The sequence below is a fragment of the Poecile atricapillus genome, chromosome 9 (assembly GCF_030490865.1).
Source record: "Poecile atricapillus isolate bPoeAtr1 chromosome 9, bPoeAtr1.hap1, whole genome shotgun sequence".
Lineage (NCBI taxonomy): Eukaryota > Metazoa > Chordata > Aves > Passeriformes > Paridae > Poecile > Poecile atricapillus.
The window spans coordinates 11,808,641-12,090,253 of record NC_081257.1 but is presented as its reverse complement, the minus strand read 5'-3'; the positions used below and the strand labels follow the sequence as shown (position 1 = coordinate 12,090,253).

The 281,613-nt window shown below is 37.9% G+C and overlaps 8 protein-coding genes across 18 annotated transcripts; 6 read left to right on the top strand and 2 right to left on the bottom strand.

The window, feature by feature from the left end:
- The first annotated feature begins 992 nt into the window (after window positions 1-992).
- ARF4 (ADP ribosylation factor 4) lies at window positions 993-11,968 on the top strand. The gene is made up of 6 exons (XM_058845000.1): window positions 993-1,318; window positions 7,320-7,400; window positions 7,883-7,992; window positions 9,099-9,170; window positions 9,683-9,808; window positions 10,686-11,968. Exons 1-6 carry the CDS (start codon window positions 1,252-1,254, stop codon window positions 10,770-10,772), a joined length of 543 nt encoding a protein of 180 aa, XP_058700983.1. The 5' UTR covers window positions 993-1,251; the 3' UTR covers window positions 10,773-11,968.
- Window positions 11,969-15,648: 3,680 nt separating this feature from the next.
- On the bottom strand, window positions 15,649-20,314 carry PDE12 (phosphodiesterase 12). Its single transcript, XM_058845086.1, has 3 exons — window positions 19,040-20,314; window positions 17,936-18,014; window positions 15,649-17,247 (listed from the first exon to the last, which is right to left on the bottom strand). The coding sequence occupies exons 1-3, from the start codon at window positions 20,276-20,278 to the stop codon at window positions 16,805-16,807; spliced, it is 1,761 nt and encodes a 586-aa protein (XP_058701069.1). The 5' UTR covers window positions 20,279-20,314; the 3' UTR covers window positions 15,649-16,804.
- Window positions 20,315-21,815: 1,501 nt separating this feature from the next.
- DNAH12 (dynein axonemal heavy chain 12) lies at window positions 21,816-78,400 on the top strand. The gene is given in 73 exon segments (XM_058844575.1): window positions 21,816-21,979; window positions 22,200-22,299; window positions 22,571-22,601; window positions 23,531-23,716; window positions 24,854-24,932; window positions 25,778-25,936; window positions 26,612-26,807; window positions 27,197-27,406; window positions 28,244-28,394; window positions 28,504-28,595; window positions 28,852-29,030; window positions 30,277-30,412; window positions 30,969-31,094; window positions 32,760-32,894; window positions 33,743-33,936; window positions 34,896-35,109; window positions 35,640-35,825; window positions 36,167-36,367; window positions 37,461-37,655; window positions 37,872-37,993; window positions 38,118-38,400; window positions 38,991-39,110; window positions 39,500-39,656; window positions 39,877-40,049; window positions 41,342-41,494; window positions 41,905-42,144; window positions 42,606-42,851; window positions 43,161-43,280; window positions 43,975-44,084; window positions 44,732-44,915; window positions 45,659-45,799; window positions 46,729-46,812; window positions 46,896-47,084; window positions 47,710-47,829; window positions 48,596-48,784; window positions 49,437-49,588; window positions 50,281-50,419; window positions 50,507-50,673; window positions 51,724-51,979; window positions 52,184-52,483; window positions 53,201-53,379; window positions 54,935-55,127; window positions 55,216-55,377; window positions 56,703-56,897; window positions 57,700-57,833; window positions 58,067-58,229; window positions 58,680-58,760; window positions 59,292-59,468; window positions 59,841-59,972; window positions 60,400-60,489; window positions 61,464-61,604; window positions 61,737-61,978; window positions 62,295-62,442; window positions 63,290-63,435; window positions 63,812-64,026; window positions 64,920-65,112; window positions 65,942-66,134; window positions 66,574-66,746; window positions 67,249-67,389; window positions 68,536-68,694; window positions 69,694-69,838; window positions 70,669-70,819; window positions 71,059-71,312; window positions 71,859-71,999; window positions 72,802-72,939; window positions 73,792-74,025; window positions 74,419-74,604; window positions 75,125-75,228; window positions 75,959-76,163; window positions 76,345-76,482; window positions 76,961-77,052; window positions 77,322-77,389; window positions 78,205-78,400. Coding segments are annotated over 73 exon segments (11,883 nt in total). The 3' UTR covers window positions 78,396-78,400.
- A 438-nt stretch (window positions 78,401-78,838) lies between these two features.
- Window positions 78,839-91,684, top strand: ASB14 (ankyrin repeat and SOCS box containing 14). 6 transcript variants are annotated; one of them, XM_058844581.1, is made up of 11 exons: window positions 78,839-78,971; window positions 79,341-79,531; window positions 80,212-80,366; window positions 80,922-80,977; window positions 81,347-81,478; window positions 81,575-81,733; window positions 83,457-83,702; window positions 84,384-84,555; window positions 85,140-85,683; window positions 86,458-86,611; window positions 91,140-91,684. In XM_058844581.1, exons 3-11 carry the CDS (start codon window positions 80,239-80,241, stop codon window positions 91,277-91,279), a joined length of 1,731 nt encoding a protein of 576 aa, XP_058700564.1. In that variant the 5' UTR covers window positions 78,839-78,971; window positions 79,341-79,531; window positions 80,212-80,238; the 3' UTR covers window positions 91,280-91,684. The 6 variants fall into 6 exon arrangements, with proteins under 6 accessions (XP_058700564.1, XP_058700561.1, XP_058700563.1 ...); XM_058844578.1 differs by lacking the exons at window positions 78,839-78,971; window positions 91,140-91,684 and adding an exon at window positions 86,706-89,754 and having other exon boundaries at window positions 79,411-79,531; XM_058844580.1 differs by lacking the exons at window positions 78,839-78,971; window positions 91,140-91,684 and adding an exon at window positions 86,706-89,754 and having other exon boundaries at window positions 79,429-79,531; window positions 80,199-80,366.
- Window positions 91,685-91,870: 186 nt separating this feature from the next.
- APPL1 (adaptor protein, phosphotyrosine interacting with PH domain and leucine zipper 1) lies at window positions 91,871-113,900 on the bottom strand. Of its 2 annotated transcripts, XM_058844576.1 has the most exons (22): window positions 113,769-113,900; window positions 109,379-109,477; window positions 108,810-108,869; window positions 108,035-108,106; window positions 107,180-107,267; window positions 105,565-105,606; window positions 104,711-104,769; window positions 104,103-104,249; window positions 102,601-102,683; window positions 102,341-102,499; window positions 101,412-101,600; window positions 100,881-100,923; window positions 100,193-100,249; window positions 99,567-99,658; window positions 98,822-99,004; window positions 96,353-96,402; window positions 95,791-95,965; window positions 95,651-95,687; window positions 94,131-94,277; window positions 93,865-93,915; window positions 93,418-93,507; window positions 91,871-93,225 (listed from the first exon to the last, which is right to left on the bottom strand). In XM_058844576.1, exons 1-22 carry the CDS (start codon window positions 113,820-113,822, stop codon window positions 93,076-93,078), a joined length of 2,127 nt encoding a protein of 708 aa, XP_058700559.1. In that variant the 5' UTR covers window positions 113,823-113,900; the 3' UTR covers window positions 91,871-93,075. The 2 variants fall into 2 exon arrangements, with proteins under 2 accessions (XP_058700559.1, XP_058700560.1); XM_058844577.1 differs by lacking the exon at window positions 93,418-93,507.
- Window positions 113,901-114,119: 219 nt separating this feature from the next.
- Window positions 114,120-120,645, top strand: HESX1 (HESX homeobox 1). The gene is made up of 6 exons (XM_058845085.1): window positions 114,120-114,200; window positions 115,973-116,133; window positions 118,364-118,622; window positions 118,724-118,929; window positions 119,227-119,328; window positions 120,302-120,645. The coding sequence occupies exons 3-6, from the start codon at window positions 118,409-118,411 to the stop codon at window positions 120,398-120,400; spliced, it is 621 nt and encodes a 206-aa protein (XP_058701068.1). The 5' UTR covers window positions 114,120-114,200; window positions 115,973-116,133; window positions 118,364-118,408; the 3' UTR covers window positions 120,401-120,645.
- An 11,817-nt stretch (window positions 120,646-132,462) lies between these two features.
- On the top strand, window positions 132,463-175,446 carry IL17RD (interleukin 17 receptor D). Its single transcript, XM_058845356.1, has 13 exons — window positions 132,463-132,650; window positions 155,989-156,046; window positions 158,529-158,654; window positions 160,486-160,604; window positions 161,210-161,330; window positions 162,365-162,409; window positions 162,504-162,655; window positions 163,020-163,085; window positions 163,854-163,908; window positions 164,828-164,938; window positions 166,597-166,781; window positions 169,075-170,011; window positions 172,273-175,446. Exons 1-13 carry the CDS (start codon window positions 132,519-132,521, stop codon window positions 172,386-172,388), a joined length of 2,223 nt encoding a protein of 740 aa, XP_058701339.1. The 5' UTR covers window positions 132,463-132,518; the 3' UTR covers window positions 172,389-175,446.
- Window positions 175,447-180,236: 4,790 nt separating this feature from the next.
- Window positions 180,237-281,087, top strand: ARHGEF3 (Rho guanine nucleotide exchange factor 3). 5 transcript variants are annotated; one of them, XM_058845233.1, is made up of 13 exons: window positions 180,237-180,414; window positions 190,920-191,015; window positions 212,495-212,561; window positions 233,038-233,100; window positions 267,660-267,767; window positions 272,751-272,921; window positions 274,658-274,720; window positions 275,009-275,105; window positions 275,207-275,283; window positions 276,622-276,879; window positions 277,040-277,210; window positions 277,752-277,938; window positions 278,841-281,087. In XM_058845233.1, the coding sequence occupies exons 1-13, from the start codon at window positions 180,380-180,382 to the stop codon at window positions 279,179-279,181; spliced, it is 1,734 nt and encodes a 577-aa protein (XP_058701216.1). In that variant the 5' UTR covers window positions 180,237-180,379; the 3' UTR covers window positions 279,182-281,087. The 5 variants fall into 5 exon arrangements, with proteins under 5 accessions (XP_058701216.1, XP_058701218.1, XP_058701217.1 ...); XM_058845234.1 differs by lacking the exon at window positions 180,237-180,414 and adding an exon at window positions 181,138-181,312; XM_058845235.1 differs by lacking the exon at window positions 190,920-191,015.
- Window positions 281,088-281,613: the final 526 nt, after the last annotated feature.

Genomic DNA, 281,613 nt, shown 5'->3' with positions numbered 1-281,613 from the left:
TAGATTTAAGGTATTGATTTATTTTATAAAGATACAACTTTCCATCTTAATTTACATCAGGTTTTGGGTTCAGAGAAACATAATTTAGAATTAGAATAAGATTTTCAACATGCCACCTAAGAGTACTTGTGGATGCCCCATCCCTGGCAAGCGTTCAGGTTTCCTGGGTTGTCCAGGGCACTGAGTACCTAGTGTCGTGGCAGGCCCTTGTCTATGGCAAGAGGGTGGAATGAGATGATCCCACCCAAGCCATTTTATGGTTCTGTGGTAAGAACAGCCACAATTGTCTGGTTTAGTAGTCAGATCTTAGGATCTGGTTTAAGACTATCCTAACAAAGATCACTAACAATGTTTTTCTTTAGTAAAGGATGAGTAAATACCTTCTGTCAATAGAACGTTGCCCCTAGCTTCGTTCAGTTTTACTCCGCTCTTAGGTCCCTGGGTCTGGTGCTCCCTGTCCCGTACGCCAAGAGCGCGGTTCAGAGCTGTGCCCTGCGCCGCAGCTCGGGGCCTCTGCGAGGGTCAGGGCGGGTTGCCTATTCGTTATTGTAGTAGTGGATCTATATCTACAATTTATAATAGAACAGTATGTCACAGCGCTGCCTTTTGTTGGTTTGTGTCAGTTTGGTGGTTGGGGGGAGTGTTTGGGTTTTTTTTTTTTTATTAAATGTCCTTGTCGCTGTTGGGGTACATTTGGAGCCTCTCCGAGGATTGTTTGCACCAGTGTCTCACTGCGTTCCGGGAGCGGCACTTGCTGCCGTCCCCCCGCCCGGCGGCTGCGAGCGGAGCGTTACCGGAGCTGCCACCTGTCCCCGCAGCCCGGGCGGGGCCCGCCCGCGCCCGGCATGCCCCGCGCGACCCGGAAGCTGCGCGGGGCAGGCGGGCGCGCCCGCCTACATCCCCCGTCGTGCCCCGCGGCGGCGGCAAATTAGCGCGGGGCGCAGAGCGGCCCAGCGTATGCCGGGAGCTGTAGTCCCCGCCCCGCCGGGGCCGTGTGGCGGAGGGCGGTGCCGCGGCCGGGGGATGTGGCGAGCGTGACGTGATCGTGTCCGCGTTGGAACCGGGGCGGCCGCGGCGAGCGTGACGTGGCAGAGACCGAGCGAGGTCCCCGGTCACAGAGCACCCGCCGCCGCCGCCGGGCTCCCCTCACGCGCGGAGGGATCCGTGCGCGCACACCGGCCGGGCCGCGCTCCCTCCCGCCCTCCTTCCCTCAGTGCTCCCCCGCCGCCGCCCAGCGTCGCCGGAGCCGCCATGGGCCTCACCATCTCCTCGCTCTTCTCGCGCCTCTTCGGCAAGAAGCAGATGCGCATCCTTATGGGTGAGGGCCACCGCGGATCCCGGACCGGCCGGGGCCGCGCAGCCGACTCCCGTCGGACGCGGGAGGGGAGGCCGCGGGTCATGGCGGGGAAATCGCTCTGTCCCGGGCTGAGGGGCGCGGACACCGCGCTGTGCCCGTCCCATGGGCTGGGGGGGGCGCTTGGAGAGCAGCGGGGAGGGGGAGAGGGTGCGGATCGGGCTGTACTGGCCCTTCCTTCTCTCCCGCCGTGTGCCCGTTCTCCTCCCTGCCTCGCCCGCCGCCCCCCGGTCCCGCCGGGCACGGCGAGGCCGAGCCCCATTCTCGCACCTGCGCCGGGCCGCGCGCGGAACAAAGATGGAATTGCGGCCGGACAGGGCCGGTGTCCCCGGGCGAGCCCTCCTGCCCCGGCACTGCGGCTCCGCGAGCAGGATGTGACAAAGCCTGGTGTGTGCAACACCAGGGGCGTAAGAACTGCCGTATAATGGCCGATTTTCGGCAGCTGTAGGGAGCTGTAGTCTGTATCTTGACTCTTGTGAAAGGGCGTTTCGGTATAGCCTCCGTGGGCATTAGTTTTGTGCCTCGTGTACGAACCGATAAAACCCTCTAGGCAGCTCTTGCAGTGCTTGCTTAGTCTTACTGTCTCCCCCCTTAATGATTTCTTTTTAATATCTATTTATTTGGAAATTATATGTTCCCTTGATACGGACTGTGTAGGAGTTGAAGTCAGTGGGTCTTGAAGATTCTCACTTTGAAATTATAGTTCAAAAGGTCAAAGCCAGCACATACTGCATTGGTATTTCCTCCTCCGCTTCGAGTTCTTCCCTGCCTTCTTCCACCCACCTACCCACCCCTGCAAACTTTATGTACAAACAGTTCCTAGCCTCTAAATTTTTCTCAAATTCTGTTACCAAAGTGAATGGAATTTGGTTCATGGCCATTGACTGAAGTAGCTTGTCCTAAGAAACGAAATAAATTGCTCATTTGGATATAGCCAGCAAGGGGAGTGGGTTCTAATTGTGAAACTTCCTGGCACACACCCATCCCTAGTGCTACCTGGATATGCACAGCAGACACAGTAGTGCAGCTTTTAAAAATTTCAGTCTTTTAGGTTCTCCATATATTTTGTGATGGCAAAGTTCATTATTGCATACCCAATAATTTTTATTGTGTCTTACCTGACTGAAGTTAGAAACTCTCATCCGTTTCAAAATAATCCAAGTAATTTTAGCCTGCAAGACAGTTTAGTACATGTGTTGGTTTCAAGGAGGTGAGTTGGTTGTCTCCCTAACAGCCAGACTCTTCATATGACTCTTAATGAATGAAGTCAAGTCTTGAAGTGAACTTGACTGTAGGATGTAGGATGAGACAGTGTCTGAGGTGTTTGCAGTTCTGTTACTTTCTGCAAAATACGGAAAACAGGAAAGTGATGTCATATGATCTAAACCACTTGCAAGGCTTTTCATTGGTAGGAAATCAGGTCAAATTTAGGTTAGATACGGCTTTGGAAGGTGCACTTTCTAGCAGTTGGTTCAAATTAATTTATTTTTATATTTCTTAAAAGAATTTGTTTTAATGCCTTGTATTAAAATGCAGGGCTGAATCAGGGTACTGTACTGTATTTGCACAGGACTGTATTTGTTAAGAAGTGTAGGAGAGTAGAACTTGGGGTATGTTGCGGTGAAAGTGTGTTATGGGGCATAAACTGGATGTATAGAAGCAGAATTTTACAGTGAATATGACAATTTGTGTGTAACTGTAACACTAAAAATAATCTCTTCATAGTATTCTACACTATACCAGCACTTTGAGGAGAGATGTCTGAATGAATACTGGGATAGAATTAAAACTTTTCCTCAAGGCTATAATGTTCAGTGTATTGAAAATGGGGCTGTACAAGGCCAAACATTTAAGTTTCCATATGTAGAATACTAATTAAGAAGTGACTTTATGGGGTAAGGTACTTAGGGGAAAAATATGTGAGTAATATCAACATTAATTAATTTATAATTCTAACTTTCTTTTCACAGCTTTCTTCTGTTTCTGCAGACTTGAAGATAAATTAGAGTTAATTTAGCTTCTAAAACAGACTGTTATTGAGTTCTGCAGAAACTGAGTATTTTTCATCAGGGACTATTACCAACAGCACTCAGTTAATATTTTATGTTCTCAAATTCCATTTATGATAAGAAGTAGACATTTAATGTTATACTGCTACTGAAACATTGTTTTTAAAAAAAAATGTGCTTGTATAAGTAAGTATTTTTCAAAAATATTAAGTTACTATTTGGAAGAAATGCATGAAAAGAAGATTCACACATTTTCTTTATATATAACATGAGGGAAAAGAAGGAACTGTGGGATAGGGCTGAATATCTGAAAGTCAGATTAGGCAACTGGGGCATTAAGAGTAGAAACATTGAGTCGTAACCCTACACGTGCCTGCCTGTAAAACTCTTCACTGGTGATTTTTTGTCCTTGGAAAAAAAAGATACAGACTCACTGTGCACCTTTCAGTACCATAATTTAGTGTTCTGTGTCTTGGTGTAGTTGTGCAAGTGTTAACTGACATGGTAACTACTCAGGAGCTTCAAATACAAAGGTAATTATTAAATATATTGGGTGAAAAATGTCAGGTTCTTTGGGAATTGTGTCAGTGTAAAACAAAATGAAATCATAGTCATTTAACTGTTTCTTATTTAGGCAGGTGCTGTTTTACACAACTGTTGATTTGCCTGCTGTTGGCTTCCTATAGTTTTTATGAAGTTTTGTGCTGTGATAACAGAGGCCAGCTTGATACTCAGCCACCAGTGATCAGAGTAGGAAGTTGGTTAATGAAGGATGTGGCGTGGTCAGGGATGATGTTCCTAAGACAAGTGAACTAGAAGCTTGAGATTTAGAAACACAACTGACAGGCTGTAAATAAAACACTCTAAGAGGAATAAAGGGCTTAAAACCACAGTGATTTTAGCAGCACCTGAAAGCATTGTAGGTATTTCTTCTCCAGCTAGAGGAAGATGTTTGATTCCGTTTAAAGGTGAATGGTTGCAAGTACAGGTCTATGCTTCCCATGTGTACTTTATTGTAATCTTGGTGCTTTGCAGTACAGTGGCTTAATATTATACCCTTGACTGAGTCTTTTACACCTTGGTCTTGACAATGGCCAGTCAGGCAGTAGAATCAGTGAAAATGTAGAACTGGAAATTTACTTTGTTTAGGGATTTAAGATGCAGCTTTTAATCTTGGTGAAGTTAAGATGTGGCAGTAGTTCATAGGTTTACATTTAGTGTTTCAGTTCAAATGTAAACCTGGATATTCTTGGATTACTAAAAGCAATAGTTACACTTCCTACCAGCTCAAAAGATTAAATGTGATTTAGTGCTCTGAAGTTCTTTTTAAGGGTGGTGAATTGCAAATTTGAGTAAGAAATATGAATGGAGGGTATGCTTTTCATGATTTGCTTCTTTAGACTTCATAACATTTGCAGTCTGGCCAAAATGGGCAGTTTTTGCAAATAGGGTAATGGGGATTTACATAATGTTCTTCCCTCAGTTAAGCTTCTGCCTCAAGTATGAAGTCAGAAGAAAATACATACCCATAACCCCATAACTCAGCCTGCCTCAGTGCAAAGTCCAACAGCTTAATCAAGAGTTGTAAGAGTGGATTTAAGCAAAGTCTGGGCTTTGTGCTTTCATAGGCACTGTAGCCTTCTGCCAGCACCACTGAGGTGCGCAAGGGTAGAGTGGGTTACTGGGGCAGTATTTTCATAATATAGCAAGTAGTTTAAAATTCTGACTAGTTTCTAATTTCTTAACTCTGAGTCATGTCTTCAAATGGATCTCAATTTCCTGTATTCTTTGGAATGAGATTAGCTTTTTTCTTTGTCTTTATCTATGTCGTTAGTATAAACCTCAAATACACTCCAACCGTTGGTGTAGACAATGGCATCTTTCTTATATTATTAATTTTAACAGATCTTGTCAGTGCTATATTGATAACAGAGTAATCTCTTTGGTGGGGAGCAATCAGAGAAGAGTTGTGAGTAGTAGTTTTAACTCTAATTGGTTCACTAAATTATCTTATTATTAATTTACTGGAAAAGAAACCTATTATATCATGTACAGGCATTATATGTTCTTATGAAGATCTATGTGTCCTACAAGTGCTTACATGAGGTTGAGCTATGTGAAAACAGTGTTGGGCTTCAAGCATTGTGCTGTTAAAAACATCGGTTTTCAGCATAGGTGGAATATTTGAGGGTTCTGAAGTCAGCTTAGAGGATTTTGCAAGGTGACCTGACACTTAACTGGTGTGGGGAAAATTGTGGCATTTACAAGTTTCATGACTTGCAAGTTCTTGTGTAATTTCTGCTGCACCATGACTTTTTTTGTTCATGCTTGTGTGTGGTTCTGAAGGAGACCAACACTTAATAGCAAACTCAAACCCTTTAAATTTCATTTTGAGCATTTTGGGAGTAAAGAACCTTTGGTTTTGATGGTAGATTCCCACCCCCTTTCTTTCATGCTGTCATGACATTAAGAATTAAAACAACTTTCTTTTTTTTTTTTTTTTTTAACATGCAATGACATTACCAAAGAAACTGCATTGGTATGTTTAATCCTGTGCACACTATTAGAATATAGGACAATTATAGATAGGTTTTTTTAAATTAGTTTGCTACAACAGCAGTTTGTGTCTTGAGAAAAAGGACGTTTTTCAAGAGTTTGGTTTCATGCTGAATGAGCAGGTAATTTTGAATCCCTCTTTTTTTGCGATGATAAGGAGACAGTTGTATTGTTAATAGGCAAGTTAGCAAACCACTTAAAGCTTAATATATTGCAGTTGCAGAATAGGAAGTGAACTCAGAATGCTTAAGAATGTGTGTTATCCTTATAAAATGAGGATAATATTTGGTTTCTTGCAGAAATACTAATTAATTCTTTTGATCAGAGGTATTTTTGTTTGGGCAAAATGTTACTGACATTAGTAATGACATGATAGACATTTTGTGCTGTGGTGTTTAGTACCTGCTGTTTGTGGAGGTGCTTATGTGCTAGGTATTGGATTCTAATTTAAAGAATTCTATTTTGAGTTACATTTATTTATGTGTTCTGAAATGCTTGACAATAAGCAGTTTCACAAACAGTTCTAGAAAACTACAGTGTATGCTTGCAGTGTTGGTGCTATGTCTAAAAAATGTCTTTTAGGCTCGTTTTATTTCTGAAAGAACCCATATTTACCACATAGCTTACATGGAAAAGCAACAAGCTTAAGTTTTGTTTTAGAAACAGAAGAGTAAATTTAAGTGCAAAAGGTCTTCTGTACAACCAGAAGACCTTCTGGACCAACAGTCATTAGAAGGAGACTCCTAATGGAAGCATCGTAGTGGATCTCACCGTATGGAATTTATATCCTGAAGAAGACCTACAGCCCTTGTGGTATATGTGGAGGACTGATGAGAGATTCCTGATGTATATGTCAGTGCTAAAGAAATGTTTTAGCAAGAGAGGAGAGGCTGGAATAAGGGACAAGAAGTGTCTTTCATGTATAGTGCCAGCTTCAGTAGGTCCATGTGCCTGTGAAGCTGAGCTCTGCATGAGATTAAGTGAGGCCTTCCCCAGTTAGTGAAGTAACAAATATGTGATCAGTTAGAAATTGTGTACTGCTTATAGATTGTTGCTAAGCTTTTAAAATCTTCCTGATTTACACAAAAGCAACTTCCAACATGAATGATAAAGCTTAATTAACACAAATACTAAGGAAGATTACTAGAAACTTGTGAGCCTGTAGGTTGTGAGTGGAAGCATCTTACTGAGCTTGTTTTCTTCATGACTAGTTCTCTCTCAGTGCTGGGTAGAGGAGATAGGGAAAAACATATAGTAGTTTATCAGCAAGGAGTTAAGAGTGTTAAAAAAGCTGTTCTCAGTAAAAAAAAACTAGTACTCTGCATGTAAAATTACATGTTTTTAAATTAGCAGGTTGTAGTTCAGTTTGTGTACTGAATCAATTTTTCTCTTCCTTCTAGTTGGTTTGGATGCTGCTGGTAAGACAACCATTCTTTATAAACTGAAACTAGGAGAAATTGTCACCACAATTCCCACTATTGGTAAGACTACCAGTTCTTATATCTTTATTGTTGTTGCTCTAAACCTGACAGGCCTCTGAAGGGTGCAGGGATTTGCTATCTTTGCTGTTAGAGTAAGAATCAAGACAACATGAACTGTCTGATACTGCCATAATGTAACTGTGTCAGACCAAAGAGACATCCAGACCAGAATCCCAATCATGGCCAGTAGCAGATGCACAGGAGAGTAGGAACCAGATCAGTAGCACCACTTTCCCCAAACACCATGAGCTGCACAGTTTGTGGCTGAAAGATTTGCTCAACCACTTGGACTTGGATTTAAGTGACTCGTCTTTTTTCTCCCTTCAGTCAATTTTCTTCCTGATTTACCAGTTCAGTATTGATAAGCCATTTTATACATATTTGGGAGACGTGTACCTTAGGAAGTATCTGTCTTTAACATGGTTAGAATTATGTTTTAACACTAGAATTAATTATTTCTAATTAAACTTCTTCATTTTTAGGTTTTAATGTGGAGACGGTAGAATATAAAAACATTTGTTTCACAGTTTGGGATGTTGGTGGTCAAGATAAAATTAGACCTCTTTGGAGGCATTATTTCCAAAACACACAGGTAAGAGTTCTCAGATGGCACTAGTTAAAGACTTACTTTGTAAAGCCTCATTGGGTTTTTTAGAGTACGTATGGAAAGCTGTTTTCTTTCTTTCAGGAAGGCTCTGTACTACTTCCTGCAACTGCTGAGGGTACCCAGATTTTATTCTAGTTGAAGCTAATTTATTCCCCTGAAGGCTTCAAGCCTAGTTATGAGTGTATCCTCTTAAGCATCAAGTCATTTAGGATCTACTAGTGTTCTGTAATGTGCCAGAGCAACAGATTTCTAGTGAGGAACTCTTAAAATACATGGCTTTTACTATGCTGTCAGTGTTTTTAGTAAGCTGAGCATCTAAAATACGGTGAAAGATCTTGTTACCAGTTGATTTAAAAGTGCCAGCTTCACACTGATGTGACTGCAGTTATTTTTTGGGATATAAATGTGTTACCTTTGGTTCACAAGTAGTGAAGTAAATTGCTTATTAGCATCGGAAAACTTCTGGAGTGAGTTTGGGGATTTTTTTGTGTTGAATATAGAATTGTTTCCATGATATTTGTGTGCAGCATAATTTATATGATTGGTGCAGAAAAATACAGAGGTCTGGATTGATAAAAGGGACCTTGCACCACCATACTGTTGTGAATAGAGTAATATGTAATTTCAGTTCCTTATTACTGTCCTGTTACTAAATACTTCAAAAAAATACTTCTCTTTCCTTGAAGAGAGTGATAAAAGGAAGGTTTTCAGACTGAAAAGTTAAGAATAAATTGTGTAAGAAGAACACTTGAATAACAGAGATGCCATTAGAAGTACTGTTTGATACAAACATCTTAAAACAAATTCAGGCATTACTTTAAGGGTGTGGGTTTTTTCAGTGACATAGGAGATGGTGTTTATGTGAGTTAGTTTATGTAATTTTGCTGCATTTTTTTCCCCTAACTTTATTTTGAAGTTGAGACTTAGGTGGTTGTTCAGACACACTTCATACATTGTTTACAGAAATTTCTGTTAAATTTGTCAACTTTCTTAGGTAAGCAATTACAATATTCAACATGAATACTTTGGCGGTTTTAAGATAGTGCTGCACATTTACATTATTTTTTTCAAATCTGCTTAACTTTCTACAGGGCCTCATTTTTGTGGTAGACAGCAATGACAGAGAGAGAATCCAGGAAGCAGCAGAAGAGCTGCAGAAAATGGTAAATATCAATGTCTTCTTAAGTATCACTGTTAGACTGACTTGTCCGATTTTTGGATGTTTGTCAGGTTGCCTAAGAGATTTAGGATTTTGAAGTTTTAGGGAGTCTGTACAGTGCATCTTGTATTCAGCTGGTAATTCTGGGTCACATAGTGCACCAAGTTGTAATTTCACTCTGTAGAAAACTAATAATGTGTCAGAACCTTTCATTCATGAAACCTTGATAGAAATGCAGCAGAAAATAATTTTGGAAGAACAGATTGGTGCTAGAGAATATTTCATCAGCAAGGTGCCCATAAATTTAAACTTTTTAAATTGAAAGGTGGCTTCCTTAATTGCAGGAGTTCTGTTGTATACTAGTTAAATTTCACTCAATACTTACTAATGACTTCAGGAGCAAGAATAAAAATGTTTACAACCCTTAAATCAGTGTTTCAATTTTTTTAATGTTTGTTGAAGTAACTGACTTACTTAACTGAGGCAATTTAATAACATGCCTGTTTTTTCTGTTAGCTTCAGGAGGATGAGCTGCGAGATGCAGTGCTGCTTCTGTTCGCAAACAAACAGGATCTGCCAAATGCCATGGCAATCAGTGAAATGACAGATAAACTAGGCCTTCAGTCTCTGCGTAACAGAACTGTAAGTGCTAAACTTTGACTGCTGAAATCTTTTCTCCCTCTTACATATCATGAACATAAAGTTCCTCTAAGGGAAAGGGTAGTTTTCACCTCTTTGTGTAGAAAGATGCACACACCTGCTGTTAAACTTTATGATGCATAATTCAGATCCTTGTTCAAAGTAAGTGATTTAGAAATATAATCCAGTGCCTTCAGCTGTTTTAGGTGTTTCATTTGTCACCATTTTCTGAAAACATACAAACACTGTCCATCCAGTCTGTCACTGAAATACAGACATCCAGCATTTCACAAAGTATGTGATGGGCTTTCCTGTTTTCTCAGTATTCTGGGAGAATAAATGCATTCTGCATTCCTACCTCCAGGAGGAAATTACATAGCTTCTGAAGTATTAGATTCTATCTGCTCAAGTTTTAGAGACACAGGTTTGCTTCACATTAACTATTCCACCATTTGTAATCTGAGTGTCTGTGTTGACACACTTAAGATCCTGACCATAGAAGCTGTTTCAGAGGTCCATTCATGTGGATAATTTTGTGTTCACTTCCTGAAGAGCAGTCTTTCAGAGACAAGAAGTAGTTTTCAGCATGTAAACCAAATACAAGTTCTGTATTTGTTTCTTGATGCCTTAAACTATGCTGTAGCCTTTACTAGGCCAACACTTGAGTTTTTGGATAATGTCTGAACCTCCTCTACACTACATGTACTTCTCAAAACTTTTTAAAATACCATTTTTCAATTTGACTCACGGCATAAAATGCTGTCTAAAGAATGCTGTTATAACACACAATTATAACAACCTAATGAGTGTCACATACAGTCAAAACTTAGCTTGCATTTTGTCAGTATTTAAATTTAATTTTTGTGTTCTACATTAACAGTGGTATGTCCAGGCTACCTGTGCTACACAAGGAACTGGTCTGTATGAGGGACTTGACTGGCTGTCAAATGAACTCTCAAAACGCTAATTCCAACTGGATGACTCTTTCACCAGGGACATGTTTGATATAAGTGGTCTAGGCTTGTTACAACAAAATTAGTTTGCATCTTGGTTATTACAATATCTGGAACTGATATTTCGGCAGGATATTACAGCGTTTCAACTTGTTTCGTTGCCAATTATTGTTTACCGAGCTACATGTTGCAAAGGTAGCAATATGCTTGGGTAAAAAAAATCTCCTTAACTTGGAAAAAGTGTATCTTCTGATTTTATTCCCCTTGTTAGCCTAAATGCCTGAATATAGTTATTGTGACATGTTTAAGATCTGTTTTGAATACTCTTTGAGCCCCAATAAATTAATGTTTTAATTTTTTTTTCTCCCTTCTACTCTTAGTTTACTGATGCCCTGTTTCATTCCTCAGACAGTCTGCTGATTTAAAAATGTAGCATTCCGTATGTATTTATTTCTCTCCCTTGCCAAAAAGATTTCCTAATACTGCTTGTTCCAAGCCAAGGAAATGCTCTAAAACACTATACAAATCTACTGCACTGAGGAACATTTTATTAATCCTTGGGTTCTGTCAGCCCAACTTGCCTTTGTGTGAATTGGATTTGATGGGTAGAATAGTTCTGTGCTGGTTGCGAAGAGCTCATGTTGAGGTTGTTTTTAATATTCAGCAGATTGTCTTCCTTTATATTGTATCTTTTTTTTATGTTGCATGTTGCTTTTTGGTATCAGCCTGACTATTTTTGCCCAGTGTATAATAATTCTGCTGAAGTTTTACTGTTTGTTGGTGAACATATCTTCATAAGGAAATTTTGGAAAATTCATCAAACTCAATGGATTAGTTTCTTCATAACCCACTTGGAATTATTCCTAATAAAATTATAAAATGTATAGTTCTGTGTATGCTCTTCTTGATTCCTGAAATAGTTGAATGTAAATTATCACTTATTCTTTCTCCGTATACTGAGCTTTCCTGCAGCTTGAATATGAACACCAGTCTCAGATTTTCACTTGCTTGGAGCTGTGTAGAGTGAGACATGGAAGGGAGGCAACCAAGTTGTATACAGTGCAGTAGAGTAGCTGTCATCGGGGCTTACATAATTCTGTAATGTCTTTTGAAGTTGTAAATCTAAAATTCCTTTCAAGATGTCCAGATCTGAAAATACTAACAATTTAAAAAAATTGTAATAAAACAAATTTGAACTGCCTGAAAAGCATGCATGTCTGTTTCATAGTTTTATCTACATGTTAAAACCTACATGGGTCCCGGCAGGAGAGTCACACATTCTGTTGGTGGCTAGCTGGGAAGGTAACCTGAGTGCTTTTACAGGGATATAGCAAATATTGTAATAATGCTGATAATCGACCCCAGAAATCATCTCTGTACAAGTCCTACTCCCTGTTTTCATATTTCTGTCCCCTTACACCTTTGTAGTTCAAAAGGCATAAATTAATATGTGTTTTGAGGCTGCTACTACTGGGTAGTTTAAAATCTATTTTTTGGTTGCCTATCTGCTATATAGAAGCAAATATTGCTCAACCCTCCAACTAAAACGTGCTGTCCAAATGATTTGATGTCTTTAGGAACTCAAAGCATGATTCTGTTACAGTTTCAGGCTAAGTGCTTCTCATTTTCCACCCAGGTCTGGTTACCCTTGCTACAAGAAATCCCAGTGACAAGGTCTGGTAAACTCAAGCTAGTTTTGGTTCAGAACACCCTCCTGGGCAGCTTCTGCTGTAAGTCAGGTTTAAATTCTTAGGAGGTGCTCTCACTGTGAGCACAGCTAAGCAGGGAACAATCCTGAGTTTTTGAATACAGTCCTTAAATGCCTTCAACATGGAACGGAAACCCAGGAGACAGTGTAAGGTGAGAAGGGCTTTGCCTGCACCTTTAATGAATTACTGATTACTTATTAACCAAAGCTGATATACCCATGCATTTGATCAGTAGCTGTTGATGTGCACATTTCTAGCAATGCAGTTCCTTGAATTAAACTATAAAAGGTTCACCTTGTTCAGAAGAGACAACTTGTCCCTCACAGAAGTTGGTTTTTGCAGTCCCAGTAGGTTAAGATAAACAATTGTTTATCTTAATCTTGTTACACAGTTAGAGGTTAAAGTTAATAGTTACTAACATGGTTTGTCATTTCCCTATCAGAAGTAAAATACCTGAACTGAGCTGCTATCCCTGAAGTTCAAAATCTTGAATAGGCATGAGGCTGCTAAAAATGTGTTCCTCATTCACTGTAGTGACAGGAAATCCTGAGTTCCAGTAGCTGAAATTTTTCTTTGTATACACAGGATATGTATAACTTATATATTCAAGCAAATGGGTAAGTTCTATTGCATTGGGGAGTTAGTCAAGTAATACTTGATACAGGAGGGTTTATTTCAGTGTGTCAGAAATAATGGCCAGCTTAACTGTAGAGAGCAAAACACTAAAGAATGAGTGGGTTTTCCTTTATTTGACCATGGTGACACAATTTATTTTTCAAATATTAAGTACATGCATGATTTTCTTTTTTTTCATTGCTTACAAGAATAGCCCAGGTTGTATAAAATATTGGTTTGTGTTTTGCCAGTAACTAAAATTCAGAGCCCAGTTATTAGTCACTTGTTAGTCTAAGAAATCCTTCTGTAAAGGTCTGGACAAAGGCAGTTTGAGGGCAATGTGATGAAACCTTGCACATCACCTTGCCCAAGTCTGTCTTTCCCATCCTTGTCAAGAATGGGGACTTCAGAAATTATATTCTATATGCTGCCACTGGATTTATGAATGCAGCTGAGCTGCCAAAACTGAAATGTTTAAGGCCTTTGCTCTTACAGGGTAAGAGTCAGAAGACTTGAAACCATTTTCTTTCTATGCCAAGAATATAAGAAACAAGGCAACTACACAATTTTGACATGTTGAAAGCTCTGATACCTTAGCACACTGGGGATTTTTCCCCTTGGTTTTTTCATACAGTTTTTCTCCTCCCTTTTCTTCATCCTCTCAAGCATAATTGGCATCACTGCTTGCTTTATCATGATACATAAAGGTACTTAGTGCTTGAATTATGTTTCAAAAACAGCAATGATACAAGAGATGTGTGAGAATTCAAGTACTGTCACAGGAGGATAAGAGACCCCTTTGTCTGGAATATGGTCAGGGGAAAGAATAATAGGAGTTCCATGTTGCCAGACCAGTCTGAAGGATCTGGCAGAACTTGGTTGATTTTGTATGCATCAAATACACAGGTAAACATTTCACAATGGCCAGAGCCTAAAAATGAGCCAAGTCTGCTGCCTTGCAGAAGGTCAGTGTTTCAAGTGCCCTTAATTCTGTAATGTTCTTGTGAGTGATGAGTTAGTCTACACCAGGAGCTACTGTGAAAGAAGAAACTTTTCCCTCTTGAGACAAAAGCCAGGCAGGAGGAAGCACTGTCTTGAGTTTAATGAATCAGAGATGGGAAATTCAAGTAGTAGGCAAAGAGGTTTTACTTTTTCCTTTAACAGGTGGTCTGGGAAAGTAGAGTAACAAAAACAAAGAAATCCCACACATATTTACAAAGATGCAAAGAAAATCCTACCTGGCTTTTTGTTGTGAAGGGCATGGAACTTTCCAGTTGAGGAGGAACAAGTACAGGTAAGTTTAGGTTTATGAAATAAAATGGAGACAAGTTGAATGCGACTTGTAGCAATGTGGGTTCTAGATGTGATTTAGAGATGAAGAATTAATTCCTGGGCAAGGTCCAGAGGTGTAGGGGGAGTCAAAATGGGAGTTAAAATCAACGTATGTGCAGTAGGAAGCACCATCTGTTACCTTATGCAGACGTAAACACAGCTTGGGAGCGTGGGGGCTTTGGGCCAAAGGTGTACCTAAGGGTTCTCTTACCCCAAAAAACTCGGGTTTTTGAACTGTGCCTTTCCTAATCTAGATGCTAGTGCTGCATTCTCATTCCAGACATGCAACAAGTTCCTGACAAATTACTGCTACTGGCAGCCTCTGCTGCTGCTGCAGTTTCCTAATTAAATGGAGGATACTGGGTCTGGAGATTCCCCAGCATCAGCTCACGGGGCTGAATTTCTCTTAAACATAGTAAAGGATTATCTGCCATGTGCAAGGACCTGGCCCAGTGCTGTGTTTGTCCTCACCACTTGCTTCCTGCAGATTCCCTGTGCACTCCCTCTCTGCAGGAAAACAGAGGCAGTAGCCCAAGTGCCAGCATAGCAAGTGGGAGGGAACTGCTGTTTCTCGGAAGAGAGGCAAAGCACCAGGCAAGTGTGTTCTCTGAGCAGCTCCATCATCTGGTACTAGGGACAAGTTACAGATTTTTAATATTTTGGGCTTGGAAAAGACAAAGTAACTCAGCTGTAACAGATCAGTACATAAAAATGAGGAAAAGTAGGTTCTTCCAAGTTCTAAGGGGAGCTCAGCCTTTATAAGTAATACAATTTCACTTCCAGACTTCACAATTGCAGTCTTACTGTTCTGAGATGTTTTTCTTGCCAGCCTGCATTATTCAGTGGAGTTTGGGGTTCTTTTCCCTCCTGTTTTTTCAGAGCTGGCAATTGCCCAGACACTACAGCAGCAAAAGAACAGTAGTAATTGTATTGGAAATAACAGAAAAGAGCAGATATTTAAAAGCTTCTCCATACCACCACCATTCACAGCATAGCAAGTACTATGGCAAGAGACAGCACCAGCAACCCTTGGAAATATCCCACCTGAAACTGACTTCCTGGTTTGAGTAGTGTTTAAACAGTTGAGTGAATCCCAGCTACAGAGCACCAGAATGCAGGGGAGTGAGCAGGTGTGCAAGTAGAGAGTACACAGCTTTTATCAACCCAGGCAGACTTGTTTTGCCATGGAAAACACCAGTAACTACAAAAATACCCCAAACCGACAACAGTGGCAGACAATTAAGAAAGGGAGTTTTATTAGGTGAAAGAGGAGGATCTAGTGAATGGTTTCTAAATGCTTTTTGTTTCTTGTGGACTAATGATGCAGGGCAAGAAGCTTGTTAAATGATTCAACCCACTCCAACACGTTCAGTTAAGGGATGGATAAAATATACTTCCCCACAACCTACAAAATAGGGCAAGCTACACAATTTCTAGAAAGAAAAAATGCATGTAAAAACACTTAAAAATTCAGGCCGTCTTTGTATGCAAGAGAGGAACAAAATACAACAATTGTGATAAAGGTTTGCAAGTCACTTGTGTTTCTTTGTAAAGATTTAGGCACAGATAACTAATGCACCACACTGTTCTTATCTCTCCCCACCTGAAAACAGATGATATTGATAAAAAGCTCCCTCCTATCCAAAGCTGGTTGTCCTAAACTCCAGTATCTTTTATTGCTGATGACTCAAACCAGAAGGAGTGTATGTTCAAAGCAGATGCTGTTCATGTAGTCCAGGTTCACAAGGTGTTAACATTATCCTCATTACCTATGTTATGTGGGCAGACAAATTGCTTCCAAATAAATTATAAGCTTGAATTTAAAATAGTTGATTACTGATAGAAAGTCTATTAACTTGTAATTAAGAACATCTTTTTAGAAGTTGGTACATTGTTCATGCAACTTACTAGAAAGTTGTGCCATAGTAACGGTAAGTGAACAACATAATCTATGAACTTAAATTACCATTACATTAATTAAAGTGGAACGAATGAAATCCATTTGGGTTTGTGTTCTGTTTTTATTTCTGAATTAAGCAGGGTTCAATTTGTATGCTGCCCTACAAATCAGATTAAATTCCTATTTTTTTTAACAAAATAATTTTTAATTCTTTAAAAACACCGTTAACAAGGTATATGATAATCCAATTTTCAAAACTCTGTCTTCAATATATCTTTTCCCATTAGCATATAAAAAAGGGCGGAAACTGTCATGCAAATATTCTGAACAGTGTGACAATATTCATTAAAACCATTAAACACATGAACCCTTCATTGATCATTTTGGCTTTCCTTTTAGTAGCATAAAAGTCAGGGTCTAACCTCAGTTCCCCAGCAGTACATTAAATCTCTTGTTTGAAAACCTCCAAAAGCACCATGCCAGGGATACTCTATTTCCACTTCAAGTCACATATTAGTGCTATATGATCAGAAGGATGTGAAACACTTGGCAAAGCCTGATGGGTTGTTACTTCTTCATGACTTGGCAATGGAATAACTTGTTCAACCTCTAAAGCATTTCTGTCAATGAAAATGTAGTCCAGACATCCATGAAACCCACCGACATAGTTTGTATAAGCAGGTTCTCCACAAGCACTTAGCAGTTTGAAAGGATGGCTTAGAGACATACTGCACCTTTCTTCCTCCCCATTTGAGACCCAGTCTTCATGATCTTCAGCAATGCCACCACTGCTGATAAAACTGTAAGTTCCTGACGAGGGTGTGCTATTAAAATCTCCACAGAATATGACTGGGATACTGGGATACAAGTCACATGCTACGTGCTTGATGTGAGACATGGCCACAGCAATTTGGATCAGACGGATGTTCCCACCTAAAGACATAAAAAGTATTATTTCAAATAATGCAGAACAGCACTGGAGATGCTCACTGGCTTGCTCATTTAAGCATATATAGCTCTGAAACAGCAACCCTGCGTTTTACAATAGTTTTCACTAATTAAGAAGCCTTTAAAATTTGTGACTACGAAAATTTGAGTCACAAGGCAATTTCAAATTAAACCTGCACATGCAAGAACTCTGAAGCTTTAACACCCATATACAGCAGTTTTCCATTTCATGGCAACCATCCTAACAATATTCCCAAAAAGGCACAGAACCAAAAGAAAACTAATTGAGAAGAGAAGAATCTCTCCTAACAGTTTCTGGAGCTCAGTCTGGTTGCTCTCCTGGCAGCACCCTGGGAGAGCTCCATGTTCAACAGGCCTGGGAAACCATTAACACACAATATTTTATGGTCTGCTTTTTGGGTGAATTGTGTGTAATGTGACTTGCCTTGCTGTCAGCTGGATTCTATTGACTCCCTGGCACACTAGAAAAATAAATCTATAAACCTAGGAGTCTGGCTTGATTTCATCTAGATAAGAAGTAAGGCAGGAAATCCTCAGTTCCAGAAGAAAAGGCTTTAGCTACAAAAGAATTATGGGAAATATATTCTCCCAAAGAAGGGCAAAAATCTTTCCAAACCCAGTTATCCTACATGCAGGAATGTGCCAAAATTACCTTTGGGGTGCCAGTATAGGTGGGTATTTGCTACACAAAGCTTCCTGGAAGGATCAGTTGTAGACTGAAGAACTGAAACCTTTAAGAAAAAAAAGCATCTTTGTTAAGTCTTAAGTAGAGGTTATATATTTTAAAATGCACTAGTCAGCTTATGCCTTTGTGGCAATCCAGTTCAAAGAATCTGATGCTTATAAACTATAAACTCAACTTAGGAGCTGTACTTTTCATTAATCTTGTATGTAAGGCCTGGGTATCAGCCAAAATATTACCAACACATCATTTAACAAGTATTCTTTTGACTGTGTCTGGTTTGGCCATATTTTTTCATAAGATATAGTTCAGACAGTACCATTCTGAAATATTTTTATTTTGTATTCACTCTTTGTAACAGACCTGGGGCTAAATCTTTGTTTTTAGTAAGCAAATGTAGAATTCCATAAGTGTTAAATTGAACAAAAATTTGGAGGTGATTTCAGTTATCAAGGAAATCCTGTTAGTCCTACTCAGTCCATGAGCAGGAAACTTACCAGTGTTTCTGCAATTCCTGACACAGCTTTCTATCTTACACACTTGTACTTGCACAACAGCTCTGTGAGCAGACCCTCTAGCATCAGGAAGCTCACACACCTGTCCAACCTTATTTGTCTCCCTGTCACTTGCTAAAGAATTGCATTACAACTGCATTATACAGCATACTCAACTAACTTACTTAAAACTGATTTATAAGATCTAAGTTTTATAGACTATATTCTGACATACAAAAGTAAGTAGTAAAAAATCACCAGCCAGGAATCGCTACCTGGCCCAGAATCTCAACAACTGTCTTCATTTTAAAGCAAAGTAATTTTGCTTTTACCAAATTTTGGTAGTTCCATATATGCAATTCAGTAAGATCTCAATGTTTTGTTCTTGTTCCTAAGTTGATCTTATCCATTACCCCAGCTAACAGAGACCATAGTTCCATGTTTCAAACTTTCAATCCCTCACCTCCCTTCTGCCGCTTGAGGCTCAACAACGCTGGCCCGGCTGCACTTGGAGATAGTGGGAGGAGGAGAAAGGGGGAAAAAAGAGGGGAAAGAGAAGAAGGCATGTCAAAGCTGGTACCTGCAGCACAGATGACCTCTGCAGCACCTTCTCCTGCACCAGGGGGTACTTGGCCAGCTGCTCACACAGCTCCTTGTGCAGCGGCTCTGAGAGCAGGGCTTCGCTGAAAGCGATATCATGCTGGCTGAGGAGACTGAACTTGTCCCTGCGATAGAAAGTGGCCAGGCCTTCGTGCTGCTTCTCCTTAATCTTGAACAGCCCCTCCAGTCCAAAAGCATCTAGCGCCGGGGCCAAGCTGTCCACGAAGACAGATTTATCCACCTCTTGCAAGCAGATGAGGTCGGCGCTGTAGCCCGCCAGCTCCTTCTTGAGCAGGTTCTGCCGGTAGTCGATTTCCAGGGCGTAGGGAGCGCAGTAGGGGTACAGCACAGTGCGGGAGAACTCCGTCTGCGCGTAGGTATCGGCCAGGATGTTGTAGGAGACGGCGCGGACGGAGCCGTGGCCGCAAACCTTCTTGGTGTAGAGGTGCCGGGCGTCGAAGGTGCAGGCGCCGGGCCCGGCCTCCACGGGGCCGCTGCTTTCCACCTCGCGGGCCGGGCCGTAGCGCTGCTCCCTGTCCCCGGGCGTGCAGCGCAGCTTCAGCCGCAGCCCCACCAGCGCGTTCGACGGCGTGAACACGCGTTCGGCCGCCGCCGTTTCTACCCAGGCCTCCCCAGCCACGTCCCCGCCGTCCGCGGGGCGCTGCTCGCGGAACCAGCGGAACAGGCAGTGCTGCGGCTCGGCGAACTCGGCGCTCACCTTGGGGCACACGGGGAAGCCGGCGAGGAGCGAGCGCGGCAGGCGGAGCTCGGTGAGCGCGGGCGGGTTGCGCTCCACACGGTACCGCGCGTCCCCGATGTGCAGCACGGCGCCGTCCTGCCAGGCAGCCGCGTTCGGCACCTCCTCCGCCACCGCCGCGCCCTCGCGGGAGAACAGCCGCACGGCCGGCACCGCCGCCTCGCCCTCCGCGCCGCCCTCCGCCCGCGCCTTCTTGCTCTTCTTGCCGGCCTTACCGTGGCCCTTAGCGGCGTTGGTGGCGATGCGCGCCAGTGCCCGCCCCAGCGGCTCCGCCTGGTCGCGCTGCATGTGCCGAGCACTGCCGTCGGGCAGCACGAACCGCAGGCTCAGCTTGGGCTCGGACGGCACGCAGCGCACCACGGCGCGCTCCATGGCGGCGGGCGGGCGGCCGCCACCGCCGTGCGGGGGTGCGGCGGGTGAGCCGCGGAGGCTCCGGAGGGCGGAGCGGAGCCAACGCCACATGGACCCGGCGGCGCCGCGGCTTCCGCGGGGCGCGGCCGGAAGCGCCGGGCGAGGCGGGGCTGGAAGCGCCGGGCGAGGCGGGGCTGGAAGCGCCGGGCGGGGCGGGGCTGGAAGCGCCGGGCGGGGCGGAGCTGGAAGCGCCGGGCGGGGCGGGGCTGCCGTGCTGGCAGCGCGCGCCAAGGGGCGGGGCCGCGCGGGAGGCGGGAGTGGGGCGGGCACGCGCTGCTGGCCGTGAGGCAGCGCCACCTCCCGGTGGCCCTCGCCCCGCTCCCCGCGCCCCACCGTTAACCGGTCGGCACGGCCTGGGTCAGGCTGACCGGAGAACCAGCGGGTTCTGTTCCCTCAGCGGTGAAACCCCCTCTCCTCAGCGCAGCTTCCTGGCCAACAGGTGTTCGAGGCGTGGGCGGGTCTCCCTCGTAACGCCCCGATGCTAATTGCCTGTACATAAATCCTTTAACGCCAAGGGTTTGGGTTTGTGTTTGTGAGAAAACATTTCACGTCTGGGTTGAGACCTCACGATGAATAGTCGCGGGCAGTGAGAGCCACGCTAGGAAGGTGTCCAGGACTTTGGAAAACACACAAAATTCCCTGCCGCTGCTCCCACACCCTCTGCGCGTGGGGCTCTGCCCACACACATAAAAAATTAGGGTTTGAAAGCCTCTTTTGTCAGGTGTGGGCAGGTGGGTAGCAAATCTGTGGAGGTCCTTAAAATTTCCAATTATAGTTGTACAAGAAGCAGAAGCTCAGCAACAGCCACCTGATGCTCGAGGGTATTATATTTATAATTTCTCAAACATTCTTGCTGTGATCTGCTCGGTGCGGGCAGAGGCTGGAGCAGGAGGACTTTCTGATTCACTCGGGTTGTGCCAACCCTGTGGTAGACCGAGACGGTCAAGGGAAGGGTTTTTCCAAGTTCCCTTTCCCTTTCTCTTTCCTCTCCTCGTGAGAGGCACTGATCTCGGCCAGGGCACCCCTCATGGGCCGGGCCCCGCCGCCCGCCCTCGGCTCCGGGGCAACCGCACTGTTGTCCCGAGCCGGGGCCGCGGCGCTGGGGGAGGCGGGAGCGACGGGAAAAGGCGGTGTCGTCCCGGCCGTCCGGAGCTGAGCTTTGTGTCCTTTGGTGCATCCACCACCGCCTGGTTTGGTGCGCGTTTAGGACTTACCACTGATTTAGGATGTAGCTTTGGCTTTCTGCTCCGCTGTAGAAATGCAGTGGTGAGTTTGTGCATCGTGTTTCTGGGGGAACCCGACCGTCAATCTTCGGAATAGCCCTACTCAGGCGATTAAGCAGCTATAGAAGGTTGGTCTGTGAGTTGAACCTTAGCCCAGTCGCAAAATACAAATTTGTTGTGGTTTTTTTTCCTTTTTTTTTTTTTTTTTTTTTTTTTTCCTTATGGCAGGCTCTGTGTGTACATGCCTTCCCTTGAGCTTTATCCTCATTTTGTGCCTTATGTACATTCAACTTAATAGATGCATGTGTTAAGCTCCTTTCTGGACAGGATTGTATGCTAGCATTTTAGTTTTGTTACGGTTTTAGATGGAGCACTCAGATGAAGCAACTTCCAGTAAACGGACTTTGAGAACTTTGTTTCGTCCAGCTGCTTTACCTCCACCAGTCATATCTGAAACGTCACCATCACAGAAGAAACTATTGGCATACCATAGAGACAAGAAGCAGCAAGAGATGATTAATCAGTTACTGTGAGTTTCATGTAATTCAAGACATGTTGAAGTTCAAGTGAAAGAAACATTACACATTAGACATTTGACAAATAATGGCGTTTGTTTAATTATAGTGAGGTTTAGTGATTAAGAAGTTAGTAATGATGAAAAAATAGGTTGAATCAATTAAAGTGTTAGCATTATTTTTAATATATTATTTGCAGTTTTTCTGCACTTCTGATGTTGTGGTTTACTTTAGAATTGATCGAGCTCTCAAAGTCTATTACATAACCATGGATGAAACAGATCAGAGAGATGCTGCACCTCCTATCACAGAACTGCCTTCCACTAGGAAGAAAGTGAGAAAGTATTTCTTTATTAAGTCTTGCATATTTAGTTCTTTTTTTATTGGGACATTTATTTTCCTTCTTAGAATTTACTTCGATATACTTGTTTTGCTCCTCAGTAATTCATAAATGTATTTATATATTCAGGTAATCCAATTGAAATGTTTACCTGTATATCTACAGTACAAAGTCTCTGTTTAGGAATAATATTTGCTAAATTTTATATTTCCAGTATTTTGTTTTTATGTTCTTCATGTATAATTTTCTGTTTCTTTTTATACAGATGGATGATGAAGAAAGCCAAAAAAGAGTGAGTTAAATTCTTTCATTTGCTTTTTTTTTGGAGTAGAAGAGTGAATGGCCTCTATTCTTGAGTATGTTATGCAGAATTATTATCAAACAAGAAAAAGTAGTCTTGGTGGGGGAAAATGGAATAGGAGCAAAATAGGAATCTTGTCTTTTGGTCCTGTAGAGGGAAAGTATTTTTCTGTTTTAGAAAATGCATCTATCGATAATTAATTTAACCTTAATTAAAGTTCATTACTTAGGAAAAAAATCCTAACAGGCCTAAGGATTTTTTCAGTTGAGTCATAGATTGTACCTTAGCCTGTACAAAAAGTAGTCTTTCACATCGTTCCCTTAATTTGAAGAACATGCACTAAACTTCAAATTTGTGTATAGCTTTTAAAGTAAGACTTCATCTCTGAGAGTCAGTTAAAACTCAAATTAGTGTTGAAATATTTATATCAATTAGCCTAAGGTAACACCAATTAGCTGTTGTTAGGTAAACTCATTCTGTAGACTGTAGAGATTTTATAACAAAACTGTCAATCAAAAGCAGAAATACCTATTTCTTTGGCCAAGACTCACTCCCCTTATGGAGAATGTTTGTCCACACTTTTTGTCAGACAAATGTTTGTCCAGAGAACAATAACCTTGACCTTGAACTATTTTATTGTTAGCCGTAAACTTCAGCAGAAAACCAAGGAAAATGCCATACTGACAAGTACAATATTTTATGTTTAAACATTAAGACAGAGAGACCATGTTACCAACCACAGAACAGCTTTTCGGGTATTAGTCAGTGAATACTGAAAAGATTAGATTAAATACCCTGCCCTTAACAAACAAAAAAATTTGAAATTAAGGAATTTTGAATAAAAAGAGACTTTTGCCAAGCCTAACACAAAAATACATTCATAGGTAGTTATTAGACCTGTGAAAATCTTGTCCTTTCAGGCAGAATACCTCTTTTTGAAGAAATGTGTGCAGAGTAATCCAGTGGTTCCCATCCAAGAGCAGTGGCTGAGGTCCGTGCTCACCATGGTGCCACAGTCACTTATGGAGGGCAGAGATAGGGAGCTGCTCACTGAAGACCTTTTAAAGGAGGTAGTAAGGGGTTATGAAATAAGCATGCAAAGATGTGTGTGTAAGTATTACAAATTACTCAGCACTTATATTAATGTTAATATATATATTATAAGCTCCATATTCTACTGCTGAAAATGTTCTGATTTGTTCTTTCAGCCAGGCAGGATCTTTGTAATTAACTACTGATTTAGCTTTTCCTGCCTCATCAAATGTGTGTTGGCCATAAAGTTTAAGGCAAAACATGCTTATTTTATTTGAACCAGTAAAAAGTTAACCAGCTGAAAGTACAGTTCAAGCAGAAAAATACATCTGCAGGCGTCATGTCAAAAACGTTGATTGGTGCTGATGCTATTTAATTGTATCTTTAACCTATTGAGTTAATTTGAAGCAAGAATGTATTGCTGTTTACTGTTAAAGAAAGGAGAAACTTTTTATGTACTATTCATTCTTTCTCTGCAGGAATAGCAGCTTTTTTAAGCTGTTTATTCAAAAACACATTCAGGAGTTTTCTGATGGTGCTTTTGTTGCATGAGGAAGCTCACAATAAAAACCTGCCAAGATAATTACTGTTTTCAGATATCACTCATACAACTCACTTCAATTTTAAAACCTTTTAAAAAGAGTCATGAACTGGAATTTTGAAAGTGTTTTCCCTTTATATAATTTATTAATTTATTTTGTATTTCTAGTGACTGGAATCTGAAATCGAGCCTAGTTTTGTTACTATTTAATGAATGGCTGATACTTTTTAAAATGTAGATTAAAAAATAAACAATTTAACATTAGGCTAATTTCTTTGTAATGTCATCAGTGGCATAATTATAATATCTCACTGTAATTATGTAATGAAGTTGCTATCAATTCTTGCAATCATAGAATATATCAAATTGGAAGGGGTCCATAAGGATCAGAGCCCAACTCCTTGCTCCTTGCAGGGCTATAAATTTAATTATTTAAACACAAACCCAACTGAAAACCTTCAGGAACAGGAGCCAGAACTGGAATTAAGGCATCTGAATCTGTATAAAAATTTAGCAGAAGCTGTTGTTTTTGAGCACCTTTGGGAGAATGTGTTTTGTAGACTAGGGTGACATAGTTACTTTTTCATCCTACTATGTGCTTGGTTCAAGGAAGTACAATGACTATTGAATATGGCCTAATTTTCCTTCTAATTTTCATGTATTTTTTTTCTTAGTGAGAAGAGCTCTTGTTAAACCAGACATAAAAGAACTTGATAAGTTGGAAGATGAGGCACCTTTGCCTTTATTACCTCTGTGAGTGGATTAAGTTAGAAAATAACCCACTGGCAAGACACAGTTACATGAGGGACATTCTTGTTGAGCTGTGTGGACAGAGTTATGGGACAAGATGAATTCTGGGGCCCCATACTGGGATATTTTTCAATCTCTGTAGAAGGTCTTACATTTTAACATCTCTTATTTGAATGCTCTTCAAAGTTTTAGCACTGACAGTGTTTTATTACTGTTGTTACAGTTATATAGAGCAGCACTCATGACTGCGAATTAAACCTGGCTCTGTGTACCCAAAGTCACAGTGCAGCCACCTCTGGAATGAACTGTGTGTGTATGGGGCAGTTTTCTGGCATATAGCAGCATTGTACAGTACTTTGGCATCCTAAATCTGCATATAATGCTAAGGTTTTAGGCAATTTTGGTTTTATGAGATGAAATCTTGAGACTGAAGGCAAAATTACTATGCCCTCCCATCATGGAAAAGGAGTTCAGGTGGACAGAATATAAATACCCAAATTGCACCATTTGCTGATGCATCAGAGTGTGTGCTATCCGAATCTGTGGATAAATGGTTCCTGATAGTAGTTGGTGACGTTAGGAATTTACATTGAATGGGCTTCTCTACGAGGAGATGATTTCTATGGAGTACCATAGAGGATAAAGCATGTTTTATCAGACAGAGTATCTTTAGGACTTCTACTGCATGGTAGTGGGGACATGTGTGTGACATTAACTGCTCACACTAGAGAATGATCTTTTGAATACTGCCTTTTATATATGAGTACTTTATTCAAGTAGTGCTTCAGCTCTTAATTTTTGTTTGTTTATATGTTTTGTTTGGGTTTTTTATGGTTTTTCTTTTTTAGAGGCTTGGATTTTTCTAGTACATGGCATAACAGTTATATCAAAGCAAAAAAAGAAATTATGTCCAACTTACATATTCTTCACCCCACAATGAAAACTCTACTGGATTTTGGTTATACAGCATTCTTTAACTTTCTTGTAGTGGATTTCTCTAGTTCCAGGTAAAGTCTGTTCTGCTGAATTATTGACCCATATAGGTTTTTGAAGCTGGCAAAGATGATCTTGCTCAATTCTATTATGTATCATAGACAATTTTTGATGCCCCATTTTAATGTACCGTGATTAAGTTACTCTGTGTTATGACCATGTGACTTCTCTCTGTTATGTATTTTATTGTTGTTCAAGTTGTTGGTATTATCTGACCTTTAGATTTGTATTTTGCCTTTAATTCTGTCAAATTCTCCCCATTATTCACTTTTTCTTAATGCTTAATTCCCATAGAAATCTGTTTAATGTAGTATCTGAAAAATCAACTTCTAGTAGCATTATCATCTGTAGGGAATTCTATGCTAACCCTGAAGATCAGCCTTCTTGCTGGTTTTCATCAGTTGAACTTTCTGTTTAATCTTGGAACTTGAAATTTTCATAGTTTTCAAAAAGATGATTTTCAAAATATTTTTCCCCATTATTTTCTCTGGTAATTGTTCTGCAAATCCTGGAGTTTGAGGCAGGCTTTTTCTTTCCTTTTAGTCTACTGAAGCAATGCGTAAGTTCCTACTGTGCTTTCTGCTAGAGAAAGACTAGGTTTATAATATAGGGGTTTGTATTGCCACCTTTCTCCATGTTTGGTTTGTTTAAATTTTGTTTATAAAGTTGCCTGTACCTTTCTTTTCTAGATTGAAAGGACCAGTTGACTGTAGATCTTTTAAAACTGATGCATCTTTAAGCTGTTCTAAAGCAGAAGACGAGATAATGCGTACATGGTACCAGAGAGTTTTCAGTCACTTTACTCAGTCGGAGGCCTTGGATGGTGTACAGTTGGATCAGCTTGAGTCTTTTTGTAACTGTGTGGCTGTGCTTATGTCTAATCAGGTAAATATCTTTCCTCCCTGTGATAAACTTAATGGGATTAAAACAATACCTGCTTTGTAGAAGAATTATGGAACAATAACCTAATAAAATAATTGTATTTGAAAAAAAATAGATGAAAATGCATTCAAGATATTTCACTTCTACATACATGTATTAGTAACTGGCTTACTTTTGTAGCAAAAAATAAAAGCATGGACTTTACTGAAATGATTACTTGTTCATTGGTTTTCATCATTTAAGGGCTGGGACTAATACCCACTGGCGTTATTAGAAAAATTCACACTGCTTCAGTTATCCATGAATCAGGCCAGAAGTGCTAAAATGAATGGAACTCCTGGCTTACTGAATGAATGAAAAATGGGTGGAGCCTTTTTTATATCAACTAATAGGTGATCTATGTTATTACCTAGGTGAAAGAATTACTGCAAAGATCGACTGAAGTTTTTGTGAAACTTTTTGATCCTGAAGACAGAAGTAATCTGCCTTTATTTAAGATGGACTTGACTTTCGATGAAAATAGAATGGAGTTTTATCCAAGCTTAGAAGACCTAGAAGAAGCAATTCTGTTTGTAGTAGATTGTATAGGACAGACTCTTCAGGTGTGCTTTTGGCTTTATTTAAATATGTAATTGTTAAGGTGCTCAGTATGTGGAAATACTTGTGATTTAGGAGTCTGACTACCCTGGCAATGGGATCAGAATGCAGCTTTTAATGATTTTCCACAATCATTCTACAGGTCACATTATGAATCTTGATGCCCAGTGGCACTCCAGGCTCTGAAGTAATTTTGTAATTCCTTGTTTATAAAAGATTGGTGCACCTGCCATTGATTGTTTTAGTCTGCTCTTTGGGTCTGCAATTATAATAATAATGTCTTTAATTATATGTGTGATGATTAACAATAAGTTTGCATTAAATTGAAGATCTCCAAAGAAAGACAAGGAAAATTAGAGTTGATATTCCTTTTCTTTTTAAGAAACAGAAAATACTCAAATCTCTAAAAACTAATATATACAACGTCAAAAGACTGATGTCTTGGTAACCTGTCTGTGGTGCCAGGGAAGAGAGCCTTTCTGGGGGCTTTAGATGTGAACTGAGTATTGGTCACTAGTCACATGTGATGGTACTTTCAGAGAAGTCTTTTGGGGTTGATTTTTCTGTGTTTGCATATATGATATAATTTAATTTTATTCAAGGCTGGATTTTTTTTTCTTTTACATATTTCCTGTTCAACTTTTTGCTTCAGGAAAAGTCATTCTACATGTGTATAAGGCATGTGAACTTGGTCATGGTCTCATACTTTTATGATTGTGCTTTCTGCAGATTGCAACTTACTTTTAAAGTATATATATCCTTGCACTGCTTTTTAAAATTTAAATAATCACTTTTATTTATTTAAATTTATTTAAAATTTAAATAAATTGCACTGCTCTTAGAACATCCAAACAGTGTGTGCTTGGCTAACGGGAGGCACTGGAACCCTGGATGCTGAGCTTCCTGCTCACACCGTACAATGGGCCAAATCCACTCTGAAAAGATCTATTGCATACAACTTAGAAGGCCCAAATGAACATTTTAAAGGCTATGGTAAGTGATAGAAGAGTATGTAAATAGCTGTGTCATCTCTTTGTAATAAGTAACTTGCTGTATGGCATACGCATTTTAATAATATGAATATGTTGTAATTGAATTATAGTTGAAAGTTATGGCTGGCTTGTGGATGGAACTGCAGAGAAACGGATAAACAGCTTTATAGCAGAACAACCCAGTTTTGATGAGTACACTACTGTAAGTTTTAATTCTACACTTTATAAATAATTTTTACTATGGATACAGCAAAAATGAAAACGTAACAGAGGACAACAGGTGCTTAGCCTTTAGCTAAAAATATATGGACTACCTACAATGTAATAGATTTTTCCCCTAAAAATTTATGGTAAATAGAAGAAAATATTACTTATTTTCTTCAATATCTAATATTTACTCATGTAGCCAAGTATTTAAACAACAACTCTGAAGTGTAAAGTCTAATGTTTTTCTGAAGTTCATAGATGAATTTTTCACCCTCAAGAAGGAAATCATGAGTTTGCCAGAGGTGATTTATTTCCCTATGATCTGTTTGAATTGTGAGGATTTAAAGCAAGGTTTGGCTGATTGTGCAAACAACTTTGCAAAAATGCTAATGGACAAAATATTTACAGATTACAGAGAGGAAAATGAAAGGTAAGTAGAATTTTTCTGCTTGTGAATGCTCTATGTGTTAAATGCATAGTAGAAAGATGTAGAAGAAATGCAAATATACCATACTTCAGTTTACTGGAGGTTCTTGGCTAACTAACAATCTAATGCAGTTTGTACCAGCTGTGGTATTTATTCTGCTGTTTTAGTCTCAAAAATAGGTAGGTGTTGCAGTCTGCAACCTCAGGATCTCGTCCAGGAGGAAAACATATTAGTATGTATAGACTTGGATGATGGAGGAGCTAGAAGATCAAAGATCCGTGAACTTTATTACTGATCTGGATTTTTAAGTGTGAATTACATTATTACTGCACTGTCAAAGGCTAGTTAGGCTCTTTTGTTACCTGATAGATGCGTCAGCAGGGCTGCTCTCAATCCATTCCTCCCCATTTGTATTTGTGCTGGGTGTTACTCCATCCTGGGTGCATAATCTGGCATTTCAACTCATTACCTTTCATCCCCTTAATCATAGTCAAATGTTTAATTCTGCAAAGTGTCCCATCCTTCAAGGGAGTCAGCAGCACCTCAGAGTTGTATGATGAGCAAACTTGCTGATGGTGCATTCAACTCTTGCATCCAAATCATTGATAAATATATTGAACAGAGCTGGATTGTGAGGAACACTGCTGGTGACAGTCACCAGCCATTTGCTACAATGCCCTTTGAGCTCTGCCCTTCTCCAGTTCTTCACCCAGAAAACCATGAACACATCTAGAAGGCTGTAAAGCCTTATTAAAACTGATAAAAATTATATCCTCCACTTTCCCTTTATCCTCTACATAGGTGAACTTAAAGGATATCAATTTAGTTAAATAGAAGGTTAATTTGCAGGTATGGATTAAGTCATGAGGAAAGTCTTACTACATTTTTTAGTTAAAATGAACAATTATGGCCAAGTTTTATAGTGATTCCACATTACCAAAGTGAGACAATATTTACTAGGAAAATGTTTGTGTGTACACTAATGAGTTTGCTGAAGTTCTTTTAGTAACAACAGGTTACTAAATCATTTATTTCAGAAGAATACCCCAAAATCCAAATAAAGCAATTATTGCAAGTCAGAAACCAGTATTTATCTAGACTGACTTGGTTGTATTACCCTTCTAGTTCATAAATAATGAGGTGAGACTACTTAAAAGAAGTAATTTGAATTTTTAATTACATCAAAGCTTGAAAGCAAGTCAAACTAAAATCTTAATATGTTGGTATTTTATGTAAAATAAAACTCTAGGATATGCAGTGAATTTGAAGCCATTAAGGAATGTGCATTGAAAGTTCCTGAGTCAACAGAAGAAATGGTAGAAATAATGAATTACATAAAGAGAGTCAAAACCAAAGATATGCAGGACCTGGTGCAAAGGAGCAAGGTAAAATAGTATCCTTTAACTCTTGATCTTTTTATTAGACATTTGTGAAAATGTAACAAGTATAAAGAACGTTTTATGTAAAAACAGTCAACAGACTGAACACACAAGAAACAGTTTATTCTTTGAGCAGAATATAGTTGCTGTTACATTAGGAGTAGTTCGTGTGTGTGTGTGTGTGTGTGTGTGTGTGTGTGTGTGTGTGTGTGTATATGTATCAGATTTTCTGCTATGACAATAGATCTATAAATATAACATGTTACATTTATATCTGCCGAACTTATATTTTGTATATTTTTAATAACATTAGGATTTCTGCATTTAGACTTAAAGAACACAGGAGTCATATTTAGAGAAACAAGCTCATGATCAGGACAGGGACTTGAAAAACATTACACATATATTTTAAATGTTAATATTCAATTGGCTGAAGGAACTCTGAATTCTGAAAAGTTCATGAAATGTAGATTTTTATTTTATCTTTGTAGATAATATTGTCCTGCCCTATATTTTAAACAGACCTATCATACCTAAAGTTTTGTGAAATCTCTCTTTGTAGGAGTGCTGTCGGCAAATGAGTTACTTGATAGATGTTTATCCGTTTGGTCCTGAAGACATGGAACTAAATTCAACAACTATATTATGGCCAAAGAAGATTAACCTCATTTTTAAAGAGCATGATATTGTAAGAGCATTTTCCTAGTTTATGGTATATTTTGACTTGTTAGACTTCTCACTTTACTTGAGCTATTTATTTCCTCAGCAGGCTAAATGTATATACACATATGAGCCATACCAATTTAGACATGCATGAATAACATATTTCCAGATTTTTGTAGCAAAAGTGGGCTTTTTGTGGCTAAATTTTAAAACTGTCACTGTAACTTAAAAGCTTCAGCAAGTCTTATTATCCTAATATGCTTGTGGTCAGTATTAGGTAATACATAGGCAGATGAAAATACACCACACTGTTTTTGTCTAGTACTGAAAATATAACTGTTAGGCCTTTAATAAGACTGAGTGTCTGGACAGGAAGTCATTTAGTTAAAATGGTATTTTGTTCTGTCAATAAAATAACAGTGGGAACAAGGTTTTCTAGCAATCATTAATAGAAAATATGCAGCATCTCATTTTCTCTGTGTGACTGTAGATTACTTTACTTCTACCATCTGTATTCATCTTGCTAAGCATGCTTTGTCTGTGACACAGTAAGTCAAGCCTTTTGGTGTTCTTTTGCCTCTCAGTAGTTATTTAGCATAGACTTAACAATTTCTTCTAAATTTTTTAAATAATTAATAACTAACATTTAAAAAATCAGTATCTTTAAAATATTGCAATTAAGGATTTCTCCTTTACTAAGTATTGTTTAAATACTAAGGCGTATGTCCAAGTGTAGTAAATATGCCTCTCACTGAAAAGATAGCTTGGGAGACTGATTCGTCTGTAAAATACTTTGTTTGCATGTTGTCCCCATGCAAGCAAAGTATTCTTTTAATCCCCAAAGATAAATCAGTAAAATTAATCTTCTGCTTCTATGCAGAGAGTCCATGATGCTTGTTCTAGCTCCTTTTAACAGAAATGGTCGTACACAGTGAATACTTAGTGAGAATCCCTCAGCAGCAGGACCCTGTAGCTGGCTGTCGAGTGACTTGCATTGTGCTAGAGGTTGAGGACAAGAAAAGTTTCACATCAAAGTTTTCATGAATCTGTATATTTGCATTCTAGACTCTCAGATATGAGTCTGTTTGTATTCTAATGCAAAAGGAAAATATTGGTTCCTCCTTTGGTGATGTTCTGTTTATCTGCTTCACAAATTTTGCATGGCAGTGAGTGTACTTGTCCTTGTCTTAGGAGATCTCTTTCGTGATTGTTTTTGTTTGGTAGCTTAAAACAAACCCTTGGGCGAGCAGACCCAGTGCTTTAAGGTGGTCTTGTGTTCTGTCATTTCTGCCTTTTACAGCCACAGGTATGTGAGGGATAACATTGGCTTTCAACAACTGTAGGTGTCCTTTTTGGCTGTCAAATACTGAATCCCAAAAATGAGAATATCTATTTTTTTCCTGTAATGCTTTACTTTCTCTTTTCTGATTCCTGAAGAAGGCCTTTATGGTAATCCTAACTTCTGTGATTATTGAGATGAGGGTTCCATGTGAGCATGTAGAGGTTGCACACATTGAAGTGGGGCATAGGAAAAGAAAATCAGTTGTTGCAAGGATAATAATTTATCTGTATTATTAGTTTTCTGCCTGTTTGCACTAAATGTTTAGATGGTAGTATGTATGTTAATTGTTAACCATTGACACCTTTGCATTGTGCTTTTTTGTCATGAAAAAAATAAATTCTTTTGTAGCTGATTGAACAGGCTAAAGCAAAAGGAGAACAAGAAGTGCAACAGAAATGTGATAACCTGCAGGTCGAAGTAGGGAGGCTTTATAATTCTGTGTCAGAATTAGAAGAATACTCAGAACTGGATTGCATGCAACAGGTTTGATCAATAGTATAAAATTGGTATAAATGTTTTATGTGTTTAACACACAGGCATTCAATTTTTTAGAAAAAAAATGTAATTAAAAGTAATTAGTTTAACAAATGTGAACTAAAACATTTATTATCCTCTTGCGGCAGTGAACAAGCTCAGTCCCCCTCCCATTTTTTTTTCATTGGTAATTAGCATTTTATTTAAAGGAAAGTTTGCTATAAAGTTGTGCTTGAATTAACTAACAGATAACAATAACAGCAGTTCAGAAAGAGTGTGTGCATGCACAAAAATCATTCATACATTCTCCCTCCCAAATCAATTAATGCAAAACAAGCACAGGTTTGATATTTTTTTCCTACAAACTTCAAAACTTCATTGTTATGCTAGTGAAGAGCAGACCACTGGCTCCAAAACTTTGTGCATTTCTAGCAGTATTTTTTAATTTTCAGAGCAGGTCTTGTACTTTAATTGGAAGATATTGCATAGTAAGAAATTCTGTTTTTTAAAAAACAGAACACTTCAAAGCACAAAATGTAAATCCTGAGCTAATAGATCCCAGTTACCAATATGATATGCCACGTATGTAAAAAAGTGTGTGCCTGCCTTCTGGAACAGTGAGTTTTAAAGTACGAACATTTTGAAAATACTCAAATTCAGTAATGAGGTCCAATTCTATTTTTCATAATGTTCATCTGGGTTCTTCACAGTGTATGTACTCATCAATGAGCAGACAAGTTCTTAAATCTTGTTTTCTAAAATTTAAATGTGAAAGGTTATACTTTGATATCTTATTTTGATAGCTGTTCAGAGCACAATTTGGTTATTTCTCAAGACATACTGTTATTTGATTGCAGTATGTGACTGACCTGAGGACATTACAGAAAACAATACAGGACACTGATGAAACAGTAGCTGCTCTTAATAAAGAAGAGACTCTGCTCGGGTGGAAACCAAGTGAATTCCCACTCCTCAACAACTTAAAAACTGAGATAGAACCATACCAGAAACTCTTTAATCTTATACTGAAATGGCAGCGAACAGAAAGAAGGTAATTCAGCTCTAAATGCTGTAAGATGGAGAGTGAGAAAAACGCTTATCCTGGTCTTGTTCATGTCAGATGTAGAATATGAGTTTGTTTTCTTGTTAGCATGTGTTATTAGTAAGCAAAGTAAAAGGGTAGTATAACATACATACCAGGCTTGCTACTTTGAATTCAGCTAGAAAAAATATACATTTTTAATTTTTAAAATATAATCATGGAATCATAGAATCATCAGACTTCCTAAGCTGGAAGGAACCCACAGAGATCATGAAGTCCAAGTCCCAGTGTTGCACAGGACAGCCCCAAGAATCACACCGTGTGCCTGAGAGCAGAGGAGTGTATCTCAGACTGGGTTCTAATTGTATTGGTCATGCTGGTGTAGCCTGTAATAAGACAAGAAATTGTGAAAGAAATGTATTGAAAAGAAAAATTGTGTTATGAGTAATGCTGTGTTCCAGAAAAGGAAGAAGTTCAACTAGATAGCTCATCATCTGTTTGTAATCAAAACTGGTTTTAACCTAGCAGCTGTCCAAAATAGTGGGTTCAAATGATTGCGTTGCTGTCTGGTGGTTAGTTAGATTCCACCACAAAAACTGTATTCTGTGTATAAATTAAGGGATATTATTTATCATTTTATGCATTCTTCAGAAGTTATAATGTGCTGAGGCTGAAAGTGTGGTGGGTTTGAAAATATAACGTATTTTTAAGTGTCATATGTTGATCTGCATCTAGAGTTTAAGTTACTCAGTTTCAGTGTCTGAGTGACTTAAGAGAATTACACAAATACACAGAAGAATGTGGTTGGGCCACTTTTAGTTGAGCATAAGAATTTTGCAAAGAATAACATTATGGAAGAAGAGCTTTGCTTTGATTTAAATAGCTATTCATGGAATTATATATGAATTCATATTCAAGTCTTGCAAATGTATTTGTGGGCTGTTTTGTAACTTTATTTTTTTTTTCAGATGGATGGATGGGACCTTTTTGGAACTAAATGGAGAAATCATGGAGGTTGAGATTGATGAATTTTATAGAGAGATGTACAAAATGTTAAGACTCTTCCAACAAAAGCAAAAGAAAGAACTGGACAAGAAAAAGACAGTGCGACACAAAGGTGTAAGGGGTAATCCAACTCTTACAATGTGTTCTTCGGTTCTGGAACAGATTAAAGAATTTAAGGTAAGAAAATGTGAGGGATATTAATATCTGATGCTCAGGAACAAGTGCTAAATTCAGGGCTCAGTACAAGTAGATGATGCAGTGTAAGAGATTGAGAGTGAGACTGTTCTGAATCCCCATTTCCAGATTGTACTGTCCCATTCATTTTTGTAAAATGGGATTAATTTTTTTTTTACAGTTTCTGGAATTATAATGAGTGAACACATACAGGAGAAAAGTAATTTTTGGATGCAGAAAAACATTTAAGGATGTAGCTGGGAATTTTGAAATGGGACTCTTATGTTAACAGAAGCAAAATTTAGCATCACTGAAAAACTATGCTTAATAGTTTTTTTATATTTATTTTTCAGTAGTTGATATAATTATTTAGAAATGAATACCTGAATGGAGCCATCTGCACTTCTTGGAAAAGATTTTAATGTCTTTGGCTACAGTAGCAAAATTTTAAATGCACCTGAAAGATTATTAAAAAATTAAGAAATAGTCTGTATGACAATATTTACCTTAAAAATGTTTTTTTTCTGAATTAGGAAAATATTCCAACTGTGGCTGTCTTTTGTAACCCTGGCATGAGAGAACGTCACTGGCAGCAGATGTCAGATATAGTAGGATATGATATAACACCAGATGCTGGAACTACCCTGAGAAAAGTTTTAAAGCAGAATCTATCTGCTTACTTGGAACAGTTTACCACAATAAGTGTAGGTGCAAGCAAGGTAAGCACAGAGATTTGATAGTCACAAATATGACATCAGGTCTTTTAGTGAATACTTCTATGATTTATTAGCATTAGTCTTTCCATTATGCAACAGAAGAGATTTGGTGAGACTTTGGCCCATTATATGTTAGTGATGAGTGTTGGCATTTGTATCTCATGTGACATCACCAATATTTCCCAAGTGTGCTGCTTTCTGTGTGCAAGAAAAGGATATACTGAGGAAAAATAATAACAAGTAATTAGTTTGTGCTTATTCAGCTAGATAAGCTTATATATTGAATTAGAGAGTTCCAAAAAAACAATTCAGTGACTAGACCAAGCTATTTTCTTTTTAAATAGGAATTTTCTTTGGAGAAAGCAATGCATACCATGATGGAAACCTGGGATTCAATTTCCTTCACCACAAATTTGTATCGTGAGACTGGTATTCATATTCTGTCTTCAGTGGATGATATTCAGGCTCTTCTTGATGATCAGATTATGAAAACTCAGACAATGAGAGGATCACCTTTCATTAAACCATTTGACAACGAAATAAGGGTACAATGAGTACTTTTTCAACCATTTTAATTGTAGGATTACTGTAGTGCAATAGTATACCGATTGTGTTACAGCTTTATTTGAGTTGTGAATGAAATGCTTTCATTGATTTTTTCAGCAAGAATCTTTTGAGTTTGTATGAGTCATATTTTATTTCTGTTCTGGAATTCTCTCTTCCATTCAGATTCGAGTGCAACCAAGAGAACATGGTTCTTTTTTCTCACATTTTGCAAAATCACAATTTCCATTAACCTTTCTTCTTAATAACCAGAAATAATGTTTCTATTATTGCTAATAAGAACATTTATTTATTTATTTATTTATTTATTTATTTATTTATTGGGTTTTGGACTGAAATTTTGAACTACAATGTTTTCCTCAAGGCAAAGAAACTTCTTGACAGCTGGGAGAATGTTTTTTAATCAGACCTCAGAGCAATGATGGCAGCGCTTTACCACCTGCTTGTGAATTTCAGGGCTAGAGTAGTCCTTGTGATGCTAACACCATGGCTATTGACAGGAGAGAAGCTGGTGGCATTGCTTTGCAGTTTCCCTCCCTAGTTCATTTTTGTTCATTATTATGTAGGTAATGTTCAGGCTCAAGCAGGCTTAGTGAGCATACTTATGATTTACAGGCAGCCTGCTCCAGTGGTATCTGCTATTGTCCTTAGGAGAGGGATGCTGGACTTACTGGATCTCTCCTATGAGCTGAGGTGGCTTTTCTGGTATTGTGTCCCTCTGCCATTCAGCTACAAGAGCCCTTGCTGTGGGGAGATGAAACACCATTTGTCATTGGTAGCCTCCTGGCTATTGCTTAATAATTAAGTTGTTCAAAGTTCATAGCACTGAAGTGATAAATGCATTTTGGAAAATTAATTTCCGAGTAAGTAAAAACTTCTGAGGTTCTTTGGCCATCTGTATATGTGGAAGAACTGAGACTCTTGTAAATATTTTTCTTTCACTTTTTTTATTGGTAAACTTTTTTTTTCTCTCTGGAAGCTGGAATACCACAATGTCCGCCTTTCCTGAATTTGTTGTCTCTAACATTATCTGCTTGGAAATGTCAAGTTAACATTTTTTAAACATTTATTAAGGAATGGGAAAGCCGCTTGATTCAAATTCAGGAGAATATTGATGAGTGGCTGAAAGTGCAGGCACAGTGGCTGTATTTGGAACCCATCTTTTCTTCTGAGGATATTATGCAACAGATGCCAGAAGAAGGGCGGCAGTTTCAGACTGTGGATAGACTGTGGAGAGAGATTATGCAGTTTTGTGCTGAAGACCCAAAGGTAAGGGAAATATCCATAACTAACAGGAAACAGTAGCTTCTCTTACCATTTTTTTAGGGGGTGGTGGATGCTTAGTTTTCAGAATATATACAGTGATATGATTTCAGCTCCCTAGGCTTTCTAGAAACAAAGTTGTGTTGTTACTTACTTGATTAATTTCTACTGTTCAAAATACTTCATTTTTAGCTGACAATTTGCACATGTTTGTCGTTATAGGTTCTTGTTGCTACTTCTTTGCCAGGATTAGCAGAGAAGCTTCAGACCTGTAATGAGCTTCTTGACAAAATCATGAAAGGACTTAATGCTTACCTGGAAAAAAAGCGTCTCTTCTTTCCCCGGTATTATGAGCCTTGGTTATTTAAAAACCAAAAGATTCTGAATGGAGTTTTTTTGTTGTGAATAAGATCAGTCTTAAAAACAGCTTGATAATGTAGTTGTATTTTTTTTTTCTTATTTTTTTAGCTTCTTTTTCTTGTCTAATGATGAAATGTTGGAGATCCTGTCAGAGACTAAGGATCCTCTTAGAGTTCAGCCTCACTTGAAGAAGTGTTTTGAAGGCATTGCTAAGCTGGACTTCCTTCGCAATTTGGATATTAAAGGAATGTGTAGTTCTGAAGGTGAACGTGTGCAACTGATTTCAAACATTTCTACTTCTGAAGCTCGAGGTGCAGTGGAGAAATGGTTAATTCAAGTAGAAGATATTATGCTGAAGACTGTACGCGATGTAATTGCCAGATCAAGAATGGTATGGGGTTTGAGATAATTTAAGAACTGTAGCACCTATCTTAGTTTTATGGCTGTCTCTTGGCTTTCTAAAATTCTTCCTCAGCAGAGGAGTTGATGAAGTTGTGTGGCCAGGACCAAGTTAACATGACTTGTACTTACAGGCCAGTGAAATGCATTAGAGTTTAGTTTGAATAAGGCATAAATAGCTTTCCTATAACACTGGATATTCTAAAAGTTTCACAGCTGTACTATTTTACAGGATATATTATGATGTAGTAGTTTAGGTTTCTAATGAGTTAGAACACTTGCAATATGCTTGCTTCTTCCTAAAAGAAAGTCATTAGACAGAAAATGTTTCTTTGTCTGAAGTTAACAATTTCTGAATATTTGGAAAATGGAAAGATAATTCTAAGAATATTTGAAATTATTGGATAATAGATTGTAAACCTATATGGAAAAGAGCATTTAAAGCTCCATTTGGACATTGCAAATAGGAAAATAGTATTATTCATTAAGGAATAGTAATAGGATTACATTATAAGCTTCCATATTACACTGTGATATATATTCCCAGCCACTATGTTTGTATGATATATTTAACTCTTTCAGGCATATCTAGAGACCGAGAGAAAGCGCTGGGTTCTGGAGTGGCCTGGCCAAGTAGTGTTGTGTGTGTCTCAAATGTACTGGACAAGTGAGGTACATGAAGTTCTTCACAATGGACCCAAGGTACTGTGTAATGCATAATTTTTTTTAAATCTTTCTCAGTGTTTCATTTCAGCTGTTGTATTTTGCTTAATCAAACAGTTTTTTACTATTAAAATAAAATTTGAAAAATTATGAGTATGTGTGTTTGACATATATGAACTTATGTACAGTGATTTATACCTTTCATTCAAGTACTTGAATATTCTTACTTAGAGCAATCATAGTTTAAAATGTAGCTTTGCAACATAAATGCATAACTGTGGATAAGAGAGAAGTTGATGCAAAGCCATGACAATATAAAAGAGTAGCTTAATAAGCAACCTCTGTTAAGATATCTGGTCAACATGAAGTAGTCTGGAACACTTGAAATTGTGATATAACCAGTTTCAAAATCACCTTTTGTCTCCTAGGGCTTAAAGGGTTATTATGATACGCTTCAGCTTCAACTTAATGATATTGTAGAGCTGGTAAGAGGAAAACTGTCAAAGCAAACAAGGACTACACTGGGTGCCTTGGTTACTATTGATGTTCATGCTAGAGATGTCATAAAGGAAATGATTGGAAGTGGTAATTATATTTTAAGACGTTTTTCTTAACACCTAGTTAACGAAAAATCATTAACCCATCAAATTTTACTACGTAAACAGTACAGTACTAAGATGGGTTTATGAGTATTTGGCTACAAGCATCAACATTAATAATTTCAAAGCTGTTTTAAATTTAACCCTAATAGAAAATCCAGCTACCTACAACATCTTTTATGATTGCTGTCAACTCTGCTTGTCAGGTGTGCAGAGTGAAACAGACTTTCAGTGGCTTGCACAGCTGCGCTATTATTGGCAGAACGAGAACGTTCGTGTGTGCATCATTAACTGCAATGTGAAATATGCCTACGAATACCTCGGGAACTCCCCACGCCTGGTGATCACTCCTCTCACAGACAGGTGTTACCGCACCCTGGTATGAGCTTCCTCCTGGGGTACTGCAAATTGCATTTACTGTGCTATACTATAGCTTACACTGTTCAGTGCAGGCATCCTTTTAGGACTTTCAGACCTATCCTTTAGGGCTTATCTGCTATTTCTGCTAGAATCAGGTTTTTTTCACAGAATGTTGACGTGAAAATCCCTCGTAACAAGAAATCTGGACAGCCCACCAACCTGACTGAAATATTTGTGTGTTCTTCTGTTGTGGATGTACTTTTTTAAATTACACAGGAACGACAATATTTGATTACTGTATAGATTATGAGAATGCAATCTGCTTTTCTGATGTTCTGTGGCTGCTAAGTTAAGTGGAGAGGGATTGGCTTTTGATCACACTGTTCCTAAGACTAGTACAAGTTTGGCAACGTTTTAGTATCCCTGCTCTTGGCAGAGGTGTTTATTATTGTACTGGTTTATCCTCAGCAAACCTGACAACTGGAAGTTACCCAAGTCATCTCAGATACAGTTTTTCTCATTATCAGTTACCGCAGTCTCTTTGCTGGAGTATGATTTCAAGTTTTTCTAGGCACTCATAGTGTGGCTGTAGCTGATGTTTGGTATCTCAGTCAAAACATCAAGGTACATTGATGTGAGAGGGTGATGCAGCTGGTGGTCTGTTTTGGTTTTAAGCTCACAAACCTTGAATCAGAGCACAGCAGGTGGAAGCCTGGCATTCTGGCAAGTAGAAGTCTTGTCCTTTGCCCACCAAAGTCTTAATAAAGTATTCCCAGAACTTGTCAGATGTGGCCCTGTAACTGTAGATTGGACTGTTTGTTTGAAGTCTGTAACTTTTTGTTTTCTGTCAGATTTTCCCCTACTTCAGTAGAATATAGGAGAGAGTATGGAATGGTCAATGGAAGGCACATACATCAAAGGGGGATGGTGTGGGAAAGAAAAGAGGAAAAAAGTATATTAAAGGACAGAGAGAGAAAAGAGTAGCAACAAGTAACTGCAATAAATCTAACTTGAAAGGTGTATTTAAACAGAACTGAAAGACTAGGTATAATAAAGTGTGAGTAACCAACCATGGTCATGATGATAATAAAACTAAGCCCTCTGTTACAGTCAAAATTAAGTTCTGTTACATATTTTCCCCAGCTGTAAGTACATTTCAGATTTTTTTTAATTAGTAAAACCATAATTTTTATGTTAGATAAAATAAGTGTACAAAACTATCAAGTGCAATTTAATTTTATCATTTTCATTCAGAAGAATTTTGTATGAATGAAGTACAAATAATTTCCATAAACTATTTCTTTGCTTTAGATTGGAGCCTTTTATTTAAACCTCGGTGGTGCCCCAGAGGGTCCAGCAGGAACAGGTAAAACGGAGACCACCAAAGATTTGGCTAAAGCTCTTGCTGTTCAGTGTGTTGTCTTTAACTGCTCTGATGGCCTTGATTACCTGGCAATGGGAAAGGTAAATAAAAAATAAATATATGTTGTATTTTATTTTTAGCATGGAAATTTTAGGGTCCCTATTTTGCAGACTCAAATAAATGTGGCACCTGTGGTCTGCTACCCTTGGATGCCATATGCTATTCTCTACATGTTTCATTTTCTGTGCTTTACGAAAGCCTAAGAAGTTGCTAATTAAAACATGAAAGAAACAAGAGTTCATGGGATTGGTTTCTTCTGAAGCAGCTTGCTTTAGAATCAAAAACTTTATTCTTTAGTAGATCACTGATCTATGAACTAAACAGGTTTAAGCATTATTATTGTAATTGTATTTTTTAAATCTAATTAATCTTCCAACATTATAGTCTTAGTTTCCTTTGAATCCTCTAAGGCTCTGTTAGCAATGTTATTGGTTTCTTTCTTCATTTTCAGTTTTTCAAGGGTTTGGCTTCATCTGGTGCCTGGGCATGTTTTGATGAATTCAATCGCATTGAACTGGAAGTGCTGTCTGTAGTGGCACAGCAGATCCTTTGCATCCAAAGAGCCATACAGATAAAGCTAGAAACATTTAATTTTGAAGGAACTGAGCTAAAGCTTAATCCCAACTGCTTTATAGCAATTACTATGAATCCAGGTTATGCAGGACGTTCTGAACTTCCAGATAATCTGAAGGTAAAATAATGCATCTGTGACCTTTGCAATGATTGTTTTGACCAGATGAGTTGTTTTAATGAGGAGGCTTGTCTAAGTGAAAGCAGAGACAGTGCAGCATGAGGAGCACACCAACTGCAGATTGCTTAAAGAAAGGAAGTGCATTCTCTCACCTGCTGTGGGACCACGCTTTCCTTCCTTACTGCTGGATGTATCTGTGCAAGGGGAAAATTGCATTCCTGCATTCTTGAGACAGTGCTGTGGGAATAGAGCTGTGGGGGACAGTGCCTCTTCTGCACTGCATTATACATTAAGATGGGTATTTGTGGTAGCTCACTTAGGTTGACTTCCTAGGGAGTCATAAGGTGCAAATATTGATAATTCTGTTTTATGGTGGGATGTATACTGTAACAGTTCTGAATTGCTTTCCATTCCTAAATTAATTAGTTACATGAAGATACTTTTTTGTGTATGTATTTCAGGTTCTTTTCCGAACAGTAGCCATGATGGTTCCAAACTACGCTCTGATAGCAGAAATTTCCCTCTATTCATATGGATTTTTGAATGCTAAGTCACTGTCAGTGAAGATAGTCATGACCTACAGGCTCTGTTCAGAACAGCTTTCCTCTCAGTATCACTATGACTATGGCATGCGGGCAGTCAAAGCTGTGCTGGTGGCTGCAGGGAATCTAAAGTTAAAATTTCCCACAGAAGATGAAGATATATTGGTGAGTTCCTGAGGGAATATTTGTTCAAGGAGTTCCATAGATACCTGGAGTTCTGAGTTCTGAAGGCAGGTCCAGCACATATTCTCACATCACTGTTCTGTAGTTTGTGAAATGAAGATAATAAAATACATGCTGCATTTTCTGGGGCTATGATGATGATTGCATGGTTGGGCTTAACTTCTTATCAAAGGCCCCATTTAATGAATTCTTCTTTGTTACATACTAGGTTATTTTAATAGCTGAACACCGTATTATCTGCCTCTTAATAAGAACAGTAAAATGCATATTATGCATATTTGTTTCTTCTAGCTTCTTAGATCAATTAAAGATGTGAATGAGCCCAAATTTTTGTCACATGATATACCTCTGTTCATGGGTATAACCAGTGATTTATTTCCTGGAATCAAGCTTCCTGAGGCAGACTACAATGTAAGTACTCTTCTAATTTTTTCTTGGTCATAATCCTTGTTGGTTGTTTTGTGGTGATTTGCTTTTTCATCAGGTGCAATAAATACAGGGAGGTATATCAAGATGAGCAAAACTGCTGAATGTTTGCAATGAAACTTTGTAGGAAAGGACATTCTTGTATCTGCTGAACATAATCCACATCTGAGTTCCCTTACATGCAGAAGTGTTGTGCATTACAGACTGGAAATCAACCTGTACATTAACCAAGTTTTAGGTTTTCTGATTTCTTTCCTAATTTTTGGACATAATTAAGTGAGATGAAGGTTTGTGCTTGTATTTTATTCTTAGCATCACTTAAAGCAATCTCTGTAGGAGAATGATTGGAAAGGTTGAGTATGTTGGAAAAACAAAACCAACTTTTAAGCTTTCAGTAAATACTATGACCTTGAAAAGAGTGTTTGGTTCTGAAGAACACTTCTGATTTCCTGATATGCCTTCTCATCTAGATAAAAATTGTAGTTAAATCCTGTTCTAGCACATGAAGTACAGAAGTGGGAATTTTTTCCTCCAGGAAGTTTGCTGTATTCTAGATAATGCTATTTCAGTTATTAATTAATTTGAAACCCTTTCTGATGAGCATAAACTCTTCTATTATTGTGCAGGACACTAATTTAAATTGTGGCAAGAATGAGATTATGATTTGTTTTCATTTTAGGATTTTTTGGAATGTGGCAATGAATGTTGTGCTCGACATAATGTCCAACCTGTACAAACTTTTATGCAGAAAATGATACAGACATATGAAATGATGATTGTTAGACATGGGTAAGGTTCTCATCACTGTGCTATCCATTGTAATTCTGACTTATGCTGCAGCATTTATATAAAGTTATAGAAGGTTTTGAGGATAGAATAATATTCCTCTTTGTTCTAGTCAACAGCTTTGGAGCAGCTGATTACTGATACTGCTTTTGCATGTCCCAAAATTCTTGTGGATTATGTCTGAGGAATTGTACTCTTCCTGATATCAGAAACACTTGCACATGTATAATGATTTTAGGTGCTGATATCAGTATGGTGAAAAGTTAGGACCATAAAAGCTTATTTGTATTAAAATATTAGTTGTCAGATCTGTGCCATTTTATTCCTAGCTTTCATTACAGAATAGCAGCTGTAATGGTGTGGAAGAAATACATACAGTATGACATTAGCCATATGATGGTTAATATTCAGCTCATTAATTAATCTTCTCTGTAAGATTGTGCAATCAGATTTGCATATGCAAATAAAGTGGGTTTGTGGAAAGGAATTTTTTTATATTCAAAGAAAATTTGCTTGCCTTGCTTTTTGAAAATTAGGTGAAAATTAACTTTAAGCATATGCTTGATACCATTGGCCATCATGTGATGTGTAAAAGTCTAAATTTCAAGATAAATTTATTAATAGCAGATTTTTTTTTTCATATCCAACAGCTTCATGCTGGTGGGGGAGTCATTTTCTGGGAAGACCAAAGTTCTACATGTATTGGCAGATACACTGTCTCTTATGAAAGAGCGTGGTTATGGTGAAGAAGAAAAAGTTATTTATAGAACTGTGAATCCAAAATCAATCACTATGGGCCAACTTTTTGGGCAGTTTGATCTGGTATCCCATGAGGTAATGTATGTGTAAAAAATAACGTTTCCTGTGTATTATGTGTCTGTTATTATGGATAGTAAACTCTTGAGTTCATAATTTTATGATTTTAAACACAGATGAGAGAACAATTGTAAATTTTACTTTAACTAATACTTTTGTTGCCTGCTTTTAATTAGGATTAAAAAAAACCAAAGTACCATATGTTTATGCAGTTAAATAGGTTTGAATATGAAAAAAAAAAAAATACCATTTTGAAGGTCATTGTCCTCTTATAGTTGCATCCATGCTTTGTAATCATATAAAACGTAATTGTATTCATTTTTCTATCTGTTCTTAACTAGAATAATCAAAGTAATGCAAAAGCTCTCTAGAAAAATCTATGAACTCATGGGTTCCCAAGTGTGAAACTTAGGTTTGGAGAAGGAATGATATGAAATAGTAAATGTGAAATACTGAAACTTAGGGTGACTCTGTAGAGAAACAGATGCAATACAGGGCAGAAGCGTTTCTAAGTTTTAGTAAATTGAATTGCTGGTCTTTTTTGTTACAGTATTTTTTCAAGTGAAAATGTTTGGTTTTTTAAAAATTTGCTGTTATAAGACTCTCAGTGATACTCCAAGGTTACATGCTGCTCTCTGCAGCACAAGAGGAGAGCAGAGAGGGACAATGGAAAACAAAGAGAAGGGTTTCTGTGTCTGGCAGCTCAGTTTGAACTCTGTGTTCTTTGTCTCACTCCCCATTGCCATGTCCCCACCTGTCAGTGGACAGATGGGGTTGTTGCTACAACCTTCAGGGAATTCGCCTTGTCCGAAACCCCCGAGCGCAAATGGGTCATCTTCGATGGCCCCATCGATACTCTGTGGATAGAGAGCATGAACACCGTTCTGGATGACAACAAAAAGGTACCAGTCAGTGAAAAAAATGCCTGAATAAAATTATGTGACATTTTGAAAATATTCTTCTATGCATCAAACCACAAATACAAACTGCAGTGCCTGACTTTTGAAAAGACCAAGTGCAAAATGACATTGGTGGCAAGACATGAACTTTTTTTTTTTTAGTGTTTTTTGACTGAGGTTTTTTTGCTTTTGTTTGTTTGTATTGGAGTCATAATCACAATATCAACTCATTGCTGAAAGACATGAATTATGTAGTATTTCCTTAATGCCATAAAGTAATTTTCTAACATAAATAATTGAAATTTAAATATCAGAGGTTACAAGTAATTAGATATTATAAACCCCATTATTTCTAAGACTGCACAAACTTAGATTTTAGATTTTTAGACACTTGTATTTCAAGATAATCCCAAGACACAAAGGGTTGCATTTTCAAAATAATGGCTTCTGAAGTCAAAATTGTAACACCACTTTAGTAAATGAACCCTAGGAATCTCAAAGCAAATATGAAAATTAGAGACAACATTTGAACTTTTAATTTCTGGATGATAATGTGTCAAAATACTTAAACTGGACTCTTTTGTATGAAAGGGTAGTGTGTCTCCAGCTGGAATGCTTCAGTATTAGCAACAATAGCTGCTGCTATCTTTTGTCCTTTCTTCTTGCTATCTTTTCTTTATCCTGTCATATACAAGATTGATTGTAATGAACCTACTGGTAGGTTACTATGGAGTACTATGGTTTAAGAGAAGAATTTAGTTAAAACTTAATAAGAATCTATTGCTACAAGTGGTTAAACATTTTATGTGGTTGACCTTACCTTTGCTTTTACTTGGTTTTGCCAGTTTTCATATAGAACTCCCCTGTGATAGGAAGTGTAATTTAATACTATTTGTTTTTCTAATCTTGCATGTTACTTTTTATCTTTCAAGCTTTGTTTGATGAGTGGGGAAGTCATCCAGATGTCCCCTCAGATGACTCTTATTTTTGAAACGATGGATCTTTCCCAGGCGTCAGTAAGTTTTCTATTTAATGAAAATATAAAAGAAAATGCAGTCTATTAAATGCACAATAAAATTAGTTTACCATTTTTCCTTAGCCTGCCACGGTCAGTCGCTGTGGCATGATTTATTTGGAACCTTCTCAGCTGGGCTGGAGGCCACTTGTTACCTCTTGGCTGAGTAAACTGCCTGAACCACTGAACTCAGAGGAACATCAAGATCTTCTGCAGGCACTTTTTGATTGGTTGGTACCACCAGCATTAAGAGTCCGTCAGAAACAGTGCAAGGTATTTTTTTCCATTTTTTCCTGCAGTAGTTAGTGGCCATTTCCATCCTGTTACCCTTGGTAGGAGGTGACTGTTCTCTCATGACATGCACAGTTAGAATGAATATGGGGCTCTTGGGACCAGCTTGAAGAGTTAAAATGAAAATATCAGCTAAGGCTTGAAACTTGATCATAGTTTTCATCTTCTTATTTTCAAAAGTAAAGTAAGTATTAAAATATTAATTAAAATGTTTTCCCAAGAGAATTTTGTTTGTTTTTTTTTTCTTTAAAGACGTCATGTTGCAAGTTTTAGGGGAAATGTGTATTTCCTTGCAAGCTCAGTGTAACAGCACTTAGAATTTGGCTCATATTTTGCTGTAGTTACTTCTGTGGGGTTTTTTTTTTTGGTTTAGGATGTTTAATTGTAGTGTTCACATGGTAGACATGAACATGGTTAACAAGCTAGAGGTCTTGGCATTTCAATGATTGAGGAGGGCAAATGATCTTTTGAGTAAAAGTCAGTGTAAACCTTGCCTTCTAGTATGTGTTCAGGATTAGCTAGTGATCTAACTGTTTTAGCATTTTATCTCCAAAAATAAATTAAGTGAACACCTAACATGTGACATCCAACCTTTTGAATCTCTTAGGAACTGGTGCCTACAAGTGATATCAATGTTGTAGTAGCTCTCACACGGATTTTTGAAATGTTGATTTGTCCAGCTGTGCAAGAAGATCCTACAAACAAAAGCATCCGTGCTTGGATTATGGTTGGTTTTTTAACATGGAGCAAAATGTGTATTTGTTTCTCTATATGCTGGTTTTCAAAACAGTTTTACTAATCCAAATAACTCAAATTTGTGAATAAGAGACACGTGAAACAATTTTACTACCTCCTTGCACTCTCCCCCCATACTCAGATGAGATGGAAGTTTTACAAGTGACAAATATGATTAAAAAATTTACTCTTTTTCCAATTAAATGGGATAGTGGTTTTATTAAATGTGCTTTTTAAGTAACCAAGAAGTTAGTTAAAGCAAAGGGTCTTCTTTCACTTAAAGGAAATAAATATTCATACAACACTGATTGCTTTGTTTGTTTGAGCCATATATCTATGTGAGAGGGTTTTCTGACAGTTCTATTAGTTGGATCCTCTGTCTGACCTTATATGATTATTCTTATGAAAAACTGAAGAAAATAGAATGTGAAAGTAGTTATTTAAAATGAAATTAGAAAATTCCTAGGCCCTGGTTTGTCATTAGAACTCTACTCAGGCTTTGTCATGTGATATACTGCTGTAGTCATTGGCCTTTATTTTTTGTTCTCTCTCTTTCTGTCCTTGAGTAAGATTGTATGTGTGCTCTGTCTACAGTCAGATTTCTAAATCTCTTTAGGCAAGGGGTATTCAAGGGCAATTGCTAACATCTCTCTGCTTAACAATATTTTTTTAGAATTATGTTTGTTAATCAGACTGTACAAGGTTCATGTAATGTGTCAATTTATGAGACAGTTACTAATGTTTTTTTGCCTTTGCAGGGTTGTTTTGCTTTTGCCACAATCTGGTCCATTGGTGGAACTTGTGATGGTGACAGCAGGACAATTTTTGATAATTTCTTGAGGGAAACTTTGTCTGGGAAATCTGAAACAAATCCTGTACCAGAGAACTTGGGAACATGGGAGTGTCCCTTAGAAGAGAAAGGCTTGGTCTATGACTACGTGTATAAGGTAGGATTGGCTTCTGCATCCACTAAATAGATTCTTACAGTCCTAATAGAAGGAAAATGCAGCTGGGTGGGTATTTTAACTTTACAAAGCATGTTGAATGTTGTAGAGTATTGGTTGGATTAAATCCCACAAATATATTTTTCATTTATTTTTCAAATACCAGAGTACTGACCAATTTTTAAGTAAAATACTAAGATGTACATTTCAGTTATATTTGTAATATTGCCACTGTATATTTCTTCTGTAACCCAAGCTTAGCTGGCAGATTCAAATCTGCTTTTGTATAGAAAGGAATGTGGACTATTCAGAAGGAAAGTAGAATATTAAGCCCATAGGTAGTTTGTGTTAGAATTTTTGTTTATAGCACCTGTTAGACTCCTTTCTTCTCTTGTTTTTTGTTGTGGTTTTCTCTGTGTGTGAGTTTTCTGTTTGTTTTCACTGAACAAAGTTTTTAAGAAAATAAAGGAGTCTAAGTTTAGGTATGTACTTTAATTCTTTATTAGTGAGATAAAGCAAACTGAATGTGTGAACTCTTGAAATCTCACGTACTCATTATTTTATTAAAATCCATTACTTTTTCAAAAGTGAAGTAGTAGAGAAAACCCTTCATACATATAACACCAATCTTTTTTACTTCTGTGTTTCTTCCTAGCTCAAAGGCAATACAGGTTGGGCTCACTGGAATCAATTCATTGAACAAATCAGTTATGGTGATACAAATATGAAGATTCAAGATATTATAGTGCCAACTATGGATACTGTTCGCTATACCTATTTGCTAGACCTGTTCATTAATCATGGAAAGTAAGTTACTTCACTACAAATTTCTGAAGTGAAATTTGATCATAGGTAGAAATAGCTCTTATTTTTTTTCTTTTGGGTTCATTGTTTTTATCAAACCCTCTGTTTATTTGGCCTTTTAAAACAGACATTTACTACAAACAAAAAAATTTTCCCAAAAGTCTGGTTTTAGTTTTCTTGTGAAACCTTACTACAGTCTAACTTCAGTATTTACAGTCTGATGATGCTCTTAGGACAGCCCAAAAATTGTTGCACTCTCTACTTTGGCAATTAAATACATATTTTAGGATTTTTTTTTTATTAATCCTATCAAAATTAGTTATATTAGCCATGATCAGATTATATAAGAGAATGAAATAAAAATTACCTCATATTCCAAGGCTGAAAGCTCTATGAAGCTGGAATTAATGAAAAACATATCAGGAGAAATTTAACTCCCGTGTGTGTTCGTATGCTCCAACACCAGTAGAATGAAGAAATGAAAAATGTTTATTTCTCCTCACATTTTCTTGATAGTGGAAGCAAACTAAAATTATGAGAGGGTTTAATAAATGCCTTAGAACAGTTTAGTTTCTTCTTTAGGCGAGTAATGTTTTTAGAGGTAGAGGAAGGGCAAGTTAGGGCAGTTCAAGCTGCTTTTAGTTTACAATGTTAGATTTCTGCAGTCTGTGTGCTTTATTTCTGTCTTTGTGAAGACCACTGCTTCTAGTGGGACCAACAGGAACTGGGAAATCTGTGTATGTCAAAGACAAGTTAATGAACAACTTGGAAAAGGAGCGCTACTTGCCCTTCTTCATTAATTTTTCAGCTCGAACCAGTGCCAATCAGACTCAGGTTAGTAGAACAGATTATTTTGGTCTCAAGGAGATTGTAGGCATGAATATGTAATCTGTGTTCTGAATGATCCTTTTTGCATTGCAGAACATTATTATGGCCAGGCTGGACAAGAGGCGCAAAGGAGTTTTTGGCCCTCCAATGGGGAAAAAGTGCATTATTTTTGTAGATGATATGAATATGCCTGCTTTGGAGAAGTATGGGGCACAGCCTCCTATAGAACTTTTAAGACAGTTCTTTGACCATGGATTTTGGTAATGATTTGAAATACTACTGAAATTTTCTGTTGCTGTATTTGCTGTTACACTTATTTATTTCCTTGAATTTTATTTTTGAAACTTTTTTGAAGTGGTTTGTAAATGTTAAGGCAGATTTAATTTATATAAAAATAAATTCTTTAAAATTGAAGCACTTGTATATTACTCTCTAAGAACTTCTCAGTTTAGGAAATTCATGATCAAATTCATTTTGAGAGTTTTAGAAGGTTCTATTGCTGAACTTCAGCAGTTAGTTAAATAAAAGGATTAATTTACACCTTGATTATTTTAATTTTTTTCCAGTGCAGTTTCTTGTCCTTTTTCTTTCTCTTCTCCTTAGAGTGAGTTGGCAGTTTTCTGTACATATCTATATATATGCAGTTATATAAAACTTCTGTTTTTATTTCTTACGTTGGTTTCCCCTATTATCCATATTTCTATTAGTCGCTACATTTTTTTTAGCAAGATCTCAAAATCATATTTTTTTTTTAATTCACAGTGAAATCAGATCTGATAATAGTTATGAAATAAGTTTAAAGTCTTCCCTGCTTTTGAGGTTTTTTGCTTTGCTTATATTGGAAGATTGGAACAGGTGTTTTCCTGAGTCTGGATCATTCTACGATTCCAGGCACTTTTCAAATACAGTTACTCTTGTGATTCCAGGTGCTGCTGAAATATGTGTTGCTCTTGAATATAGATAATATATCTTGACACATTACAGTTTTAATACTCAAAATTTCACATCAGGTTTTACAGAATGCAATTTAAACAAATAATCTTTCTTTTGGGCCAGAAAATGATATGTTAAGATTAACAGGTACACAATTCAAGGACTAGGTTTGTTTTTTCTTTTTTAGGCAGGAGAAGTTGTTTTTTTAAAAAAAGATAAAATATATATTATATTACATAATGCCTACTATGTTTTTATGTATTTTTAAATATTTTTTTATTATGGATTCAGAGAATGGTCTGTCATATAGATGCATCAAAGGTGTAAAAAATGTGTTAAATCTGTTTTTAAGTGTCACATGGCATTTTATTTTGAAGGTATGATTTTAAGGACACCTCTAAAATCACCCTTGTTGACATCCAGTTACTGGCTGCTATGGGGCCTCCAGGGGGTGGGAGGAATCCTGTCACCCCTCGGTTCCTGCGACACTTCAACATCTGCACCATCAACTCTTTCAGTGATGAAACAATGATCCGTATCTTCTCTACTGTAGTAGCTCTTTACCTAAGGAGTAATGACTTTCCTTCTGACTTCTCCACAGTTGGAAATCAAATTGTCACTGCCACCTTAGAGGTAAGAGGCAAATACTGGAAATTTCCTTCTGTTTGTTCATTGAAGTTCCTTTGGCTCTACAATAATGTAGTGTGAAAGGTGTTTTTTCTTGAGAAATAGGTTTGTTTTTTTTTTATAAATAACATTTTAGAAGGCATTTAGGAATTATGATAATAGTACAGTCTGTATTACTTTTTTGATTTTGTTCTCTGCTGTTATCTGAAGGTGTACAAGAAAGCTATTCAGAATCTTTTACCCACACCAGCCAAATCTCATTATACCTTCAACCTGCGTGACTTTTCACGGGTTATCCATGGCTGTTTGCTCATTAAGAAAAGTGCAGTTGAAAACAAACATGTGATGATTCGGCTGTTTGTACACGAGGTGTTTCGTGTCTTTTATGACCGCCTGGTGGAAGATGATGACAGAGCCTGGTTGTTCAATTTAGTGAAAGATATTGTGAAAGAACATTTCAAAGAAACATTTGATAAAGTTTTTGCACACCTGAAGGAAGGAAAATCACCTGTGAGTATCGTTTTACCTGTTGCAAAATAATTGCTTTTGTTGAAAATTTAGGACACGAAAGTTAGTCATAGGTGAAATTTTGATTTGAATGCACGTGAAAGTTTATGTTGAATTTGGCAAAATATCTTCATGAGGAAAAAATGCAGAAATGAAAATTGGGAGGGTTTAACTGTTGTACGTAAGCATTCTTTTCAAAAGATACTGCATTTAAAATGTGAGTAAACTTACTACTTTTCCTTAAAAGAAATTTGTACATCTGCATCCTGTTATTGTTACTAAATTTTAGTATCCAAAATGCTTGTTATATATACAGTTGTGTTTTATGCCTTGTCTTTTTTTGTAGTTTGTTTTTATGTTCTTTGTTATTTTTTTCATGAATAGAAGAAATAACTTTGTGGTCATATTTTCCATTTCATAATATGGTGTATTGACTATATGAACTTGGTGTAATCTGAAGGCCATGATTATAACACTGTTAGTGGCTACTTGAACCAATTGTTTTCCAAGAACAAATTAAGAATAAGTGTATGGTTCAATGCAGGAAACATAATTTTGAGGGGGGTGTTGTCTGTGAGTCAAAATATTTTTGAGTACTTATTCTTATTCTTGTGTCTGGGGTATATGTCTAAGCTCTATTTTGTTTTCTAAAATTCCAATGAGGAATATGTTCATTAAATAATAAACTTGACTTCATAATTTGTTGAATATTTGCCATAGGTAACAGAAGAAAACATGAGAAGTTTGTGTTTTGGTGACTACATGGTTCCAGAACTTGAGGGAGATGAAAGACTTTATGTTGAGGTTCCAAGCATTGAGGAGTTCAGTGATGTTGTGGAGCAGTGTCTGGATGAATACAATCAAACCCAGAAAACACGAATGAACCTTGTTGTTTTCAGGTATTTTTGATCTGTTTTATTTAGAGTTTTAAGCAGTAGTTGATAATTCAGTATATTCAATTTTGTGGACTGTGGTTTTTGGTTTGTCTCCTCCCCTTTATGCATCCTTACAAGTGATTGTGGTATTATACCTTTTTGAATGGAAGTAAACTAATTTTTCTCTTATGCTTCTCCTATTTCTATCTGAAAGTAAATAATGAGAGGCTTTTCTCCTAAGGGGCTTTGAATATTTTCCTTAATTGTTACAGAAACATTGTGCACTGAATCAGGTAGATGCTTTTCTTCTCTTAGGCCTCTGTCACCAGTGAAGATGGATGTCACTGGCCTTTCATTCTCCATGGACAGGCATCCCAAGAGGGACGATCACAATCAGAGCTGTCTGTCTGCTCTGTTGTTACGCAGCACAGCCATGCACCCAGCTGGTGCTGCAGCTCATCTTGTGAAATTTTAGATTCTGCAGGCCCTTATTGCTGCCTTAACTTGTGATCATGCAGAGCTACAACTGAGAGAGATTAGGAAGTCAAACTCCTTCCTCCACCCTGTTGCTAGAGGTTACCATCTCTTCATATTTGCCAGGGTAATTTGACACGTAGATACTTTATGAAGGTGATTAGGGTTACTTTAAACAGTTCTAATAGCAGCTTATTTTAGTCTAGGTCATTTTGCTAAGCTGGATTTCTGAGTGCCTGTATATACAGCTAGGCTGTCAGTTTGAAGAGCTGGCAGATCAGAGGCCCCTTTCTGGGTGTAGAAGCAATTTTCCAGTGACCTCACTGAGCTGCAGCCAGGAGAGCCTGTTTGACTGTAGCCTTAGAGTTCAGTCTCATGGGTAACATTTGAATTTGTTTCCTTTATTTTTCTAACCAGTGAAAATAAACAAGAATTTATCTTTATTGAAATGTTTGAAAGTTTTTTTGTGACCACTTTTAATAGCTGCTCAGCTTGCTTTAATTACCTCATGCCCTGTGCTTAAGCAGGTGATCTCCTATAGGACTTGCTTCATATTCTGAGAAAAATCATGCCTGAGTTTTGACAAGGACTCTCAATAATGTGCAGATACTGTTTCCTGAGGATGTTCCAATGTCAAATCCACATATAAGTTATAGAACACTGTCAGAGGTAGAGGAAAGGGAGATGATTGTTGATATAATACATGTACCCCCAGTGGTTACTTTAAAAAGATACTTAAATTGCTATTCTTCAACAAAGTTAAAGTTGGTAATACTGCTGTTATTTTGAGTTAGAAAATTAATGTTTCTCTTTTTCCTTTAACACATTTATCCTTATAGTGCTCCTGTTTTTACCTCTGCATGTTCTTTCTAGCAATTTGTAGTAATTTAGCTAAATATTAGTAATTATATCATAGAAGAATTGTAAGTTTTACTTTATTTTGTGCCTCATGCCCACTCTTTCTTTCTCTTCCTCTCTACCCCACCCCAGCCTGCATTCAGTAATTTGTTTTGGAGATGCTACTCATTGATTTGTTTCAGTTTTATAGGTGCATAGATGTACATGTATTTCTGCTCTTCCAGTAATCAGCACGCTCCCAATGCAGGTACATGCTGGAACATTTGTCTCGCTTAAGCCGCATCCTGAAGCAGCCAGGGGGGAATGCTCTGCTGGTTGGAATGGGAGGAAGCGGGCGGCAGTCTCTGACTCGCCTGGCAGCATTCATGGCAAGAATGTGTGTTTTTCAACCAGAGATTTCTAAGACCTATGGTACAAATGAGTGGAGAGAAGATCTGAAAGTGAGTACTAATAACCGGTCTACATTTCAACTTAATTTTGAGGAAGGGTGTTTTGGAATGTACAATTTTAACTGTCTTGCATTTTCAGAGACTTCTGAGGAGTGCGGGTGTTAAAGGCTTGAAAACTGTATTTCTAATCACAGACACACAAATTAAAGAAGAAAGCTTTTTAGAAGATATTGACAGCGTCCTCAACACAGGGGAGGTTCCCAATCTTTTTGCAGCAGATGAAAAACAAGAAATTCTAGAGGTATCTTTAAAAACTCTCTTTAATTTCACCTCCCTTTCAATCTACTTGGTCAGTTCAGTGTAAAATTTGGCTTTTGGACATTTACACTTAATTCTGTGACTTCTTTTGGAAACCTTAGATAAATCAGCTTAGTAAACTTACGGAGTAGTTTATCCCAACTACAAACTTTAATTCTGACCTAGCACTCTGTTCACAAAGACATTAAGTTCTGCATATAGACAACTTGTGTTCACAAATACCCCGTGGCCATAAATATTTTTTAGTGTATTGTTTAGGACAAGATTGTGCATCATAATGTTTTCACTGATCAGTGAAGTGCAAAGATGTGACATTTTTATTAGAGCACATGGCCTGCCTTTCTCAATAGACTCCTACTCTCTGGGGCACTAGGGCATTGTTAGATAGAATTTCATAGTCCTGACACTTCTATTCAGAGACAAGGTGGGCAAAGGTGCTCCATGAATTTGGCTCAGAAGTAAAGATGCAATGTACTCAGGCAAATTAAAAACAAAATTAACTAAAATTAGACTTGGATTTCCACAATAGCAGTCACAATTTGGTAGGGAGGGGCAGCAGTCTTTGTATACATCAAGTTGAAAACTTAATGTTAGCAAGAAATGTTTGAACTGTGTGCTATGCTGTCTTCCTATCTCTGTGATGTTTTTACTAAATTAACTAGGTATGCTTCTAGTTGACCTTCAAAGTGGTTCTTAGTACACATACAAATGTTCTTTATTACAATATCTATATCACTTGTTAGATGTTACTACTGTTTTTTCTTGCACTTAAGTTATGGAGCATGTTGATACTTGGATTCATGTATCATTCAAAGAAGTTAAATTATAATTCTTGTGATGGTTTTCTATTACTATTTTATTCTTACCAGGTATATAGCGACAGTATTAAAATAATATGGCTCTTTTCCAGTTTTACAGTTTGTGTGAACATATTCATTGGGTATATGCTGGAACTTGGTAGCTATCCACAATGTGACAGCTGGAGCAAAGTTGGTTTTTACTCATTTAAATCTGCTTCCTCAAAAGAATTCTTCTTTAACTCTATTGTTATGATCTATTCTCAGTTGCTCAGACTAGCAGATGATTATTTCTGGAATGAGTTAGCGGGGTTACAGATAAATAGTGCAATCCTGTTCTCTGACAGTATTTACTACTTGTTCTGGTTTTCTACTTTATTTTGCCTGTTTCACTTCCACTAAAAAATTTAATTTCCTAATGATGCTGCCATTAATAGGATTGGCATAGGACTTCACATGTGCTTTAATGTGACTTTATCTAACATTTTTTATACTATGTATTATTCCTAAGGGTATTCGTGCAGCAGCTCAGGCTGGTGATAAAGGTGAAGAGCTCGGTCCCTTGGCCTTGTATGCACTTTTTGTGAACTTCTGCAAAGAAAATCTCCATATTGTGGTGGCATTCAGCCCAATTGGGGATGCTTTCCGCAATCGTCTGAGGCAGTTTCCGTCCCTCATCAACTGCTGTACTATTGATTGGTTCCAGGTATGGGAAAATATTTAGAGTCTTTCCTCAAAAATCTGCTTCAGTTCTCTAGCACTCTATATTTCTAAGTGCCATTGGGTTTTCTTTTGTCTTCCTTGTAGGAGTACTCCTTGTTTTTCAAAATTTTAGAATTGCATAGGCCTTTCCTGTAATATTTTGGGAGCTCTTTGATTTGTGATTTCAACACTTCTCCATCTAAATAAACTTAAATTTTGTTGCTACACATTTCTGAAGTATGAATAGTCTTAGTTTGATTATGGCAATTTGTAATTTTATTACATAATATTTATGTTTTAACGGCATAGAGAAACCATTTCATCGAGACTGTAAAATGATCTTAACTGTGGCTGACTATTAAACAGGTCATCCACTGTAGGAACAACTAGCAAATATAAATCCTGTTGTTTATCAGTAGATCTTTTATAGCAGAATAAAACTTGGAGAAGCAGTATTGATGTAAGCAGTATTGCTCTTAATAAAGCAGTTAGCTCTATAGCTTGGCCCAGTGCTGTTATCAAATAATTTTTCTGCCAAAGGATGAATAGACACAGAATTGTTTGGATGGAATTTTAATGTGTAGCTTTGAGCTAGAAAATCAACCAGGAGTTGCCAGAAAAGATTGCACATGTGATATCCTTGCTGCCCGAACTAACCAACTTTTTTATCAGTTCATTGTTCTTGAGACACAGCTGGGACTAGTGTGTCTCATTCTAGTGGTTTGAATGGTAAAAACTGATTTCAACACTTAAAGGCTGCTATCAGTTGAATTTTTCAAATTCTTTCCTCCTCACTTTTCCCTCAGCCATGGCCTGAAGACGCCCTTGAACGTGTGGCTAGTAAGTTCTTAGAAACGCTTCAGCTCACAGACACTGAGCGCCAGGGAGTTGTGCCCATCTGTAAATACTTTCATACTTCAGTTTTGTCACTCTCTGAAAGGTCAGTCTATGGCTTTTGCAAACAATCATAAAGTATTAGGTGACTGAGTTTCAATGCTACTCATTTATATATTAAAAGTTAGCACAACTATTTGCCTTCATAAAAATTATATAAAATCATTGAAATTGTTAATTCCTATCAAATAGTTAAATACCTGTCTAATGATAAACTCAAAAAGAATCAAAAAATAAATTAAAATTTAAAGTTACTTTCTTTTTTTATTTTCTTAATAGGTTCTTACAAAGTCTTGGACGCCATAATTATGTTACTCCTACTTCTTATCTTGAGCTTATTGCTGCATTTCAGAGACTTCTTACTGAGAAACGAGACAGTGTAATGAAAGCCAAGAAGAAATATGTGAATGGGCTAGATAAACTGGCTTTTGCTGAGTCACAGGTGAGTTACAACAAATATGGAACTGAAAACAGAAAATGTTTGTCAAATGCACGTCTTTCTCTGGAGAAGTCAGTCAAAAGTGGTACTTCAGATTTTGTATAGCTCAATCTTCAGCGTAAAAGTAACAAATGTATTTTGCCTTTTCTTTCCTACAATCACAGAACTTGTGCTAGAGCCATGCATCTCTAAGCATATATTGTTAAGTAGTATATGAACAGAGCTGTCATTTCCTTGGTGGTTAACAGGCAACTATAAGATAGCATTGTTCTTAAAATTAGACATTGTATGTAGGAGACAAAAATAAGTCTTGGAAATGTTTTGATCTGAAACTGAATGTTGCATCCTTCTATCAATAAATTAATCATTAGGTAAAATCTAGGTCTTAAAGAAATTGTTGGAAATTGTGCTTGACCTTTCTGGATCCCACCTGATTCTTTTGTGTGTGCATAGGTTGGTAGGATGAAAGTAGAATTAATTGAGCTTCAGCCCAAACTGGAAGAGGCTAAAGTGGAAAATGCAAGCATGATGGAGGTAGAGTTATACAAATACAACTTTGTGGCTTTTAATGTAAGCATGTGTCTTATTTCATTGATGTGTCACTTTCAGAAGGTAAGAGTTGAATTGAGGTTTTTGAGCTCACTTCTTGTTTACAGAGGATTCCAGTATTCTGAAACTGCTTGTTTATGTTAATATCCTTAGAACAGAAAGGAAATTTCATTCTTTATGTAAAATACATTCTCTGGATATACAGTTGTTGCCTAAGCTCCATGCTGAAGGACATTAGAGGAACTTTCATGCTAATAGTGATTAAATCAGGTTTCCCAAGCTGATTCAGAAACATTGTGAAAAACTCAAATAGTTTTTCCATATGACCAGATATGACAAAACAATATGCTAAGAAATTATTCCTTTAACATAAATTGAAATTATTTTAACATATTAAAAAAGTCAATGTTCTCTTTATCTTTTAGAGTATTCCATGAGTCCTATAGTAGGTAATTTCAGTTTATTTGATCATTCATGGCACAATATAAATAAAGCCCACTCATGGTTTTTCTTTAGATTATAGAAGTAGAATCTGCAGAAGTAGAAGAAAAAAGAAAAATTGTAAAAGTGGATGAAGAAATTGCTACAGCAAAAGCTGAAGAAGCTCAGGCACTGAAAAATGAATGTGAGAGTGACCTGGCAGAGGCATTACCTGTCATGGAGGCTGCAATTGGTGCTCTTGACACTTTGAAGGCAAGCAGATCTAAATTTCAGCATTTGACAGTGTTATTTTAGTCTCTCAAATGAAGTAGGAATTTAGAAGAATATGAGATATCTTAGATGACACAAAAGTGAATCAAAAATATTCTAACCTGGAATTTTTAAAACATAATTTAATCATTAGTTTACAGTTTATTGGAGTTTTTTTAATTTTTATTTCCTCTGCATAGGGATATTGACAGATATTGTTCATCATGATGGTAACATTGTATCATCCCTTCTGAAAGTCCTCTATTGCCATTTATTTACATTCATTAGTTATGGTGTTATAATTCCTCTTTTTTTCTATCAGTTCATTTATTGAGTACTGAGAAAGACATAATACTTAATGTAATTTTTTTTTAGCCTTCAGATATAGCAGTTGTCAAAACAATGAAAAATCCCCCCTCTGGTGTCAAACTTGTCATGGCTGCTGTCTGTGTCATAAGAGAAAAAAAACCTGAAAGAATTGCAGATCCTTCAGGATCTGGAGGCAAGGTAAAATGGTAGACAATAGTCTGAAATAAAAATGTAATTCATGTTCTCCTCAACACTTATCCAATAAACAAGATAACCCAAGGTCCATTAACACTGGCAAGTACTTATAGCCTCTACCCAGGACTTTACTGAAAACTTTCAGAATTCCTTCTTTTCCAGATTTTGTAATGTGTCAGATTTAATTAGCTTTACACATTTCTTAAGAATAGATAATACATAACTTCTCTGAGATACTGTTTACTTTTTGGCTTCAAGTGTGACTGGAAAGAAATGTTTGATCTGATGGACTTTCTCCTTTTTTGGCATCTCAAGGAGATAGGTTATCAGTATTAAATATTCATGAGTTTTAATTAAATGAGGTTTGTAATTTTTTTTTATGTGTATTTGTTTTAAAGCCTGAAAAAATATTTCCTACTGTGTTTTGTAGATATTGGATTATTGGACTGCAAGCCAGAAAATGCTTGGCAACATTAATTTCTTAAAGGAATTGAAAGCCTGTTCTGAAAAACCCATTCCAGTAAGACTTTTTTAGTAATTTTTACCATCTAGACACTTGCAGGGAAAAAAAATAAAATGAGAAAATACTGTATTGTCTCTAATGTCTCTATTGTCTCTATACTATATCTCTACTGGAAGCATCATTTGTCCAAATCAATCTGTTTTTCTGAGCCTGTGTCCCTTTAGCCTCATTTCACATATTCTGTTTTGGGAGTTGATCGGGGTTTTACGGTGGAACCAATGGACATTTGATCCATGAACAGCCTTCCTATGCCTTTAGTTTTACTAGATCAACCATTCAGCATTATTACCTTCTTTTTATAATTGACTGCCCATTGCTGCCTTTCTTAACATCTTTTTCTAATTCTATTCTTTTGAATTAATTAATTAATGATAACAAAATGGGTAATATTTTGTTAATTATACTGGCAAATATACAATAAATACAGAAATGTACTAGCTATATAACCTTTCAAATATGATTATTACTCCCAAAGGTCTTGCTATCCAAGAGTGTGATTCTTGCCCTTTGCTGAATTAACTGGAAATTGAATATGCTTTGTCCTTTATAAAACTGATCCCCAAAAGTAGGCACAAGCAATCACATTCTGTATTACATAAGGAGAAATGCATTTTTATAGGGATCCCCAAAGTTGTGTATTGAGAAAAAGATAGCAAATAATGGAATTGGTGTGTTCTACACAAAGGGCAGTGTAAATTAAGGCTCCTATGTGACTCTAATGCTCTTAGCTGCCACATGGAAGATACAGCAAATATATAAGTAGAAAGGATAGGGATAGGATTAGAATGAAAACAGGACAAGACTAAAACATGATAGGAAGATCAAAACAATCAAGTAAGCTGTGATTTCTACAACAATTAATACTGAATAGTTCATTCTTATTTCATTGTGTAGAGAAATGGCAATGAATGTGTTCAATTTTGAAGTGTCAGCCACGAGATCTGATGGGCTCTAATGCTTTTGTTACCCAGGAAGCTGTCATGCAGAAGATTCGGACAGAGTACCTGACTAATCCAGAGTTTGATCCCCAAGTGGTGGCTAAAGCTTCCTCAGCTGCAGAGGGTTTATGCAAATGGATTAAGGGAATGGAAGTCTTTCACAGGGTATCAAAGGTGTGGTTTTTTTTCCTTGCCCCTTGGTGCTATGCAATCTTCCTTTGCTCCATGTATTCACCCTAAGCATTGTAAATAATAAAGTTACAAAAACATACTAAAAGCACTTGTGTATTGGTTGTAATTGAATAGGAGATTGAACCCAAAAAAGAACGTTTAAAAGTGGCAGAGGAGTCCTTGGCAATGACAATGGAACTGTTGAATCAGAAGAGAGAAGAACTTGCAGCAGTTGAAGGCCGTTTGGCTGCTTTGGAACAAACCTTTGCTGAAAAGACAGAAGAAAAGGCTCGTTTAGAATTCCAGGTTGATTTGTGTGCTAAAAAACTGGAACGAGCAGAGAAATTGATTGGAGGCCTTGGTGGAGAGAAAACAAGGTCAGGTTAAAGTTCAAATGTCAGATAAAACAACCACTGTAGAAACAGAACTTGAAGTTCTCTTCACTAAGCTTTTAATGCTGTATTTCTGTCTGATGACTATAAAACTAAAGAATGTCTGGTACCTTGAAATATTCCTAATTGTTTGGGCAGCAGAACTGGGAGAATTGTAGAGGAAATATCTTCAAAATGAGAATAGAATACATGAATGAAGTTTTCATATTCTTCACCTATTCTTAGCTAAGATGAACAAAACCAAGTTGATTTTTAACATCAATATCATTAATGTGAAGCATGACTTTTCTGCTTGTCATAGGTGGAATCAAGCTGCATATGACCTTCAAGAGGAATATGATAATCTGACAGGAGATATTCTGATATCAGCTGGTGTAATAGCATATCTGGGAGCTTTTACTGCTGGATTTCGACAAGAATGTATCAAAGATTGGAGCAAACTGTGTAAGGTTAGAAGGTTATCTCAGAGTTAAAGAAATATTTTGGTTTTTTGAACTACTACAAAAGGCTTCAAATATCCTTTGTAATTTATTTTATATTAGCCTGGTAAACCTTACAGGTAAACCAATGGGATCAATTCTGTTGATCCAATAGTTTGTAGATTTGAATTTAATCAAATCAGTGAATTTACTCCACACTTATACTCCACAATAGCATATCAGAAACTAGAGACCATCATGGATTTTGTAAGGCTTGATTGTTACTGAAGTAAAATCTCATTGTTTTCTGTATTTTGCCTTAAAATAAAAGAGTTAAATTTAAAGTGCAGTTCTGTGTAATGTAAAGCATTTTATAACTTACACCATCAATATTTGTATGCTAATTTGATGGTTGAGTGTGTGGTTTGGAAAGGGACACTTCCAACATACTTATGTGAATGCCATAATTCATAAATCAAGTGATTTGGAATCACTTAAAAATGCATTAAACAGTAACAAGTTAGCACTGGATTGCTGTACTGAGTTGATGAAAGATATAATTAAATATTTCCAACTATGTATGAACTTCTTAAGTCATAACTTTATGTGACAAACCTGCCACATTATGAATGTACCAAAAACTGGATAAATCTTACAAAATTTGAAAAGAGAATAAATATTTAGTGGGAAAATGTAGTTAATTATTGAAATTATGGTTTATTTTCCCCAGGATTTTCAGTTATACGTGAACTATTTCAGTCTCTTAAAACAAAATGCACATTGTCATTTTTGGATTGTAGTGGCATTTAATAAAGATATAAACACACACAGAATAAAGAAAAATATTTATTTTATTGAGTTTACCCTCTTTTTTCAGGAGAAAGAAATCCCTTGTTCTGAGAATTTCTCTTTGAGCAAGAATCTTGGTGACCCAATAAAAATAAGAGCCTGGAATATCGCTGGTTTGCCAACTGACATATTTTCTGTAGACAATGGGGTTATTGTTGATAATTCAAGACGTTGGTAGGTGACAAAAAACCTTAATTTTTAAAGCCAAACAAGTTCACACTTTAAAAAAAAGAGTATATCTGGAAACAATGTAGCTTCTGTAGAGCAATATAATTGAAAAAGGAGTGGAATCTTTTTATTTCAGGGGGGAGGTAGAACAATATTTTACAAGAATTCTGCATTCTGGCTATTTTATGAAAAATGTTAAACCTTTTTTGCAACTTTTAAAGCTATTTCTGCTATTACTTTTCAAATTATTGTTAATCACCTATGCATCCATAATTCACTGATGTCTTAAAATAATGTAATTAAATTGTATCACTTCTTCTTGACAGTTTAAAATTTTGAAAAATGCCTGCAAGCACTGAGAAAACTGTTCTGTATTTTCTAGGCCATTAATGATTGATCCTCAAGGTCAAGCAAATAAATGGATCAAGAATTTTGAGAAGGACAACCGCCTGAATGTTATCAAGATCAGTGACACAGATTATATGAGAACTGTGGAGAACTGCATTCAGTTTGGGACTCCACTGCTGCTAGAAAATGTTGGAGAAGAACTAGACCCATCTCTTGAACCTTTGCTGCTTAAACAGACATTTAAACAAGGTACAGCAGACTTAATTTAGAACCCTGAAGGAGAGGACATTAATGTTCAGTTTCTAGTCTCTGGCACCGCCTGATTTTTTTTCATATTACTCTCTTCTTGCCCTAATTCTGCCTCTGGTGTAAGAGAAGGGTAATTGTACAACATATTTTACTTTTTAATAAATGTCATTCCTGCCTATCATGATAATGGTTTTATGTGAAAACCTTCAGCAGATTGCTATAGGAGACTGAAGAAGTTCTGTGAAGGAAGCATTGTCAGTGAAATGGTTTTGTTTGTTGGTTTTCATATGTCGTCTAATAATAATATTTGCTAAATTTTGTAGAAATCAAGGAAAGCTGTCAAGGCATTTTGCTTAAGGCATAGCTTTCACTGTACTTAGCAAGTAGCTATGAATTTGTTTTTCAACTTTTCCTCCTGTTGGATGACAGAAAAGTGCACATAAAGAAAAATATGTTTTCTCTTCCTTCTTACCTAGTTTGTCTGTATTGGTTTTCATGTCCAGAATTAAAAACAAAGGGAAAGTAAAGCTCAAACACATTTTCTTCTTTGTGGTTTCCTCTTTCAGACAAGTAATTGAAGGAGAGAGTAGTCTTTAAGAATTTTTTGGGAACAATTCCACAGATCTCCCTCTTGCCATCTCTAGTTTTTGTATATGCAAATTGGAAGTACAGTAGTAATTGGATTGACTTGATTTCATCTGCTAAGAATGATAAATGGCCCCAGTGAAGTGTGTGAGATTTTTTCAGACTATCAGATATATTTACTCATTTTTATTTTCAGGAAATTTGTCACTGATGAGAAGTTTGCTTTTATTTAATGACATGTGGGTTTTTTTCTACTATGAATAATTAGAGTAGATAAGTTTTCTTAATGGCTTTCTTCTTAACTTTAGGAGGTGTGGAGTGTATCAGGCTTGGTGAGAGCATTATTGAGTATTCCAGTGATTTTAAGTTTTTTATTACCACAAAACTAAGAAATCCACACTATATGCCTGAACTTGCTACAAAAGTTTTGTTACTCAATTTTATGATAACACCAGAGGGACTTGAAGACCAGCTGCTAGGAATTGTTGTAGCAGAAGAGAGGTAAGTCTTTCTTTATGGTAAACAGCCATTAAAGGTTTTCATGGCATGTTCCAAGGAAATGAAAAATTAGTTTACTGTATACAAAAATGGATGTTATGTGGTGTAAATGTTCCCAGTAACAGCTTTAAATTAAAATTTTATTATTTAAAAAGCATACTAGGGAAGTGTTAGGGGTAAGTGTCTACAAGTTAATTAAAATAGTAGATGTGAAATAATTTTTTTTTATGACAACTTTCTCCTGAAATATTCCTTGAATGTTAGAAAACTATGTAAATATTATTTGAAGTTCAAATCATTACTGTTATTTTTTCCATGTGACTGAACTGCCTGACAAAGGTGCAGAATTATGAGGATTTCATTTTAATTTTGTGTGAAAAAAATGCGATGTACCACTGAAACTGATCATGGAACATATCTGAGCCCTCACAGCAGCACAGAGAAGTAATATCTGGGTTGGACAGACATGGCAGTGCAATTGGGGTAAATTATTTGCTAACAGAAGTGTTTCCAGCAGTAAACCGGCTCTGCATGTCACATGGTGGTTTCATTTCAGGCAGCAGGGATACAAGAAAGGAAAAGTAGGAGGCGCTGCTATTTGCAAAATGCTAAGGTTTTAAAGATTAGACCATCATTTCCAAATACTGAGTAGAAGTCACCAGTAGAACTCACCAGTAGAAATCTATGTTAAACAGCAAAAAGCTGCTTAAACTGAAAAGAATATTCACAAATAACTTCTTATAAGAAGAAGGAGTAATTTTTATGGGCTTCTTTTGCAGCCAATGCAAGATGAGCATTGAGTGATTTTGGTTTTTGTGTTTTTCTTCATTAGGCCAGATTTAGAAGAGGAAAGGAATGCTCTCATTGTTCAGTCTGCAGCCAACAAAAAGAATCTACAAGAAATTGAGAAGAAAATTTTAGAAACTTTAGAGTCATCTGAAGGTGATATTCTGGAAGATGAGACTGCCATCCAGGTCTTGGATTCTGCCAAAGTCATGGCTAATGAGATCACAAGAAAACAGCAGGTAAGGAGTGTATATGTGTGCTGCCCTCAATAATACTGAGAAATTGAATGTTAAAATTTGCAGCCAACAGAAGGTCTCTGATTTGGATGCAGAGCACAAAGAGCAAATTCTGGACTTGTGAAATGGGAAGAGAAATAAAATTGTATCTGTTCTGGAATCTTCACTGGCAGTTTATTCAGTATTTAAAATGTTTTAAAGTATGTGTATCTGTAGTGCAGGTAAATAGATCAGGCAGTACTGGGGTACTAGTAAAACTAGTGCTTGTTTTACCTACTGGGTGGTGCCATCTGCAGCAGAAAAGTTGCATTTCTCTGGTGTTACTGTGCTGTATGGAACTACTTTGGTAATGTTATTAAGCAGAAATAATGTTATTAAACAGAATACTGAGAGTATTGAGACTATCAGAAGCTGTTGTTTCTCCCCTGCCGTTGATGTGTAGATTGCAGAGAAGACAGAGCTGAAGATCGCGGAGTCGCGGGAGGCGTACCGGCCCGTGGCGCAGCACTCGGCCGTGCTGTTCTTCAGCATCGCAGACCTGGCCAACATCGACCCCATGTACCAGTACTCCCTCAGCTGGTTTGTCAGCCTCTACATCAGCTCCATTCATGACAGGTAAGCAGGGTCTGTCCGCAGAAAATAAGGGGGTTTCATTCTCTTCTTATGAATAATTTTCTTCATTTGGAAACAGTTTTCCTCCTTAAATGCAGGCTTTTGAAGGAAAATAGAATTTATTAATGAATTAATTGCTCTTTTTAGTTGCTGTTAAAACAAGTGGTGAACTGTAAGCATGTGCTGTATTTAAGTATTTTTAAGAATGTGACTTAGTGTGAAGTTAGGTTCTGAAATAGGCTCCATTTTGAAGACTGAGTGCCACCACTTAACTGTGGCAAATTGATTTCTGCTTATTATTTTGCTTGGGACTTCTAAAAGTGCTACAATCTTTTTAAAAGACAGGGAGTATAGTTGAAGTTTTGGGGGAACTGGCACATAAGTCCCTTGTGGAGCCTGTAGATCAAATATAAATCCTCTGCAACCCTAAATAGAGGAGATATCATAACAGATTGTATATGTTATTCAATTTGAAGTCTCAGTTTATCACTTCTTTTCTTTTTAGTAATAAATCCAAAATTTTGAAGAAGCGACTTCAGTATCTAAATGACCACTTCACCTACAATCTGTACTGCCAAGTCTGTCGTTCACTGTTTGAAACGGACAAGCTGCTCTTCTCATTTTTGCTGTGTTGTAATCTGCTCATGTAAGCTCATTTTTGTGAAGTCTCTTACCAACAGAAACTAATGATTTTATCATGGAAGCAGGTACTGCTGAGATGGAATGTTCTTGTGCACATTGATAATAATGCCTCTGGAGTAAGGTCATGAATACTTTGGGCTAAGATGTGTAGTATTAACAAATGGAAGAGTATGCGAGTGCACGTATCACTACTACAGGACACATTATGTAAAAGAAATGTGTGCCCATTTGTCAATGGTTTTGTCAATGATAAATCTATCTTTAAAGGATCTGGGTAGTGTTACATAGCATCCTTATGTCAAACCAATTGCTGTTATTTATGAAAACGTTTTAGAATGAAAATTTAGGCAGTAATGTGTAACACAAACAACTTCTAGATTCTTGTCTTTGTTTTTCATTCTTTCTCTTCTCTGTCTGTTACCCTTTTGCATAACATCATGAGATTTCAGATGTAGTCTTCTCCTTTACACCAGCTTTTTAGTTTTTTTCTTCTAATTTTCTGTGAATACATTATGAAAGGAATGATACGTTCAAAATTACACATCCATAATGTGCATAATTAATTACAGTGTGTACTCATCTGTACATGGATGTTCTTCTTGGGCCAATTTGTAAGGCTACTGCAATTGCAGAACACATTATTTTCTGCAAAGCCTTTAAGAATCAGGAATAATAGCACAGTACAAAAAAAAAAAAAAAGAAAAAGCAGGTATTAGGAATAAATTCTTCAGTTCTTCACCAAAAGCATTGTCAAGCACTGGAAAAGGCTGCTCAGGGCAGTGGTGGAATCACCATCCCTGGAGGGATTTAAAAGCTGTGTAGATGTGGCACTGTGGGACTGTTGTTCGTGATAGCTTGGCAGTGCTGGGTTAGTGGTTGGACTTGATCTTAAAGGTCTTTTCAGCCTAAACAATAAATTGATTCTGAGATTCACCTCTTGAAACCCTTACTTTAGTCTTAATCAGACATTTTTAGCATGCAGTTTTTTAATAATATATAATATTGAGATCTGATTCCAGCTCTTACTGAAGTAGAAACATTCCTCAAGGTCAGTGAAGTGTAATTAATTTAAAATTACTTTATATTATGTAAAATTGTATCTCAAATACTGATTTTCTTTTTTTTTTTTTTTTTTTTTTTTTTAATATAGGGCTAATAATGAAATAGAACATCAAGAATTTATGTTCTTACTTACTGGAGGTGTGGGGCTCAAGAATATGCACAAGAATCCAGATCCATCTTGGCTATCAGATAAGAGCTGGGATGAATTATGTCGTGCAAGTGAATTCCCATCTCTGGAAAGACTGAGGTATGGTGAAATACTGATGTGAATTGGCTTTAATTGGTTTTGACCAATACATATGTAACATGCTGAAAGAAACATTCGTTATGTTTTCCAAATCAGTGCTAGATTGCAAGTGTGATTAAATCAGCCCCATATTTTCATTGTCGTGTTTGCTTTACTTGCCCCAATCAGTCAGCTCATTAATTATAATATTATTTAGCAAAACTATTTTTTCTAAATTCTTTAAGGCATTGCCTGGAGAAACTTTTCTTTTGAAATGTCTTCATGGTAGAGAAACAGTGTTTTAAGGGTTCAGTGAAAGCTAAAGATGGTACATGTAGCAGAATTCCACTCCAGTTCTGGGGAAGGAGTTTTTCTAAGTCAACTCTACTATCCTGAGCTCAGTACAATTTTGCCTTCGGTTTAAATAGAATTTAACACTAAATTGTGGAGACAGCACGGCTGTACAAGACTTCCATAAATTAGCTGAGTACAACTATTTGTAGCATTTGTATCTGAGTGCAGTAACACTGCTCTCTTGGAAGAAGTTCTCGGAGGTTGTTTTGTGTTTCAGCCCCTTTGGCAATTTAGTCGCAATGAGCATGATGATCCCGACTTTACATAACCTGAGAGTTGTCCCATTGTCTGGGACATACTCTGCATGCTGTGTGAAGAATGATTCTTTTCCTCTAGTTGAATTTCTTGGTAATTTTCTTTAGTTAAAGTGTGGTGTTTTCCTGAAATAGTGGAGGCAGAAAATTCACACAGACCTATGAAGTTCCAAGCTGGCTGGAGTAACAGACAGAACCTATTGTCAATTTGAAACCTTTTAGGTGGATTCCCTCCTCAGCAGCATGGTGGGAAGAGATTTTTCACCATTCAGCATAGAGAAACTCAACTGTGGGATTATTTTCTGATGTAGATATGAAGTGTCTTAAATGACAATACAAGGTAATTTGCCTTTGATAAACATTTAAAAAAAAGACTCCAGGTATTTATAGTACTTGTGTTTTTTTTCTCTAGGAGTCATGTCTCTGAAAATATTGGTGAATGGCAAAAAATGTATGATAGCAAAGAGCCTCACAACTTTCCATTACCAGAAGAGTTTAATGATAGGTTAACTGAATTACAGAAGATGATAATTCTTCGGTGCTTAAGACCAGACAAGGTAAAATGATCTGTTGCAGAGTTTTTTTAGACTGTGCCATGCCTTGTAGCATAGTTTGCCCTGTCTGTTCCAGTAATTAATCTGTTCTTCATCAAATTTATTAAGAAAGTAAATGCTGTTCTTGATTTTCAAGGGACCAATACAAACACCACAAGTATCAGCTGAAATCTTTCTTTCTGATGTGATTTGATGAATCTTTTGGAGGATTCTCATTATTCTAGTTCTCTTGAGGTATTTTTTCACAGCTAGGCTGTTTCCTGGTGCAGCCTGTATATTCAGGAACAGGACATATTAGACTGAAAAAAAACATACACAGGGTATCCAATACCATGTGCTTTCAAGCAAATGATTTTTAAGGCAAAAAGAGATAAAATGTGTTGATTCAAATGGCCAAGATGAACTTTCAACAAATTCTGCCTTTGGTGCACTTAACAATTTGTATTGCATTTTCTTCAGAAATTATCAATGTTAGAATTTAAGGCATATTGCAATTGCTTCTTTAAATTAATTTAAAATAATTACATTAATATTTCCTAAGGGAGAATGTGCTTGTCCTCCACATCAGGAAAAGCCTGAATCAAAGTCTTAATGTTATTTAATATTATTTGTATGAGGTATACTATTCTTTATTTTCTAAAAATATTATTATTCTCTTGTAAGATGTCATCAAGAGGTGAAACCTTTTCTTCCAGATCATTCTGCAAGACTGGTCTCAAATCTCTGCAAATCAAGAGAAGTGTCTGCAGGCTTGGGAATTTGGCATAAAAGACAATGTCAGATCTGCAGTTATATCTATGTTAATGGCTTGTATTTACTTTCTTTTTGACCAGATTGGTCCAGCTATAACAATATTTGTTACTGAGAAACTGGGGAAGAAATTTGTAGAGCCACCACCTTTTGATCTAGCAAAAAGTTACTTGGATTCAACTGCTACAGTCCCTTTAATATTTGTGCTATCTCCAGGAGCAGATCCCATGTCTAGTAAGTATACACAGAGAGAGAAAATGGGGACCTCAAATTCCCCTTCAGTACACAGTGAGGATTATTTTACACTTTCTGCAGGTAGATTTGAGTGCATTAAGTCAGACTGGTAGAATTCTGTGCCCCTTCAAAATGGGAATTTGTATGTACATGTAAACAAAACAGAAGTTTCTCATTTTTTTTCTGACATAACTTCTTTTTAATGTATGAGTGCTAAAATCTTATGCTTTCTGTTCAAGGCCTCCTGAAACTGGCAAATGACAGAGAGATGGTAGGAGATAAGTTTCAGTCCATCTCATTAGGACAAGGACAAGGACCAATAGCTACAAAAATGATTGAAACAGCAATGGAAGAAGGAACATGGGTTTGTTTACAAAATTGTCATTTAGCTGTCTCCTGGATGCCAGTGCTGGAGAAAATATGTGAGGAGCTTAACAGTGAAAAATGTCATCCAGAATTCAGACTTTGGCTTACAAGTTACCCTTCACCAAAGGTATATGCATTGTGCCATTATCTCTGTTTAGGGAAAGGGAAAGTTGATGGCATTTTAGGGAAGTTTTGTATACCTGAATGAGCTGATAATGCAGTACTTCTCTGAAATGAAATGAGGCTTTCAAGAGATAATTTAACCAAGAAAGGACATTTGAAAAATAATTGTAAACATGATAATATCAAGCTTCCTTTGTAATATTTTGATACTCTGGTGTGCAATATTTTGTGTACTACGCAATGGAACTGCAAGCTGTCAGCATAAAAGATTAAGAAGGGTTTTTTTGTTCCTATGTAAATTCAAAAATTTAATCTTGCATTTTATTTGTGAAGTGTTGAATACCAAGAAAACATTTTAAAATACAGGTTTGTTTTTTACAGCAGAGTCTTATTTTCTTGAAGCTTTGGAGATTTTTATAAGCTGTTGACCTTTAATATGTTATTTCTTGTAGATAGTTGTTTATGTAAAAAACACAGAATAATAGTATATTGTTAATATAGAATCTATTCCGTGCTTTCTGAATGCAGTTTTGCTATCTTTTCTTTCTAGTTTCCAGTAACCATTCTGCAGAATGGAGTGAAGATGACAAATGAACCTCCTACTGGTCTCCGGTTAAACCTACTTCAGTCATTTCTTTCTGATCCTATTTCTGATCCTGAATTCTTTGCTGGATGCCCTGGAAAGGAGCTGGTAATGTGCCTATGTCTTGAGAAGTTTTTGGGCTTTGGGGATTTTTTTATCCACAGATATATTGATTTCTGCCCAGTGAATTATTACTAGCTAAAATTTTTGCTGTAGTTGTGAATTTAGGTTTTGCAGTGATAATTAGTTAAGAATTACCTCTACCAGGTAATTTAATGTAGCAGTATTTTAAATGGTTTCTTAGGCTTCATTAAATCACTTGCATGCTACACACACATAGTACAAAATGTACATGGACTCTGTACATTGATTAGAAGGGCACGTCTGTCATTATGGAGATGATAAGCACTGAGACATTTTCTTGCTACCAGGGACCAAGTACTGCAGTGCCCTTATATCTTATTGATTCCTGAACAACTTAGCTAATCATTGCCTCTGAAGGAAGTGAAAAACAGGGGATCAGAGATAGGAGTTATCAATATACATAGGTGTGACTACACCTAAGGACTTGCTTTAAAAATACATTTGGATTTTTTGTTTATCTAATGAATCTTGAACTAAATATCTGTCACTGCTGGAATTCTTACGAAGTCATTTGCCCTATACATTAAAGAATATCATGGTACTTGAGGAACTGGCTAAATGTGCTTGCATATGTGGCACTGTGTGTGCACAAGGCAAAAACCACAAGGTACTTAGTGGTGGCCTGGATTTATACCTGGGTGGAGAGTGGTAATGCAAGGTGTTCACTACACAGGTTGCACACCACTATGAGCTTATAGACTAGTTAATAATGCTTTTTTTTAATTTTTTTTTTTTTTTTTTTTTTTTTTTTTTTATTTTCTCAAAGGTATGGGAGAAGCTACTCTTTGGAGTTTGTTTCTTCCATGCTCTTGTTCAGGAGAGAAGGAAGTTTGGGCCCCTTGGTTGGAATATACCCTATGGATTTAATGAATCCGACTTGCGAATCAGTATCAGACAGCTGCAGGTAAAATCATGGGTTACCTCCTGAACTCTGATCTTGCAAAGCATAGCTGGGAATCACAAGGAGCAATACACTGAAGTTACCTCAAATGTTCATAGATATTCAGGACTTCAGCTGTAAAGGCAAGGAATGTCAATCATATCATAAATATTTTCAAAATTACAAATGGCATAAAAAGTTTAGATTTCTTCAGACATATGGAATATAATGAATATATGTGAGTATTATCAAAGTTTAATTTAAGAGCTCACTATATTTTAAGTGGCACATGTCAATGACAGTCACCATATTAGGGTGGTTAGTAGGAGGAAATTTTTTTTACATGTATAGTGATAGTTAACAGAACATCAGACTATTCTCCTTCCCCAAGATGAGATAGTGAACACTACTTGACCTTGACCTTTTATAGGCACTCTGTAGAAAAGACAAGAGAGTTAAAACTGAATTACAGAAGTTGAGGCTGAAGATTTGAAAAAGAGAAATTAATGAATGAGATTGGAGGAAAACTAAAAGATAAATTAATTGAAACGCATGCTTATTTCTGGTGCAGAAAAGGATTCATTTACAAAGTTTGAACTGGATAACCATCCACTTGTAAATAATTCAAGAATGACTAGGATGACTGAGTAATTTTGATATTCATAAGAGGCTTTTACTCGTAACTAGTCTTGATTTTAAACAGTAATTTTTACCTGAAAATAAGATTTCAGAATTTGAATTTCCAGGATTTCTTCCACTAGGAAGAAAACTCCATAAACTACAGCTCACACATGCTATGGCTTCCAGCCTTTTAGTCTGTTAGGTCACACTGCAAGATACTGCAAGTCTCTGGAATTTCTCTTATTTCTGTTTCAGTTATTCATCAATGAGTATAACCATGTTCCTTTTGAAGCTGTCTCTTACCTGACTGGTGAGTGTAACTATGGAGGTCGAGTGACAGATGACTGGGACAGACGTTTGCTGCTGACAATGCTGGATGACTTCTATAACCCAGATATAATTGAAAATCCTCATTACACTTTTTCTCCCAGTGGCAACTACCATGCTCCACCCAAAGGCACATATGAGGAGTACATTGAGTTTATTAAGGTAAAAAGTAGCAGCAAGATTTTGCAGTTTCAATGATGTGCTAAGAAATCAATCCTTCAAGGCTTAAAGAGGTAGTTTTGCATCACAATTAATTGTGTGCTCAGGCTCTTGCCTGGCATCCTTGTATGATCCTTGCCATTGTCTCAGATGTTTTGGGGAGGGGATCAGTAAGTAGATAGGAGGATGTGTAGCATAGAGAATTCTTTGGAAATTACTTTCTGTATGAGAGGTGGTGACTCTATCACCAGTAATTCTGTCTGCAAATACCTACCACTAAGGTCCTCAGTCACCTGCAGTTTGTCAGTGGTAGTTTTTCACTTGACTTCTTAAAGAGACCTTGGATCAGATTCTTCCTACTTTATGTCACTCAGACATTTTTTTATTTTGTCCTAGAATCTTCCTTTTACTCAGCATCCAGAGGTATTTGGCTTGCATGAAAATGTGGATATTGCTAAAGATCTTCAGCAAACTAAGACCATCTTTGAATCTCTGCTTTTAACACAAGGAGGAGGCACTCAGGGAACTTCTGGGGGTGGTGACAGCACTCTTTATGCAATTGCAGATGATATTCTCAGCAAGGTACTGTATATACAAATTACTTCAATTTATCCTTTTACAAAGCAGAAATTCCTTAACTAGAATCTTCAGTGTAAAGTAGATTTCATGTTGAAAGAAAAGCATTCTGAAAGGAATTTAGTGCAGTGTAAAAGTAAAGATTTCTGTGGCTCTAACAGACCACAGCTGTTTCAGTTGAAAGAAGTTTTGTTAAATAGGCAGAAGACAGAACAAAGAGAGAGAACAGAGCAAAGAGAACTTGAAAGAACAGTTGATTCATTCACATGAACAAATTTAAATTAATAAATAGAAACATATTAATAATTTTTCATTATATTAAAAATTCTAGGTGATTTTTAAAAAAAATTCACATTAAAATCCCCCAAATTTTTATTTAGATTAAATTACTGAATCCTGTGTTGCTAAGATACTAATCAGAAAGTTTAGTGGTTTCTATTGCTCTGCAAATTTTCACATTTGCATGCCTTTAATATAAAATCATAATGATATATGGAATTATTTCCAAATGTGTTGTCTTTTACAGCTTCCAAAGGATTTTGACATTGAAAGTTGCCTGATTAAATATCCTGTGAAATATGAAGAGAGTATGAACACTGTGCTGGTGCAAGAAATGGAAAGATTTAACAAGTAAGAACATTCTATTTTATTAAATTTACCAGAAATCATTCCATTTGCAGAAAAATATTTCTTGCAAATCATATTCTGTAAGCCCTGTGGTGTGTGAAATATTTTTTTCGTTCCCTTCTAATTGCCTGCAGTGATATCTGCAGTCCAAACACTCTTGCTCCTTGTGGAGAGTCAGTGCAGGATAGATGTCAGGAAAAATGAAGTGGCAAAGTTAACAGAAAGAGAAAAGAAGGGAGTATGAGGAAGTACTGGGAAAAGGAAATGAAAACAATATATATATATATATATATATATATAAACTTTATTTTCCCTTTCACCATCTTTACCTTCATTTTATTTTCCTCATATTTCTGACCTGTAAGGTAAAGAAGTTAGAAACTCTACATGCACAGTTATAGTTTATGGACTGTTTTCTGTAATGGAGATATTTATGTTTATTTCTTAATTTTCTCATGTGTTTCTGTTTGAATTTTTTTCCCCTTTTTCTGATGCTTTTTTCCCTATGTCTAATTTTCACAGTCTTAAGTAAATCTGCACTAATGCACAAATCCATAACTTTACAGACATGGCTTATTCTGCACATATCTATATAGATAAAAAAGTTATAAAAGTTTTATAGATGCCTCCATAATCCACTTCTTTTACTTTATTTCCAATTACATAGTCATGCTTAACAAAAATACCTGCAGAATGTATGAAAATTGTTTGTTTTTTTTTTTTTTAATTCTAGTTTAATCCGAACTATTCGCATTACACTAATTAACCTGAAGAAGGCCATTAAAGGACTGGTTGTTATGGATGCTAACCTGGAGGCTCTGTCTGGCAGTCTCCTTGTTGGAAAAGTTCCTGAGAAGTGGGCACAGCATTCATACCCAAGTCTAAAACCCTTAGGGAGCTATGTTGTCGATTTGCTAGCAAGGCTGAAGTTTCTACAGGTAACGTACAAGTGGCAGTGCTGCCAATTGTTCAATCTACTTTTCCATATAATTTATCTTTATTGGGAAAGGAGTGATAGGCTTTGTTTAGATTTTCTGAGTACAATTATATAGAAAATAGTGAAAGAGTATGTGATTCCTCTCTTTCTGATTGTTCAATGTATTGCTTTCCTCTCTCCAGGACTGGTATGAATTAGGGAAGCCTGCTGTTTTTTGGCTGTCAGGATTCTATTTTACTCAAGCTTTCCTAACTGGAGCTATGCAGAACTATGCTAGGAAGCACAGGATCCCTATTGACCTTCTAGGATATGAATTTGAGGTAAGGATAAACTATAAATTACTATTTTATTAATCTGAATCCAGATGTTGTGGTGAGATAAATGAATCCTGACTGGAAGGTTAATTTTGCAACTGACAGCAGTCTGAAGACATATTTGGTAAGAGTGGCAACCTAAACTTCTAACTGCTGTAGAAGAGGAATTCTCAAAGTGATTAAAAGTAATTCTATCACTGGACACAGAACTCCTCTCAAGAAAACAGCATATCTACCTGGTGTATATTTTTCTGTGTGATTAAAGCCTCATTTGATAACGTACAAGAAGGTAATTAACAAGCCCCAAGAAGTCTGCTGTCTCTACAGATATGTATAAAAGTAGCATTGAAAGGAAACCTTACTATATTGTTCTCCACTACTATATTATAGTTTGGTTTGTTCTGAAAATTGGCAATTGGCATAATAGCTCAAAAAGCAAAGAACTATGAGAGTTAAATGACTTGGAACAATTTATTTCCTACAGGTTATTCCTCAGGATACTGCAGATACTGCACCAGAGGACGGTGTTTATATCCACGGATTATTTTTAGACGGAGCTCGCTGGGACAGGACCAAGTCAGTAGCCAAGTGTTTCACTGTGGTTCTGGAAAGCTTTTTTCAGTGCTCAAACAAGACTGGTTTAAATAATTTAAGTATTATTGAATATTTAAATTGTATTTAATAATTTAAATAATTTTCATATTATTGAAATAGCACACCAAATTAAGTAAATTAAGTACTCTTTCATGCATGGAAAGTGGGGAAGAAAAAACAAACAACAACCAAAAAACACCCAGCAAAGCCCTCAAGCCACAAATAATTACTTTGTTGCTTTCTCTCTCCAGGGGAATGTTAACCGAGCAGTTTCCCAAAGTGCTCTTTGATGCCATGCCGATCATTTGGATAAAGCCAAGTGAGTATGATTTCTCTGATGTGTGAGCTATTCAACAAGAAATTGCAACAGTGGTTTCCCTTTTTTACTGAAGATCACTGAGGAGAACTTTTGACTGACTTACAGGAACTGATTGTTTTACCTTATGTGATTTAGCAGGGTTTGCTCAGGTTATTTTAAGCTCTTTGATAGCTGTCTTTCCTACTAGTAAGAGAATTTTCACAACTCTTGTTTCCTTTGATTGAGAAGAGTAAATCCCTGTTTTTATTTATGCTCAAGATCAGGACTTACTACTGCAACTGCTGCAACTGAAGTGTTAGCAAACAGGCAGTATTAAAATCTGCCACTTTTCTGCCTGTGCCTTCTCTTGAGTTTGGATGACTTTGTTCAGACCTGCATGATTTTATGCTTTGCACAAGTTCCGTGCAAGCAGTCTGGGAGTACAAAGAGTTCCTGCAGAGTTCTCTCTTTAGATCTCAGATGACTTGAATTGCAGTTAGGTTCTCTGGCAACTAGACCAGACTTGTAGAGCTGTGAAAAACTCATGTATAAGCTATAACTAGGTAACTATTCAGATTTTAATGTGTCTTTGAGTATTACAAATAATAAATAGAATAAGTTTTAGCTGAATTAGTTGGATTTAAGAAGAAAACAAACCACACAAGAAAACACAACAGGAAGAAGCTGGATAATTTTACTCTGCTGCTCACAGAACTATTTTGCATTTTTATTGACCTTTAAAGATGTTACTGTAAATAGTTAACATTTGCATGTAGATTATGTTTCCACCAATAGATCTGCTGAATGTAACACATTATTTTGGGGTTTTTTTGAAGCTGTAAAATCGGACATAAAGAAGTCTAATGCCTATGTTTGCCCACTCTACAAGACAAGTGAGCGCAAAGGGGTCCTGTCCACCACTGGGCATTCCACAAACTTCGTCATTGCTTTGAGGCTCAACACGGACCAGCCAGTCCAGCACTGGATCAAGAGAGGGGTGGCCTTGCTGTGCCAGCTGGATGACTGACTGTGGACAGTTCACACACACACTTCACCTTGTTCTCTTTGCTGGCTTACAGAACAAGTGGAACTCAGTGTGTAAAAGAAACATCTGGAGGTTTTTGTATTGTAAGAGGACACACAAATACATTCTGACCCTCGTGCTTTTGTATTAAGTATGTATTATTATTATGGCAGTCTTTACAATCTGTAAGAAATACAATTAGGACTTTAGCCCTTGGTGATATGATTAAAATGTGAACATCTTTTTTGTGCATTTGTTGAATATCACAAAACATATTTTAGTGGGAAATGAAAGTAGTCTGCGTTTTCTGAGGGAAACATTACAGGTAATAAACTTGATTCTGCACTTTTGTTTTCTTTAAAAATAATTTAAAGAAATTATTCAAGCATTCTTTCCACATCTCCTCTAGCAAAGAGCTGTTTCCACCTTGCATTCAGATACAGCCATCATCTGTTCTGTGTATGGATCCCTCCATAAAATACACTAGGAATAACTGAAGCACATGAAGGTCTCACTCCATCCTACCATCACTATTACAACTGTGTCTCTCATTTCCCTGTTATTGGGTGTTGAACCAGTGTAAGTCTGTTTCTCTGAAATTGCTTTTCCCTTTAAGAATTCTATTTTTCAATTGCTTTTCTATTTATATTAATGTGAATTATGATCAAGCAATCAGGAACATGTAATCATTTTAATAGAGCTTTTGCTTGATTATTTGCTTGGTTTAGTTTGCTTTTATTGTTTCAGGGGTTTTTTCCTGCTGTCTCACTCTTAAGGAGGCTCCTAAGACCACCTTTAGTTTGCTCTCCTAGGACAGCACTAAAGAATTTTATTTTTACAGTGTAATACTTACTTCTATAATTTGGAAATTCTTATTTTGAAAATCAAAAGTGTTTTTACAAGGAAACTGGACCTTTAATTCCTTCTTTTGTTGGTGCCACTTATCAGGTCCAATTATTAAACATAACTGACGTGTGTGAAAGAAACGTGGAGAAAGTCCCAGAGTATCTTATGATCGGGTATTTATAGTGAGCTATTAATGGACATGGGCTCTGCAGAGGTTGCTTACAATCCTGAAAATGTCACTTTCAACTTAATAATCACTTCTTCAAAGGCTGAGATTTTCTCTCTTTCAGAAGGTGAGGAAACCCAGTATATTTTCTCAATTCATAGGAAAATTAGTAGTATTTTTGGAAAAGAAATAATCCAGACTTAAAATATTTATGTCCTCATTGAGCCATAGTAAAATCAGTTACTAACAGTTTCTTGCTATGCATGTTGCTAATATATTTCTCTTTTTTGCTACATATGCAATTGCAGAACAAGGCCTTGCAATCACACATTAGGTGGGTCAGGTAACAAATTAAATGATGCAGATTTGCTGTGAATTACTGCTGCCTAACTTTAAGATGTTTCTAGAATTATTCCAAGCTTTGTAGTTGGCATATTGACAACTTCATTAAATTTTCTGTGCTAATTCATTTTGCCAAGTTATTTATTAGCTTTCAGTTTTATTTTTTAGTTTTATTTTACCTTGCCTTGTAGTTTTGTTTTGTTTTATCAGGCCAGCTCTCTTGAAAGACAGAAGTGGAAGTTTAGGTAAGGTAAAACTGATGAGAGGTTTGAGCCTAACAGAACATCTGAGATCTTGAATATGCCAAGAGCAGACTGCTAAAGCATCTAACAGTGTGTAGTCATTTATTTTAAACTATGTTTCATTTCTCTTCATACTGACACAGTGATTGCTATTTCTATTACTCCAGTTCTAACCTGAAGATTTAACGTCTGCTTCTAATTTAAAAGCAGTGTTTCCCTACAGAAGTGATCCATGTTGTGCTGATTTGCCATGAATAATTCTGTGTATATGGTTGATGGTGATTCTGATGAGGAAATCCATACCCAGCGAGCTATTCAGGAAAGCTTGCAAGACAGGCATAAATTTGAAACAAGTGGCAGTGCAACAGAGGTTGAAAGGTAATAAGTTACAATTATTTCTATTTTGGGTGTTTTCTTGGCATTATTGTAAGCATTTAGCAGACCTTATTTTCCTTTGTAACTCTGTATATTGTATTGTACTAACCTTGTCTCATGGATACTGGAAAGCACTTCTAGCTCACTTGTTCTGAGTTCTCCCTGAAAAAGTGTACCTGTTTCCTGGAAAACATGGAATGTATGAAACTTCCAGGTGATGTTTTACATCCATATGTAAATGAGTATAAGGCTGTGTGAAGAAGATAAGTAGGTGATGTAAAAGTAGATTTGTATGGGAGCTTCCCCTCATTTTAGCATTTAATTGTTGGTCTTTGTATAAGAAATTCAGTATTTACAGTGTCAGGGAAAGACCAACAAAAAAGTGTTTTAATGTATTAAACCTTCACAAAACCAATGTAACTTAGAGAAATTTAACATATTGTCTAAATTAGAGTATTTAAAGTCAGATATAATTATATCCTATATAATATATATCTATTATATTATAGCTTCACATGAATTTTTATTTGTAGTTTTATTCTTGTTCTGTTTCTGCAGTTTCCAGAATACTGCAAGTAAAGAACATGAACAGATCATTGCAGCAATTCGGACAGTTAAGTACAAATACACCACACTAAGACTACACCCCTGGGAATGGCTGAGCAATGCCTACATTTTAGGGGTTTGATTGCCTGATTTAAGTGCAGCTTTTCTTTATGTAGTCTTGGGAGAAGTAAATGAAGTAAATACAAGACATCCAATAGCTAAGTTACTAGATAGGACCATGGAAGTGGGATGGGTTCAAGTGTCACCCCTTTCAGATATTCCAGTGCTTCATCTCCTAAAATTAGGGCAAAACTCCAGGCCTTTCTTTTAAAATGAGCAAGATACACTGGTGGGATAAATGGCACTCAAGGTATTAGTTGCCTGAATTTTGTCTTACGATGAGTAATGGCGTATGTGTCTGTGTTAAAATATCACAGGCCAAGAGGAGGCCTTGAAGAAGTTGGTGAGGCACAGTTCTGCTTTTGAAGAAGCAGATCAGCAAGGCTGGCTTCCTGTGCATGAAGCTGCAGCACAGCTAAATAAGAACATCCTTGAAATAACTTTAAAAGGTACAAAGTCCTTCTAGTTTTTCACCAAAAAGTTTTATAAAGTAAAGTCTGATGAATCATCCAACTTCAAATGTGTTCTGCTTTTCTGCATTTCAGCCTCCCCTGACGTTACGTGGGAACGGTCCACTCTAAAAGGGGAAACACCTCTCTTGGTGGCAGTAAGAAGCTGTTTTGTGGACAATGTCCAGTTTCTCCTGCTCAATGGCTGCAATCCCAATGTTAAAGATGAAGAGGGAGATTCTCCTTTAGTTATAGGTGAATACTGTTTATAGGGGTGGAGAGGTGAGGGAATGAGGTGAGGATATAGTTATACATTTTAGTTTTCAGTGTGATGTATATAACTTCAATGCCTAAAATATTTTGCTATAAGGAGAAAAAAAAAAAATTAATCTCACCATTGAATGTGTCTGTCCCTGTCTATTCTTCCCAGATGATAATTAGCTTTCTCCAAGAAGTGCAGAGTGCCATCCTCTGCTTTCCTTGGCATAATTTCTGTAGTGCTGCCAGGCTGCGAGTCCTTCAGCTTCTTCATGCTATTACTGCCCTTCATGTCTGCAGGCACACAACATTAATATCCTCTGCCCACATGGTATTTCCTTCATTGCATCAGCCTTTCTTTCTCCAAAACCCATGGTCATTGGTTTTAATTATCCAAAATTATAGCCAAGCAGTCTGGTTCATCTGCAGCATGTAGAGTGCAAAGCAGTGTTTGCCCCTATTTAGACACTGCCAGCTGACATTCTCAGTTCACTTCTCTTTAGTACTTTGTAATTTAGGAATAAGGTCCCATACCTACCATAGTCCAAGTATAGTCTCATAGCCACATTCTTTGTGAGAATGCCACTTTAATTTGATCATGCACAAGAACTGTAATTCATTATTTCTAATGAGATAATGATATAAAAAATATTTTGCCAAAATGCTTTTCCAAAGTGTTCTGTGTGCATTTCCTTTGCTTCCCTCAGTCTGGGCTATGATGTCTTCATTCTTACTGAATCCTACCCAAAAAAAGGAAAGTATCTTCACATTATTCGAATTCTAAAGGAGCACTCTTAAGTTTCTTGGGTGATCCTGTACATTTTTTCTGTATTGGAAGAGTGGTTTCTTTTTCAAAACTGTTGTTAAAGGAGGAGAAAAAGGCCTACCAATCATGTGTAGGACCTTCAGTCCATCCTTGTAAAATGGCTGCAGCTTCAAGTCAGGGCTATCTGCTTAAAAAAATGTACAGAACTCCTAGATACTTTTGAAGGACATTAAAATGCACCATCCCCCAAGAAGGGGATGCAAGGGATTTATCTAAAGCAGCCATGTAGGTTACAGATAATGGGACATCACAGTTTCTGTCACAGAATGCTGTCACAGATGTTCAGGCAGCTGTGGCACATGAAGCTGCTCAGCCTCATCTGTCCTGCTGAAGGACACTCACTATCCTGCACAGCCTGGAAGATCAAAGACAGAGAGAGAGAAGGGCGTTGCCTAATCATTCCATCCACTGGAGCTAATGCAAATTTCTCTTTTAAGATCCTCGCTGACTTAAGAGTTCAGGCTTATTAAGCTAAGAAGGCATATGAAAGAGTCATTATAAGCTTTGTTTCACATTATGGTAATTGCTCATAGAGATTAAATAGAGCTCTGGTGGCAGCTCCTAAGCACCAAGGCCCTGGGTGTGGTCTCCACCTAGTGGCAAGGAAAGCTGTGTTCTGTTCTGTTCCATTACCAAATGCAACAGACAGAAAAAAAATCTACAGACAGAAAAAGAGATTACCATTGAATGATTTATTTGCATACTTAATGCTGTCCTGGAAGCAAAGAACACACTTGTTGATGAGTTAAACCTTTCAGTGTAGGGTGGCATTTCTCATTGCATAAATAGCACTGCCAGGAGCAGCTTTCCTGGGCTGCCATGTAACAGCAGCCATAGTGCACAGAACAGCATTGGATTGCAGCCCTGTCTGATGCTTTGATTGTTGTCCTACAGCAATTAAACGTGACTCCTATGACATTGCCTCCTTGTTGCTACGATCTGGTGCCAGAGTGAATTTGCGCTGTGTCCATGAGAGAACTGCTCTGCATGAGGCAGCCAGACTGGGCAGGAGGGATCTGGTACAGCTCCTCCTGGATTCTGGAGCAGATCCTGACCCCCGCAGTGGATATGGGCTCACACCTCTAGCACTGGCTGCACAGATGGGACATACAGAAATTATGGAGCTCTTACTGCAAAAAGGTGAGACTTTATTATAAAGGACCTTATAGGAAGAGAAGGCTTCAGATATGCCTTCAAAAACGGCAGCAGAAGTAGCTCACCTTACTAGAGAAAATTAAATGCCATCTGCACTAAAAGGTGGTTGTGATGTAGTAAAGGCCTGAAAAATATCAATTTGTACAATATAATAACAATATATTAATATTTTAGTGAGTACTTAAAATTGTTTTTTAAATGCTCTATTATTTTCTCATGTAGACAGGTTACCCTAGGACATGCTTGACAAGATATTTACCGTGGGGAATTTTACATAATAGTTCATCAGCAGTGGAAGTGGATTGCATGAACTGTTTGCATGCTGGATACTCTCATGTTTACAGTTACACCTGTTTGGTCTTTGTAAAATAAATGAATTGAAATGCGTTGTTTGTAAGCCAAAAGCAACTGTTTTGATGCATAAGAAGAAATACCTTTTGTTGGCACAGTTCTAGGAATAATTCTTACTGTGCTCAAAGCAATTTGGACCTTCTTGTTCCCAGGATTACATAAACAGATCTAAAAATCAAGGATACAACATGAAGATTTATGCCCACAGTGGTTCCAGTTGGTGGAGAATAGAATTCAAAATACCATGTCACTTGGGGGTTGGAGATATTGATTACAGCTGTGACTAGTGTGAAAACCCTTGCTGCTTCTTCCCAGGTGCAGATGTTCTTTCACAGGCAAGGGACTGTGCTTCTATATTGTTTGAGGCAGCAGGAGGAGGAAATCCAGATTCTGTGAGTCTTTTACTAGAATATGGGGCTGATGCCAATGTACCAAAGCACTCGGGTCATTTGCCAATCCACAGAGCTGCATATAGAGGACACTTTCTGTGAGTTAATATACTTAAAAATCAAATAAGTGACACCAGAAATACTAATTTTACTAATTTTACTTTATTCAAAGCAGGGAGAAAATCTGTAGTTTTGTACAAATAATTATTTTTGACTGTGTAAATATGTCTGTTCTGTGTCTGAATGTATGAGACCAGTCAGCATAAAATCTTCATGATTTTAGGATGTGCATCCTAATCCCTGTGGTATTTTCCCATTTGTCACAAGTAGTAACACTGTCTACTCTGATGCTGAGGTTCTTGGGACATTGTCACTGTCTTTGGTTCAATGTCTAATCTCCACTAATCATTAATTCCTATAGCAACGAATGGGTTGTTCATGAATAATAGCATAATATCATAGTATTTTATGTAGTAGGTGTAGAGACAGCATCCATTGCTGGCTAACAATTTCATTGTTAGCAGTTCAAGTCAATGCATGCCATGGTACTGATTTGGTATATTAAGATTATTCTAACAGTCATGGTGAATTCTGAAGCCAAACAACGCAGAGAAATTCAAAGATGAGTTAGGTGAACCAAAATGTTTAAGATTCTGAGATGCTTCTGTTTTTAATTTTTCAGAGCTCTAAAATATTTAGTTCCAGTGACTGATTTTGCTGCCATTAAAGAAAGTGGGATAAGTCCAGTTCACTCAGCAGCAGCAGGAGCACATCCTCAGTGCCTTGAGTTTCTCCTCCAGTCAGGTTTTGATGCCAATTTTATGCTGGCTCAGAGAGTTCGCAAAGGCTACGATGACCACCGGAAATCAGCCCTGTACTTCGCTGTTTCCAACGGGGACATCTGCTCCACACAGCTGCTGCTGAACGCCGGAGCCCTGACTAACCAAGATCCCATCAACTGCCTCCAAATAGCCTTGAGAATGGGCAACTACGAGTTAATGAATCTGCTGCTCCGCCATGGGGCCAACGTCAACTACTTCTGCCGCGTGAACACCACGCATTTCCCATCGGCTCTGCAGTACGCCCTCAAAGATGAGGTCATGCTGAGGATGCTGCTGAGCTACGGCTACGACGTGCACCGCTGCTTCGACTGCCCGTGGGGCAGCGGGGACCACTCCCAGTACGTGACCGACGGCTGGACCTCCACCGTTATCAAAGACACCATGGTACGTGCCACACGCCTTCGGCTGCTCTCCTGCTGCCGCCGGCCTTCACTAAACTAAACGGAAAGGGGCTTAATGCACTGCCAGAAAAAGGAGTTTTGAAGACACATAAAGAGAGGAATAGACAAGGCTTTAAAATTAAACAGGTGTTGTTACAAAGCCTAGTTGATGGAGGTAAATGATAGCAAACAGCAGTTTTAAATGGTGAAAATACAGCTGATGATATGCTAATGATCAGTATGGAGCTGGCTCTCCGGGGCAGTCTTGTCCATGCTGTGAAAGCAGAGATTTGCAGGCTGGCTCTCTGCATTGTCCTGTACTAGAATACCAAGACTGGAAGGCTGTTGAAAGGACCCCTGGAGGTGGTGGGATAAGCATGAGCAGAAATTAGCAAACCTAAAGAGATTCCTAGAGACACTCATCGGTGTCATTGTTTTGCAGTTTGTAAAGTCCATTTTAACCTAATAAACCCTTCTTTAACCTATAGATAAGGGGGCGATGCATGCACTGGGCTGATGGGTCCCCCTATTAAGCACCTGAGTGGTAGCACTTCTTTTTAAGTACCAAGTCCCCAGATATACAGCTACCCAAGTTTATTTTTGAATCTAGTACAAAGTAACCATCTCTCAGATTTTTAGATTCTACTAGTGAGGCTTAGGCAAGCTGTGGCAACTTCTAAAACCCTGCTTAAGTAAGTTAATTGTTCTTGTCCTCAGAGACAGAAGTAATTTACTGCAGTATTGAATATTACCCAACTAAACATTTTGTTTCTATCAGTTCTGTGAAGTGATAACCTTGTCATGGCTGAAGCACGTGTCTGGGAAAGTAGTGCGAGTCATGTTGGATTATGTTGATCACGTTAAGATTTGCTGGAAGCTCGAAGCAGTTCTCAAAGAACAGGAACTTTGGCCAGACATCCACTTCATTTTAAGTAAGTATCTGTTTACATTTTGAATTAAAACAAACTGTTTTGGCATTGGGGCCTTTTTGGTTGGTAGCATTTTAGTTTTGCTTCTCCTTTCTAGCAAATCCTCGCTCTCTGAAGCACCTTTGCCGTCTGAAGATCCGGGCATGCATGGGCCGGCTGCGTCTCCGCTGTCCTGTCTTCATGACCTTCCTACCCCTGCCAAACTGCTTGAAAGACTACATCCTGTACAAGGAATATGATCTTTATGGACAGGAAAACTTCACAGGGGTCTACAACCTCAACTGTGCATAAGATTAGTCCTGTACTTTGAAGGGAATTTAATGTGGATAAGACTGTTGTGCTTTTTCCTTTTGGAATTTTCTCTCCTCTGTATATTAAGGAATGCCAGCATTCTTCCCAAAATGGTGAGATCCCCAAAATATAAGTATGGGTGATCTCATTCTAAGGATCTCCTGGACTATGACCTATCTGGAAGTTATGGCAACAGCATTTTAAATGCCGAGTGTGACAAGTTAAGGAAGTGTAAAATACAGGGCTGTAAGCCTTGTGTTATGGCTAAGGTAGAGCCTGTCATATCAGATACCACTACCCCCATTCCAGGGTTAAACTCAGGGTTTAGGTAAAGGTCAGGAATTTCACTAAAATCAGGAAGGGATGTAGTTTTCTCTTGTACTTCTTCCCTTCTCTTGCCAAGTAGTTTTTATTTGTTACGTCCTACAGTGAAGTTCTGAAGAGCAGTGTAAGTAATTCTTTTCTTCACCCAACAAAGCAATCTTCCATTCTAGGCAATGAACTGGGATTAAGCTTGAGAAACCTCTGCTTATCACAGCAGGTCATGTGACATACCAGTATTTCAATAATGTGGCACTGCTGAAAGCTGTGTTAGTTCTGCTGCTCCTTCTCAGGTACTGGTCTCATCCACCATGAACTTGGACTCTTCTCTCTAGAACATCATGCTGTCCAAAGCCATGCTTGCAATTTTTGGAGTTTCTCTCTATAGAGGGGGAGCTTAAACTTTTGGAGCACTGTCATTTTAGGATGATTTACAGAAGTCTTAGAAAGACCTACAACATGCCTGTTACTTCTGAAAATACTGCAAATGTCAGTTCCTATTTTAGTAAAAAAGTTCATCAACACATTTGGCATTAGTAGTATTTATTCCTTCATAATGAAGTAAGCATAGATTTTTTTTCTAGTTATACATGCATCTTTATCACAGAAGTTACAGAATTCAAAAGTCTGCTTTTCCCCAGAAAAATCTACAAACCTTATAAAATACAAATTTAACCATAATGTGGTTATGGCCCATGGTTTTTTACATGGTGTTTATCCCATAATAAACTACCTCAGCCTGTGAAGATATGTCCAGTGCCCATGGTAGTGGTTGTGCTGCTGGAGCCTCTGCACTCAGCTTGTTCCACGGAGCCTCACGGCCCTGTCACTGCCCCACCATGGGCCCTGCCCAGCCAGCTGCCACAGCTCCTGCTCACCTTCAGTCTCTGATTGTTACAAAAACAAGTTAAGAGCATTCCCAAGTGTAACAACTTCCTCTGAGGTTATCTGGCTAATACTATAAAAATTAAGAGAACTGAGCTACACTTGACAATGGAGGGCAATACCTGCATGTCAGAACTTTGTTTAATGGAAGGGAACACATCCTGTCACCAATAATGGTATTTTCTGAAAGTCAGTGTGATGAAGAATGCAAGAGGCTTTTGCATCAGTACAAGTCCCACCCAGAAAGTTACTATAATTAAGCTTTTATTTAAAATATAAAATGCTGACTGGAGCCCTGGCACAATAGGGTTACTATCCATGTTTCCAAGATTAAGACACAACAATCAGAGTTGACATAAATATGCCATTGGTTGTTCTTAATACAGCTATTCAGGGAAAATGTGCAAGTCAGTCTCAAACACTGCAAAAATCACTTACACTTCACCAGAACAGGACCAATCTAGAACACCATCATAAGAATTTGACCACTCCACTCTATTATAAAAATGACCAGAAAGATTGTACAAAATCCTTGGCTTGCAATATAAACTTCATTAGGAATACAAGTGCATTCACAATGATACACTGACTTACTCTTGTCATGACAATTCAGATACCACTGTGGCAGGGAAAAAAAAAGTCAACTTAGTGCTTAATTAAAACAAAAAGCCTTGGGGACTTATTAACTTGAAAGAATTTTTGTAATATAGAACAAGAGAAAGAATATAAGTATCAGCTTTTGCTTTTACACTAGACAATATCTCTACTAAATTCACTAAGCAGTGGCAGTTTTCTTTCTATAGGTGAACTATTTACTAAATAGTAAGAGACTATATTGTAGCATAGTTTTCACCATTGGCTTGTCCCAAGTGCTGTGCAACTAATTAATCAGAATTTACCTTAAGCATAGACAGAATTTACCTTAGACAGTCAAATTTATTTCTTTATACCCATGTACATCAATTACAGCTTCATAAACAGCTTCAGCTGTTTCACATTTTCACCTCTGGATTTACATACATATAAAGAAAAAAAGTCTGACAGCCCTCTAGAAGGGGAATGTTCCTTAACTCTGAAATACAATTTACTGTCTAACAGTAATCTTGATACAATTTCAAACTCAAACAGATTAAAGAAGTAAAACTATGACATGCAACTGACTTTTCACTACCTGATCATCTCCAGTTAGATATGTTTAAGTAGTACACGACTTGGACCTTGTCCTCTGGTTCAGACTTGGCCAAATCTAGCAGTGGCCACAGAGTGCCAGCTATCATCTGTTATGCAATCAAATGCATACCCAAAAGCACACCTGATATATCTGTATATTCATGCCATTACATACATAAAGAATGTATGTAGCTTGAAACAGCTGACAGCAAGACTGGCTTGGTCTGCAGCATGTAAATCTACACATTGTAACAAGCTTCATATCCTCTTACTTAAAGGATAGAAGTTTGGCAGTAATGATGAGGCTGCAGTTAACAACACGACAAGCTAGTCCTGAACAACACTGCCAATTCAGTACCTACATCAAGTCACTTCAAAATCATGGACTTGAAAAATATTTTCAGGAGTGAGTGAAGTGAGAGTAGATGCACATGAAGCAAACTACAACTTCAGCTGAAAGTGCTTGAAAGATCAGTTTGTGAATAAAAGGCAAAAGAAAATAATAAACAGGAGAGTTTATTTAATCTCTTGTAAATTAGGAAACAAAACCATCTAGTAGTTTAGTTATAATAATAAAATACTCTGGTGGTGAAATCCTACTACAGCAGTTTCCAGCAGACTATGAGGTGTTCCCTCTAAAAGTTATATACTCTCAAGAAAAATACCAAGCATTATTCTGATTTTTTTCAACAAAGCTGTTTTGTAATGAAGTAGTTCTAAACTTTATAGGAAAAGAGGTACCAAATAGCTTTTCCTTTTGGGATGAAGGGCATGGATAAAACAGCAGCAGCTGTTTTTGCCTTGAGATGTTATAACTACAACCTGTGTGATCCTCCCTAGGCAAAGCTCAGTAATTCTCACTCCCCCTGCAAACTCAGTCACCGTTCCTGACTTCCCCAGCTCTGCTGACATGCCCTTTGCTCTTACAGCTTTCATCACTATCCCAGATGCTTTTATACCTTCTTGCTCATTTTACACCAGTGAAACTCCCCTAAATAAGCAAACAAACAATCCCTACATTTCATTTGTGCATATCAGTCTTTTAGTGGTTAAGATGAGAATCATCCAACGTAAGTGAAATGTACTTCACTACTACTCTGTCTGTTTTAGAAAGCTACATTTAATGGCATATATGGAAAGCCTGAAAAGCAAAGGGAATAATTCCAATATTTATTGCTAAATCCAAAAAATCCCATTTGACAGTAAATTCACCTGCCAACTTTATTAGCCTTTCTTCCTCATCTTTGCAGATTTATATCTGTATGAGTAATGGCAGTTTTTGAGAGAAAAAACACAGTAATTCCACTTTCTGACATTTCTTCAATAAGGCTAATGCAAGACAGGCTGCACATCAGAAATGCTTTTTCATGAGAGTGCTTGTCTTTTATTTGCCCTCCCTCTGGAGCCTGGGCTACTGCAGCTCCAGTGCTTAACACAATCAGTCCTTCTCTGATAAGCTGAGGACTGGATTTTAGACACTGGAGATCACTGCTTTCATCAGCTCCCTGTGCTGTTTCCAAACTGCGTCATCCTCAATAGATACTTGAGAAAGATACAAGTAAGACACAGTAACCTTGAGCTACCCTGTGATATTATTTGATAGAAAACAAATATCAGTAAATAAAAACAAACACAAACAAACATGAACTGGAATAATTTGCAGAGACAAACTGCCTTGCCACTCTCTGTAATCTTTGATTTAAGCACAGAAAAGTGAAAAAAAATTGATTTGGTGCCTCTCTGTAATTTTTGTTGGCAAGAATAAAAATAGTCTCTTAAAAATGGGAGCTGAGAATGGAAGCTTAGATATGAAATAAAAATGCCACTGTCTTTTAAAAGAAGTCTCAGGTTCTTTTCTTTTCAGGTGTGGTCCATGTGGCACTGTGCCAGCCAGGTCCAGCCACAGGGCTATGTGACCTAACTGGGCAACAGCAAAAGCAGATATTTCTACAAGTGACTGGCTACTCTGGGGATGAAAAACACACAACACGACCTGGTAACTAACTCAGGAAGAGAACCTGGTGGCTCTCTGCTCCTCAGCCTCTCCCCCTCCTTTTTCAAGGTGGAGGTGCAACTCAAGCTGTGGTGCAGCCTCTGCCCAGCAGTGCTCCAGCTCCAGCTGCCTCTGCTCCTGCCCAGGGCTGTGAGGGCAGGCAGTGCTGCCCTTCTCTCCTGTCACAGGAGCTGAGGCCACCAACTCCTGCACACAAAGTCACATCACCAGCACCAAGGGCAGGACGAGGCTGCCAGCTTTGGCCAGTGCAGGGCACTGCTGTGAGTTAGAAGAGCCCTCTGTGCACCTACAGCCATCCAGCAGACACAACCTGAGATGCCTGACTCACTTTATCAGCACTGAGCAATGCCAGCTAGGAAGGGCTGGGCCACCACCAGCTGCTGTGGAGATACTCTGAAAATTGCTTCCATTCCTGAACACCAGAAATGCCCTGCAATGAACTGTAAATCACTCATAACTGTTATATTATAACTTGGAATATAAGTATATTCTTTTCTCTCTACATATCCTGTTATTTTCATGCCACTATTAGAGAGCTATCTTCTGTTCCTCTGGATTTTAATATTTATAGTAATTAGTGCAAAAATAAATATTTCTCTTCAAACAAGATTTCTCTTCTGGATCAAAAGGTGAATGCACATCTAATACTATACAAAATAAATATTACACAGGGTATGGAATATGGAGTGCAGATTACAAGCTGTAAACAGACATCACTTTGAAAAATGCTTTCCAGAACTGACTCTAGGATGTAGGATTACTGTCATCTCTTAATTCAGAAATGGCAAATTCTGTTTGAAAATCATAAAAGGACTGAAGAGCCCCAACTCGTTTTCAGTAGATGTAGTGTACTAGCAGCAAGGCATTTACATATGCAGAAGATGTGATGTAATGTTTTCATGTGATGGAATTCAAGATGTTCCTGCAACTATACGCATGTTTTATAAAAGTGAACTCAAAGGTTTACAGCTTTCTATTCCAAGTACTGGGGAAAAACCAAGAACATGGCACTTGTACTACAAGGCTATATACATTACTCTTATCATTTGATGAGGAATTCTTTTCCTCATGCAGCAAAGTTCAGCTGCATCTCATTAGCTCTTACCTAGGTCTGACAGTATCTTTTTCTCCTGCTGAAAGAAATTTTTTGGTGTTGTATTCACCAAAAAAAAAAAAAAAATCAAAAAAAAAATCAAAAAAAAAAAATCAAGACAGTATCATACTGTGCAAAATGAAACAAAAAAAGAACCTTCTGTTTAGAACTATTGCACATCTCACTGATGTTAATTGGGATCCTTCTTTCTAAATCTAAGAACAGATATGTGCAACTGAGTAAAGCTTAGCACTGTCTTATTTGGACATCCACTTTCGTTTCCAGCAAGGTGTTCTCCATAGTGTAAATGGAGAAATGTAAAGACGAAATTTCAGTGTTACTGCTGAAGGCCAATGGATTTTCAGTTTTGCTTCCAAAGCAGTCAATTGCACAGAGGTAAGTGGGGGAAAACCCCCATATTTTTTCTCATACTACAGAGAAGCCTTGAGAAAACATATGTTTGTAATTAACATGGCAGCATCACCATGCTTCATCTGGAATACAAGAGAAATTATACTGACAGAAATGGAAATCACTTAACTGAGAAAGAAAAATCAAGGCATAATAGGGTCTACATATTGTGAAGTCTTTGCTATAACACGACAGACCCTCCACCTACATTTCACCTCTTGTCGAACTTGTGCCATTTCACCAGATATATTCCTGATTCTGACTTTAATGAAGCAGGCAACCTTAGGCTTCAGATTCTCTCTTCTTCTTTCCATCTTCTCCTAAATCACTGTCTTCTGACTGGCTGCTGCTAAGGACTACAAACTGTCCTTCTGTGCTGCTCTGGTTGGATCTGCTGGAGGCTGCTATCAACCGGCTCTGCTCCTCCAAGTCCTAAGTTGGGAAGGGGGGTTGGGAAATCAGAAAAAAAGTATTACCCTTAAAGCCATCTGCAATGGACACAGGATACCATTATTATGATTTCTAAATGATTTATCAATACTATCAGTGGACAGCTTTGGACAAAATGGCAAAAAAATTTAAGTAGAAAAAAACCTAATATGAAGAAATAATGATCAAAGGTACCTTCTCAATTTGCTTTTGTTTATTCAGTTCTTTTTGCTGTTTCTCTTTGACTCTGTCTATTTCTTTCTGCTTTTCTGAGGCTTTTCGATCCTACAGGGCAAAAACATAAAGGAAGTCAGTAACAACAGCCTCAGATGTTTGAGACACTACTGATTGATATGAGCTTGCTCAAAACTGTGACATCACTGTTTTAATTATTCTGCTTTTAAATAACTGGGATGGTTGTTAAAAGTCACAAAACTAATCCTATATTGAATATTGTTCTACAGTAGATACTGGTCGGTCTTTTCACATGAATTTAAATTCTAGGAAAAATATCCCTTAAAATACACATCAGTACTGCTGTATCTAGAAGCATCTTTCAGAATACAATCTATTTAATACACATATTAAATATACCACTTTCCTTCCATTCCCAAGCATCCTTTGCCCCAAAAAGATTCTTACCAGTTCTGCATGAAAAGCTATCTGTTTGGCCAATCCAACAGAGTCACAAATCTAAACACAAAACAGATAGGAAATAATTAGAAATACCTTTAAATTTAAGCCAGAGTCCCAAATTAGATACAATAGCACGCTAAAGCATTTGCAGGCACTTAAAATGACAGGTTTAACTTTTTCAGTACATAAAACATGCCTTAGACAGCTTGAATGGATCTAGCATCTCTGAATCCATATTCACAACTGATACAAGTCAAAACCATCACCAATACCTTTTCCCCTTCATTATTTGATTCAAATATATAGCAGATGGAAGTCTGGTAGCTCTCCACTCTCCCTCCTGAGGTTCTAAGCACAAATCCAAAGAGGCGCTTGTTCTCCTGGTGTGTAGCATACAGCACTACATTGGGCAAAGGAAACTGCCAAAAGGATCAGACATGGAGAGATTAAAACTGATTCCAAATATTTCCCAAACGAGGTTTCAATACCCTGCACATTAATTAATGCACAGCCACAGCACAAGAAGTTACTCGACCAAATGTAATTATGAAACACAAACAGATTATAGACAGGAAGGACTAAATTATTCCAAAGACAAGCAAATGTCAGAAAACACGCTCCATGTAAGAAAAAGGGACCAGATTTGCAGTGTGTGTCAGTCACCTTCCTAAAAGTAGATACACTCCTGTTTTATTTTGTTTTAATCATTCATTATTGTTACATTGGTGACTAAACTTTTAATATTTAGTTCCATGTAAAGGCACTACTTCTCAAAAACCTTTACTGCAATTAGCTCAACTCTCCTAATTATATAAGCACGGAAAAAATCCCCAACTCATACAAATCACATGCCCTCATTAGTTTATTACAAGAAAACTGTTTTGCATTCTTATTCCTACAAGAACTTGGACTTCAAATTATCTTTTTAAGACTCATCAAACAATAAACTTAAAAATTCTGAGTCCCTACCACAGCTGCTATAAACTGATGAGTTTTTCCTAGGATTAGATGTTTGCATTTAGCATATAGAACATACCCTCAGCTGATGTACCTCACCTGTAAAAGGTGACAGCTTTGGAGCATTTTTGAACTTAATGTCAGACTTTAAATATTTAAAAGATATTTTTCCATGCTCAAGATCTTTTCCTTTTTTTTTTTTTCATTTTTTGAAAAGGAAAGCAATTCAGAGCCTCCAAAAAAATGGAATGATTTTAAAAACAAAAAAGAATTAAATGACAGACCATAAATTGTGCATAGAAAGGGAAAACGGAAATAGTTTTGAAATATGAAGAATAAAGACTGCTATTACTAAAGAATTAAGCTGACCTTATTTGATATCCTAACAAGAATTCCACTTACTCCTTTCAAGTGCATTTTTTATGGAGAAGTAGAAAAACAAGAAATCAAACCAGAAGCCACTCAACACCCTCAAGGCTATTATATATACTAAAAACAAAACCCCAAAACGAAGCAGAGAAACCAAACAGCAAACAAACCCTCTTGGACTTCAGAACTAATGTGACTCAATTATTAATGTTCTCTCTGTACTATTTTACCCTCTCAGATCACAGGGGGAAGGGAGTCTCAAAAGCCAATTTGACCTACTGAAATCACTCCCATTAACCTGATTTGCAAGTGTTTCTAAATTTCTGCACTGGTCTCCTAATAGCACTGGAAATTTGGTTGCAAGTCTCATGCTATTGGTGATTTTTTGCTATCATCTAATAATAATATTTTTAAAGTAAACGAATTACATTGCTGGGTATTTATCTTAAAATGGAAAGTTACTTACTCGTAGTCTTGTAACTTGTGTCTGTGGATCAATTAACCTAAAAATTTGTATTTAAAGACAAACCAGAAAGTAAATTTTACCAAAGTGAAAGAAGATCATTCTGTAAATAAACATCAGTAGAAGTCAGGAAGCAAACTTACTTTAAACAGTCACAAGTGACTAACAAGTGTGATTCTGTCATCCTGAAAACGTTATGGATGGCACGAGCTGCGAGTATTTGACGCATTGTTTCATAAACAACATCTGGGCTTTCATCAGACTTCACTTCCATAGAGCCAAGAAATCTTACAATAAATAACTGATGAAGAATTGAATCTAAGAAAAAAGAAAAATATTGAAAAAAACAAACTCCATTTTGGGTTTCCCATTCAAAACCAAAGGTGGACTGCAGTCAGGAAAACTCCAAACTCCCCCATAACTAGAAAAGAGATCGTTCCTACTTAGCAATTTGAGGTGCAGTTACTACACAGCACATCACACATCTTTTCACTTGGTTAATGAATACAAAAGATGTAATGAATCATTTTTACAGCAGATTTTCAGACAGAAGTTTGATTTAACTTGACTTGTCAAATACCTTGTAATGCAATTAAGCATTTTGAAACCAGTGTTAAATTAGAAGAGAGAAGCTAGAGATGAAAACAGAACTATAACTGTCAACATTTATTTTTATTTTGCATTGAAATTAAATTTTTGTTTTACCTTCTGTTTCAGGTTTTGAGCCTCCAGATTCACCAAAAGGATTTGTGCGTCTATTAAAAAATGAAAACATTAAAGCAGGAGTCAGATTACAGGAACCATTCGTGGATAGTGCAGTAATCTCATGCTGCATAAAATACCAACATGTAATGAGTTCACAGACTTGTAATTTGGAGGAATAATGTATAATGAATCAAAAGGAGAAGCAATTTCATCAGAAGTGAGACATAATTTGCTGTATTTGAGGACCCACATTATGGGGAAAATACCAGATATTATTGTCCTATTGCTGCCATAGCAATTTTTGCTCACTTTTGTTTTTTTTTTTTAATATTTGAATTAAGCCCAAACCAAAACCTTGGTAGTGCTTGAAAAGGTGTAGTTTTAGGGGATGAAATTTCACAGAACAGCTTCAGGAAGCACAGCCAAACACCAGGCCCTTTCAGTACTCCATAGGAGCACCCACTTCTCATCAGTGTCAAGGTGCTGAATTACTTACTCAAGAGAAGCCCCTGGGTTTGTTTCAAATGCAGCTTTCTCAAAACATCACTGGGGTTTTACTCCTAGAGGGTCAAGAGAAATGTGGCTATTTCTGGCTCTAAGAGACAGATTTACTATCAGTTACAGAGAAAAGTGAAAATACTCTAGGCTTCCAAGTCTGCATTTTTCAAGAACAGTAAAGGAATGAGCACAGGAAATGGGGACATTTTATTTAAAATTTGTAGAGGAAATTACCCATTCTCTTTGGCTGACTGGTAGCTGAAAAGCTATTGGCAAGGGTTCTATAGAGTTCAAATCAGGTTTTTTATGGGACTAATGAAAGTGTCACCTTGATAATTAGTGTTCTAAAAGCAAATTTCAGAACTATGAGGGAAAAAAAAAAGTTCAGTTACACATACTGACTGTCAGTTTATTTTATCAATTATCAGAAATGTTTTAACTAAGAGATGGCTGGTTTAAAGGAATAAAATTTTTCTAGATTGAAGCCAAGATGGCATTGCTACAATGTTTAGATAGCATGGACTCAATCAAGAACCATCCCATTAAATGCTGACCTGTGTAATTACAGTAAAAGCAATTTTTTTCTACTAGCATCTTCTATTGCTCACACTTCTCTTGTCATTTAATATTAAACTGAAACACTAAATGCAATATCTCACAGGATCTCTCAAAAGGCAAAAATAAAATTTAAATATACGTCATCAGTATGAGAAACCAAGGAAAGTACTTCTTTTTTAATAACAAACGTTACTTATCTGCACAAACACTGCAGTTCTTTATTGAAGGTGATGGTTAATTGAAAATACTGAGCTCAACTCTATCATTTCTGCTATAAAAAATATTATTTTCTAGACTAGAGTCATAACTGATGACATCAGAGAATATTCTGAGTTGGAAAGGACCCCCAAGGATCATCAAGTCCTCATCTCCAGTGCGTGGCCCATACAGGGATTGAATCCACAGTCTGGGTGTTACTGGCACCCTGCTCTGACCAACTGAGTGAGACCAGGCTACCACAGGAATTCAGCTAAGTCTTAAACTTTCCACTTCCTGCAATACAGTTCAAGTCTCTTTTAAATCAGTGCATTCTGAAGGATCTAGTTGGCCACCTGCTTATCCCCTGCTATACCAAACAACAGCAAGAAGAAAACTGTTGAAAAAAGTAAAAAATAGTTGCGTATTTATAATTTCAACTCTTACATCTGTGAGATGCAATTCAAAATTCAAATATTTTCCTAGAGGTGGGGGATATAAGACATTTTGTGACAAGAGTCTCATAAATTAGTTTTCATCTCTTTGGCTGTTTTCGTTCTTGTTAAGAGCAGTTGGATCTGCAAATACATTTTCTTAATATCTCAGTTCTATAGATATAGCTCTAGAAATGCAGTGATCAGTTACAGGTCTTTGGTTCTTAGAACATCTCCCACTCAAATATAATAACAAGTAGGAGAAAATGTTTTTTTGTTTTGGATGAACTCTTAGATGATTTTAACTTGTCTGTATGTGAAATTACTCTAGAAGCCTAGACCATTTTCACTCACCTTTCAGCTTAAGAGGAGTGTCATCGTATGCCATCATCACCTGGAGGTAGGGCTACCAAATTTCTCTTGAGTTTCCAAGAGGAAATAACCCAAGCTGCTGGGTGAGTAAGCAATAGGAAAGGAAAATACTTCATGAAACCAAAAGTTTAAAATAAATCAATTAATAAAAGCATTGGCTGTTAAAGCAAAAAATGCTGCTGCAAAATCAAAAACTACACCTTGACTCTAGTGATGTAATTAAGCCTTTTTCTACAATTACATTTAACAGTTTAACAAATTGTTTTGCTTCACTGGCCACTGCAAAATTTGTGATGTCAGGGAAAAGGCGATGTGTGTGCTGGAGCTGCATCTTAAATGTGATTTTCTTGTTTGTTTTTGAATTAGTAACATTAACTTTAGGGATTTTTTTCCTTCACTCTACATTTCCTACCTGCCCGATTGCCCTGATGATTTTGCTTGGCCAGGCAGATCTTCACTGACTGGAGATATTATGTCAAATTGGATTGGAGTGTCAGGGGCAACAAGGGAATCCAAGGAAAGTGCTGAGAGAGCTGCTGAGTCAGATCCCAGTGACCCTGTGCTGCTGGTACGAACTGCAGGAGGACGAGATTGTCTACAACAAAACCAAAAAGGCAAAGTTAGGGCATGTGAGTGTAGGATGGTTGATCATAAATTAAACCATAGGGGACACCAATACATCTAAGTTCTGGAATATTGTAAAACAAAAGAAAAGCTAAAAACCTGAAAATCAGGGTATAGCAAAGAAATCTATGTACCTAGTCAAGTTTAAGTACTACTTCCATTAATAATTGCATCAGATGTTTTAACATCAATATATAATCACATATTAAGTATAATACAATCTGAGGTCTGCTTCCAGGAGTTGGACACATGAAGAAAAATCTCATCATGAAATTACACAATACAACAGATATGATGAAACAAACCAAAGTGTCCACCAGCTGGCACTGGGATTACTTTTAACAATGGGTGCTCAACAGTGCTTCAGCAGCGAAAGGCGTGTTCAGGAAATTTTCCTCTGGCCTATCAAAGACTTAGTTCTGATCACAGAAAGCTCTCTAGGTTTGTTTGGCTTTTTTTTTTCCTCCTGGAACTTTATCCAAGATTTTCTTTCTATATGTACATCTCAAATGCCCTCTGGTTGCTTCACTCACACAGCTGGCCTCATGCTCTCGTGCCTCTGCTGAAAGGAAGGAGAAGGAGTGACAGCCTCCAGAGCTGACTGATTCACACGGGCTGCAATTTCCTGCAGCAGAGATGGGAAAAAATAACTGAAAACATTTTTCTCAAAATAAACTTTCAGATTTTATTTATATGCAACTGGAAAAAGTTATAAACTCAACCCTTCATGAAAATCTTGCATTCTTATATTTTTGCCAACACACCTGCAGAATTTTCTTCTAACTTTTCTTCAAACACGTATCCTGATGTTAACTGTCTCAATTTAAATGAACACACTGGCCTTACAATATTGCCAATGTCAATAAAAAGCAGCAATAGAGAAAAGTTCCAATGATAACTGTGGCTAAATAAGCAGATGTAGCCAGGAAAACAAAAATAAAAATCTCATTTGAGAAATGCAGCCCTCAACTTTGAACTAAAAAACATGAAGACACACTTCTTATATAGATATATGCTCTGTTATAAAAGAGTTTTCATTGGGTCAATTCCCCTAATTTACTAAGCAAAAATAATTATGTAAATTTGTATTGATATGAATTTACTCTATAAATATAAATGTTAACATATTACTGATAACTATGAATTTTAGTAAAGTTACCTCTGGGTTTTCACTTAGATATATCTGCTTAGATATGTTGTTTATGGTGCATATCCACTGAAAAAGAGGAAGAAAAAAGAAAACAAATTCATGTCACGTTTTCTAAACGAGCTTGATTGAATACCTGAGTTGCTAGTTTCAGCACTTTTTCTACTTCCTTTGTAAACTCAGGGAGCCAAATATTCTGCACACCCAGCTTGTCAATAAACTCACTGGCACCTACATACTGCACCTTGCACTTCTAGATTTTACTCACAAAAATTGTTTTAGTCATACTACAGCTAAACTGAAGAAAGCTTAACTCACAACTCTAAGGAATTAAAAAAAATCTTATCAGGATTCTCTGTTCTTCTTTATTCTGTGATGCAGATGACATTGTTTCCTCAAGAAATCATAAAAATTCAGTTTGGCTTTTGTGGAATTTGCTCATTTCTTGCACCTGCAAGCTAGAATCTGCACTCTCTCTCTCTGCTCTGGAAAACCATTTGCTCCTGTTCCTCGCTTCTCAACTTTTATCTGAAGGAGGAAACTAACAGGAACACTAAGATAAACAAGGTATTACTAGCAAAGACAATTTATTAATAAGGAGAAATGGAAAAAATTTGCAGTATCCAGCTATGGTTAGGAATGCATTCTTTCTGTGCAGCAGAAAATCACCGAGCTCCATGCACACCTCCTATAAGCTTACCTCTTCATAATCTTTTTTACTTTCTGCCTGTAAGATCGAAGACCTGAAAGAGGAGAATGGAAAACACAATTTTGTGTATTTAAAATGCCTCACAAATACAGTCAGCCAGGAAATTGCATTTTCATATTTACACACTGAACAATAATTTATGAAAGCCTGAAGATTGTGCTTGTGCTGAGTGCAGTCAACATTTAATTAGGATGGGGAGGAACCTATGCTTTCCTTTCAACAGGAAACAGAAAAGCAACACAATTCTAATTGTGTCCATGTAACACTTAAGTATTCACAAAATGCAATAATATGTGATTGTCTACCAATTATGATAATCTTATTCCGAAATACTATTCAGCTACATTATAGTTTATGAACAAAAATCCAGATATTACACAATTAAAAGGATATCCCAGATTTTGCTTCTAAATATCCACAAAATAGATCAAGCTAACATCTGGCCAAAGGCAGACCATCTTTCTCTTCCCAGTTTGTGAGTCTACTATTTCTAACAGGAAACAGCAATATAAGACCACTCACTTTTTGCCATCAAAAGATGTTATCTGAAAACAGTACCGTCTGTCCTCACAGTCCACAGCCATCACAGAGCAATTGTCTATGTCCATGACAAGTCCCCCAGCCACATCACCTCTTGCCTGGCTCATCAGATTTCCACCTTGAGTGAAGTAAAACTGCCTCTCCCAGCTGGAAGACACCAGCCCTGTCTTACTAAAAGATAAAAAGAAGTCCTCAATTAGCCTCTCTTTTTTGCTCAGACACTCTATAATATCAGCTGCTGCAACTGTGTTCTAATACAGAAATTCATGCCTCATTCAGTATTTTACTTTAACTGTTGTAAAAGTAATCAACTTTTTTTTTTTTTTTAATTCCTTGGAGCTTATTATATAAATTACAGTAAAAAAATCTAAATGTTACAATTTATTATTAATAGCTCTGAAAAACAGCTGTTGGACTTCCTTGGATGCACAGCTCCTTCCTGTGGACAAGCCACTGCTGCATGGAATCCAGAAGCTCTTTCCAAGGGTATTTTGGTTAACAGATATTTTGCCTTGTTTAGATCAAAATTATTATGTTTCATTAGTAACTTGAATCCCAAGGCTTTAACAGACACTTCCAGAACAATCCGGATAGATGGAATCTTGTTACTTCCCAGTTAGGATGCAGAGAAATTACACTCTCAAACCCATTTTTTAACTGTGAAAATTCAGGAAAAATTAGACTAAAATCAGGACAATTATACTTTGCACCTGAATGACATTGTCAGTGTAACAATGGATTTAACACTAATTAGGTGAAGTCCAAAGAAAGAAACAGAATAGCTATTACGTGACTTATTGAGCTAAATTTATAAAATCAGCATAGCTAACATTTAAAAAACTGGCTTCTCTAGCTTCCCTTTCCCAAAATTAAATATATTCTGGAATTTTAAAATAGTAAGTTACTCTTACTTTCTTGCATTGAGATAGCCAGCTTTCCGTGTTAGATTCCTATGAGCAGGAAATTTAATAGGATCAGGATCAGGCAAATACAGTGGATCACTGGCTACTTCCAAATCCTCTATTGTTTGTTGCATGTTTTCTACTTCACAATCCATTTCCCTGCGAACACTAAGATAAAAAATGTGTTATTAACAAAGATAATTTCTTACTAAGTAGAAACAGAAAAAATAATACTGATTCAAGTTCAAAATTCAACAAAGCCAACTTACTTCTGTACACTTGTGCCAATATTGGTCAAAAATTCTTCCAGTTGCTCAGTAAGATTTTCTGAACCCATTTTAAAAAAGCTTATCTTTAAAAAAAGAAAGATGAAAAGGGAAAATTTAGACATTAATAAAACTACACTAACAATTAACAGATGAAATCATAAGAGTTTAAAGTTTCTCAGAGAAATCTGTTTTCATCCTCATTCCCAACCAAAGCCTCTTACTAAAAGCAGCAGAATGAGTGTTTGTGGCTGCAGGTGAAGGCTGCTGCTGGCACTGCACTGGGATTTGTGTCACAAGGATGTGAACAGAGCTGCCTGGAGGAAATACAGAAGCACACAGGAACTGCCCTGGAAAAACTCCCAAGGGCTCTCTGTCCTTTTTCAAGCCCACCATTCTGTTATGGGGGGTTATTTGGGGCACACAGGAGAGAAAAAACCTGTGAGTATTTGTCCAGGGCCATCCACAGGGAACTAACAATATGTATTTTAAGAACAGGGTACTCCACAATGAGCCAGATAATCTGCCACAGCTAAACTGAGGTTAGTCATGAGAACTCCCAGAACAGGAAGCCCTGGGACATGGCCCTGCCCTTCCGTTTCTTAGATTCAGCAAGAAGCTCCACCTAAGCAACAGGTTGCACTACTTTACTGCACTAAACATGCACAACTTGGCTCTTAAATACAAGCTGCAAAATTTCAAAAGAAAGCAAGAGTTCTTGCCTTTCCAAAGTTTTCAGACAGTGTGCAGAAGTTAATTTCTACTCAGGTCACTGTAGCAGTGCCAGATGCTGGAAAGCTTGACTTGCAAAAAAACCCATTAAGCCCATGCTTAATGACATACTTCCGAAATTGCAAATTAAGTCTGTCCAAGTAACTTTATATAAGTTGTATTTTCTGTAGCACCCATCCTCAAGTAAACCAATAATGAACTTATTAATATTAAGCAAAACCAAACCAGAATGTTTTTTAGCATTCTGGCTCTTCCACAGCCTTGATTGAAAACAGTAGTTATATAGCTTTTGATGGTTATCTCATATCAGAATAGCTGCCACAGGAATGAGTTTAACTGTCTCCATGTTACTCACTGAGAAGGTTCACTTCTATGTGGACTTGCATGAAAGCTCTAATCAGCTCTTCCATTTACTGGAATCAAATGCCCAACAGTGAAAATCTAGGCATTACATGAAATCCAGCCATCTGGGTTTTGGGGGGAAATTAACCATTACATTTTCACTCAGATTTTGCTAAAAGACTCTCTGATGGCAGTGAGGGCATCTCATGAAGAGATTCCTGCAGTGAGTGGGCAATGACCAGTGATAACTAATGGCACAGTCAGGGCAGCAGCTGTGGCAGCTCAGAGATGTGGATGGGGGGGGGGGTATTTTTCTCTGTTTCCATCCTTGGACTGCAGAAGAGGGCTTGCAATGGATTTCACTACATCAACCTTCATAAAGTACTTTTATATCTTCTTTCAGACCTCCTGCTATCAGAATATGAAATTACCTGAGCTTGCATGTATCCTAGCAAGGGCTCTAGAAGAGAAATTTTCTTTTTGTACTGGAGAGTATTTAATGCACAGAAATAATGCATCATAGTCTGATGCTGTTTTTTCCTTGAAGTATATACATCTTCTGTAACTTCAGCCTTGATCTGAAGAGATACAGACAAGGAGAGGGAAAAAAAGGAATGTTTGAGACTTGGCATTGATCAAGTGCCTTCTGGACAGCTTTATAGCCAGAATGGAAAAACCCACAATCATGTTGTACCCTCTATCACCAGCTGCTGCATGTTTTACTTTGCAATTCTGCTTCTCTAATTTAAACATAAGATATGTGAAAAATAAATACAGCATTCTTCTCTACCTGGAAAGTGTGGTTATTTCTTCACAAAAACAAACTGAATATGATATCACAATATTATTCCTAAAGCATTGTCAGTGTTACAGGACAGGCATGTATTGGAGAAATCTGCTTTTCTATCTAGACTGTTAAAGCATAAACTATCAAATGTCACACAGAATCTACCATACACTGTGTTCCATCATACATATATATAAAATGAAAACTATTTCTTCTCTGAAAACCTTTATATTAAGATTTTGTTTTACAAACCTTTTCATTTTCCTTTCTTTTTGACAACCGGCTGTATCTGGTAATGGCAGCATCATGGTCTAAGCAATCAAGAGAGAATTTATTATCATTTTCAAAAGTTAACGACTTACGAAACAGAGCAGAAAACATTTTATATCAAAGTGTTACACAGACAGCTGAATGCAAAGTTCTGGCATAGTAACACCTTGAGGGATTGTTCTTGTCTGTTTATAATCATTTCACTGCAACAAATAATTGGACTGAAGCAAAATTCTAACCAGATGCAAATGTTGCCAAATTGTTACAAAGTTTCCTAAACATCCACTATTTTTCAAATAAGAACTGTCCATTAAGTAGAGAAACTTTACATTATGAAAAACTGTATCTCATCTTTTTTGCTTCTAAAGCAATGAAACAAGTTTCACTGGGAGAAGTAGAATCTTATTTAGACAGTAAGTTCTCCCCAAGGATATATTAAAGGCAGCTAAAAACATAACTTCTGAAAATAGGGAGAACTATGAAATTCATTTTAGGAATGCAAATTTTTTATTGACCAAGTCCTGACTTTAAGAAGAGAGCTAGCACCTTACTCTTTTTGAAATTTTGTTGGCATAATCCTACATTATTTAATAATCATACGTACACTTAAGATGTTGTAAAATACCCTTTCAATTTGCCTTAACGCTTCAGTACACAAAGCAGGGATTTACAAGTGAACTGGGGAAAGCTGAGTGTCTAAGCATCACTCAGAAAAATTACACCTTAATTAGTTACTTTAAGCGTACAGGCTTAGCTCCACTAGTTAAGTACAAGTAATAATCTACAATAATACTGTTGTCTTGTAATACTGATAAGATTAAGTACTTTACACTTACCATTGCTTGCAATTTGGAAAACTTCTTTCAGAGTTAGTATCTCTAAAAAAAAAAAAAAACCAAGATATCACAATTTAAATAAGTTGTCATTAAGGTAACAGTCACATATTACAGTTTCTCATGTAATGTTTCACTGCTGAGCAGTTGAAGGTAACACCTTTTACCATACTGACCTACCAGCACAAGCATTACATGGCCAGGCAAGTCTGTCTGCTCCTACCTGTGGCCTGAGGATCATTTCAGTGCTTAAAAATAAAAAAATACTGTACTGTAATACTGTAAGAAGGAATTTATTTTCAAATGTCTTTGAAAGTCATCATCAATACAACTGTGTCACCTGTAGTTCCAGTCTGGGTTCTGGTTTGAGCTGGGGAAATGGAAGCACGGGAGATGGGTAGTATCAAAGCCCAAAACACATTGGGACTCCTCCTAGCCAAAATGAGCCGAGTTCCAGCTGGTTATTGTCTCACTGTGTCAGGAACTGGAACCAGCACAGTACCTTACACCTGCTCTGATCTTGGTTGTGGTTTGTGCCATATTACAATACAAACCAGCAGAGAGCCATGGTCAACTTTATGGTAAAGCAAATACAAAAAAACTGTCCAGGAAGTGCCTATGAAGCCCATAAAGAAGTGTAGAGTCATTACAAACTACACCAGCTGGTGGCTAAATCTTTCAGCAGGGAAATTTAACTTGTGATTATTGCCTCAGGGATACCTCTTCAGTGAGTACTAACAGGAGATTTTTCAGGTCCTGAGAAGTAATATCAGCCTTGGAATAGTCATGATCCTTTGCCCCAAAAAATAAAGCAAACCATAATCTTTTCAATCCATAATTTTGCTGTGAACTATTGCCAAAGAAGTATTTTCCAAGCTTCATGAAGAGTTAAAAGACTTACAAAAGACTTGTAATTTTTTTCAATTTAGACTTCAGATATTCATATCTTAGGTATACCTACTCTAGAAGGTTCACAGTAGGGATATTTAAGTTACTTGGGGTTTAACTCTCATAATTCCTACTTGGAAGCCCATTTGCCACAGCAGTCTGTTCACTCCAGTATCTTGAGTAAAATCTATCATCACACATATTAGATTTTATTTTAAACCAGGCACACAATACAATTATTACAAAAATAAGAAGCATCTAAGATGGAAGCACCTTATGTCTGCACATAAGAAGTCACCAGTGCTACCAGCAGGGTTGAATAACCACATTACTAAATCTTAATATAGTACTACAGCTTTGGCACTTTGCCTTATGAGCTTAGTCCAGCAATTATATTGATGTTATGATCAGATACACAAATCTTTCCTGAAAATTATTCTTTCCTAACATTTCTTTGTAGCTGCTAATTGTTCATCTTGAATAGAAGATAAGTGCTTCCCTAATATAAGTAATATTTTTGTTGAAACAATAACAATGTTAAGTTCAACTGTAATAACTCTCATGAATAGAAATAACTTACTTTTCTTTTTAAATGGGGAGATGCATACTTTTGAGAGCTGAAAAATAAGTTGTGTATCCTATTTAGTGAAACAAGAGCTAAAAAGATTAAATGCAATGTTTTTATTGTTGCTGCTGTTGATAAAAAACAGTATTTGGTCAAGTCCTCTACCTTTTAGATCCCTTTCTTTAAACTGGGTAATAGGAAACATCATTGCATCTGCAAGCTGAGTTGAAAGTACTGCATGGCAAGAGCTGAGCTGAAAAAGACAAAAGAAAAAAATCTTAGGAAAGCAGTGCTGACACCAAATCAAATCACAATAGGTGAACATCAATGTCACTCAAAGACAACATGTACAACTCAAACACATTTTTGCATGCTCTTATTTTTGCAGCTACTTTTTTCCAGGGTCCAGATATCATCATGAGCTTTTTATTGGAAAACCTTTAGAGTTTAGTTTTTGTCTGAACTTTTCCAAGTTACTGGATCATGTCCAAAAACAGCCTCATTCTGACTCTCATCCTGACTAGTCAGTTTATTTCTCCAGTTTCCCTCCAGCTACATCACAGCCCATCTTTCACACCTCACAGAGATAGAATAAAATGTGATCCTCCTCCTAAAATGCTGTTTAGGAGGAGAGGGATCACAGCAAAAATCCTGATTCAGCTCTTAATGGTGCTCAGTTGTGTGTCCTATGAGTCAGTGTCCAAGACAGACAGCAGGAGGGTCCTCAGTCAGTCAGGTATCTGAAATCAGGCAATACAGATACCCTCAGGTACATAGTTGCTAACTGCCACTGTGTGATGGTTTTGGCTCTATCTCTAGCAGTTAAACTACATTTTTTTGTCAGCAATGTATCCTCATTTTGCTGAACTTCTTTATCTTAAGGTTACATAACTTTAAATAGATGCTGCAATATACAATTAATTGTTACCTTGTTGATGAATGAATGCTATTTCTGTATCTCCTGCCTTAAAACAGAGTAATTACGCAGTTAAAGTCTGACAGCATTAGCAAAGCACTTACCTCATCAATCACTTTTGCAAATTGCTGCAGAGTCGAAGTCATGACTTCATCATCTCCCCCAAGTGGAAAACGCTGAAAAGGCAAAAAGAGTTATGTTGTTTGCAGCGTTTTCTGCCATTCACAAAACTGGATGAATCATCTCTATATCAGGTATTCCATTATTTTAAAATATTGCACAGTTAAGATACACTGAAGCAGTTCACCTCATTAGGTGGAAAAGGAGGATAGGGAGTAGCAGCCTCTTAAAAGAAGCCAATTTTTGTTTTTAACATTTTTAACCTCAGAAAAGGGGACCCATCAGCAAAGCTACAGAAAACCCTCCATAGTACAGGTTACGAGGGAAGAAAGTTACAGATTCCGCAGTCTGTGCTTTCAGAGATGGAATTATGCTCACAGAATAAATTATGTTTGTAATTTGGAGACTGCAATGCAGTCTCTTCTCTTTGTGACTATTTAAGCACTTAAGAGTAAAAAGGTTTATAAAATAAAAACAAAACAGAACTATCCTAAGCAGTTCTCAAAAAAAATAATCCAAAAGTAAAATACTTCAGAAGTTATTAATATTCATCGTGGTAAGAGGAACTTCATTCTGGTCTAGTTGGAAGAACTAAAATTAAGACAGTAGATTCTTTTGGCAATGATTTGAACCACCAACCACAGCAGTTCATTTTATCTGGACCAAACCTAAATACATTCTACACTGTGCTCTGGGAGATAAAAGACTACAAAAATACACAGTCCTGACCACACACAGACAACATGATTTATGCAGTACCTGTTTCTCATATTCCTTCAGAAGCTTTGAAGTCAGATGAGTTGCTGCACTTAATTCATTCTGATAAAAAAACAAAGGGAAACATGAAAATCAATAACAAGTCAAACAGTTAAAGTATATATAAATTTAAAATACAGCCACAAACTCAAATTTTTAGAAAAACTTACAAAATAGATTATGTTTCTGGCATCAAAGTGGAGTTATTTCTGGATGAGTGAAACATTAATATATTGTGGATAAAAAAATTACCTCTAATTTGATACATATTATTATACACAAACATTTTAGAAACACTTGGGAAATACATTAAAGCTATTTGGAGAACAGAGAACATAATTTCATTTGTTATAAGAAATTCTGTTGCATGAAAAATTACAAGAATTTAGTCTTTACCACTCCCTAACATACAGAAAAATAAAAACTAATTCTTACTTTATTTCACTTCTATGTTTAAAGCATATGGAAGTTAAAGAAAAGCATATTGTTCATCATAATGTCAAAAAAAAGCAAGAAACATGAAATGTGGTTCCAAAGCTTTATAATGCATTCAAGAATTTCATTAACACTACCTGAGCATCATATATTCTGTGCATGGCTTGAAACAACTGATTGATGTAATTGGATATTGCAGCAGCATCTTCTTCAAATACTCCCAGCAAAGAGCGGGTCTGTAACAATCAAACAGCCAAAACATGAACGTGACAAGTTAGAAGAGAAAAATTAAAATATAATGGGATTTCCACCACAAACAGCATTATTTCAGGTTTCATTTCTGAAAATTTTATAAACCCTCCAATAATGTTTAAAGGAATGATACCTGTTGCATGCCCAAGAATCTTACGGATATCCAAGATCAGCCTTTCTCCTACTGTCAGCCTCTCTCCAGGTTAATACATTTTCAGAAAGGAAAGGGCCAAGGGAGATGGACAACTGTTAAATGTTGAAACTGTGGGAAACTACTGGGCTCACTATGGTACATCCCTAAAGAGAAAGGGTAAAGATTACTGGTATTAAACAGCTGGCCAGGTACACACATTTCCTCTGCAGTGAGATCCAAATAAAGGCTGTGACTGTCCCATACTATTCAACCTGAACACAGACAGTTGCTGGTTGTGCTTGGATCTATAATTTACCTGTGGAATAACCACCAATTCTGTGATCAAAAGGTTGAGGAACTAGACCAAACCGAAACAAACCATACAACCTGTATCCGATTGTTCTCAACATGAATGTTTCTCACCACTGAAAGGGAGTGAAAAGATCTCACCCCAGCTTGTCAGTCTGTCTGTTCCTCAGCTGGTGTCACCCACAAGCCTGATGACTCTTGTGTCCAACTGCACTGCCTGCATCACTGATGGTGCTTAACAGCATCCACCTCAAAAGCCAACCTCTTTTATCACTAGCCACCTATTAGACTAAATCACTATTCTCCATCTGTAAGCCCAACTATCCAGCCAGTTTTTCCACCCAGGTCACAGTCCATACCTCTCCCTTTTGGCCAGAAGAATGGTGCCAGACCGTGTCAGAGTCCTTGCATAAGTCAGGGAGACTGACATTCCCTGCTCTCCCTTCTGCCCAAATGACTGACTCGATAAGAAGGCAATCAGGTTGCTCAGGTGTAATTTGCCTGTAAGCTTAAATGAGATGCTGACTGCATGTTCTTGCATCCTTTTTTGCATTTGGAAGCAAGGTTATTCTTCACCGTGAGGATTTTGAATGGCCTCCAATCCCAAAGGGGCAAAAGGAGAGGATGTACCAGTAACCCTGTTCAGGATATACTGGCTTGTCTTAAGACATTGGTTGGGACGCTTGGCTGTAGAAGCAGGAGCAGCACATGCAAGAGCCACAAGGGAAATATTTTAGCAAAAGGACTGTGCTTTCTTTCTAGGTTTGCACTAGAATTAATATTCAGACAGAAAATTGAAAGAATCATAAGCACATAACTGCTTTTCTTCCCAAACTATGATTGTTAAACACTTGAAATTGGAAATTCTAGTTTTCAGTCTTCCCTAGGCTTTCTTGAAATTACCCAAGTCTTTAGTCCATCTCCCCTTGAAGCATGAAGGTCTTTTTCAGCCATTTCTGACCTTTTGCTTTTAATGATAATCAAAGACTACATCTTAAACCCATATAAAGTATATTATTTGACAATTCTTTTTACATGAAGTTCTTTAATCTAAGTTGCATTAGATGCCTGGCTGTATCACAACTACTATCATGCTATATAATGTCTAAAAGATATTTAAATATTAAAAAATATAATGAAACAGCATCATCAACACAATAAATAGCTTTAATGCTGGTTCTAGTTTATAAATCAAGTGGAAAGAAGTGGAGGACAACTCAAATCTTTGCCAGGTGTGGCAACATGTGTCATCCTAACAGCCTTGACTCTCCCATTAAAGTAGACATACATGAAAGACTGCAAAAGAAAAAATAACATGGTACTGTAACCACTGAATTATATACTCAAGACCTTTAAACCTGAACATAGATAAACCTGAGCTTCTAATTTTAAAGGAGTATTACATAAGGTTTCTGGATTATGCTTACTGTTTAAAACTGAACATTGAAAAAAAAAAAAATTCTGTTTTATTTTTAAAGCGTCAGTTATTGATGTCCAGCCATCAAAATAATATCATATGATACTGATAGAAAGAAATTAACCTGAAACTGTAAACAAGTTATGGCAGTCTTGTGCTTAGCATAAGATTAGAGGAATTGTTTACTTATGTTTCTAGTAAAAATCTACATCATTTTGCATGTTCTTTAGAAATCTTTTAACCCATGTTTGTAAGCAGGCAAACAGGAGAGGACCAGGGAGAAGCTGCACAAAGAAAGCCCCTCTTTAGAAGTCAGTGCTAAGCCTTCTATGCCATCAGATGAAGGGCTCTGCAAGTGACAGGAGACAGAGCCTGGGCTACCATAGTCTCCTGACTTTTTTGTTGTGCAATGCTTTGGGAATGCAAATCAGTGCAAGCAGAAACTCTCTCTAAATACACACCGAGTATGTGTGTAATAATGTCCTAAGTTAATACATAATTGCTCTCTTTTGCATAGCAAAAGACCATGTAAACTTGGTGTTCGGTTTAGGCCTGACAAGCACAGTGGTTAGATTTTTGTCATGTGACAACAGGAAATTAAAGGGTTTGGACATTTTTGAAAAGTCTTTTCCTCCCTCAGACACAGAATGAGTTTGATATGACATTTATATATTACAGTCAGTGTCTGAAACACGAACTCAAACACAGAATGAGTTTGATATGACATTTATATATTACAGTCAGTGTCTGAAACACGAACTCCAGGCCATAGTCCAGCACAAAACAATAACCCAGGCTGACGAGCTTTTCAATATTCCAGCGTAAATGTATGGAAGTCATGGCGACTCCTCCAGAGAGAGGGTTCTGCTTTCCTCAAGCACCATTTGTTGCCATTTCCACTCCACTGATTTCAAAGTAACAGAAATTAACCAATGTAACAAACAGACCAACCCAACAGAAAACAGAGCAGAGTCCTTCCTAGAGGACCTGGCTCCCATAATTCACCTGAAATAGAGAATTGACTGAAAGACGTACATTTCAGATCTAAAATAGAAGACAATATTGGCAAATTCAATTACTTAAGTATCAGACCTGTCTGTATCAGAAAAAACCTCACATGGAAGATTCTAGAATTAAAATTACATTCCAATAAGTAACATTTTTTCATGTGCTTCCCAAATGTCCTCAGATGCTCCTAAGTTCATGCTACATTTGACATTTCCTATAAATATGAATAGTTCTGACTTTGTTATACTAAGAACAGACTTTCAAGACATTATTTTTAAAATCAGTATTATTACAGGACCTTCAAAATTTTTCCCTCCTCATGAGATGATATCAGGTTTGGCCCCTGGACCAGAACCCACATTAGAGGCCAGATCCCATCTCACATCTAGCATTTGAGCTATTTGGGGCTCTGTCCTCAGGAAATCAATTATTCCTGTTTTAAGTCGTCCTTCCAATTGATATAGAATGTCTTTTTAGAGTCTATATTTCCCTTTTTAACAAGTGAAAGTTTCTCTTTCTATGATCAAGGAATTAAAATTACTAGTGCACATGCTTATGTACCTATAGCATTGCAATATAGGACATTCTGCTCACTGCCTAAACCATGCATCAGAACAAGGATCTTAATTCAAAAGGCTGCCGCAGATGAAAATACATTGCAAACTTTTTTCCCACATCTAAGAAGCCCAGTACAAGGACTTGCTGTTGCTGCTGCCAGCAAGAGAAACCAGAGCAATTGAGTAAAGCATTTCCTACTCTAGAAAGGAGCTCCAGTGCACTACAGGGCATCGCTGACACAGATCAGGCAGCAGCAACGCAAGGGAAGAATCGGAGCAAGGAGAGGCCTCCGGGCACCATGTGCTTCCCACCTTCTCTCCGCACTAACCATCGCCGCGATAACCTCACCCACTACCTGCTTTTCGTACGGGTCTATTAAACCTTAGCGCACCTCAGTGAAAAAAAAAGCGGAAAAATCGTTTTGAGAAGGCAACATGGGTTTTGTGGTCACGAGGTGTCCAAAATCGAGCCCGGGTGCGAAGGCGGGGGTGGGGATCAGGGAGCCGGTGCCGGCGCTGCCCTGACGGAGCTGCCGCAGCGCCCGGGCCCGGAGCGGCGGCCCCGCGCCCGGCCCGCAGCACTCCCGGGAACAGCGGCGGGGCCAGCGAGCGGCGGCGCCGCGGAGCTCCGGGCAGGCGTTCGCAGGGCACGGCCGGGGCGAAAAGCCCGAGCCGAGACTGTCGGAGCCCCGCGGGGCCATGCAGGCAGCGTCCCCGCCGCGCTGCCGGGGTGTCCCCCTCCCTCACGGCCACCGCCGCGGCTCTCCCGGGGCCGGGAGCGACAGGAAAACAGCGCTGGGGCCGGGCAGCAGGGGCTGGGCCAGATACGGCCTCCGCCGCGCCTGTCTCACCTGAGGACTGTCCTCCAGCGTCTCCTCGATGGGCAGTTTGTCGATGCCGGGCATGGCGGCAGCGGCGCTGAGCCCCCGCGGCTCCGTTCCCCCCGCGCCGGGCCCGACCCACACCGACCCCCGCCCGCCGCGCGCCGGACGTCCCGCCCCCCGCGAGCCCGGCTTCCCCATTGGCCTGTCCGCGCCCCTATCAGGCTGCCCATTGGCCTGTCCGCGCCCCTATCAGGCTGCCCATTGGCCCGTCCGCGCCCCTGTCAAGCTGCCCATTGGCTGGCGGGCCCGCCCGTTCACGCGCAAGCGCGGGGGCGGAGGGCGGGGTCACTCGCGCGCGGCCCCTTAGGGCGGAGGCTCCGGCGGCGTCCCGGGCGCGGCTCCCTGTGGGGAGCGGAGGCAGCCGGGGCCCTGTCCCCGCTGAAGTGACTGCCGGGCAGTGTAGGTCATGGGTGTTAAGCAAAGTGTCCTAGCCCTGTCTGCATGGGCTCCGAAGGTTGTTGTCGTCTCCTCACAGACAATTGCCTTGCAGGCCACTCCACAGCTGGGGAGCCCTGTTGGGTCCCTGCAGTTATGCAGCATCTTTGGCACTCTTGCCATGTTATCTGGAGCATCCCTTTTGGGAAGTCTCCTCTTATCCCTGCCATGTGGATGGGCCCCAGGTGGAGGTCAGCCACTTCTACTGTGCTTGCAGTGAGAGGTCAAGAGGCCTTAAACTGAGGCAGGTGAGATTCTTAATTAGATGTTGGGAAGTAGTATCTCTTCTCTCTTAGACTGAATAAGTGCAGTGCTATAGGTTGGTAGTAAATTCCAAATGCTTAAAACTACTCTGAGGGCTCACTGGAATGAAAACAGATAATTGGTTGGACTTGCAAACTGGTTTAGCTCTGAAATTACTTAGAATTGTAGAATCCATAAGGTTAAAAAAGACCTCTAAAGTCATTGAGTCCAACCATTAATCCATCAGCCCTTGTTCACCACTAAACCATGTGCCCAAGACCAACATCCTTACATCTGAACACTTCCAGGGATGGTGATTTTCAGTGCCTGACCACCCTGCCCATGAAGGAACTTTTCCCACTATCCAATCTAAACCTTTCCTGGCACAACTTGAGGCTGTTTCCTCTGGTTCTGTCACTTGTTACCTGGGAGAAGAGACTGACCCCATCTGGCTACAACTTCCTTTCAGGTAGTTTTAGAGCAAGACTTGGTAGACTTGATGATAGCTGGGGAAAAAAAGAAAAAGGCTCTTCCCTTGTTGGTTTTGCCTTTTTGGGACCAGGTCTAAGACCAGATTAGAAAGTACATGAAGTCGTTCATCAGAGCAAACGATTAATGATTGTGCAGTCTTGCTACGGAGACCATTCTTTATGTTGTATCAGGTTATGATTTACTTTTAAAAGTAGATAAAGAACAGGGCTGATGTGTTAAATTGCAAACAATTAGAGATTTTTGAGATTTTGTTTGTTTGTTTGTTGGTTCGTGTTTTTTGGTGGGTTCTTTTATGTTTGGTTGGTTTTGGTTTTTTGCTATTGTGTTGTTTTGTTTTTCCCTGTAGGGAGTAGTGAAGAAATTTCCAAGTTAATACTATGCTCAGTCAATTAATTTACCAGCTCAGCTGGTGACTCACTCACCTGACTGAAACAAGTCACAGCACCTCTGCCTTCCGCTGTCAATAAGGGTATTAATTGAGGGTTATCTTACAAGGTGTTTTAAAGATTAAATCTTGTATCTGCAACCATGTAACAGAATAGTAACATTGGTTCATGACTTATAAGTATATTTACTTTCTGGTTTTGAGACAGTTAACTTATGGCCAAGTTTTACAGCAGTCTCCTGTAAGAAATTATTCTGTTTTGTACTGTAAGATAATTTTCCCAGTGGAATTCAGGAAAGTAGTAACTTTAAGTGAATTTAGTTTAGTTAGCTTTGTGTATTTACAGCTGTAAGTGATATCCAAAAGTTTTACTTGAGCTACAAATTTGACTGCAACAAATGTGGCAGCAATGAATTGAAGAATCCCTCTGCATCCTCAAAGTGTGGTTTTAGTGTTACACTGTTTTCAACATTGTAGACCTTTTGTTAATGTGTGAGGGTTTTTCTGTTGTTTGGACTTTGTGATTTGTGGGGCAGGGGTTTTTTTTTAGGTTTAGGGTTTTTTGAGGGGGTTGGATTTTATTTGTTTTGTTTTCTTGTTGGTGTTCTTTCTGCAGAATATCTACTGAGAGGCCTTAAAAATTTGGGGAACTAACACTTGGCACGTTGTCAACTGGGAGAAGAGCAGCGAACAGATCTTTAGAGGATTCCAGATGTGTGCCCTTATGGAGAGAACATTTTGCCTCTGTTGGAGGGTGAAAGTAGCTGTGTGGATAAGGTAGGCTTTATTTGCAGTGCTTCCCACTTTTTAACACACTGTTTCTCATACTTTTGCTAGTGGCAACCTTGGATTAACCTTGAGTTTACCTGCATTCACTCAATCTCCCTGTGTCAAAACAACTTTTATTTCAGCCAATAAATAGCTAACTACTTTTGTTTTGTGGAAATTGGTGTTACCATTTTGAGGTATTCTTGCTTTAAAAAAAAACTTGGGAATTTTGAAGTTGGCTTTGAATATATTTGCTATTCGTATTAAAAACTTATTTGAAAGAGGGCTTTATGCAGCATGACTTCTGAGGTGGTGACATACTGCTGGGTGAAGATGTTGTGAGAAAGGTGAGGTGAAAGGCAAATTTTTGGAGTGATAACTAATCAGGAAAGATAATGTATACCATTTATACCTTTTTAAAAAGCTGAAAATATTGCCCAGGCTCGAGTAAAAGGTGACGTAGCAGTGGGTGAGAAGAGCAAAAGGCAGCAAGAGAACTGGGGCTTCAGACCAAAGCCCCCAAGAGCTCTTGGTGTGGTCTCCTCAGCTGGTGTAAACCCTTGGAGGCTTCCCATCTCAGAAGAATGAAAGCTTCATCTACTAAATAGATGAACTCCACTGTCCCTGGGCAAAAACCAGTGGTGCAAGGTCTGAAAGGGAGATTAGTTTGCTGCCTCATTAAGTATGTGATGCTGTAAGAGGATTGGATTTGCATATCCAAGGAGCAGTGAGTTTTCCTATTATTGATTACTTAGGATTCCCAACTTAATGTTTGCTGTGTTGCTCTAATTGCCCCTGCTAAAGTATTTAGTTAAAAGTCTATAGGTAATTTCAACTGGGTTGCAAGGTAGAATTGATTAATACTAATGAGCCCAAACAATGAAATAGAGTTTTCAAGAGAAGGCTTAAGGTCTATAAACGGTAACTGGAGCTCATCTTGCAAGTGAACATTGCAGGTGGATGCATGCTGCTTCAAGATCCATTGATATGTGTCAGAAGTGTCCTTGGTAAGATCACTTCTGGAATTGTCACTCTTTTAATAGTTTGGTTTGACAACAATCTCACTGCACAACACAAAGTCAGGCCAGTAGGAGGAGTAAACTTTTCCTCCTGAAATAAAAATATTGTTTTCAGTTTTGCCTGTTATTTTTTTGACAAATCTTGATTTTATAGTGTCTCTACAGAAGTTCCTCCTTTTTTTGTCCTGAACCAAAAGTTGTTTTTTGAGCATGTGATGTAAACTGCTGTGTGACAGATGAGCTTGAATATAAAAATGTTAGAGTTGGTATTTTCTTTGTAATGGATGCAATCAGAATTCTGTCAGACTTCGAGTCCCATTACAAAGCCTTTATCAGCTTTCTTCCCATTACTCTTTTTTTTTTTTTGTGATATTAGGTATTGGCTTTGTAGGATTGAAATATACCTTTATTTGCTATAAATCTACAAGGAGGGAGAGACATCTACAAGAAAAAGGATGCTATTAAACCTGTAAATTTGAGTGTACTGCTTCTATTACTTGAAGTTTTGCTTTTATGGAGTGAAGAATTATCAGGAAATTTCACATCTGGTATGCTTCAAAAAGGCTGCAAGAAAGTTATTTTAATAAGAAAAATGAATGCATGAATTATTTAAAATAGTTGGTGCAACTGTTCCTATTAACTAATCCAGGCACTTGGAAGGCAATTACACTGAGCTTTGACAACACTGCCAACCCACTGCACAGTGTCTTATGCCAAAAGCTATTGTTGTTTTATTGACCACGTTCACCATTACATATGCATATGAAAAAACAGAGGCATTTTCATCGGGATTACCCTAATAGCATTAAGAGATTATTTTTTAAATTTCCTTGGAAGGAAATTCACTTAAATGGGATTACTTATTACTTGACTGGTTTCCTATCATGCTTCTATGTTTAGGTAAGTGGAGTCCATTAGAGTATAAAGTTTTTTTAAAAACTGATTTTATACATTAATGATTTTGAATAAAAGAGAAGTACTATATTTGTGCACAGCTTCTTTTGAGAAAGTTAAGTCGATGCTCTGGTTAGGAGAGATAACACTTTTTGTCCCCCTTGGTGGCCCCCCTAGTGTCACCATTAGTTGCTAATTACTTGCAAACAAATAAACAATTAACTCCTCGTGCCTCTTGGTGGGAGAGTTTTCATTGACATGCTAAAACTTTCTAATAAAAGATTTTAATTAATGACGTTGCAAATCCAACCCCCTTGTCAACACAGCTATAAGGAGGACTTGTGGAGAAATGCAAGTACAGTACTCCTGCTATGCTGACTGAGGGCGAAGGCATGGCTGGTCCCTCGCTGTGTGCTGCCGCCACCGCGGCCTCCCCGGATCTGCACAGGGTGCCCAGCTTTGGAGAGAGTAAAACCACACAGTGCTCCTTTTCAATTGAGAGTATATTGGGACTGGAGCAGAAAAAAGATGACATTCCAGCTGGGACACCTCACAGACCCTGGATGGATGCGTGCACCAGCGTGGGTAAGTCAGTCTGTTTTGTAACCTCTTTACCCTTTAAAAATACTGGTATGTTTCTACTGCAAACCAGTAAATTGAAGCTCTCCTCTTCTTGCTCTTTCTAGTTTTAGGTGATGACAGTAATCCCCATCTGCAAATCCCTGTTGTTTGCTATGAAAATTCATTATTTCATGCTAGAAGTGATCCAGTGCAAGAGGAAAAAGTTTTGAAATGTGAAAAATATTTTTCAGTAACTGAAAGGCTGTCCTTCAAACGAGAATTGAGCTGGTACAGGGGTAGAAGACCAAGAACTGCATTCACTAGAAACCAGGTAGGGCTTTCCTTAGCTTTTAACGAGTGAGTAACAATGTCGTTTAGTAAAATGTTGGAAGAAACCTCTAACAGCTGGTAAGTTCTGTGTGATGTACCTCTGCAGAGAGGAATGTAATCAGGAACTAGTGTAAATTAACAGGAATGTTGCTAATTTCAGCAGATCTGTGTTTATGCATGGAATCAGAATTGTGCAAACACTGATCAGAAGTTGAACAAACTAAGCTGTTATTTTATTTATGTATTACTGCTATGAACACAGTGTTAACTATTCAACAAGTGTATTTAATCTCCTCAGATTGAAGTCTTGGAAAATGTTTTTAAAATGAACTCCTACCCCGGCATTGATATTAGAGAAGAGTTAGCTCGCAAATTAGATTTAGATGAAGACAGGATCCAGGTAATTAAGAATTTATTTGAACTTTTCTGTAATTCCAGCTATATATACTCTCTGGTTATATATGTAAGTAGTTTGACAGCACTAATAAGAATGTTAATACTCTCAATTTAAATCAATGTATATACATGAAACATACCTTCAATGATTCATGAAATGAAAACCATTGAATTGCTTCTGAAGTCTAGAGACTTCCATAGCATTGATGAGGTATTCATCACTATAATATTTACACAATATCTGCTCTGTTAATCTCTAGTTTTTATAAGCAGAACTTTATCATTTACTTAAAATAATTTTTGTATTTTCCTTGTCACCATATTTGAAAAATTAATTTGAAACAAGTATGGACATAATTTGTGTGACAGCCTGCATACTTTGTGAGACTGCCAGCAGAGCATAGATGTGTTAAACTGGTGTTTGAACCTATATCTTTATTTGGCCAAAAGCAAAATCTATTCAGGGATGTTAATTATTGATTTCCAGGAAGTTCAATGTGATAAGAAGCATACTGTAAACATGAGAATTTAGGCTTCACTTTGTTGTTTTTCAGGCCTTTGTTGCAAGTATTATATTGAGCTTAATGGGATACTTGCTGCTTCAAATAGTTAAACAGCTGAAGAAATAGCACCTGTGACATGTGAAATAAGACATGTGTGAATTCCAGATGTTCAGGATCTTCCAGGATCTGATTCTGTCACTGAATTTAATACCAGTTTTTACATTAATTGCAGTGAAGCTGAGATCTCGCTTTCCAGTCAACCTGGGGATATTCTTTTCTTTGTCTTTGGTGGTAAAATTACAGGTAGCAGGTAGCTACATGCTGTCATCTGCAGATTTTAAATTTATTTTGAACTTGCAAACTGCTGTCATCACACAAAATATTGTCATGCTGTGCAAATACTTTTAAGTTTCAAATATTATTCTGCTTCCACTGCTGTATTTCTGAGCAGCATCCCTTCTCTTTCTATTTTAGATCTGGTTCCAGAACCGTCGTGCAAAACTGAAAAGATCACACAGAGAATCTCAGTTTCTAATGGTGAAAAATACTTTCACCTCCAGCCTGCTAGAGTAGAAGGATGACTTGCTGTTACAGTACTACTACAGAAAATGAAGAATTACTCATAACCTGTATTAAGTAATGATATAATAATTATGATTTTATGCTCAGATTTGAAAGTTTATTATAATTTTCATTCAAATAAACTGTAAATACTTGAAGTATTATTATAATCTACTTTTTGTGGGAAAAGTGAACTTTTCCTATATGTTTAAGTATTTTCCGAGATTGAGATAATTTTGCAGATTAAATCAATGCAAACCCTAGGTTGCACAAGAATTTCAGCTACTATGAATTACTGCAGGAGGCTTGACAAAGATTTATGGTTTTAGAAGAAGTCTGTTTCAAGTCTAAAATAAACTATATGAAAAATAGATTTTGCTATGGGAAATTTTGTCACATTGGAGTTTAAATAGCTTATTTATAAAGAATTTGATAGTTCTCATAAAGAACATAACTTTTTAGAAAAAGATGTCTACAATAGAAGGACTAATATTCAACTGACTCTTAAGTTTTAACAGTTGCTCAGTTAAAAGAAGGTGGCAGTTATTATCTTTTTAAATAATTTTAATTAATTTAGGTTATTTGCCTATTTAATTCTTCAACTTGGTTATCTCCTGTCTTGTCAGTATAAGTGTTCCAGTTATGGGAGTTGCCCTATTATATTTAATGGCAGAATCTAGCATTTCATGGGATCAGATCACTGGGGACCAGACCAGATATCCAGATGATTACCATTCATTTTAGGGTGTTAATGAATTTTTATCAAACAGTACATGAAAGTTAATTATCCTCATATTTGCTATAGAGCCTGAAGTCAAGGAGAGCCATGTGAGGAAAAAAAACCCACCCAACTCTTCATGGCCACAATGTAGGGAAGCACTGTAAGTACAGGTTTATGCTGCTCTTTGTTCAGCAGAGCTCTAAACATTTGCCTCAAGTGCTGGTGACCTTCAGTGAGACTCCAGCCTGTGTTTCTTGCTGGGCATAAATTCTACGTTATCTCATGAACAGATGTAGTACTGCTCTTCTTTTCCTTATGCTTTTATCCATATCTGTTATCCAATAGGGTGAAATTTAAGTTGAGAAAATAGGGTGATGGAAATAAATCATTTTATGTAGCCTTATACTAGGAAAAGCTGAAGGGGGGGATGATCTGACAGTCCTTACTTAGTATTTTAAATTATAGTTTGAGCTACGACAGTTTAAATAAAAAATATTTCTATATTTTCTGAAAAATATCACTGAAAAACTGCATTACTTTAGAACTGGGTGACAGATATTGGCCCTTCTGTGTTTTTAACTTCGTTGGCTCATTGCCTTCACTTTTATGGAGAATACTAAAAATCTTGAAGTGTTTGGCTTTGCTTCTGGAAATCTTATTTTAATATGGAAATAACAATCTTTTATCTGATATTGAAACTTTTTTGTTTGTTTGTTTCATTTGATTTGGGAAATGACATTCTAACTGAATTCTGTTGTATCCTGCATTCCAAAATACTTAAGAAAACCACAAGTAAAGCAATTTAAATTGAGCCAGATGTATTAGGAATAGTTTTTAGAGAAATTGGAATCTCAATTCAGATATCTGCCTGATCTGGTAAAGGCAAAGACAATATTTGGAACGCATTCTTTTATTTTCTTTTTCTTCACACCTCAAAACATATATTGCCCATAGCTTAACCTCATTGCAGGTAATCTGAAACTATTGTCTACTTTGCTTCTGGAAACAAAGTTTCCAGCAGCACCAGATTAGACTAATCTATACAGATTGATTGCTTAAGAACCTTACTCTATTATCTGGCAAATACCTAAATACACCTAATGTCTGCTATAATGGAACTTGTCTCAAGTGACGGGAAGTCTGACAAAGCAATTTAAGAGAAGCGGTAGAATAGTAGCAGAATAATAATAGCACCGGCCCTGGTATCCTGCTCTCCATTAGCAAACGTAACCAGCAGGATCTTTAGTGTGAGGTACTAGGAGTGTCCCACCCAGTGCTAAGGGGAAAAGAATTTAAAAGCAGAGTTGCATTATTTGATTCATTTGGTTTAGCTTGTTCTTCCCAGAGTAGAGGAATCAGCAAGTGAAAAAGGAGACTCTCACTTTATACCTACTTTTACCAGCATGGGATTAAATTGTGTCCATCATTTTCTCAAATACAGCTGGATTTTTTTCCACCTTGAGAAGTATTCGTCTGGACTTCGCGGGGTCCTTGTCTTGTCGTTGCTCCCTCGCAGCGCAGGGCTCCCTTGGCCATGTGTGTGACAGTTCTGTTCCCTGCGGGTGCGCTGCCAGGCCGTCGGCAGAGGCCACCCTGGATGCTGGAATCCAGCCCTGCTCCAGTTTCGCATGCTTTGCCTTGCAGTGTTTCTGTTTGTCTCTCTGCCCTTCAGAGCATAATAAACCTTTTTTGTTCTAGCTCTGGCTTAAGCTCATGAAGCTGCAACCTTTGCTTCCAGCCATGTTGCCTTGCTTTGGCTCCAGTGATCATTTGACCCTTGTGATAAGCTGATGCATTGAGTAAGACGGGTAAAAAACTGTTCTAGCAAAGAACTCTCTCACTCTTAATATGGTCAAGCTGCCATGTCAACAGCCATCAATAGGTACAATTTAGGCTCTGTTAGGTTGATACTGGCCCTGTCTCTGACTGTAATGGAGCTTAAATATTCTAGTAGTGTTTTCCTGAGATAGGTCTAGTACCTCTGACCCTAAATGGGATGATGGGCTGCATAATAATTTGTTTTAAATTGATGTTCTTCTCTTAATTACTGTCTCCATATTAAATTTTTTCTAACTACAAATTTCAGCAATGCCCAGTGGTGTCCAAAAAAGCTGAGCTGTGCCTATGGTGTAAAAGCAGATTCACAGTAATTGATACCAAAGGGCCAATACTCCCAAAGTTCTATTGTGATGTTACTTGAAGCATACATAAAAGCATGGTTTAGAGCTTCAGTGACCCAGCATTCATTAAATTGTCATTTAACACTTTGAATTTGCAATTATTTAGTTTGTCAAGTCACTGCTTACAAATAGCAAGCTAGCACACTAGCAAACTATGATTTTTCTTGTTTGTGGATACATCTACATTTTTCTACTTGTTCAAAGTTTTGTATTGGAAATACTTCTGAAGAGATGAAACCTGTGAGTTTTATAGTTGTATGTAAGAAGATTGACATTGTGCTCAAAGTATTATTTGAAGGAAATGTGACTTTAAAAATAATCCAGCACTTTTTATGTGACTGGGTTTTAACACAAGCCTTGTATAAAAGCAGTGAAAATAATTTGCAAATGCCTTCAGTTTATCTAACATGAAAATAAGCTAATCTTAAATGATTGAGATCAACTCTCAGGTTTATCTAGCAATCATGAAGTCAAAACTTCCTAGAAATTGGTTGTAAAACAACTTTTTTATTCCTTGGATTAATTTCATTTCCCTAATAATTGTTAGAGTGATGATCTTTGTCCCTTCATTTTAAAGGAATTAATATTACATAATTGGATGGGAAATACTAGGTATTTTATTTTCAAAAATACTTTGGAGCTACAGTGGTTGACCTGAATTATTATTTCATGTCCTGTTATTTGTGTAATGGATTCATCTTGAATCAAAACCACATTCTGTTATTTTATATGAGCTATTTAGAATATCTTATGTATATATTTGATAATAACAGATTATGTTGTGGAATCACACAGGTGCAAGTAGTGCTTTTGATATTAAATTTCAAGCAGGGTCATCTGGCTTGGGATGTTGTAAGGATGTGTATGTGTAACCAGTAAAATTGATACAGCACCTAGACTTAAAGAGAAGTAAGTATTCTTTCTTTCTGCATTTATGTTCCAGGATTTTTTTCTTCTAGCTCCTAAACCAGATTTTCCTCTGTCACTAGGATGGCTTGAGAACACCATGAGTATAGTCTGTCACTGTTTTCCTTAAACTTGTGCAATTTGGAGCTAAAAGGACAGAAGTAGGCAGGTGGTATAAGATAGTTCCCCTCATTAAAAATTATCTATGTCATTAGTCTTGTTATTAATCACTACAAAGTTTTGTGACTTTGCAATTTCTAAATTGCCTATGTTTCAAACTCATTTTCTCATTGTGACCTTAAAAAAAAAAAAATCCATAACCTTGCATCAACTCAATTATTGTATCTTCTTTTCTTCTGATCCTTTCTTGCTTTCTTAGAACTGAGTTTTTATTTTACCAGTCCTTGACATTTTATTACCTCTAAGGTTTTAAATGCCTGACCACAATTTCTAGATTCCGGGGCATTCTCTTGTCTGTATAACTAAATTATGTTTTATATATTAAATGAAAATGAAAAAAATATATATTTTAATGATAGATGTCATACTTTTAATCTTTACAATTTTATTGTATGGATCCTAGTAATACTTAAAAATATCTTGGGATTCAGTTTCTATGAATGATGCCATATTAAGGAAGTTAAGAAGATAGTAGATAAAGTATTCTGCACTAAAAATTGCTGGCTATTTATTTGGCTTTTCCATATAAAGACAGGCTTTAAAGTCATAAATTTTGAAATTCTTTTAGTCTGTATTTGAGCTGCCTAGAAAAGTGCTGGGCTGCTTCTGCCCTCTATAGCTGGATTTAGTGACGACAGCCCCAGGAGTTCTGGGGATTTCATTCGGCTCTCTGCAGCCGGGCCGTGGGCACGGGATGCCCCCAGGGGACTGACTGATCCTTCCAACTACCGGATATTTGTCACCGAATTTGTTTTGCACGCATACAAATGCTCAATATCAGGCCTGTTTTTCCGAAGCTCTGAGTGCTCAATATTGAACAGAACTTAGTGATTGCTGTGTGCTTAATATTTTTGATACTCTGAACAGCCAACCTTTTAAAATCTTGCCTCTAAATGAATTTAGACTGCTGTTATGACTATGTGTAAGACTGCCCAGCACTGTCAATTTATGGTAGGAGAATATTTTCACATTCCAGAAAGGAATTCTCAGAGAGAATTTCTTCACAGAAGGGGTTGTTAAACATCGGAACAGGCTGCCCAGGGGGATGCTGGAATTGCCATCCCTGGACATGCTCAGGAAACCACTGGAAGTGACATTTAGTGCAATGGTCTGCCTCATAGTGTGATGATTGGTCAAAGATTGGACTTGGTCTTGGAGGTTTTTTTCTAAGCTAAATGATTCTATGAAAGCTTTTGACAAATTATCCTGCAATTCTAAAATAACCACACTCATTATGTTATAAAACTTAGAATGACTTCTGGTACAATATCTACTAATATAATTCTTCTGTGATAATAAATGCAGTGTTGTCAATGCAAATATTTGCCAGGCAGAAACACTTATTGCCACCAGATTTTAATTTTTCATTGTTTCATCACATTAGAAATATAAGAAATTACTTAGTACTGTTTAAATACTGTGCACTTCTTAACCATTCTTATTGCTTTTCAAAGCATCCAGTCAGAGCAAAATATTCAAACATATTATGGTATCCATCTGTCATGATTCAAATATTTGTAGATTCTCTAACTTCAGAGTTGCATCTCATTGTGTGCTATGGGATGTGGCTATCTGACAATATTCCTGCAATTTGCTCTAATTCATTTTGGCAGAGAGAGGAAGTCAGAGGGAAGTGTTCTTAGAAGGCATCCGCACTGCCCTTAGAATGCTGAGACTTTTGTAACCTTAAGTTGGCTACATGGAAAAATCTTTTCTTGGGGATGTTTTGTTTAAATTAAAAAAACTGATCCAGTCTTTTCCTTCTTTCCTTTGTGAACATATAATCCTGGACAGTTATTTTTACCACAATTTATGGTTTAGGAGTACTGGTACTTTCAGTGGTTGTTACTATTAGAATCTAACTAGAAAGAAATAATATTAATCTATTGTAATTTAACAGTCTTTAACTTTCCATGGAGTCTTAAAAAATCTTGTTTACTGCATTTCAGTCTGTTATTGTCTGCGTATTTATCTTACTCTTTCCAAAAACAAGCTAACTCAATCCTGATATCCAACTGCTTCAAATTTGTGTTTTAAAATAATATGCCAAACTGTAGAGAAAAAGAACTATGAGTTTGTTTTTTGGAGAGGTAGAGCTGCCAGCAACAATTGTGATTTCTAGCAGGGCCCTTCCTCTGTTTTTTTTAGCCCTGTCATGTATAATTGCGGTGCATTCTTTCATGAATCTGTTATAAAGTGTTTTAACATTACACTGGAATATTTTGGGGAATATCTATCATATAAACAAAGCAATTTCCATATGCCTTAAGCCTTTGTATTTCCTTTTGTTTGTGAATTTCCCTTTGTGGGAGTAGAATGAGGTGCTATTGACGAAGGGCTTTCCAATCTTCTTCCACACTAGTTGCACAATAGTCAGACTTTTTTTAATTCTTCCAGTCATGTTTCTATTGTTCTGCAGTGGTATCTGTTACAAGTGTCTCTATGCATTTTAATTGCAAAAAAATTCAGAACATTTTCTTTACCCTTAATTACCCTTAGCTTTTGGCCTCAAATAACAAATGATGTCATCCCAAAGTGCTTGAGCAAATAGCTCTCCCTCAGTTAAATGGGAAAGGGTTTAAGGCAGGTTATGCTCAGTGAGGGGTCCCTTAGTGTGCTAGGATTAATTTTGCAGACATTGCCACAGGATGCTGTTGAATTGCACAATAGACTGTTAAATCAGGTTAGGGTTGTTCTCCCACCCCACCTCCCTCCCCCGTATTTCCCTGCAGAAGGAAAATGACAGGCTGTCTGCATGGGAAGCATTGTGCTGCAATAAGAAAGGGTTGAGAGTAGAATTAAAACTGGAAACTTTTGTAAAGACGTTACTTCATTATAATTTCTGGCATCTATTCAAACTGCATTGTGAGGATCTTTGCATTTTTAATAGCTGTTTGAGATAAAACTTCTATATTGCAGAAATACATTATTTTAAAATTGAACATTACAAATTATTCACTTGTTAAAGTATAATAATAGATAACTTTGGGGATACAGTTGTTGGTTCAGAATAACTTTAGTTCAACAGAATTTTTATTGAAAAATGACTCATCCATGCAATTTTTAATTTTCTTTGCATCATAAATCTACTCTTCTTTAAAAGTGCAGTTTTGTATTACACCTAATCCGGTGTAAGAGAAGACTGCTGCTGAAAGATGCAGTCCTGCCTTGTTCCCTCAGAAACAACATGTGGCCACAGGGTGAGTCATTTTGGTGTGCTTTTGGAGCAGGGAGGAGTGTGCTAGGAGGCACATCACTAAGTTAAATCATCTTAGAGAATTTTCTTTATTATATTCATATGAATAAGCAGATACAAAACTAAACAGAAATACAGAAAGTTGACATTTGACTGCAGACATTTTCTGACAGTAGAAGGAGGCCTCTATATAATATAGGCAACTGTGAGGTCTGGGGAGGGGGGTAACATTATATGAAGATCTGCATCCATGGATCACTGACAAATTGTTAATTTGATGGTGATCAGAAGTAATTTTCATGTAATAGCTGTTTGGTTTAATTCAGTCATTTCCTTTTCACCATAACATACTCCTACATCTGATGCTGACTTGAGCCTCTAGGAATATAGGACTTAAACTTCTCTGGTCATTAAGTGCAATTTCCTGTAGAAGAGATTAAGTCATCCAGAAAGGTCACAAGACCATTCACTCCCTTCTCTCTGAACTCTACAAGTCTCAAAACATCCCCAAATATCCGGAGACAGACTTGGTATTTTTGAGAAAAATCTCAAACATGACACTGTGACAAAAAAAGAGAGCAGAAGAGAAACATCCCTGCTGGTACGCTTCGTGGGATTCTGGAAAGTCTGGCTTAGTCAGTGGGGTGGACTGGATGCTCAGTTTCAGGACCTGTTGCAAAGCATTTTCTTGTAGAAATGGTGGCTGCCAGCGTCAAAATAGAATTCACGCATCTAGTTGCACTTTCCCATCTGGACACAGCAGCAGCTACTCCAGAAGTGCCTATAAATGTGTGGCCACAGCAGGAGGCAGCTGGCTGCCAGGACAGCCTGCTGGCTGCTCTTTGCCATTCCTGAGAGAGAAGCAGCCACTGGAGTGGAATTGTTCTGGAGGCTTGCACCCACTGATGCCATCTGGATGACCCTAGCAAGTAGAGTGTGTCTCTGCAGAAGGCAGCAAATTAAAACCAAAGAATGCTGCACACAGGGGTCTTTTCCTGACTTGCTGAGGTGCACTCTTTCCTGACTCCAAATCTAATTATTGGTTTAGCCCTGAGCATGTGTGCAAGACATAAAAGCAAGCATCTTTATGACTTGGTACATAAGTTTCCCCATCTATAAAATGAGACGGGTAATACAGATTTTTCTTTGCGACCTCTGTGTTTCATGAATTTTTGTCACATTTCTCAAGGGATAATGATTTAACAGTTGCCTTGGACAAGATGGGTATTCATAACAATTGATAGATTTGATTCAAATTTCAATTCAATTTTATGGCTTGAGGTTGTTTTCTTATCAGTTGATAACCTTTCACTTGAGCCTGGTCAGATAATTTCATACTATTGCATGTTATAATACAGAAGATTCCATGGAAAGAGAATTTTTGTGACCCCTGACACAGGTGGGAATTTTCATGCTCTTTCTGGAAGTGTCCACATCCATTTCAAACTTGTTAGTTTTGTTCTTAAGGTTTGATCCTGGGAAGATGGTTCTTCCTCTATTTTATGCTTGGTGCTCGTCCCATAGATAAACCACACCCATGGAAGTGGGACAATTTCATGTAAATGTGTACTTTCAACAGATCTGATTTTCTGCCTTCATCTGCCAGATGAAGTTCCAGAGAACCCTCACATTGAGGGATTTCTGTTCTGGGATCTTTTAGCACTTTGTCTGCTTGGTTCACTGCATCTTATTTCCTAGCAGTGGGCAGTGTCTGTCTGTAACAGGAGTTATTGACTTATTGAAATATTGTGATATTACAATAGTCATGATTGTCTGACTTAGCTGAATACTCTGCAAGCCTGGTGTGTGCTTCCTGCCCCAAAACTAGCTGTTTGAATGGTTTCTTTTGAAATAAGTGTCAGTCTCTCTTGGGAGAAAATTCAGTGCTAGAAATATGAACTATGGATGGAGCATACAGCTTCCAAGTCCAATAATGAATTTTTGCTGAGCAATAGGAAGATTTTGTAGGGAATTTTAAACCATATTATCAGAAATCTTTGGTACATGAGTTCATGTTTTTACAGGAATTGCTAAGTTCTCACTGTCTCTTCCATCTGGGAACAGCTGCTCAGAAAGGGGAAGGAAGAAAAAAAAATTTTTTTAGCTTTAAGCAAGAAGGGAGAGTGGCAACCAAAACCAGCTGCAGAATGCAGGATATTGATACCCATGACTTTTGGATATTATGCATTCTATACTACTCAGAAACAAGAGACTGTTGTAAAAAGGACAAAAGAACCTAAAGACATACAGTCCCCACAGCCACTTTTGCCCTTCCATGTGCTCACAGCAATTTGGAGACTCCAATTAGAAACATTAACTGCAGTAATTTTATTCCTGCCTCTCCACTACTGTTTTCCACCAAAGATTTCAGTGGAAATTATTCTAAATGTATCCAAAGCAATGCAATACTTCTGTATTCAGCCAGAGCACTGGAGTAAGCTGTTGGCAGTATGGAGGAATTGCTTTTCAGATGTGTCATTTTGTTATTAGCTCAGGCTGAAGTGGTGGCAAGGAAGTATCAATGCTTGTTTTGTCAGATGGCATCTTTGCTTTGTGCTGCTAAGTTTGAGGTCTCAGTAGATATGACCAGTCATTTTGCTGCTTTCTGGATACTGCCAGTGTAACCAGTGGCAGCTGTGAGTTCTTCAGTTATTCTGCTACCAAGGCATTGGCACTATTTGTTGTGTGTCTGTTTTTGTTAAAAATATCATAGGCTAATGCATAACTAGCTCAGATAATGCCGATTTTGTCTTCACTTAAAAATTACAGCTTTTCCAACAGTCTAGATCTCAGTTAACAGAAAAAGCCAATCAGTTTTCCCCATGGTTTAGAAGATTTAATTGCAGATCAATGGCATTATGTTCAACAGGGAGTCCTTGCTTGTCGTAGGTGGCTATGGGAAGCAGAGGTATTTATTGACCTGTAAATGAACTGTACATATGTCTTCCTTTCTTTGGCCATGATGCTGTGGTATTTTATGGCTTTTGTAATTCGTTCAAACGTAAAAGGACTAGTTATTTACATGTTTTATGCAGCCTGACTTGATTAAAAAGAAAAAAGCTGAGATAGATTTCAAGCCTGTTAGATCACTTCTGAGTAATGCAAGGAGAAAGTAAAGCAGGAATACCCAGACAGAAGTGTGTGGTATGTAGTGAGAAAATGTGCTAAACTTCCATTCTGGCCTGGATGTACTTGACCATCAAGCACATCTCATCATAAAATCAGTGGAATTCCACCTAGAAATTTAATATCACCTTTTTCAGAATTTCAGCCTGCAGGGGCATCAAAAGTAAGAACTTTTTGGTGCCAGAGCTGCAAAGAACTATGGCCTAATCTCCAATTTTTGCTAAAAGAAAGTGTTCAATGTCAAAACAATGAAGAGCTATAGCCATCCTAAAATCACAAACCTGTTTTCAAAGGTAACAGTGCCAGGGCTGTTATCCATCAACTTAAACAAACAGTTTAAGAAAGCTTTATTGCATTATTTTCACCACTAGTCACAAAGGCTGGAAAACCTATGATAGGTATAAAACCAATAGTAGTTAAAAATTACCAGCTGGTCATGTTTCATTTCAGCTGATTGCCTGAGTGGTGGTTTTACATACTACTTCAATCCAAACTGTAATGTCTTTTATAGAATACTGATGGGCTTGTCTGCTCCATTAGGATGATGTTTTTTGTCCAAGAAGAATCATAGCAAACAGAATGTACTAAAATCAAGGTTTTCAAAATAACTGGAGTTAAGTTATATGTAAAAGTGATGTATGACAAGGCCCTGGGCTGTCTCATCTAAAACTGAAGTTAGGGATACTTTGAGCAGAGGGTTAAACCAAGAGACCGCTGGGGTCTCTTCCAAGCTGAATCATCCTGTGCCTCGATGGAGCCTTAGGCTGCTCTGTCTCTTATGTGACTTTGAGGCAAAGGGGTGGAAATTGATGTAATTTACTGATAGATTAGATCACCTTACATTTGATATTTATCAGAAATGGGATTTATTTTATTTTAAAGAAAAGTGTTTTCATCAAAACATGTAATATCAGAATTAACTCCAGTTGAAAGCGTTGAAATGTTTATTGCCATGTACCACTTCCTTTGCATTTTCTGCAATTGAAAATTTTATGATAGTATAGTCTTTCAGCTTGTCTTCCTTAATTAAAGAGTAATTAAAGAGTAGCTGTGGGAGCTGGTGTTGTTTAGCCCGGAGAAGAGGAGGCTTAGGGGTGACCTTATCACCTTCTACAGCTACCTGAAAGGAGATTGTAGCCTGTGGGGTCTCCTCTCCCAGGCAGTAACAGGACAAGAAGAATCGGTCTTAAACTGTGCCAAGGGAGTTTGAGGTTGGGCATTGGGAGGAATTTCTTCACAGTAAGGGTGACTAGACTTTGGGATGGAGATGGAGGAGTCACTGTCCCTTGAAAGTGTTTAAGGAAAGATTGGACCTGGCACTTGATGTTTCAGAGGTGAAATTGATTCTGTGATTCTGTAATGCATGAAATCATGTCAAAGATCTATGACTGATCTTCCTTGATACTTCTCTTCCTTGCAATGTAATGAGTGGATCAGGAATACGGTACCGCACCACGGAACGAAGATGGGAATTCGGCCAGGTGATGGCTTGACCCCCTTATTTGCAGGAGGGCAGTAGCAGCTCGCCGCTGTCCCGGGGAGCGGGGAGGCCCGGCATACTGCGGGCTCCCCGGGAAGGGAAGGGAGCAAAGCAAAGCAGCCGGAGGGGATTCTGCTCCCTCCCATTGTTGCCGTTTGCCAGGACGGGAGCGGGGCGGGGGCGGCGGGGCCGGGGCTCGGGCAAACCCCCCGCCCCCGGGCCGGGCGCGCATGCACACACAGCGGCGGAGTCAGGCACCCGGACACACCGACACACCGACACACCGGCGCGCACCCGGCGGCAGCGCTGCCGCCCCCGCTCCGCCGGGCTCGCTGCGGACCATGGCACCGGGGCTGCAGCTCGGCTCCTTCCTCCTCGCCCTCGCCGCCTGTCTCGGCGGTCCCCGGCTCGCTGCGGCCGCCGGAGCAGCCGGCAGCAGGAGGGGCCCGGCGGCCGATGCGTGCTCTGGCAGGGTGAGTGGAGCGGAGCGGAGCGGGGCTGCGGCTCCCCGCGCAGGCAGCCGGGCCGGGCCGGGCCGGGGCTTTCGTGAGGAGCGGGGTTCCGCGGGCTGCTGCGGCCGCTCCGGGAGTGCGGGAAGCAGGGAGGGAGCGAGCGGCTGCCCTGGGGACACTTCTGCAACAAATAACGCTGCCCCGGGGCTCTGCATCTGGAAGTTAATTGCGGTCGGGACAGAGGGTGGCATTTCCCGGCCAGGGATATTTATTGGTTTCTGGCCGAGGGGGGAGGCAGCTCGTAGCCGGCGAGTGTGAAGAAGTCACTCAACAGGTCCTTTACCACCAGCGCTCTCCACTTCCCCGAGCCGACCTGGATAAAAGCGATCGCTGGGGCTTTGTTATTTTAATGATTCGAGGCCGGCTTGGGGTCTTAGCTCCGGGCCTGATCATTATACAGAGGATGTAGGAAATTTACGGGAGGGGGAAGAGGGGAGGAAGGTGATAAACGTTTTGTTGCTGGTCTTTGCTTTTTGTTCCCGCTTCTGGTGTCAGACTTTTCTCGATTGCTTTTCACGTTCTTTTTCTTGTTTATTTTTTTTAAATATACTTTTAACAACTTTTGAGCTGTGTGTTTTGGTTTGTTCCTTTCCTTTCTCCTGATGTCTGGTTACAGGTTTAGTTGAAGCGTGGTGATCCGGGAACACTGGAGGGAACACAACTGACTTTCATTGCTTTTCCTTTTTGTTAGACTGTCACTAAGGATTTTCTTGGTTTCAGATCAGATCCTTTGAGAACGTTGCTGCAACACAGAGTTCAGAAGTTTGTAGGGCATGGTTTAGAAAGGTGAAAGCATCGGGAAATATGTAAAAGAAGAGTGTGAAAAAACAAACTTCAAACCCTGATAAAGCTTAAGATCTAAACCTTTGTGTTGGATGGAGCAGTTACAGGTTTAGACTCTCCTATTAGGTCTTTTTCACAGAATTAGCAGTAAAATGTTTTGGCTCAGTATGTCTTTTATGTCTTTCACCAGACGTGGGCAGGGTACTCCACAGGCTCATAGCACCGCTGTATATTTGTGTCAAGTTTTACATCTTCTATTAAGTAAAATATCACTGTTACAAGTCATAGTACTTCACTTAATGTATATTGATGTTTATAGAAATATGCAGATGCAGTTTGTTCTGGATTTATTTTTTTGCTTACATAGTTAATATCATTGTGTGCTTTAAACAGGAATCTGCCACAATGTAATTATTTTAATACAATGATTTTGACTTACTTTTAGATGAGCAAAACTTACATTCTTTTCAATTAGCATAGCCACCCTTTGTCTTTATTGCTCACAACTAATGTGCCATCTTAGCTTATAAAATATTTGTACTAGTTTCTGGTTTTATTGTATTTTCAGCTTCAAGTTCAGACTTCCCTAGCTAATTTGTTAGTTACCTTGTCTGATTGTGTAGTCATAATTTTGTGGTCTGATTTTGTAATTCCACCCTTGCACATGATTACCACCATAATGCAGGCAGGGCAGCATTTATTAGAGTAATGACTGCAGGATGGTACCCATTGTCTCAGTTATGTGGTATTTATCTTTGTCTGCATGTAAGTTTTGAGTAGACTTGACATTCTATTAAATGACTGATGGCCCCTCTAACACATTGTCTGCTCTGGAGCAGGGCTGCCTTTGAAGTAGTACCCTGTAGGAAGTAAAGAGACTATTTGCTCTATTAAAATTCCTTGGTATTTCCTCTGTTTAACCACAGGCCACTTCCCCTCTGCCACTCTAAACACTGCAGGGACACTGACTGATTGAAAAGACACAAGCCCTAAGTAATTGTATCCTATTCAAATAGTTATTCTTATTGCAGGTTATTTATAAGTAGTGTCTAATTAATGTATGTTAAGGGCATGAATAAATCTTAACATTTTATCTAGAGAAAGTAAAAATGTCTAGCTTGCATTAAATGAAGTGGTGGAATTCAGGTAATTCTCAAGGGCATAAATAATCTAAAAATGTCTAATTTAACTTTCAATGATTGTTCAAAGAGAAACAAAATGTAGCTTGCTGGGTTTGTATGTGCATTTAGATACACTTATATGCACGTTGGGTATTTTCCTCCGCTAATATTGTAAATGTGGGTTGCAGTTCCCTATGGTGAATCGTTTTTTCATCATTTGAATGTTTTTGGGAATTGGTGTTTCATTTTTCTCTGTACACATAGAGGTAATATGCATACATGCACAAGTAATGCATGATAGATCCTTGATGTTCTGTAGCAGTAAAAAACTGACTTAATGAGAGCGTATCACTAGACTGTGGTTGAAAGAATACCTAATGTTTTCAAAACTAAAAACTAAATCACATTCTAGATGTGATTTTTTTGTTTGTTTTACAACTTCCATCACAAAATATATTGCTCATCTTCTCTGGTAATATAGTGGCATTTGTCTTGCAAACTCTACATGTGTCTAGCAGGAAATTAATACCAGGACAAGTAACTTAACATTACTGTGGCTAAGAATTATCAGATTTCAGTGGGTTCAGGATTGTAGAATTTGGATTGACTTTGCTTGGTGTAGGATTCCTTTCATTGATGTTTAATAGAAATTTTGATGTATTCCAACACTTAATATTATTTCATATTAGGGTAGACGTTTGCTTAAAGTAGAATAGTATTGCAAAGTAGTTTTCCATATGGATGATCTTAGGACCTCATATGCATACCTTTATCCAGAAAAAATGTGGTTCAGAGAAGGGCCTGTTTTAATCTAGAATAAGTGTGTCCACATGGGGAGCTATTCTGGAAAAGTAGTCCCTGAATTTTTCTCATGCTATAAACAAGCCACAAGGTACATAGAGAGGACAGATGTGTGATCTGAGGATGATTTGAATGTATTTCAGATTAATTTATTCAGTGTAAAACACATGAGCAACTTAACCCTCAAGTTGTTTTGTAGATTCTGATGGGATTACACACGCTAGTAATTTTTTTCATACGTTTAATTCCTCTGAAGTTCCTGGCACTGAACAGTGTTCAGTATATAGTTTAAGTTTAATGTGAGTGTATGATGAGGAAGAATAAATAATCCAGCATTTTACCAACCCTCCTATCCTTGTTAGCAGAGAGTTGTACCTTCCTTTGCTCTGCTAAGCAAAGCTTCTTAGACAGACTGGAAGGCTCTGTTCCTGTGCATTCTCCCTGAAACTCCCTGTGTCCCCTTCTATGCTCTTTATGTAAGGAACTTGTTATTTCCTTTTCACTTCAGAGCAGAGACACTGAAGATTTCCTACTGTTCCACTATTGGGAGCTCTGCCTGCCTCATTATTCTTTAGGTTCATGCTGCTATGTCCCTACATTTATCTCTTTAAGCATACCAAAGTAGACTTATACTTCTCCACAGTTAGGAGCTAGGTCATATGGAAATACTTTTCCCAGCTAAGGACATGTTTTGGGAACTTTATTTTGGAGGAAAAACACCCTGCAAAATGCCAAGAAGTTACCAAAGTTTAAATTTTTCCCTTCTATTTCATGTTATTTTTCAACAGTTAAAAATCCCAGATTTTCTCTTGCAGAGTATTAAAAAGTTTTAAAAGGTATTAGGCAGAAGACAGACCTAAGATGGAGCATGGTGGAAGGCGTTAATGTTTGCCATCAGGGAGCTCTTTAATCTGTAGACAGTTCCAGAGCTGCTTTAAAGCTCTGTAGACCAGATGCCAGCAGTTCCCTATCTGCCATTTTTTTTTTAATTTATAGAATCAATAGATTTCTCTCCCTGGCATCCAGAACAATGTGATAGTGTTTCAGGATTGATGAGATGTGTCACTTAGAGCTTGGTGTGTTCTGTGGTTAGATACAATGCAGCTTCTTGAGTGCAAGGCCTTGCAATCGTGGTCAGTCATACAGGTGGGCATCTGTATCACTTTTGTTTAGCTTAAAGTTTGGCTCCAGGGTCCCCCTGGGCTTTGTTTTGAGGTTTTCTTTTGAATTTCATTTATTGAGTAATGTAGCAGATAATGAGACCCCATTCCTACTCTGGTGTCAAAAATCAAAAATCGGCCTATTTAAATGTATTTAGAAATGCATGAAGTAGCAGAAATATGTTCATGTTTAAAGTAGCAGATGACTATTTCCTCAGTTTAATGCTGTGTTTTCAGAATGAACATTTATGGAAACGTATGTTTATGTAATTGAAACTAACTCTCAGTATTAACAACGAAATTGTATATTTCCAACAAAATTGTGTATTTCCTTATGTGTTTGCATGAAACTGGGCAGTCTGAATATGATGATAATTCATCAGCTGTTGACTTAACAGGGTTTCTGCAGTTGAAGTTGTTTGGGACTGTTACAGATTTGATTGATTTCCTCTCTAGAACGTGTCCCTTACTTTAGATGCTGAACTCCACTCAATGCCCTGCTTCCCCTCAAAATCTGCTCTTGAGTAAGTACAAGTGTAGAAACTGCTGTATCAGACTTGTTAATTTAAAATCTTGAGACATTTATTTAAGAACAAGTTCTGCGTTAATGGATTAATACTTCATATTCCACTGGTGAAAGGATGTTAAGCTGTCATGATTAGATGATACTAGCTTTTCTTTTGTTAATTATTTGTTAATGTTAATAGAATATGGATGTTACTTACTTAAAACTTCAACATTTAAAGGGTGTTTAATAAGGACCAGCTGTCTTTTCCAACAGATCAGTCTGAAGATGATGAAACAAAGCTTTGATGTGAACTTGCCTGCTTAATTATGCTCAGAGGCTGAATTTTACCCATAAATTTAGCATGTGTTTTTACAAGCAAACAAGAGGATTGTGAAGTATTACTGCAGAACTGTTAAGCTTGAATGCCATTTTTAGTTTTTAAAAGTAAAAAATTTTGCAAGTATATCACATTGATTTTATATATACTGCTACCAGTATAATGAAGTGTATTTGAAATATATTTTTTCCAAAACTTTAGGTTAGTGCTGATGTTCCTATAGCAGTTTTTATGTTGTTATTTTTATATTTAAAAATTAATATTGGACATTATTGCACCTAGGAAAACCACATAAAAGTAGTATGAGTTACATGAATGCTAATTTTTTTATATCCTTTTCTCTATATGAATTATAAAAAAGGATTGAATGAAAGTGTAAATTACCGTAACCTAAAATAATGTCAGGTCAGTACATCTGAAGTACTTAACTTTAGGTTATGGTAATGTGAGACTTGATTTAAGGGTCAAAATTTAAGTGCAGACTTGAAAAAGGATTTTATCCTTTCATGCATGTAGTATTTTATAATTGTCTCACTGTCCTATTTGTCCTCCCCAGCTCTCCTCAAAAGGAGTGGCACATTCTGATGCCCAATATTTCTATGTGATTTTATCATAAAAACTTTGATCAGAAATATACTTAGTAAAGTAGTGAATACAGGCATATGCCAGTAATGGATAGGCTCATTGCAGTATTCATACAGCAGAAACACTGGCTGGTTAGCCAAAATTCTGCCAGCCAAACCAGGGTATAAATGTGTGTTTTAACATGCTTCAACTTGCTTCTCTTAGTAAATTGTACTTTGTGTCATGTCGAAGACACCATTTATGGAGTTTAAAGGTACATTGTTCTCCTGTCGCCTCTCATTTCTGCATGGTAAATTCCGAGAGTGTGAGGAAAATCAAGCGTGCAGGTTGGGATTTGTGCTCCCAAAGTTTGATTTGATTATTAAAAATAATTAAAGCTTGGATTAGAATTTTATCAGGCATCAGCACATGTTCCAGGAGATACTGTATTCTCTGAATTTCTCTTACTCCAAGGATGTTACAATATTATGTCACTACTGGCTTTGAAGAATTGTTCCAGACAATCTATTTTTATTATTCCTCCTTGGGCTGTTACTCAGCAAGACAGTAAATCTGCTTTTGGGGCACATCAGCCGTGCTCCAATGAACCCAGATAAATCTGAGAGGTAGCTTTGTCCTAGGAGATTCCATGCTACATCAGGTATCATACCTGAAAGCATAAACTCTTGAGATGTGTGTTCTGGTTGATTCAGGAGAACCAGAGTTGTATGTCTGTGACTAATCTGAATCAGATTTATCCCTCTTGGTGAGGTGCCAGCCCGCAGCAGTGCCTGTGATGTGCTGCTCTCTGCTACCTGATGCATCTTTTGTTGCAGCACGGAGTGAGCAGCAGCTCTGGAGCCTCCCTTTCCCTGGCCCCTGCGCATCACAGAGCTGCAGCAGTGCCAAAGGCAGTGCAGCCTCTTGGAGAGCAGTGCTGCTGAAATCTGTTCTGTTTTCTCCAGCCTTTGTGTTCAGAGGATCTCACAATAAGGTAGGAGCTCCTTCTGTGCTGAGCCCTGGGCTCACAGGAACAATAAGGGACTATTAAGGAGCGTGTGGAGTTCAAAGGGCTCCAGCTAAATGTGTGTATGGGCCATGAGTTGCTGTGAACAGCAACTGGACAACATCAATCACATCTTGAGGCTGCTGTCTGAAGGACATGATAGGCCTGCAGATCTGCTTGGAGCTGCACATTCTGGGCTTTAGGTTTCCAGATGATTGATTTGTAATGATCTATCCATATGAACCATTATCTCACAAAATTGTGTGTAATAACCATTTTTATACCCCCTGTTATATGGCCCTGCTGGATTTTCCTCGTGGTTGGTGGGCAGACTTGGATTTTAATTTCTGACCTTGCCTATGTTCTTCACTCTTATATCAGTGGGCGTGACTAGGTATTTCTGATCTTATTTCTGACTACATTCAAATCCAACCAAGCAATCAATGACTTCCCTGACTTTTTTTGTATACGGCTGTGGGAAAATTCCTGGTTGGCTGGCTATGAATTAATGAAAATCCTTAGAATGCTTCACTAATGATAGCTCCTGTGGCTTTAAAAATGCTATTCCCTTTTTTAATTTGAGAGAGGTCACAGAGGTTTACAGAAACTAAGAAAAGAAAACTTAACATCTGGTTGTGCTCTGTAGATGACTGCTTTTGTGTGAAGAAAAGTTATGGCGTCGCCTCAGCATCAAACACATTCAAGGTGATCCTTTCTAAGAACTCTTTGCAAGAACCCTCTTTGCTCAAACTGTGTTTTCTAATTAACTTTGCTTTGTATTTTCAAATGGAGGATTTTAGTTCTCCATGGGAATCCCGAACTCATATTGTTGCTTAAAGCTCACCCTACTTTTATAAAATGGATTTTCCTGAGTTTTTTAATTATAGCATAACAGTATTTCCATATATTGTCTAATATTTTCCTGTAAAAGTTATGGAACTCCAAGAGGAGCAGGCTGCTGGGTTGGATTCTGGTATTCACAAAAGGAAATTTGTTCTATGTTTGCTTATCTATACAGAAGTTTCAGCTATTTGTATGTAAAACACTGAAGAGTAATCTGAATTGTCAAAGTCCCCTTTTTAAAACCTTAATTTTACAGGCTAAATGAGAATTTTTTTTCCAAATAATGTAGGTTAAAATTACATGTGAAGCTAGTGTAGCTTGTAGAAAAGCATAATATGAGAATGTTTAGATCCAAACAGTTAATCTTCCAAATTGTTAAAATTATAAATAATCAGCTGCTCAGTTAAACATATGCAATTCCAGGGGTGACTGGCCTGGAATCAGAAAGCATTAAAAAATACAACTTTAGAAACGTAGAATAGTCACATGATCTTTTTATACAGTGATTTAAACAAACTCCAAACAGGACTTTAAACAGGCCTCTGTCATCTGCTCGTAGAAACAACACCCCAATCTGTTTTCCTTTCAAACATGGAAAGCTAAGGGATTTCTTTCTGGTTTTATTGGGCTGTTTTGTGTAAAGAGCTAAAACCCTTCCTATTAAGATCAGTGGCAACACTTTGACATCCATTTTGATGGGGTTTTCTTTCAGACTTCAAATGGCTCGATGCTGTGTGGTGCCCGGCACTGAGCTGCTGGCACTGACTTTGTTTCGAGGCAAGAGCTGGGTACTGCGAGCCTCTCGTCTGGCTGCTGCCTTGTGTCCGTGGGGATGTCACCAGCTGGTGATGGAGGTCCTGAGTTCACAGTGCCCATCGTTCCCCAGTGCATCCTGCGTGCCAAGAGTTTGGGTGCTGTCCTCAGCAGGGGCAGTGCTGCACAGAACCCCCTGAATGTGGAGCCAGCCAGCTGAACTGCAGGACAGGGCTGGGGGGCAGAGCTGACCCACAGCTGGGCAGTGGCTGGCAGGGCAATATCTGCTGCATAGGCTTTGTTGATAATTGCTGTCTTCAGTCTCACTGTTGCATTGCTGTGTCCTGGAACAACTCATGCAATATGTTCTTGTAGACTGGGAAGTGCTCTGTGAAGTTGTATCATTGTTTATCCCACAGGAATAACTTCCTTGATTCCAACCTTAATGATTCTGTGATTTTTTTTTCCCCCGCTCAAATGTACCAGAGTAACTTTGGTTACAGCTGCCCAGCCAATGGAGAATCCCATTCTTTCCCTCTGAGCTATTAAGGTGCCAGTCTGTATCCTGTCTCACAGCCCTTGTAAAGCCTGCCTGCACTGCTTCCTATTCCTCCAGTTTCTATGGGAATCGGTTTTATCTTCCTGTCTGGGCTTGCCCCCAGTTGTAGGCAGTAGTAACAAAATGACGATGGAAGTTGAAACTGGCAAATTGTGCAATTTTTGCTGAGCATAAAGGGTGCTCTGTCTGGATGAACTCTAAATACTGTGTGGGAAGGGGGCATTGCTGAATCACAAACCTTTTTGGCAAAGTTTTCAAGCTTGTGTTGGGCTTGGCCTTGAAGTTTGAGAGAGATGGGGTGTAAATGGGTGATTTAAGCTTCACCCCTTAAGTGTGAGCAGATCCTTAAATCTTTAAGTGGGATTCTGAAAAAGAATGGAGTGCCCTAACTCCTATTAACTTTCAATGGGATTTGTTCTCTTTTGTGGCTCAGGGGTGTAGATACATTTTATATTGACTCAGCAGTGAAGCTGGTTAGTGAAATTCTCACTCCCATCTGTTTCTTCCCACTTTGATGTTGATGTTGCCCTTTCCTTCTCATCTGCTTTAATGCACCTATTTGTAAGCTGCAGTGTAAATCACATTTCTAAAGCAGTTTGAATGGAAAGTATCCCTACTTTTCTTGTTCTGTTTGTTTTTTCCCCTTTTCACAACTGGAGTAATTTCAATGACATGGATAAAATGAGGTCCCCATGCATTTATTTTAAGTATATGTTCAGAATTGGTGAACTACAGCATGGAGTCAGAGTAACTGGACAGCAGAGTCAGGAAATCCCCAGGCTAATTTTGTGATTAGGCCCAGTGTTCCATGTAGCTATTCAGATGCTTTTAACATTCCCACCCTTAAATTGTGTTAATTTAGATACTGTTTTAAAGGTATCTCGTCAGAAGAGTTTGAGGTTAGTATAATGAGCATATAAATTATTCAATATTTTTCATATGACTGTTTCTGAACAGTGGGTTTTTCACTGGCAAGAAGATGATACTGTTTCAGAAATCACTTCAGCATCTGTTGAAATGCAGCCAACTCCGTGGTAGAATATGGAGCTCACCGTAATGCTATACAACCCTTCCTGCCAGGAAATGAAGAGTAGTGTATTCATTTGTAACCCAAGGGGGGCACTTCACCATCCAGCCTATAGTTTGGGAATGGAATTTGTTCAGCTTACCACTAAAATTACAGAACAACCCAGTGGGTCTTATTAACTCTATTTCTTATCTTGCTCTGAATACAGCATCTCATATTAATACAGTGTCTATAAGCAAATCTGTGTAGTTAGGGAGTACAGTTAAGGATTATTTCCCATTATAAGGAGCTTTCATTTTGTTTACTCTGACAAAATTTTATCTGAGGTCTCCTGGTATTGCTTTACAAAGCAAGTGTTAACAGCCCCAAAAGGAGAAAAGGCCAGATGTGTAGCTTGATGCTTTAGTTATGAGAGAGTATCTAGGGTTTTGCTTTTTGTATTATTTACTACAAAAAGTTTAGCTAAGGTACTTTTCAAAGAACCAGTAAAATTATCTGTTGCATGGTTACAACTTAGCTTTATTGTTCAGTTCTCTTTTTTGAGAAAATGATGGTGGTGTTTAATTATTAGCTTGGTTTACCTTCTGACAGGAGGAATAGGTTAAGTACAAAATGAATTAAAATAAGAAACAAAAAGAAAAAACAAACACCTAACTCAGCCAGACCCTTAACAGGTGAAAATTTATTTTTCCATGCTTCTTCAGAACATCAAAGGAAACAAAACCTTTATCTTTTATTCATTAGCTAGGAATAATGCAAGTTGGGATAGCTTAGGTTTCTCCTTATAGTTGCATTTGTAAGAGTAATTCACTAATCATGCCATTCACTTTTGGGGTTCTTTTTCATTAAGGACCACTGGCCGTGAAATGTCATGCAGTGGTTTAAAAATGGGACATTCAGCTCACTAAAGAATGAGCTGCAATGACAAAAGTTTCTTTTTATTACCTTCTGGCAGTAAATGTAGGAATCAAAGCCCCAAATAAGTGATAGAATAACATCCAGTATCGTGTAACAATGCTGGGAGCTGTGGATGATGATTGTTCAGTGTGGCCACATTGCATTTGGTTTACATCTTTTAGTTACTGTTTATTATATTCCATTCAACTATTGAGGCTCCAGTATGCAAACTCCAGTAGTTTATCTACGTGCTTCTCCGTGGCAAGCTGACTTGGATTTCTAGGTGTGATTCCTCTCTCTCCTCCCACTGTGGTTAGGTAGTACTGCAACAAAAAAATGTATTTGTTTCCATGCTTATATTTTACAATTATATCCAAGCAGTATTCCTGTTATAAGCTATCATTTCTACTGGAAATGAAACATGATGATCTTTGGATCTACTTCTCGATTTACTACAATAATCTGATTGTGTTTTATATTTTCCTGGTCAGTGTTTTAGCATTAGTTATGTATATATTCAGTTAAGTGTTGATAGAAAGAAGTCAAGTGAAAGTTTGTGAGAAACACCCATTCAATTTAACTTTTTAATCTGTGTGTTTAAATGCTATCTTAAAACTTACATTGCATTCTGTTTCTTAAATAAGATGAATGCTAGAAGACAACTTGTTCATTGTCGTTCTGTAAAGAGACTTAATTTCTTAGAAGTGACTACTTCCTGCAGAAAAAGATCAGTTAGTGCGCGTGGATCTTTAAAAATAAAAGGTTAAACAATTAGTGTAAATGCTTTTCCAAGAGTTTTTAAATTCAGATGAAATTTTGTCATAATTTGATCAAAGTCACATAACCTGTGGCTCTGGTTTTGTTACACATGCTGATGGTCTGTGGATAACATTACATTTTTTCAGCATGAAACTGAACACTTCAAATCCCTAAAGCAGGCTCAAATTTATGGTTAATAAAAGAATATATTGTACTGGATGTCATCTGTTATATCACTCTGGGAACAGAAACTGGCAGTGAGTGGACAGGAAATATTTCCATTTCAAATCACTTCAGTCTATGGTCTAGGGTGAAAGTGTCTGATTTCAGGAAAATCACTGTGAATATCCATGTAATAGAAATATTTAAGAAGAGTATAAACTTTTCCAAATATGTTTTTTTGCTTTATAGTATTTTATGGGCAGATACTGCTTATTAATGTCACGTATTGTCTTTATTTCAGTGTTGATCCCTTGACCTTTTCAAGGCAGAAGGAATAGTAGAAATGTGTATTCAGGTACCTCTGTGTGCCAAGTAAGCAGCAGTTTGAGGAGTTGCTGTGCAATGGCCAAACTGCTTCAGAGTCTCAGAGCTTTGTGTTTGTAATTGGTTGGGTTTTTAAGAGTGAATTCCTGTGTGTTAGTTGGGTTCTTTCAGCTCCATGCATTTCTTTAGGTTGTCTCCTCTTCAAATGTATTAAAAGGTGTGAGATCCATGGATTGACTGTAATTTATTAATGGAAACGTAAAGCAGTCAGGTTGAAAATTTGGTACTTTTTCATGTGTTAAGTAGTACTTAAAAAGAGCTCTATGTTTTGAAGTATTTAAGGCATTTCAAATAACTGCATTTTAAATGGACATTTGTCCAGGGAACATGAAAACCAGCACAAAAAAAAAAATTAAATTTTCATCTTTATCATGTATTAACATCCTGAAATACTCAACCCTATATCAAGTAAGTTATTTAGATGTGTGGATTTTTTTTCAACTTTGCAGGAACACAAAATAGGAAACAAGCCTTAGTAGGGTGAAGATTTATTACTTAAATTTGGATGGTTTGGAAAAGTTTTATTATTTGAGGTATAGGCTGAAAAATATTGAATTAAATCTGTATGTAAAATTAAAGCACTTCTGCCTTTTGAAGACAAGAAAAGTTTAATCTGAGGATTCGTTGTGAAATCTGTTACTGTGAGTATCATTGAAGGACATGAACTGAAACCTGTCTCTAGTGTGTTGTGCTTACTTGAGCAGCTCATGTGCTTGATGTAGGATGCCAAAAGGATTTCTTTTTATTTCTATGTTTTTATCATTTTAGTGAGATGGGTGAAATGACAGTTTAGGATACCTTCCTTTCAGCTTTCTCTGACTTGTAGGGACAGTGTGGAATGAGTCTGGGTCTTACTGGTGCTGCTTGTGTGGGAACCAGAAGTATTTCTTTAGTGCAGCACAGCAGGGGTATTTTTCCTGAGGTTAAATTGACTTTGTACCTTTCCTGCATCTTGTCAGAGTAGGCCATGGCAGAGCAGACCCATATGCTAAGCCTGCATTTGCACCTCAGACATTTGACTTTAGGGTTCATGTAATTTTTCACACAGTATGATATCTGATTATTATTATTATTGAGTATTAAAATTTATAATTTCAAAAAAATTGATTTGGCTGAAAAATTAAATATTCTCAAGATATAGATTTTCTTTACCATGGGTTTGTGGGTTTTTTTTTGTTTTTTAGTCAGATAATTCAATTTTAACCAATAATACAAGAACAAAAAGTGTTCCAAGGTTCTAGGAAAATATTTAGAATTAAAATCTTGCAAGAGCTTAAATAGTAGTTGAGCAAATGGCACCAATTAAGTAATTTAAAGCTGAAGCAGGTTGTGGTACAGGTTGTGTCAGTGTTTTAGCAGATATCACATTTCTTGTCAAGTACTGTATTAATTAGTATGAAAAGGGAAGTTATGAATGGGCCATGTACCATACAGATAGGATGTGTAACTTTTACTCTGGCCAACTTTCCAAAGCACTTAACATGAAATACGTAGAAAAAAAGGATCTCTTAAAGTGTTTGACTTGATCACGTGGATTATAAAGTAGGTTATCCATAGGGTGTGATTTTCTGTAGTGGAAACTGAATGCAGTCAGACTGGAGTTTCAGTACCATTTCAAACCTTAAAGCCCTCTTTTAAACATTGTACCTAAATTCCCTTTTATAGTAGTTAAACGCTGCATGGGACTTGATAGCACAGAATGCCTAAAGAATTTGCCAATACAGATATACTTAAAACACATATATTTCCTTGATTTTTTTTTTTCCCCAACAATAAAATTTAGCAATTCTTAATGCTTTTTGAATCCAAGTGCTGAAGATAGATGAGCACATAGGAAAACTGGAATGTAGTCTGTCTTCTCTTCATCTTTTTTTCATTCTGAAAAGCCTCAACAATCCTGATGGCAAAAACTATTCAGTGTGAAGGAGTGGTTGAATCATGAGGTGAACTTTATTCAAGGTTGCCAGTTCTCAGAAACTTCCTCACAAATGTTTCCCCAGAAAACTGTGGGTTTTTTTATTTTGTTGTGTTCAAATTCCTGGTGTTGATTATTTGGTGGAGCTTTTCCTGCTTGTCTCTAAGTGGGGCAGCTCCAGTTTGCAGCAGAGATGGGCTGGTATAGTTGGAATATTTTATTACTCTTTCTTCCAAGTATCCTTCAGGTGTGCAAGAAGTGTTTGTGCAGCTTTGTGTATGTTTCTGACACTTCCAAATGGAGTTGTTTTGGCTGCAGATATGATGGCTGTACTCTGTAGAGGGTGACCAGGGGTGTATAAATTCCCTGGCAGCCAAAGCTTTAAATCTGCAGCCACCAAATGTATCTGCCTGTGTCTCTGAAGTTCAGCCATGTGGATCATCAGTACACAGCAAGCACTGGACCTTCTAATCCTCTCTGTTGAATGTATTACTGCTTAAGCTGTGGAATAATTTTCATCTTCTCTGTGGACCTGGACTAGACAGAGGCTTTGAGAAGGAATTATTTCCTAAAAGTGTGTAGTTCAGCAGTAAGAATCTGTCTTGGCAGAGAATTTGGGGAGGTGGGAGTAACAAAGTGTAACAAAGCAGCAGAGGAAGCAAAGGCTGTGTCTGTAACACAGATGAAGGCAGCGCAATTGAGGCTGGAGTCTGCCTGCAGGAAGCAGCTTCTGCAGATTGTCCATTAACTGAGGAGGGGAAGAAAGGGAGGAGTACTTGATTTCTTCCTAGGATTTGTAGGGAAAGGTAATTCATTTTATTAGCACAGTTGATGTACAAGAACATTCACTTCTAACCTCAAAATAGTTTTAGTCATTGTGCTTGACACCATGGCCCTTCCATTTTTCTGGCTTGTTTTTTTTCTGCTCATCCACAGCAAAAAAATCTGGAACAGTCATCATGCTGGTGTGTTCTGAAACTGCAGCAATCTGCCCCTCACTTCTGATGACCAGATTGTATAGCATGGCTGTGTGTGGAATAAATGTAGCACTTCTTGTGTCCCTCCTGATAGTGGCCTTAGTGCCAAAGGCGCCTTTTCATTGCTACTGAGTGGATGCCTATCACATTTCAAGCCCTGGCTTCTCATTGCCCAAGGCTTTTTAAGTTCTGTAGTTCACAAGGATGGGAGCTCTGGGAGGAGATGCTTGTATTATTTTAAGGAAAGTTGGTTTTTTGCTTCATCTCCTGTGTAAACAAGTTTCATGTGAAATAGTAAAAACTATTGGAGAAGTGGTAAATGATTCTTTAAAACCAGAACATGGGGGCTTGACAAGTAAATAATTGGTTATTCCTGGACTAGAACCATACTCCTAATGCATTTAGTTTTAAATTCTCATGGATGAGTGTGTGTTTCTAAACAATTGTGTGTTTCTAAATCCCTAAGAATAGGTTTTTATGTCCAAAATAATCGTGTTATTTCAAAGGGAAGGATTATGATGGAAGAATCCCAAATCCTATCTACTTTAAAAGTTTTATGAGTTCTGTGGCACTTTAACCAGTGCAGTTTTTGCTAAATTACCTAGCCACCATATCCTCCTGAGCCAAGGCTTAGGTCTATTTATATGTTGGTCCTACAAGACCAATGTACATTAATATCCTTTGCAGTCATGGTCTCTTATGAATATGTAATACTTTCTGTACTCATGCCTGTATGTTTCATTCATGTAAGTAAGAACTAATGTAAACTTTCTAAGAACATGCATTTCGTATTTTCTGAGGGCAATCTCTCAAAGAATTTCAGTGACTTTCAAATAATACAGGAGAAGTATCTGGGAGGAAGCATTGTCTGAATGCACCAAAACAAAATAGATGTGCTATGTCAAATTTTTCACATTCCAGCCTTTATGTGATCTGCTTTAAAGATTTCCTTGCAAACAGCTGTTCTTATCATTTTCAGAAGTTACAAATATGTTACAAATTGGATAAACTCACCCTGTACTGCAAATAGAGTATTTGTAGTCTGCTTGCTCTGAAGTTGTTTGCAATGAAAATGTCCAACATTGCAGTCAATTTCAAATTATAATTTTCTGTAGGTCAAGCATTTATGAATAAAGCAGTTCATCCACATTTGGTGACAGTTTCCCAAGGAAGTTTTTTTGTGTGTGTGTGTGTGCACTTTGGCATTATATTGAGAAATGAAGAGTAAAAAACCCACCCTGAATGAATCATAATTGTGAATTGTGTTCTGGCTGAAGCTTAAAACTGAAACTATGAAATCAGTGTTAGTTACCTTTACAGATTTTCTGTTCCTTTGGATGAAACCTGAAATCAAATGAAGAGCTTTTGTTAGGAGTTTCCAGATTGAAAGGTAGGAATCTGGCACCAAAACATTGTTAAGGAACCATTTATTATTTTGGAAATAAGCTCCTTTAGTAGTTTTCCAGTTGCCATTGCTTTTGCTCAGCTTTAAAGGCAAAGACTTTCTTTTTGGATCTGTCTCACTTGGAAGTACTTATTTAGGAGAAGCAGCAAACTTTTATGTGCATAAAGTCTTGAAAGATACAGTTTGTAACTCTGAAGTATTTTTCTTTGCTTTCTTTTTTCCCTGATGCTCTATCCTCTGAAAGCTACGTAATTTCTTAATGTGGTAAGCAAAAGGAATGAATGAACATATCCATATACATGATAAACATGTTACTGGAAATAACATATATCCATTGATCTATCATGCTTCAGTCAATTCTTAAAACTTTTTCTTTTTTGCCTTCTAACTCTGTTTGAACATTTTTAGGAGACAAAGACTGTGCCTCTCAACTTATGGCTCTGTGTACTCAGTAAGTGCACAGTCAATAAAATGAATGAAAATAGATTGTTTAATTGTTTCATGGACAGTTTAGTTTAGAAGTGCTTGGCTTAAGCTAAAATTCAGTGCTCATGCAATCATTCCAGTAAGTGTGAGGAACCCTGTGGCTTTACTGAGGTTGTGGATAACTTAATACCAGAAGAAGAAAGATATCCTTTGAGTGGAATAGTCAAATACTGTCAAATTGTTGGTTTGACAGTATGCTGTGCAGTGTGTTAGGCAGTAAACATCCACTTCAGGTTTCATTAATTTCTTCTCATTTATTTTAGATATGTGTTATTCTATTTGTTGTTTAGAGCACAAGTCTGTGTTTCTCAAACTAATTTGTCTTGGGTCCCTCCCTTTACCTTTTGTAGCCCCCTTCCTTCCCAGTCATAATCACTGCACCTGTCTTGGCATTGCTTTTTCTCCCCCTTCCCAAACACCTCGTCTTTTCTTGGAATTCTCCTGCCAGGGGTCATGTCCCACAGTTAAGAGAACACTGCTTTGGCTACAGATTTATGGCTTTTGTCCAAGTATCTTTAGACCGGCACATTTCAGTATTGTTTGTGGAAAATGGGCTGTGTTTGAAAATATTTATTCTGTTAATTTCTTGGGGCTTTTTGTTTGTTTTAGAAGGCTTTTAATTTACCAAACGTTATTTGCACAAGAATGTTGGAAAAAATAAACTGTGTCAGTGCAAACAATAGAAAATTTCTTAGGCAAACTTTCAAATTGCGTGAGTGAAGTCAAAGCTGATACTGCCCATTCTGTGTCATGCTTTACTGCATTAAATTCTGGTGTTTGACTCAGAGATTTAAGATTTTCATGGTAGGTGGTGAACAGTAGGGATTAAACTCGCTTCCTTTGTTGTTAAGTTGTGTCCCTAATAACTTCCTGTTCCTTAAAGAAGCCAGTTCACATAATTTCAGTGAACAGCTGCATGGAGCCGTGTTGCATCTGCAGAGTGGTGCTGTAAATACTTCTTGTAGTGTTTCTCCTTACAATAGTTTCTCACGTCTCTGTCACACAGACTCTTGTAAGATAACCTTCCACACTGCCTTTTTAAAATAGAAGCTAAACCAGGCAAGAAAGGGGCATAATGAAAAGGCATTTTTTACTGGTTTGGTTGGTTTTCTGTTTCCTTTTGTTCAGATTGGATATGCTGTGGCTCATGCTCTTCAGCGAGTGTGTTTCACCTCAAAAATCCCATGAAATTAGTGTCCATGAATACCTTTCAGGACCACCTCCTTCCCTGGTGGGATTTAAGCCAGCAGCTGTTCAGTTAAATATTTTTTCTTGACAGGATGATGTTGAGAAAACCATATCTAGTTGAAAAGGCAGAAGGACTCAGACAAAATGTAATTACAAAATGTAGCAAGTCAAGCATAAAACCATGGATAATGTCATTGAGATTTAATGATCACAGAAGATCAGGACAATTCAAGGGGAGTATGATTTCCTTGTGTTTGGTTTAGGAAGACAAGTATTTTATGTTCTTCCAAGTAAGTTTTATCTCACAGATTCTTACTTAAAATTCTTTCATTATACCTGGATTATGGCTCACTTTGCAATATGATATTATATAATTTAATATCTCACTCTGGGGCTTCTATACAGTCCTGGTTTTGAATTTCTTACTTCTTAGAAGGTTTTGACTGTTGGTTAAATCAGTTAGCACATTTTTTTAAAAAGGCTAGTATGGATGCTTCATAATGTGTTTCCAAGTCATAGGGCTCAAATTGAGGTAAAAAGCTGTGTTCTGGGAGATGGAGAATGAATATGCTGAATGTCAACATACCTGACAGTTTTGGAACAAAGGGATGTGTATTGTGCCTGCCTCTGGTCACCAGGCATCCACTCGCTGGAAGGCTGAGCTGTGCTGAGAAAATCAAAGCTTAGAGAATGTTGATGTGAAAGAAGGGTTCTTCCAGACCAGAGGAAGGGCCTGACTGATCTACCAGACAGCCTGAGGGACAGTTGTGCACAAGTGATGTGCTAGCACCAGGAGATCAACCACTGAATTTTCACAAGCAACATGGAATTAAAACTGCAATCTTTGTACATGGCAGGCTGTTGTTGATAAGGATGTGGTAGGAGAGAAGCAGCTAACCTGCTCCTGTAACAGTATAATCAGGGGGTTTGGGGCCCTCTTTACAAGAAAAGGTGCTGGGGTGTGTCAAGGGATGGGCAAGGAAGCTGATGGAGGAGCTGGAGCACAAGTTTGATGAGAAGAAGCTGAGGGAGCTGGGGGTGTTTAACCTTCAAAAAAGGAGGCTAAGGGGGACCATATCACTCTAGGACACATGAAAGGAGATTGCAGTCAGGTGGGGATCAGTCTCTTCTCCCAGATAACGTGGCACAGGGCCAGACGAAACAGCCTCAAGTTAAGCCAGGGAAGATTTTGTTTGGGTATTAGGGAAAACTTTTAAACCAAAAGAGTAGTCAGTCATTGGCCCAGGTCTGTGGTGAAGTCACCATCCCTTGGAGGAATTAGAAAGATGCGTAGCTGTGGCATGGAGAGACACAGGTTAATGGTGGCTTGCTAGTGATGGGTTGGTGGTTGGACTTGACCATCTAAAAGGATTTTCCAACCTAAATGCTTCTATTATTCTAAGATATTCCTTCATGCTCAAAAGTGATTGTTTTCTTTCCCAGCCAATATATAATTTACAATGAAGTAAAAGCAATGCTTTGCCTTTTGTGTCTCAGGTCAAACCTGAGGTGCTCTGAGGACACATTCAGCTCTTCTGCAGCTGAACTTGAGTGCAGTGGCTCTAGAGATGAAGCAGAGAAACACTAAATAGCCACCAACAAAGAACCAGCCAAAATCTGTGAGCTTCTTGTGTATTATGTTTACATAAGAACAAACACCGAAGATGCCAACTTAGTAAAAGAAGTTACAACCAACCTATTTAGAAGAGTCTAAGTTCCTCTTTATAATATGAAATAGGCACCAAGAAGTCTGTTGCTCCATTAATTCACTTTAATTCACTTAAATTAAAACTTATTTCTTCAGTGTCACTGAGATGTTTTCTAAAATGCTGTTCCCATAATTTGTGCATGCAGTGCAGGAATATATATATATAAATACATATATATGTGTATATATATATATAAATATATATAGGAATCTGTATACATAAAAGGAGGTAAATCTGAGGAAAATTCATGATTGCAGTTGTCAGTCATGCCAAGTTTATAAGTAACAGTACAAACCCATCCACCCAGGGCTTAGAATTCATTCTGTAGTCAATGGAATATACACAACTTATATAGCAAACATCAACATGGATTATGTATTTTGTTCAATATTCTTTTGAAAGCAATTCAAAATGCAGGCATCTAAATAATACAGACAATTCATCATTTTACTGATGGCTTCTAGAAATAGAAATTATTTTTACTTGGTTGAAAGCATCAATAAAGCTTTAAAACAAGAAGAGCAGATGTCAAATATAAAGCTCTCGTTTTACTGAGCACCGAGTATGATAAACATTGATTATTCATCTTGATGCTAAAGTTCAAAAACAATTGTCCCTTCAGTTTGCCTCATGGGAGACTGAAATCAGGACCACGTGTGCATTGATGAACAACATATGAAAGATGAATCATGATTACTGTTTTGGTCTGCTGCACAAGGCAGTGCTTGAGGGGTTGTGATTTCCTACGTCCTTTAGCAGATTGCTGTAATTAGTGTTAGCATCTCTCTCTGTTTCCCAGTATTTATGTTCAAGTGGCCTCCTGACAGTACCTAGTCACACACATCAATTGGCTTTCTTGAATGAGTGTTTGCTCAACAGAAGAATGTTGGAGTATATTTCAATATTGTTTGTAATAAAGCTTAGTTACAGTACTATTCTGAAATCACCCAAACATTTCTATCAACAGTGCTATCTCTGGCAGGAATTGCCAGATATAAAAAATAGATGTTTCTTTCAAATACCGAACACTGTATGTAGGTTAAATAGAGGGAAAAGTTCAATAAAATCAAACCATTTTCATTTCATTCAGTTGTATTTAATTTATGCCTCTGGTGGCAGACATTAGTTAAATTTAACTTCTCTTGGAGGCACAATTAGTTCCTGTGGTTACAAATTTCATTTTAGCTTTATTTCTGGATATGTAATCCTAACTTTGTTCCTCTCTGGCTTAGTAATGGGTGAAAGAGTTGTCATAAGTGCATTTCATTACTGAGCTATTACTATAAATGAGGGTTGGGTATTAGAAAAATATAAACAAACAGGAATAGAGGTTAATTTCATATAATAGTCTTTGTCTTTCATTAATACTTGTGCTCTTTCATGTTGAAAGATGGATGTTGAAATGAAATGCCTGTACATGCCTTGAATATCCAAATGAGCCATTCATTCTTCAGGAGATGATGTCTGTTGGTCTTACTTAGATCTGTGCTGACTTGGGGTATCTGGGGATCTTAACCTTCATTGTTCAGGTTGCTTATATGGATTGAGGAACAGATCCAACATTGATCTCTGTGATTAGAGGTATGTGATGTGTGATGGAAATTCTTCCTGGATTGCTTGCCCTATATAGATAAAGGATTTAGATTCTAGCTTATCATGTTTTCTGTGGAGTTCTGTGCTTTGAGCTCACATAATGTGAGATATAATGTGGCTAATGCCTCCTCTGCTCCCCCAGCTTTTTGACAAATAAGGTTGTTTGTAATTTAATATGTGTGCATTTCAACTTTGATTATCTGTTAAAAGATCAGTGGTTTAGAGTTCTTCTGAAAAGATGTTTTGGCTGTTTTCTTTCCTATGTATTTCTTCTCAGTCCACATGCATAGAAGTAGGTAGACCACAAAGATTTTGTAGGCAAAGCTCCAGGACACAAAGACTTGCTTTCTAGTAAAGTACAGAAGAAATTAACTTAAACAAATCTAAATTCATCAAATGTTCATGCTTAATTAATGACAGAATCACAGAATGGTTTGGGTTGGAAGGAACCTTCAAGATCAACTACTTCCAACCCCCCTGCCATGGCAGGGACAGTAAGCTAAGAATTCAGAGCCCTGAGGCCATCACATTAGTATTTATAGTTTTGAAGTAAGATGCTCTAAACAAGTTTTCCTAGCTATAAGCCATCTAAATAGCACAATTAATTCAAAATCAAGGGAATGCTTCCTGGAAGAATATATTTTTAAACTCACAGCACTAAGTACTTGAGGGGTGAATACTCCAGTTGAGCATGATGAAATTATGTGAGTAGCTTACATGTTTTAGGTTAAAACTAATATAACAATTATTTAGTTCAATACTTTGGGGTGACCCTAATTCTCTCACTAATTATTGCAGACTTTTTTTACCTTTTCTACACTTGGGAGAAAGTTTTTGCCACTAATATGTCTTATGTGCTGCATAAGTTTAGTAGAGTTTGGCTTATGTTATGTCTGTCTTTGCATCTAAATTATCAATGATTGTGGTATATTTATTTATGCTTATACTGTTACATATTTTGTTATGTCACCATAATCCCAGTAGAAATGCAATTAAAGGAGAAGTGTTGACTTTTTATTTCAATATAGCATATAAAAATCCTATCTAATGAATAAAAATACATGTGCTAATTTTCTGTGGAGTTTGGTAAAATTTGTGTCTCTAAACTTCAGCTCTAGAACAAAAGGAAGACAAGTATCAATTGATTTGATGGTTAATCTCCCTTTATAAAAAGTCAGTAGTTACTTTTTTGTGATTTTTTAATCAAATAAATCATGTCTTTGTTTTGTGGTAAGTTAAATGACATTTAATAAAGATTAGAGAAACAGTGAGTCAGACTAAAACAGGTATTAATATTAAGGTTACAACTGAAAAGAAAGACTCCTTCCTGTTTCAGGAAGCTTTTTGTATAACAGCTGGTTCAATGCCAAACTAAATCAAATTTAAACAATTAAAAGCCACCTAAGAAGAAAGTGAGATTACAAATATAACTTCTAACAATACTATCAAAGTCTGAATTGCTTTCATCCTTTAGGAAGTGTTTTAGTTTTTTTTTTTTAAACTTGACAATGCTTGCCTTGTTTTTCTTTGAGCATAACCTCAGTCTGAATGTGGAGAGACACACGGTGACTGCTTGGACATGATCCTGACGACATCTAATTACTGCTGCAGCCCTTTTATACTGATGATTTTTGTTGTTTGCACTGTAGCAGTGAAGCCGGATTATACAATTCTGTATAAATGGGTGGTATATTTTTAAATCTAATTTTAAATATGATTTATTTTGCCTTTCAGGGAATGATACTGTATCATAAGAATCAGTATTCCAGTTTTCAGCTTTGTGTCTTGTGAGGGCGATGCTACATTTTGTGTTTCAAAACAATTTCAGTACTTTCTGAAGGGGAAGGTATTGAAAGGTTTGGAAGGTTTGGAGGGCCAAAGTTCTTTTCTATAAGTAGAGAAGAGACAGTAGACTCATCAACTGGGACTTTTCCCTGGCAGAGCAGTTCTCTGGTTGGTCTGCAGTTTGCAGTATCTGCTTCAATAGCATTTGGTAAAAGAAAAGGGTGTCTGAGGCAGCATGATGGGTTTCTGCAGTGTCACTCTCTTGCAACTTGTGATACTCTTCATGGCTGTGGAGTGGTAAGCAGCTCTTGGGCTGACATTCTCTTCTCTTCTCTTGCACCTTGTTTGCCCTGGAGAGCCCAATTTGATTTGTCATGAAACCTTGATTAAAGGTATGGTTTTTGTACATACACAGTTCACCTAGGTGGTGGAAGTTGAGAATATCACTTAATTCTCTTCCAGAAATAAACTTTGATGATTCCCGTCTATGGGGCAGATTATACTGCATCAACCACAATTTCATGTCTTCATGCAAACACTACACTCAGACTTTCCTATCTTTGTTTTTTCTTTACAGGGGCTGTCATCAGTCACAAAGAATAATGGACTACTCAACATTACCTTTAAATATGACAGTAAGTTGAAAATCTGCACTATATTCACAGAAATAAAGGACTCCATCACAGTTGTCAATATATAGCAAGATGTCTCTTAAAATGACTCTAAGAATGGCATAAGTTCTTCAATATTGACATAATTTTAAAATCTAGAAAATTTTGTCTGCTGGGTCTGGTAGATCTTCTCCTTCTGTGTCTTACTGATAAGAAAACTACCCAACAATTTGTGGTAGTTTCTCTTTCTGGTTGGCCTACATAATTTTGCCTGGTATTTGACTGGAACATTTTAGAAAATTATTTTATTCTGTGAAAAATAAAGTTACTGAAAGGTTCAGTACACACAAAGACATAGGAAAGAATTATTTTGGGCTTTATGCAGCTTTTCTCTGATGTGTAATTTTGGCATAGTAATAGTGATAGACAGGTTGCAGCAGTAATGCTTCAGACCTGTTCAAGTATCTGCTAAATGGCTGTATCTTATTGTTGGGGGTTATTTTAGAGGTTTTATTATCTTTCCTGTCTAGTTGTCAGAGCAAGACTGCTAACTACATTAAGAATTTATCCTTATGTGGGCAGCTTGTGGCCATCATCAGTATAAACTCAATGTACAGTCAAGTCAAGGTCCTAATTTACATTAAAACAATGTTTGTTTTAATGCCAGTGCAAGTCATAGGTGTTTTTTTCCTGTCTGCTCAAAGAAATCACCTTGGATGCAGAATGCAGGTAAAATTTCATCATTGAGAGCTTGCATCAGGAAACCCAAAATTAGTGATTTGTTTCATTCTGATCATCCTTTTGCTCTTCTGTTTTTATGTTAATTTCTGAATTTGCAATCCTTCACTGTGAATTTTTTAAATCTAATTTGATCTTAATACTTAAAATGGGCAAAATTTAAGTGTGTCAGATTGTACAAGATGTAGGTGGTCACTACAAAAGAAGTATGATTTTTTTTTTTTTAATCTCCATAAAGAAAAATGGGAAACGGTACCAGTCAGAACAAAGGTCCCCACGTTTAGTTAACACAACGAGCCTGTTTAAATCCCAGTATGTGTCATGTTTTTTCCATTAATTCTGGCACTAGAAACTATGTTTAACCAATGAGAAGTATTAATTCACAATTCTGCTGGCACTGTGTGCTTCCTGGACAAAGGAGTTATTTGAGATCTGCAGGACAAGGAAAAGAGTTTGCTGATATGAAGACTACAGAGCTCACATGGTGTGGGAATATGTATTTACCTTTAATAAGCCAGCACAAAAGATAATTTGGCTTATTGGCTGTGTTTAAAGGCTCTTATTTTGCCACAGAGGAACTCTTAAGAAACTGTGTTTTATGATTCTGAATTAATGGGTTAGATTATTTATTCAGGTGAAAGAGAAATGTCTGCATTTTTTAGTATGCTACTTATATTCAAGTAAAAGAAGTGGTTTCCTAAAAAGTGTGATTTCTCAATGCTATTTTCTTCCAAAACTGTTGTTCTTTATAACTGTGAATCAGTGACTTGCAGTCAAACTTCAGGCACTTGTGCTATATTCCATTTTGGCAAATTGTCATTTGACAATAAAATTTGAATAAAATTCTAGTAACCAGGATCCAAAATCTTGGGCTTGCTATTAATTAGATCCAGACCTAGAAAAAGCCAGTTACTTCAAACTTTCCATTGAACGAAATCCTCTATCCTCCTAAGAGGAAGTTCATGCTGTCACTGAGTTCACTCATAGCAACTGAATTCTACAAGCAGCGGAGTCAGTACCACCCACCCAGCTTTTGTAAAAGGCAGTGTTGTACAGACTGTTCTATTCTTATGTCTGTGGCAGTTATAGAAAAGGCCTCTGGCCCTGGTTATTCACAGTAAAAAGCCATTTTCTAAATCTCCTTTACAGTTAATAATTATAGGGAATACACTGTATTTTGTGAGGATAGCAAGACAAAACCAGTTCTGAGTGAATCCAGTGGCACTTAAGTGGTGTGTAGGGATGTGGCTGCAGAATGGAAGGCAGAGAAGGGATGGATTTAAGCAGAAGATTCATTGTGGTCAGGATCAAGCAGTATAATGGCTAAAAGCACTTGAGCAGTTCTCAAGTGTCACATGGTTTATTGTTCTCATGTGTGCCTGGTCATTGACCAACATTCTCTTGCTTTGAGCACTGTACATGAAAAAATTATGTCAGCCGTCATATTATTTTGAACAGCTACAAGGGAAAGTTGTTCTCTTTTGGGAGTCCCAATACATATGATGTGGTACAGGTTACACTGGTGGTACAAACTGGTAATATCTTTGGGAGTCCTGTGACCTGTGGATTGGTAACCAGTGAAAGTGGTTGTGCTCAATGATTTGTGAATTTTTGTGGGTTCACAAAAAAACTTCATCTAGATTTGCTGTGTAGTACTTAGGAAAATAATGCACTGGTACTTTTACTTTGCTCAGCCTTGAGAACATGTTAGGGAATTTATGTCAGCAAGGCTGTTTTTCTTAAAGTGCTTGTTTGTCCATATTTTTAGACTGCACTCCTTACCTGACTTCAGTGGGAAGACACGTGATTGGAGATGTGCAGAACATCACTATCAGTCAGTTTGCATGCCAGGAACAGGTGGCTGTGATGATCCTCTGGACAGCAAATGCCATTGGTAAGTTCTAGAGGGAAATGGACTCATTGATCATGGTTTTGGTAATAACTTCCTGCTCATAGGTATTAAGTAAAATAATTATGTTATGCTTGGAATCATTGATGCATTGATGCCCAAGAAAAAAGGAATTTTAACACCTTTGCAAAGCCCCTATTTTTTCTGGCTTGCTTCAGAAACACCCTTAAAACTAGGATGTTCTCTGAACCATACTGCTTTTTACTATCCCAGTTTACTGAATTCCTGCTCTTCAGAGCTGTACAACTGTCCCTGGTTTAATTTTCTGCCCAAAAGCTTTGGTGCAGTTCAGTGGCATTGATTGAGTTTACTTTCTGATATGCTTAAAGGTTCTTTAAAATGCAGATTCTCTTACAGGTGGAAAACATTGTCTAAACATAGCTGTACGAACTTTGTGTTTCCTTGCCAGGTCTGGTAATTAAGAGTATTTCTCCATTACTTCAATGTTACTGGAAGTACCTTGTTGCCCACAAGAGCAGTAGTGTCCAAAATTGAGGAAAGAAATCCATTTCCACTCAGAAACTTATTTCTGGGCTTTAAAAGAATATGTGAAAATTCCACTGAATTCTGCAGAACTGTGCAGTTGAAGGTATTTAGTAATCTTCAGCTGCAGACTGGATGAATCAAACATCCATGGGAAAAAAAGCCTGGTGTTCTTCCTTGTAGTCACCAGAGGTTAATCCTTGGGAGAGTTTGAGGACAGAACTGCTGTTCTGACATCTCAGGTAACATGGGAACTGGACACTTTCAGGGTCTTTGTGTAAGGACAAATACTGCTTTTGTTCCATAGAATGCTAAGAACATGTTTGGCAACACTTTATCTTCTACAAAATTATAAAAATTAATCAAATCACACAAACCCATGAAAACTAGTGAACCAGAGAAGGTGGTGGAAAATGTGGAAATTATACATTTGGGATGTTATTTTTTGGGTTGACAAGCATAGCATAAACTGAAATGAGTCCATTTTGATTTATGTAGCATTTAGCTTAAAAAAGCTCTGTGTCATTGATAAATGTGTAATGCTGTTAAAGAGATGCAATTAGATGGAGTAGTGAGAGTTAAGAGCTGTGCAATGCCTTTGATACCTGAGCCACAAAACTGTGATAGGGTCAACACTGGCATTTTCCTGGGATATTCACACTACTGTGACTCAGTTTAGTCATATCATGAAGTGATTCTGTGATGAGAACATTGTAAAGACACTGTGCTGAGATAAGTTGTAGTAGAGTAACTTGAACAAAATGGATGTAGTTCTGGCAGCAGTTATGAATAACTGGAAGTCTACATGCACTGGAATAAATTCCATTCCATTTAAGTCAAGTTTTCTGTTAGCCCTTACTGTACTAGAACTAAAGAAGTTGTAACAATTGTTACCATTTTAATCTGGTAGTCTCAGAGATTATAGTAAAATTTATAAAGGAGTATTTCTATAATTTTCCAGCAAAATGTTACATTTGATTATTAAAATGGAAATGTGAAGTTATTATAGAGTGTTTCTGAAGGTGAAGAAGCTACTGAAAACTTATATTGCAGTAATTTGGAAGCACCAGATGAGACATGGGCCCCTCTGTTCCAGGCATTACACAAGTATGCAGTGATTGTAGCCTTTGCCAAAGACTGAATTCTAGATAGGCAAGATGGAATATGCAGAAATGACATACTGCAACAGGTATTAAATACAAGCATATTTCATATGACTGGTAAGTTTTATTTTTGAAAGAAAATGAAATATATTCAAGTCACATAAAATACCACATTATGCATTTTGAAATACTAATCTTCTGTTTAAATCCCCTTTAACTGCAATTTTTAGGGATTGAATACCTGAAGGGATTTCGAGTAATACTTGAGGAATTAAAATCAGAGGGAAGACAATGCCAGCAGATGGTTTTAAAAGATCCAAAGCAGCTCAGCCCCAGTTTTAAACGAACAGTAAGTGCTTTGTTTCAAGAAAAGTTTCAGTGTTGTTTGACTGTGTGAGTAGTCTTGAAAGTGTTTATCATCCTAGAATGGTTTGGATCATTAAAGGTCATCCAGTTCCAGCCCATCTGCCGTGGGCAGGGACACCTCCCACTATCCCAGGTTGCTCCAAGCCCCATCCAGCCTGGCCTGGAACACTTGGAGGGATGGGGCATTCGCAGCTTCTCGGGGCAACCTGTGCCAGGGCCTCACTTCCTTCAGGTGAAGAATTTCTTCCCAATATCTAATCTAACCCTACCCTCTTGCACTTGGAAGCTATTCCCCCTTATCCTATTGCTCCATGCCCCTGCAAAAAAGTTGATTGGTTCCCAAAAGTATTATTGGTGAAATTAATGGTAGTTATTGCTTTAGAGACAGATCTTGTTTCTTTTGAGAGCAACTTTCCCGAAGCTGGGAACCATCATTTTGGTGACTGGAATACAGATGTACATCTGTAATAGTCTACATCCAACTGTGAATTGAGATTCCTCATGTCAAAACTGTGGGCTTGTTTTGAAAAATACTTTGAGCTGTGATAGTTGATTCTAAAATATGTTGCAATCTTGTCTTTTTTGTAGGGAATGGAGTCCCAGCCCTTTGTAAACCTGAAGTTTGAAACGGATTACTTTGTAAAGATTGTTCCTTTTCCTTCCATTAAAAATGAAAGTAATTATCACCCATTTTTCTTCCGAACTAGATGTAAGTATTCCATATAATATAGTGTTCTATATAATGTAGTATTGCATTTTATGTAGTATTACATATCATCTACTCAGTGGGCCTCTCCTCCCCTCAGTATTCTAGTTTCCCAGCAAAGGAATGTAGTGGATGATGATGTTGGATGAGTCTGGGTAAAGCAGTCACTGGCATTGAAGGAAGGGAAGGAAGATCTGGGTGTTAAGTAGAAAGAATTTGCATGCCACAGATGAATCTGTGGTGTGTGATCATAAGTGTTAAGCAGCCAACAGAAAAAAAAGTCTCAGGTAGGCCTGAAGTTATCTCAGGTTTTCCTAGAGCAGGATTGTTCCTGTGCTCCTCAGTTAACTCTTGAAGATGGTTTGCTCCTCTCCAGACATTGCGAAGAAGAGCAGATTGGTTTTTGCTACAATTTACAAATGGCTATCTAGAGAGAGATGTAGAGGAGGACATCTAATTTTAGATAGCAGCAGATCAAGTTGAATTTCTTGCAATTTCTTAACAATTCTGATTGGAGGCAGTGAGCAGAAATTTGAATAATAAGCTCCTCAGTGTTTTCACAGTATGGTAAGAAGTATGGAAGTACCTTTTGAGGTGAGCTGTTGATACTTGTCCTGCTAAGGGGGTTTTTTCCCTATAAAACTTGCTTCAGGTATTTTCAAGTCCGTTAATGCAGACTGCTGTACCATTGGTAGTAGTACTCAGCATACTTATTTATTCTGAGTAAATATATTTGGGACTAATTTTAGCTTTCTCTCCTGATGTGCTGTGCCTGGTGTTATCCCTTTTGTCTCACTAAGAAATGTGATATTCAAATTAATGTACCTCTGTTTCTCATATAAAGATGAGAAGGGAGTTGAAATCCTAACAAAGGAGTTAAGTTTGCTAAATGTATTTAGTCCAGGCATATTAGAGTCTGGGAAAAAGTAGGGATATTCAAAATGATGAATTCCCTACTTTTACTCTGGTTCTTTTTCTGTTTAAGTAGCATAGCAGTGTGATACTGTATAATTAATATTTTTTCTGTATATTTGTAGCATGTGAATTGTTGCTACAGCCAGAAAACCTTGTCTGCAAACCTTGTAAGTAAAATGTAATATTTCTATATATTAATCTTAAAAAAAGTTACTGTACTTGAAGAGTTATTTTGTGATTCATGAATATCTTCTCTGGCAGACTGGAAGCCAAGGAATGTGAATGTTACCCAGCAAGGTTTTAACATGCAAGTGTCCTTTGATCATGCACCTCACAACTTTGGGTTTAGGTACTACTTTCTTCACTACAAACTGAAGCATGAAGGCCCGTTTAAGCAAAAGACCTGCAGACAGGTACGTGGCTGAGTTTTGCAAAGCTATTAACATGAGATGTTCTAAGGTCTTATAGAAGCTTACAAAACTTCATATAAAATAGTATCAGTTTTAAAATTGCAAAACTATTTGGAGCTGTTCATGTAAATAACAATTGTGCTGTAATAGTACTCATCAGTCAAAACCAGGCTTGAGGATTCCATTGGACCTGGATAACACAAGTCAGTTCTGAAGGCAGATTTTTGTATGAGTGGGCAGCCTTAGTTTTGCTGGTTTAAGGTGTGTTAATATAAGAGTGCATTGCCTATTTCTAAATCAATGTGAATTTTTTATTATATTATAAAAGTATGTGAGTTGCTTGCAAAGTATTCTTTCTTTGATGTAGGAGCAGAACACAGACACCACAAGTTGTGTTCTTCAGAACGTATCTCCAGGGGATTATATCATTGAGGTAATATTTCTAAACAGTCTTTTGTATAACACCTAAGTGAATATGCTAATGGAAAAATGGAGTAAAATTAAAATATTTCAAATCACACTGGTAGAATTGAACTTCAGGTATCCCTACTGAAGGGATGTTAAGGGTAGGTATGTTAATGTAAGCCCCCAAAGGGCTACACCCAGAATGAACGATGGTCACAAGTTTTTTCAGGCAGATGTAAGTTTGGTCTATTTACATACCAGGGGTTAATCCTCCAATTACAGCTTCAGGTAATGAAGTCGTATTCCCCCAGTTTGCTCCTCCCCAGTCCACTTGTTTACACTTTTTGAGGCCTGAGGCTGTAAGGTGTCCTTGGATCAGGCCCAGAGGGATTGTTCTGTATAACCAAAATGTGAAGACCATTAACTACACTTTATATGGAGTTTAGATTATGCACTAATGTACTACAGGATTTGAAAAATACAGAGGCTAAAATCTTAAGGCATCAGAATGTTCTTGACCTTTCCACAGCTTTGCTTCCCTGAGTGCACAGCACTTGGATCTGTGCCTTGAACTGAAGCTGTGGGCCTGCATAATTCCTTGACTTTGATTTTTATTTTTTTTTTTAATTGGAATTATGTTTCTTGGTCAATTCTTATAATACTTATATATTATATAGTTTGTGCTGCTCTTTAGTTTTAACTCTTTGAGCAGTAACTTTCTTTACATTTGGTCATAGAAGCTGTTACAGTTATTTTCATATTGCAGAAAATAAAATTAATCTTTTATTTTTCCAAGCTGGTTGATGACACTAATACTACAAGGAAAACAATGCACTATGCACTAAAACCAGGTATGAATTCTGTTTTTTAAACAGCATACTATATTTACTGTATTAATTTAGATTCAGTTTTAATGATGGAAATAATGATTGGAAATAAATCTCTATTTGACCTTTGTTTGCCATAATCTAGACTATTGAGATAATTGCACTGTGCTTTTCTGACCTAATGAAAAAAGAGTAGAGAAGCACACGTGAGCAAAGACATGTGCATCTCTGTATATTTATACTTAGTGGAGTTTAGATCAATCCATGATTGGAAATCTTTGTGGGAAAGTGGCTTTTGTTTTATATGTGGGTATGAGGAATGATAACCTTGATTGCATTCAGCTGAGAGTGCAGTAGTGTGGAAATACTGTAATGAAACTGTGGGAGCAGCCTAAACACATCACCTGTGTCCTTCAGTACCAAACCCAGCGGTCTGGAGAACCTGTCAGAGGAAAGCTTCACATGCCCATGGATCAGACCTGTTTCTGAGAAGCTGAACAGAGATTTCAGAGTGTAACTGCAGCCTCAAAACAGCCACAGATGGAGACAGTGGATAAAGTGCACTGAATCCTAATGCACATTGCAAAGGCTGCAGGAAGTCAGTTCTTTCTAAGTGGCAAGTTCAGCATCCTGGAACCAAAATATGTCAGGTCCAAATGACCACTGCATATCTCATCAAAACTATTTACACAGGGTTGTTCTCCTGGTGTGAGTTGGAGCTCTTGTTACTTGTGAGAGTCACTCTGATGCTGTGGCAGTGGGGCAACCACCATAAAACCTAATTTGAAATGGAACAGAAAATGATATTTGAGCCTCCTGTATCTTTGACAATTAACTGATAATAGAGTACTGCAGCAGTTTTGCATTCCCCGTGTGAAGATTTGTTTAGATGATTGTAATACAGCTTATTTGCATGTGGCTAATTCTGCTTTCTTTTTCCAAGTGCACTCCCCGTGGGCTGGCCCGATCAGAGCCATTGCCATTACAGTCCCTTTGGTTGTCATCTCTGCATTTGCTACGCTTTTCACAGTGATGTGCCGCAAGAAACAGCAAGGTATGAGGGTTTATTCAGTACAAAGTTACATTTAAAGATATGCTTTTGCAACCCAAACAGTTTTAATTGGTAGATTAATTCCAGAAATACCTTTATCTGAAAAACTTTATTTTATCTTTCTCTGTTCTTCCTTCCCTCAGCTTTTTGTTGTGTTGAAACTTCTAGCAAATTCTTAACCACTGCTTGATGGTAATTGGTTGCCTAGACAGTATTGTATCACAGATCAAGAATTCACTATAGAAAGGAGAGAACAAAAGCAATATTGGAAAATACTTTTTATTTCATGTTTCTTTTTCTTTGAGAAAGTACTACGTGGCCATGTAGATTACAAACAGATTTGTAAATGGATATGTTTTAAACATTCCCTTATTTTGCTCAGAAATATCTAATTCATATTTATTTTAAATCAGAAGGAAAGTAAAGCCATGTGATGTCAATACAATTCACAGTGCTGTCTGGAATACTATCTACAGCTGCTATTCCAGATTTTCCCACTTTCCTGGAAGTTGTCTTTACCTTTCATTCTAAGCCATCTTCCTAAATTTACTCTAAGCCCTGCTTGCAGATGTTTTTAGATTCCATTCCTCCTTGCTGACTTCTCTGTAATCCAGGAGCTGGCAAGCAACACTTGATACATTTAAACGTTAAAAATATATTGGCTTTTTGTACTGAATTTAGGGAATCATGTGGTTTCACGAAAAATGGAAAAAGAGATTACTTCTCCAAACCTTGCATATCTGTATTATCCACCTGAATTTTGGCACAGAGATATACTGCAAGTGCTATATGCCAGCTGGGTTAAATCCTTTTACCTTCTGGTCTTCTGTAGTTATCCTTTTGTTCACAGCTAGCACACTTCCAACAAAAAACCCAGACAAATCACTGAAGACTTGTTTACAGAGAGTTGTTCCAGAATAGTTACTCCTGATGAATTGTTCTGAATTGAATCCCTAGATGGATATTTGTATTTTGAAATACTCATACTTTATTCCAAATTAGCTTGATCAGCTGTAGAACTAGATTGAATTAGTGTGGCATAAGGCCAGACTTTTATGTTCCAGCATAAAAGCATCTATGCAAGGAAAGAAACACTAATAGCTATTTTGATTTAAATTAATCATATCTTAATTTAAATTAATGTCAGATTAACATCCAAACATGGGTGTGTGTATATATACACTAGAGAAATTTTGTATGATATCCAAAAGGGTCTGTGGACCTGGAGTTTAATATTCCTACCTGGATTATGTTTTGGTTTGGGTTTTTTCAACAAGAGACTTTGTTAGACAGGAAACTCTTGAAGATGATAAATCTTTTAAGTTTATAGTATTTAAACAGAGATTTGAAGATTGTTGAAGCTGAATAAAGGTGAAACAACCTCATTCTATCTATAAAATAAACCTTCCTTGTGTTTTCTGAGTTGGACAGAAATAACTGCACATTTAACTTTGAAAGTGTATTCCACATGCTGCAACTCTTAAGCTGGATAAATAGAGTGTGTGCAACTTTTCTTTTTCAGGACGGAAAGGCGAGAAAAATCTTTAGAAAATAAAACAAAAATATTACTGTATGCATTAGTAAAGAGCCTACAAAAGTAATTAAAACTCAAAACAAAATTAAGCTTTATAGTATGAACTCTCTTTTCTTTTGCACTTTAGAAAATATATATTCCCATCTAGATGAGGAGAGCTCAGAATCTTCAGCATATGCTGCAGGTCTCCATGTGGAAAGACTTCGTCCCCGGCCAAAAGTGTTCATCTGCTATTCCAGTAAAGATTGCCAGAAACACATTAATGTCATCCAGTGCTTTGCTTATTTTCTTCAGGACTTTTGTGGCTGTGAGGTAAACTCAATATTTCATATGTAAACAACTTTTCCTTAATTGAAACAGCAATCCCAAAATTCTGTGCTTGTAAAGTAGGTATTTCAGTCACTCCTTTCCACAGAGATGACCTTAGTTATTTTTCTTAATATTGGCTATATGAATTTTCTTCTCTTTATCCAGTGTAAAAAAAAACCAAAACAACCCAAACCAACAGAGTAGTGGAAGATCATTATTTCGTGGCTTTCATTCAGCCGTGTTTAGCTTGCTTTGAATGAAGTGCTTTTTCTGTTCAGTAGGTCTTACAGCTTTATAGTCAGCAGCCACAGAGGTATCGTTGTCTGCCTGGTGTACTTTGGTATTCCTAAAGTGTGTTTTGTATTGTAATTTAAAAGAAGTAGAATCTATCAAGATTTCTACTCATAGAGCAAAAACTGCATTATTAGGATTATTTGTTGACAGCATGTACTTACTAATTGATCTTTATTTTTTGCTTCCCTTCTGTTCCATTAATACTGTAAAATCAGCAACTTTTTTTTTTTCTTTCTTTCTTGTTTTTATTTGAAAGATATGAGAGAGACATTCGAATTGCTACTTTGAATGAGCAGGCTTAGAATCTCCTGCTGCTGTCTAAAATAGAATCAATATGTGGCCAGTTTTTCACTTTTCAGCTGGAAAAAGGCTGGACAATTGTTGCTCTCTTTGCGCTGCATTTTTCCTCCTGCCCCCGGGATATGAACAGGATGAGCTTGGAGCTGGGTTTCATTACAGCAACTCTGCTCTCTGGTGACCAAACACAGAAACACAGCCGAGGCCTCACGTGTTTGGTGGGGATTGTCACAACTTTTTCCTCTGTTTAAAATAGTTCAAGATAAACTATTTTACAAGTAACTTAGTTGATGTGCTTTTAGAGATGTGCTTTAGACCTGCTACACTGCTCCTCTTTGGAATAGTGTTGAGATGAGCTCTTACTGCTCTAACCATGGAATGTATAGTCTCAGACATCAAAACAAAATTTATATAATGAAATATTGATAGCACCTATGTACAGAAATAATATATGTTGTTACTAAAGCTGTGGAATTTAATATAAAAAGTGATGCTTAATTCATAACAGAAGAGTTGCACAAGTATTTTTCATATGGAATTGGAATGTTTTCTCATAAAGGATAAAACCAGCAGCATTTAATAGCCATTTAAAATAATAACTTGTCCATAATAAAATCCTTTCTCACAGGTAGCAGGTCACACAGGATTTTGAAGACCAGAAAAAAAAACAGACACAAAACTTCCTGTATCTCCCAAGCAGCAGTAAAATGACCTCTCCTTCCCCATACATGGGCAAGAGTTGTCTGTCTGGAAGGGGCTGACAATGGTCATCCAGTCCCACTGACAGAGCAGGCAGGATCACTTTCTTCCTGTAGCCAACCATGTGGCAGCAGTTTTCAGGAGTTCTTGTGTTCTGAGCATTTACCTACTCTGTCTTCTGATGGGGCAAGGTTTTCCACTCAGCTGTGGGTGACACAGCAGACCAAAATTTTTGTTCTCTGGAAAAATACTTGATAGAAGGATTTATGAAGGATTTACAAGTGGTTTAGATGTGTGTCTAACATGCAAGTTTTTTACATCTGTTACATCTGTTTACATCTGGTTTTTTTCTGTTACCCTACTCCTCATTCCTTCTGTGAGATAAAGCATTGTGTCCCTCATCTTGGTGTCCACAAGCATTTCAAATCATGTAGAGTGGTCAGAGCGCTTGACTAAGTACAAAATAACTCCTAGGATAAAATTTTCAGAGCTTTCTCATCAGATAAAACTGCTGTTGTTTTGCATCCTAACTGGAAGGTCTTGATATTATAAGCACTAATTATGGTTTGATCTAGATATGAAAATTCTTTGCATCACACTTCATTAATATGCAAGGATGATAAGTGAATATGGCACTTAGGGGCATGGTTCAGTGGTAGACTTGGCAGGGCTGTGTGAATGGTTGGACTTGACCTTAAAGGTCTTTTTCAATCTAAACAATTCTGTGATTCTGTTACTTCCGCTACATTCAGCACATTATGGACCCAGACATACAATGGTAAATTGTTTGAGGCAAGCACAATTGTTTATTGTGGATTGATGATACCAAACTTGATTACAAGTTTGCACTTGTAATTTACTTGATCCAGCCATGTTTTCTATGTTCTTTTTATTCCCCAAGAAATATTGCCATGTATCAGATCCATAGTGCTCTTTTTTAAAGAACCACTTAGGTTTATATACATAAAACTGAATATCAACCAGAATTTTTTTTTTTCTTTTCTAGGTGGCTTTAGATTTGTGGGAAGATCTGAAAAACTGTAAAGAAGATCAGAAGGAGTGGCTTATTAAAAAAATAAATGAGTCCCAGTTTATTATCATTGTATGTTCCAAAGGAATGAAATACTTTGTTGAAAAAAAGAACTGGAAGCACAGAGGAGTAACCAAAGATGCAGGAAAAGGAGAACTCTTTCTCTTTGCTGTGTTTACTGTTGCAGAGAAGCTTCGTCAGGCGAAGCAGAATTCAGCTGACCTCTGCAAGTTCATTGCAGTCTACTTTGATTACTCCTGTGAGGGAGACATCCCTGCTATTCTGGATCTAAGCACAAAATACAAACTCATGGACAATCTCCCCCAGCTCTATTCACACTTACATTCCAGAGATCTTAGTGTACAGGATTCAGAGGTGTTTCCTGTTAACATTAGTAAAAGGAATTATTTCAGGAGTAAATCTGGGAGGTCCCTTTATGTTGCTATTTGCAATATGCATCAGTTCATTGATCAGGAGCCAGATTGGTTTGAGAAACAATTCATTCCCTTCCCTCCACCTTCTTTACACTACTCGGAGCCTGTCATGGAAAAGTTTGATTCAGGCTTGGTTTTAAATGACTTGGTGAATAAACAGGTGATGGATGGTGATTTTTACCTGAAAACAGATATAAACATTTCAGTGGGGAATTCAGACTCTCACTGTATAATTCAGCACTTAAACCTTGGAGAAGATATAGAAACTCAGGACATTCAAGGTGGTGGCAGCTCTGTTCTTCAGCCATTGTTACATGTTGTTAAAGCTTCAAATCTGAAAGACATGCCTCGAGATTCTGGAATCTATGATTCATCTGTTCCTTCATCTGAATTATCTTTACCTTTAATGGAAGGACTATTGACAGACCAAATGGAAACGTCTTCCATTACAGGAAGTGTTTCTTCATCATCAGGTTTAGGTAAGACACAGCAGTGTTTCAAAACTTATATTCAGTTACTGTGCACATTTCTGCCATCTTCAAATAGGTAAGGTAATATGTGAGGAGCCATGTAGAAGGCTGCAGAGAAAGGTAAACATTGTATAAAGATGGTAAAACGGGTAGAGTAGCTTCAGAAAAATGAATCTTTTTCTAAACTTACAATGTGTGGAGGAAATCTTAGCTAGATAGAATTTCACTAAAAGTCTATTAATAAGTTACTGCTCATTAATTGACCTATTCTTGGAGAGATAGCTTCTTCCTTCCAGGGACTCCTTGGCAGCTGGGATTTCAGCTGACAGCTGTGTGGTGTAATCAAGAGGGTGATACGGTGAAACATTTTCACAGCCAGCCATAAATCTAAACCTGACATCCTATTTTGCAGCAGCACATACTGGATCTTTTAGGGATATTGTCTGTACTGTGGTTAACTCAAGTTTCAGAATGACATCAGGCTTCTCACCAGATACAGGGCTGGGGAATGAACAAATGGGTTTCAGTGGAGGAATTTAAATGCTTGGAAGACACTCTCCAGAATAGATATCCAGCTCAGATGTCTGCAGTTAGAAGGTGTAAATTTTGCCTCAGGCTGTATGAAAAAACTGATCTAATCTTAGTAGTTATAGGATACTGAACTGGCATCACAACTGCCTCAGCATGGAATGTTCCAGCAATTGTATTGTATGACAAAACTGCTCTTTGCTGAGATTTTCCTTAAGTAGCTACAACAGGTGAATATTGCATTTTGATGGTTGTATCCTGTTCTGCTTTCTGGAATGAGTATTGACAATGCATTAACTAGACTTTTCTCTTGGGTAAAGGAATTTTTTATTCTTAGTAAGATAATTCATAACGAATGCTTGATGCCAGAATTATCTTGGAGGGCGAGAATGCAAATGCTGATTTACAGACATAGCACCTGTATTTATCAGCTAGATGGTCTATATAACTAAATAGTTAAAATCTGAAAAAAACTTCAGGTGGGAAAAAATATAGATTTACTGATTTAGTTAATTAAGTTACAATTACTCTGTTCTCAAAATTAAAACTATATTTTTTAGTTTCCTACCATCTTCTAACTTAGCCTTTTCTCACATCTGTGGGAAAAATTACAGATGAACTTTGTAAAGGTTCTAGTGAAAGTAGGATGCTAGTTGAAAATGTATGGCCACCCTGTAAGAATGCTTTCCCAGTGTCCCCCTCCTGATTCAATTACTGAGCTGTCAGCTGGGTATCCCAGCTGCAAGGAGGCACTGGAAGAAAGAGGCAGTCTTTCCAGTAATTAATTCTCAAGTCACATACCCCCTGGTTAACATGCTTCAGCTGTAGAGGTTAAACGTTAGGGCTCTTGCTGATAGAGTTGGATCTTAACACTGATGTTCCAATGTCTTAAGAAACCACAATAATTTCTGCCATTCTTCCAATTACTGTCCTCATCCAAAAGCACCACCTTGACACTCCCCAAACCTCCTTCCCCCAAACAGCAGTCCTGATGAGATACAGGGTACAAAGGAGACAGTGTCTGGAACTGAGCATCATCTGCCTTTTGGAGAGCAACACATTAAATTTCTTTAGTGTCCCAGACATACAAAACACTTAGAGCCCTACTATTTATATGCATGCTAATGAGAGGAGTAAATAGAATTTTTTAGCTTTTATTCTTGTTCTGAGAGAGACACACATTCAAAATACTGCTCTGAATTCACCCTATATTTCACTTTTTTACTTATTTTACCTGTTACTTGGTCAGAACAAATGTGAATAGCTCTGACATTTAGCATCTCAAAAGAGGATCTTTCTTTTCTTCCTTAAAGGACAGTTTGGTAGAAGTTTGTGAATAAAAATCCTAAGTCACATAATTTATAATCCTTTCTATCTTAGGGCAGCTCCTGAGCAGGCTACTGGTCTGCAAAGTAAAGATTCTCAAAGAGATCATCATATTTGGCGTCCTCAACTGGAGTTCAAACCAGTTTAATTTTGAGGAAGTACCAACAGCCAAACCTTTACTATGTCCATTCACTAATAAGGTCTTCCCTAAGAAATCCTACCTGGGAAGAAAATCAGTATTGTATCTCTAGATAATGTTTTGCTGAGCATGATAGCCTCAGGAGTGTATGACAAGATAGTGCAGAGGCTTTTCATAAGTTTTGTTTGCATTGCTTCTGATATGTTGACCAAGTACAAAAATCACTCTTTTAATTAACGAGCTTCACTTTTTTTTTTTTTTTTTCCCCCTTTTATAGGAGAAGAAGAACCTCCTGTAATGACTGCTACAAAGTTCTTAGTGCCTGGAATATGTAAAGCAGAACTTCATTGCCACATCCACGCTGATGAACTGCAGGCAATTGCTCCTTTATAATACATTACAATGTTGTTATGCATTGCCACTTTATCAACAGCCTCTGTTTGTGCTTTAACTACCACACTGTCTCAGCACCAAATCTACTTGAAGGAACAAACAGCCCCTGAAGAAGATCTGTTATTCCATTTTTTTGTGGCCAGTAAACTTGAATCTGTTGGTCTTTTTATAAAAACTCTTTAATGTGTTGAAAAATGTAGCATGGAAAAATAGAAGAGCATACTTCTAAAATTGTTCCTGTTATAATTTAAATGTCTTGAAATTCTACTGTTTACACATGCCATAATCAAAATTTACTATTTTTTGCTAGGAATAACTTTGCAACTGGACATAAAATTGGAACATTAAGCCTTAGTAAATTTTGTAGTTGAGCCTCTAGTTTTAAGTGCTGATGTACTTGACAGCAGAAGTGTTGTAGTGAATGAGAACAGGATTTTTTTCAGAAGCAAGATCAAATGCCAAAGGTGAGATCAAGAAATTCTCCATCAGAAAAAAAATATTTTATTTTCAAAATGTTTGAGCTCTTTTCCTCAGTCTCCCCAGATGTTAATGTGTCTCAGTATTCAATTTCAGTGCATGTCTCCCTCTTGTGCATTAATGGCCTGTCTCTCCTCCACAGTCTGCCTGTGGTGACTCACAAACAGCACCATACTGAGGCTGAAGGATCACTCTTAGAATAGACAAAAATACAGGTCCTCCATATGTTGAGTGATACCATGGAAACAAAGTTTCCTATTTTCTTCCTGAAGGGTAAATATAAAGATTAAAGAGATGGGAGAAGGAAGACCATATTTTATATTGAAGATATTCATGGTTTGTTCAGCCATGAGAGACATGTACTTTATGGGGGCTCATATTATCATTTGAGGACATGATGCTACAAAACTGGAGTAAAGCAAGCCAAGACAAGCAGTTAACAGGCAGGAATACTTTGTCTTGAGCCAAGCAGTGAACAGCAGCCAGTGAGTTATTTTGCAGTTTACACTACTTACCATCACTTTGTGTACTGTCACTAGTGTTATATTAAGGAAAAATGCAAAAACCACCACTGGCTGTGTTTATCTGCTGACACCGAACATACATGTCCTGTTTCCTGCAGTGGCCAGGTGGGTAAATCTTCATCCAAAATGTCCCTCCTGTTTCCAAGCAGCAACTTTTCTGAAGTTAAATGCATCTCTGTAACTGCAGTTCCAGGCATCAGTACAGTAAGCATGGAAACAGCAAATACTAAAGGACACCTCACCAATGTGCCTTTTCTCATTCTGGTCATGGAGTCAAATTCTGTCTCATTTAACCGGTATTCACATTCCACTAGCAGGAGGTTACTTTAAAGATAATTAAGGGAGAACTCAAATACCTCAAATATTCTCTTGGTTTTAATAGATGAGAATTAGACATTAACTGTTACATTTTATTATCCATTTTAATAGCATGAGATAGAACTATTAAGTGATGATTTTGGCTGAGTAGCTGTAAAGCTTGCAGGTTGTTTTCTTGGGTTTTGTTTTGGTTTGTATCAGTTTCTTTGTATCAGTTGATATTTAATCATTGGAATTTCCAAACAAAAAGAGATGGAGATTGTTTTCACAGATAGAGTAAGAAAGTAACAATTATTTGTGTATAACTCTTAATGGCAGAACTCTGACATGCTTTGCAATTGTAATATGGAATTCTGTGATCATTTGGATCAGCATGTGTTGGATCTGGAGGGCCTTTTCCATTACTGAAATGTTCCTTATTCTCTCTGCTTTCGGAATTTCAAAGAGCACTACCTGGAAAACTTCAATTTTACACGCGTAGTGAATCATCTACCCCTTTAATGATTTTTTTAAGGCTGTGCCTTGGACCTTATTGGAGGCAAAATTCTCCATGTTTTCCCATTGCTTGAAGGTCAGACTAGGGAGAATTATTTAGAGGTAAATGCTCCTCCACTAAATCCAGTGCAGTTCTTGTTTTACTGGAGAAAGGGTTAAGCTTGTATAAGAGAAGGCAGAAAGGTGACACAATTTGTATGCTGTGTGGTGAAGATCTGCTGTGCATAGAAATGCCAAAGCTGCACAAGATGAGAAGGAGGAGGTGGAGGCAATTTCTTAGCAGTGAGCTGGTGAAGGTAATGCTGCTTCCATCCATGGGAAGTCCCAGCTCATTTACGGTTATTTAATGCTGGGCTAAAGGTTGGGAAGATTTCCTTGTTCCGTTCAATTCAGTGGCAGAACTGGTATTTTGAAATGAAATTAAGTTTTTGTCTTGAGCTCTAAGAAAACTGAGTGTTGAAAAGGGATGAAGGCAGTTGCACAAAGAATCACTTGTCATTAATGATTTTTTTAATTTGTTCAAAATTTGCTGTACAATCTTGTACATTATTTGTTAATTATGAAAAGTCTATGCAGATGACAGTCAAATCTAGGAGTGGGAGGGAAGAAAAATTCCTTTATTCCTTCTTAGCTTAAGGTGGAAGCAGCATATTATATGTACTCAGAAGAAAGACAATATAATTAAGTGAAAATATAGATTAGGATGGCCCACACCTAAAGTTTACAGAAATAAGAGAATACTTAATCTAACTTAGTATAGCTTTTTTATGAAGCCACAGTTCTTAAATAATTAGATGTTGTGTATATTGAGATACTGGAAGAACATAGTACTGAATTGGCAAGAGCTCTTTATGCTGGGAGTAGCAGCAAAAATACTTGTAAAATTATTTTTTTAAAGATATGTTAACACACATAGTAGAGGTTAGCTTACTACTGTTTTCAATTCTAAACATCATGTTAATGGTGAAAAGATCCCTTTAATTTCTGCTACACTCAAGTGTGTGGACGTTGGATATTTTATAGTGTATTTTCTGGGAGGGTAAAAAAACATTGGAAAGCTGAAGGCTCAGGATGTGACAGTGTGTTCAGCATTTTGAATGAGGAGTATAGGTGCCATAATTTGTTCCTGTCTATGGACACATCAACTGTTGAAAATAGAATGCATCTGACATTTGCAGAAATAATGTTTTATCATACTTTAATTTAGAAGTTAAATACCAAAATAAAATATTTTTGTTCCATTTTATTCATTGGGCTTTTCTTATACTATTAAAAAGAAATGGCTTAAAAGTGCAATGGTTTTATCCTGCACACTTTGAGTGCAGTTCCACACAACACACAAGCAGACAGACCTGCTAACTGCTGTTCATGCCCTACAGCTGGGAGGGAAGCAGCTGTTTTGATGGGTCTTTATTATAGTCAAGCAACTCTAAGAAATTTTAACTTCTAAAACTTATGTATGGGATAGACTGGGTTGGATTTTATTTTATTTTTTAATAAAATTGTGTTAATACGATTTTATGTGATTTTTTTCCTATATCTTCCCTGAAGGCCTCATAGCAGTACATGGTTGTTCTGCCTGCCAGGTGAAACCTATCCACAAAACTGTAATAGCTTGGACTGGATTCATTTTGTTGAAGAGGATGTGATAAATACTTAAGATTTTTATGTGGGGTTTTTTCATCCAGCTGATTTCAAAGCACTGTTCCAGCCAGTAGACCCTGCAAACTCTAATTTTAGGGGTAAGCCTTGAAACCACTCTGATTCCTTATGGTGCTCAGGTAAATGAAGGGAATCTAGTTATGGAATGTTAAATATAATAATGTATAATATAATAGACTTAATAGTTACAATAGTAAAAATCCATGCAAGAAGAAATCAACATCTGGAGAATTTTCTTCAGTAGGTAATAAAAAGACTTAAAGCTGTAACAGTTAAGGCCAATTTACAAAAACCAAACTTTTTTCCAGAGTCTCCTGGTAGGGTCACAGGCCTTGGCAATAGATGGCAGATTGAACTAGTGTGAGTGAGTATATGGAATGCTGTCCTGTTGGGCTGCTGATTTAGTTGGAATTCTAACTATTTAGTTGCTACTGGTGTGCAAAAAGACCTGCTTGAAGAGAGGCAGTCTTGTTGATTACATGAGTCAGGTAAGATTGTTTCATGGCAGTCCATCCATCTGGCATTTTTTCTCCACAGGGGAAGTGTGTGTCTGTGGTTGCACGTAATTCTAAACTCTCTAACACATCTGCTCCCTGTGCAAATTCTGTATTAACCCTTTAACTGTAAATCAACATCAAATTGCTCACAAAACTTGCTCTGAATTTTTGTAATAGCTAGCCAGGTTTATGTGATGAGATTTTACTCTACCTAAAATACTTTGCTATTGATGATCATAATGCATTTTCATAGGAACACAACATTTCTTCCATTTCTTCAGTATTACATTTTGTAGTAGCCATAGAACCCTAGATTGTACCACGGGCTTGGGAAACTGATACAGTGTTTTTTCTGTTTTAAACTAAATTAACCTTTAGAGGCTGTCTTTCATAGGAATATTGACTACTTCAAATAACTGCAAGTCAGGAGTTTTTCATTACCTTTGACATTACAGTAAAAAGACAGATCAAACCTAAAAACAGAAGTCACCTTCTTCATGGTTAAAAAAAAATTATTTCTAACCCAATTACGGAGGATTAAGCTTGTCAAATTGCATGCCTTGCATAGTAAAAGGGAAAATTGAACACTTGGAGAAGGGGCTTGTTTATTTATTTTTCACATAGTTGCCAAACTAAGCTGTGTTTTAAAGAAAAAAGTTCGCAGAAGGATTTTACATTGAGGAAAGTGCCAGGAATATTTTCAGGGCAGCAAGCTGTGTGGTGAAAATAATTTCCAGTACAAGTTGTAGAACTAATATCACAATGTAAAAGTGGTTTTTGGTAACATTCTTTAGGCCTTTCCAGAAGGCCGTGGCCACACCCATTTTAGTAATGCTTTATTTCTCAGGTGATTCAGCCAATCTCAATGGGTCTGGTTATGAAATCAGATACTGATGATGGAAATGGGACATAGATCAGATAGATTTTTCTTTGTAAGTGCACAGCTGGTCACATACAGGCCTTGAGAAAGTGTTACTGTCCTGATGTTACATGGAATTGGGTAGGAATTAGATAAGGTATAGGAAATAGATCACTTGGGAACAGAGGTGGGCTGGTGTCAGCTGAAGGCAGAACACATGGTTTCATGTCTTGGTCTTGAGTAATAATGGTGATTCTTTGAGTAGACTGTGACCAGTCAGTGTATTTGGTTAGAGATTATTGTTGCAGCATTGGTGTTTTGCAATAACTTGTGTGATGGAACCACAGGGTGCTGGTTCATGTCCCAGAGTTCTGCAGCAAATTGTCTGCTGATGGAGCATGGTGGGAAACAATGGCACAGCAAGAACTGCAGGAGAAGGAAGAGGTAGATTTGGGGCAGATGTTAAACAATGTTTTATTTCCTTTACAACACCCCACAGAGACCTCTGAAGTGTGAGGTACCTCAGGGCAGACTCTGCAGGGGCCTGTTTCAGCCCCGTAGCACTCCTTGCTGCTATTCCTCTGGAACTGCATTGCTTGATGAGAACCTGGTTTGCAAGAATGACTCCTTTATAATTTTGATGAAAATCTGGAGTGATCTAATTGCTGTCAGTTACATCATACTTATTTCAAAATAATTAAAAGTGAGAATAGAATTAGACCTACTTGTCTTTAGCAATGTCTAATAGAGGGGATGTACCCGTAAAAGCCATGAGTCATCGACAGAAAGGAAGCTGTCTGCTCTTTATTGTAGCTTTTGCAAACATGCCAAGGTGTGTTTAGGTGTTAGGAAGGAAGTCACCATCTTTTTGCTGAGGAGTTGGACAATGCTCAGCTACTGAGGGTGGAGTGGGAATACCAGTGACAGTGAATCAGGAAAAGAGGGCAGGATTTGTGATTCTGAAGTTCCCCACTTTGCTTAGACTGCCTCCAAACCTGAGAAATACCACTACATTTATTTGAATATTCATGTTTTCACCCTTGAATTGGCTTGCTAAACATTTTTAAAGAATAACAGTCAGGTATCACTGTGTTTTTAAGATAATGTTTTGGATTGAAGTAATAATACATTTAACAGTTGAATTTTATATTTTGCATCCTAAAGAAAATTCCATGCTTGCTATGATTTTAAAATGCTGGACAAACAACAATTACAAACCATGTTATATAATTTTTAAACCCAGGAAATACAAATTAGTAATTACTGAAAAGTGTTCAGTCTCCCTGGACAAGGCTTTTAGTTGATGTGTTTGAGCAGATTCCACTTTATTTTATAATTATAAATGTTACATCCACTAATTGTTCATTCCCTGTGTGCATAAGTGGAAATTTTGTGGACATGGAAAATAGTCTAAAAGTTAAAGGTCTCTTAACAGAGCATCTCTTCCCATTTCCTGATAATGAATATCAAATTAAGCTTTAAAACAGGGGCCTGGAACTGCCACTTTCCATGACAGACATAGTAAGTCCAGGATAAAAATGGGCATGAACTTTACAGCCTGTGCATCTCTGCTTTTGTAACAGGTACTGCCAAACACGGGGTGGGATGTCTGTTTTCTACTTATCTTTGCTGCAGCTATGACAAAGGCCCAAAGTTTCAGGAACCCATCAGAAATTATCAAATTTAGCAACCTCACAGATTTCTCTATTCTGCTAATTATATCAATGCTGCTGGGAGCCCAGGTTTTGCCCATAACCTCGTGTTGCTTAAAACATAAATCCCCGACTGCCAGAGGGCAAGAGAATTGCCAAGTCTCCACACACCTGTGTAATTTATGTGAATTACTACTTTAAGAGCAGAAAAAAACTCCACCTGTAAGTAAACTACTGTGTAAAACTACGATGGCATCTTGATGGCTATTATCCAGTTGACTGTCCCTAGTTTAAAAATAATTCAACTTAAGAACTAGTTTCTTTAAATATGAATTTAATTCCAGAATGTTTTCATACAGCATGGACTTTGGAGATTATTTCAGTATTCCAACCTGAAGAAATGACATGGAATTAGAGACCTTTACTTAAAGCAGGGTCTCATGTCCATATGCCTCTTCCAAACCACATTCCTATCCTCAGCAATTAGAAACAACTGAGAGATGAAATCTCCTTGCAAGATGTTGGCTTAGAAAGTAAGGCCAAACCATAGTTAATTATTATTTTGCTGTAAAGTGTTTCTGGTATCTGGGCTACAAAATGTGATGAGTTTATTATTGTTTTCCCATTGGTTCTTTTATGTTGGCAATGCTACTACTGTGAGAGACCTACCACCTACGTTTCATTTGCATTTGTTTTAAAGTGATGTAATTGTTAGTATTTATTATTATTACACTGACTTCGGTCACAGAAAATAAGATGATCTTTGCCAGTCACAGTACAAACACAGACTAGAAAGAGTCCCTCATCTAAAGTGCTCATTGTCTACCTCCATCTTCACATTCCTATATTTTTCCAATAAGTCCCGTAGGTCAGTAGGACTTCTGAGTGTATTTCCGTACGACTATTTTGTCCAAAACACACATGCCTGTTACCATCTGTACGTTATTTGTCGCTATTTTCCCCAAGTTTTTAACCCGATGAGACCTACTCCTGGTCCCTTGCTGTTCATCTCGTTTGAGACTTGGAGCGTGGGGCGATGTCCTTTGCCTTTCTATGGTCGGTCTGCCTCCTCAGCTGTTCCCAACCCCACCCTGGCTTCCTTCACCTTCCCCGGGTGGGAAGCTAGGGACGGGGGGAGCCCGGAGCCCCAGCAGAGGCAGGGACAGGTCGGGGCTGCGGAAGGAGCCGCTGTGGGCCCGAGCGGCCGCCCCTCGCCGGGATGAGCCGTGTAGAAGGGACCCGGAGCGGAAGGGAAGGACGGGACACACAACCGCGGAGGAGATTGGAGCCGGGAGCGGAGCCGGAGCGGGAAGGGCGGAGAGCCGGGCGGGGCCGGCGGAGAGGGGCGGGCGGCGGGGTGAGGCGAATACACACACAGAGACACATCCCCTCCCTCCGCCTGCCGTGACAGTCCCGCGGAGCCCCGGGACCGCTGCCGCCGGCTCCCCGAGCCACCCTCCGCAGCCCTTTCTCGCTGCCGCCGGGCCGGGGCGGCAGCTCCAGCCGCATGCCCGGAGCGGAGCAGGAGCAGGACGGTGCAAGGTGAGTGCTGGCCCTTGGGGCTGGGCTCCGGCCGGGCTGGGCAGGTGGGCGCTGCACAGCAGAGCTGGACGGGCTCCACTCTTCTGGGGCGGCCGGAGGCGGCAGTGGCAGAGGGCGCTCCGGGGGTCCCTCCGCATCTTACGGGACGCGGCACGGAGCGGTAGCGGCGGTGCCACGGCGGGTCGGGAGGGGACTCCTGCTACCTCCTGCTGGGTGGAACGGGGCTCGTCCTGCTCCAGCTCCTCGCCCCGCTCCGCGATGCCCCGTGCAGGGGAGGCCGCAGCTCCGCGCTGCCCAGCTCGGTGCGGAACGCGCGGGCTCCGCTCGTGCCCCGTGAGGGGCCCTGAGGGGGCGGCTCCGGGGCCGGCGGGCGCTCGACCCGCTCACTCACGGGTGCCTTTATTGGTTTTTGCTTTTGAAGAACTTTCACTGTTTGGTGGCAAATCTTACTCGAGCGCCGGTTTCGAGGGAAGAGCCGCGGTGCCCGGAGCCGGCCGCTTGCTTTGAGCCCCGTGTGGCTGTCACGGACCGGCTGTGCCCCCGCTGCTGTTTGCCTTGGCTGGGCCCGGAGCCGCCTCTCGGCCCTTCCCTCCGCCGCACGGCCCCCGCCTCGGGGGAGGAGGTGGGAGAGGCTCGTGCCGAAAGGAAAGTGGAAAAAACCAAAGAGGGAGCGTAACGAGTGACACTTGTGAAGCGAGGCTCCGCAGCCCGCGCTGGGCTGTGGTGGAAGGCAGCGCTGCTGCCCGGACTCGCAGCCGCTCTCTGCGGTTCGCAGGTGAACGCGCGGTGCCCGCTGCGGGTCAGTGCGCTACTGCTCATCTCAGTGAGGGCTCGGCAGCGGCCAGGAGCCGTGATTTACTACGGAACCATTTACGCTCATGCAAGAAATTCAACTCTCGTAATTTTTCTTTTTTCCTGATTTTATTTTTTTAATTTAGTTTTTATATAGTTCTTAAATCTTATAACTGTATAAACGTTCTTGTATACCTTTTCCATATATGCCTACATTTATTAACGCAATTTCTAGTTAAATGTTATCCTTCAGTACACTTTCACAGTTAAAGGGCAGAGGAAATTCCCTCATCCTGAAACACTTGCTGTGGAATTACTTTGGTTGCATGCTTAGTTCTGTAGTATATATTGAGGTCTGCTGAGTGCAATAAGTTATGAGATAGATGTTGTAGCTGTACAGAATTTGAGTTCAGAATAGGAGAACCCATGGGTTTTGGAAACAAATGGAGCTAACTATTTACTGCAGAATAATAGTGCTTACAGAATGTAGGTAGTAGTGTGTGGAACAGAGGTGCCCTGGAGCAGATGAAGTAAGGGAACGCACGAGTATATCTCTGGCTTGTCATTTAGTGGATCCAGTCTTTCTGTTTAAGTTTTTCATATGTATGATATGATACCTGTTCTCAGTAAATATTTGTTACCCAGTTTCAGTAAATAAAATGTCATATTGTTTTGAACAGAGATCCTATTCACTTTCCGGTGGGAGCGGTGTGTATGGGTTAGCAGTGTGACAAGGCCTCGTGACCCATGAGGACACTGTAACACTCAGTATCATTCCCTGCACATTCTCGCAGACCTCTGCTCTGTTTTGAATAGCTCACTTCTTCTCAGGACTGTTTTTGTGTAGACAGTTGTTCTGGCGTGATTCCAAGTTGTGGGAGTCGTATGTGCACATGATTTGGAGGTGTATTATGTGGAGTTGCTTCCAGCAAGTGGCCAGGAAGAGCACATGGCCTTAAACACAACTGTTTTGTTTTGCTGCTCATGAATTGAAGTGGGTGATACCTGCTTCTGCTCGGGGGTTTATGTGTAATACCTTCATATTGACTGAGGAGTTTTTGCTGTGTTAAAAAGCTCCTGGGTGTTTCTTTTTTCCTATCTTAAATCTTTTGCTTTAAGTGTTAAAGAAAAAATAACCTGACCTCTTAAATTTTGTTTATCCTGGAGTTTTATTTGTATGTTTGCAGTGGTTTAGATTTTTGAACAATCTCCTTTGATGAAAGGATTTTTCTGGGTGTTGGTTTGGTTTTTTGGTTTTGGGTTTTTTTTTGTGAGCATCTGCCTTCTGCTACAAATGCTGCAATGAATGCATTTGGAATCTTTTTGGAGTGCTTTGTGTAGGTGCTGTATTTTATTGAAGACAACTTATATTCAGTGTGAGTGAGAGCTGCGTTTGGAGAAATAATTTGTTGCCATTTTCTTCGTGTGAAACATGGAGAGAAACTGGCAATTAATATGTTTGTGGAAGACTGTTTTGTTTAACTCACTAGCCTATTTAAGTGTCTTAGTTTTATTACCAAAGTGGTGCCTCTCAACTTGTGGGCATGTGCTGTGGATTCCAGTTATTCGGGTCATATGAAATCTGGAATTAACAAATGGCTGAGGCCTTGCATAAGTCTTTAGGACTGTGTAAAATTACTGTAGTGTAGTAGCTAAAAGAATGGGAAAATAAAGGACTTGGTAAATATGCTCCATTAATGTGTTATTAACACTCACCTCCTGCTTTGCTTTATACTAAAACAGCTATAAAGTACCTATTGCGAAGGAAATGGTTCTTTGGCAGGTGTCTGTGGTGGTCTCCAGGCCCAAGTGTGACACGGGATGTGCAAACACAGGCGGATTCTCCTCCCCTCAGTGCCAGCCGGGGTAGAACGTGCAGGATGTGGTACCCAAGTGTGGGCAATGATTAACTCGCAGGTGCTCGGCACAGCCCGGGATCAGCTGAAAGCGTTCCTGTGGAAAGGATCGGGCTGTTAATACCTAAACACAAGGGTGTGTGTACATTCATTTAGCTCCTAATCACGTGCTGATCAATAGCCTGAGGGGAGGCTGCTGCCGTGGCTGGAGGAGGTTATTCGCAGTAGCATGAGTCTTACCCAGACCACTGCTGAGGGCAGTGCTTGAAGGCATGGCCAGCAGTAAAATGTAGCAATTCCCTCCAGAAAATTGTTGAACTGGACAAGAAGCAGAAGCTTTATGTTCTTGGCAATGAAAGGGGGTTTTGGCATTTTGTGTTAAATAATTTTATATGCAATCAGAAATGTAACTAGAATGGTGCCCCATACTGTTGTTCCTTAATTTGACTTAGCTTTGTATAGCCCTATTAAAATTCTTTACAGAAACAGCAAAAAGATACTTCTGTAAATAGTTTTCCTCTAGATAAAATCTAGATTAAAAAAAAAAGCTAGAAAAGGAGTCTTTCTGGTTTATTGTCACAACTTTTGAATAGAAACTTAGTGGTTGCTTTCAAGTACAGAAGTCTGAGGAGGATAGAGTTAAATAAATCTCAAATTGCAGGTTGTATGAGTCACTAAATTGGGAACATAAATACTCATATTCTTTGGAAAGGACCTCTCAACATTGTTTTCCTGTGTAGTGTCAACTGCAAAACACAGTACAATATGTTTAGCTTAAAAGTACTTGTATTTGCATTTGAAATCATAGTTTATGATAAAAGTCAGATAACCTTTTGCATGTTAAACTGACCAAAGGCTAGCATTAAGTCTCCAATGGAAGCTGCATTATTATACTGATGTGTTTTGTTTGCTTGCTTTGCTGAAAGGAAATAAAAACTTGGAGAGGGGTAAAGGGTAGAGAAATGGGCAGTGCTGGAGAAATCCTGCATGCTGATAGAAGGGATAGGTTGTTTTGTTTGCTGTCTGGTGCTGAAGCCAGAGACTTGAAATAGGAACATCTAGATCTTTTGGTCCAGAGAGAAGCAGATTTGTCTCAGGATGACATATGCAATTTCAACATCAATGACAAAAAAAATTCTTGATATCTGTGTGTTGAATAGAGTATAGTACTTAGTGTTCCCTGTATTCTGTTTAAACAGTATATTTCATTTTGTGTGTTTTCTGCATTTAAACCTTCGCTTTAAAATGCTTTGTTGAAGTTTTTGCAAGTGTTTCATAATGTTAAATTTTGTCCTAATCAAATGAGAGGTTTGTTACATGCTTTAACATACAAGAGTACTGAAGTCTTAATTTTTTTTTTCTTTTATTGATAAGGTAATCAACTACCATGCCTAAAAGTGACAACAAACTCACCAACATTCTGTATTGTGCTCTGCACTGCTCAAGTTTGTCTTGAAACCACTGGCAGCTCCTGATAACTGTGGATTGGAGCATGTGGATGAGTCCTTGCTCCTCTATTTATGGCAGTGTTCTATAATATGCTGATGTGCAAGACAGACTAAACTGGCATTCTCAATTCTTTCTTGTCCTTTCCTGAGCAACAACCTGCTTAGGAAAATCATTGTTTATATTTTGGGAGTAGAACATGTGCATGTGTCCGCCTGTGGTGTCCCTGATGTTGTTGTCTTACCATATGAATGTATTTAAATGGTTCTGAAAGCTGTCTGAGATGTAACCCTGTCCTCTGTTTGATGCTGGGAAAGTTCTCCAGGGGCTTTCTCTGACCCTGATGTTAGATGGATTGCAATGTAATTGGTTGCCTTTCATTTCTTTTGGTATTTTTAGGGAAAAGAGCTAAGTCTCAGTTCACCAAAGGACTGGTTCTATTGACAGTGTTGTCTCATATTGGGCTGTATTTCTCCAGCATGGAGCACTCTTTCATGTCAGTGCTCTGGCTTCAGCCTGGAATGAATTTTTATCTATTTATTTATTTAATAGTTGTGTTTTACCTTTTAGTGTACTTTGTGCTGAGAATAAGTACAACATTCATGCTTATCTCAAAACTAAGTATTGTCTTTTCTGTATGCTGGATGGACTGTGTTGCTGTCTATAGCAACTGTGTGTCTATGAGAGGGGAAGGCAAACTCAACACTTGCTGTGAAGCAGGATCATTGCATTACTTTCAAGCTGCTTCTCTGTCACCTTGAAGAGTTCTGACAGATTTACCAAAATGTGCAGCATCTGTGGTTCTCTGAATTGTTGCTTCCAAATATCTTTGTATATATGCTTCTGTAAAGCACCTATGTAAAATTTAAGTGCACTTCTGAAGAGGACAGAGGACATATATTTTTAATAGGATGCCTTCAGAACAGGAATAAAAACTCTCAAAAATTGGTATTTGAAAAGGTCCTCTAAAACATTATTCTTTAGAGCGTCAGGTGCATTTTTAAAGACTCCAAGAGGGTTAGTAATAATATGCCACATGCTTTCATTGAGATCAAAACTTGAAATAAGCAATGGTGTGTGTGAAACCAAGTTTATGGTATGCTGCATGGATAACTTGGATTGAAGCAGTCATACAAAGTGGAATTCTCAGTACTGGCTGTTACTTTGAAATATTTTTCAAGAACTTCTTGAGTTTTCACCTAGTTTCACTGAAGTGTGCTGTAGTAGCATAAAAATGCTTTGCAAAGGCCATATCTTAGAGTCTTAGAAAAACAATTTGAAGAAAGGATTGTTTTTAGAATTTGTTGTTATGCAGTTAAATAGTGAAGTTTGGTTTAAAGTTTAAATGTTCCCTTTAACAAAATGTTTGCCTAAGGCGGCAGCTGGTTGGGAGCTGAGTGCTGTGGAGATGGAAGATAGTTGTGTTTGCTGACTTTGGGTGTGTGTTTGGCCTTTCAGAATGCAGTGAAAGGCTAAATATGTTCATTCACTAGAAGTAGCAGATTTCAGGCAGTAAGTGAGGAAATGGGAATGATTTCTTGAGAGATGTTTCTACTAACTATTAGTTACTGCTAACTGGTAATCGGCTCTTCAGGCTTTGTGAGCATAAAGACATTTGCTTCAGAGAACAATGGTGAGTAACATCTTTTTCCTTGTAGTAGATGCACATTATCACCCATTACATAGTGATGCTACTTCCTTCTTTTTCATTAAAATGGGTAATAGTTTCTGCATTGACGGGCCTTAGAGTTCAGAAAAGATTTTTTTTGGTCACAGTTTTCCTATCAGCTAAGTATAACAAGATACTATTTCAACAATGCAAAGCATTTTAGTGAGGGTGAGGAACTGTGGGAACATGTTTCATCAGAAGATATTAATTATTTTCGCTTTAACTGTAGTGATCAGCTGTTGAATGATATGTTATTTTTTAACTACTGTTACTGCAAATATCTTGTCTAGAGATACAAATAGGGCGTGGAGGGAAAGGCAAAAAATATTTTTAGCCTAAGGATCAAAGTGTATCTACACTTAACACAAGGGGAGGAGAAAAAAAAGGCAGGGGAGAAAATGTGCTTTGTGTAGGGAATCAGTTTTAATAAGATTGGTTAATACTTACCCTGTTCTTCCAGATATAAGTCAGGTTTGAGCCTGTGGGGTGTTGTGACTTCAATACTTCTCCTGAACTGCCTCATGTTTTTCTGTTCAAGCGATCCTGCAGTGCTGTGCAGGTGTTCAGGGGCTTGAGTGCTGTGCTGTACTAGAGCCTTTCCCCCTGCTTTTTGTCCACGTAAGGGCAATTGCAGAACTCCCAAAATTAAATACAAATCAATAAAATATGCTTAAATATAACACACTTGTCAGTATTTGAGCTAGTGGCTTACCACTGCTAGGTTTTTCTCTGCCATTATATGGTGAAAGAATCTACTCTAAGGCAGATGGACTGATAAGGCTTCAGATAAACAGAGTTAATATTTTTAATGGAAACATAGAAGAGATAACATAAGAGAATTTTAGGGTTTGTTTCCCTCTGGGGACTCTAGTGTTAAGCAACCTATACTTGGTCACAGAAGACTAAGAATTCTGAATTTCACATGCCTCATCAAAACCATGGAGGATTTTTCTTCAGGTTTCCTCAGTAAGACAGAGAGAATAGTGATAAACTTAGATGCTATAAATAAACTCTCTGGCATTGTTTTCCTGTGTTTTTGTTCTGCAGCTGTGTTTTGCCCATTTCCTGCTATTACAGCACAGCATGATCTTCAGGACAGCACCTAATTCAAGAGCATGTCCCTTATCTGGAACAGGCAAGGTTCAGTGTGCAGAGGCTGAGGAACAGAATGCCTCTGAGCAGTCTCTTAAAATAATATTCATTGACTTGTCTTAGCATCTGGCTTCAAGTTATTAAGAGGGAAGATGATAGATTTATTTTCCTCCTCCAAGTTTCATCATGAACCTTGACTATGCCATAAAGTTCAAGTCCAAACAAGAGTTGCAGGGTGATACAGAAAGAGGCACCTGTGAACAGCATTTTTTTTTTTCTAAACGTCGTTCCTGTGCTTCTTGAGTTGCATTTCATTTTCTAATATGTTGTTACTGGAGGCTGATTTCTGAGGATAGTGGTAGTATTCAGATTGTGTGCATATATACATTTTTTTAAACATATACAAAATTTTCCTTTGCTAGTTTTAGCCTTCATTTTGTGTGGCTCACTTTGAATATGAACAATATTTTTTAGAGAGTATAAGCCCTACAATTTTCTTTCCACAAAAAAAATTTCAGTTTTATTTTAGACCTACTGAAGCAGTATGTGTTCACTGGAAATATGTACATAAAATATTCTTAATGATTGAAAAATATATTCCCCTTGTATATATTTACATATTTTTATTTTTTTTACTAAAAAAATATTTGTTCTTAAGAAATGGTCTTTAGGGAACTCTGCGGCACATGAGTAAGGAGCGAATCTACAGGCAGAGTTTTTTTCTCTGAAATGAGTTTCAAGTAAGAGAAGTAGTGGTAATACTTGGTATCCCTGGCTTTGTAAAGTGTTGACAGATACCAATTTTCTGTTTGCCATTTGGAAATGAAAAAACTTTTGATATTTTGACAAGGCCATAAAACTTGTCAGTATTGTGAGGATCAGCTGTTTAATTACCTGTTGCTCCTGGTAGAGAGTGAACAAGGACCTGTGTAGACCTGTTGAGAGGAATAGTGTGACAAAAGTATGTCCCTGAAGCTTGTCTGACTCACTGCTGTCCAACCTCCAAAGTGTGGCTGGGGAGAGCTGCTGGATGGCAATCCTGACAGTGCCCCCCATCTCCACAGACAGTCACCATGCAGAGGGATTTGTAAGAAGCTGATGTGGACAGCTGATACAGGCTGATCCAGACAAAAGTCACTCAAGGTGCACAGTGTACTGCTGTTGTTCTTAGATATTAGGCTGGAAATGTGAGGGAGGTGAGGAGTTTGACAAAATGTATTCCTCTCTGTATTACTTTACATGGTTTTCTTTTTCAGAGCATCTCAGAACATAAATTAGGTTAATGCCATATTTAATTTATTTTCTGTTAGATCTATGTCAACTTTTATCATCAATTGCTCATAGAAAAGGAATAACACAGTAACTTTTATCACTTCTGGCCTCTGCTTTTGCTCTAGTTTTAGTGTGGAAATCTCAGTGCAGAGATATATGTATGCAGTGTTGGATATTTCCAAGGGTGAGGAGGAGAGTGCTGAAAACAGCTTTTTTTTTTTTTTTTTTAGTCGTACACTGAACAGTTGTACTGCTGGTACTGCTACCAACTCACAAGAAAACAGAGGAAGTTGTACCTTTTTTGCTGGAATGGCAACCTTGTGGTTTTGTAATCTGAATCTTTGACCTTCCAACTTTGAGAGTTAATGGACTGCTTCTAACCCTGCCCTGGACCTTTGATTTTACTCTTACAGGTGACTGTAAGAGGAGGTAAAACTCTTGTTGCCATAATTTGTGTGATCACTGAAGAATCTGAGCTTTCCCCAGGTTAAGAAATAGCTTCCTCTAAAAGGGGAACTCTGCAGAAGATGTTAAATAGGGACTCTTGCAATATTGCTTTAACATGTATTTAAGAAAAACTCTTTTCTTCCTGTGCTATTATAGACTAGAGAGGCAAGTAATAATTTAGTTTTCAACACGTTTTCCTGCTGAGCTGCTTTTAGGATGAAAAGTTTTTTTCTGTGGATTTGTTTAGTGGGATTTTCGTGTTGTTGATTTGGTTTGAGTGGGGTTTGTTTGGTTGGTTTTTGGTTTTTTTCCTTTTTTGTGGCATTTTTGTTCGGTTTTTCTTACTTTTCATTTCTTCCAAAATGATCCATTTGAGAATCAGGAGTAAATTTGAGGTCAAGCACTGATCCAAAAAGAGTTAGGTGGCTGAGTCTCTGTTCCTGCCCTCACAGAGGTGAGGCTTTTGTTGTTTTCCCATTCAGAATAGATTTTTTGGATCCTTTAAACAAGATTTCAGGAAACAAATCTGCCCAGAAATATCCCTCTCTATTATGAGGGATGTTTAAAAAATGCAAGCTTAAGGACTTGTTCTTGCTAATCCATTCTGTTTGCTCTGGAGGGTCAGTGCCACAGGCTCTGTTCACAGCAAGGGGCAGGCAAAAACAAGACATTAATGTCAGTAAGGACCAAAGATTGGTTGCTGGTCCTGGGACTTCTGTCTGATAAACAGGGCTTTGCCAGGGCTGTTTATTCACTCTTGCATGGGCAGACTTTTGAAACCAAGATAGGCATTCTCTTCAGAGCATTTAGTTTGTGCAGGTTGGCCTTATCTACCTGCCAGTGATGGGATGTGTGCCCTGTACTCAGCTTTTCATGCTGTCCCTGAAATCTGTCAAGTCAGATTTTTATCCAGGTTTCACACAGGTTAAACCAGCTCTTTAATGGTTCTTTGTATCTACTTGAAAAAAAGTAAGGGATTATTATCTTGACAAGCACGGGCTATTTTCTGGTTATACACTAGTAGACAATAATTAATATACAGCTGAGCCTGATTTTTGTTAATCAGTTAGGTCTTGTGCTGATCCTAATACAAACCAGGTGTCAAATCAAGTCAAATAAGATGACTGATAGCTAAAAATATCCTCTCCTCCCCCCCTCTGCACCCCCCCTTCACCCCTTAAAAGAAAGTGGGAGTGGGTAGGGAAGCTGTAGGACTCAGAAGTTTCAGGTTAACATTGTGGATTCTGTTACTAAGAAATGATTACTATTTCATGGTGGAATTAACTTGCATTATGTAGAGTCTTCATTTGTTCTTGCATTGCAAGTCATTTACTGGAAACTTATTTGACCATATAGACCTTTCATAAGTGGTGTAACTTGGGAATTGCTATTGCAATTGGAATATGTCTGTGCTGCTTTAGAGAGGGCCTTCAGCCATGAAGGAATCATTATTTTTTCCAAATCTGCAAAGTATGAACTTAAGTTATTAAAATATGCCAAAAAGCTTCTGTAAATCTTTACATGTTAGAAATTAAAATTTTCTCCCCCATGTTTTGTGTGTGTGGATCATTCCACAGCAGTGCTGGCTGTGACTGCTGCTCTGAATTAACTGAACTGCCATGATGCACAGCCCTGGATACAGGCTTGCTGACATCAACTCTCTTGGCATTTGTTCAGAAAAGTAAACAGAAGACAATCAGTGTTGGGTTTGGCATAACTAGCAAGTCCATAAAACTGCCAAATCCTTCTCAGTGTATTCATCCAATTAATCACATTGATGTTGGACATTTACTTAAATGAGTAAAACATACTGTATTTGGTTTTTAAAAGATTTTAGTTAAAAGTTAAATTTTCCATTTTCTACTTAATTAGTAACCACAACCTTTACTTAAATAGCATTTTTCTTGTTTTTTGATGTTGTTCTTTCGTAGAAAAAAAATGAATTCTGAAAGCTCAGCCCTTACCATGAGTAGCCCTGCTGTAATAAACCAGTGTGCCAAAGGAGGAATGGAACAAGAAAAAATTTGGTAAGCTTTACTTCTAATTTTTTAAGAGGTTAATAGACAGCAATAATGGGAGATGTAATTTGAAAATTAAGAAAAAATAATTATTTGTTATGACTGATGCATCAAATCTGCGTTATTTAACGACAGAGAAGGAAAAAGGGAAATTTTTTATTTTGGTTTTGAGTTTTTAGCAGATGACATGGTACAGGGTGTCATGGGGGATGGGCCATGGAAAAACTCCTGTTCACTTCAGCAGTGCAGCAGTTGTGCTCAGGGAATCTTTCACATATGGCAAATGTTTTAATCTCCCAATACTGCTGTGGTGCTTGGCCATGCTGGTACCAGGACCTTCAGTACTGAGATTCCTGCCCTGGGAGACATTACAAAGTCAAAAGCTTCCACTCTGTAGAAACTTTTGAAAACTGTAGAAATAAAAAAAAAAAATTTACTCTGAGCTGGAGGAAAAAAGCAGTTTCAATGTTAAATGATAGATGTGGACAAATGGTTACACTTCATAACAGTTTTTTGGTGAAAATTGCCACAGATCATGCAATTTTTAGCACCTGGTTTGTGCTTACATGAAGGGAACAGGGTGTTGAAAAGGGTTTGAGATTATTCCACCTGGGCTAATGAGAGCCTTTTATTGGGAACCTGCTGGTTTTTACTTGCTGCTGTTTGCTAGGGATTTTTTTACATTATTTATTTATCGTGTGGCAAACAACCAGTAAATTCATGGCAGGAAGCATGATACTCATATAGACAAAAACCTACCTTACGTCATTTTTGTAGTCTGAGAAATACTCTTGAAAAACTAAAAAATTAAAGGAATATTAGCAAATGAATTGTTCTGTTTCATGTTACATGCTTGTCAGGAAATCAAAATATGTTTTTTTTTGCTTTGATTTTTATGTAATATTAAATTAACAGCATCATAGTACCTGAAAGTAGTTTCTTTTAAACATTTCTTCTGGAACATTCTCAACAAAATCTTTGGATGAAGGGGCAGGATGAGGAAGAACTATGGGCTTCCCTCCTGACTCACAGATCTACTGAGGGGTGAGAAATTGACACAAGCACTTTTTTTTGTTTGATCTTCTTTGTTGGGTTTTGTATCCTGCTTGTGGTATTGATGTGGAGACTGTTCTATTTAATGTCTTTATCAATGATCTGCATGAGGGGATGGAGGGCATCCTCAGTAAATTTGCACCCCAAATGACACCCCAAGCTGGGTGGGAGTGTTGAGCTGCTGGGGGGTAGAAGGGCTCTGCAGAGAGGTCTGGATAGGCTGGGTCAATGGGCCAAGACCAGTGGTGTGAGGTTCAATAAGGTAAAGGTGGATCCTGCCTTTGGGTCACAACCCCCTGCATCTCCAGACTGGGGGCAGAGTGGCTGGAAAGCTGCCTGGCAGGAAAAGCTCTGGGGGTGCTGCTTGACAGCAGCTGACCATGAGCCCAGATGGCCAAGAAGGCCAGTGGCATCCTGGCTGTATCAGCAATGTGTGGCCAGCAGGACCAGGGCAGTGATTGTCCCCCTGCACTGGGCACTGTTGGGGCCACAGCTCAAATCCTGGGTTCAGATTTGGGCCCCTCAGTACACAAAAGACATTGAGGTGCTGGAGTGTGCTCAGGGAAGGGGCTGGAGCACAAGTCTGATAAGGAGCAGGTGAAGGAATTGAGGTTGTGTAACCTGGAGAAAAGGAGGCCCAGGGAGGACTTTATCAGTAGCAGTGTGTTGCATGTCTGTTAGGTTTCTATTTTTTATTCTGGGGTTCTATGACTACTACAAGTGATGAACATAATTTTTCTCAGTCTAATAAAGTGTAATGGTGCACTGCCTTATTGCATTGTTCATTTATTGCTGTTTATTCATTGTCTGATTCTTGGAACTTATTTACATTCTGATGGTTCTGGGTTTATTTTCATGAAAATGTGACTATTGGTAAGGACTGGTAGTCATAGGAAGATTAGAAATGTCTATTGTTAAAAGTATACAGTGACAGGGTAATATATTCAGTTAAGTCAAAAGCATCCACAGAGAAAAGCCCTGAGCAAGAGCTTATCTAGCATTTAAACATCACTTACATTGCATGTAAAAGGCTTTGATGTTGCATAAGGCCTCCTAGAAATGGAGGGGAGAGTAAATAATTGACTGAGCCCCAGTTACCATGTACAGCCATTTACCAAGTCTGCCATTCTGTGTTTTGCATCTGCATAATTTGGTGCATCTACCAGATGAAAAAATAATTAAATTCTCAAACTTGCAAAGCTTCACTTGGTTCTGTTGCTTTTTTCCCTCCCAGCACACATAAACAAGATTACAGCAGCAGAAGAATGCTGGTAGTAGCAGGAAGTGTGAGTGCTGTGAATGTCTGATAACTGCAGGGTATCCTGGCAGAGTTCATGTGTGAACCAAATTAAGCTGCTCTTGATAAGCAGGAAGGTGAAGAAACTTGGTGGATGGTCCTAACATCAACAATATCATCTGTCTGAGCTGGTGTGGAATCAAGGCTTGAGAGCCTTGAAACTGTAGAAGCTCCTGATTGGGCAGATTCTCACTTTCTTGATGTTGAAAATAGCAAGAAAGGAACTAAAGATAAGAGAGCAAGTGGAGCTGTGTCAATTTATCCACACTTTGTGTGAAAGTAGCTGGCTGGCACATTGTTTTTCAAAACAAATGTGCAGGAGAATTGGAAATTTTCCAGGTGTTGTTATTGTGTGTGGATTTTATAACATGCTTCTTCCAGGCTGGATGAAATCTTGCTAGTCACTCCTTTGTGTTACTTAGGATTAAGTCAGAAAGTATTTAATCCTATTAAAACTAATAATTGAAATTTGGGTTCTGTATGTCTCATGACAGTTTTTGGTGTCTTGGCTTTCTATTTCTGTCTCCAAATACTCTGCCATGTTCCTTATGAAGTATGCAGAGTACTGCTATTTCTATGACAAAGTTTTCATCACTTTTAGACCAAATTTCTCTGAAAATTGTCCATGTTATGAATAAATAAATCATAAATCTTAAAACTGACCAAACAAGCCCTGTTATATGTGAACTCCAGTGTATTCTGATTCTGTACTTAAGACTTGGCTTAACCTGAGTTTGAGGAAAAAACTTTTTAAAATATTTTCGTTTTTGTTTAATGCTGTTAGAAGATGGTTTCAGCTTTCCTTTCTAATCTGAGACTGGTGACTTTGTGGGGAAGGGAAGCTATTGAAACTCCTGTCCATAGAGTGAGAAGGAAGACATGCTTAGATACTGAATTTAGATATTGCAAAAACTATTTTGAAACCCAGCTCCATCATTGCATACATTGAAAGAGAACAGCTTACTGTCATATCTTAGTGTGAACATGTCTGGAAACTGTTTGGTATAGAAGAAGTAATTCTGGAGTATTGTACAACCTGTATTTGAGGTGCATTTTTATTTTTTTAATAAGTTCATCTTCTTAAGAATGAAATAGAGATAACAGGGTCAACTGAGATTAAAACAATACTTGAACTGACACCGCCGTGTCTGAGTAAATGCAAGATAGGAAAACAATGATGAGCATCTTCACTTAATAAGGAACAGTGTGGATACCACATAGATTACCACCTTAATGCCTGTGGTTTAAATTACACAGCCCTTCTTTTTCAGTGAGGATCAGAACAGAGTAGCTAAAATGCTGCATTCTCTACCTCAGGGACAGACAAGTGCACAAGCTGACTTGTAGCTTGTGTGGGAAGTAAGGTTTCGTGACAATAAATCATCATGACTCTGTTGCAGCTTTTGCCAGCTGCTAGTTGATGAAGGAAGAATTATGTGTCTGGAATTACAGTAAGAAGAGAAACAAGTTTCACAACTTTCCCTCTTTCTCCTATATCCTTGTTTAATCAGTAGAAATGAGTCATCCTGAAGAACTGAATTGAACTGGCTCTAGTCAAGTGCAGTTTAACTGCAGATGTTTGATTACAAAAGGCGCATGTTTGGGGAATACAAGGTTACAGTGTTTGCAAAAAGGAAGCCCCGTAAATTACAGATAAACATTTCAGATAGCTGGATAAAAATAATCTTATCTTCAAGAGGCCTTGAATTAGTTGCTTTCTAGTAATGTCTTATTATTACAGAGAGAAAATGCTTTTCTTGAAAAGCTGAAGGATATTCAGAATAGTTTGAAAAACGTAATAATTATGACCAACTACTTTTAATAAAGCAGATAAACATTTATTGTATGTATATAAAATCACTTCTATCTCACCTAACTTTCATAGTTTATTTAAAGTACTTCTCTGCCCAAAAATGGAGTACTAGAATTGAAAATATTTACAAGGGAATCACTTGCATTGGGACTTGCAGCCTGAGACCAGTCCCTTAAAGGAAGTGGATGCAGATCCAGGAGAGTGACGTAGGACATGGAGAAGGTGACTCATGAGGTTCCTTAGCACACCCACAAACAGTGAGAGATGAGAATGTGCTGAAATGGTTAAAGGAAGTGCACTCACCAACTGCTGACTTTGCCTCGTGCACACATGAAATGGGCTTTGTAGCTCAAGAAAATATGCCCCGGAGGCAATTACAAGTTTAAACATATGTTCAGTCATCATGTCTTACAAAACTAAGTATGGATTGCATTTCCTCATTCTGGATGGGATCAAAAATTCTTGATTCTGCCTTGAGAAAGGAGAGCCCTGGGGCTGCCCCCTGCCCAAGCCCACGAGGTGGCAGCCTTGGTTCAGATGAGCGGCTGTGCCCACTCCCTCTCTTGTCCTTCTCCTTCCCCCTTCACACCCCGCCCTTGGCTTTTTTTCTGGGATTACCTAAAGACAGAGCAGCAGAGGTGAATTACTAATTGCTTGTTTAGAAAGCACTTTACTAAGTTAAGCCTGCTGCTTGGTGGCTTTTTTTGCAGGGGGTTCATTTTTTCCTTTTTTTTTGGTGAAAGATCACTCACTGGATTCCTGGATAAAGCTGTAATCTGCATTTTATACATGTGATTACATTGTCTCTAGGTCATACTGCAAATAACTTTTTGTTGCTAGAGTGTCTCTTAAAACATTTGCTGCATACTTAGTTATGACTCTCTTGGGCTCTACCTGCTTTTTCAGTGTTATATGTTTCTTTATTATAGCTGTTAGCTGAGGGAGAGAGTTACAACAAACGTTTCTGAAATATCTGATTGGTTCCAGTTGAATGTCAAGAAATCTTTATCCAAGTAAAAGGTAATGACATCTTTTGGCTGCCCTCAATGGTATTTTGTTAATGAACGTGTTAGTGCACAGGCCGATGACATGGCTTTTGTACTCTGACAAATAAACTGAGTGTTCACAGGGAGTGTATAGAGGGACTGAAATACATTTCTTTAATAAGAGAGCTGAGGAATGTTTTAAAACTGTAACTTTTCCTTACTTTGATGTAGGAAAGGAATGTAAAGAATCTCAGTCCATCTGTTTTTTAAAAGTATCTTCTTGTATTCTTCCATATAGGTTATCCTGGTGAAATCTAAAATATACGTTTAATAAAAAAATGTCACTTTGGACTGTGTAATTCTCTTGGTTGGAACAGGAATCACTGATACTGAAAAGCTGAATCTAGATAGCTTTAAATAAGGAACAAGGCTTTCCTTTTTGGGATGTTAAATTTTCTAAACTTTCATTCCCCCCCTGGAATTAGAGAAGTACATACTATCAGGGAGATAAATAACACTGGTGATTAGGCTATCACCAATGATAATAACTAATACACAGTGGAAGGAGGCCTCACCATCCCTAACTCAGGGTCATTTGTAATGATGTAATTTTATGAAATTATGCTTATAGAGGATGAAAATGTCTCCTTCAGTGCTGTCTGGCAAATATCAAATAAATGAGTTTGCGTAGTCTAGAACAAGGATGAAATGTGTTATCTGTCTTAGTTCTTATTTATGCTATAGAGCCTCATTTTCTCATTCAGATATGCAGCATCTTGACGTATTTTCTTTTCCTTCTCCATTATTGTCTGAAGAAAAGCACACAAAAATTGCAGAAATAGTAAAAATTTATTGTTGAAAAATATGAAACATGTTAACAAACCAAGTAAAGGAAAACACTGCCTTCCTTCCTTCATAGTTGACATGGCCTAACTGCTAATTAATGACAAGATAGTGTCACCGAAAGTTGGGAAAAAAACTCTAGCTTGAGTATGTAATTTCAGTATTAGGAAGAGGCACCACTTTTATTTTAGATGTCAGATTTGAGGGGGATATTGCTGCCTAACCCACCAGCAAAGGCGCTAGTTTAAATCTATGTAGCTTTTACATATTCATTGCATTTCCCAAGACTCGTACATACATGCTAAACATTCACGCAAATTCTTTTGCATATTCAAATCACTTCTCGGAACTTATTCACATTAGAGTAGGCATCTTTAGAGGGTCTCTGGTGGTCTTTTGGGGAACATTCCATTCCTTAAATCATCTTGTTTTGGTTACAGGCCTCAAAAAAAAAAAAGTTTATTTTCTTTGAGTGCACCCCAGCATGGTCTGGCCAAGATGCAGCTTCTTATCAGCCTTGCTCAGGCCCATGGTCTTTAAGGCTGCAGTAATCACTTGTACACATTTATACAGGACTAAGCACTGTCCTGCTTTAGTTAGAGCTAAAGAAATTCACAAGATTTAAATGCTGTTTGTTACAATTACAGTTTTTCCCAGCAACAGTAGTAATTGTAATTGAAGGGCTAGAGAAACAAGCCATGCACACTGTGGTTGCTCACCAGACATGGACTGATGCCCATACCCGTGCAGCCATCGGCCCCCTCCAGCTCCCTCTTATACTGGGCATGACCTCCTGGCTTATGGAATATCCCTGTGGCCAGCTCGATCCCACTGCCCTGACCATCTCCATGGTCAGTTCCTCACTGGCAGAGCAGGGGACAGTGAGTGTGAGTTTTTGCTTATCACTTTGAAGCACCTCGTTTCTCTGTGTGGGTGCGTGTGTCTATATGAAGTGTGGCTTTTTTTGTGGGGGGTTAAAAAACCCCCAAAACTCGGTGATCTATCGCTGATAACCATCTGTTTCCTATATGCTTACCCTATTCCTCTTTCTAAAGATTCTTGTCCTTGGTCATGATTCTTTTTCACTAAGACTGCAGAATCTGTTCTTATAAACAGTCTGTTACTATTTTATACTCTTGTTCAGCATGTATTACAGTTGAGTTTCTAGTTAATACTCTAATACTGATAGGAAGACACTTTCTTTCCCTCCTTCCCACCCCTCAAAAAAAGAGTTCTTAGATACGCTTAGTTAATTCTCTGGCTGTAGAGGGAGCTGGTGATAAAGTTTTTAAGGAACACAAACAGTATTTATTTGGGAATATTTATACGTTGCAGTATTTGGAAACAGAAGATTAGAAATAGAAGGCTGATTTGTAATTTGAGCTTTCCTTCCTGGTGGGGGGGAATGCTGGGGGGTATGTGAACTGGTTAAATTAACTTCATTTTCCTGTGGGTCCTGAAAATTTCAATAGGTGAGTGTTGTAAGAGGCAATGATTTGAATATGTATCTTTCAAGCTGGATACATTTGGTCACCTGCAAATCTCTGGGACACAGAAATAGCTTTTCTGTATTAGATTGTTATTCCACTGGAATTTCCAGGAGAGAAATTGTGCTCAATTTTTAAAAAAACTGATGTCTCTTTGCAATTTCATGAGATAGAGTCACATCTGACACTTTATAATCCATTATTTATTACTACACAGAACTAGGTCTGGCAGGTTGTACCTGGGCATGCTTAGGCATGTTTCCCTCCCTCTCAGATCTGCTGTTCTCTAACTCAGTGCAGGGAGAGAGTCACGCTAAGTCAACTACAAATCAGTAAGGCACTTGTACCAAAGTGCAGACAGGAAAAGTCATTGTATACTTTCATGGTATCTACCCTGGTATATAGCACCTTCTCTGTCCCATCCATCAGATTTCATAAGTTGATACTTTCATGGTATCTACCCTGGTATATAGCACCTTCTCTGTCCCATCCATCAGATTTCATAAGTTTGGAGGGGTTTTTTTCCTTCCCCAGGATATCCTCCTTTGTCTAAACTAGCAACTGACCCAAAGAGCTCTTTTGTCTTTTTCCCCTGTGCTGTGTTGACATGGGAAAACTGCATAACTAAACAGAAATCTGTGGGAAATATCCACCAATCAATCTCCATACAAATGAAGAAGAAAGAGGGGAGAAAAAAACCAGGATTTAGAGGGTTAAATTAGTTTATCATTAAACATTTAAATTTTTATTATAATCTGCTGGTTTATTATTCCTGAAATAACAAAATGGTAATAAACTTCTCCATCTCTTGCCTTCCACTCTGCTAGAATGTGATCTTTCCATTGCTGAAGGTTCGCGCTGTGCTCCGCGGACAGTGCTCCTCACCACCCGGACCTGCCCACGCCGGGTTGTTTCCTTCATTAAATACCTCATGTTTTAATTCCATTTAAGCTGTAGCCAAACTTCTCCCACTTACTGGTGTTTGTCTTTTGTTCTGAAGGACTTGACATTACTTGGTTTCATGGTAGTTTTTTGGTATCTGTATCAAAATATTGAAAAGGTAAATTCTTTAGCACCAGAACCAATTCTTCATTTCCTCTCTGAAGGTTATATGTGTCTGGTTTTACTCATAGAGTGTGTGTGTGCTGTATGGGTACGATTGGACTTTGCTGACCAGCACTGTCCTTCAGGGCTGTAGGTGTGCTTTGCAGAGCTTCCTCTTGTCAGGTTGAGCAGGTTTCTTTTGCAGCTCCTAAATAGCCTGTTTGCAAGAAGACAACTGTGAAATGTCCCCTGACTCTGTACACTTAATTTGGAAAAATTGTATATGCTAATTTTGTAGTCATAAACAGAGTAGTGATTTCTTACATTACACTACTAATGTTTAATTTCATGTAACTGAAGCAGCTGTCCCTGTCTCTCTGAGGATAGATGAGGATCGTTTGTAGCCTGGTGAAGCAACAAGCTGTGTTTCCCCTGAGGAAAGGCTGACCCATTTTCTCAGCCTAACACAGCAGTTTAGAAATTGCTCAGGTAAACAACACTGTGGTGCTGCAGAGCAAGATTTGGAATCAGTATGGATGCTGGCTGTCTTGCTTTGTTACAGACTTAACCAAGAGGAAATTTTAACAAAGCACGTGAATTTATTTTATTTACAGTGCTAACTTGTGTAGGAAAACGAGCTCAGTTATTCAAGTGCCTGTATTTATTTGAAAGTGAAATATCTAAAATTTCAGGTTCTTTACACAGTACTTCCTATGTGTTTTGAGATTTCTGTAAGAACAAAAAGGTTTTTTGTGTGAAGCTGTTGTAAAAATGTAGTTACACCCACATTTTATTATGTGTTAATTGTCTATTAGGCTTTGTAATTGGTGTGCAAAGATTGACACTCCTGATACCAGAGCATGCTTATAATAAATGTCTGCTATGGTAATTTAATGCCTTAATAGCCTTTTAGCAATCAGTTACATCTCAAACGCATTATAGGGCAATTTTTTTTTGTTGACTGAGACTTTTGCTCACAGTAGAACTCTTTTGTAAGTGTACTGCAACTCTGTTTATATTCCACTAATGCAAAGATGTAACTGCTTTGATCTGGTTTCCATTTAAAGATAACTTAAAATTACCCTGATGCTTCTTTTCTCCGTATTTTTTTGCAATGCAGTTGAGTTTAGTGATCATCTTAAAGCTCTTTGTTTACGTATCAGAGACAGTGCTGGTGTTTGCGAATAAGATTTAATATTCTTCACTTGCTAGTAATTTTAAATATTTCTGTCTTGAGAAGAGCCACCCGATTTTAAGAACTTGGACAAAAAGTAATTTCATTTTTCCCCAAGTAGGGTGGTTGATTCATTATGACAATTTAAAGAACAGGATTTTTTTCCCCATTCCATAGATTTACTTGAAGAATGAAAGTTATGAAACATTTTGAGTTTAAAGATCCAACCAAGTAGCCCCCCAAACTTTTATCTTTCTCAGTAGGACATCAAAGGGTATGGCAGCTCAGAGTTCTGCAACCATTTTCTTTGCTTTTCAAGGTACCTCAGCAAGTCAGACTTGCAGAAAGATGCATGTGTGTGGTTTGAAGAGAGTCTGGTTTCCTCAGGAAATGACATGCGATTGTTCTATTGGTCTTGTCAGCAGCTTATGAACTCTTTGCCTAGTTTCGAGTTTTAGAAGATGTAAAAAATACCGGAGCAAATGAACTCCAGTTTTACCATAAGTGTGTGTGGGTTGAGGTGAGAGATCCTGGTTAGTACCGGCACAGCGAGGGAGGCCCCCGGAGAGCGTGGCCATTGACATCCTTGGTGAAGAACAGCAGCACAAGTGTTGGCCTGAGCTGGCCACATCCCTGTCATGGCAGGGGTCATGGAGGTGGCGAGGGAAGGTCCTTCCTGTGCTGCCCCAGACATCGTGTCTGCAGCTGCGAGGTGGGGTTCTGCTCTCACCGTGTCTGCTCAGTGCTAAACCTCTGATCTCTAGTTCTGGCAGAGATCGTGAGGTCACATCTCACCCCCTGCCACGAATAGGATGCGAGTGCTGCTTCACCTCATTCTGGTGCCACCTCTGTCTTTTGGAAGTAAGAAAGCAGCCTTTATCTTCAGTCTTTACCCTGAACAAAGAGCCCATAGTGGAACATCAGAATTACAAACTTGTTCTTCGTTACTGTGCCACTTCTCCTGAGTGATTGACTCATCAAATCGCTGCATATCTCTCTCTGTTTGAAGTTGTTAGGGCTGGGAGATCTGCCCGGAGGGCTCTTAGATAACATCCTCAGTGAATCGTGCGGCAGCCTGAAATCCTTGATGTGTGACCCCACTTCAGTTGGAGGTGGGGAAGAGTATCAGCTGAAGTGAGCTCTTTTCACATCGGTTGTTCATAGAACACTGTTTTTGATACATTTGGAAATGATAAATGCTGTCCTGAAAGCACAGGTAGTGTTTTATTAATTAAGAGATACAGTGTAAGTGATTAGAAAACATCCAACAGCTTGGCTTCAGAAACAAGCTTGGCATATTTAAAAGGACCAGGATCACTCACCTAGGCTACCAACAGTAGTTCTGGTATCCATGACCATAAAGGAAACGTTAAACACTTTTGCATCACCATTGATCAAATCAACATCTGTTTGATCTCTTCCCTTGTGGTCTGATTCTTACTTCAGCTGCTATAGTGACTGGGGATATTGTCCTTGCATTCCAGTGTTTTCTGTATAGAGACTGTAAAAGGCTGTTCTTTTGTGTTTGTGATTAGGGAGTTTTTCAGTTTTTATAATTAAATATTGCAGTGTGTGTCTCTCATGTACCTTGTTGAAACCCAAATACATTAGCTATCAGCAAGATTAAGAATAAAGATATATGTGCTCTAATTTTATGGCATGGTATTAAAAATTTCAGAGGAAACATAACAGTGGAGAGTGTCTGGAAAAAAACCAAAAACGTAAGGGAAATAAAAAACAAAACTGTGTTCACATATGTGCAAGTGCCATTTCCTGCCTTGCTTCAAATGTTAATGCCTGGTTTTGCTGGGATTGTAATCAAGAAGGAAAAGGAGAAAAGCATAGGAGTGTATGTATCTCTAGAAATAAACTTTATTTTTTTTTTATATATACTTATATATGCATTTTGGAAAAAACTAGCTCCAGATATCTCCTACTGATAAATGCACTTTTAAAGGAATATTCTTTTACCTGGGACAAAACATACAAACAATTTAAGTTTAATTAAATTAATAATCAATAAATTTAATTTAATGCCATCGCTGGTATAATGTTACTTTAAAATATAGGATTCCATACTTGTAAGAAATTATTTTAACAAGATTTCCTGTATGCTCTTGTAAAATGGGCTGAAATAAATGCAGTCAGTGTATTTATATTGAAGAGACTAGAAAACCTAACTTGTTGCTGGTAAAAGTAGATAGAAGTGAACATTTTCTGTCCTGAGTGGATATTCTGAATTGAGCTTCAATGGTACCACAGTTTCAACAAGTTTGACTCCATTGCATTCAGGGTTTCTATAGTAATTACTATGGCAACAGTGATGTAGAAAATGTTCCCACAGGAACCCAGCTGTGAATAATAACTAACTGAAAACATTTTGCTTTTGCATCTCAGGTTAAATGTCCCTTCAGTGAAAGTATGGGGGGTTTGCTTACTTAATAGGAAGTCATTTACACAGCAATAGTCATTCTCTTGCATAAAAACCCACATATGTTGACAGGTGTGTCTCGTTTCAGAGTAGAAACACCTTTTTGCTGTATTGCTGAAGAACCATCCCAAAGACCAATGAAAAGTGTTAGAAACATTAGGTGTAAAATTTGGCACCAGCTTCAGATGCTTTACATTAACTTAAGCCAAATTTGTAGTACAAAATCTGCTCAGGAACTCTGACTTAGTTTTATCTTGAAGAATTATGTAAATCATTTACATATGACTAATAGTGTTAATAAAAACTGTCTTGGTAGCCTTCTGACCTCACTGTGCAACAAAGGTCAGGATCACACAAGTCACATGGAAGAAGTCAGTAGTTGTTTACTTCAGTGTCTATTTATAAATTGCCTTCAAAAATTCTTCTGCTTTTTTCAGAAATAAATTTGTCAGTGTTAAATGAAATATCCTGAAACTGTTTGTTGTTAAATCTAGCTCTCCTTGTACTTGTAAACTGGCTTTTGTGCATACAATTGCCTTGTTCATATTTGTTTCACTTTCATTCAGAACAAAGGGGAAAGCAGTCTGGTGTTTATGATATGAATAAACTTTGAAACTTGAAAGCATTTCAGGGCTTGATTTGGTAGCTTCACTGTCATGGAGTAACACAAAATACTTACAGTAGTCAGGGAATTTGTAGCCACAAAGAAAAGTTCTAATGAGTTATATAAAAAAAAGGGAAACTAAACTAGTAAATATTTACAAGACTCTGATAATTATTTTTGAGATCTACAAAAATATGCTAGAGCTGAATATGAATGAGGAGTACTTTGTTAAATATGAGGAGAAAACAGTTTTCTAAGCCCTGGGGGCTGATAGTTACTCTTAGTTATTTATGCAACTTAATAGGAATTACTGTGCAGATGGAAATGTGATGAAGTGGAGGTGAAATCACTATTTATTTGGGCCCCTGTGGTGTACAATCTGCTAGTAATGCAGGAGAAAGTCTTACAAGCAAAAATATCTTTGTAAATCTAAAAGCTACATATTTTGATCTTGATGACTTCTATCTATATATCACATACTGATATCACATGCACTATGATGTTGCAGCTGTGAGTCTCTTAAATATTTTGTTGTATTTATTGTACTTACTGGTCTTGGTAGTCTCATACATCATAAGTGTTCTCTCCCAGGTTTTTTGGATACTTGTCTTTAAAGCATCACTCAAAGGAAAAAGACAAAGTATCATGATTTGGCATTTTAAAAAAAATTCTAAGTAAAATCTCTAGAAATGGAGAAAGGTTGAAAAAGTTGAACCCTTATCCTTCAGGCTTGATATAAATATTGCAATTTCCCATGAAAGGTTTCGTTATTGAAAATGTGATGAGGACAAGAGGAAATGACAGTACAAGAGGAAATTACCTCAAGCTGCATCAAGGGAGGTTCAGATTAGACATCAGGAAGAATTTCTTCACTGAAAGGGTGGTTGGGCATTGGAATGGGCTGCCCAGGGATGGGGTGGAGTCACCATCCCTGCAGGAGTTCAAGAATCACTGGATGTGATACTTAGTGCTGTGGTTTGGTTGACATGGTTGGTGACCAGTGAAAGATTGGACTTGATGATGGAGATATTTTGCATCCATAATAATTGTATTATTCTATGAAGTTCTGACTTTTTCCCCACTTCTTAATATTCTGTTTTTTATTTAACTGACAATGGTCAAAGTGTGGGAGAATTTTTGTTGTCCATGTTGTAGTTATGCTATCATAAAATACTTGCTTGTGTTCTGAGCAGGGCCCCAGGATGCTGCAGAATTTAATCTTTGGTGAGATTTTTATGTCCAAGTTATTGACCTGTATGTGACAAAGTAGCTAAGTGGAATTTGCCATGACAGCCTGATGCATGTTGGAGGGCAGAACTAATGGAGACAGAAAACAGTGCTATAATTTGACTTTTCAAGAGAGGTAGTTACTGCATGCCGGAGATAAGTCATGGGCATGGCTGCATCCACTTGGAAAAGTTGAGTTTATTAGCTCTAGTGGTGACAGGCCTGTTACAATCTCAAGATAAGGCGTTCTGGTCTGTCTGCATAGAGATTGCAGGAGTGGTTCTTGTCACTCAGTGTAAAACCCTTCAAGCAAGAACAGTCTCGCTCAGTGAAACATTATGCTGAAAGTTAGTCCTCTATAACTGATCACATTTAATAAAAGCAGATTTCTTTCCTTGTCTGACTGGCTTAGTGCCATATCCTTGAGAGTAAGGTGTGAGTGTCACAGCTCTCTTGAAAAGGTATGCAGGAGTGTTTTACTTTTAGCACAGAAAAAATTCTAAATTGACTAAAATGATCCTATATGATATTTTAGTTAGAAACCTACAATTTTTGCCTTTTCAGGTGAAATGCAAGCTGTAATGCAGAAAAATATGAAGTTACAAATGAAGGATAAGGAAGCAGCAGTACAAAAGTTTTAAAATCATATATAGGATTGACTTGACTCCAGATGTTGCTTGTTTTATCTGTTATCTGTTGCTTGTTTTATGCTGTTATCTACACTGCTCAGTCCTTCTGATCTCTCTGAATGCCTGTTAGTGAATCACAGCTCCACAGGAACTCAAATTTACCTTCAGAAAGAGCCAGATGAGATGAATCCAAACAGAAAGGACTTTCAGAACACACCCATTTCCTTTATCAAGAATATGATGTGGTGGCAATAAAATGGATTTTGAGGCTGTTGGTAGGTTCTCTATGGTAGAGATGAAAATGCTGTTTGGCTGGATTTTGAACAGCTAAGAAATCCCTTATTTGATTTCTCTGTGTGAAAACCCTCTTTTTTCCTGTCTAACCAGCAAGTATCCAGTCCTGCTAACCTAAGTGGATTTCCCAGCCTTAGGTTCCAGTTTGAAAACAAAATGAAGCAGACTTACTGTCCTTCCTTGAGCATGAGTGCTGTGAGACTTTTGCCCAGAGGCTTGGCTTTTTCTGGCTGTGATGATGGGGGCAGTTAAACCTTACCATCTGATCTTGTTTTCCCATGGACCAGAGAATCCTCTCTGGCTGTTGGGTGGAAATGAGCAAACATTTCTTTTGAATGAGCAGTTGTTCTCCCTGTAAAGAATTCAATGTGTCTCTGAGACACACAGTGGTGTGAGGTAATGACTGAAAACTAAAAAGCATTACTGCCGGTTTTTTCTGAATATAATTGAAACGATACAGGAATGTTTTTAGGCTGCATAGTCAAGTAAAGCTGTGAACTACCTCTCTCATCTCAGCCTTTTACAGTATTCAGTACAGTGAGATTTTTTTATGGAAACATAATACAGGACTCTGTTCACACCCTCCCCAGCATTAATGCAGCTGTACCTCTGTCAAAAAATCTGGGTCCTCCTCTTGGCCAGAGCCAGGGATTTCTCTTTCAGATGTGATCAGAGTTCATGTATATCAAGGGAGACGCTTTTATAGTCCTGTATATTGATGGCATTTGTTGCATCAACCTGCAATAATTAGAAATTAAGAAATAATTTATGATTAAAGCTTTAAATCAAGCTTGTTATTCTTCAGAAGGTGAAATGTTACATCATTTGGAATATCTGTGTTTTAGATTGAAAAGTAGCTAGCTCTTCGGTTGGCCTTCAGGTTTTTTTTTCATCTTTCATAAGGATGTTTTGAAATTTTGCAAGAATGGAATTAAATACAGAAATTTAAAAAAAAAAAGCATTTTGTAGCTTCTTTGGGTTTTGTTAGTGCTGGGATATTTTATGGTAGGGTACATTGATTCATGGTATAAATAAACATGCAGAAAGCATGGGAAAAGAGTAGGTGTGTGGCAGCTCGCTGCTACGTGTACCTGCTTTGTCTCTGCAGCCACATTCACAGGAGCTGCTTTTCTTTCTTAATGCATTTATGCCAGTTCATGAGAGTAGGACAGTAAAATATTATGTTCACATTCAGGAAGTCAGCTCATCAGCTGAAAATCAATCATCTGTTTCTTCTTTGGTATTTTTGTTTCTCTCAAGATATGAAGTGTTCAGTCTTGCTCAGCTGAGTGGCCTCCCCACCCCTCCATACCCATTTGTGATGAGCTCCTGTCTGCAGGATGAGGCCCTGGCCAATCAAACGTGCACCAAGTCTTAGAGTTACTTTGCCTTTAGCAAGAAAAACCCTTCAAATAAACTCTCTATATGAACTTAAAGATTTTCTGAGCCAAACTCTGTTGTGTTATTTTGTTTTACACTTCTGGAAAATAAATAGAATTTTCCACAATCTCATTTTAGTTTATTTTTGTATTATTTCACAGTCCTAGGATAAAAAAGAAATAGTATTTGAGATTACGAGTGAATGACTCATTATTTTTTATTAAGTAGGTCAAAGTATGAGCTCTTTTCCTGCTTTTAAAATCAGTACCAAAGGTATATAACTGTAATTATATTATCTGTAAAAAGCTAAAATGCTCTTGCACATCTCAGGCTTCACTAGGTAAACCACTTTGACATTTTTTGTGCATGTAATTTAGTATCACAGCCATTCCACTGTGTTAAAAGAAATGTGCTTTTGTGACCTGTGTTTAAGCGTATTTGATAAGTTGAGCAGATGACATCAAAAGAACACATCTGAGCAGTAAGTACTATTTATTATTTAACAGTATCTTTGTAAAATATTCACAGCTGTAGTAACAGCGTTTATTTCTGCAGATTGAGAATAATTTTTACTTGGCACAGTTTGTTTCCAAGTGGTTTGAGCTTTCCTTTTATTATCTGAGTATTCATGTAGATTTGCAAAATGAGTTTTATTTTTGAACGGATGTGGCAGCTGAATATTTTAAACAAAACTTGCACAGTTTGGATATTCATATCTTAGAAACACTCTTGTCAGTGATTCTGTGTACAGATAGACTGGAAGATCAGATGAAGATGTAAAAGTTGAGTGAGCTTAACATAAACTGCCATAAACTGTTCGCTTAACTCGTCATCATGCTTCAAGGCAGATAAAACATTTTGTTAGTAAATGTAATAGAAACTTTTGAACATTTAATCTGTATTTTAGTTTTTAGATTCCTTTATACACTTTTACCAACCAACTGTCATTATATAATTAACCTACAGCAAAGTAAAGGTTGCAGCAAAAAGTTCCACTGATTTATTCTGAGGCATGTTAATTTAGTGTCTAAAAATATTTTTATAATATATGCATAGTGTGTGTGTGATGGAACCTAAACAGAAAACCCTGTACATCTTAAGGACAAAAGCATTTTATTCTCTAGGCTACGAAATAGTGGTAGAAGCATCTTGGTCAAAGACAATGCCAGAGCACAGAGGGTATTACCAGTGTCAGAAGTTCCTGCAGGAATAAAAGTTTCGTTTGGTAAAATTCTAAATTTATTCTTACTGAGCCACAGGATCACTAGGACCTAGCAGGTAAGCAAGTCAGTCATTCCCTGGTAAATGTTTCAAGGGGTCTAAGATATATTTGAGTTACTAAGGAGTGAATTTCCATTAATTTCCTGGCTTATCTCCCCAGTGCTGGAGGTTAAAGGTGAAATGGATAATACACAGTTAAAACTTCTGCTGATGAGGAGGAGTGTTTTGACACTCAGACAGAGGGATGGGCTCAATGCTTAGTTTCTCCAGGGCTTCCTCTCTAAGGGACAGGTCCCCACTTGTACTTTCCTCATAGTGGAGAGACTTGGTTTTACGTTTTATTCCCAAGGTCAACCTTCCATAGCGATCCCAGAGCCAAGCTCAGGTGGAGGCTTTGGTAACCCCTCCCTCCCACAGGAGTTCACACTCTGAAGAGTTCCTTTATACCCCCATCTTTTAGTCTTCCTTCTTAACACTGCGGTGCGAGGAGAAAATGTTTTGGTTCCTTTTAGCTAAATGAAAAGACATCCATGTGTAAGAAAGGTCAAATGTTAGGAATTACAGCTCTGAGACTCTCTAATTTTTAGGATGAGCTCCTCCTCTGTCTCTGAAATCTCACTGTGATTGACTCTGTGATAACCTATTTGGTACTTTTCAAGACTGTTCATCACAATGCATTCAATTGTAAGAACCATCTCCACCTTGTCCTTGACATTTGAAAAATCATTCCTATAGTATCTGAGTAATTTATTTTAGATTTATGTGCCTCTAAAAGTCAGGTCTGCTCATTGCTTTTAATGCTTATTAATATCTCCTCTTTTTTCCTTCAAGCTGATGTTTTATTTTGTTCTATATGCTACCTACTTATGTCAGTGATGATTTTTATTATTTGTCTCGTAAATTATTTTGTTACGAAGCTAAGTGCATCTAATGCACTATTGGACCACTATCCCTCCTACCAAAGTGTAATATCTGTTGGCTGTTTCAAAAATAGAATTCTGTGACTGTTTTGTATTTAAAATATCAAGCAGCTATTTAGTATTTTAATAGTTTTATAGCACAGACTGTTTCTTTATTAGCTCATATCCTGCTGCACTTCAGAAAGGACTTATTCAGTAAACAGAATGATCTGAAGTAACAGTAGTGTTGTTGTAGGGAAAGTAATGTGTTGTAGGGAAAAAAAAAGAGCAAAACATTAATTTAAAATGTGTTTGAAAAAGCTACAATACTTTATTTCTTTTTCAGTACAGTTTTCATTGATGTTGACAGTAGGAAGACCAAGTGATCAAAGTAACTTTAAGATAGTGAAGGACCAAACTGAAAACTGTAAATGAGGTTTTGCTTTCCATAGAACTAAATTTTGTCACTTGAGGTGCATTTGAGAATCAGAACTTTTATGTAACTTCACTTTCATTTAGGGGTGTGTTAGGCTGAAAAATATTGGTTCAGGATGGTGATCATAAACAATTTACAAATATGTTTAATCTAGATAATTCCTAGTTATGGGAACAGTGAAATTTCTGAAAAAAGTCTTTCAGGAAAATGGTGGGGTAGTTCTTCTGAATAATATCTTGGTATGTTTGAAATGGGCTATATGAAGTGCTTGCTTGTAATGGGAAAGTAGACTTGAAACATTCACTGGGTTCCAGAGTTCAAATGACCCTGATAGAGTAGAAAATAGGGAAGGAATAATCAGGCCAGATGCATGAAAGTGAAAGGTTTTGAAGAAATTATATAAGATAGCACATAGGGTGCTAAATGAGTCTAATGCTTCAGTCTGGTTTTAGAAGAGTGCTGCACACATTGGGTGGAAAAATATTTTGTGAAGATTTTTCCTTATTGTATCAGATTGTCTCAGCAAGTCACGGAGGAACACACAGTGACCTCCATCTGTTTCCCTGCCTTTTTAATTAAGTCCTTTTGGTAAAATTATGTTGTTTCATTAGGCTTCTGCATTTAAGTCCCTTTAATAACACCACTAGCATTAAAAAGAAGAGTTAAGCAAACCATTGTGAGTGATGGGACAATTTATTCTCACCAAAATGAAATAAGGCTCTTGATTGATAAGAGGGAAGAGGGTACCTATTGTGAAAACTGGCAAAATGTAAATTTGATGTGCTTGCTCTTTATAAAGACTGGCTGTTTTTGTGTAGTCTGGGTTGCTGTCAGTGAATGGGAAAGTTACAGACTGATGATAACAATTGCTTAGGCATCCTTCTTCTGCTGGATGAACTCTAGTTGAGAGTAGATGGATGATATGACAAATTTATTGCTTATTACAGAGTTCTCAGTTCTCATTACAGAATGATTGTGGGGATAGATAATTTTTAATTAAGTCATTCATTTCCCTTGAAATATTGTCTGAACTGTCATAAAACTTGTTTTATTGAGGCTGAAATGTCATTTGTTTCCTCTACATTCATCTTAATTAGTATAGAACTAGTGTAATTATTAACAATTTTTAAAAAAAAATACTAAGGAACACAACTTTATAGGAGCTCCCAGTACTTGCTCAAAAACCTGACTGGTTCCAGTGTGAGATCTGTGGATAAAAAGGTGCAAAACACCATTAGGACAATTGATAATCTGTATAACTTGCTCTTGTTAATCACATTTTTCTTTATTTATAAAGCACTTACTGTTCCAGTGAGGCTTTTCGGTTAGAAATTCAATTTCAAAATATTTTAACTTGGAAAGCTGTGGTAGGAGGATTTATTGCTGTAACAGTCTTTAACGCTGAATTCTGTCGTGTATGCTGCCTTGTGCTTTTTAATGACTTTACCAATGCAACCAATGCACTTCAATATTAATATTTTTTCTGGTTGGCAGACTGGTGGAGTGAAAAACTAAGAAGATTTACATCTCAGCCTTTAATGTTACAAAAAATTAATTGTCACGATTATAATTTTTTGCGCTATGCTGTCATCTAAAAATGTTTACTGTGATCACAGTTCTATGATGTGTTTTAATGGATGTGAAAACAGAAACGTTCATACACCAAATATTTTACACCAAAAGAGAGAAGACAGAAAAAAAGACAGTGGAAACTATTGCTATCCTGACTCTAAGAAAAAAAAAATTGGGGTATGGTGCATTGGAGTCCTTCAGGAACTATAAGCAGCTGAAAGAACTTGTGTGTTAGTTCAGTGCTTTAACTTCGGTATCTGTCGGGTTATTGTTGGATGGTGAGATTTGACAAGCAGACATTTAATTTGCTATTTTTTAACCAAGTTTTTGTGTTCCTGTTACTGTTTGTGGTCGCTTCTGTAACGTGTCTAATGCATGGTTGGAGTTGCAGCATGCTCAGCACTTGGGTCCTGCTGCCAAACCATGTGTTGGTCTGGTCAGCTTCAGCGGGCCACTCGAGCTTTGATCTGACTTCATGTGTAAAATCTCAGCAATGTTTGCCTACCTTTGTGAACTAATTGAAGCTCTTACTGGTGAAAAGCACTCATTAGGAAAGAAGTGGGCCATGTTATGGTTACTTTTCAGAAATAATTGTACAGTGTTAATTATAGGGTATGAGAAAGATTTTTGGAAGGAGTGAAAACAGAAGTCAGCTTCTAGTTTTTAGCGTCACACAAGAGGCTGGCTAACTTGCTCTTTACAGCTTTGTGTAGCTCCAGTGTCAGGATTAAAGGCTCTGAAATGTCCCCCTGCAGTCCAGCTGCACTGTCTTGCATCATGTGGCGTAATTGCCACTTCACAGACTGTCTGGGTCAGGATTGTCTCTGCTGAAAATCAGTGTGAGGAATAACTTGCTGTTAGACATCAAGTCAGAGCATCTCTGAACACCTGAAAGGCTGCCATGTCACTTAGTGCTCAGTCTGAATTAAAACATATAACTACACTGAAGACAGAAACCTGTCAGAGGTACAGCCAAGGAAGTCTAAGTGTCTCAGTACTTGAAACATGTGTTTTTCTTTTCTCCATCGTCATTCTGTTACTGAGATAGAAAATATGGCAGCTGAAAATGTAAACACTTTTCTTTGTCTCATCTTACAGGCCGAAACAGCAGCAACAGAATAATTTTTCCTTGTTTCCTTCCACCAAGGGCTGGAATTTCAGAGGGGTAAGTTTTGTATTGTTTTGTTCAGGGTATAACCTTCCCTCCCGCATTCTGTTGCAGTGGAACTTTGTAGTTAAACCATGATCCATGAGGACTAAAATCGTGGCAAAACAATAAGACTGGAACTTTTAATTTTGTACCCTCCTAAATGGCTTTCTAAAAATGCCAGCTTTTTTTTTTTTTTTTTTTTTTAAGGGTGATTGATTGTATTATTCTGAAGGGTGCAGGATATAATCACACTGTACACTAACCTACTTTAAATTAAAAGAAAATAGGGTGTGTTTTTGTATTTGAAAATAAATAATGAAAACTGGACTGATACTGTTTTATTCTAATATAGATATTTGTAAAGTTATTGCAAGTTTGTATACATGAACTTTGCAGAAGTACAGTTAAATCATAGCAAAAAATAGGTGGGTCTCTTACAAGGCGGGGGGGGGGAATAGGTTTTATTTCTATTTGCTTGGCTGAGTAAGGAAATATGGAAGCTTGTGTGTTCCACAGAAACAAACTGAAAAGGTACATGAAAAAGCAATGCTAGTGACACTGAGAATCTTTATACTTGCAGGTGGTACTAGGAGCTTTTATTTTTGTCCTCTTCAGGTTTCAGAGGTAGCTTCTTAGTAGGTTAATTTGTTCAGGGAGTCAGCCACGTTATCCCCTCTCTGCCCCATAAGGCCTGTGAGCCCTTCTACACCATTTGGTGTGAAACTTACTGTGATAATGGTGTGTTTGCCATGTGTGTAAGTGCTGGAGCCTGGGATACAGTCCAGGAGAAGTTACTGCAAGCAGACAGACAGTACTTAAATACTTTGCTGAAAGAGTCAATGGCATTGTCACATTTAATGTTCTGTGCTGTTCATAATAATGAACATCAAAACAAAAAATATATTTTACTGACTTTTGCATTCTAACTTGGTGTTTTAAATAGAGAATCCACTATTGTTTTTGTGAGCTTTTTATTGTCACTATTTCTTGTGTTACACCATGGGTGAAGTTTTCAGTGATATCAAGAAAACAGTTCCTTCACAACTGTTTGGTCAAGAGTGTAGGCAGGATACCAGCAACCTCTAGGCTGTAGATTAATTATACATTTCAGAGCCAGTTTAAAAATAAAATTGACTCTAGTGTTTCCCCCAGTTCTCTCCCAACTATGCTGGAAAAGTAACTGAGGAAGGAGGTGGGTATGATAATAGTGGGAAGAGTATTGTAGGTATGAGTTGTAGCTGAAGAAACAATGATGCCAAGTACAGAGCAGTAGCTCACTGAAGTAAAGACATAGGCAGCATGAGGTCTGTGATCCTGTGTGGTGCAGGTAGAGTGAGCTGTATACAAAGAACAGAAAACTGGGGAGTAAAATACTTCAGAATCAAGAACCTGAAAGGAGATAGGAATAGTAGTATTAGAGAAAACAGGCAACAAGTTAATGAATCTTCCAACTGCTTCCTTCATGTGTAGAAATGAAGATCTGTGACAGGTGGCTGCCACCTTATTTTTAAAGAAACTTATGAGATGGTAGCACAGATGTCAAGTTTTACACTGTAATAGTTAATATAGTGCATGGTAGGCAGTTGCAGTTAATTGTTTGACAAAAATGGCTGCATCAAGGGAAGAGCTTGTATGAGTTGTTCTCTTGATCTGATTGGATGCTGAATTGGATAGCTGAGGAATGGAAAAGAGAGAGCTAAGTGTCTGATATTTGCATTGTGTGAGCATTAATTTTATTTCAGTAGATGGAAAAATTGTGTTATGAAAAGCCCAATGAGCAGACTTGAAGTCACATAGGTTTTCAGAGAGATGGTGAAAGATAATAGGTTGGCTTTGATGTCTTTTCTCAACAGGACTAAAACCTTACTGGCTAAAATAACTAGGTTAATGTTGACAGTGGAGCAGAGCCACAGCTGAGTATAGCACAACTCTGGAGCTGACTTACTCATGGCTATGTTTTCTTTAATTTCTATTTCTATTATTACAGACTGTAATACAGGATCATTTTAACAGTCACCAAAAACAATAAAGAATAAAGTGATTAGCACAGAATTGCAACACTGTGTTCATCTCCCTGTCCTCTCTTTGCAGTCAGTTGACTCAGTTTAAATGTCTCTGTATAATGCTGATAAAAGGACATGTTACAGAAACCTGGAACATACAGCAATGTAAACCTCAGAGTAAGATAAGGAAGACCCGGATGCTACGCATTTACCAAAGAAACTCCTCTGCACTCCTCCTTTCCTTACTTAATCAGAAGCAGCTGATTTCCATCTTGAGCAGCTCTTTTGAGCTTCATGGTTAGAGAACATGTTTAACGCTCTCAATGGGGATTTTCATGTTAGAATGATATCATGTTTCTGTTGTTTTTAGATAGCGGTAGTAGTGACTTCCAGAATTTTGGGCAGTGTTTACTATCAGTGGGGAGAAAGGAGCTTATAAATTTTTTTTTTTCAACTGAATAAATCAAACCTGGTTATGATAAAATTTAGACTTAAAGTTACTGAGCAGTGAAATATTTTTGCTATAAATTCACCCTGCATACACAGAAAGCATCAGGGTAATCTGGGATTTGGAGAGGTTTTTATAGTCAGGTGTCCAGCAAATAGACTATTATAAAGGCAAAGAATTGATAGTGGCTACTGTCATTCCAGAGGAAGAAACACTGAACCTATGGAGATAAGAATATCCCACACTGGAGGAAAGACCAGAACACAGGAGATTAAGCGTTAGATGTGGTACTTCAAATAGAAAAGGAATGAAGCAAAGGAATATAAAATATAGAATATAGAAAAGGAATAAAAGCAAAATCCTATCCTGGGTGTAGGATTGGTGAAGGAAAGAGGAGGAATCTGTAACTTGGAAAGAGGGATAGTCAGAGTGGAGAAAGCAAAGAGCTGTGAAAGAACTCTGAGAGTGAGTGGAAATGGATAAAATACAGAAATAGAGGAAAGCTAGTGAGTATAAAAGCAGAGAGATGGAAGTACAAAGTGGAGGCAGAAATCTACAGAGCACTGCAGGGTTCTCAGTTCAGCCTTTGGAGGTGCTGACCCTGAAATGATAAGATGATGTGGGTGGGGAGCAAATTGTGGCTGGCACTTGGTAAGATGAAGAAGCACAAATATCTGAAGGGATGAGGCAGGTCAGTAATGAATATAAAGAAAACACGAGCACATATCTTGGTACAGAAATTACTATTAATTCTATTTTTGCTTTATCTTCTGATTACCACTGACTCTCAGTGTTCGGCTCATCTCTGTGCCACCCTTCCCTAAAAACCTTGATGCAGATAAGTGGCTTTCCTCTGCATCACTGTTTGGTGCTTGCTTATAAGTAAGAGAGAGCAAGTCAATATGCTGCTCTGAGTGTCTGTGGAAATAATGTGTTATGTTGCTGTGTAGAGTGGGAAACAGCTTCATTTCACAAAGCGTTCCATCAAATGAGGATTACATTTGTACAGTCATCTGCACACAATTAGAAGATGTGAGGATTAAAGCTTCTATGGCTTTTTGGTAGTTATGATACAGTCTTGAGTTATATGTTTGTATGATATTTTTTACCACACTGAGAGCAGTCAGTTTTATAAATAAGGAAGTTCTTAATTCAAGAAGAATAAGAAATGTCTCTTGAGAGTTTGAGATTTCAGCCACTTTATCTGTCTCCTTTCCTGCTCTCTTAAAAACACCCACCTTGTTTATGCCAGCAGGATAAACTTCTAGACTTAGATATGCAAATGGAAGTCTTGAAATTATTGTTAAAAAAGAAAAAAAATGGTACATTTACAGAAATGGTGGTACAGTGTTGCTATGATGACATTTGAGGTGACTATGAAGAAATTGCCAGTCAATCAAAAGAAAAGCAGTTACCTGATTAGTGAAGAATATTGGGCTGTAGGCAGAACTGAAGAGGGTGCTGATTTTGTTTGCACTTGTCTCTGATATGCCTTTCCACTGTTCCACTGAGAGAGCATCATTTCCTGCATGGTTTAAGAAAACATCTGAACCATTATGAGGGTTTCTTTATTTCCTCTCTGCCATACACAACAAATTTGACTGAAGAACTTCAGTGCTAAAAATAAATAGTGAAATCTAAACCAACATTTTGTACCTCATATAGTTTGAGGCATGTGTTTAGTGTGTAGTTGCCTGAAGATTGAAGATAATTTATTGCAAAGAGGCTTCTTCCTATTTCCTCCTTTCTTGTTTCCTCTTTAATTTTGCGAAATCATCTAACTGAGCTGCAGATGTGGTCACCTGTGAGGAAGGCTGATCTAATTTATGAGAAACCTGACATGAAGTGTTATATTTACTGAAAGTAAATTTTAGACATGTAAGTGGTTTCTGTGCTGGTTCTACTGCACACACATTTGTGGGGGAAATGGTGTCTGTTATGCCAAATGGGAAGAATTCCACACTTTTCAGGCAGTATTTAGAAAACAGTATCTTTTTGTGCAGACTGGCACACTTAAGTTATCCCGTTCAGGGTGCACAAATGTCAACAGGGTAAAAATTTCAAAGAGAGAAAATAAGTTTTATCCTGGCTTTAAATTGATGATTAATTGCATAAATTATATAATTATTTGCTACCATAGAAAGCACCTCTGTACCTCTCCTGGATTCTGCCTGGTTTTACTTAATTTCTGTATCCACCGATGGTTATTTGCCTAAGCAATGATGTTACCAATAGCAGAAACTCATTCCAAGTAGTATCACACAGACCTTTTTTCATGCTTGTTGAAACAAAGTTATGCACTACTGTCTCTAAATCAAATGTACTTAAATACCATAGTCTTTTGGTATGGTCAGTATGATTTTAAAACACCAAAGTATCATATGCATTAAAAAACGTGTGGTTTTCTGTTGGTTCAGTATAGTCCTAGGCACAATTTAAGCAGCTTCCTTGAAGGGAGGATGGTTACTTTGTCATTGACAGCATTTTTTTGTAAGTCTTTGTGTACTCACAGCATAACTAGGAATGGAATAATTGTACCCGTTGTGACATAGCAGTCAGGTGTCAGCTCCTCCGTGTGCCATAGAGGGACTCTGGGCAGGGGCATCCAGCTGGGATCCCTGCTCCCCATGGCTGCTCTCCTGCCTTTGCTTCTGCAGAGAGTCCTGCAGCAGTTTAAAGATATGTGGGTGCTTAATCCCTGATGCATCTCCTCCCCCTTTGTCTTTGAACAGAAGAACTCCATATTCCTTTTCTGCTTTCCAACAGATGATTAATTCCTGTGTGCCACTTGCTCCCTTTAGATTTCTCCCTCTATCTTCTTACAGAGGGTTCAAGCTCTTCCATTTCAGAGTTTGTCTTGGCCCATCTCTTTTACTGCCTGGCTCTGCTCAGACTTGCCTTTAATCTGCCTCTGTGGAGGAGCTGTTGTCCTGCTGTCCAGCACCGACTTTTCCGGGGCCAGGATGGCCCTGATACCTGACACCAGAAATAGTGAGAAACAATTCTCTAAGTCTGCTCTTGCAGTTCTTTCTTGGGAGCACTGCAAGAGCAGGGAAACTTTACTTCATACCATCGACAGCAGCAGTGTGAGGAGCATTACAAGTATCCTTCCGTGATACACAATTTCTGGTTCAGAAGACAGGAGCTTATAAATGGTAGCAAGTACTCACCCTGGGCACAGATTTTTGTTTGTAAAGGAGTTGGGTTTGATGTCTCCCTGCTTAACCTATGGGCGGAGTTTTAAATGGCTTAGCTTGTTATTGGTTTTGGTTTTGAACAAACCATTGGGACTGTTGTTGATTAGTCACAGGACTAATTTCTCTTGGAACAGCAAGGTTTACATTGGCAAACAAATAGAGATGCTATCAGAAATTCATTGTGTGGCATTTGCGTAACTGGATAGCAGTCAATTCCATCTGCAGTTTCAAAACACATCAGAATTGTTGTATTCTTAATGTATACACTGAATTCAAAACCAAATTCCGAGTGACCAGTTAGACAATTTTGAAGAATTAAAAAATGTATTATTCCAAAGCCATATGCTGAGTCAGCATGATTTAATCACCATAACTTCTGCCCACAGTGTGTGATGCACAATTAGCCATGTCACGCTGGAATGTTGTGTTTGAAATTCCAGCTGGACATGGTTTGTTGATATGTTGGTTCTTAGGCCTGTGACAAATGGCCATATTTCTATGTAGGGTCAATGGGGACTGTAGGTTACAAGGTCCTCTGTATACAGTAGTGTGGCAACAATCATGAATGTGCTGGAGCAACAGCTGTGAGTTGTTATAAATTAGTTACAAAGGAGAATGATGCAGGCCGGCCTTTAGACTAAAACATTCCAAGATTCCAATAGTTGGGGACCCAGGTAGACAAAGCTGTGCATGTTTTATGAGCTATTACTGCTCGTGCTTCCTAGGGAGTGTTTGCACTGACTTCATTAACTCAATTCAGTAGCTGTTTTATTAAACTTTCATGGCTTTTACATCTTCAGTCATCCATAAGCTAAGTACATAGCCATTAAACTGTCCACCTAGTTTACTGAGGTGCTTCCAAGTTAATTACATGGCAGTTATAGAAAATACACTTTAGATTCTATGTTTCTTGGGGCAAGAACATTGAGGCCTTTGTAGAGCACTTCCTAAAAAGACCTCCACAGATTTTGACATCTGCAAGACTTTTCTCCCATGACTTTTGTTGTAAAGGGTAGGTATTCTGCTTACTAAAGCTCAGTTATTGAATTCATACTTTGAATTTTTCTGAAAATGAAAATAGTGTGATATCTCCCATTTGGAAAGGTTTTGTATAATTTCATTTTATCTTTTCAAAGAATTTTTTTTTTTTTTTTTAATACTTCATACAGTCATTCTGTTACTATTGTAGGGTTTTGTTTTATGGATCTTTGTAAGTGCTTTGTAACAAGTTTATTTTTGTTCTGGGTGTGGTTTGTTATTTATAGTAGAAATATTCTGTATATGCTATGAATTCTCTGTGCCAGTTATTTTGCACATACAAACAATACTGAGCTAGAAGCAGCATGTGATAAAGCAGATAGGTCCAACTGTGATTCTCTTAGGCTAAGTTGGATGTTCTGTTATAGAGCAGATTTCCTGTCTTTAATCATAGACTGGGTGTTACCTTGTACTCCTGCTGTCATTTACTGCTCTTTTCTTTGTTCGGCAGCAGATGAACTTGACCCCTGCTCAGTTTAACTCAAACCAAACTCTACCCATTTCTTTGTCTTTGTTTCCCCCCACTCCACCAGTGGCTGCTCTTTGAGAACATGTTATGTGAAATTACTATTTCCTATGACTTTGTTTCAGAAACCTGTAATGGTTAACCGAGTGATGCTTTTGTCTGGCTGAATTTGATGCCACTCATTCTGAAAACCAAAATTTTAGAAGCAAATTTGAACTATTAATTGGTGTTTTATTGCTAGACTGTTTCATTTCAGAAATTTTATTTTCAAATGTCTAGTGCATATTAAGGGCTGCACACATGACCTTGAGCTGCTGTTGTGTTTGGTTTTACTAGTTGTGATGCTTGCAAGAGAACTTGGTGTTACCTGTTACAAAGATACATTATTAACATGACTTTCCATTTTCCCCAAATTGTTGTGATGTTCTGTTATCTGATCTCCTAGTTCTTATACTGTAAAAACTCACTGATCATTCTAAGTTGGTTGTAAAAGTTTCCAATTTGGTAGTGCTTATGTATTTAAAACTGTGATTAAATTAAAAAAAAAAAAGTAAATAGATGGACTACACATTTGGAAAAGGTCTCAAAAGCATATCCAAAGACAGTTGGGAAGTTGTGCAAAGGTCATGAAATGAGGGCAGTTGTACAGATCCTAAGAAGATTATATTTCATGTCCTGAGTGCAAGGATACTGGGAGGAGATGGGAGAGAGCTGCAGTGCTTCTTGAGGGTCCTCAGTTGGGCAGTGGCTGGTGCAGCTTGCTGTGGCACGTGCTTCTGGACTACCACAGTCCTAGGAGCAAAAATAAAAATTATTCTCTTCTAAATGTCTTCAGCAAATCATGGCAATCTTTTTCACATTCTAGGAAGCATTATCGTAGAATTTCTGAGATCTTTCTCTCTGGGAGAATACATGAAAAACTACAAACCCAATGATTTGTACAATGGGAGATGGGATTGGCAAATTTGGATGTCTTGCAGGGAATTTGCTACCAGTGAGCATCTCTCCCAGCCTTTGGAAGGAGTCAGGTCAAACCTCACAGCACTTGAGGTGTGTATGTTCCCCTCTGTGCAGTAAAAATTCTGGTTGCAGCAGTAGGATATTGCCCTGGAATAAGGATTTTTATGTATATATTTTCTTATTTGCAATATCTGCTTAGGTAGCTTTGCTTGCATTTTGCTGTTTTTTGACACAGCAACTGAAAACTGTGTGCTGTCTGAATAAAGACTTGTCATGTGCTGATGGTTACAGACATTTGACAGGCTTCAGCCTTATGCCACCACAGTGCTTTGGACATTTTACAAGTGAGAATAACTAAGGAGAATACTAAGGAAACTTTCTGAAACATATTGTGTTATCAGATTTGTTTTAATTAAAAAAAAAAAAGAAATATGAATAGCTGGTGTTCATTCTCTGTTCTTGAAAACTATAGTTACAGCAATATTTAATTCCCTTTACTCAGAGCTTTATGATTTTTTTGGCTGTTTATTTGATTCTGTGTTCATGGTGCTGTCTTATTTCATATTTTGTTGGACTGGGCAGAACTGTTGTAACCGCACGGGGACCAAAGGATATTTCATATATTTGCATATTTAGAGTTTGTCAGTTCTGATTTCTGGACCTCATTCTTTTGATGAAGATGTTATCTGGAATCTAGATAGGGTATCTTAGATTTCCTTCCTTGGTACTTGTGTGGCTGTCTACAACATAAGTAAATTCAGGCTGAGCTTTCTTTCAGGTGGATGCCCTTGATGCTGCTGTCAACAAAGTGCAGACTACCTTGGAGGTGATTCATGTGCAACTGCAGGGAAAAACACAGATGGAATGTTCTCTTCCCTCAGACCTTAGAAAGCAGGTTGTGCCATCCCATTAATTTGTGTTGATTGATACAGGCAGGGGACCAGACTGCTTTAAATGTTATTTATTAGATTGATGAGAGAAAGACTGACGTAAAGCTGAATCTGTGGTATCTGCATTTAGGCTTTTTAAATTCTGATGGCTGCTGAGGCAGACAGTTATAGGTGGCCTAGGGTGGCAAGTGCAAATATAAAGAAGCATAGCAAGTTCAAGTCTTTACATATTGTGGTCTCCAGGAAGTGGAATACGGAAATCCAAATGTTACCAGGAAATCTGATTGAAAAATGCCTGCTAACCTAACTTCATCTTTGGTGCAATTAAAGAGCTATGGATATCATCACACTTGAAAAAAATTGCACTCCTGTATTTGATCCTGGGTCAGGTGTCACCAAATTCTGATAGCAGAGGATTAGGGTTTCCTGTATGGAGTAAAAGATTATTTAGAGAAATAACTTTAAGTTAATAAAGGGAGACTAAAGAATACTTGTAGAATATTGCGGGCTTATATATAGAATTTATATGTATTTCCTTGGAAAAATACACTATATTTTGCTGGAAGGGTCTGAAAAGAAGGTGGCTAGGTTGGGTTTTACCTCAGTTTTGGGCAGAGAAGACAGGCCAGTAGCATTCACCAAGAGTGATGTTCTCCAGTAATTTTTAAAGACTCGGTCTGAAATGTCTGTTTGCTGAAAGGTCTTTCAGTCAGTATTTTCAATCTGCAGAGATGTTGTAGCTCCTCTTCTCAGAGGAACTGGTTGCTCGCTGGTATCAGTTTCACCTTTTATCTTCTTCCTCCAAGCTCGGCAAAATTTTTTTTATTCTGAAGAAAGATTCCACCAGCTCACTAAGTACTTGTTTTCTTTAAAGATGAAGTTTGAATTGCTGTTATCTTGCTATCCAAATTCAAATGTATCTTGATATTCTTGCCCAGTGGAAGAATGCAGAATTCTGCTGATAGCGAGACCAGCTCTGTGTTTGTAGATCTGAGCAAGTCACAAAAGATTGAACGGGATAGGGGCAGATCAAGAGTGAGGTGTAATTCTTTCTTTCTACTACTGATAAAATCCAAGTCTGTACTTGTCCTTACATGCAAATTTGGGGTGCTTTGCTGTGCTTATCTTTGCTCCTTTATTCTGGGCTGATTCTCAGACAGCCTGTACTTCATTTTTACCATTATGCCTCTGTTAATTTAAGAACTCCTCCTAAACATATCCCATAACTTCTCAAATACTGAAAAAAAAATAAAATCTGTAAAATAAATATTTAAAAGTTCTGCCCGGTATCTACCAGCTGTTTTGTTTGCTGAGATATCTACATTTGGACATAGTTGTCTGCCCTTGAGTTTGAAGCCTATTGTTGCTGTTTAAAAATTGCACAGGTGGGAGATGGACTGTTTCAAAGTTCCCAGACACCTACTTGATATTTTAGAAACCTCTTAGTGATATCTTTACCTTCACCATACTGGTGCTGTTCACTTACTGGCTGTTTGTAAAACACTTTTGTCTGTTTAAAATATTGTTGTGAACCGGAGTGTGAGAGAAAAGCCACGACAGAGATAGACACAACTGTACGGATCAGCTTCTGACACTTGCAGTGCACTGCATGACAGGAAGCGAGAGCAAACTGTGTGGCTGCATGGGGAGGAGTTCCTGCCGAAAACTGAAGGACAGACATAGGGACTCCTTTGTAGCAAAGACTTTCTACTGTTACGCTGAAAATTAAGAAACCTCCTTAAATCTGAGTACGATACAAAATAACTCATGGTGTGGTGCTGCTTATTTGTGCATCATCAGGTAAGTGTGAATCGGGATCGTGTAACTTTTTATTGTTTGTGTGTAAGTTGGAATTGCACAGATACTCCTTCCAAGCATGCCAGGATTTAAGACTTGGTATTGATTAAACCAGAATGTTGCTTGGCAGGAATGTTTCCTTAAGCAAGGAAAGAAATTTGGTAAAAGTTGAGGTGATATACTCTGCTATTGCCAGTGGGATGGAGGACGGTTTATTTTTGTCTCTGTATTGGTTGGTTGTTGCTGCAGGGTGATGGGTTTAGGTCTTTGCTTCTGCTTATCTGTCATACCCATGGAAACATCTCTGCCATGGTCTCCTAGCCTGAAAATGTGAATTTTAGCTGATGCTAGGGCTTAAAGGGGAATATTTGTAGCAATATGCATTATTGTCTCCATTGTCAAAGCGAAAGCTGTAACACATCCTACTTAGAGTGTATTTACACTGCAGAATGATTCTGGTCTGCAGCATGTGGATGTGGTATCACCTGGAAAACTGGGTGCTGTTATGGACACTGCACTTTGGAGAGATGTGGACAGAAAAGTAGCAAGGTTGATAATAAGTGTAGAAAATACAGCCTTTGAGGGAGATTTAAAGGGTTTAGTGCATCTTGTGTACAGAAAAACAAGACGATATAAGATGTGGGTATAGGTTTATCTCTGAGTGTGTATGAACTATTTCAAAGTAGGCACTTGTTCTCTATTTGCCAAGTACAGCACAGGAATAAATGGTCTTTTTTCACAGCAAGGGAGATTCAGTTTAGATATTTTGGGGATAAATGCTTCCTGGTTGTCATATTCATCAACAGTAGAAAGTATAGAATTATATATTCTGTAATTCTGTAGAAGTATAGAATTAAAATCTGTCATTTCAAACTACGGTATAAAAACTTTCCTGTCTTACATGTTGCAGTGATTAGCATTTAGTACTTGGTTGTTCACAGTGATTTGTGTTGAGCTTTGATTTTGGACTGTTAATCTGTGAATAGGAGTAGCCATTAGGGACACCAGTGAACAGATGTGATCTGAGATTTTGCAGCTCCAGCCCCAGTTTACAGCATCCTTTCTTGGAAAACTAGAGAGCATCCTAGCATTTAGGAATCCAAGTTATTTCAAAATATTTGTGTGTGTTTTGACTAAAACTGTACTTTGAAGTCTTTAGAAATATGTGATCAAGGCTGGGAGCTGTAGGGTGAAGTGAATCAGGGATGTGGAAAATTTATGGCTCTACAACACCTGATAGGAAGGTGTAGCCAGGTGGGGGTTTGGCTCTTCTCCCAGGTAACAAGAGACAGGACAAGAGGAAGCAGCCTCAAGTTGCACCTGGGAAGGTTTAGATTGGATATTAAGGAAAATATCCTCCCTAAAAGCACTGTCAAGCACTGGAATGGGCTGCCCAGTGCAGTGGTGGAATCACCATCCCTGGAGGTGTTTAAAAGCCTTGTAAGTTGTGGCACTGAGGGACAGGAGTTAGCGGTGGCTTGGCAGTGCTGGGCTAATGATTGGACTTGGTGATCTTAGAGGGATTTTCCAGCCTAAGGAATTCTGTGACTTGATGTTCAAGAGTCTGTGTGCCCTGCAAGTGCCCAAAACTTAAGGGTAGAGTTAGAGCATTAAAACACCCCAACTTTGATTATTCTTGCTTTTACAACCAGTTCTATGCTAAATTCCCTCAGCACAAACTATACAGGGCCAGGAGCTACAAATTCATCACCTCAGGTTGCCAAAGACTAAGGAATCCAGGGATTCCTGGATTGCAAACTTTGTTTGCATGCTGACTGGTTATATTACTTGGAAACCTAAAGAACTGTATCTGACAGATCTCAGCTGAAAAGCGAGAGAAGAATAGAAGCTGAATCTAAATAGCGTATGGACTCTTTTATATTGCATCTTAATTTTTATTTATATACTAGGTGAGTTAAGAATTAGATATTGATTGTGTTAATTAGAAGCATAATTTATGTAGGAGTGTTCAGATTCTAGCTGAGAAAGGATTCTCATGCAACAAAAAACTCCTATGGAAAAGAAATAACTGTAACTTATTTAGCTGAATTTGGTTTGGATTTTACTGTAAAGTTTGCAAATGTTTCAGTGTATTTAACTGTTCTGGATTCCAGTTACTGGTCCTCTCCCTGTCTTCCAAAAAGGGGAAGGAAGAAGGTTAAATAAAGGCAGAGTAAATACCAGTCCTCAAACAAAGCTGTGCTAATCCTTGTCCTTACAGCATCCCGTACATGCACACCCATTTCCTGTTGTTAATGTTAAACACATTGAATATAACTTTCATTTCATTGTTCACTTCAGTGTCCTTTTTACATTACATTGACCGGAAAATCTCCAATCCATCACAACAAGCAGTGCAGAAGCAGAGGCTGCTGGCTGTGGTGAGGGGAGGCTGCCAAGGAGCTGCCATTTTGGCCAGCAGGGATGTGATGACTCCTGGAAGCGCTTGAAAAGTGTGAAAGTCATCAGTGGCAGAGATGACCTCACCACCATTGCAGTTTTTGCTGTGCTGCAGCAGAGCAGAGTCTGTTTTTTCATTTGTTTGTTTTCTTTGGAACATCAGGGGCAAGCAAGTTCTGTTCCTAACACCAAGTATCCCGGGCTCCTGCCAGCTGAACTTGTGCAGGATGGACTGTCCATGCTGCGTCCCAGGCTCAGTGCAGACTGTGCAGTGGGGTCATTCTGGTCATTTCTCTTTAAAAGCATTAATGTTAAAGATTTTGTGTCACTTTTGAGAAAATGAAACCTGGAAGGTCTCTGGCATTCCAAACAGTAGAGGGCACTGGAAATATACATGGAAACCAGTTTTATTATAACACTAAAGAATTTTTGGTTGCAAGTTCCTTTTGCCAATATAACATAAAGAATTGTGATGCTGAAATGCAGGGTAGCAGGTTCTGGACATTCAAAGAAATTTTTGTGTTAGAATTTACTATTCTGATATTATGGTCTCCAAAAGCATATATGATGCATTATTCAGCTAATAAAAGTGTCATGCTCTGGGGAAACTTGTTTTAAGATGTTTTTGTTTCCCCATCCTTCAAACTCTTGTCAATGGTACAGCCTCAGAAGTGGGAGATGAACAGGGAGCTCACTGGTATTGGCAAGAAGGTGAGTGACAGGCTGTGGTAAAGGAAAAGAGGGCTGACCTTTAAAGGTGGTGGAAGATCCATCTCTTTCTGAAAAGGCTTAAACTCTAGGGAATGAATTGTCACTTTTTTGTGAAATTGTAATTGGTTATCTTGGAACCAAGCCCCATATTCCACAGGAACTTCAGTTATTTCTTGCTGGGGACTGCAGCCAGAGCTGTGTGATTAATATGTCACATTATCCTGCTATACAGACTTTCTAGAGTTGTGCATCTTTCATTTATTTTCTTTTTCCCTTCTTTCATCTCCGCCTTTATTTCATTTTAGATGCTTGAATGACAGTGCAGCAGGAATGTGATATGAAAAGTGTGTAATCCTATGTGAGGTTTACTCTTTATTTCAGTATCAGTATCATTCTGGCTTGAAGCTGGGTAATGCAACTCCACTGCTGTCTCTTCTAGTTCACTTCTGAACTCTGCTTGGTGGGATTATAGCCCATCACCTGTGGCAGGGAATGTTAAATGAGTGATTATTCGACTAATCTTAACAGAAAGTTATTAATGTCTTGCCTAGTAATTAAGCTGGATCCAAGGCATATTTCATTAACTGAGTAATAACACCAGGTAAGAAAAATGCTGAAGTTTTTAGACATTCCTCTTGTGCTAGGAAGACTAAACTGAAATGTTCTAACTTCTCTATTTGCTAGCTGTGTCATCTGTTAAACTTTTGGAAACATTTTAAATTAGCCAGAGAATTGAAACATTGAAGCAGTCCAGTTTGTACTTTTTCTCTTTCATCCTACCTCCCTTTTCGCATTCCTCTTAACATCTGTTTTGTACTGTTTGTGCCTCATCACTGGACTCTGTCCTGAGTCCTCCATGCTCTGTGGTGTAACTAACCGGGAGCTTGATAATTTTGAGATCATTTGAATGTAATTTGAAATGGAAACAGAGAAAACTTGAAACAGATCTTATAACACAGGAGCAAGAGCAGATGGAACTTTTGGAGTCATTAAAAGAATAAATATGGCCTTAGCAAGTGGTACTTCTCAGGGATTTTTAAAGAACGATCAATGTGTGTTGGTTGGATGGGTGTGGATGCGCTGACAAGCTACAAAGAAAAAAGAATGAGAATTTTAGTTTCTGAATATTTTTTTGAATTTCCCAACTTCTGTATACATTAGAGATTTAAGAATTAGGAGGGTGCTTAGAAGTGCATATCTATATTTGAGTATGTACATGTGGATGTTGCTGATAGAAAACATTTACATATCAAGAGAATTTATAAGCTAACTGGATTAAAAAAAAAAAAAAGTTGTGTAAAAACAGAGTGACTAGAAATTCACGTTGAAGTCTGGATTATTGTTGTGATTTCATGTATTTCTCTAAGGAAATGATGTGCTCCTGCCTTATTCCGAGCTGCCTCAACACTGGCTGTGATTCCTAGGGCATAAGCCATCATCTGGCTTTGAGTGGGAGGGTTCCTTGTAGATGTAGAGGTGTTCTCAGCTGGCTCAGGAGATACTGATTGCTTTTTAAAATTAAAAGAAAAAAAAATCATGTAATTATGCTGCTTTTCATGCAGACATAATCCACCCTTTGGAGTGCAGTTTAAACCTGGCCTGTGATGTTTGACTTTTTATTAAGTACTTGATCAATTTTCTCCTGTCCTTCCACATTAATCCCTTTTGATTTTATTTTTGCTCTACCTGATCTCTCCATATTGTTTTTCTTTGGGTAGTTTTGTTTTTTAATTTAGTCTCATATAGATATTGTCTCTGATAAAAGTGTGCCATAAACTAGAGAGGAGCATAAATCTCATAGCAATGAATCCCTTCCTGCCTTTTTCTCAACAGTAAAAATGATATAAAACTTTGTTAGCTAAATGGTATTCCCTTTTCTGTATTATTGGAAATTACAAACATATGTGTATATACACTTGTTATATATATATATGTATATATTTGTATGTGTATGTGTGTATATATGCACTTCTGCTTATTTACATTTATTTAAACCATATAACTCCATTATTTACAAAGTTATTTTCTTCCAATTAACAGTATTGAAGTGTGTTCAGCTATATGTTCTGGAAAGACTGTTTTAAAAAATATTTTCATATGAAAGCAATCTGAAATACTGACTAATTGAATGGTTTCTGAATTTTCTTTGTTTTGGGCTTTTTGTTTTGAAGGCATGGAAAAAGTCTATTTCATTAGAGTGGTTCTCTCCATGAAAAAAAGGCTTAAAGTTGTTTAGTGTTTGATTTTGAAATGAGTCTGTCTCTGACTGAGAAGGTCTAAGGGCATGATGTGCCTATTCAAATACATTATCTTGAATTGTTGCTTATTTTGATACCAGTCTGTGTGCAGACACATTTAAGCATTTAGAATGGAGAGATGATTTAACAAAAATCAGTGAGTCTTCTGAAGAGCATTTCCTTCCCCATCACAGGATGGGTTTTGTCAAGCTATTTTTGTGCATCTTTACATTTTATCTCCCAGGTGGTAAAGTATAAATCTGTGGTATTGATAATTAAAACCCTGTGATGGTGACTATGTTAATCCAGCCTTCCTTATAACAATGTCTTATTGCTCTAATTCCTTTAATGAAATCACTGCTTTAATATATAATTGGATATCTTACCTTATCATCTCCTGTGAGATAATTATGGAAAGCAACTCTTTACTGCTGTGTTAAGGCCAGGAAGTGTCCTGTCTCTGTAACTGTGGGTGTAGGCACAGCCTTTTGGGCAACAGCATCACAAACATTAGGATTGAAAATTATAATACAAAAAGCTTTTTCAGCCTAGAGGTACATGTGTTCAGATGCAGGTAATGAACCTGTGTGGTCAATTGGAAAACACGGACACATTTCTGATCCAAATATGTTCTTGCTACTGTTTTCATGCAGGTGTGTACCCATTTGTTAAGGTCTCTGAATACTGTGCAAAAAAAAGGAGTTATTGAAGTGTTCCAGACTTTCCTGGTTTCCCAGGAAGACAAAGAGCATCATAAAATTTTTTAATTTAGTTTGGTTCATGTACATACAAATTGTACCAAAGAGATGCTCTGTGGTGAGATGGCATTTGTCCATTGCTGACAGCCCGGTGTGGAGTTAGCACAGTGTTCTGTGTTCTGCATGTCACACAATGCTGCAGCGAGCCATTCTCACATCACAGTGTGCTGGGCATGGTGAGAGAGCAGGGCTGGGCTGAGGACAGAGCCTGCCTTGCTGTGGGACACTGCAGTGCTTCCTCACTCAGCCCTGCCCTGGGCTCTGCCAGAGGCTGCTACACCAGGCTGAGCTTCTGGGCTGCTTTGTTGAGAGGTTTGTGTTGCTTCGTGTGCCATGTGAATTAAAACATAAAATGGACGGCAACAATTAAGGGGTGGAATGTGGCAGATTCAGGGGTCAGTTGCATTGTGCTATGACAGCTGAGACAGGACTTGTAACCCCTTTGGGGAAAAGATCTTCACAAAGAGCAGGGATTAATTTAATGAGCACCTTATGCTCCCTGCACAATATCCACTGCAATCTTTGCTTCTAATCCACTTATTATGGACACAGAAATTTATCTGTGATCTGGTAGCTCAATTATTGGATTTTTTTTTTTTTGCCATGGAGTTCTGCTTCCCCTTTATACAATGGTAATAGTCCTTGAAATTCTCAGAAATACTAAATCATTAATCTTGCCTGCAGTAGTTAATATTTAACAATTTCTATATGAAATTACTTGTGTTGCATAAGCACTAAGACTGACAGAGAATGTAAGGAATATAATATTTGCATACTTCTGGATAACATTTTATTCAGTAGTTTTTATATTGTGTGTATTTCTTTTCAGTAAATAGAAGTTCTAAAATAAAGTGAGGAATGATCCTTTGATTAGCCCAGTGAAGTCTGAGGTAGAGGAAGAGATGCATTTTGTGGAGGCTGTCCCAGACTTCATATGTAATTGCTTTTCCTACACTTTACGAATCTTTTCATTGCTTTTTGTGTGTTCATCACAGCTGATACTGATTTGTTCCTCAGGAGTGTATTGATGTTTAGTTATATAACCAAGGAAGTTGCCTCTAAATAAGATAGGAGTATTTTAATTCCTGCTGACTCCATTTTGTGCTGTGCTTTACCTGAATAGCTTTGCTGTGGATGCCTGTCCTCATGGCCACTGTTTTGGCCATGATACCTCTGTGCTTTGCACCCAGACAGCTGCTTTGAATGGAGCAGTTAGAAGCCCACACACAGTTGTTGTGTAACTTTCCCTCTGCAGTAAAATGATGTCCCACCTCATTCAAGTTCACTTTAATCCTGTAGCCTTGCCTAGTACAATTGTACTTCATATTATGTAATTTATAGTCACAATCCACTTTCATTTGAGTTGGCCTGTGTTGGAAGTGCCACCTCCTCTGGTAATCTGTAGCCATGTGACTGCAATAAGAATCTTATAGTTGGTTATTTAACAAAGGAACTGCATATTTGTTGTGTGTGTGGTCATTTGTCGTGCATGTGGTCATTTGTCACCCTCTATTAGAAGTGAAATTTAGCCTAAGATGTCAGACTGAAATCAACACCATCCCAAGCTGTGGATGCAGTTGCATCCTGTCCATCTATACACAAGAAGCATCAGTTATAGACACAAGTTTAGACTCAGTACACCAGATCCATGCACCATTTTAATTTACCCTTCTTTTGTAGAAAGCTGTATTCCAAATCCAAAAGCTGTTCATTTTTAGTTAACCTGTGTCTACTGTGTAGGAGGGGTGGTACTATTCAGTGTTATAATTTCCTTTTGAGAAGTAAAGACTCAGTGGAAACTTAAGTAGAATCAATATATGATTTTTTGAGTACAACTAAAGGATGTACGCATTTGGGTCCTCAGAATTATAATTAGGTTTGAAAAACAGTCTGCAACATGTTCACTAGAATCTTAGGAGATGTTACCCTCTGGGCAAAGTACTGGCCTGACAGATCTCATCCCTGGTTTGTGTATTTCATAACCAATTCATATTGGCTAACCCTAGAATAGTAATTCAGGTTAGTTTATTCTGTGGGGGGAGAAAAACGAACCTTAGAAAAGACTGATACAGGATAAGCAAACATAGAAATATTTCAGATATTTCTGTTCATAGCTCAGTGTGGCCTGGTCCAGAAATTTCTGTGTCCTAGTTAGTCCTTTAACTTGTTGCTAATAGTCCACACTGTAACAGTAAAGGGGATTTGATAGTGCTTAGTGTGAGGTTGAAGAATTACTTCTTGTCAAACACTTCTCACTGTGTAATGTGGTGACAGAACTCATGGTCCAGTTTCTGAATAATAACGATGTTAAAACACAGCTGTTGCTGACTTTGAAATTACTGTTTAAAAAAAGTATCAGAAGTCACTTTCTGAAAACAAGCAAAATTGTATTTAAATGAGTCAAAGATCTGCTGAAAACCAGTGAGTAAACACAAAAGGTTTCAACACTAGGAGTTTCATTTTAAAACAGTATGAAATCAAAACTTCTGGATTTTGTGATAAATATTCCTTATTTTTTTTCCATTAAAAACCAGTTCTTGGGAACCATATGCTTGACCTAATAAATTTGAAGCTGTTTCACTGGCTTCACAAGAGCTGGGAGCATGGACACTGGGGATGAAGGGGAGGGGGGGATACAATTTTTCTGTGTTTGTTTTTAAATTAAAAATACCTGCATTGTGTGCAGCTTCTGCCTTTTTTCTGAGCTTTGGGCACCCCATAAGTTATGAACTCTGTATGACATCTGTCTGGGGTTTTTGGTCTCTAAATTGCTCATCTTTGACTTCTGTAGACTGGAAACTAAATCCCTAGGTATAATTATGTGTGACTTCTTGTTTCCGGTTGACAGTGGAAGACAGCACAGCTGGATAAATAAGAATCATGTATTCTGTGACTTCTCTTGTTTCCTGAATCTCTGTGGCCTGGTAGAAAAAGCAGATCTCTGTTAAATGACATTTCATACTTATTTGAAGTGCATGCAGATTAATCTTGTGGTGAACCTGTGAAATGACAGTAGAGAGGGCTTGCCATTTGCAAACCCAAAACCTGAATATGGAGAAAAATGCAATCCCTGATATGGAGAGTGAAACCCTAACATACACTAATGTAATTCCTGCAGTACAATTCACCTTTTAGCCTCACCTTTTATATTGTCTATCTGGGGACAGGACTTGATTGCTGAAGGTAGCCTTTGAAAAATCTTAAATATAAGCTTTCAGCACAAATTATGAGACTCTCTTCCTGACAGTCTCATTAATTACAAAAGTTCATATCAAGTGCTAAAGTATGGTTTCCAATATGGAATAATTACTTATGATTTTAGTTGTAACTAAGTTTCTTAACTGCAGTGAACCTATCTGACCAGAAGAAGGAACATTTAATTCACTATGTGCTAATAGGTACCTTTTCAACTTGTGAAAAGAGAGTTTATATTCACATACATGATGATTATAATGACGATGAGAGTAAATTAAATATATATACACATATGTGAATGACATCATGATGTATACTTGTTTTGGAGTCAAGCCAATGGCAGTTGGTACTGTTCACTAAAACTGAGCTTTCTTTTCATTTTGCTTTATAGAAAAAACGAAAACAGAGTACTCAAGATGAAGATACAATCAGTATCTGCAGCCTGGATACAAGTGTGAGTAATTTAATTTTCTTTTTTGCCCTCCCCCTCTACCCCCTAATATTAAAATATGGCTGTTAGGAGTATTCTGAAGTAAGCCTATTCTATCTCCTCAGCTGTGTTGTTTTCATATATAGCATGACTAACTTGTTCTGCTTGTTATGAAAAAAATGTTTATTACATTACTGTTCTCATTTTCTGTATTAAACCTTTAAAAGAAAAATGAAGCTATAATGACAGTTTATTGTAAAGCATTGAATCTCTTATAAGTAATTAATTGACATGATAAAAAGGCTTTGTGAATGCAGGATTTAAATACAGACCTTTTATACTGTTGAATGGGTGTATGAGAAATTCCATTTCAGTTGTCAGTTGTGGCTAATGCAAGCTGTAGGAACCAAATTCTTCCTGTTGATTATGGTGGATGTTGAATCTAAGTATTAATGAGGCTAATTATGCAGTACACTGCAATGTGTGTTGTTTTTCCTGTAAACTTGTGACATAAAGGTACACTTGAAGTTATTGTTTCAAATTCATGGAACTAAAATAGAGGCAGAAAAATTTGCTATTCCTTCTGTTCAGTGTTTTCATCAATATTTGCAGTATTATATTTACAGTCAGCTGTTGAACCCGTTTTCCTTTTCTCTAGACCTCTCATGTAGTACAGACAGAAAAAGTAATGGAAAAAATATAGAATAAACACTGCTTGTTTTAACAGTTTTATTTCTTAGCAAGTGTCAAACCTAGTGCTGTGGTTTCTTTAATGATTGGATGTTAATTTTGGTTTGAAGTATACCTGTTCTTTGAAGCATTAATTACATTGAAGGGCTCACCTGCCTGGATGGCTGCAGACAAACACAAGCTCTTGCAGGCACTCAAGTGAGCTGGGTAGAGTCCAGCACTATTCTGGAAATCATAATCCCACAGTAGCCTGACCTTGTCTGTGAGCTAATATTTTAATGTTAGTTAATCACATCAGACCTTACATTGGGCCCAACCTCAAAGGAATTGTTATTCCTTTAAAGGAGTTTTGAAGGAATTTTTGTGCTTCAGGGAAAAGTGGAAATCGTTGACTATTTATTATTATTTTGGACAAATTGATTGTTTTTAGATGCTTGTCTCTGATCTGGGATGGAAAATGATGGGTTAAACTATTTTTATGTTTCTGGAAAAAGCATGTATTTTATTCTTCTATGATTAAGAGAATTAGGTAAAATTCCCTTGTGTAGAATCCGTTATACTGCTGTAGAAATACTTGGATGAATATAGTTCTCCTTTGGCTAATAGCTGAAGATGTAGATACTGTTTGAAGGGGACAGTTTCAGCTAATAGAAGAACTCCTGGAGGAGGGTGGTCTAATGTGACCTTACCTCTGAGTTTGTCCCACAGAAATACAGACAGAGTACTGAGCAAAGTGAGGTTTGTGGTTTACTGATGAACAATAGATACAGCAATAATAATAGCAGTATCCTTCTTTTGCAGTTATTAAATGCCACTTAAAAATTATAAAATATTATTTTCTTGGTACAGCTTTTCTGTGTAATCATTATTACCGGCATGATGAACATGAATTGGAGAAGAGATAAAGTAATTCAGAAAATGTTGATCTATAAGAAAAGTTTTAAGTTTTATTACTAATAAAAAGTATTGAATTTGTATTTTCATTAAAAAACTTGTAAATCCATACTTTAGAGTGATCTTGTCAATAAAATGTGTGAAGGGCTGCTAAGAAAACTATTCCCACTGTCAGCAATACAGAACTTCACTGTTTAAATGCATGCTGGAGTCTGCATTAGAAAATAGGGGGTGAGAAATGAAATGGTGAAGAAGTTTGAAACTTTCCTTACAGTGCTTCAGAATCACTCAGGTCAACAGAGTGGGGAATATCCCATGAGGATATAAAGGGTATGTGTTGTATCTTGAAGAATGATCAGTTTATTTAAATGTACAACTTAGATAAATATTAGTTGATTTATCTTTTTTTTGCTTGAGATAACTTCAAGCCTGTCACTCCTTTTTTTCTGTTACCAGGAAGTGCTTGATTAATTTATGCTGCACGTGTATATTGTCTCTTACTTTGCCCTGAACTCTTCTACATTGCAGTACTACAGGTTCCTGTTCAGCATGTGATACACACTGTGCCCTCACCACTGACAGGACCTGCTGTTAAGGCCAGTTTGCCTCTGGCTGTGACAGGACACTTAACCTGTTGTGGTCACTTGGAGAGGGTAGGTGCCTTTGGTTAAGAAAATGAGCCTGGCATGTGAATTAAGAACAGCGCCATCAGGTTTTTTAACTTCAGGTGATGGTTCAAATGCGCCCATCAAAACTTGGTGCTGTTGACATTAAAACAAGTTGGGCAGGAAGTGCTCACATTTTCTCATTGCTAGTGTTCCTGCCCTTTAGATTATCATCCCCCTAAGTAAAGGAGAACTGTCACCTTTGTGAGCCTCCTGGACATGGCAAATAAACTTTTGTTTTTCCTTTCACATTGTATTTTTATTATGATTAATGATAAAGACAGTGCTGAGGATGCAACTAGACCAAACACCAAGTGTCTCGTGTGATTTGAAAATATTGAAGGGTCTTCTAATTGCACTGTGGAATCCTGTAGCACAAAAGGGATGGTTGGAATCCAGCAGTCCGTAACTGTAGAGGCATTTTGGTCTCTGTGTGAGCTTAAATGCTATTTGTGTTGAATAGAGATGTGTGTTTTTGTGTTTTGGGTTTTGATTTTAGAGAGCCATAGCTGACATTATAGGTAATTCAAGATTTCTGTTACAAGGCAGAGTTGGCTGTCTTTTGTTCTCAGGTTTGTGGTGGCAAATTTCAAAAAGAAGTAACATATCAAAAGTAATCAGTTCATACCTCACAGAAACCAGCAGTGGTGGTGTATTGCAAGGTCATTTTTCCTTTTGCAATTGTTCTCCAGTCCTCACGTACAGAGTAACTTATTCCCAAAAATGGAAAGGGCGCTGAAGAAAGGGATGAGGAGAAGTGTCAAGAATAATTTAAACTTTAGAACAGTTTCTGTTTTAAAAAACCAGCCAAATATACTGGAACTTATTTAAACTGAAATCAAATATCCTGGGAACAAACTGGCACATGATTAGTTCCATGAGAAATGGTCTGTCTAAGATTATTTCCTCTCTTGGCACTAAGGGCACAAAATAAAGCTGCTTGTAGGTTCTTACCAAAGCAAAAGTGATGCCATTTCACCTTCCACACAGTGGCACAATTCTGGCACAGGGTGTTGTGGATACCAGAGGTTTTGCAGGAGTTCGAAAAACAAATAGGGTAAATTCATGGAAGAAAAAACCATCAAGAGCTATTAGACTGAGTGAAGTCATCCATCTGAGGAAGCCCTTGAAGTTGCATATTTCTGAGTCTGGGAGAGCAAACAACATGTCTGTCACTAAGTGTTTGCTTTCACGTATTGCCCTGGACAGCTTTTTGTTCACTATTGCCAGGGAAATGGTGCTGGCCTGAGATCCATCCTTGGCCTGTCATGGCCATTCTCAGGAGACTTTGATTAGCCCAATGCAATACCATCTTTTCTTCCAAGCAATGACAGTTTTGAAATTACTTAATGAGGGCTCTATGCTTAATTGGAGTATTTGGATTATAGCATGATGTACATAAATAAATGTTCAGGTTCTTTTGTCTAGCAACTCTCTTAAGCCCTTGAAAAGATGTGCCAAATTGTTTATATGTATAAACGTATGTATAAATTCAATGAATTTATTTTCCAGGCTTAACAATATGAAAATTTGAATGTGTGTGTTCCCTATTACAAATTTGGATTTTCACTGGGATAATGATAGATCATTAAATTTTTACAGATAATAAATCTCTCAAGCTGTCTAATAAAATTGGTTATTTTTATTAAATATTGTATGTATTTAACAAATCAGTATATTGGGCTCTCGTGTGTAGCACACTGTCTGGTTTGCATGAGATGAACGACTCCTGCTCTGGTCAGTTCTCCACCTCTCTGAGCTGTTGATGTAAGAAGCTTGTGGTGCATTCACTCTGCACTGGTTTCACAAGCATCACCTCAGGGATGTTTTTGTGCTTGGCAATAGAATGATCTGGCCATCTTTACTGTCTAACAATTCCAGTTTGCGTAAATGTGTCTGTTGGCCACCTTTTTTCCAAGACAGGTGGCACTGAAGGAGGGTATTAACTATTTAATGACTGGATTGCTTCATACCTTGTAAAGCAGCATTCATATGGGTGTCCTGCCAATTACATCATCATGTATCTACAATCCTTTTACAAAAATGGATTTAAATTTTATTTTCTGTGACTGACCATTGCCAGACATACCTGTCTTTTCTGAAGGAATAAGTCATACTGACAGAATTTCCTCTCACAGGAAACACTGCTTGGAGCTTTGCTGACTCAGGACAAGGAATGGTAACCCAAGTACATTAAATGATCTTTGTATTTGTTTAGTGATCTGGACTGGCGCTGATGCTTCAGGAGTTGATAAACTGGCTTATTAAACTGACTGGTTGGACTTGGCTCATTTTATTGCCAGCTTAAAGAAGTGGATTTGCAAATCTCCTCAATGTCAAATAGTTTGTGATAACTTGTGACAGATGTGGCCAGCAGACTGTGAGGGCTGAGTGCACGAACATACAAGGCCACAGCAGTCAGAAGGTTATTTAAAGGGGAATGTGTGCAGTATCTGACATGGCTTTGTTCATATTGGCCTCCACTGAGAGGCTTAATTCAATCCATGGACTTCAGCCTGTCCAGTTAACTCAGCCAGTGGTGTTTCATGCTTGTGCTCTTCAAATGGTGATAGCTTCTCTATCTGCATATGCATAATGATTTAGAGACATTATGTAATTAACCTGGCTTACATAAACTTCAGATTTTATCAGTATCCCTTTAAAGGCTGGGGAATTGGGGCAGGTAAACTAAGACAGCTTTAAAGATCATAGAGGGCAAAGTACTTTTTTGTTTTTAAAACACCTCCATGAGCTCTGCTCTGTATTCCTCTTGTTGCAGACATTCTCTCAGTTAAATTCTGAGCAGCTTCTGGATTATTTCTGTCTGTGCTCTTGCTTCTCATTGCTGCTGTGACTTTTGTTCTTTCCTCATAACCCTGCTTTGAAATGTGGTTTTTCATTCAGTGCTCTTCTTGTGAGCCTGGTGCAGCACTGGAGGGTTGTGCTCCTTACTCAGGCACAGGCAGCTGGTTCTTTATTTGTATTCCATAGCTATTAAATATAGTTAATACATCACACTGAGCAAAATGGTGGTGAACACCGTTATCTGGAGATTATTGCACAGAGCACTCAGCAAGGTACTTAACAGCAATGCGTTTTTAATGGCTGTTGTAAGAGGGGTAACTGCGTAGTTGAAATCTTGTAATGGTGATCATATGTCTGAACTCTGTAAAATGATAAATAACTCAGGAGATATCCAGAACAAAAAGCTGGTAAAACCTAATACAAAACTTGGACTTTTCAGAATAAAATTGTACTTGATCAAAATTCAATAATACAAAACTTGGACTTTTCAGAATAAAATTGTACTTGATCAAAATTCCATCCAGAAAAAGAATCAGGGCAATGGTGTGCAGTTCTCCTCTGCAATTGGTTGTATGCAGATTTGTTGTAAACTCTTGGAAGATGCTGTTGTTATATTGAGAAGGAACATACAATAAATACATGATGAAGTAGACATGTAAAACAGTTTCATAAAGAAGGTAAAGTTCCCGAAGAGCTATTTTTTTGTTATATAGAACAGTTATCATTAATGAATATTAAGCTCTGCCAAGTAGTGACTTACTAAGGAGTGAACTGGAAATGTCTTATTGCTCATCTGTCTACTTCCAAGTTAATAAAATATATCCCAGTATAAAATACAAGCAAAAAGGTACCTAGACTTAAGGTACATTTGCATACATAGACCAGAGTTCATTAATTTTGATTGCTTTTAGTGCAAAGTGATCATTTATTATGTATTTAATAGTCAATATAGCTGAAACATTATTTGACCTAATTAAACTTAATTATAAATTCAATTATATTTGATTGCTGAGGTATGGCAAGCCAGCTTTATAAGCTTAGATAGGATTACTTCCACATCAGCTTATCAGAGTCAAGATAATTAAAATATATATTGTATCCGAGTCTTTTATTTCTATAAACTGTGGTCTCTTGAATGTTCATAGTATAAAAGGTCTTCAGCTTGCCCTGTAGGATGTATACAATATGTTTGAATTATTCATAACCTTTGAATATTGCTATGCAGCAGGGTGGTCAGTGCTCATCTGGATTCAGACTTCATTATACAGTGACTATTCTTAATCCATTATTAATCCCTCATATAATTGTCATAGACTATACCCTGTCTGCTGCTGGCATTATTTGGAGTAATGCTCTGTATCTTAACGCTCTGTTTTGTTACTCTCTTGCTGCTTCTCATTAGATAAGGCCTACAAGTGCTGTATTGGAAAAATGTGTAAATTGCTGGTCAGGCTGTATTTTTCCCCCACTGCATTCTAGTATGATCTCAGAGTTCCTGTGTAGTTATACAATTACTCTAAATTTATGTGAACAACTTCTCAGAATTTGGCTAATTGTTCCAGTAAATCTCATGGATTATTTTGGTGAAGACAGCAAATGCATGATGAATTCAGACATCTTCTGTGCAAATCTGCCTGTACAAATCTGCCAAACCTTTGGAAACACACACCAAACATTCTTGAAACATGTTTGGGAACTGAGTAAGAAAATTTGTTTCTTGTACATATTCACCTGTTTTCTAGAAATGAATTGGTTTGTAGATGCCTTAAATGAAGTATGATCATTAAAACTAACTTGTTTTAATGATATAGCTCAAACTATAACAGTATCTTACTGTGATTTGCTGGCATCTATTTGTCTGCTCCTATTTAAATTCATGTGCAAGGCATTATTTGATACAACATCATCACTTTGTTGTACGTGCCTTTCTCCTTTGCTTTGAGATTACTTATAAAATTCTTGGCATTCTGCAGTCTCTGAAGGGGAAGTAAAGCCACAAAATGGTTTTGTTGGGGGACTTACTGGGGAAGTTTTATTGGGGAACTTGTCGGTTCCTAGAAAATTATTTTTCTTCTTTTTTTTTTCTGATGAGGCATGCTCAGTGTTACTGGTCTGAAACGGAAATATGTATAACTGTGGAGCAAGAAAGATGTGATAAAACCCCAAACTTGATGGTTTTCAGACACTGCAAAGCTATCCCTTATACTTTTGCCATGGGGTTTAGTTGTTGATCAAATCTTAGATTATGATCAAGTCTTGGGAACTGTGGAAGACTTCTAATACAAATCTGAAAACAAGTTATACCAATTCTTAGATGAGGTATTCTTTGGTGAGATGCCAATTTTTTCTTCCCTTAGCTGTACTGACAAAAGAGAAGAAAAGGAGCTAAGGTTTTGCCTCCAAATCAGAAAAGTTTCATCAAAAACATCCTCTCAATCCGTGAACTTCACTGCCAACAGCAGCAAATTATCTCAGTGAGAAATACATGACACAAAAGATAACTTAATCTTCAGAAACATGAATATTTTGTAATTCTCATGATATTTGCATGTTATCTTTTGTCTTTCTGATTCAGTCAAAAGTAGTGTACATAAGTCTGTGTTCTATTTCAAAGAATTGCTTTGTATAGTAATAGCAGTGTAATTTACGATATTATACTAGAACAGAAAATGACAATTGAAGTTTGAATTCAGTTTAAATTACTTTTGGGTTACAGAAAAAGGCTTGATATTTGCTTATTTTCCACATGGCAAATGGGGAGCATTTGTGAACTGAAATTAGCCAGATGTTATTGGCAGCTATGAAGTTGGATATCTGTTAGGCAATGCATGTGGTAGTTGGTTTGATGAAGATTTGCAGAGGAGGTTCCATAACGAAATTGAATCAAGTAATGAGTTACTGTAATTTGGTTTATTTAGAGGTCAAAATAAAAACCGATATTAGTTCTATAGAGATAAATATTGTATAATGCCATACATTTTCTAATATTAAATTTATACATCATTATCAGTAACTGTATTTTATATTGAATTTATAATATGGACTCTGCAGACATAATTTGTAAGAAAAATGAAGGCACCATGTAAGCAATGTGCTGTGTGTGGCCTGGAGCCAAAGAGTTGAGGTTTTTCAAGTTATGTTAAACTTTTGACTGAAGCAGTCTACCTATAATTATTCTGTGGAAGAGGGAAAGGATGGCCCATTCATCCTCAAATAATATCCACTGGGAATGTGTGACATAGTCCAGTGCTTACTGAAGTCTCGAGTGGAAGCCAAGTCAGGATTTAATTGAATTAGCATGGCTGTATAGTTAAAGTCCATAAATTTCTGCAATGCCAGATATATTTTGGCTGTGCCTCTAGAAGTGACCAACTGTAACAGGAAATTAAGTTTGTACATAAATACACCAGGATGCCTCTGTACATCATAGCATTAGGACAGGCCTTGTGAGGGCATTGTCCCATCCATCTTCTGCTGGCTGAATTAAATTATAATGATATTATTATTCATTACAGATAGTTTTGCATGGTCTTTTTTTGAAGCCTCTACTACTCCTGCAGGCAATCCAGCCTAGAGCTTCTCTGTCTATTGTTAACAAGGTTTCCTAGTCACAAACCAGTTTAAGGCACTGTCTTACACCACATGTGAGCATTCAGATCAGTATAAAATCCCCTGAACAGGTATGGCCAGGGGATCCTGTACTGTACTTTCTAGTGTAGCCAGGACCTACAGAAAAGCAGTTCTTTCAGACAATGCCTTTTCCTTAGGCAGGTCAGAGGAGGTATTTTTGTTTCAGTTAATGTAAAGTTAAAGTAATTTTATCAAGATATTGAGGTGATTTTCATTAAATAATAGATAACATCTCCCTCTGTCTTTTGAAGAAACCTCTTTTACTAGGCTTTGTGTTTTTTAAAACACAAAACCTAGTAAACAAACTGCATCTTAGCAGGAAAATCATTATCAAATAACTTCTGCAGCAAGAAAAACAAAGACAAGCTTACTGTTAAAATTTTTCTAGTAGGTACTTCCTCATTTTAGCTGGTGAAAGTAATTAAAAAAAAAAGAGATAAGAAATTTCACTCAGATATTTGTGGTTACATGGTCTATTTGGCTTGTTTTTATTGCTTTATGAGCGTTTTCTGTTTTCAGTGGATCACTGGACTTCTCTCTTGATCAGATCCTTATCTGAAAAATGCAACAAATGTGTGTTTATTTTCCTAACCTGCTTTGAGACCAAACTGCAGAAATTCCTTGAGGAGTGTTCTGTACTGCCAGTGCTGTGACTGCAATTGGAAGGGCACATCCCAATGCAGGCTGTAACATGATTTGTCATAAAAGGTTAATACTAAAAGTTTAATACTTTTCTCTGGGGTAATCTTAGAATGTTGTGGTAATGTCACAATAATCCTAGAAAGTTATCTGTGCATAGCATGTATTTTTCAATTAATTTGGTAGCCTTTAGGGCCTCTTATCTGTTAGAGAAAAAAAAAAATTATTGTTTTTTCTGTCATTCTGTTATCTCTCTAAATCTGTAATCAGTACAGCTGAAGGGTATCTGCTTACAGCTGCTGGTTCTTTTATGCACCTGCACCCTGTTCCCTTTCCATGGTGTACAAAGCAGCCAGGAGGGGAAAGCCCCCAGCAAATAGAAGCTTAACAAGTGTTTCTAAATGCTTTAAGAGTATTTTACAAAAAAACCATAATAGGTTATTTTTTACAAGTGTATGAATGTGTTTGTCAATACAATACTAGCACATCACCTCTACTGCTGATGAACAAAACTGTAGAAAAAAGTGAACTAAACTTGCAGAGTTTAATAATAAATAGTAATAGTCTCAGGGGTTAAGATATACCCACTAACATACAGAAGGCTGAACAAGTGTATCTTGTAAAGTCATCCCACCTGGATGAGGACAGAACATCTTTAGAGGTAATGTATGAGATTTTTATATTTATTTGAACTTCTTCATTTACATGACTACAAAAATTAGTAAGCAAAAAATTAAAAAATTTTGCTGTGAACCTGCAAGATTCATTCATGCAAGTCTGCATTTGCAGGATAAAATGTAAATCTGATGCTATATTACAGGATCTTTAATTTACTTCCTCTATACTCTCGTCTGCTAAATCAGCCATTAGTTGTATTAAAAGGTCTATTTTTTAATTGATCTTAAGGCAATGTTTATAAAAACCTAGCTGATAGTTTTTACCACTGTTCTCAAAGAAACCAATACTGAAAGGATTTGACTTTGTCTTGGGAAATGTTCAGACTTTCATCTACTATTTTTGTACATAAAATACATTATTTAATCTATATATTTGCTTTGTACCTGTGGTAGAGGTTGCCCTTTTAAGTTTTGTTTGCCTCTAAGAGCTTAATCCCTTCATGGAGGAGGAATTCACTTGATTTATCTAAGTAATCTGGCTTCTTTAGTGAACATTTGATAGAACTGGAAACCAAACCACAATCTTTTTAAAGCTCACCTTCCTGGAACACAGGTAATTTAAATTTAAATCCTTTATGAAACAGTTGCTACAGTATATGTAGGTACAACTACACTGGTAATGAAGCTAGGACAGATTTAATTTTGCCTTGCATCGCTTTCCACTTCTTGGCAGTAACTCCAAAAAAAGAGTTGAAATTTCCCATTGGGTAAAGAAAAAGGAAATGGAAGAAGGAACAAATTGTTAGTGGCAACATTAACATCTTTTGTCTGTTAAAGCATCATCAGAAAAGCTAAAATATTATAGCTCTTCCATGTGGAAGCTTCTATATGGAAAAAGTAGGTCTTATCCTTGGGGATTACAACAGCTAATGAAGGAACCCGTTATTGTTCTCAGATTACTGTCATTTCCTGATATGGAAACAGCTTGAACCAGCCAAACTTGCATTTGAGAGTTTGGAATGGCATCACCTGAAACCTGCTTCAATGGCCTCTTTCTCCTTTATAGAATTAGTAACTACTTGAATTAATGCTTATGTACAGCAAAACTGAATCAACAGCAACTCTATGAAGCTGCAAATGGGTGCAAGTTCCCCTGTGAGCAGCAGTCACTGACACTCTCAGGTGTTTACATAATGTAGCTGTAAATTTACAAAAGTCATATGTGCTGATTTGTTTAGGTACATCATTTGTGAAGGAATCAGCTGCTGCTTTGCAAATACTCTATCAGGGCAGCTAAAGCAGAACCAAGTAAAAAAAATATGCATGTAAGATCTGCTGTTACTTAACAACAAAAATAAATGGAAGGAAATGCTCCAAAAATAACTGGGGAATTTTTTTTTTCTCTATACCCCTCCAAAGATTATTCTTTAAAATACAGAAGTTAAATATCTGGCCTCATCTTTGGGAAGGTGGTTTGTGCTGAGCACTAAGCTGATCAAGAAATGACATTCCTGTCATGAGTCGATGAATCCATGGAGTTGACACATTCCTGACCCTGACTTTCCAGCTGAATTAGTAGTTGAAATGCTCATACAGTGTACTGGGAGGTTCCAGCTGAGACTGCTTGGAGCAGCCACATGAATCATATGGCTTTAGACAGAATATTTAAAATAATTCTGAGACAAAAAGACTAAGAATAGAGAAGGCTGTTGTTTATTAGGTAAGATAGCTATTTGTGCTGTACCTGCTTGTTCAGGTAACAGCTTAGCAGCAGACTGAGACCCAGATGGTACCAGTGACTGCCAGAGGCACCCTTGTGTCTCTGGTAATTGGCAGTTGCCTTTCCTCTTTTACCTCTCCATGTTTTGTAGCAATAAAAGACTATTAAAGCAAGCAGCAGTGTTTTTCAATACTGCTTGCCGTGCTTAATTGTGTGCTGCATTCAAGTGTGTGCTGGTTCCACTTCATTAATTAATTCCAGGCTGCCAATTACAGGAGGCAGCTGAAATACAAACCTCTTCTCTGTGCTGACACCTCCCCTCCCTGGTCAGGTGTGACAGCTAAAGCCCTGCGTGACTCAGCTCAACAGGAAGAGGTAGCACTTTGAAATTTAATTAAGACAAGGTGTCTTTGAAGTTTCTTCCCCATCCCCCTCATCCTCTGGTTATTTCCTGATACATTTTTGGGGCCAACTTCAGCAAGTTTAGGAAGGAACAGGTTTGGAAAACAGACGCATGCTTCCTGAAAAGAACCATTAGAAACTTCCAGCCAGTTTCACAAACAAGAAATAATCCTCACCCTATAAGAACTGAATAGAGTAGGAAAGAAACTGTGCTGTTAGGTATTGGAATTCATTCACATATGGAAAAGTATTTAACAAAATGATTGTATAAGTATCTTAAAAACTATGATCAAACTGTTATCTCTTGGAAATATTTCTTTAGTATTCTTGCCCTTTTTTCAGTGATGAGTACTGAAAGTAGCGTGGAGGTAGGAATTGAGTGTCATTCAATTCCCTTATTTTATTTTGTTGTTTTTTTTTTTTTTAATGTGAGCTGTTCAGACACTTTGTGAGTATTGGTCACCTCACAGATACAGCTTCTACAGTTAGTAAAAAGGACTGAAAATGTGGTCCTGAGATTATGGATGACAGACAATAGTCTCAGAGATCACCTTAATGATTCTTGTGGCCACATGAAAGAAAAAAAATTGTAAAAAATTCCTAATTACGAGTTTGAAGTTGTTGATAAGCTCACCACTTGCTTAATGTTGTTATCCATGATCTCTAAAACTTGGGGATTACTGGTACAAAATCTTTGTAGCTTTCCTTTGCAAAGAATGTCCAATTCCTGAGCCACTTGCCTGCAAATTGTACTTACAGAGGTAACTGTACATGGGTATTTTGTGGTCAGAGACAAAACTAGATTTGTGCTATATGCTTCTCTAAGGTTTGAGAGAGGGTGGGGACCACTGGACAGTATTTCTGATGTCATTTTGCAGCATAATGTTTGGTGACATTTTCCTACTGAGTTGGATAGGAGGTCATAGTGAAAACTGCTCATCTCCTAACACCACAGATAGAATCAGGGTTAAACATTTCCCTCTTGCTATTTTCTCTTTTGCAAAGAATATCTCTCTTTGTAGAAATTTGTTAATTTGGCTTATCTCTGTTACTGTTATTTTTTAAAATTTGCAATATCTCACTCAAGACTGCTTTTTCATAATCTGGATACAAATATAAAAATTGGCTGACAGGATTTTTGGTTGCCTTGGACCTTGCAGAGGATGGGGGGGATATTACAATTCTTACAGAAAGGTTGGGTCAGAAGCCGATTGATTTAGAGATTCTTGCTGCTCAGATGCTACAGATGTTGAGAAAGAATGTGAGGAAAAGACAATGATTAAAAAAATCCAAACCTGTACACCACAAACAAAGCAACATTCCCGCCTTGAGCTATTGTATATTGGAGAAATAATATCTGAATCAAAACTCTATTGTAGATACATTGTAGGTATGTAAATGTTTAACTCAAGACAAAAAAAGAGGTGCTTTTAGGGTAGGTAGGAATTGTAAAACAAGTGCAAAGCATTAGACTGTGCCTTCCACAAGATCTGTTGCCCAGTTATTGTATCTTTCCCATATGTGCAAGTAATATCAGACTGGTGATTTAGTTTCATAGAGATCAGGGAAGCTGCTCATGTTCAAAAAGGTCTTTGTAGCTTCTTATTTCAGCTGTTTGGCTTATTCATGTGATGTGGTTAATATATCCTGCAATGACACGTTTTAATGCACATCTGCTGTTAGATAGCACGTACTGAAACAAATGGCACTTCCTGAGCTAACAAAATAGATGGATTCTTACTGTGGCAAAACTGCAATCATTTGGATAGACATCCTTTATTTTAATAAAAATACCAGAGCTAGAGGAAGCAATTAGGAACAGAAGCAGGTAGTCTTTAAGTGTTTGTACAAAAACAAACCCACCAAATTCCAGAGAACAGTATGTAATAACATACCTGTGTTTCTACTGCAGATATGAGGTGCATTCCAATCTTTATTGTACAGCTATGCTTTTATGAAGCTGTCCTTTCAGCCTTTCAGTTTGGATTCGTCAGTGTAATGGCTGGACATTTCATAGGACTTAACACCTTTTCTTTGTGGATTATCATTGCAACTCCCTTAGATAGTCTTGAATACCCAGTCTGTGCTCTCTTCCTGGGTCCTGTTTTGTTTCAGGGAGAAATGGAGCAGTGAATTCAAGAGGAGCTGGCAGAGCACACTGAGAACACCTGCACTGTGTGTGACAATGTGCTTGAAGTAAAACACAAGGATTAACATTATTCCTTCTGCTTTATTGCAATGTGTTCACATGCCAGCAGTCTGCTCACTTTTTTGTCCCACTTGTTACTTGGTTTATACTTTTCATTATTTGTCATACCCAGAATAAGATAAGTGTACAGGCAGTGAAATGTTATCGTGTTTCTAATGGATAATTATTAATCAAAATGAAGGTCCTGTATCCTGCAGCCTGGAAAAACATGGGCTTTACTTCTGTTGCACATTTTGCTTCCCTTTTCCTCTTTCAACTTTTATAGGTGACAAAATATTTTTGCTTCAATCAAAGTTAACCATTCTGGATGGTTAGAACTTGTTTTTTTTTACTACAGAAAATGGTTCTTTGTTAAAAGCCCATTTCCTTCAGCTAATTTAGTTACCAAGAAGTGTTATGTAACCTTGTTCTCTTCTGTAGTAGCCTAGAATTCATACACAAACTCACAGTTTGAGAGCTGAAGAGTGAAATAAGATTCCTTGGGAGGGATTTTTTTTTAAAATTCAAGATCACTTGCAAGTCTACTTAAACTGCTGCTTGTGCACGGGGTTGAAGGTCACATTATGTAGAAGGACTGTCTCTGGGAATTTCATGCTGGGCAGTGTTGTGTATAGGTTGCTAGTGGGGTATTCATGGTAGCCTTCAACACTAAATTTGTTCTATCCATCAATTACGGAATTCATATTGCCACACATAAAAATTCAGATACTAGAATTCATTTAATGTGATAATGCCTTGTCTTCTAAAATTCTTTTGCTGTGTTGTTGAATGGCATCAAATTCACCTGAGAAGTAGGGCCTTTTATATACCCTGTGTCTAATTTTGTATATTATTTGCCATTTTCCTAGGTAATCATTTTGATTGTTTTGTTCTTCTCTTTGCATTGCTTTAATGACTTCAGTTGTGCAAAAACTACAAAGGCTTTTGAAAGGATAGATAAATTAGTTATCCCAATCCCACAAATTCCACAGACCTGCCATTCAGGTTGTTCACTCCTGTTCCTGTCTTAAAATAACAGCCTTCATTCTCAACTTGATTTTTATTTTTATTTTATTTTCAATCTGTGTGCTTTTCTCCTGCTATACATCCCCATGTTACCAGAAGAATCCTTCCCAAAAGTTACATGTTGATCAGAACAAACTTGTCAGCTGTTACTGTTCTTGAGCTCTGAGAACAGTGCCTTGCATTAAAAGTATATGGCTTCTCTGTTCCCCCAATATACTCTCTTTTTAACATGCATTCTTAGAACAAAGTAATTTAGAGCTATGGTTGATATTTAAGTCTCCTGATGTTGTTTTACAGTCAGTTATATTAACACTTCAGTGTTTACTAGGGTAAGAGTTTTATTAAGAGTTTATGTTTCTGTGGGTATTTGAAGATACAGTATTTGATATCCATGTAATTTAACACCAATCCCAATTATATAATAAAATCAGAATGCTTGCTAAAACATCTTGCTTTTGTGTTCAGTTAACTGCTATGTTTTCAATATTATTAATACAAGAAGTATGTTCTGATGCAGTCTTGAGTTTTCTTAGCTTTTAAAGTAGGAAACAATATTTTCTCTGTGATGGTTGGAATTACTTTGAGAGACATTTTTCCAGCTATTGACCCTCTCTGCTATCTTGGGAACTAAATTAACTGTGATCATCACCTGTCCAAAATTCATAGTTGAACATGAGTGGAAATGGAACACTTGTGGTGTGTTGTGGTTGTGGATTTGATAATGAAGATCGCATAAAAGCAGGATGAACTTGATCAGTGCCAGATAGCAGTTTGTGGTTAACAACTTGACCGGAGAGGAGATAGCCTTCAGAAATTACAGCTGGCTTTCTTAAATCAGGAAAGTATTACGGAAAACTGTTTCTTATTTATATTTTTGTGTAAATTAAAACTTGTTATAATAACTTCTGTACCATGGGATGGGATTACATCATTATATTTACACTTGGGAAGGCAGTTATTTTGTAACATTAAATAAAACCTTTTTTATTGCTGGCAATGGTTTCTCCATTCCCTAATCCTTGATAAAAGGATACGAACAAAGAAGTTCTGTCCTAGTGTAAGTTGTTGTCTGTTTGAGGATATGTCCCATTTCAGCTGTCTTTTAAAGATTAGTTACATTGTTACTTCGTGCCACATCATCTTTAAGAATACAGGTCTGCAGTGCAGTAGTACTGGGAGTTGTTTTATCAGCGGTTGAAGCATTATCAGTTTTAGCAAGGACACTTCTTTTTGAAGTTATAACATGGCTTTCCTCCCTGCTCTTAGGGGGAGGATGTGGGTAACAGAAAGATGATTTAATTTCTTTATCTCATTTTTGTCTGATGTCACAGCATACAGGAATTGAACAACATTTCTAAAGATATTAATGAACCACTAATGGACCAGTGGAATATTTTAATTTGCATAATCACTGTAACAATCTGGATTGTAAGGCACTGAGTGATCCAAGGACCTCTGTTCAGGACCACATGTAGAGGTTTCCTGCACTGGGTGATCAGTCAGTATTGCAGTGTGAAAAAAAGACCTCTCAGATTCAAGGCTGCTTCACTGTAGTGGAGCTATCAGATTCTTGTTTCTGTTTGGAAAGCACTTAGCAGTCTCACTGCTTTGCTTGACTTTCACCACTGCCATGGATGTCTTGTAATCTGTGTCAAACAATTTTTATTTGATTAACTTTGAGTCTAGAAACACTGCTGGCACATCCTTAGCTATGGTATAGAAAAGGGTACATGATTTGTAATTTTTATGCTTCTGATTCCATTTCCTTAAATTATTAGACTTGCATAAGGCGCATTACCTCTAAACTTCTAGTGTTGCACAATGATCTTTATTTGAAAATTTTAATTTTTCTCAATACCTTCTGCAATCAATGTATTGTGATGGGCTGTGCTGGGTTAACAGCTGGATGTGATGATCTAAAAGGTCTTTTCCAACCTTAATGCTGTTGCTCAGGAGCTCATGATATCAGTCTCAAGTTTTGTGTTCTAAATGTTTATTCAAGAAACACCAATGTTCTAATTTTAAGATGGTCAAACTGGCAAAAATGACTGACTGGATGAGTAACAGAGAACAGTTGTTATGGAAATTAATAGGTGGGTTTGTTTTTAAAAAATAAATAAGGCTTCTGATCCAAATCTCTCATCCAAAAAAAATTAAAATATGGCAGTATTCTTTGGCTATGACTTCATGAAACAAGCTGACCTAACAGTTTAGAGCTACTAGGAGGAGATAAACCAGCCTTTTCCCTGTCCTGTCCTTATTTGTACCTGAGAGCGTTTTCACCATTTCTCTTCAGTGAGTTCTGGTGCTTTTCTCATGCCACAGTAACTTGTTTAGCTCATGAAAACAGCAGACAAGAGATCTGGCAAAAGAAAATATTTTTGGGTTTTTGGGCTGCTGACTTACCTGTGTGAGGAGATGAAGGTTAGAGTTGCAATAAGGTGACAGGGAAGGACTACACAGAGAGAGGGTACAGTGCCAGTGAAAGAGAGGGAGGAAGAGGAATTTGCATAGAGAGGGAAGTAAGGTTTATACTTTTGTGAGTGGCAAATTGTCAATTCACCTCAGCCCTACAGTAAAATCCTATTTTTTTTCAGCACTTGGGATTCTGAGTGCAGCACAGTAAGCTGTGTCAAACTGAACGTAAAGAAATGTATGATAAGGTTTGAAGTTTGTCTAATTAGGTAAAGAGGTGAATAGGAAAAGACAGCTCAAAAGACCCAAGTCTTATCCATTTTTGCTAGTTTTGTTTCTGACCTGAAAAGGACCTTTGTAGCTGAAAGCCCTTCTTTTGTTGTTTCTTTATTTGTTTTTTTTAGGGTTTTTGTTTGCTTATAGGTGTTTGGGATTTTTTGTAGGCTTTGGTTTGGGTTTTGATTTTTTTATCCCCCAGTTATGTGATTTTTCTAATAAACCCTAGAAACCCCAAACTTTGCTTTACATATTGTACTTGGAGGGGATGTTTGGAAGAACAAACCAAGTGGTATTTGGTCACTATTAAGAGATCAGTAAAAGAGAGGGGAACAGAATTTTCTTCTTGCTCTTCTCTGGCATACATACATATAAAAGCAAAACATACATGCATACATACAGCAAAAAATTACAAAATACTGTCCACTCTGGGGACTATTATTACAGAGTTACTCATGTAATATAAATGTTATTATAATAAAATTTAACCAAAATAAAAAATAGACCACTACTGTGATGTCTTGCTAACCATTTTGTTTTAGGGATAATGATTTCTCATAAAGAAATTTGTTACTTAATTTTCCAGTCAGCAAAAGTACTCTGGAGAGAAATTCCTGCTCTCCCCAACTGCCTGCAACTTAAACAAAAGTACTTAAATTACATTTACTCTCATTTAAACACCATACAAGTGTTTCCAGTAATTTCTGGTCCCTAGAATGCCTTTTAATGAGAAGTTCAGGAAAGGATGCTCCACTTTGGGTGATGAATTCACCCTGTTCAGAATTTGAGCAGCTGTTTAAAATCCATGCGGATAAATCCATACTATCCTCCCCACCTCCTTCTTTCAGCTCTCCCCAGGGAAGTGTACTCGGACAAACTCAACCAACTTCTCTGTTTATAAGTGTGACTCGTGGAGGCCAACCTCACCACACCCTGTGATTCCCTCATCAGGGACCACCAAGTGGTGTAAAGTGCTGGGTGTGGTAGCAGGGTGGAGAAATGTGGACCCTTCCCAGTGTCTCCAGGCCAGCCAACTGTAGCACTGAGCTGCTGACCAGTCACCAAAATGATTTTTGTGTTATGAATCTGAGGTAGATTTAAAATGGACTGATATTGTCATCCCTAGGGAAGCTCATGGAAAGAGTGCTTCTGCCTCATTGTGAAAGTGATTGTTAAAAGGCATTCTTTAACTGTACTGTATTTCCTGTGGTAATCAAAAGTTACATGAATTTAGCAAAATCAAAACAAATCAAAACAACTTGGGACGTTATTTGATCTGTTTCTCTTCCAGGGCAGAATTTTTCTACCAGCGACTTTTGTATGAAGAAACAGTGAGTTTGAAAGCCTGCAGCCTGCTTTTCAGCTGGATGTGTGTTTATACAATAAACCATTTGTGATGGTTGGCATGAGAATCATGGCTCATCATCACTTTGACAAGAGTGTACTTCAGGGTAGAGGAGGTATTTTGAAACAGCCATCATTCATAGTGGGAGACTCCTGCTACTGACTGACAAAAGTTGGGGAATAGTTCAGGGCTTGGCTGCAAGTCCCAAAGCACAGCCCACGATAATAGTGAGGAAACATAACTTCCTCCTGCTCATGTTACTCCACACGTGGCACAAATAAGGATCACGTGAAAGGTCTTCAAATGGAAAATCTAGACAATAGGAATTTGGGGTTCAGTTTTGTGATGTCACATATTCCATAGAGAGGTGTTTCATTTTTCTGCACCGATCTTTCCATGATTAGGACTCTACCTGGAAAAAATACAGGTGTGGTTTTTAAGGACATATTTTTAACAGTGATCACTTACTCTCTCAGTATTTTTATTGGAATTTCTCAGTATTAAAGTGTTTAATCAAGCAGTGTCTTCCTGATATTTATTACCTAATAAATTGTAACTCATTACCATCTGAACAATCTGTATTTGCAATGAGGAAATTGCAGTTTCTTGAACAGCTGGGTAACTGCCTGAGAAATGCTCTTTTTTAGCAGTTTATGGGATTTTTGGCTTCTCAGTCAACACTGTCAGTGGTTCTGCATTCCATCTTCTGAGCCGATCCAGATTCTTAAATTTTGATTAAAAAGACTGCTTCAAAAGTTCTCTTTGGGTTGTTTGAATATGGTTTTGGTGTTGGTGGTTGTTAATTTGTTTTTCTGAAAGGAAAGCTTGCTAATGATTATACTGAAGAGAGATATTGGAGCATGTTGGCGTGAGGCTTCAGAGATACTCAGTAGGTGCAGAATTGTGTCTGTGTGTAGCATTAGCCTGGTTGACTTTCACTGGTCATTTCAGAATAGGAGGAATAGTAGCTTTGCTTTGCTTCTTAGCAAAATTGTACCTCTCCTAAGCAGTGGTTTCTGGTTTATTGGTTTGTTGTGAAACCACATACATGGAATTGCAGAATGGTTTCATTTGGAAGGGACCTTAAAGCTCATCTCGTTCCAAATCCCTGCCATGGCAGGGGCACCTTCCACTAGGCCAGGGTGGTGAGAGCCCCACCCAACCTGGCATCTGCCACTTCTCTGGGCAACCTGTGCCAGGGTCTCACCACCCTCATAGTGAAAGTTTTTTCCAATATTTAATCTAAATCTACCTTCTTTCATTTTAAATGAAAGGAAGGGTGCATATATTATATGAGAAATATTCCATAAGCTGCAAACTACTGGGTTTTTTTTCCCTTGAAATATGTATGCAGTATATCCACCTAGTTCAAGGCTTTTGTAAAGTTTGAACCAGAACACATCTCAAAGGGCTTTGCTGTGCTGACAGATGTTATTGCAAGAGTTGCTTCTGTGTTAAGTTTTGAATCTGTGAGAAAATGAACTAAAGGCGTGGGTGTGAATGCCATAACCACAGAACGGCTCTGTCAGTGAACTTCAGTCCTCAACCAGGTCAGCAGTGGTAGGCACCTTTGAGCTGGGCTTTCCAGACTTACCAAATACCTTCCTTACTTCTCCCTGACAGTAAGTAATTGTCTGACTGAATTCTGTGTTGGCCTAAATAAATTTTAAAAACCTTCCTACACCTCCCCCACTGAACTAAACCCATAAGAAATGTATTCCAGAAATGGCAAAAATGATGCAGTGGCCTGCTCTGCAATCTAGTCACTACTATCATTTTATCTGAAACACTAGTTTAGTTTTCGAAAGTACCTTACAATTCAGATTCACAATTTTTATAGTGTTAGTGTAGACTTGTAGTCTAAGTATAATTTTTGGAAAGAGTGGACTCACTGGCTCCACACTTACAAACTTCCTTAGTGGAATCACTGAAACCTTTGTTTCTCCAGCTGTATAACTGGAGCTCTCTAGGGAGTCTTTCAGCCACAAGTTTATGAACTGATATTTGGCTCTGCCTGGGCCCGTGTGCACACGCACAATGCAGTGACTATTGATGGGCAGTCACTGTGCAATCTAAATGCATGTAGAAATGAAATATAAATTACACTCAGTTTGTAAGATCTTTCAGAAGGGACTCCAAGTGTTTGATATGCAGTTCAGAAAGGATTCAATACCACGACTAAACTGTAATCATAATTCATTGTTTATAAATGCACATAGCTTTCTACAGACAGTCAGCTCTTTGAGAGTTGTTTGCATTTGTTATTCCATCAGATAATATTATAAAGTTCAGTGCCATTCGTCAATTAACTTTGGGTCCAAATTTCATTTCTAAAACTGTTTTACACTTTTCTGGTAGAGTAAACAAATGTCCATGGAGTCTAATGAATCCTACTTTCCATGTTGTTGAAGTCTATCTTGTAGGTACAAGATGCTCTGAAACTTTTTGACATGAAGGTCCTGCCTATTAACAATCATATTCCTCTTAGAACTAATTTTTCTCCTGTTTCTCAAGAGTGCTTAGTCAAGCTGAAATGCACTGGCCTGACTAATGGAGAAATGACAGAATCCCTTTCTTGGCATATTTTTTTGTGTATAAACTGAAGTTCATTATTTCAATCTCCAAACCAGTACACTCTTGTCCTGTGTGAAGTGTTGTTCATGCCATGAAGCATGTTACAGGATTAGATTGCTTTGAGAACACACCCTGAAGGTATTTTGTCTAAATGATTTAAGTGACACTGATTTTTGAAATGGTGTTAACATACAGCTTCATAAACAAACATACACAGATGGTATTTTAAATCAAGGCTTCTTGGGTTTAAATGGTTACACAGCAGCTGCGGTGTTCTCATGGAGATTCTTGACCATTTTTTACAATCTGTATGTAATGGTGTTTTGATGAAACGTGAGGAGAAACTGCCTAACATTGTCAGGTTGTGCTCAGAGCTGTGTCCTCTGAATATCACGTGTAAGAAGACTTGCAGAAGTGGGTGTACATTCATGTGACTGAAGTAACTGTTCAGAGCTTCAGAAATCCTAAGCTAAGACTTGTATGTGGTCTTCAAATAAAATGCTACATTTTTGATATTTTTTTAAAACATGGAAAGTAACATGATGGCTGCAAGAATTGATCTAACCTAACACCAAATATCCAGTGGTGATGAGCATTAGATGCTTAGCGAAGAGTCTGAAACAGAAGTAGCCTGTCATGGTGTTTCCCAAAATATTGCCCCAATAGTCAAGAACTTATGTCTGAGAATGTTTCTTAGGAGCAGCATCTGGTACCAGATACTTTCACTGTGTATAACACAAAAGTTGTATATAGTATGAAGAATTAGCTTCTTTTTCTTTGCTCTGAATCTGCCACCATCGGGTTTAATCTGATGCACCATTTTCCCCTGTAGTTGAATACAGTGAAAAATTATTCCATATTTGCTTCCTCTGTCAATTTTGGTTTGTAGATCTTTATCACATCTGCTCTAATTTCTCTTTTCTGTATGTCTTGTCTACTTAACCATTATCTGCATGAAAGCTGTTCTGTGTCTCTTGTCAACACTTTCACTTTCAGTCAACCTTGTCTTGCTATACTGTAATGCAGATGAGGAGGCACAGAACACCTGAATGTTCAAATGTCACATTTTCTTCTAGAATCATTGCACATCTAGAAGTAATGATAACTGTTCTAGTGATTTTGCAGTAATTTCAGGGTTGGGAAGCTAGTGGGGTTTTTGTTTTAAGGGCAGACTACCATAAAATAGAGATGTGCATGACAGGCACAGGTGAGCATCTCTGGTTGTACTGCAGCTACTCCTGAAAAGGCCTAGGAGGGTAAGTGTGAGAGATTATTATATGTTTGGGATATTGGTTAAGTCAAAGGAAAGTGTCCAAATGAGGGCTAGATCTGCCATTTGGCTAATCTTATTCTGAAGTCATCATTGTCTGATTAACAGCCTTTAGAAAAATAGATGCTTGCAAAGCCAAATCCATCACATGAGCTCCCTTTAAAATCAGTTAATTTTTACAAGGTCTGTGAAGTTATTCTTGGTTGGGCTGCTTCCCTGTGGCTGAAAATATTCTTTCCTCCTCCCCCATCACAGCTTTCTGCTCAATTTCCTTTTCCTTGTTTCCTTGTTTCCCGTATTATAGTCTCTGTCAGACTGATCCTGTGTTGCAAACAGGGCCCCAAATGCTTTCTCTCTTTTCAGGAAATTTTCACTACCTTTCTTTTAAGGTAGCCATCCAACAGAATTTGCCTGGATGCACAAAAACTGAAATGTCTTGTGAGACACCTTGGGCAGAGGTGTTTTTCCACTTTCTCAGCTCAATAGAACGAGAGGTGCGGGCAGGGGAGCAATTTGGCTGAACAATACCAACAAAAGTGGAACTTTAAAAACATAAGAAACAAGCTCCAGCTTGCCAGACAGGAAAAAAAAGCAGCAATATGGGTAGGAGGAAAAAAAATTTGAAAATAAAGAATAAAAAGAAAAAAAGCAGCGTGCTGGGGAGGGAGTAAAAGCAATGCTCTGTGTTGTGGCACCACGACATCCGTGACATTACGCAGATTCCCGCTCTGATCCGCGGGAGCACAGCGCACTGAATGTAGGCGCCGCCGCCGTGTGCAGGTCTGGAGTCCGGTGTGGATTTGGGTCTGTGCCATCGGGGACCGCTGTTATTCCTGCCCTCCTGCCGGACACTGGGCTGCCAGGAGAGCCGGGCGCTCTCGCAGTCATCCTGTGCCATTGGGGACCGCTGTTATTCCTGCCCTCCTGCCGGACACTGGGCTGCCAGGAGAGCCGGGCGCTCTCGCAGTCATCCTGCGGGAAGCGCACGGTTAACGTGTCCCTGTTAATGCTGCGGGAGCGAGAAGGGGAGCGCACAGCGAGGCCAAAGGCGCTCGTTCCTCGCCGGCGCTGTGAACCCGAGGGTGTGGGGGGCTCGGACCCCGCCCCTCCCGTCCTGCCCGGCCCGGCCCGGCCCGCTGCTGGCGCTGCGCTGCCGCATTTTGCTGCGGCTGATGCGCTCCGAGCCGCGGGCCGGGGCGCAGCGCAGCCACCGCGCTGCCGGGGGCCGGGCACGGCCGGCGCCGCCCCTCGCCCGCCGCTCGCACACAGCCGGCGCTCACCGCCCAGACCGCTCCTGCAGCCACCATGGTGGCCAAGGATTACCCCTTCTACCTGTCCGCCAAGAGGGCAAATTTCTCCTTGGAGGCGCAGACGGTGGCCAGCCCAGCTAAAGAGACCGAGGTACTGCTGACACGGTTGCAACTTTATTTGTCTTTATTGTGTGACCTGTATTGCGGTGGGGAAAAGTAACGTGCTTTGAGAACAGGCTGCAGTGTATAGATAGATACCCGTTTTGTTTAGGCATCCTTTACTGCCTTCTCTACGTATTCACCTTTCTTTTGGAATAAAGCAAGAAACAGAATATAGATTTTTGTCGTCTGTCACTTTAGGAAAAGTCGTCTTTAAAATACCTGATTGAGACATTACTGCTTTATGTATGTAGCCTAAATAGATTTAGTTGTATTTTGTTCCAGGACTAAGCATTACTTACAAATTGTTAAACTTATGTAGGAACTGGAAGGGAATCGGTAAAATGGTGTCTTAAAGCATTAACTTTAAGATGCCATTTACATTAACTGTCTTTTCCTCATCTCAATAAACAAAAGATTAATCTGATGTACAGTTAACTGAAAATCCTGCCCTATCAGCAGATTGACTGCTCTCTTTCTTAAAAAGCATGGAAGCCTTTCAAGTGACATTAAAAATCTTATTCACTAACTCAAATTCAGCAATGCTTGTGAAAAACTTAAATATTTGATACTTTAGGCTAATGTTGGTTTATGTTTAGGGAAAAAAACAGTGACACTAAGGATTCTGACTGCGCTGGAGGAAGCAAGAACATTTATCTGAAAGTGTTTATTACTTAAATATAGAGTTTCTTTATTAATCTTGTTTGCTGGGTAACTTGAAGACAGCTGATTAAGTAGGGTTCATTTAATACATCTCCATCAAAGATTAATTACTTCCCCACTTGAACAGGTCTAAAGTAAAAGTAACATAAGCCCAGTGACCTTATTTAATCATGATCCTCTAGCTAAGAACTGAGATGATGCTGCACTCTTGCTTTTCAGTGTACTTTTACATAGAGAGACTTAATTACTGAGGTTAAGGGAAGTGGAATTCTTTTCAGCTATGTGTTTTTGAAAAGTGACACCCTGAGTGTGTGTGTGTGCACCTATGGAAAACACGAGCTATTAGGTACTAAATGTTTTTCTCAAGGGTACTCATTATATTAATGGTAATATTAAAAAAACCCCATGGTTTTAGCCTTTACTGCATGAAGGGATTTTTTGTGAATTAACAGAATTATCAGATCTGAAGAGTTGGAGTGTTGCTCTGTTACAATTAGAAAGAGCAGCTCCATTATAATCAAATTCCAAAGAAAAAGACTCAATGAAAGCTGAGAGCATGAGAAGTATCGAGTAACAGATGTGATCGATCACAATTACAACGTGCAAACAGCTTGTGTTTTATACGAGTAAGAAAATGCATCCTAATGTTTTTGTTCTGTTTTCTGAGAGCAAGATGGGATTCCAGCGTTCTGATAAAAATTTTTTTTAATCCTGTCTTAGGAGGGTAAGACAACCCACCAGTTCAAAAAATTGAATAAGAAAGCAGAAATAAAAGCTGCTTTTTGGGAAAGGCATTATAAGGACTAGTGTGTGCAGCCTGTTTCTTTGAAATCTCTACGGGGGAGAAATCCTTAAGCTCTAACATTAGGCTGTTCTTTCAGCTTTTAGTATTTACGAGGGGAATTAAAGCTGTTGGGCGCCTTCTACCCCAGCTGCGTGTTACTGCAGCAGAGCGCTCCCGTGCCCGAGCTGGGCCTTTCTGCCCTTGCAAACGCGAGTGTCATTCCAGTTATTAACATGTGAAGTTGGTTGATTTTTTAATAACTCAAATTGTGCATACATGTTGGTATGTTTGGATTAGAACAGATTTTCTGCTATATAAATGTTTTGAGGAACAAGTCAGTGGCAGAAAAGAGAACTGAGGTTTTCTGCTTCCGGCTCTTTCTTTAAGCTACACCAGCTCCCTTGGCATAAACTTTGTGCAAATTTGCACAGTCACAAAACAATGACAAATGAAATTTCCAAAATATGTGTAAACACTAAAATCTGGATTATGATAAGAAGCTATAGTTCTAGTCCAAGTCCAGTTTCATAGTTCTTTTTAAGTGCAGTTTAAGGGCAGCAAAACACTGCAGTGCCTCAGTTAATATGGCAAACACTATAAGGTCTTTATTTGAATCATTACATGCCCCACACAAAATCCTGTGGTACAATTCTAGGTGTGAACAGTACAGACGTGTTGGGTTCCTCTCATGTTTTTTATAATTCAAAAATAGAAATAATAAAATTTGAAACTTGCTCACTCTAAGTTATAAAAACCCCCACGCCATTTCCCGATGAGAACACCATTTTCCGTGTGTCACTGGTTAAAGCCACTTCCTTATCACCCCTTCTAAAGCCAACACCCAGACTGGGTGGGCAGCAGGTGAGAACAAGCATTCACAGCCACAGATTGAGGTTTAAAGGGTCTGAATGTGAAGTCATGGGAAGGAACTCCTGAATTACTCAGAGTAAGGATGTCCTGTTGTGCCAACCAACACAGGATCCAACACAGTTGGATCCAAGACACCTGGATTTAGGCTCTGAAAACTACAACAGAGGCATCTCCAGTATGTTGTATGTCTGCTTATAGCTCTTAGAGTGCAGAATCTGAGAGCTCGGAGTCAGGGCTGTTTGCAGCCTGTCTTTTGTTGTCTCCTGCCATCCTCCCAGCACCGGTGTGAAGGAGCTCTGGGCTGCCTGGTGCTCAGGACATTGTTTGTTTGGGGTGGGGAGTGCAGGATGGGGAATATGAAGGGGAACCCACTGGCCTCTAGGCCATGGCACATCATTAACAGGAGAACCAGGCATGGAGCCAGAGGGAGAGGGGCCAAAAGATTATGCGATAAACTCCAAGTCTTGAATTTTCTTTGATCTTCCAAAAGGTATGTATTTCATTTTAATTTTGCAGTTTTGACATATTTCAACGTAATTTATTTGGGTAAGTTCATGTGCAGCGTAACTGGAAATGTGTCAAACCCCTGCACTTGGAATTGCTGACCTGCTCTGCTTAATGGCAGTGTGAAACAAACAGCTTGTCTTTATTTTTCCATTCAGTAAATCATTGTATGATATCTGCTGGTTAATTGGCAGTCCAGGTTAATACCCAGTCAGTTCCAGAATGGAAAAGGTCTTTCTTAGGTTGACTGTACAAACAGCTTCTAATGAGAGGAAATGCAGAATTTAATCATCTCTACATTAGTTGCCTGGGTCACTTCCCTAAATGGCTCTTCATTGTGCCCCAGCTATCATTTCAGGTTCTCTTCTTTGTAATGCTGTGATTAAAACAAAATATCTCTGGGTTTTCCTTTGTTTGCTTACTGATTTTGAGGAGACTGACAGAGGAGGAATAACACACTTCTTCCTGGTACCATCAGGGAGTGCAGGTGGTGCATGGGACCTTATGGGTTTCAAGGAAAATTGTATCATCAAAGCACATGCTTTATTGTATGATCAAGTTGCCTTTGTGTCTATTTACTAAAATTGCTTAAAAAATTCTCCTTGAGATGCTAGCAGTTTTAGTAGTGGGATGCCTCTCCCAGGTTTTAGTATGGACTCGTGGATGATTTAGTTACATTTGTACAACACTGAACTATACTTAGAACTGCTTTAGAGTCACCTACTTTGTTTTTCTTGACCATACACCTCAGTTCTAGAAGAAGCAATGTTCTATAATTTTCCAATCAGGATCTTTCTAAGATACTACGAAGCAAAGGCAAATTCTCTGCTGTTTCAGTATAAAAATCCAGTCTTTTTAGTGCCAAAATCAATTGAGAATGTTGTTCTGGTTTTAGACTTGCTTCGCTCTGAAGGTACATAAAGCTTGAGATGCTTGATTGAATTTATTTTTAGGTTTAAGTGTTTTCTGTGTTAAGGACTGTTATAACACAGGTTGTTTCTTCTATTTTAACCTGTTTTGGTTTTTTATCCTGCTGAAGGTTAAATACTGATAACATCCTGTGGAACAGAGCTTGAATGTGTTTTGTTGTTTTTTTTTTTTTTTTTTATTAAACTCCAGGTTTTGGGGGCATTTATTAGAGCCATTTAATCTGAGGCCAATTTAACTAGTAGCAGACTAACAAAAATAATATTGTTGGGCTTCCTGCCATGACAAATGTTGACTTACCCTTATAAAGTTGACTCAAAACTAATAACCTTTAAAGTATGGAAACCTTTAAGGCGTATGGAAATATAGCCAGTTACATGAAATCTGAAAGAGTGGTTCTGTTTGAGTTTACTGGCCATGCTTGTGAATTAGGTTTGAAACAAAGGTTACTGTACTGTTTCAATTTACAGTGTCTTCTATTTATTACACTGTTAACACTCTTGAGACTAATTTAAGTTAAAACATTTTTCCCTAATGAATGCTCCCATAGCACAGAATGAATGCTCTGGATGTCTGTTTGTCCTGATCCACATCAAAAAAGGGAAAAAGGTAACCAGCATGTTTTTATAAAATGTTAAGCAAGGTAGCTATCTTAAATCCAAAATTACTGGTGTAGATGTCTTAGAACTTGCTGAACTCCAGTAAGTTGAGATTCTAACAGGCACTGACAGTTTCAGCCACTTTATGTGTGGGTTGAGAGAACGTCAGTTGGCCTTTTAAGGTTAAAGGTGAACAGGATAAATTCTGCTATTCTAAAATGCTAAGTTTCTGTACCTTCTATTTTCACATAGCACTTATTTTCTGGGCTGGTTAAAAACCTCTGTAAGTTCCTTTTGTTGAGTTTGGTTTTAAATACAATCAGAAAAATCAACACAATATCCTGGTCACAGTAGTGCAGCAGACATGAGAATAATGGCCCCTCGGGGAAACATTTTCCCTTGTTTGTTGGATTCAGCACCAGTCCTCTGACATGGAGACTGTTGTTGAAGTTGCTGATAAGAGATGGGAGAGTCAGGTGGAAAAACAGTCATAATAGCAGCAGTGAACATAATTTGCTCTCCACTGGCAGGAAATCAGTCGCTAAGCCCTTGAGGAGCACGGAGTGGAAGAATTTTGAAGTGAGGTACTGGAACAAGTGAAGATCTTTTATATGGCACCTAGACTACTATTCAGTATGTCTTATCTGAATAAGAGATTCAGGTCATTGGTTCTGAAGTTCTTAGGGCAATATGGAGGAAATCTGGCCTCATTCTTTTTGTTTCCTTTCTTTCTGTTTGTTAGGAAATGAAAAGCAGTCTTTTGCTACAGTAATTTATCCACCAAAGTGTGATAATTAAGCTGTGGGTGGTCTTGAAAGATAATGTATCAAAACCTGATTGATACAGTTAAATGGGTTTAACTCACTCTACTTTGAACTTTGTGAATATTCCATTCTTTACATATACTAGTAAAAGAATGTTTTTTTTTTTTATTTTGCTGATGAAGAGCACTGAAGTATTACCTTCTTCCCCTAAATAGCCTTCTAGAAGCTTTCATATCTGTGTAGTGTGTTCTTGGGTACAATATAACCAATTATTAGATGCCAGTTTCACTAATGAAGAACCAGAAATAGCATGAACTTAGCTGTCAGTGCATTGCAGCTAATGTAAGTGCCTAATTCTTCACAGGATCTTCTGCTTTAACACACTTCCATGGCTGTTTGAATGCTCAGCTTGCCCTGGGAGCAGGTGCTGTGTGCCTAGATTCAGGCTTTTAAATGGTGATCTGCATTTGGGTCTGCGCATCCGACCCAAAATAATGATACAAAAGTTACCTTTTTGTCAGGCTGTTGTCATTTTGAAATGACCGTATCACAGTTTAGAAAGCAAGATGTCACTCAGTCCTGCCAGGCAAAAAGACTTAAATTTTACTGAAAAGGGAGCTGGCAGCTGTTAGTCTTGTCAGTGTGGCTTCCCACTGATGCTGTAGTTGGAGCTGCATGCTGCGTTTTTCTGCTGTCCCACAGCAGAAGGGTCATTTCTTGAGTTACACATTAAAAGATAAGAGCTTTCCTTGCTTACTCGGTAGTCTAAACCATTGGATTAGAGGTTAATATACAGAAGATACTGGAGGTACAATTGTACCTATACATAAAGAGTAAATAAGAATGAAAAAGTAATTGGAAGCACTGTGTCCTTCATGCTAATTTAGAGGCATGGCATCTTTGAAACTTCCTGTCTGATAGTTTCCCACCTTAAATTGGTGATAATTACTGACTATGCTATGGTGATTAGACTTTTGTCCTACTAATTCTCTAGAAAAGTATATTAGAGAAATGTACTAAGAAAGACATAGTAGGTGTTTGAAATATACATTGTCTGGTTTTCAGAACTATCTCTATTTTGGACACAGATTTGCTTCTTTTATCAGTTTATTCACAGTTTCAAGTTCTTTCTGAATCTGCATGTATTCATGGTGTTATTTGTTTGCAGGTTAAATTTTTTTCTCTCTGAATTCAAATGTTACCAAAGTCATCTTGAGTTCAAATATACAGCTCCCTCCAAAAGCCATCTGCTCATTGTTCTAGCCTAGTCAGGTATTAATTTGACTTCACTTGACTGTTTAGCCTTTGAAGTTCCTGCACTCATGTTTCCCTCAGCTTTATTTAGCCTTATATCAAATTTAAAGCCCTGTCAGATTAATGTTACTTGTTCACATATACCAGCTCCACATTTTAGAAACTCTGCCAAACTGTACTCTGGGTCTTTTTTTTAAACTTACTTCCCATATTGCTTTGGCAAGCCTTCATAACTCTGAAAATACAGTCTAACATGCAATAATTTCAAAACTCTGAATTTTTTTTTTTTTTAAATACCAATCATAATGGCTTTAAAAGGTCAGGCAGCACATTGTAACTGCTGAATTTTTTGTCATAACTTGGCCTGGTTCCCAGTCTGGACAGGTGATGGTTGTTGCAAATGAATGCAGCCTCTAAATCCTCTCTGAGTTCCCTGAGCAGTGAGGGGGGAGGCAGGAGGAGAGGAGGAGTGGTGACTTTGGCAGCTCTGACTCTTCTGCGCACACTCAGAGTCCAGGCCTGGAGTCTGACATGCGTTCTGCCAGTGCATGCTGTGCATGGAGCCCCCTCATGCTGGGCACACACAGTTCAAGAGTCATACACCAAAGGATTTTATGGCTGTGGGACTCCTGGTTAACTGGAACATTGGAGAGTTTTCAGAGACAAATTAGTGAAATAATGAACATATTCACTAATGTGCAAGTGCAGATTCTGGTCAGTATCTCTGGTTAAAGCAGAACAGTTCACACAGTCTCCTCTTTCCATTTGTTTTGTTGGCTGTGACGAACAGAGTCCTTGGTGAGAAAAACACCCACCTGTTCAGAACTTGCCCTCGACTGTAGAATTTTTCCCTGACCAGATTGTTGGTCTCCGTAGTTTGTTCAGCTTCCCTGCAATGCTGGTTTGGAGTGTTGACACAGCTTGAGAATGAGGGTGCTGATGAAAGGAGAGGCAGAGGCAGAATGGATGCAGACAGTACAGCAGAAATCCTGTGATCAAATGTGCAGCAATTTCAATATTACTGTATGACAGTTTTGGAATTGCTCTGGTAATTTTATATTTTCATTGCATAGTCAAAGCCTTGTTTGTAGAAACTCCATTTTTCTACAGTAGAAAGGGTGACTCTGCTGATGGCTTTTGTTGTGAGACTTCTCTGAATAAAATGACACCTGGAACACTTAAGATTTGATGAGTTTTCATTTCTAGCTCAGTATCTTAACCTACCACTCAGTTTCTAATAAAGGGGAGAATCATGTTGGGAGTATTCAGAAATGCTTTTCTCATACTTAAGAACTTATGATTAACAAGATTTTTATTCGGAGCTCATTGGTAAAGGTGTAAAGTCTCAGGCTTCTGAAGTTATCGGAAGCAATGTTATTTGAGAGAATCCTGTAATAATGCTGATTCATTTCCATAAAATCAAATTCTAAATTCAGACTTCATATTTAACTGTTCTGAATTCTGGTCAGAATTTTCCATGTGAAATCTTGGAACATGATAGATTGCAGGAAGAGCTCAAGGTGGGGTGCTGATACAGACGGGCAGGACTGCAGTTATCTGACCTGGCTTTGTCTGCTGGGAGAACAGCCAGCCTCTAGTGGCTCACAGCAAGAGGTTCCAGATCTTAATGATGTTTGATGGTGGCTGAAACTCTGCTTGGGCTTCATCTTTAAAACCAGTTGCTGTTTTCAGTGAGGTTTTGCATCATGAACATTAGTAAAAATTACACTGCCTTAGCTCTTTTCTCCTTGAAATGGATGAGGGCAATGGATACCAGAAGGGATACAGCATAAAGGAGTAATAATTTCTATTCATCCTAATCCTCTTCTTCCTATCTCCTGGAAAGTCTACAATGTTCATTTCCAGGTTTTGCTTTTGGGCTGGGGTGCTGGTGCCTGAGTGCCCTGTGCTGCTGAGGCAGAGCTGCTGGCACAAGCTGTGCTGCTGGCATGGCACTGCTGCCCGGCTGGGGCTGCGTGTCCTTGCACTGCAGTGCAGCACCATTCCTGACCAGCTGGCCCTGCCATGGGCCGTGCTCTGGGCACCAGCACTCAGAATAATCAGACACCAGAAACGGCTCATGCTTGTGCCACCAATTAGAGAAGAATTGCACTGGAATTTCAAGGATTTTTCCTTTTTTTGGGGAGTGGGGGAGGGGGTGGGACGCTGCTGCTTGAGATAAGTACCGGAGTGGTGCTGCAGTGACGTAAAAAATGCTCCTTCTGAAACCTGCCTCAAAGACATGGTTGCTGAAAAGGAAGGGTTATGAATAACAGTGCAGTGATGAAGATAAGGATTTAACTTGCTTTAGACTGTTACAGTTCCTTAATGCCAGGTGTCATGTATGATGGAATACATTATTTTTGCTAGAGGGTTAAACACTGTCGCTCATCTCAGCTGGCTTTTATGGATTTCCAGGTCTGCCTGCTGAGAAGTAAATTAAATATGTAGCTGCTTCTCACCTTTCCTCTGTTGCTTCACTAATGGAAGAGAATTTTTCATGCCAGTAATACAGGTGGTGATCATTGCTGCTGAGATTTATTATTATTGGGCATCAAGAAGAATGACAAATTGCATTATTTCCAGAAGGATTTGTGTTTCTGAAGAAAAGGATAATCGGCATGCTTCATTTTTCTTAAAGCTACATCCAGACAATTGGAGGCATAGCAAACCTACACAAACTTTATAAGCATGGCTGAAAAAGAGAGATGAACTGCTTTAGGATGTCCTTGAAATATGGTGTTGGATGGGGTTTTTAACTTCACTTGGAAGGTTTGGCTCTTTTTCTGTTGCCTTTTGCATGTGCTGTTCAAGATCCATTAAATGTCAGATGGAGGTTAGGAAGCCAAGGGTAACTGTTCTATCTTTATGTATTTATAATCACTTTTTTCTGTGTTACGATTTCTCTTAAAATATCTATCTGTCTATCTATATCTCTCTATATATATCTGCAGGACAAGTAGCATATTATTTTGGTTATACATTACTTTGAGTGCTGTTGTGCTATTAACATAGATATGAAAAGAACAGCATTGAATTGAGTGCTTTATGGTAGATTTTGTTTAATTTTCCTTTATATTTTATGCAAAAAAAGCATGTTATTAATGTGTTTGCCTGTATATGTGAGTACTTTCATAAGAACATGCATTCAATGGCCATAAGAGTTAGAAATTTTTGTCTAAATTATATATTCTGGAAGAAAATACATTTAACTGAATAGATTCACATGCTGACAGTGCCAGAAGCAAAGGCACACAGAGAAATGTTTATATTTGAAAGTATTCCTTTCAGTGAGATTATCATAACATGCATTAGCTGCAGAGCACTGCTGAAAATCTGTCTGCTAAGAATGAGTTAATCAAGTTATTTTCTCTTTCTTTACCTTCCTTTCCCTGTTCCTGGCTATGCCAGCTTTTCCATCATTACATTTTTCATCTATTTCCAGGACCTGTATGTACCAGCCAAGAGCACTCTGTCACTGCCAGCGTTTGAAACTGCTTTTGTTTGTTTAATGCCCTAATTATAGACCAGGTTTGCAAACACTCTTGCTACAAAGGCTTTCTTAGGAAAATCAGCAGAATGGTTAGCAATCTTTATCTGATTATGCTCACATTCCGCTTTTCTTCCTTGCCCTCCTCTTCCCTGTGCTGCAGGAGCCCAGTAACAAACGGGTCAAGCCTCTTTCCAGAGTCACATCCCTGGCCAGCCTCATCCCTCCTGTGCGAGCCACTCCGCTGAAGCGCTTCAGCCAGACCCTGCAGGTAATGCCAGCAGCTCCTGCTGCTCCCACACAGCTGCAGCTCCTTCCAGCCTTCCTGGGAGCAGGGGTGCAGTGGACACCTGCCACTGGAATGTGCCAGACAGGCTTGGGCACCTCGTCACCACAAGGTCACTCAGTTTAAACTCTCAACTCTCACCTCAAATAAACCACTTCTCTGTCCAGATAATTAATGGTTTTCACTTACCAGTAAGAATACTATTGCACCTGTAGCATATAAAAATTGTTTACTAAAGGATTACGGTTTCTTTTAAAATTTAATGAAGACAACATTCCATAATGCTTTCTCTTAAAGTTGGTTGGTGTCTTTGAAAATGTTATTTTTGGTGTAGTTGGTCAGATAGGACTGCTACATTTCCTCCTGTAGAGTGAACTTTGACCTTACCTAAACAAAAGAGTTAGTGAACAATTGGAAATTTCCAAGTAATTTTCCAAAGGTGATGATGAAAATTAATAAAGGGCAAACAAATTTTAAATGCACTTTCTATTTTACAGATTAGGTGTGCAATACTGAACATGCTTGGAGACTAATGAAACTTCAGTTTATAAAGCATTTGTGCCTTCAGGCCTAGAGATGGCAAACTATTGGGGTGCTCACCTCCTAATTGCAGTAAAACCCACAGCACTGCTCTGGGTCTGGCCCAAAAAACCACTGTTTCCTCTTTAAAAGAGTTTATTTAAGAAGGCGTGTAAAAGATCTAAAGAAAATTATTTAACAAGCCTAATTTCTTTGAGAAGAACTGTAAAAATAACTTAAATGTGTTAGAAATGTTCCTTAATCAAGGAAATTGATTAAGGATTTGATAAAATTCCATAAAATTACCTAAATTAGAGCTTTATTGAAGTTATCTGTTAAGGAAGAAAGACATGATACTTCAGAGTCTTTGAGAAATAAAATGTCATGGGAAAGAACTCTATTTTTCTGTAGTGATAATTATCTAGAAAATGGATATTACAGGGTTTTCTGACATTTGTTTTCCCTCTGGTTCCTGTGATGTTGAAAGTGCAGATTTCTGCACGGGGTTGGAGATCAGCCAGATGTCTGCAGCCCCCAGCCTGGCTCGGTGCAGGTGTGGTCTGCGTGACTCCAGCAGAGCTCCCTGTATCCCCTGGGCTCTGTGAATCTCCGGCTGAGTCTGCTCCAGGGCAAACGGGCCCAGCTCTGGAAGGGCCACATCAGTTCCAGTTGTGAGGAGTGTGGAAAAGGATGTAATTTTGGCTAAACTGCTGCTGAGCAGGGTGCTTCTTCTTCCACAGCCTTAGGCAGCTGTTGGTCTCGTTTAGGTACCTGTGCTATTGTTCTGCAGTGAAAGCCTCTGGGACTGCACAAGACAGTATCCAGAACAATATTGTGTTTAATAAAGTTGTTTCAGACTAACCAAAACAACTATCCTTTCAAGGATGCAGTAGCAGCTTCTCAAAATGAGAGCTGTATTAGTTTCAGGGTAAATTTTATCAAAAATAGGAGGCAAAGTAATGGCTTTGTTGCAAGTCCTACTGTTGCAAACATTTCTGTTTTGCTCTCTTTACACTGATCATAAGAATATATTTTAATTAGCAGATTAAACAGGTATGTTATTTATACCATCCCCTCTAAGTACGTGCTTGAAGAAGCTGTGATGAGAAATCAGCTTCTGTGTTCTCCAGATCCTGCTGGTGATGTCCCAGCTGTAAACTGATTTCTTATCTGATTTTCTCAATAGCTATAGAGCAGGGACAAAAAAGATTGACCTTGTGCTCAGGTGTCCCTCTTGGAATTACTTAGAAATGTTCTGGGAAGTACTTATAGCTATTTCACTTGATTATGTTTTATGTATAGCTGTATTATGTATGGTTGTCACTGTGTCTTGAGAACAGTACAGGTTTCTTTTTGTTCTGTGATCTCCTGTAAAAAAGAAAAAAAATGTTGATTTTTCTTACTGGAGAACTTTTATGTATCTTCATTGTTATTTCAGTCAAAACCCATGTTTCTTCTTATATTGCTGCTAGGTGTTCTGGTTCTGTAAAATGAAGAAAACTACTGTCATCACAACATTCAGAACAAACTTCTTCCCCTGGAAGAAAATAAAACAAAATCAACAGAACATTCCATCTAAAAAAGACCACTCCAACAGCATCAGTAAAAGAAATTAGAAAATTCTGAGATTCCTTTATAGCTTTTTAAGCAAACCATCTTAGATAGTCTTCTAAATGGAAGATACATGTAAGAGGGGAAAAAAACCCCAGTTTATTGCACAGGATTTTCCTTACCTCTGTACATGTGACTTCCACTTTACATTATTGGACTTTCAGCATGCAGCATAAGGAGAAACATTTTCATCTGGGCTTTCTGTAGCTTTTTTTAATAAATGTTCTTAGCAACTTTTCATGTTTTGCATATTTTATTGATTATAGAAGTACTTGATTTTTCTTGTGCATACTTCATTCCAATGTTCCACTTATTTCCAATATTTATTAATATTAATACTTATTTCTCTTAAGGATTCCAAGTAAAAATATATTTGAAGTCTTTCAGGGTTTCTTTTTGGGCCTTTGTTTGTTTTTGTTATTGACTGTTTGTAGTCATTCTGTTCCTGTCGTGTAGGGCAGTGTGTACCAGCTGCCCAATAAAATGCTGTTAGCTGCATCTCTGCCAGCTACACTCTGTCTGTGTAGCTGCAGGATACCAGTGCTAAGCAGGTATTCTTACCTGTTAATCCACCTGGGAAGCCAGTATATTTCATAGCTGTATTTTCAGTCTCCATCAAGCTAGACTAATGATTATGATCTGGTGTTATTTATTATGATGCCTGGTCTTATTCACAGCTGTGCTGTTTGGCTTAAAGCAGAAAATAGGATCAGAAAAAGACCTCCAGCTGATGCTGAAGAAAGAAATTGAAATCTGGATGGCTTCCTCTGCAACTTCAGTTTTCATCAGTGTGTCTTGAATTTAAGTAGGGAGTCCAAATTACTTTCTATCTATCTTAGGACACCAAAAATTTCTAAAAATCCTCAAGAAGAAAATTGTTTTTAATATCAGTTATAAAGGCCAGGGCTTTGATCAGTACTGGCCTTTGCCTAGTACATGAAGTTGTTTGCTTTACTGCAGCTCTAATTAAGGGTTGTTAATTGCATTAATTAACATTGTTAACACATAGATCCTTCAAGAATCATAACAAGTCTTCAAGTCTTATAACAGCCAGGGAAATCTGTTGCCACCAGAGAAATATGGTAAACAAAATGACGGGTTGTGGATGGATTTTTCCCCAACTCCATTACTTTTTGGAATTATAGAAAAATTTTAATCATCCCACAGGGCCATAATTCTTAAAGAGTGTGTGAGACATGTTTTTTAAGGAAGCCAGAAACTAGGAAAATATTTTGAAGATATGTAAGTGCTCTTTTGACATTCCTGCAGCTCCTTCATGGTATTCTATCACATGACTGATTTTTATTTATTTATTTAATTTCTCCTTCTTGACAAGTACAAAGCAAAGATAGCATAAGAGTATCTTCAAACTTGTTTTTAGAATTTTTTGGTAGAACTTCAGTTTAGGGCTCTATTCCACTAATAAATAACCTCAGTCCTGTGTCCCTCATTAAGCTAGTTAGTTTCATTAACTTTGTATGGTTAATGAAAAGGCTGATGTAGGACAGAAATCAATAAAATATATACTTATTGTGTCTAGGTAGTAAGGATGCTAAGCAAACAAGCAAGCAGGATTTTGAAGAGTTTGGTTTCATTTTGAGTCTTTCAGCCTCTTTGTGTCTCTTTTGCCCAATGAGGACAGTTTAGGGTTGTGGAGAATTGTATGGAGTGTTCTCCTGCATCAGAGGGGAACATTCTCGCAGTGCATGTGAAAGGTCACTTTTCCCAAAATATTGTCTAATTTGAGTTTGCTCTGTGATTCCTTATTATAACAAGTGTAAATTAAGCATGTAATTTCACATGTGTTTTTGTATCTTCTTAACTCTTGAAGGAAGACCAGCACCTGACTTACAAAGTTTTGGAAGGGGTGTGTGTGTGTTTATTGTTAAGGTCTTTCCAAGTCCAACTCAGAATGGCTTCTATTAAAAGACAGTTTTTTTATTTATATCCTGTCTTCTGATATGGTAAAAACATAGTATTTATATGCTCTGTATTTCATGGGCTCTTATCTTCAGAGAAGATTGCCCTTTGTATATGCTGCTTTCAATATGGAAATTGAGAGAATTTATTTTGTTTTAAATATTCTTACCCAAGGCAATTGAAAGCTGATTTTGTTATGTAAGGCAAGTTTAAAATAACAATAAAAATGTAGAGTATTTCAACTATGTGAAACAGTTTAAGCATTTCAGAGGTATGACCTCTAAAAGAAGTCTCTCATTTTAATGAAGCAAAAAAGAAACTTTTTCAAAATAGAATAATAAGAGCATAAAGTATCCATCCTTAGCCTGAAATCCTTTACAGGCAATTTGAACTCTTAAGTCTCTCCTAAAATTGAAGGTGGCTTTATTGAAGTTAAGGACCAGACCACATAGGTGATACAGAGATGCTGGTATACACTGGTGGAGTGTCTAATATTTGCATTAATTCTAAATCTTTGATGAAGCAGATGTGAAATGTATGAGTAATTACTGCCTGTTCACAGAATTGAAACTGTATTTATCAGTTCTCTTAGTTTAGAGTGCTGCACCGTTCTGCATTATCCCTGTGTACACTCTTTGTGCTTGTTGTATGGGAATGCATTGCAGAAGTTTTGTTCATGTTGAAGACAGGACACAGAGAAAGTTCACTGCAGGAATGGAGGCCTTGTCTTTCCATGAGGATATATTGAAATAATTTCTCTTACATTCCTGGTACTAAATGTTGCTATGAAGTTCAAAGTAAAAACTTATCAGAGAACATTTGTTGTATTGAACTATGTGTATGAATTCCTTAGAAAATGGGAAAAGTGAGGGTTTAACATGAAATTGTTGTAACATAAACCAAATTGTCTCTTCCCAGCGGTCCATAAGTTTCCGCAGCGAGAGTCGCCCCGACCTGTTCAGCCCACGGCCGTGGTCTCGAAATGTGCCCCCTGCTAACACAAAGAGGAGAGACAGCAAACTGTGGAGTGAGACCTTTGATGTCTGTGTCAATCACATGCTCACATCCAAGGAAATCAAGCGGCAAGAGGTATAGATATAGATATTTTTTTCAAATTTAATGTTCAAAAGTCGCCTTTAAAGCGTAGAGTTGGGAATGCTCATAGGCATTGGGATAGCACTTGAAGATGTCCTGCAATTAAAACATGTCACCACCTCCACTAGAAGCAGAATTCCATCTCTAGTCTTTATGACTCAAGCTATACTAGATTAATGTAACCTTTGTAAAAAGCAGCTCATCATATTTCCTTAACAAACCCAAAGTTACTGAGATATATTGTCCTGTGATTGGCTGCATGTGTGTGTGTGTTCTGTCTGACACTTTCTGTAGTCATGGTTGATATTCTGGTGTTTCATTTTGTTCTAGTAATGTGAGGTGAGCATGCTGTGCCAGGAAAAATCAGGTGATACAGACACACAAAAATGCACTATCATTTCCCTTTTGCAAAAGACTGTCTTTGAGAAAGTTTCCAGTGCTAGAAAGATGACACACCAATCAAAAGATGTGTCTTCCAAAGCAAAAAAGAAGCATGCTGGTGGTTTTAATGTGTCAGACAAGACAAAGTCTAAATAGTTCATATTATAGTCAACACGGAGCTTTTTCAGAATCAAGGTATTTTTATTTTCTAAAGACATTTCTCGCAGTATCAACAAAGCTTGTAACAATCTCCCTGAGAATGTTTCAGAGACTGAATCATAAATCAAACAACAGTAGTGTCAAGCATTTCTTGTGCAAATTTTAACATTTTACAGGAATTCATAGGAAATAAATCTCTAATTGAGAACTTCAAAGGCAGCTTACTGAAAAATGAACTGTAGAAACTTGTTTGCACAGCAAGTCACTGCTGTCTGGAGGCAGGAGCCAGGATCCTTGGTACAACCCAAATAAGTGAGCTGTATCCCAGCAAGTTTAGCAGGAGGGTTCTGCTGTGTGTTTGTTCCCATGCTGTGTGCTCTGAGGGAGAACTGACCCTGCTGCCTGTGAGCTGCATTATGACAAATGGGTGGTCCTGAGCCCCAGGAATCTGCTCCAGCTGGGCATGGGCTTCCATGATTTATACTGGTTGAAAGCCTTGACTGAAAGCAAGGAATTCTAGCCTAAACAGTTCTTAACTCTTACTGTACTCCAGTTTAAGGAGGAAATCAGGCAATAAGTTAACAACAATGGGGGTTTGATAAACTAGTGAATTAGCATGGTGTTATTTTTAATCTGCCAGCTTTAAAGTCTCAAATGTGCTTTAAGAGGATTTCTAACATCAGCCAACAGTTAACTAGAACTCAGCCTTCATAACAAAAAAATTAACTGGTTCCAAGATAAAAGTGCTCAGTACCAAATAAATGCTTTAAGTGAGATCTGTCTCCTACTTGGTAGACTCCTCTGTAATTTCTGCCACTGCATGTGGCAGAAAACATAAAATGGAACATAACAAACTCCTATGCAAACAGTTGTGTAAGTGGTTAAGGTACAGTTAAGTCAAAACACCACAATGAAGGTAGTTTCCCACATCTGGGAACACAAGCCTTTGACAAAAAATATGCTTTGTCTATTTGAGATAAGCTTTTAATGAACATTATGGTATAACTTTTTTAGAAACAATGGACTTGATTCTGTAGTTATGGAATAAAGCCTTACTTTATTTCTGTAGATTTAGCAGAGAAATGCTGTTACATGGTGTTAAGACAGCTGTTCAAAATATAACATCAACCCAGGAAGTGGAGCACAGATTAAATAAAGATATTTTCTAATATTTGTGTCTGCTTTTACAGGCTATATTTGAACTTTCCCAGGGAGAAGAAGACCTGATAGAAGACCTGAAGTTGGCAAAAAAGGTATGTTTAAAAACCAAACCCAAAAACCAAACCACAACAAAGAGTACTAAATGGTTAAGAACACATTTAAAACTTTGTTTTTTATAATTGCTAAGACAGTAAAAGAGGAAAAAATCCAAAGCATATTTCAATCTTCCCATTCTTTCTGAAACACTTAAGTGTTCTGCCTTTTTTTTAATATGAAATTGATAGTTTAATACATGGCTATGAAACTGACTTACAGGGAACACTAAATTCTGTAATGAATTTTGCAACCAACAAACCACAAATGTTTGTTTTTCTTTTCAGGCTTATCATGACCCAATGCTTAAGCTTTCCATAATGACAGAGCAAGAGTTGAACCAAATTTTTGGAACACTGGACTCTCTAATTCCTCTGCATGAAGGTAAAACTCAAATAGTCTTTGTGTGCATGAATATAGCACACAGATTTAAAGTCAGGTTTATTAAAGTGAGGTTTCTCTTCTTTTTTACTATTCACTCTCAGATCTTCTTAGGCGACTTCAAGAAGTCAGGAAACCTGATGGATCAACAGATTGTGTTGGCCACATCCTCGTGGGTTGGGTAAGGCAGAATTTATAACCAATTTTGGGACTTTGGTTTGGAGCTGTAATGTAATTTTTCTCAGACAATTTCCTTTCTGTAACATGTCAAAAAGATATTCTCAAAGTAGTTTTAAAAGGTGAGGCAACTATTTAGAGACACAATAGAGTATTTTGTCTTTTCAGGGATTTTCCATGAAAGATTTAGATTGGGGTATTTTTTAAAAAGTTTTTGCTATTCAGGTGTTGAGCACTATTTAATATACTTTAAATAAAAATCAAGACTCAGACTAGAGGTTTTTTTCTTAGGTAGGTCCTTTAAGAATCTGTCCCTGTTTCTGTTCTGCTTTCCTTGGCAAGTCAGATAAGAATACAAGAGAGGTGCTGCTGCCTCATGAAAGCTAAAGTAGATAGGTTCATGTTCACTAGCATCCAACAGCATAAACACTGAAAATAGCTTTTGTTAGTGGTGTTGTTAAAATTGTTCATTGCAATCAAAAAGAGTTATTTTTGGTTTTAGATATGTGAGAAGTATGCTTTTAAGTAAATGTAAGTAGTAAAATTTAGCAGGGAAAAAAAGGCTTGAAATTTTAAGGAATTAGGTAATATTTAGCAGCTCTGTGTGAAAGTGTGGCCTATGGTCAAGAAGGGAAGCATTATATAGTGTATATAATGCAAATAATTAATGATAAAATATTTGTAAATGTCAAAATAATCTCAGTTTTCTTTGTATAAAGTAATTTAAAATACATCTTCTGATGTGTGTTGAACATCAGTGAGCTTCTCTTGGTTCAAATATATTCAAGTCTAATTTCCTTTTTTAAAAGATTTTGCATATTTGGTGTTAATACAGCAGGTTTAGTGAATGTATATATTGCTCTAATCAACAGACAAGTTGTTTTGGTTTTTTTTTTTCAGATTTATATATATAGTTTTGTTATCTTAGTTTGGTCAAGGTTCCTGAGAGCAATATATAAGTTGGATTGTAGAAATTTGCTGATCTGAAAAAGACCAGGCTTGGGAATTCCTAGGCTTTTATTTCCATTTGTAATTAAAGCCAGGCTTCTGTGTTCAAGTGTTGTCTAAATGGTGCTCAGTCTTCAGTAATTTATCTTTTTAATGGAGATCTGCAGGATCTAAGTGATGAGTAAGTGCTCCTAAATTACTTAAATGTTGATCAAGGTGGTCTGAGAACCCTTGTAAAGGTTATATTTGTTGGAAATGTTAAATCAATAAACTGTGGATAAATGTCCAGCTAAAAGAGTCTCAGCATGAATTCTGATGTCCTGAATCACCTGAACCTTTCTGTGCAGGAAATCGTGCTTTACTTCAGCTACAGAATGATTTATTCTTTCCTTAGCTTCCATGCCTAAACTCCTATGACAGCTACTGCAGCAATCAAGTAGCAGCCAAAGCTTTATTGGATCACAAGAAACAAGATCACAGAGTGCAAGATTTCCTGCAGCGCTGCCTGGAGTCTCCTTTTAGCCGCAAGCTGGACCTTTGGAATTTCCTTGACATTCCCAGAAGCCGTTTGGTTAAATACCCACTGCTGCTCAGAGAAATTTTAAGACACACACCAAATGATCATCCAGATCAACAGCATCTGGAAGAAGCTGTGAGTTACTGTTGGGTTTGGGGTTTTTTAGATGATAGCAGTTTTTGCTTGTTACTGAATTAAGGGAGACTACATAAAATATAAAAAAGCAAATATTTATACGAACAGCTGAATATTGGACTGTAATTAAAATTCATGTGTTTTCATTGTGTTTCTGCAGATAAATATAATTCAGGGCATTGTGGCTGAAATCAACATAAAGACTGGTGAATCGGAATGCCAGTATTACAAAGAGAGACTTATTTATCTTGAAGAAGGCCAAAGGGATTCATTGATTGATAATTCACGTGCTGTGTGTTGTCATGGGGAACTGAAGAACAACAGGGGAGTGGTAAGGAATAAATATTTTGTCATAAATAACTTTAAAAGATATCTTCATTTTGCATGACAGCTAAAAGAGCTGTGAGCACACAGAGAGAAACATCACCTTCTAATATATAGGAAGCTGATAAATATTAATTATTATATATTACATTAATCTTTTTTGTTAGTTGTTAAGTATCTGTATAGGGAGATTATAAGAGTATATATATATATCTCTGTCTCTTATGGACCCTAACAATAATTAGGGAGAATTTATTTTACAAAGCAACAAAGTAAGCAGTGCATTTTTTCATCTCTGGAATTGCTTCTATGGAGCATGTTTATGCAATACAGTGGAAGGGTCCTGTTTCACCACACAGCTGAGAGGGAAAGATGAAACGGGTCCTATTCCCTGGTTCACCTGATGAAGGTCAAGCAGGTAGTACAGTACCAAATTAACAGGAAGAAACTGGCGATTTTCATCTTTCGGTGAACTTTATTTGTTCCATTTGGTTTAATGATGTTTCAGGAAAGCAATAATGTTGTATTATCTATTAATCTTTTAACAGAAACTGCATGTCTTCCTCTTTGAAGAGGTGCTGGTGATCACTCGGGCCGTGACCCACAATGACCATCTCTGCTACCAGCTGTACCGGCAGCCAATTCCCATCAGGGAGCTGGTGCTGGAGGACCTGCAGGATGGAGAGGTGCGCCTGGGTGGATCCATACGTGGAGCATTCAGCAACAATGAGAGAAGTATGACAACAGCTTTTTGTATTTGCTCATGTAGGGTCATCATAACTTTAAGATACCTGCCAATGTAACATCAGAATGTTCTCTCTTAACATTAGCTCCATCCAGCATATTGAATTTTGTTTCAGACTGGTTTATTATGTTCTAAGTTGTTTCTTTTCAATTCTTTCTCAAAGCTCACTATATTAATAATAGAATTTTTTCCACACACCTACTCCTGTACTGAATTGAGAAGGGGAGAACATACAGATTGTAGTGGCAAAACTGCAAAGTTAGCAAGTGTATTTTGAAATCTTGAGGTTCAGCTGTTTTGCCTTTCCTTGTATTGGAGACATTGCTTGCTATTCTGTAATTCTTTAAGCTGGCAGACAGTGTAGTACTCAGGGTCAAGACTGCAGCAATTCATGTTTATGTCTTTCCGGTTAAGTACATTATGAAGATGCTGTTTGTATTACAAGGGTCCTTTAAATCTCTTCTGGTCAAAACTTCAAGGGGTTTTTGTATGTATCCACTGTATTAGTGAAGTGAATGGAAGAGATGAGGCAAATTTGGCTGGCACAAGGGTGCTGTGTTTAGTGGAAGTTCTGGAAATCTGCTTTGCAGAGAAGTAGAACAAGAGGCATTAAAGTGTGGGAGAAGCCTTAATTTTGCTGATTCCCTTTAAGCTTTGTGGTTAGCTCATGCATGGCAGAACCAAAATCACTTAATCAAGCAATATGAAGTTACTAGAAGTGCTTGTGGTGTTCTGTGGTCTTCTCTCAGAAACAAGGAGACGCCCAGACTCTTCTCTTTGGTCTGACCTTAAGGCAAAGATTGTGCAGATTCTGTTACTTAAATACACTCTTTGATTATAAAATCCATTCAGCCAAAGCATTCAGGGGTTTTATATGTATTGTTTCTTTCAGTCAAAAACTTCTTTAGAGTCAGCTTCCAAAATGGATCCCAAAGCCAGACTCACTCTCTCCAAGCCAATGACTCCTTCAACAAGCAGCAGTGGCTAAACTGCATCCGCCAGGCCAAGGAAAAGGCTGCGTGTGCAGGCAAGGCTGGTGGGCTGGAAGCACATTTCCTTGTGTCACCCAAGGGACGCAGAGTGCCCCAGGGAGAGGCTGCCCTGGAGCAGATGGAGCAGTCGGACTGTGAGTCAGACTGTAGCATGGACACCAGCGAGCTCAGCGCCGACTGCGAGCGCATGGAGCAGACAAACTCTTGTGAGAGCGAAAAGCAAATAGAAACCAATGTTTGACAAAAACTTACAGTTCCTGGAGGAAAATCTGTCTCTTACCTGTACAGTATTTGCATTCCATACATGGAACCATTTGGAGAAGCACTTTTAGAATATTTTTTGTGACAATGTCAATGCAGTTCTTGTATTAATACCTGTGAGTGTCGTACTGTAACTGCCCATCTGTATAAGCTGGAATCTCTTGCGACTCATGTCCTGTGATTATATTCCATGAACACCCAAGGTGGATGAAAGAGGTACTTGACCAGTTATTCTCAATGTCCTGCTGTAAACAGAATTTCTGAACTACTATTTATATATTCATTACATAAATAACCTTTTCCTTATATTTAAGTATTTAATTTGCCCTTTAAAGGGGCAGCTGAAGACGTGGACTTAATATGGAATTTCAGGATGGGTATCAAGATAATAAGTTTTCTTAAAGGCATGGAAAGAAAAAGTAGTTTCTTGGAACAGGAAAGAAAACTATCTTGTAATAACCTATCCAAACTGCTGTGGTATTAAATCAGCAAGAACTATAAACAGCGGGTCTTGGAACCAGGGACTCTTTAGGGATTTGTTTTTCAAAATGAAGCACTGTCCTAAGATCCAGCAGCCAAACTTATTAAAATATGGACATTTCAAATGGTCAGCATAGTAAGACAATTTATTTTTCAAAGCATGTAATGCTAAAAATAATCAACTGAAAGACCACAACCAAACCTTTACAGACAGCACTGAATTGAATGAAATGCTGAGAATACTGGATGTTTGTAAATAAGCTGGTAATTTGCTTTCAGTGCCATATATATATATATATTATAATATATATATATATTATCCCAAACAGTAAGAATGGAAAGGAGCTTTTGCTTGTGAATAGGCCCTCTTCAGCATTTTGCACTCCACTGACCTCCACTGTTGGTTTTAAGCACCACTAATGTTAAAACTTTTAATTTTCTGTAAATGTCTGTTTACAATTACATGTAGTTGGTTTTTAAAACTAAGTGATGATTTTATATAAATGGTGCTCTACAAATACCCTGTGGGATTATGTAGAGAGAGTTTAAACAAAAAGGGAATTGTTTGTCCTTTAGGATGTATTACATCCTTTTTACTTTCCTCAAGTTTTGTTTTAAAAGTTTTTGTTGCATTTACTTTCGTACTGTAATTGGAAATGTTACTGTGTTTTCTGGTGGCTGATTTAACCTACTCATAATGATGAGAAGCAGATGAGTCACTTAAATGCAGTCTAAAACACACAGCTGAACATCCTGTTATTTTTCAGGAATCCCTGGGTAGTATTTTATTTCTTACTGTAAGAAAGAATGCCAGTGGTGTATGGTAAGCTATGAAAATGATATATTACAAATTTTAAATGATTCTTGGTATTACACAAGATAACCTGTGCAAAGTACTTGTAACAACAAAAGTAGAAAAACTGCTAAGTTATTGCCAAAAATAATTTTTCTTGTGTTCTACAAGTTTACATAAAATTTGCTAAGTATCTTACATATATATATGCTGATGTGCATTACAGAAATCAGTGTGACAAGATGATAAACAATATAAAACAAGGTATTTTTATTTTTTAAAAAAATGGCATTTTTACCCTATAGAACATATTTCTGTATTTATAGTTAAAAAAAAAAAAAATCAATTTTCTTTTCTGTTTCAGGCATTGTAATTTATTTCAACTGCTTCATTTTTAGAGCTGAAAGAATATACCAGTGAAGATGAAAGGAAAAATCTGCAAAGAAAAGGCATAGGGAAGTTGTTCAGCAAAAATGTTGAAAAAGAGCAAAAAGCATGTAAAATGTTCAGATAGAGAAGAAGGAATAAATGAATGTGTATTGACATTTTTTTTTTTTTTTAATAATGACCTTGAACTTTTCTGGAAGCATTTCAAATAAATTACATTAAACCATTTTGATTTTTATTTGGTTTGGTTGGTTGTACAAGAACACTACAAAAAGATTTCAGTGGTACATGCAGTGAGGTTTTAACATAAGTGACCAAAGCCTGTATTTTGTTTCTTATAAAGTGTTATATACTTGCATCAAATTTGCTAAATGAACAGTAATAACAGAAACAAGTCATTGCACTCAATTCACCACATTCCCCAAAGTTCTGTATGACATAATTACTTTAGGAAATAGGTGGAACAAAAATTTACTGTCCTGTCATCAGTTGCTCTCTCATAATTCCTTGTGGGTCACAATTGAAATGTTTAATTTTGGGGTATGCAGAAGCCACCAACCAGCCAGGAAATCTCAGAAGATTAATTTACATTTGTTTACTGTAATTTAGTCACCCATTCACTGCTCAGCATTCTGGAGTGCAAGTGTTTTGGTTGTGCTTTGTAGTTGACATGCACTTAACTACTGATTGATCTAATAAATCCTAATGATGTTGGGGTTTTCTCTTCAAATCACCCTAAGGATTAAGCTTTC

Excerpts from the sequence above, each read along its gene's own strand:
- ARF4 (XM_058845000.1), top strand. The coding sequence starts at position 1,252 with ATGGGCCTCACCATCTCCTCGCTCTTCTCGCGCCTCTTCGGCAAGAAG. Across the intron at positions 7,993-9,098 it reads ATTATTTCCAAAACACACAG|GGCCTCATTTTTGTGGTAGA; the intron begins GTAAGAGTTCTC and ends AACTTTCTACAG. Across the intron at positions 9,809-10,685 it reads AGTCTCTGCGTAACAGAACT|TGGTATGTCCAGGCTACCTG; the intron begins GTAAGTGCTAAA and ends CTACATTAACAG.
- PDE12 (XM_058845086.1), bottom strand. The coding sequence starts at position 20,278 with ATGTGGCGTTGGCTCCGCTCCGCCCTCCGGAGCCTCCGCGGCTCACCC. Across the intron at positions 18,015-19,039 it reads AGAGGTCATCTGTGCTGCAG|GTTTCAGTTCTTCAGTCTAC; the intron begins GTACCAGCTTTG and ends TTTTTCTTAAAG. Across the intron at positions 17,248-17,935 it reads CCTATACTGGCACCCCAAAG|GTGGGAACATCCGTCTGATC; the intron begins GTAATTTTGGCA and ends TTATGTCTTTAG.
- ASB14 (XM_058844578.1), top strand. The coding sequence starts at position 80,239 with ATGAATAATTCTGTGTATATGGTTGATGGTGATTCTGATGAGGAAATC. Across the intron at positions 80,367-80,921 it reads AGTGCAACAGAGGTTGAAAG|TTTCCAGAATACTGCAAGTA; the intron begins GTAATAAGTTAC and ends CTGTTTCTGCAG. Across the intron at positions 85,684-86,457 it reads CCGTTATCAAAGACACCATG|TTCTGTGAAGTGATAACCTT; the intron begins GTACGTGCCACA and ends TGTTTCTATCAG.
- APPL1 (XM_058844576.1), bottom strand. The coding sequence starts at position 113,822 with ATGCCCGGCATCGACAAACTGCCCATCGAGGAGACGCTGGAGGACAGT. Across the intron at positions 107,268-108,034 it reads TTGCAAAAGTGATTGATGAG|CTCAGCTCTTGCCATGCAGT; the intron begins GTAAGTGCTTTG and ends TGTCTTTTTCAG. Across the intron at positions 99,005-99,566 it reads GAGAGCATGAGGCCAGCTGT|ACAATCTCGTCCTCCTGCAG; the intron begins GTGAGTGAAGCA and ends GTTTTGTTGTAG.
- HESX1 (XM_058845085.1), top strand. The coding sequence starts at position 118,409 with ATGCTGACTGAGGGCGAAGGCATGGCTGGTCCCTCGCTGTGTGCTGCC. Across the intron at positions 118,623-118,723 it reads GGATGCGTGCACCAGCGTGG|TTTTAGGTGATGACAGTAAT; the intron begins GTAAGTCAGTCT and ends TGCTCTTTCTAG. Across the intron at positions 119,329-120,301 it reads TAGATGAAGACAGGATCCAG|ATCTGGTTCCAGAACCGTCG; the intron begins GTAATTAAGAAT and ends TTTCTATTTTAG.
- IL17RD (XM_058845356.1), top strand. The coding sequence starts at position 132,519 with ATGGCACCGGGGCTGCAGCTCGGCTCCTTCCTCCTCGCCCTCGCCGCC. Across the intron at positions 164,939-166,596 it reads GTGCCGCAAGAAACAGCAAG|AAAATATATATTCCCATCTA; the intron begins GTATGAGGGTTT and ends TTTGCACTTTAG. Across the intron at positions 166,782-169,074 it reads AGGACTTTTGTGGCTGTGAG|GTGGCTTTAGATTTGTGGGA; the intron begins GTAAACTCAATA and ends TTTCTTTTCTAG.
- ARHGEF3 (XM_058845233.1), top strand. The coding sequence starts at position 180,380 with ATGCCCGGAGCGGAGCAGGAGCAGGACGGTGCAAG. Across the intron at positions 180,415-190,919 it reads CAGGAGCAGGACGGTGCAAG|AAAAAAAATGAATTCTGAAA; the intron begins GTGAGTGCTGGC and ends GTTCTTTCGTAG. Across the intron at positions 191,016-212,494 it reads ATGGAACAAGAAAAAATTTG|GCCGAAACAGCAGCAACAGA; the intron begins GTAAGCTTTACT and ends CTCATCTTACAG.